Source organism: Chroicocephalus ridibundus, chromosome Z (genome assembly GCF_963924245.1).
Source record: "Chroicocephalus ridibundus chromosome Z, bChrRid1.1, whole genome shotgun sequence".
NCBI lineage: Eukaryota > Metazoa > Chordata > Aves > Charadriiformes > Laridae > Chroicocephalus > Chroicocephalus ridibundus.
This window is the reverse complement of record NC_086316.1, coordinates 32,844,215-33,132,572: the sequence shown is the minus strand read 5'-3', so window position 1 is coordinate 33,132,572 and position 288,358 is coordinate 32,844,215. Positions and strand designations below refer to the sequence as shown.

General features: G+C 42.0%; 8 protein-coding genes and 1 long non-coding RNA gene across 24 annotated transcripts in view; 4 read left to right on the top strand and 5 right to left on the bottom strand.

The window, feature by feature from the left end:
• CHRNB3 (cholinergic receptor nicotinic beta 3 subunit) overlaps positions 1-69 on the bottom strand; it is an 11,953-nt gene extending 11,884 nt beyond the window's left edge. The window contains exon 1 of the mRNA XM_063320006.1: positions 27-69. Within this exon, the coding sequence (XP_063176076.1) occupies positions 27-69 (43 nt within the window). The remainder of the gene's footprint in view (positions 1-26) is intronic.
• A 16,533-nt stretch (positions 70-16,602) lies between these two features.
• Positions 16,603-23,104, bottom strand: THAP1 (THAP domain containing 1). The gene is made up of 3 exons (XM_063321056.1): positions 22,882-23,104; positions 22,159-22,354; positions 16,603-18,827 (listed from the first exon to the last, which is right to left on the bottom strand). The coding sequence occupies exons 1-3, from the start codon at positions 22,950-22,952 to the stop codon at positions 18,363-18,365; spliced, it is 732 nt and encodes a 243-aa protein (XP_063177126.1). The 5' UTR covers positions 22,953-23,104; the 3' UTR covers positions 16,603-18,362.
• A 3,086-nt stretch (positions 23,105-26,190) lies between these two features.
• On the top strand, positions 26,191-39,070 carry LOC134508692 (transcription factor JunD-like). Its single transcript, XM_063320613.1, has 2 exons — positions 26,191-26,443; positions 26,525-39,070. The coding sequence occupies exons 1-2, from the start codon at positions 26,191-26,193 to the stop codon at positions 27,499-27,501; spliced, it is 1,230 nt and encodes a 409-aa protein (XP_063176683.1). The 3' UTR covers positions 27,502-39,070.
• A 22,556-nt stretch (positions 39,071-61,626) lies between these two features.
• RNF170 (ring finger protein 170) lies at positions 61,627-86,548 on the bottom strand. Of its 8 annotated transcripts, none has more exons than XM_063320675.1 (8): positions 86,446-86,548; positions 84,241-84,300; positions 72,757-72,900; positions 67,901-67,976; positions 66,396-66,507; positions 65,247-65,320; positions 63,179-63,283; positions 61,627-62,140 (listed from the first exon to the last, which is right to left on the bottom strand). In XM_063320675.1, the coding sequence occupies exons 3-8, from the start codon at positions 72,891-72,893 to the stop codon at positions 61,871-61,873; spliced, it is 774 nt and encodes a 257-aa protein (XP_063176745.1). In that variant the 5' UTR covers positions 72,894-72,900; positions 84,241-84,300; positions 86,446-86,548; the 3' UTR covers positions 61,627-61,870. The 8 variants fall into 8 exon arrangements, with proteins under 8 accessions (XP_063176745.1, XP_063176747.1, XP_063176746.1 ...); XM_063320677.1 differs by having other exon boundaries at positions 66,396-66,504; XM_063320676.1 differs by lacking the exon at positions 86,446-86,548 and adding an exon at positions 85,920-86,353.
• A 41-nt stretch (positions 86,549-86,589) lies between these two features.
• HOOK3 (hook microtubule tethering protein 3) lies at positions 86,590-183,778 on the top strand. Of its 3 annotated transcripts, XM_063320325.1 has the most exons (24): positions 86,590-86,813; positions 106,184-106,269; positions 113,452-113,524; positions 122,039-122,089; positions 125,545-125,677; positions 127,797-127,864; positions 135,447-135,509; positions 136,958-137,041; positions 138,250-138,413; positions 140,622-140,762; positions 144,369-144,570; positions 147,945-148,055; positions 150,986-151,073; positions 151,663-151,732; positions 158,708-158,848; positions 160,995-161,082; positions 165,794-165,871; positions 166,603-166,637; positions 167,416-167,498; positions 169,478-169,578; positions 170,687-170,791; positions 170,910-170,981; positions 172,486-172,622; positions 182,120-183,778. In XM_063320325.1, the coding sequence occupies exons 1-24, from the start codon at positions 86,757-86,759 to the stop codon at positions 182,133-182,135; spliced, it is 2,247 nt and encodes a 748-aa protein (XP_063176395.1). In that variant the 5' UTR covers positions 86,590-86,756; the 3' UTR covers positions 182,136-183,778. The 3 variants fall into 3 exon arrangements, with proteins under 3 accessions (XP_063176395.1, XP_063176396.1, XP_063176397.1); XM_063320326.1 differs by lacking the exon at positions 165,794-165,871; XM_063320327.1 differs by lacking the exons at positions 165,794-165,871; positions 182,120-183,778 and having other exon boundaries at positions 172,486-172,626.
• Positions 183,779-189,570: 5,792 nt separating this feature from the next.
• KCMF1 (potassium channel modulatory factor 1) lies at positions 189,571-243,536 on the bottom strand. Of its 4 annotated transcripts, XM_063320330.1 has the most exons (8): positions 243,222-243,534; positions 234,652-234,753; positions 214,082-214,249; positions 203,441-203,580; positions 196,929-197,030; positions 194,105-194,279; positions 191,908-192,190; positions 189,571-190,209 (listed from the first exon to the last, which is right to left on the bottom strand). In XM_063320330.1, the coding sequence occupies exons 3-8, from the start codon at positions 214,110-214,112 to the stop codon at positions 189,948-189,950; spliced, it is 993 nt and encodes a 330-aa protein (XP_063176400.1). In that variant the 5' UTR covers positions 214,113-214,249; positions 234,652-234,753; positions 243,222-243,534; the 3' UTR covers positions 189,571-189,947. The 4 variants fall into 4 exon arrangements, with proteins under 4 accessions (XP_063176400.1, XP_063176398.1, XP_063176399.1 ...); XM_063320328.1 differs by lacking the exon at positions 234,652-234,753 and having other exon boundaries at positions 243,222-243,536; XM_063320329.1 differs by lacking the exons at positions 234,652-234,753; positions 243,222-243,534 and adding an exon at positions 243,017-243,205.
• A 46-nt stretch (positions 243,537-243,582) lies between these two features.
• LOC134508542 (uncharacterized) lies at positions 243,583-244,246 on the top strand. Its single transcript, XR_010069082.1, has 2 exons — positions 243,583-243,709; positions 243,968-244,246. It is a non-coding gene; the product is annotated as an uncharacterized LOC134508542 (long non-coding RNA).
• A 10,125-nt stretch (positions 244,247-254,371) lies between these two features.
• On the bottom strand, positions 254,372-268,682 carry FNTA (farnesyltransferase, CAAX box, alpha). Its single transcript, XM_063319957.1, has 9 exons — positions 268,512-268,682; positions 267,936-268,021; positions 267,230-267,344; positions 266,286-266,390; positions 265,435-265,561; positions 264,867-265,015; positions 259,644-259,706; positions 258,405-258,576; positions 254,372-256,868 (listed from the first exon to the last, which is right to left on the bottom strand). The coding sequence occupies exons 1-9, from the start codon at positions 268,640-268,642 to the stop codon at positions 256,740-256,742; spliced, it is 1,077 nt and encodes a 358-aa protein (XP_063176027.1). The 5' UTR covers positions 268,643-268,682; the 3' UTR covers positions 254,372-256,739.
• Positions 268,683-270,380: 1,698 nt separating this feature from the next.
• FUT10 (fucosyltransferase 10) lies at positions 270,381-282,639 on the top strand. Of its 4 annotated transcripts, none has more exons than XM_063320901.1 (5): positions 270,381-270,514; positions 272,558-272,761; positions 275,347-275,632; positions 279,793-280,628; positions 282,381-282,639. In XM_063320901.1, exons 2-5 carry the CDS (start codon positions 272,681-272,683, stop codon positions 282,603-282,605), a joined length of 1,428 nt encoding a protein of 475 aa, XP_063176971.1. In that variant the 5' UTR covers positions 270,381-270,514; positions 272,558-272,680; the 3' UTR covers positions 282,606-282,639. The 4 variants fall into 4 exon arrangements, with proteins under 4 accessions (XP_063176971.1, XP_063176970.1, XP_063176973.1 ...); XM_063320900.1 differs by having other exon boundaries at positions 270,405-270,514; positions 272,555-272,761; XM_063320903.1 differs by lacking the exon at positions 270,381-270,514 and adding an exon at positions 270,661-270,742 and having other exon boundaries at positions 272,555-272,761.
• The last annotated feature ends 5,719 nt before the right edge of the window (positions 282,640-288,358 follow it).

The following is a 288,358-nucleotide window of genomic DNA, read 5'->3' as shown; positions in this document are numbered from 1 at the left end:
TTGGAAGAAGAAGAAATTGCACTTACCTGAGCGGCTCAGACACAGTGCAAAGAGCACCAGGCAAAGCATCGGCACCACCATGGCTTTTCCTTTAAATCTGGTCTTTGGTTTTCATAAGCAAATTGGTCTCATCCTAGTAGGAGACTAATACAATCTAGTTAAAAATCAAGGCAGACAATTGAGTCTGCAGGGCAAGGCAGCACCTTTTGAGCCTTGTCTTGCCTCATTATGACGCTCTGTAAATCACACTTCATTGATTTTCAGTCAGCTGTCACATCCCGTAAGCCTAAAACAGGGCTCTGGGTCCTAAACTCTGACTGATTTGTTTGTGGCTGTATTTGGGTGGCTATAGCTGCTGCGGTCTAGGAGTAGAAGTGAGGCAAGGTTTTTAAGGAGGAGAAATGTCTTTTATTATGCTGCCAGTTACGGATGAGGAAAAAAACAGGCTGCAGATCAGACCCAAAGACAGATCACATGCCTGAAAGATTGCCTGTTTGCTCCAGCTGTATTGGTTAGTCTAATAGAAGAGGCAGCCTCCCTACACACCTAACTTAGCTTATTCATTTTTCATACTTCTCTCGCTGGTTTACAGCTATAAAATGGATTTGGGGAGGAAAAAAACATTAAATTACAGGTGGGAAAACAGGGCTGTTTTCTAAATTTATGTCTCATCATCATACACAAAACATCACAGACAACAGCACAGAAATGCTTGCACAGTACTATCTACTGGCACAGCTTAACAGAGAATGTTGCTCCGGAGCCTTGTGTTTAGCAATGAGAGTGACAGGGCCCTTGGTTATTCAGCCAGTCTCTCTGTAGGTGTCACTCCTCCCCAGCAACACCTTGAACAGGGCTCCTTTCAGAAGCCGCCAGAAATTGCTGGTATCAAAAGGGACGCAGGTTCCTCTTTTCCACTCCTCTGCCAAGGGATGTCAGGATCTTCTCAGTTTTCATCCCAAATGAAAGTCACTTTGCCTTTGCTCTCCAAAGAGGAGCTTTTTGCCTGAGCTTTTCAAGTTCAAGAAAGAGTGGTGCAAAATTATTTTAGTTTGCACCCAGACCTGAAACTCTTCCTGCTTTGATTTATTCTTTGTGGCTATTCTTTCTGTCTCTGTGCTGGCAGAGTAACCCCACACATTTGATGCAAACAAAACCATTCATGGCTATTTGCGTATCCTCAGAGTTTGTCTTCATCCACTGATACACATTCGTAACCTAGAGGAATTTAATTGCTTGCTGACTTTTATATGGGGAGCCTGTTTTTTTCAGCAACAGCTCAGCATATTTCTTGCAGTGGCCCAGTTTTGGTACAGTCATAAGACTAAGATTTATCTTATCTAACGTCCTCACAGAGGATTGATAACTGGCATCTGTAAACTTATCAGATTATTCAGCTTCCTGTAATGAAAAATACGTCATTTCAGTGTGGTTCAAAGTCTACCTTGTCTACCTTGACCTTAGCAAGGCTTTTGACGCTGTCTCCCATAACATCCTCATTAGGAAGCTGAGGAAGTATGGGCTAGACGAGGTGACAGTGAGGTGGATCGAGAGCTGGCTGAGTGACAGAACTCAGAGGGTTGTGATCAGCGGCACAGAGTCCAGTTGGAGGCCTGTAACGAGTGGTGTCCCTCAGGGGTCAATACTTGGACCAATTTTGTTCAATATATTCATTAATGACCTAGATGAGGGGACAGAGTGTACCCTCAGCAAGTTTGCTGATGATACCAAGCTGGGAGGGGTGGCCGACACTCCAGAGGGCTGTGCTGCCATCCAGCGTGACCTGGACAGGCTGGAGAGCTGGGCAGAGAAGAACCTAATGAGGTTCAACAAAAGCAAGTGTAGGGTCCTGCACCTGGGAAGGAAGAATGCCAAACACCAGTATATGTTAGGGGCGGACATGCTGGGAAACAGCTCTGAGGAGAAGGACCTGGGGGTCCTAGTAGACAGCAAATTATCCATGAGCCAGCAGTGTGCCCTTGTCGCCAAGAAGGCCAATGGCATCCTGGGCTGCATAGGGAAGACTGTGGCCAGTAGGTCGAGGGAGGTCATTCTCCCCCTTTACTCTGCACTGGTGAGGCCACAACTGGAGTACTGTGTCCAGTTTTGGGCTCCCCAGTTCAAGAGGGACAGGGAACTACTGGAGCGAGTCCAGCGTAGGGCAACCAAGATGATTATGGGACTGGAGCATCTCCCTTATGAGGAAAGGCTGAGAGAGCTGGGACTCTTTAGCCTGGAGAAGAGAAGGTTGAGGGGGGACCTGATTAATGTTTACAAGTATCTAAAGGGTGGGTTTAAGGAGGACGGAGCCAGGCTCTTTTCAATGGTTCCCAGCGACAGGACAAGGGGCAATGGGCACAAGTTAGAACATAGGAAGTTCCATTCAAATACAGGGAAAAACTTCTTTACAGTGAGGGTGACAGAGCACTGGAACAGGCTGCCCAGGGAGGTTGTGGAGTCCCCTTCTCTGGAGATTTTCAAGACCCGCCTGGATGCAGCCCTGAGGGATGTGCTTTAGGCAATCCTGCTCTAGCAGGGGAGTTGGACTAGATGATCTCTAGAGGTCCCTTCCAACTCTGAAGATTCCGTGATTCCGTGAAAGTCACGTTGCAGCTACGAGTGACCTCCTTGTAGTGTCCTACCCCCTTATCCATGCTGCTGTGGACTTACAGCCTGCCTCGTCCATAGCTCTCGGGCAGGCCACCAGCAGCAGCTCTCTGGGTTTGCCTTTTCCACTACTGGGAACGGGAAATCTGCAAGGGCCCCCTTTGGCTCCTGGGCTCTTCCAGCATTCATCTGGCAAGGCTGGAGGAGCAGCTGGTTTCCTCTGCACTTTTCCTCATCCCAGCTGCAGAAAGGAACTCAAAACCAACAGTGCTACCAAGAGACTGTCTTGAATGAACTGTCTTGTTATCACCACCTGCTGTCACTACCAGACTGCTCAGTTTACCCACTAGATCCAGACCTGAGCACAGACCTGAGCACACAACTCATCGAAGTGCACTGTAAGGGTCCTTTTTTTATGCTGACATCAAAAGAACAGCGGACATTTGGCTGGAGTGGTGTGGACAGACAGCACCACAACTTGCCATAAAGTAGAGCATGGATTAAACACGATTATCCTGCAATTTGTTGCAAATTTTTCTGCAACAAAGCTACCCTTTAAAAATGTTTTGTGCAGACTACCCCATGCTTTCCGGCATGTTTCTGGTCCTGTACAGGGCTCAGCACCCTCAGGCATCATCCATCATCTTTGTGGAACCACAGCTTCATGACTGCAGGCCCCAGCCTTTGCCTGTTGACTCCTCTGATCCTAATTACTGCCTGAGATCACATCCAGGCACTGCTCTGTTAGACAATGCTGTGTCACAGACTGGAGACAAATCTGTTATTATAAGGCTTTAGCCTGCTGCCTTGAGGTTATGAAGTTAATCTGTTAGCTGGCTATAGGGGTAGGATTTCTGCTGCTACGTGACAGTTGCTTGGAGGGAAATATGTTTGCTTGCTTTACCATCACACACCCACTGCCGAGATCATGACAAGAGGTGTGAACCTAGCTTGCCTGGTCTTTGGCTTCCAGAGTTATCTGGCAACCAGAGGAGGGTATTGGAGAAATAATTCTGTTTACTTGTTGATGATGCTTTCTGTTTACAGTCTTTATTCAGCCATGCTCTCCAACATTTTGGGAAAGCAGTACGCATGAATACTCCATTTGACCAGATGGGCCATGAGGCATGACGGGCATCCACCCTGAGATAGCAAATGGATTCCTGGGTAAAACTTGAATCTCCTCTGTTAAGAACATGCCTTTGCTTTTCCACAGGTTTCATGGGATTTGTAACTGACATGGGACTGCAATTCCAGGCTACAAAGAGCAAGAGCTGCCTGAGCACAATGAATGCTGGAACTGGGCCTCACTCTCTGGGCAGCTCAAACTGCTGGGAGAAATAAAGCAAAAAAAAAGAGAAATCCACCTAGAGACACAAATCCACCAGTTTGAGCCCACATGGTTAATATTAGGAGCAAGTGAAAACTTGAGATTATGATGGAGAGTGCCAAGCCATGTTACCTGAAGGTGTCATGCAGCTGAGTGTGGAAAATGTATTCTCTAGGGAGAGACAGCAGTGCTGGCTGAAGACCAGAGGGTGGGGAACCTGGACTGGGGGGATAAGGACAGCAGGGAGAAAGGACATGGATGGGAGATGCTGTGAACCAGAACCAAGAGGCACCAAGAGTCTGAGAGGGATTTGCAGCGATACAGTTGCTGGTGATACAGTAGCCTTGAACAGCACAAAATCCTGGGGTGGAAGGCTCTTCAGGCCTTACTGATACTGAGTTAAAAAGAACATATATTTCCCTCCTTACTGGAATAATGTAGCTAAGTTTGAAATGCTTTGTAAGCAGATGGGTTAAACATCTGCTAGGTTTAGTTGGATAAAAGGAAGCCTTGAGACATTGTATCCTTGAGTAGAATAGATAGGGAGAGATGCTAGAATAAGCCAGTTTTGTGAAAACAAGAGTTGCAAACTAAGCCAAAAGATGAACTGACTACACACAAAGACCGAGTTCAATCAGTGAACACAGTGAGGAAGACTATCAACGACCACCAGAGGACCCTGGAAGACCACCAATGGACGAGGATGCGCATGCGTCAAGGACATTTACATATATTAATGAGTTCTAGGTGACGATATGAATATGTTAATCATTTCTGGGAAATGTAATGGATATGTATATTCTGATTGCTCATAACCTTCGTAGTTGAGCAACTCGGCACGCACACTAGGCGGAGTGATCCCCTGTGCGCCCAGTACTGCAATAAAGAACGCCTGCTTTCTAACACTCCAAAATTGAGTCTTAGAGAGTCCTTAATTGCTGGCTTACGGTATCAGGAGGATCTTTGTGCCATCTGACGCCACACAGGGAGCCAGCAGGCAAACATTAGCCCCAAAGGGCTGAAGGGCTGTTTCTGGAGCAAAAGCGGGGAGGGATAGGGCAGCACATCTGGGGCCTCATCTTTGCCCCGGCACTTCCCCTCCAGTTCTCTTTGCTCTCGGTCCTCACCGTCAGCAGACACCCCATCAGCACTTTCCTAAAACATGCATCTTCTATGGGCAAGGGAAGTTTTTAGCCCAGTTTGCCAGCAGCTTTTGAAGCACCAGGCACTTCCATGTGCCAGAGGGCACAGTCTGCAGCCAGTCAGCCACCTGCCCGTACACCCTGAAGCCTCTCCGCTCTCCTCCAGCTCCCTGTCTGCCCCAGGAACCTTCCTGCTGTCACTTTTCTTGGCTTGCTAACAGGCCCCACCAAGCACAAACCCTTTCAGTGTCTCCCTCCCTGCTGTTTGCCCTCCATCCCTTCCTCATCCTCCTCCTCTTTTCCCACGGGGAGCTGCACCGCATCCCACCACCACCGTCCTTATCTCTCGCGCGGTGCCCCAGCCACTTTCCTCCTCCTCCATTTTTTCCTTCTCTCACGCCGAGAGAAGGTCCACTTGCCTTCGCCTTGCCTTTTTCTTACTCTCAGCTGTGGACGTTTCCCTCCCTCCTCTACCGCGCTGTTCCGGCTCCTCTCCCTGGCAGGAGCCGGGCAGTGCAGGCAGCTCCGCCTTGCGGGGCCGGTAGCGCTTTCCCCGTGCTAAATAGAGGTCTGCGGACATAATTAGTTCATCGGACTTCTTCGGGCTACAGTACAGGTACATGCTGTGGGAGCGCAGTGTAACACGTGCAGTTTTGAAAACTCGTGCTTTGAGTGATGCTGGAATTCTGCACAGCGTTAGTTGGAGCTAGATAACGAGCTCTAAAAATATGTAAGAATTTTGCGCTTTGTGCACAGACCTGTTCACAGCAGCAATTACATCTTGCCTGAAAGAGATTTAACCTCTTTCACACAGTGGGCAAGGGAAAGAAGTCTTTGTGTCAGCTAAGGAACAAGCAGCCACCTAGCATGGCACGCTGAGAAGGACTGACGGAAACCCTTGATGGACGCTGACAGAACTGAATGCACTTTCAAGCAGCGCTCAGACAGGTGTTTTTTTTCAGCAATGACCAAACTCTGGAAGTACAGGGACAAGATTTTGCGGAACAAGAGCCATTCCAGTCCTGGATTTCCTTGGTGCCTTCCTACTGTGATGAACCCCTGCCTGCCTGCCTTCCAATTTCCACCACTTTTATGTGAATGCAGGCTTGAGACAGCTTTGAGGCCTTCTGACAGTGTACAGTCCGTGCAAAGCGCCTGCTGCCCATTTCCCTGTAAGAGCTTTCCACTGCTCTGTTGGGACTGGAGACACATCAGCAGATGGACCTTTTGGAGTTGCACAAGCTCTTCACCGCTGTGTACACTTCAATATTTCTAGTAAATAGTACATTGCCCTATGCATTAGGCTCTGTTTTCCCTTTACAAAGTTCTAGCTTTACACTGAGCCTCGTTCAGGATGTGGCACCGTGTGTTGGGACTTTGTGGTCAATTCTTGCATTTTGGTGACACTAACTAGCTCTGAAATGTGATAATTTTCATAACTGTTTAGTCTGAGCTGATAACCATAAACGAAGAACTGGCTGGGCTCTGCTGTTTTCTCTGCTCGTCTTTCAATCTTATCAAGCTCATCTCTGCTCTGGTAAAGGCTCCTCACCGCCCAGATTTTATCTGCAGCATCATGGACTTGCTGTTCAGATGTCAAGGCTTGGACGACTTCAGGGATAGGCAAACTATTAGCAAGTGCCAAGACTTTGCAGGGTGTGAGAGAAAACTCTGTTTTGAAGACAACTGCTCCAGGAATGACAGAAGCACCTAGTTCATGTCTATCTCTGCATCCACCTCTCAGCCTCTCATTGCCAATGCTAAAACCTGGTGCCTGGAAGCCTTTATCCCAACACACGCAAGTGCTCCATGACAAGAGGGAGCACCATTGTCCTCTTTTCTGCTTTCTCTTCCCAATTTAATACAGGCTTTTTATCCCCAAGGCAATCATAAAACCCAAAAGGCAATTCCTGTCGCATCCTATTGCCTCAATAAGCTGCCTGAATCCTGGTGGCAGCTTTGTTGACTTCATCACTTCTTTTTGGATGCAATAGCCCCACCGCACAGCCTGAATGATGGTAGCTGACAGGCTTTCTGTATCTGCTGTGGGAGGGTGGGGGACTGCCTTGGACATACCATAGCAAAATCAAAGGCTTTGTCAGAAATTGGATGAGGTCTACAAGCTCTGCTGCTGCCTGTGTTTGAGGGCATTTGCTGTTTATAATTTTTTCCTGAGTTAGCAGAGGTGGCTGTTTTGTGGGCCCACATTGTCCACACATGATTCACAAGGTGGTTTCCTTCTAGCTTTATAAATGTACCTTGACGCAGATGATAATTCTCTGTTGTCCAAAGGATTAAAACTTAACAAATTTGCTAGGAATGCTTGGAGGCCCATATTCTTTTGTCTCTTTCTTCACTACGTTACTGGAGGTTGTTCCAGTGCTTGTGGCTTTTTCCTGATGTTTCAATAAAAAGAAATGCAATTGCTGTTGAGCATTTTCCTCTGCTGCTCTATGCCTTTTGCTACCTGCTGGGATTACAGAAAGACAGTTCTCCACCACATGCATTTTCAGCGTGTGTTTTGAGGATTGCATTTCTGTGGAAAAATTACATACTCAAACCTGCAAGTGCAAAATAGCTTTATCAGATTGTGCTTCATAAACACAACCCTATACTTGAATTTTTGTACATCATGAGTTATTCTATTATTTTTTTTAAAAAAGCTACTACTTTTAAAGAAAATGCAGCAGCAGCACCAATTGTTTTGGCCACATTTGGCCTCACAAAACTCAGGGGCTGAGAAACATAGTTTCTCAACATGGGCTGCTGAGCTACAAGACAGATGCGACTTCATCTTTAGTTTTCAGAAATAAACTGGAAGAGGACAGGAGGAAAAAAATAAAAGCTAAACAAACAAACAAACAAACCCCCACAAGTGTTAAATCCTTGCTTGGCTGCCAAGGCGGCCACTCTCTGGTTGATTCAGACTTGTTCTGACCGATTTCCTTCACCTTGAGGGCTCTTCAGAAACTTTCCCCTGCCAACTGTTCATCAGCAGCATGCCTCATTAGCCCTTACTGCCCTCCCTCTCAAAACCAGAGCCAAAAATACTAAAAGGCTCCCTGTTTTGCTGACAGACGATGTGAGTGCAGTATGGCTGAACATGAGCCAGCAGTGTGCCCAACTGGCCAAGAGGGCCAACAGCATCCTGGCCTGTATTAGAAATAGTGTGACCAGCAGAAACAGGGAGGTGATTGTCCCCCTGTACTCAGCACTGGTGAGGCCACCCCTTGAGTATTGTGTCCAGTTCTGGGCACCTCAATACAGGAGAGATATCAAGGTGCTGGAGCGAGCGCAGAGGAGGGCAACGAAGCTGGTGAAGGGCCTGCAGAATAAATATCTTATGAAGAGCGATTGAAGGAGCTGGGACTGTTTAGTTTGACTAAGAGGAGGCTGCGGGGAGACCTCATCACACTCTATACTACTTGAAAGGACACTGTAGAGAGGTTGGTGCTGGTCTCTTCTCACAGGTAATTAGCGACAGAACAAGAGGGAATGGGTTCAAGCTGCAACAGGGTAGGTTTAGGCTGGACACTAGGAAAAAATTCTTCACAGAAAGAGTGGTCAGACACTGGAATAGGCTGCAACAGAATTATCTACAACAGAACAGTTCTGAGTACTACCAAATAACCTGGGGCTATTGAAATATTTCATGTTAAACATGAGGTAAAAAAAGCACAGAATATCAGATGCCTTCACAGTTTCTGAGTGAAGTAAAATATGGTTTTTATGTAATCTGCAAAAATTAACTTTTAGACAATCATAGCAGAAGGGATGCGAAGGTAATGTTAGCTAGTAGAATGTCCTGTAATTATTTGGTGATGTACGTAACCAATGGACATATCTTAAAACTTTGTAAATTCATTGAATAGTTTAAAGTTTTTAAAAAGAAAACTGAGAGGATCTGAGACCCATAAAGCTGTCTCTACTGGATGACATCTTTGACATCTGTCATTTATCTTGCTTCTGATAAGCCAGAGAAGCAGAATACAAAACTCAAATGTTTACAGCTTCACCTCACTGGAAAGTGTAATTGGTGTTACTTATGAAAAATCTAAAAACTAGACTTGCCTTTCCTACCACACCAGAATATCCTATTTCCTATAACTGATTTAATGGCCTGTCTGTGCCTAGTCAGAAGAATTAACCTAATTAAAGGTATTTAGGTAACTTCATCTAATAGCAAACAAAGTATGGGTTGGAATAACTCCTCCCCAACTGTGAGGAAAAGTCCAACAGTTTGTATCAGGAGGAGAAGGCATGTATGTGACCACAGACAAAATGCTCTGCAGACTATTCCTGTGGTGCAGGGGCACTGGGATGAGGTCCAGCCCTCCACAGGAAGGCTGATAAGCACAAGGCCAGGTGGACGGATGACAGGGAAGAGTGCCAGGAGACCAGGAGACAATTTGCCATGGCTCTTGTAGAGCTTGCAGAACAAATGCCACCCCCACTAAACTTCACAAAGGCCCCAAAAGGCCTTTTAACTGCCTTAGGACCTAGCAAAACAAACTGGGCTGCTCTCACCCTTCTCCACATTGTCATCCTTCTCCACATTATCATCCTTATTTGTCCTCACTGGGGCAACTCCTCACATTCACTTGCATTGCATGTACCTGCCTTCAACGATGTTTCAGTCAGCCAACAGACTGGTTTCATAAGGTCTGCAATGTTTTGAGGCTCTCAGCAAGCCCAGAGAGCATGATGCATTAACTCCAGATGCATCAGATATAACCAGCAAAATTGAAAGGAGGGGGGAAAAAAAGACTGCAGGAATGCTTCAGAGTTTAATTCCTCCATGGGTAATGGGGATGACCGTTTGGCTAGGAATGCTATCAGACACCTTCTTCATTCAGGTAAATAACCATTTATCGTTGCAGCTGGATTTTACCTTACCGTGATCCCACTGCAGCACACCAGAGTGTCACATTGCTCTGGAGCCCATCTCCCATGGTCATATCATGAGCAAGAACCATCTGGAGATGGTTTCATGACTTTGTTGCCAAAGAATGGTGCTGCTTAGTCTTGTCTGAGACAGTGACGCTGCCCTGGTGCCCCCTCCTCTGCACAAGGCTGATGATAGAAAAATTCACGGTGGACTTTCCAACGATACAACAATACCATTTTCAGCAATACAAAGAAGAAATCCCAGCCCCATGGGACTCAGCAAGTCTTTCCCCAGAATGTTCAGCGTTAAGTTTTCAGCACTTCAGCACAGGCAGGACTTTCACTGTTGATTTCTGTGGGAGGGAAGTTACGCCAGTGGTGAAGACATTGCTCAGAAAGCTCTCGGCTCCCCTGAAAATCGCCAAGCTCACTTTTGTACCTCTGGTACATATTGTCTTATATACAGGAATCAAGAGACAAGTAGAATAAAAGTAAAAACTCAGCTTAAAAGCACAGAGAGTAAAACCCATTGAAATAATAAGCAAGCCTCCGTTTTCCTTAGGCCAAACTCATCCATTAACCTGAAGCACTCTTCAGCTCAGACATGCTTTTCATGCTAATGCTGTTTCCAACAGTGTTTTGCATTTTCATCTCTGTGGCACATTTTATAGTATGAAATAATAAAAAGTTACCAGTCCATAACAAAAGGTTACTGTCCCCACATTCCAAATATGCCAAGGCTCAATTGCTGACAACCGTGGTAACTGAGCACGTCAGTGCCTCATTACCATCTGTAAAAGATCAGAAAAGGCAAATGTGGTAAGATAAACAAACTTTTAAACTCTGAAAGCATTAATAGAAAAGATCAAATGAATCTTTGGTAAGAGAGAGGAGTGATGCTGTAGAGGAGCAAAGCAAGGCACATAAGAGAAAATGAGATAACATTCAAGATTAGAAAAGATTTCTAGTGGGGAGAAAAATCTTACTTCTACAGTTATATCTCACCACAGAGATGGTGGGTTCAGTAGACAGCATGCTCACAAGACTTTATGGTGATTGTACTGTGGAAAGCAAGCAAGGCCAATGTCATCTGCTGCATGTGTAAGCTTATGATTTCTTCTGTGACTGAAGGAGTAAAAGGTGTTGAAGGAGGCTGATTTTTTTGATTTGGTATAGGAATCTAGACTGTCAGGCAGCATTGGGAACACAAGAAAGCATAATTTGCAAATATTAGTTTCACTTAATTACGTCTTATCACTGAAGTTACGTACATGTCAATCACCTGACAGCTATTAAGCTGGTATTTCACGAAGCAAAAAATTAAGTCATAACAACTTTACTAGACAAGCCAAGAGATAAATTTCAATATTGATGGCAGAATGGCTATCAACAGTGATATTGTTAGACTAATTATAATGTCATCATAAGCTTGCTTGAACATTGGAGAGTAAAAGATATTACATACACACACACACACACACACATATATATGTTTTTAGTTATATGAAAAGTTACCACCAGAAAATCTGATTTTGTCAGCTGATGGCAGTATCAAAGAAAGATAACTTAACTGTGGTTTGTGTGTGTGCATATTTTACACAGGTTACTTCCAAATAACTAGAGTTCCTCAACTTGAAATAGCCACATGCACACTCACGTGGGAGGATAGATATGTTTCCTATTATCCATGACCAGGAGATTTCAATGCTGTAGCACCTGTAGTGCAGAACCTGCCCAGTTCCTCACCATGCTGGACACATAAATAAAGTATGAGCAATTTTTGTCTGTTGTTAGTCAAAAAAACCCCAAAAATTAATAAAAAGATCTTCCTGTCTGTCACAAAGAGAGAAATGAAGATAAGAACTGAATGTACACACAGGGTACAGAATTTGAAGTTATTGATAAATAAATTCTTTTTCAGTTCTTGGACATAACACCACAAATATTCATTTATCTGGCAGTGACTCCTGAAGTCCCTCAGATAAACTGCTACCACAAAATCACTCGATGAAACACCATATCAGCTCAGGACACCTATAAGACAAGCCTGCAAGTGTAGATGAAGCTTAAAACACTAGAAATGTAAACAGTAATCAGTAAGGCCAGCCCCTGTGGCCTGAGCTCACATGGCATGTGCTGTAGTGAGAGCAGAAGAGTCCATTTTGGTGTCTCACAGCCAGCTTGGGAACAACTCTCTCTCTGTTTCGATTTTTTTGGCATGCAGGTTCCATTCCTCTGGACCTGACAGCATCAACATCACTGAATTGATGAATGAAGAGTCTGATCCTATCAGTACAAGAAGAAGAAAAGGAAAAAAAAAAAAAAACAACAACAACAGAAACCCAAACAACACAACCAACCAAACAAAAACAAAAAAGAGCAAGAACTCTGGACTGAGCTGTGAAAGTGGATATTCTGAAGCTTCCTTCTCTGCAGACTCAGCTGCTATGGTTGTTATCCTAAACCTGAAAGTGCAGGTGGAAATCTTGGGATTTCTTAAGCCCAGAATAAGATCCTTTCCTCTTAACATTAAAAAGTACCACCCCTGAAAATTAGTTCCTTTCTGAGCCATGAGTTCAGACTGTAAAGCACCTGAAGCCAAAAAAGTTCACTTCTTCCTACAAAAGACAGGTGTGAGGACACTCCTGAGAAGAGATGGTGTGGCTGACCCCTGCAGTGGAAGAAAACCGGGAGGGGATGGGCAAGAATGATGAGCTCAGGGAAGAATGGAAGGAACAACATCAAATTGTCATAAAGAAAGCTGAAATTATCTCAACACAAGGGAGACTGGATGGTGACCTTTGTTTTAGGTATACAGCTGTATCACTCATCCATCAGATTGCATAAACAGCCTTCCCTGAAATAATTAGTCAAAAGTAATGTTTTCCTGAGCCAGCCAGACCAGCATGGGAGGGGAGTCTGTATGCAACTCAGGCCAATAGAAAGTATAAAAACTGAATCACCTCAGAAGAAACTGGCTTGAGCTGCGTTTAACCCACATATTCCTTCCCAGCAACTGGGAACACATGGTGTCATGACAGTGAGCATTTAGACACCAGTAATGGGAATTTGTACATTATGTTTGTGTTGTGTATCCACTATATATTGCAATTGCTACACTGAGCTTGTGCTGCGATTTCAGTATATTGTTGTATCACTCTGCTACATCAGCTCTGGGTACACCTATGAGAACCTGGTTAGAGCGTCGTGGACTCTGCCTGCGGGCTGGTAAATAAGCCCAAGGCGAAAGAATAAACCACTACTGAAGGCAAGACCTCCTCTTTTCTGATGGGTTACCTGTCCCAGGTCACCAAATTGAACATCTCACAGTAGGAAATCACTTGTCTTTCACAGACTCACATACTGAGGGGTTGGTTCACCTATAGGTGACGAGTATAGCCACAGACCCTGAAGTTTAAATCATCACATTCAGTGAAACCTGACAGGAAATAAGAAGCCTGCCTAAATTACTCAAGCCCTCCCTGAGTTTAAAAAAAAAATAAAGAAAGAAACAATAAACCCAAACGACTAGCGTCATGGTATTCTCCATGCTCCTACCTAACTAAAAGACCTTTAAAGAGACCACTAGAACAAATTAAGATGCAGAGGACAATCAGTTTTCCAGAGGTTCCAGGACTGTGTGAGCCCAGGCCTTACAGTCTATTTGCCCTGTACGAAGGGAGGACGCAGCTACAGGCGGATCACTAGATCATTTGGCACAACAGGCAATAAAAGGCTTGGTACTCAATGCTAAATGAACTAATAGTGACAGGACTGGGGACAGATTTAATTATTGCAATAATTTAATTATGACAATGTAATGTGTCTATTCTCAAGAGAGGTTCTTGAAAATTTCCTCCTGCATAACTGACCTAACTGCTTTTTTTGACTTAAGAATATTTAAGATGACTGTCCTTTGGGAGATGTTTCAAGTTATTCATAGTGGATTAAACAACAACTTTGCAACAGATTTTTTCTGCACACTTTTAAACTCCTTCAGTCTGTACAACACTGTAAGGCCTTCTGCCCAATTTGCACAATAAAATGCTGCAGTTCCATCCCAAGATCTCTGTAAAAAGATAAAATTTCCGTTGAAAGCATTGAACAGGCACAGGGAGAAATCTGTAATAGCAATTACTGTCGTCACCATATTTTTGAATCATGTATCCTGTTTTGGTCTTTCATTTATTAATAAATCATGATCATGGCTAAAGTGCGGCAAATAACCTGCCGTGCTCAAAACAGCAGGAGTTACAGACCTGCACTTGCAGCCATGACAGACTGTAAGCATCAAAGTGCTTCGGCAGATTGTGTTTCGGTTGTTAAAATTAGACAATAGGTCAGAACACCCCCTTCCACCCTGCCAAAGCCACCTGACGAAGGTGTAAGCTGACAGGAAACAGATAAGCCTACAGAATAAAACCTAAAACAGATCTCGAAAGAAACAAAGCAAAAGGGCAACTAGGAATAACTGCCTGGTTCCTCAGAAGCACTGCACTTTCTTCAGCTGCAAGAGGACTCCTTCAAAACTCACACAGGGCACCTGTACCCTAAATCCTGTGTAGATCTGAAAGGAAATTAAGTCTGAGCACAACAGAAGATTTCTTGGAAATCTCCGTTTAAGACTGTGCTAGTAACAGCATGGAGAAGATGGCAACTGGAAACGGGGAAAAAAGGCAGTGATGGACTCCCTCAGTGTGACAAGCAGCAATCCTAGTATTTAGCTAACTTTTTTTCCCCATAAAACACATCTCTGGGTTCGAACTGTCCTAGTTAGACAGGGACATCTAATACTTTGCAGAGCTTTAAGGAGAAAAAAAAGTAAACACTACACACAGGTGAAACCAGCAAAAGGGAATGTAGGGCAACAGGGGGAAGTAAGCCAACAATTCTCTTTTTAGAAGTGGCTTCAATTTCTGCCTGTTGAAGCACCAGTTCATTTCAAAACAAATGTTCCTGTCCAGATTTTAAGGATGGAGCATTTTTGCCAATTTTGCTACTTTCTAACTTCCTTGAATTGTTTGCTTGATAAAATAGGCTTCAGTGAAGTGTGTGTATTTAAACAAATGTCAACTACTTCACGCGCAATTGGGCAACCACATGCCATTCTACATTCCCACCTCTGCTTTTTAACTCCCAGTCACGTTTTTTCAGAGATGTTTACCAATTCGTTGCTATGTGCAGGTGCCGGTTGTGCCCAATACAACAGTAAGTGATGCAGCCCTTTTTTTACAGCCAATTGTGTGAACGTAACAGATCACACTTAAAAAAAAAAAAAAAGTGGAAATTTTAGTAAATAAATGCTTGGTTGAATAAACTGTGGTTATTAATTTTACATTAAAAGCTAGTATTCCTTTCCTAGCCTGGCCAGTAGCAGATAGCCTTTATCTTAAGATCTTGAATACCTTATAACGGCCTTCCAGTACCTGAAGGGGGTCTCATTGATTGAAGAGATTCCACACCTAGCCCCAGCATCACTGCATCAGGAGTTAGCGAGGGGTTTTTTTTAAAGGAAAAAAAAAAAAAAAAGAAAGGGTTGCTGCAGGAGAAATTCAAGTCCATTGTCCGAATTGACTGCATCTCTTCTTGGAAAAAACCTTTGATAATAGGAGAGGAAGTGTCAGTAATTGGGCAGCAGTTGCCTCTTCAACCTGATACTACTGAAACCCTCAAGACAAGGAATAATCACCCCTCTCTATAGAAGGAACATTTACTTGGTCCAGCCATTAAACCAACATCCCAATATGAGTAGCTTGAACACACAAGAACTCTACCCACCAGCCATCTATCAGCGTGTCTTAAATTTACCTTGCGACTTACTTTTGTTAGGCTGCTTTTCTGAAGGGTTATGAAGCTAAAATACCTGAAGGAAGGGTCCAACAAGCACAGAAAACAGAACGTACGGTGCGGGGAAGACAGGCATCTTTGGCCAGGGTGGAAGGAAACAGTGCTGAATGTTAAAAGAGCATGAACTTACCATTATATTTTCAGAAGCAGCTGACATAATGCAACAGCTCATTGCGGCTGGAGCAGGGGACTTATTTCTCCATTTCTATATTGCCCACCCCTGGGAGTGTTCAAGGCCGGGCTGGATGGGGCTTTGAGCAGCCTGGTCTAGTGGGAGGTGTCCCTGCCCACGGCAGGGGGGTTGGAACTAGATGATCTTTAAGGTCCCTTCCAACCCAAACCATTCTGTGATTCTGTGGTTCTCCCCATCCCCAGCTCCTGGCCCTGCCTTTTCTCCTATCAGATCTCATAGTGTTGGTCTTCCTCTGCCTCTCCACTACAACCCAAAACTGCTGCTTTAGTGACCTGAACTGGCCCACAGAAGGACTTGACCAGCAGCAGAACTGCTGCCAGCGAGAAGGGCAGTAATGGGAGTACACTGCCAAATGGCAGAGGGAGGAGGGGGATGGCAGGAGCACCCCAACCACAGCCATATGGGACTGCAGCAACCCACCGTGCCTCAGGAATTCACACTTCAAATTCCCAAAGAGTAAGAAGAGACAGTATTTTGCAGAGAAAACAGAAACAATCTGCTATCTGGCCACACATGCCAACAGTTTTTTAAGTGTCTCTTCCTTGCTACTTTTTGAATTTGAGCATTTTCAAGTTTATTTTAAGTATAAAGCGTAACAGCAACAAGATGGGAACATTGTGAGAAAAAACCAGCATCTAAACGACAGAACTACTTTAGAAAAAAGATACAGAATATCAAGTTGGTTCTGGCAAAGTCCTGGGAAAATAGGAGAGAGAGCAGTTAAAAATCTAACACACCATTTGCTTTTTATTTTTAATCAGGTATAATAAATGTACACAAAAGGATGCATCAGCATTTTTGTTCATCTTATGTATATGAATTGGTAGGGGAAGTAGATACATGGCATGAGTGAGGTCAAAAGTATCGAGACTGGTTCAAAACATTTCAAAATGTCATGCTAACAGGATATTAAGGAAAGCTTTTAAAGCCATCGTTAGCAGGGCTTGATTAATTTCAGAGCTAGAATCCACACAACATACAAGTTTGACATCGACTGAGAGAAATAATTTTACTCATGTCTAATATATCCAGGAATTTCAGCTCTGAAGACTACAACAGGGTTAGCATGATGCCATCTTCTCTGATTTTGGATGACTTTATTGACTAAACAAATTATTAGAGAGTAAGTGCAAACTGCTGCACTACTTTGTCATGCTAAGTTCATTTTTAGAAAGAGTCTTAGTAAGGCCGAAGGAGAGGCAGCAGCATTTGAAATATTAAAAACCAGTCTAGCACCAAGCAACTCCCAAAGTATAATTCTGTAACTGTCCTTTGGTGGATGCCTTCTGGGGAACAGGGGGGAAAAAAAAAAAAAAAAGAAAGAAGGAAAGAAAAATCACAGTATACTGAAATGAAAGTCACAAATGCCTGACACCCTGGATAAATAAAAAAACTTCATTTCTTGAAGCTACACACAGTTGAGGTGTGAGTTAAGACCAACAATTTCAAAGAAGAGAAGAACATTCTACCCGTTAACAGTGTTTATGGGAACGCCACACTCCAACATATTGGGGATTGTATATCATCAAGGTGAAAAGCAGTCACCCTAAACAGTATGCTGTCTTCTTGATCCTGACAACAGTCCAATAACATATATGTTCAGTGCAGCACTGCACTTCAGGAGTATTTTTAAGTGCCCTCAAAACAAAAGCTCTTGTCAGCTATGCTAATGAATTTTCCTCATCTCCCTCATAAGACACACGTGGTGAAAGGTTACTCCAAAAGAAGAGGTTCATTTACATACCTCACCAAAGGGATCCAGGAATTAGACTTTTTGCAATGCTTTGAAGGCATAGCAACTGAGGTTGGAAGTTTTCCCAGGCTGAAATGTGTATCTTATCTTTCTCTATCTTTCTGCAGCACTTGCAGGTGTTCTTAGCTGGCCTAATTGTGCTCCTTCTGAAATCAGTGAAAACTGCTTCCTGAAGATCACCAGACCCAACATTAAATGCCTTGACAAAGCTTTGCACAAAGTGTACAACGACCTCAACTTCAGTCTCAGCCAGATTCAGTTCCCCATCCCCTGTAAGCATAAGACAGTCATTGTAAAGAAAATTAAAAAAAAAAACCCCAGAACAGATTTTAAATGCATTCAGCCTTGCATCACTTCCTTCTGTAAAGCAATTCCGATTTTGTAAACTAAATGCATATTCTAATTCTGAGATGCTTGCATTTTCAATATATTAAAAGTGTATCAAACTGACAGGATAATGAAGAAAAAATGTGATCTCATTTGTATGACTGCTTATTTATTGTTTTAGGATTCAGGAGAGTCTTACACACAGAATTAGAGAGCATTTAGTTTTTAAACTAAATTTCCTGGCCTAGCAAAGTGAAAACTGATGTTCATTGACTTCTAGGCAGGTACTTCTACAACTTCAAAATAGTCATTGGGCAGAATCACATAGCCTTTTCCTGCCAATATGTCTTTTTCTTTCTGAAACTGAACAATCTCTCTGAGTTTTTCAATTTGTCTTTCCTGACGCCGGCATCGCTGTTGTGCTGTCTTGAGCTTCTTCCGCAGTTTTTCAACTTGTTCTTCCAGCTGCTGAATTCTTTTTCGCTGATGAACTGTATCCTCTACGGTATAGTTATGATCACAAAAAACAGCAAGATTACTAGGGGTCTGGAGAGGAGGCATCAATAATCCAATACTTGGATCTACAAATCTGGCATCTATTTGAGACAAATGAAAAGAAGGAGTTGATGGAGACGGTGGTAGTACTGGTGCTGGTGCTGGTGGTGGTGGTGGTGGCGGTGGCGGCGGTGGTGGTGGAGGCGGCGGTGGTGGGTCTTCTGGCTGCTCTGCAAATTCTTCAGGCTAGAAACAACAAGAAAAAAAAAGTGCATTTTCATGCTGAACATTGTTTACAACACAACTCCCTTACTACAGCCCCAGAATAACATAAACAACCAGGATTTAAATTAATAAAATAAATTTCAAAGCCTACATTTTCAAAATTGACAAACAATTATGGACCTGTTTTGTCTGGCTTCTCAACTGGAGATATTTTTAAGCAGCTTGATTTTCAGGGTTCTTTGAAACTCAGGTCCTTGATGTCTCAAATAAATCAAAAACTGAAGAATGTAGCAATTACTCTCACTTGAAGACTTATGTCAAATACATATCCTCTATCAGCTAAGAGCAAGAACGCAGGCTGTAGTTCCATAAAACAAAGTTCAGCTGACCTAATAACTCATCATTGCCATCCCATTGCCCTTTGTCCCTCCTTCTTTCTGGTGCATCTTACCATTATATACTTTGAACTTATCAGCTAACTTAATCAAAACCACAACAGTCTGCTCAGGAAGAATAAGGCTCACCTACTGAGGGGGTTGATAAGCTAGCAGAGCAGAGAGGTAGACACAGTAAAGGCCTGCTACTCAACAACTGGAAGGGACTGTGTCACTGGTTTCAGGCTGCAGCATAAGGGTTTGGTTTCAAGAGACATGATGAGCCAAAATAAATAGCTCTTCAACCACAAAGCAGCCCTCCCAGCCCTGGTATTTATTCTTTGCTCAAACATAGTAAGTTGCTAAGATGACAAAAAGCTATTCGGTCTCCCACCATCACTGCTTTATTAAAAGTCAAAGCAATGCAACACGACGCATGACCTACACCTGTGCTGGCGTGTGGCAGGAGTGAGAAACAGGACTTCATGGCTGGCAGATGGGATGGAGAAGGAAGAAGCATGATTCTCACTTTTGGCAGTGAGAATATTGATTGGCTCAACTCCACATGAAACTGCAGTCTTTATCATACTGCTCTCGACAGGTTCACTTGTACGGTTCAGGACAAAATGGATCCCTCACCGCTTGAGGATAGGCCAGAGCAGAGAATCAGATTCTTTCTGCCCCAGAGGAAAGCAGTATAAATCAGAAATGCTTTTGTGTACATGATGATAAAAAAAAGGCACTGTTTAAACAAAAGGGCTTGCATATTACCTGTCAGAAAGAAAGCCTGAGACATTCTCAGTGAAAGAGGCACTGAACCAACTTTCTAACTACCTACCTGTTGCCAATATTATTACTACACATAAAAGCATAAGGGACAACGTTGACTATAAGAGCAGCGGACAAGCCTCTTCATCTAAGTATCAAGTTCATCAGATCTGAAGCTAATACCTGATACTGGGGGGTCAAGATACCCCTCTTGTACAAACCGCAGTACTTGGCAGACAGTAACTGAGAAGGCAGTTTTGTGACTGGTGATCCTGACAGAGCTGCTCACTTTAAAGTACAAAACCAGCCAATGACCATTCTTATATCTCAACTATGAGAAATCACCGCTAACAGTGTGCCTATCTAATTCACACATTAATATATTAAAGAGTTTGACCCTATCACTATCACTTCCAAACTTTTCTACTAAAAAACAAGGCAAAGACGTAACTGGCAAAGAAGTTCACCCTTGTTGGAAGCACAAGCAAAAATCAGGTCATTGCTGGACAGCTGAATTCACATAGAGACTTCTATTTGCAGCTTATACTACCTCTATAAATACATTACTATTGTCACAACGTATCACAGAGAACAGGTCGTTGGTACCACTGACACATAAGTGAATTCTAATTAGTTCTTACAGCCAGTGAATGGTTCTCACAAGACATAAGTAAAGGAAAAAAAAGTATTTCAAATTACATAATGCAAAAGATGAAAAGCTGTATTGCAAAATCAGCGTGGATTCCACTCCAAAACAATCACTACTATTCTCTGCTACTATGTTATTTCTTGAAGATCTGTGGCAGTTCATTTAAAAATGCCATCAGACAAATAGGAATAGCACTAAATCCTTCTCCATAATTAAAAGGCACTCTTTTGTGTTTTTGTAGATCCAGGCATGATAATGAAATGGGGAACATGGCCCACAACTAATCCTGCTGCAGCAATTGCACTTTTGCAGATTATCCCCTACAACCATTCAGCTTTCAGACTGTAAAAAAATATGCAAATATTTTACACATAACAAAGAAAATGTGCGTCATACAGACAGCAGGGAAGCATAATCAAACAAAAAAAGCTTAAACCAGCCATATTTACCTGGAAATTGTCTGTCTTTCCTTATATACCTTCTGCTTATATCCTCTTCTCTGTTATTAGCCACTTTTCATTTTTGAGATACATTCCCTTTTTACTTCTGCATCAAATCCAATATTGTATATAAAGTGAAAAATCAAACAAGCAAAAGTCCTGGTTTTCCTCTGTGCACTCCAACCCACTACAGTCTTTCACCTCCTAGACCTATAATATCCACTCTCTTGTTTGCCACTTCCGCTACAGCAGAGTGGCAAGAGATGTAATGTTTTCTCCTTTACAGCAATTTAGAATCAATCTTTTACATTCTTGTCTTGCAGGTATTACATCAAGAAGGAAGAACACAAAACTGACTTGCACCTCACAGTAAGTTGCTTTAGCAGCAAAGCAAAGGGAACAATGCATCTCACAGGAGACTATCATCAGAAATTCAGAGACAGAAGTTAGGGACCAGTCTGGCTTATGAATAAGGTAACTGTTAGGGCAAGACAGAGGTGGTTTCAAGCACAGACAGATAGCGGGTGCAGCTACTGTTCTGCCCCTCTCTTCGCATCTCACTTTAACTCTGTAAAACCAGAGGACAGAGCCCTTTAAAGAGGACAGTTAAGTTTCAGAACTAAGGTCCGTCACCTCTTACAACAGTAGCCACCAGTCAGTGTGGGAGAGTACAGTGCAATCTGCAAGTATTATTAAAGGCTCTCTAAAACTTCCAGTATGCCACAAGTAACAGTTGAACAACTTAAGTACGGGGCAACACCTTCTTACTTTGCTGCCATTCCATTTAATTCAGCACAAGGTTTTAACCGAAGTTACTCTGCTTAGGCTTCTGCGTACGCACCCAAGAGCAGGGCAGAGCTACCACACGCATGTACAATGCTCCACATGCTCCAGAGCCTTGGGCAGCCTACACCTCTGCTCTTGCCAAAGCACATGAGAACAGCTGTTGGACGTGTTTCAGCCACCACAGTCCTCCACGTGCCTCCAGGTGCCCATGCTCTGCCGGTATCCTTCTCCGTCTGCATCTTCTCCCCGCTGCTCTGCTACATCAAGCCCTGGCTAGGCTAACACCAGCAACACACACATTCCAGTATCTTAAACTACGAGTGCTTTGCGTTTACCTTTTCACTGGGTTCAGTATAACAAAATATTGTGGGCACAGCATTTTCTTTCAGAAGCTTGTTGTTGCATTCCCTTTTAAAGCAATCGGGAGTAAAGTGTTCTGAGCAAATGCTGCTATACTTGGTTGGCTTGAAGTTTTTCCTTTTAACAGCGGCTTCCCATTTCTTGCACAGATCAGGTCTCGTAAGGGGAAACCTGTAAATAAGAAGCACTTTCATCTTGTCTGGAAAGCTTTTTAACGCGGGGTCGGGTTACGGCTGAGCACTGCTGCGACTAACTGCGCGATCGCTTGTTTTTTCCTCTGACGGGCCCATCTTCGGGGCCAACCCCCACCCCCCCACCCCCGACAACCCAGACCTCGCACACGGACCGGGATGGGGCTCTCAGCCCTCTGAAAACACAGGGCGGGGGGGCGGTGTGGTGTGGAGGTGGGGGGCCCTCTCCCTGAAAACGGCGGCAAAGCCGTACCGCTCCCCGTCTTTCCTCAGCGAGGCCCCGGGAAGGGGGAGGCGCAACGCCGGGATCCCGGCGGGTCCGTTCCCCTCCTCCCCGCCCTCAGCGGCCGCAGGCCCCGCCGCGCCCCGCCCCTCACTGACGCGCCGCGCGCGCCCGGCCTCCCCCCGCCCCCCCTTCCCCACAGACCCCGCCAGCGCCGCGGCCCCGCGCCCGGCCCCGGCCCCGCCCCCGCCGCGGCCCAGCCCCGCCCCGCCGCCCGCGCTCACTTGTGGAAGGAGATGGGCTTCTCTTTGTCGTATCGGTTCCGGCAGCGGTAGGCGGAACAGGACTGCACCATCCCGCCCTACGTCCCCGCGCCCGCCGCGGCCCGGCGTCAGGGAGACGAGCTCGCGGGCGCCGTTAATTCACCGTCGGGCGCCCATCCTCCCCCCCCCCCGCCCGTGACCCGCCGAGAGGGACAGGAACGGGACGCGGCCTCTCCCAACTCCAAGATGGCGGCGCCAGCTTCAGCGCAACTCTCGCGGTACTGGCGCTCGCCGCCCTCGCCCATTGGTGGGGTTGCGCGCCGGGGCGGGGCCTCCCCAACGCACCCTCCAATGGGGCCGCCGCCTGCCAGGGCCAAGCGAGGTGTGTGTTCCCCGCCCCACCCACGCTCCGCCCCCTTCCCGCGGCCGCTGGCCCGCCCCCTCTCCTCCTCGCCGCACATCTGGGCAGCGGCGGCCGCGGCGCCCCGACACCGACACCGCCCTCCCGGCCCCGCCTACGCGCCGCAGGGCGGGGGCCGGGGCCCACCCGGGCCAAGGGCTGCTGAGGCCGGCGGGGGCCCTGCCCGTGGGGAGGGTGACCCCCTCCGCCGGCTCGTCCGCCCCCCGCCGTGCGGGGGGCCCTGGCCGGGGATGCTCGGCCTGGCCCCGGGCAGGGTTACGGGCGGCGGCCGGGCAGCAGGCGGCTGTCACAGGCGCCGAGAGCCCCGCGGGGTTCCCTGGTTCTCTTCAGCGAAAAAAAATGGCAGTGGGGGGGGAAAGAAAACAAACCCACCCACCCCCATTGCCATAACACACAGTTGCGCTAAGGATGTGGAAAAGAACTTTGTTTCGCTCACCGAGACTTGGCTTGCAGGTATATCAGCAAATACCAGATAGCAACATAAATAAATTGATCTGTCGTTACGAATGTTTATTTCGAGCAGCTTCTGCATTTTTCCATTCTGTAGGCTCGCCTTCCAACTCAGGGAGTAAAACCACCCTATACAACTGACCAACAGGTCTTGTCAGAGGACTGACAAAAGGACCTACCTTTAGTGTCATCTCTGCCCTGTATTGCATTGTATCTAGAATTTCTCTGACAATGTCCCCAGAACCAACTGAAACACCCCAGTTTCTTCTCTGTCCCCACTCAGGACCTCATTTTCTCCTCAGTCCACTTTCCCTCTCTGCACTTGCTGCGTAAGGGAAAGAAGAGAAGCTGCACTGACTTCAGCTTGGAGACTGTGGCTTCTTGGCCCAGACAGCCCTCTTTGCCTAGCTGCAGAGCAGGTACCAGTCACTGCCATTCGTCGCACGGGAATATGACAGGAAAAGCCCACATGGCAGGCAGTCACAGCAATACTTCCACAAAGCCGCTAGCCACTCTTGTTAGCTGTTTTCAGTACTCGGTGTTGGCTGAGCACTTCTAGCTCTGCCCCTCTGCTGTTAGGTCAGCCAAGAGACAAGGAAATAAAAATAAGCTCTTTCTAGCACCACCTTCCTCACCAAGAAAGATATGCTTACTCCTCCCCTATCCACGCAAATGCCTCTGTTTGTGTCTTTTGCCTGATGGCTTTCTTCTGGACGGTTTTCTTCTGGACAGTTTTCCAGGCAGCGATTCTGCCACAGCCTCAGGGAGTGGCAGAGCAGGGCTGCCCCACAGGAAGATGAGCTGGAGTGTCTGGAGCCAAGGCGGTGGCCTTCACCAGCCTGGACAGAGTCCTGCAGTGCCTGAGCAGGGCGGGCAGAGCAGGCACTAGTGGTTGGACCCACTGACACACCCAGAGGAGGAGAGGTGATGAACCAGGTTATGAGGTCCACCCAGGGAGTCCGGGCAGGAGCAGCAAGACATGGTGTCGGGAACAGAACTGGAAACACAGGTCCAAAGGTTCACCCAGGAGATGGGGCTGGAGAGAGGAACACCTACGACGTAGCAGGGCAGGGACTGAAGGCCTTGAGCTGAGTTGAAATGGAGCTCCTGCCCCATGGGAAGGGTGAGTAGTTGGGGGCCCCAAGGTAGGCGAGCCAAGGTCATCAAGGCATTAGTGCACTTAGACTCTGGTCCTCCTATGGATCTGAAGTGGCATGTGTGGGGCAAAGTCCTTCCTGACTTGACAGTGGTGTCTCTGCCTCCTCCCCCACTCCCAGTTTTGAAGCTATCCTGGGCACAGTCGAGGCACAGTGTGCCCATGCAGAGGGTGAGGCTACAGCACAGCTCAGCAGCATTGCTAGACTCCAGGAGAAGACGCGCTTGGTCTTGATGTGCAGGGAGGAAATATCCGCGGAGAAAGCATGAGTAGATTGCCAAAGGCTGATACTTCACTGAGGGGATGCTGTTGGATCCCACCATGGATGGGGAGAACTGATGAATGTGTAGATGAGCGGCTGAGGCCCTCAGCCAGCAAGCTGACTTAAAAGAGAGTTTTCAGCAGCTCTGTCAGGATCACAACCGTATCCTGAGCAGAAGAGATTTTTAAAATACTGGGCGTAAAGCAATTTCCTCATCCTGTAAGAATTTTGGAGAGTTGGAGAGGGGCAGGGGGAATTGTCTCAAGGGAAGATAACAAATAAATACCACCCCCAAACTGAAAAATGGTACTTTCGCATTTCAATAACATTGAAAACACGTCTAAGCTGTTTCACACCCTTTCTCTAAACTTTTTTTTTTTTTTTTTTGAGAAGAAAAGCTGCGTCGGGTCCATCTCCTTCTTGCGAATGGCTTTTGCTCTGACAGCTCGACATGTTTCCCGACGGCCAAGCGTTTCTCCGGCATACTTCCCAGCCGGCGTTGTCGGGGAGCATTAACCCTTGATACCTGCACTGCCCTGTGCCCGTCCGTCACAGACCCAACGCACGAATACCCGCACAGAGCAGCCGCCACGCGTGGGCTTCGCTCGCTTTGCCCGTGCTGGACGTGTGCCGTGGCTGGAGCATCCCCGGCTGATGCGCAGGGGAAACCCCTCGTCCCAGGCGAAGCCCCCGGCGGCGCCTCCTCTTCCGCACCGCAGCCGCGGGGCGAGTTGTCGGGGGGAAGCAGCGCGGGTTCCCCACGGACGCCCCACCGGGGCAACACCGGGGCTGCGGCGGGAAGCCCTTTCGCGCAAGCCCGGCGGGCGGGGAAAAGAGCGGGGGGACCGGCGCGGGCGGCTGCGGGGCGGGCAGTCGGCAGGCCCGGGGCGTGGCGTGGGGCCGGCGGCGCCGGGAGGCGTCTCAGTCCCCGCTGCCAGCCGAGGGCGGCCGGCCCCGCGGAGCAGGCGCCCAGCCCGGCCCGCTCCGCGCCGCGCCGCACCGGAGCCGCCGCCGCTGCCGCCGGCCGGCGAGGGCGGCAGCATGAGCGGCGGGCGTAGCGGGCGATCCGCCGTGAAGATGGAGGCGCCGTTCTACCCCGAGGAAGGACTGGAGCTGTTACCCGACTTCGTGCCGCTGCCGGGTTTCGGTACCGCCGGCGGACCCGCAGCCGATGCGGCGGCGGCGGCGGGGCAGAAGCTGCTGCTGGGCGCCGGGAAGAAGCGGGACCTGGCGGCCGCCGCCCCCGCGCCGCTGCCGGGGCCCTTCGCCCTTCGCCCGCCCGCCAGCGCCCGCGGCAGCGCGGCGGCTCTGCGCTTGCTACCGCCGCCGCCGGCCGCCGCCGCCGCCCCGCCGCCGCCCGCCGGCTCCGCGGAGCCGGCGGGCGGCGGCGGGGCGACGGCGGCGGCCCGTGGCGGCCCGGAGGCCGCGCTGGGCTCGGCCGCGGAGCTGCCGCTGCTGAAACTACCGCCGGCCGCCGACCTGGAGCAGCTGCTGATCCAGGGGGGCGCGGGGCTGGCGTCCGGTAGCCCGGGGCCGGCGGCGCCCGGGGCGGGGAGCGGCGGGGCAGCGGCGGCGGGGCCGTTTCTGTACAGGCAGCCGGTGACGCAGGAGCAGGAGGGTTTCGCCGACGGTTTCGTTAAGGCCCTGGCCGACCTGCACAAGCAAAACCAGCTCCTGGCGGCGCCGCCGCTCTCCACGCCGGGACCCTGCTGCACCGCCCGCCCGGGGCCGCCGGGAGCCCCCGCCGCCGCCGACCCGCCGGCCGTCTACACCAACTTGAGCGGCTTTAACCCCGCGGGGCCGCTGAGCCCCTCGGGCAGCGCCTACCCCTCCGCCTCCGCCCCGCCGCCGCCGCCGCCGCCGCCGCCGGGCCTGGCCTTCGGGGCGGCGGGTCTGGGGAGCGGTCGGCTGCCGCCGTCGCGGTCCCTGGAGGAGCCGCAAACGGTGCCCGAGGTGCCGCCGTCGGCGGGCGGGGAAGGCGGCAGCAGCGCGCCGACGCCGCCGTCGCTGTCGCCGCTGGACGCGGAGAGCCAGGAGCGGCTGAAGGCGGAGCGCAAGCGGCTGCGGAACCGCATCGCCGCCTCCAAGTGCCGCCGGCGGAAGCTGGAGCGCATCGCCCGGCTGGAGGAGAAGGTGAAGGCGCTCAAGGGGCAGAACGCCGAGCTGGCCGCCACCGCCAACCTCCTCCGCGCCCAGGTCACCCAGCTGCAGGGCCGCGTCCGCAGCCACCTCTCCTCCGGCTGCCACATCAACGCCGCCGGGCATCCTCCGCCCCCCGCCGCCGCCGCCGCCGCCCAGCCCCGGGAGGCTCCCGCCGAGGCGGCCGCCGCACCGGAGACCAGCGCCTGCTGAGGGGACACCCCCCGCCGGCCCCGGCCCCGAGGCACCGCGGGGCCGAGGTGCTCGCCCGCCGCCGCTCTTCTGTTGTTATTATTATTATTATTATTAATTATTATTATTTATTTGCGCCCGAAGAAGGCGGTTGCAGGAGCCGGGTGTTGCTAAGCGTTTCCCGAGGTCTGTCGATGTTGCACTTAAGCAGCGAGGGTCTCCGTGGGTGGTTTTGGGGCAGGTGGTTGGTGGTGGGTTTTTTTTTTTCCAGTGAAGTACTTGAGGTCTGTAGAGATTTCGGAAAATAAGGAAATTCCTGTTTACAGAAAGATTCAACTTTATTTTCATGGGGGATATTAAAAAGTGTGTTTCCTAATACACCTTACTGAACTGTATAGCAATGGATAAGCTTTTCAAACTTAAAAAGAAAAAAAAAAAGCCAGAATCATACCCTTTTGAAAAGATGTGCGTGTATATATATATATTTAAAACATAATATGGCTATGTATATTTTCTTGGTATTGATAAAGAACTTTTTTTAAAATACTGTCTTTCTCTAGAGCTTTAATTTGCCATTGAGAGTTAAGACAACTACGTGGGTGCTCTTGCACTTAATACGGCTTCGGTTTGAAAATCGAACCCTGGAGGGAAATGATTTTTGTTGTAAATCTTAAGCAGGATGAAATGCATTGCTGACTCAGTCATATGAAAATACTTTTCTAAACTGTATGCTCCATATTTCTTGTGCCAGTGCAAAACTGGGGCATTGATAGTTATTTATTGAAACTTGAACACTTTTGGACGTTGCCTAGACCTTATTTTTCTAGATAACACGTTAGTAGTGGAAATGGTTACTCTGGCAAGAAGAGCTTTACTTTTTTGTCCTTCACTGTGTACATTCCAGTAGTGTTTGCTCTTTGCTTAGTATAGTAACAATTCAGTGCTATACGGAAAAGGGCTCAGATTTGGGGTGGGTTAGCTATAAAGGTGGTAATTCCATTGTACTCTGTTTGAATAAATTGCAGAAATATTGTGGAGAAGTAGATTTATTTTTCAGTAGAAATCTGTATCTTGCTTCTTGGTCTACTTTGTTCTAAAGAAACTTTCTGCAATACTCTAGAGACAGAAAGAGTCAGCGCTAGAATGCGAAACATTTTTCTGGTTGGGAAGAATTGGTGTGATTTATTTCTTTGTCAAGATTTTACTAGTAGAAGAGAATCGCGAAGGGACTATTTCCTCTGATTAGACATAATCCTCAATAAGTTTTTGGAAGCTTTAGATCCCTTGCTTGGCACTACTGCCTACCTTTGCTTCTGCTGCACCCGTGTGTTTTGAGCATAGCCGCTAACGCAGCGCTGTCGAGCCCTGTGGCATGGTGCAGTGGGAAGGGTCTGTCGGAGTGTGACAGTCACCCCACCAGAAGCCCCTCAGTGCAGGGGCTGCGGGCTGGGCCTGCGGCTGGGGGAGGACAGGGCTTCTCCTGAGCAGATCCAGCTGCAGAGTGGGGCCCGCTCCCCTCTTTGAAACTGTGCTAAAAACTCAGAGGCAAATCTTACATGGGGATACGTGTCTGTGCCAGCTGGTGAAAATGGGGGATTGTATGAGGAGCCGAGGGGGCATAGACATCTTTATGTGTACAAGCCATTGCTCAGATCTGTTAAACCCACTCAGGAGCTGTTAAACATCTCTTACTTCTTCTGAAGGCCACACTTGATGCTTTGAAATTCAAGAAGAATGGGATAGACTCACAGTTTTTCTTGCTTTTATTGGGGATACGTGAGTGCTATCTGTTCAGAAAGTTGAGCTGTGGCAGTCAAGTGTGTTGAGGTTTTTCTTTTAGTGCATAGTCATTCCTGGCACACGTGTGAAATGACATGACAATGCATAGTAATTGTGTTATTGTAGCTGAGATGCTCTGAGGATATTTCTTTTCTTAATGCATATGCAAATTAGGTAGAAGCCATATTAATCATTGTATAACTGTTTAATCATGTCACCAGAGCCTTTTTCGGTGGTTGAAATGATTGCCTGTAACAGTACCTTCTGCTGTTAGAAATATTAATGAACAGGTGAAAAACCATTTGGATCTTAAGACAGGTTTAAGGACTTCAGAAAGGCGTTCTGAACCGTACAGCATGCAATCTGTAGCGCTGCCTGTTATATAACAACTGGGTGAAAAAGAAATGTTTTTTACTATGTGGCAGGCATCACCTACCTGCAAGGATGCTGCAAGACTGGAGCAACTGATAAAGACTTCCCCCCACCCCCCGAATTAACACGTTTTCCCTAGTGAGAGAGGTAGCGCTGCCTGGTAAATGCATTGATGTGAGACACTTGGCTTTACTGCATGCGTGGTGAGATGGGGTTTTTTGAAGAAATCCTGGAAAAAATCATAAAAATTACATGGGTTGACACAACTGTTTCAGTTCTTGTATTTGCAAATGAGTGTAGGGCTAGGTAAAGATCTTGCAGTAGGACACAGGACAGTGATAAATGCAGCTGCGCAGTACTTGGTCGTTACTTATTTTACCATTTCGGGTCATAATAAATTAACAATGTAGAAGGAGAAGTGGGTGATCCATAAAACACAGGAAACTCCTGCAATTTCCCTTCCCAGCCAAAGGCAGGGCTATCATGGGCTATAACCTGGCAGGGTTATAATGAGGTCACCCTTTTCAGCATGGTGGTGTTAAAGCTGGAAACCACCACACGTTACCTGTCTCCCATTTGAACTTTCTGCAAGAGCAGTCCTGCGTCCAGCCTCTCAAAGATCTTGTGTGGTAACTTCTTTGGTAGCCTGCTTTATGTTCTAGCTGACATCTGTTAGGTGGTAGAGGTGCTGACAGGCCAGCTCTGTTACCCTGATGACTGATGAGACACTACTAGAGAGGCTGGTGGCTCCAGCTCTCTGCCAGAGGCTACTATTCTGGTAGCAGAGTTGTCAGAAAGAAACCTGTTTTCTGTAGAGTGGCAGGTTACCTTCATGAATACCTTCTTTTGTCTGGTATTTAGGCTAAGACATGGGATGTAACACTGGCATGAGCAAAACCTGAGAATAGTGTGGGTTGGTTGTGTTTTTTTCCCTGTTGGTTCTGCTATAGGTTGCTGCTTCTATAGCAGAGATGTGAGTGGATAGCCCAGCAGTTTAAACCAATATAAAGAGACTCAGCAGTACTTGCCTGCTGCAGCTGTCAGGGTTGGTTGGTACTGTCTTCTGAAGCACATCAGTACTCTGACTTTTACCCCCACAGTGTTCCTAAATCTTTAAATATGGCTTCTTTATCTTGTTCTGCCTCTTCTATTCAGTTTGTTGCAGCATTTTTCATGTCTGTTTCTTTCAGGTTTTGATTTTCTGCCTGAAACTTTGGTCACTGTGAGATCCTAAAAGATAGATACTGGGTAAAAATTTTCCAGACTGTTTATATGTTTTGCATCAATGTAGCTCCTTCTCAGTAACTTCATGCAAGTTGTCTGTATAAGAGTCACTGTAAAAAACAAAATAACAAAAAAAAACAAAAACCAAAACAAAAACAAAAAAACAACCCAAAAAAATCAGTTTATCTTCAGTGGAACCTCAGTGGTTTTTAGTATTTTTCTTCATCCTTCAGAACTGTACCGTGTTTTTTTATACTTCTGCACACTTTTTGCTAGTCCTTACAAAGATTCTGACTGCGTGACTTGATTTGCAGGCTACCCTCATGCCCTTCTGATCTGGTTTTGCATTCCAGGTGCAAACCCATGACAAATAAGCATCCCTCTTTGTTTCTTTGCCCTACGTGTAATGTCTACACTGGAGTTTATGCAGTCCCTTCCTTTGTCTGTTTTGGTTGGTGGATTTGCTCCTGTGCAAATCTTGATTGCTGCTCATCAGCCGATTTAGAATGCACTTGAACCGAGGTCTTGATCTAGATGTAAAGTGCCTTCCTATTTAGGTGCTACAGCACAATAGTTTGATTCGTAAGTGACTTTCATTTCTTTGAATTGTTATCAGATCTTTTCTGTCTTGGGGAGTAGGAGGAGGAGCGTTTGTGGTGAGGGAAGTCTTGTTCACCCCTTCCTTGGGCAGAGGGAGGAGCTCCCGTCAGATCTGCCCCTGCTTGCTGTGAGTGCAGGGGAAGTACTCTGCTACGACTGGGTCAAATGATGCCACTGCTAGAAAAGTTGATTGGTTTACTCCCCGGCATAGAATGGGTAGTGAAATCTGTCACTATCACAAGGTGTCCAGACGGGTCGGGTGGTTGGTGAGTGGTTCTTACTACTTTCACTGTGACTCTGCGTCGAGCCCATTTGTCAGTCTTAGAGAGCAGTTCCCAAAACACAAGTACTTTGCATACTTTGAGAAGTGTAGGTGTTTGGAGGTGATAAGTCCTGAGAGGGGTGATTCTGGTGGTGACATTTTTGTCATGAGTCTTTGATGGAATTGCAAGAAGTAAATACCTCAAAGGATTTGGACACTTCACTGCAGCTCATAAATTACTATTGACTATCATGCACTGTTCAAGATCAAAGGGTGGCCCTACTACAATTCTCTGTTATCTTGGTTCGTGCTTATGTCATTACTGAAGGAAGAGTCATCCTTTTTTGTTCATTTAAATATCTGATCAACCACGTCTCTCTCACCTTTGACAAAGGGATATCTCTTAAATTTAAGCCTTGAGGTATTCTGCAGTTTGCAGCTGTTAAAGTGGAAGTTCTATTTGGTAACTAATTTCTAATCAGTTACATAGCTTGATAATACTTTCCAAATTATTGTATAGTGTTCGGGGGTGTCTAAAGTACAGATGCATGCTATGTCTGAATTACTAGTTATGCTGAAAATAGTGACTTGGCTTCCATAACCTGAGTCTTGGCTGTTTGAATCCAGTACCTTTTGAGAGAAAATTTCTCTATATCTGAAATTAATATGCAAGAACATCCCCCTCCCCAGTCTACTGGTAACATAAGTAATTCTTCAATCCATTTTATGTGTCCTTCTTCTTCTGCAGTGTAAGTTAAAAAAGAAAAAGAGACGAGTTACATTTTTGTTTATTCTTATGTGCAGCTGTAATTGCTGCTGGATAATTTTGCTCTTTCCTTACTTGATTCTCTTAGTTTCTATGTTTAGCAAGTAGACAAATTGGAGTATGGCATATCTGTGTACATACTTGATTTGTACAAAACCACTTCCATTTTCCAAGTATTTTGTTTGCAGTTTTACTGTAACCAAGAATGAGTGTTCAAGAGTTCCTAGGCTGTTTTGACACCCTTCGATTGCTTCACTGTTGTGTGCAGTGAGTGTGCATCTTACAGCAGAGATGGACAGTAAAATTTGTCAGGGATTCACCGTTTTTAACGTTTGGCAAGACCTGTATCAGCAGAAAAAGCCTTGAACAGAAAGCTTTCACAATGCACAATAATGCTGCAAATGTTGACTGATCTTTCTGATGCCACAGACACTTGCTGTGGAGCTGCATCAGGGTTTACTGTACCCTGTGCAGTATGATGAAATGTTCCTGTGTCAAACTGCAGAATCTAAAGTTTCTTATAACGCTGCTAATCTTACTGTGCATGGTGAAACTTTACTGTGAAGGCGTTCATGAATTAAATCTGAATTTATGGAGACTTAGGCCATCACAGTACGTTATTGAAGACAAGAGGTCTTATTAATTCCCAGTTGCTTCTGTCCTGTGTTTCAAATATCTCTCCCTTTTCATCCTGCCTATGAAGTGGCTTGCAGCTGTTTGTGCTGTGAAACCTCTCCCCTAGTGGGTGGTCGTAACTCAGAGGCGGGACAGAAGCAACTTGTGCATGAAGTGGTCGTGTGTGACAAAATAAATGTAGGTTTCTGAAAAACACTGCAACAGTGAGTGCACATGGGGAACCTGCTGTGTCTGTGTGTTGCTAAGAGAGTCTAGAAATGTATACACCTAATTCATAACAAGGGTGGCTTTCTGAGACACCATCTTGTTGACTTGCCACAGGCATTGATCCTTCCCACTTGCTTTAGTCTGGAAGCACTTTTCCTAAGCTATTGCCTACTAGATGGATTACTTCCTGCATCAACACAGTCACAAACCGGATCTCTGCTTGGATGTTGCAACAGTCCACTGCACGTAGGTCAGTCAGGATGCCATGCTCTAGCTGCCTTCACAGGGTCCTGCTGAGGAAACAGTGGTGGGGAGAGGAAGGAAACCAGTCTAGGATGTGTATCTTCACCCCAATGCTGTGTTTTGAAATGCAACTTTCTGTTGAGTAGTCTTGATAAAAGTGTGTCGCTGATGTAAAAGCACTCAGTCGGGGGAGTTGGACTAGATGATCTCCAGAGGTCCCTTCCATCCCCTGTCATTCTGGGATTCTGTAATCTTGGTCGTGTGCCCGCTGGGGACATGAGTTCTTGTGCTGGAGTTCTGGTTTGGGTGGTATCCTCTCCACTCAGTGCCAGCCACTGATATGGGAAAAGCCAGCAAATCTGAACTTTATGAACAAATTCTTCTGAAGCAGACAGATACCCACAAACGCATTTCAAGGTGTTGTGCACGGACACTAGCATGCATAGAGAAGGGCATGGTCAAATGGAGGAACTGTGATTTTCTTAGCTGCAGCAGTACGATGGGTCATCTTCATATCCTTTGGCATGGTCGAGTTCTCCCGGAAGAAAACTAAGCTGTAATTCTGTGGGTGATAGCAAGGTGATTTTTCAGACTTCCAGTCAAATTGGAGGACTGTCAAATCCTGCAATACTAAATTAATATGAAAAGATCATTTATTTTAAAGTCACATTTAGCCTTAACGTAATCTGAAGTGCTGTAGTTCATATGTAGTTATTTGCTGCAAAGTGAAGGGAAGGTTATTATAAATAATGTTTGCAAGGGAGTCACCCTAAATAATTACTTACCTGCTGTTTGCGTTTTTGTCTGTTACCTAAAAAGTCTGTATCCATAGTGTGGCTAGCTGTAAATTGAGCTTTGCTCTGAATTTCTAGTACTAGTAATTAACATGGTCTGCAATAGTTTAAGGAGTATGTGTGCTGGCTAAATGGCTTTTCGGGAGGAATTATGATTTCTGTAGGAATGCTTTGGAGTGATGGTTGACTATGAAGCCTTGCTAACACACGGAGATAATAGATATGACCAGTTCACTGTGCACTAATACACTGCTAGGTTGTGATATTTAGCACACTGCTGATAAGATTTACTTCTACTCTTACTTATTGGTTAAGAACTAGTTCAGGGTGGAATTGTAAGCCACCTAAATAAGGTCCACACAGTCTGGAGAGCTGTGTCACTGGAGATCAATAACAGACCCTCCATCCAGTCCCAGAAAAAAATATTTTTGGTTGCAGTCTTTCTTTGTTTTCATTTTGGTTTTGCAAGTTTGGTTACTTTTCTATATTAAGTCCTGTTTCACTCTTCCCTTGAAATTTGTTTAAATAAATTTGAAAACCTTTCTGCTGAGTACCTTGAAGCATCTCTTGCAACTGTTCAGTTACAATCAGCGAGATTGTGGTATTACTTCTGTCATAGACGGAGAAAGCTGAAGCTGTTAAAAGTCAGGGTTCTCGCTGCAACCCTGTTCTCAGACCATGGACTGAACATTTGAAAAATCATAACCAGCAGCTTGAACTCTGCAGAACTGTTTGATACCATTTTCTTGTCCTTTGCAGAAAGCTTCCCACCGCCCTGAGGGATGTGTGGCCCTCCTGCACGACGTGGAAAATTGACCTTTAAGAACGAACAGCCTTTAAAAAAAAGGCTCATAAAGATAGTCTTGTGGTTCACACTGAGTCTTTTGAAGGATAACATGTTGAGCTTGAGAACTTTTCCCACACCTCTGTTTTTATAAATCTCCAGATTTTCATGTAATGTAGGACACGAGCAATGTGGTGGCATAGAATAAAAGTAATGGACTGTTCCAGAGAGCATAGTTAGGATACCCTTCTTCCTTTTCCCGAGTAATTGCTAGGGAAAGATACTGTTATAAAACTCAGCCTTCTTAATGAATAGAGCTAGAGGTTGAACTCTTGTTTTTTCCAGCTTTTACCATTCTGTCTTTTAATATTCATGGAATGGTGACAGAAATAGTGGGAATGCACCGACTACTGGGGAGTTAAATAATCTTGATATATATAATATGTCACATAAACTACAGCCATAAGTAGCTAGGACACCTATTCTGTTTACAGTCGGCAAGATGACACCTTCAGAACAGAGATTCCTAAAATGGTGGCTAAGCTTCATTACCAGTCCAAAGTATTTTGTGCCAGTTACTCAAATGTTAGTGTAAATCCTTCGAATGTTTGAAAGTCTTTCTGGGCACACTGTAACTGAAATCACAGCACAAGCTGGTATGTCTGTGGTATCTTTGTGGTATGTTACCACTTTCCCAGCAGGCTAAAAGTGTCTAATAAAAGTATACTTTTTTATTCCTTTCTCTATGCTGATAGTTAGAGATGATAGTTGGAGGAAGCAGCAACAGTAAGAAAAAAAAAATCCAACAAAGAAATAAAATTTCTCTCCAATACAGTATTTAATGGTAATATTTGTTGTATGTTTAAGTGGCAGAGAATTAAGACTGATCTTCAGAATGCTTTTTAGCTTATTTTTTTTTGTTATGACTGCTTTAGTATCTTCTAAACTTCTCTTCTTTGGAAACTGTGCCCCTCCCTATTTGGCCTGATGACTGGTAATTTCACACTTATTTATTTAAAGCCATGGCAACCACCATACTGAAATGTCATCAAATAAAGTCCAGGTCTGAATGCTGACTGATGATGCAAAGGTCTGCTCTCTAATAAAATGTGGCCCGTGAAGGACGAGCTCCAAAAGACAGCTACGCCCTGTCTTCCAGCATTTGCTCTAATTTCAAGGCTTTCCCATGTGGTGTTGCTCAACATGTAGCAAAACAAGTTCTTGCGAGCCCCTTGAGCATTCCTCCGCATGTAACAGATTAGATATTCAGGCATCGTTAATATTTTCCTTCTCCCCCCTCCCCCCCCAAAACAAAACAAAACAAAACAAAAAACAAAACAAACAAAAAAAAACCAAACAAAAAAACAACCAACCCAAACCTGGAACAAAAGATGCAACACAAGCAAATCTCGGAGAATTGTTTCACTTTGTTGCAAAGCACTATTTGTTAATTACAGAGACACTTAGCGCAGTTCTGACATGCGAGCCATCAGCGTAAACACTTCCTTGCACCAGTGATTTTGCTTGGGTTGCGCGTAGCTACTTTGTAGGGGACAAAGGGGAGGGAATAAGTGTTGCAATATAGTATTGTGCAATTCCTGGCTTTCAAACTGAAAATGATGAGCAAGTCTGCATAGGCCTCTCACCCACGAAAATTTGGCCACTGATTCTTGCCACTCCCCCTCTTCTTAATTAGGAATGGGTCTACTGCGTTCTTAAGGTCAGAAGGAGAGAAGGGTAGAGATCTTCAGAGCAGGCAGTGTCACGGCTGTTGTGCTGTGAAAGGCCCCGAGGCTCCTAGTCCTTAAAACTCATGTTAATCTCCTAGATTACCTCTGGTCTGTGATCTTTGAAGGTAATCCTTAGGCTCCGTATGCAGGGTTTTACCAGGAAAGGCGGCTGGGTCTGTATTGCTGAATAAGTCTCACTGGCTTCATCTTTCCAAGTTTTTCAGTCTGTGGAGTTGTAGGATGTTGTTCCAGGGCAGTTTCTCTTTCCTGGAGTGGCTCATCTAAGGCTGGCTTGTTCTTCCCGCAGTTTCTGCCTAGACTGAAAATCCTTCTGAGGTTTAGGAGACCATACGTGTGCCTTCGCTGTGTGGTGTTCACGATGGCTAATATGGTATCACTCAGACCCTCTGAGAAAGGAGCAGCTCTGGGTAGGTGCAGACTGGGAAAGATGAAATCCATCATTCTTTGAGCCATGTGTCTTTGCATCTGTTGAGCAGAGCAACTAACTCCCACCAGCTAGAAAGGAGAGAGCTCTTGGGCAATAGGACCCAGTTTTGAAAGCGTACAGTGCTTTTTGGTGCCTGGTTCTTGCTGAACTTCAGCAATGCAGAAAATGCCTCATGCCCTGCAGAATCGTGAGCCTTGCAATATTGTGGGCTGGGGCTGCTGCTAGGATCACGCAAGTCCAGTGGTCCTCATTGGGATTACAGTTGTGCCACATGCTGATCAACGGACCAAAGGGACCTCCTGAAAAGGAGAAGCAGCCCCAGCCACGAGCATCCCCAAGCTCTCTTTTTGTCCAAAAGGAGAAGTGTGAGCAAACTGCCACTTCCTACAGCTCTGAAATCCAAACTGGTCCTTCCCAGGGCTTCAGGCATGGCGCTGAAACTTTCTTGTTCAGGAAAGCTGTTCAAAACGAAAGGTGGAGACAGAGCAGTTCAGATTTGGCTTTACTCTTCCAGCAGCTTACGTGCAACTAGTCGGTGGGTGGTTGTCTGCCTACATCCTTTCCTGGGTTCTTGTAAGTTGGGTTTACGTGTACCTTCTTATTCTGCCTTATTAAATTAGCTGGCACAGAGGAAGCCTCTGAGAAACCCTTTCAAAATCTCTGCTTTAGGAAGAATTTAAAGAAATTACAGTATTTGAATAGATTAAAAAAAACCCAATACAAACAAAACAAAAAACCAAACAGCAAAACAAATGACTTTGTATGGAGACAGAAATACTTCCCCTTTTTTTTGAACCTGATTATTTTTAGGAACTCTTCAAACAGGTGTGCTGGCAAGGATGTTGCACACAGGCGGAGGTAATAATAATGAAACAAAATTCAGTAGCTACTCATTTGCTGGATTTGGTCAGGAGAGGTTTATCAAGGACACTTCTGACAGCTTTTTTTCTGATGCGGTGATATTTTTTTTATGCAAACAGAAGCTACAGGGCTTAATAATATACAACTGAGGATTATGTCCATTGTAATTTTTTTATTTACTTTTACAAACTATGTAGTATTATATCTAAAATACTTATTTCTGAGACAAAGTGGACATTAGTTGGCATCTTGCACTTGATTAAATGTAAAACATTTTCTTAATTTAGTGATGTGTTTAGAAGAATACTGTAACTTACTAAATATACAACGGTGATAACTGTGTTTACAATAATTTTCCAGTTCCTACTGTTCAGTGGTAGCCAACTTGTTTAAGAATTAAAAGTAAGGCATACTGCGATTGGCAATCTTGGAAAAATTAACACAATGCTGCTACCACTAAATACTGTGGGATGGCTACCATGGGTTTAAATGGTAGCAGAATTGTATTTCAAGCCTCTGTCTTAAGTACTTACGACTAAAAGGCGACTTGCCTTGTGCTCATTTATGTATCCTTTTGTGTAGTACATCGGTTAGAAACCTGTTAATGATTGATTTGTAACACTAGGACCTTTATGGAGATCACAGTGGAATTTTTGTTTGTTTTTTGTTTGTTTCTGAACAGACACTTAGACATTTTGGAATGTATAACATTGATCCTTGTGCTGGAATTGTTTACATGCAAAAAGGTATTTATGATTTTTTGCAAACTGCAATGTGCAATTTTGTACATGTGTTTTAAACTAAAGAGTTTATAAGGAAGATATTGTATGTACAGTACTTGGACATGAGTATTTCTTTGATATAAATATCTAGAGGAAAATTAAAACTGCTTTATATTCATATTTTTGGCTGTGTTTTCATTATTTCAGCAAGAAATTTAAAAGTCAGCTTAAGGTATTGTTGTCGTTTGGTTGGAAAATCCAAGAAGAATTTGTTGATCTGGGCTTTTTTAAAAATATTTTTACTCATGCTTAATGTGCTGCTGCTTTCGATTGTATCAACGTTTTGAAGTGCAAGGAAGGAAGAATTTCTTCTTGTAAAAAAGCTGTTCTTCAGGATAACTTCCCTATATGCTAGAGCAGATGCAACTCAAAAAAGTAAACTTTTGAAAAGGGCAAAAGAGAAGAGGAAGTCCAGCTCTGGTGACATCAGATTTCAGGCCATTACTAAGGAAAAACTGACTGGAGTCATCAGCACTGTGGGATGGGACTCCAGTTGCCCATGTCGGGACTTTTCTGTTTCAGCAGAATGAGCGATGGCAAAAACTTTTTGCCATTTATACTGGTCTGAAGCCACATCTGGAGCTAATCTGTTGAATAAGGCAACTCTTTTTCTTCCCCGTGATCATTCTTATGCCCGTTGCGACATCTTGACATACTCCCAAAGGAGAGCTACTCAGTAAACATTGCCACGTGCTAAAAACACTTCTGAAGTCCCACTTGAAAGCTCCCCTGCTCTGGGAAGGCAGCCCTGCCTTCCGGATACGTCCTTCCAAACTGAGAGGCAAGGGGAAGGACTGAGTGCCAAGCGCCACCAAGAATGCTCCGAGGATGCCAAGTTTCAAGTGAAGAGCCGAGAAGCGGGGCAGCACTGGTGGCGTTGGTTACACCGGCTCAGACCCCAGCGCACGGCTGGACCCCTGGCTTGCTCCCTAGAGGTGCGTGGGTTCTAGATCTGACACTGAATCCATGGTAGAGGGACGGGGTTCTTCTGGTGTGAGGTATGAAAGCTAAGATTTCAGAAGCATGCAGAAGTTGGGGGGTGGTGGTGAAAAGGAAGCTGTGAGCACACTGTCGTTCAAGCTGTTGTACGTTGGCACTTACAGTGCATGACCGCATAATCAGTTTGGGGTGGGACTACTGTGACTTATAAATGTGAGCCATGCCTCCTTCAGTGCTCTGGGAGTTACTTAATGCTTTTTAATCTCCACATCGTGCATGACTGCGGGCTGTGTTTCACACATGCGAGGCAGACCACTCCTTTGCAGATTTCCACTCCACTCTAATACAGATTTCTTCCTGGGAGAGTCTGCAGCTCTCTTGCAATAATCTTGATGCTTTCCAAATTAAATACAGAGGGAAGGCAGAACAACAGGATGGTGAGAGCCTTTAACGCTTTGATAGATGCTTGAGGGTATTGTTGCTAATTTTGGATGTCAATTTGAGCTTCAGAGCCTAGTTCCATAGAAAAGTGTTTTGACTATGTGGTACAGGAACTGGTCTACTTGTTCTCTTTAAGCTGTCAGTTCTTCTGGCCTTGAGTGTCTCAGGGCCATGCCTTCAAAAGTCCTCAGGGAGGAGGTAGTTCAGGCTGATTGTGCTATATTATCCACAGGGTGTGGAGGAAAAGCTGGGTGCTTTGCACTGGTTGAACAACTTGTGTAATTGTGTTCATTTTTTTGCTTCTGAGATGGTCCCTTCCTCCTCCCGCTCTGTCTCTGGGGTCCTTCAGGAGTGGAACAGACACGGCCCTTGTATGGCTTCCAAGAACAGTGCCCTAAGGTAGTAATTCAACAAGTCATCACTTATTCCTGGGCATTGCCCCTCTTCTAGACTAAGTGAGGCAAAGGCTCGATGGTTCTTTTGCAGCCTACTCTTTCTCCAGCATGGGTGACTCAGGTTCTGGCATATGCCCCTCAGGCAATTGCATTAGTTGCCAGAAGTCAAATAGCAGATGACACAAAAAAGCTGTGAACCTCTTTCACTTGTCCTGATGTTGGCTGGTTACTTTCTGTTTCACCTGCAGCTGGCCGCATTAAAGTAATTTTTTGAAGTTTTCCCTTTCTCTGGTGTGACATAGCAATGTGCAAGATATGACACACAAGTTGCCTTGGGTTTCCCCCCACCAACTGTAAATGAGGTCAGGAAGTGTAAATGACAAGATTTCAGCACATTTGGGCAGATGTCTCATCACCTGAGCCATCCTGCCGAATCCGAAATTTGTGCCTTTGTCATTTTTGCTGCAGTTCTCAAATGTCAGTCCCAGAAAGACCCCGCTGCAGGGGTGGTGGGGAGCCGACGACTGTAACCGAAGGGTGCATCAGTTCAGAGAGGTGGTTGGGTGGATGGAGGCGGTTCCCTACTGTCAGCCTGTGGTCTGCATGTTCGGCAGGGCTCAGAATCTCCTGACTCCTGAGAGTCCAAGTTGCAAAAGCCAGTCACAGCTCCCTGGATACATGTCACGTCCCATGATTTGACTGCTATGGGTAATGCATCCTAATGATTGAGTTTTGGAGGGTATCTCAAAGCTCATTCTCCAGGAATTAAGTAACCTGGACCAGGAGGCACAGGAGGAGACAAATAGCGCAGCCAGGTCACATTATTTCTGACCATCTCCTTGCAGCTTTTACTCCTTTGTGGACACACTTGGAGACAGTTGCTCTCCAAGCCATAGTGTTGTGTTAAATAGACTCCTGCTCTGCTCAGATCTGGCAGCTCCTGTCCACTTGTTGCCACAGAGTCACGTAACCTGCAACACAGCAGCCCTGAACACCACACTACCTAACCTAAATAAGCCTGGGATTAAATGCCCATCCTTTGCTCAGCTTGTTGTGGGGTTTTGGTTGCCTTTTTTTTTTTTTCTTTAATCAAGAAAGTTTTTTCCTTTCGACCTGGTAGAGCAGTCTCTGCAGTTTCCATAGGGAGCTTGCTGCTCCTGGTGACTGGCAGGCAGGACAGCAAACAACTCAGTTGTCCATGGCCCTGAGCTGTGAGCCAACTGAAAGGAGCATGAAATGGGTTATTAGCTGCAACCATTGCATCTGCTTAGCAGCCTCCTTGAGGTGCCTGAAGCAAATCTTACCCCTGAAGAAGGTTTCCCATAGCCTGTGCCCGTAGTGGAATAGCTGTGCCCCTGCATTACCCTATTCCTCAGCAAACAGCTGGACCTGCTGGTGCTCTGCAAGTCCTGATGCTTATACAAGAGTTGCAATGAGGAACTCTTTGCCTTCCTCTCCACCCTGTTCCCATCCTTTCTCTATGCCTGAGCTCTCCTTCAGTGCCTCCCACTCACTGCTTTTCTCTAACCCTAACGCTGCGTCTCCATCTGCTCCCTGTGGCTGCAGCTGGCAGCCTCCCCAGCTCCCTGCATCCCCTCCCTCTCCCCTTGCCTTCCTCGCCCAGGTGTGTGGGGGTACTTCTCTGCTCGGCAGCCCGCGGAATACACCCTCCTGAAGAGAGAAGGACAGGGAGACCACATACCGGCAGGAGTGTTCCCCTCCTTTCATCTCTCAATGTACAAAAGAGGAAAATCTCAGTTCAAAGAACTAGTAAACTGAACAACAACCGCAGGTGTAGAGGAGAGAGACTGCCTGACAAGTGAGTGCCGCCAGCATGCAAGGTCAGCACGGCCTTGCTGTCCTGTGTTGGTCAGGACCGGAGTAAAGCCACAGTGAGAAAGTAGCCCTAAAAACGGGATGGGCTTTGTAGTCTTGCCCCTTGGCTCCAAGGAGCTCTTGGATCTCATTTCTCTTTGGGGTTCCTGTTTAGCATGCTCAAATGGGGGAGAAAATGAAGGAAAATCCCAGAGAGAAAATTACAGAAAATTGAGACCAATGTAAATACTTTGGGGTAAAATGCCAGCATGGGGAGACTTGAAAATATTCCCCAAAACATGCTTTAGAAAATCGGCAACTTGAATGTAATTAAGAAAGCACCACAGAGGTGCCAGGTTACCACTGCTGTTTTGCCACAGGGCAAGGCTCTCCAGAGCTCGCACTTGGATATTAAGTAAGAGTTACCTGGGCTGGGGGGGGTGGGGGGTGGAATGTATTCCAGCCTTTTTCTCTCCTCTCTGTAGTCTTTTGAGGAGAGTTGAAGATTTAACTTCAGGTGCTGGCCAGCTGTGTTGATCTCAGGAGATTAGCAACTCCCCCTCCTCACCCATAATTTCTCTCTTTCACAGTGCATCCGTTTTTAGTGGGTGGTGGAAAAAATGCTTTCCTACTGACTATTCTGAAGTCTGTTTCCACACCGCCTGAGAGCATGCACTCTGGATAAGACAGACCTGAGCCAAACCCCAGCTGTGCAAATACCTGTCCCTCTCATTCAATCATTGAGCATCTTCAACCCTCAATATCCCCCTTGGATCACCCCGAGCCTTTCTGAAGCTGCTGGGGTCCCACTGATCACCAATTCTGGAGATTTTGAGGGACAATCTCGCTCATGGGCTGCTGCTCGGGAACACCCCCGTGGGCTTTCCAGTGCCTGCGTAGCTATGGCTCCGGCAGCCTTTCCCAATGCCTGAGCAGTTAATACTTTCAGTTTCTTTAAATGAGACACAGGGCAAATGTGACTCATTGTCATTTTCGGGAAATGACAGATGCGCAGAGCGTGGCCCAGGGGAGTGCCCGCCTTGTGCCGCGCAGCTGGGCAGCCGCCTCCTGCCCTCGGTCTTGTTCCCTTGGCTTTCACAATTAGCATCGGTACTTTCCTTTCGACAGCCTGCACCAGGAGAGACTTTCTACTGTACTGCATTGCCTTTATGTGAAGTGAGTGTGCCGGGCTGGAAAGAGAAATTGCTTGCAGGGAAGAACTCGCTACGTGTCAGACTGCGCGCTGGCGTTCCTTTATTAAAACCGCACGCACTGATACCTCACTACGCACACCAGCGTTGCAAGAAGCTGCAGGAAGGTGAGTCCCTCCTTCTTGGACGGATCTGTGGCTGTTACTGCTGGGCACCGTGGTGGTGGCGGCAGGAATGGAGCATCATATTTAACCCTTCGTACTGCTTCGTGCCACTGCAGCAGCCACAGAGCGGGCACCCTGCAGCAGCGTGTGTCTGGCTGGCCAGGAGCTGCTACAACGGCTGGACCCAGACCTTTCGGTGTGCCGTTCTTCCACAGTGCCGGCCAAATTAAAATCATGGGGGGCCACTGGTGATAGTCCTGTCCAAACTGCCCTGGGTCCATCAGGGCCATCTTTGCTATCAGGGCACACAGGGAGCACTTCAGGCATCTTTGCCCCACCCTTGTGTAAGAGGAAGGATCTGGCTGCACTTCTGAGCTTTTGAGGCTGTGAGCTCAGGAGAGAGGAAAAGAAAAAAAAGAAGGTGGTGTGGTTTTGGCCAAATTGGGCAATGACTGGTAACAGATGCTCTCTCCCCACCTCTCACACACAGAGGGGAGGAAGACAGACAAAGAGATTTATGAATTTAGAAGGAACTGAACTACTTTCATGAAATATTAATAATAAAATAAAAAGGAAAATAATGAAATAGATATAGTATATACAAAACTGTATCAAGCTCCCAGGATGATGTCACCAGTAGACACTGAGGAAGTGCCACCCAGCGATGGGTGGCAACTAGATTCCACAGCTGGAGTCAGGAACTCACGGATCGGGATCAAAGGCAGATGAACAGACAGGGTCCTCCTTGTACGTCAGCCATTGAAGAAAGAGGGCTGACCCATCGATCCCTCAGCTTTTATACCGAGCACGGGGCAGAGGGGATGGAATACCCCTGTTGGTCAATTTTTGGTCACCTGTCCTGTCTGCTCCTCCCTGCAGGTGGGACCCCTCTATGCTTTTCCAATTCCAACCCTCCAATGGGACAAATAATGAAATTAGCTGCCCTTGGTTGTTATAGCAATAAGAATAAGCAAGAGCCTCTCTACATACCATTCCTTGTCACTAATTGTAAACATTGCTCTTATCACTCTGAAAACAAACTGTTTTCGGCACAGCATGCTGTTAATTTCAGAGAGTTAGAAGAAGTCTAGCTAAGAAGTATAACTACTGAACAGAAAGCTGGTTCTGTTTTACCTCAAATCAGGACAGAAGGAAAAGAGCACAAGGATCTTCATTTTTCTCTTGCTCCTTGAGCACTACACCAGGGCTCTTCTGAGGGGAGTAAGAGGTACCCAGCCAAACTGAGCATCCCACTGAGAGACTCCCAGGAAGGATGGACTTGCAACAGCCTTAACTGGACAATTTTTCTGAGAGAGGAGACCCAGGTGGCCTTCCGGGCTCTTTCAGGCACAGCACTCCTCGCAGTCCACAGCAAACCGCTTTATCTAGCATGCATCTCTCCACAGGAGCACAGCCCAGTGGAATAAAACTACACATATAATTAAATGCAGCCATCCCCAGAGAAAGCTCTGCACACAAGGCACCTGCAGGCGAGTGGAAAAGCTGCAGCCCCAAGCCTCCACTCGTCTGGGCTTGCAGTGGACCAGAGCCCCAGCAAACTGAGGCACGGGGGCTTAGCATTTAAGCAAAGGTCCACGGAAAGCAGCCCCAGTGTCTGCCCCTTCTCTTCGCCTCCTGGTGCTTACTGCTGCGCTGGGCATGGCTGGCGCGCTCCACAGCAAGGACAACGCTTGTTGCAAAGTCTCCAGGTGGGTTTGACAGCCTGCACATCTCCTTGCCTGTGTTGCCTCTTCCTCCCCGATGCTTTCCAGCGCCAGGGCAGGAGAGCAGCTCGCACAAAGCCCGAGCCCTTGTGAGTCGGTATCTATTTGAGCACCCCAGGGTGTGGGCGGAGCGAGCACAATGTTCAAGGCACTGAAGTGAGAACCTGGGCAAACAGGAGTGAGGTAGCGTCTGAGGCCACAGAGCAAATATTTGCCTGTAACGCACTTTGGCAGATAACTGAAAGGCAGCCAGCAAAGGGTGGAGAAGTCCAGTGGAGACAAGGCACTGCTTGTTTTCTCAGCCACGCAGAGGACATAAATGCAAAGCCAAGGCCATTGAGGCCTCCCAAGCAGCCATAAAAGGTGAAAAACAGGAGTGGGCCAGTCACAGCTGGCCTACACTAAATGCTTAAATGCCCTCCAAGCACAAGTATGAGCATAATCTCAGAGGTGGCTCACCTGCCTCTGATCTGCTGGCTTGTTCCTCTGAGAAGCAGCTTTCCAGGCAGGAAGAGGGAGGGAAAAGACCTTCCCATGCCATCTTTCTTCCTCCATGTCTGCAGCAGGAGCTGCCCATTACTGAGTTCCGACTGGGAAGGTTGGGGCGGAGAAGAACATGGCTGGCTCCAGCTCCTGACAACATCTTGAGACTCCAAACCTACTGTTTGCTTACTGCATGGTCAAACAAACTGCATTTGCCTCCTGCTGGGTCTGTGGCATTGGGTGTTTCATGATCCACCCAGCTGGGAACCTTTCTGCTGCCTGGTAAGGTGCAAGGGCAGATCATTCATCACTACCCTGCTTGCCCCCCTCCTCCCCCCAAAAAAAGCACTGGGCTACGCAGAATTACATCCCCCTTATGTTCAAGGGATCAGATTAAAAAAGCCAGAAATTGGTATTTTGTGGTGCCTTTTTCTGAGCAATAGCAAAACTTGGTCTCTGTCCGGATCAGTAATGTTCCAGGTGCAGTGAGAGGGTGATGTTCTTCTTTTTTTATACCTGGTTTTGCTGTTCGCAAAACCTGCGTGTATCCTACTTCCTCAGACAGATTTGGTAGCACAAGGGAGGCTTCATCCTTGTGGTAACAGTTGTCTTGGCCCCAGAAGTCGGTGTCATGATGTGACTGTGTCCACGTGCCCCCCAACACCGGGAACCACTGGAGCAAGGAGCCCTGGGTCTAGGCTGTCACGCCCCACTCTCAGTAAAGAGGGGGGTAAGTGACTTCAGACTCGGAAATTCCCAACGGCACAGACTAAGGTGAGATAAATCTCAAGGTCCATATAGAAACATTTATTAGCTTCCCAAAATGGTTGGTGTAGGTCTTAACAAGGCCACAGTAATTGGTTAGGTATATACCAAATGATGGCAAATGGTGAGGTATGCATTGTGTTACTTAACAGCAGGTATAGGACAACTTATGGCAAGCGGTACTTAAGGTCGTACTTAAAGTCGTTACTCAAGGTCGTGACTTAACTCTAACCATTACTTAACAACTCTAAGAGAAAAGAGAAACTGAGGGATAGAGAAAGGAAAAGATAGAGAAAAAGACAGAGATAAAGAGATCACGGGTCCTGGTTCCAGCGTCTTTTTCCGGGAATCTTCCCAGGCATAATCTTCTTCTTTCTCGGAAAAATCTTCCCAGGTACGGTCTTCTTTCTTGGGAAGAATCTTCCCAGGCACAATCTTCTTCTTTTGTTTCTTCTTTGTTCCCCTCCTTAGGGGCACTTATTTTCCCCTTTTATGTTTGCTGAATTAGCATGGTCCACCCCCCTTGCCGAGGACAGTCTTGTCTCAGGTTTCTTCCTTCTCCCTGGTGACGTGTAGCATGATTTGTGTGGAGAGACAACTTCCATAGTCATAAATGTTTAGCATGATCTCTATAATCTTTATTAGCACATGCAGGGTTTGCACTTTCATATGCATTTCATGGATACTGAAGCAGAGGTCACTCATCAGACACAACGGCCCCAAGAACTGAGAACTAGGAAGCTCACCACATAAGTGGCAGAACTATCTTGTCTTCACAAGACAGTTCTCCCACACTTTCGGGCACCAGAAGTGTTAGCCTTATCGGTTCCTTGGAAGTCCAGTCACCATGACCTGCCCCACTCTCTGTGCTATTGCCTTCCTCCCCACCTCTGAGCTGCAGGAAGGCCACGGCAGAAGGGGCTCTGCCCCCAGGGGAAAGGCCTGGCCTCACAGGCATCCACCCCACACCCCAGAGAGCAGCTGTGGGAGGAAGGGCTGTTGGTACCTGGGGAAGGAGACCATTTTCTCAGCCAAGCAGTGCTTCCTGCAGGGCCATGCAAAGGGTTTTTATCTGTGTTGCTTTTCACTCCCTTGTTGTCCCAAAGCTGTTGCAAACTGAAAACGTGCTAACGGATTTTGGGAAACTGCTGGTCCAAAGTTGGTGAGGCCTTGGGGCCATTTGACACAAGCTCCCTGGCTGACAGCGGCTGGCACTTCAGAAAAGAGTAAGGCAGGATAAAAGATCTTCCTCCATCTTCTGCTGAAGAGCATTTAGGAACTTTTGGAAGGAAGTGTTGCTCTAGGGCCTCCATATTTAATAGTTCTCATGGAACTTGTGCCACAGATTTGTTTAGAAGCTTTTGAAAACTGCACAAACTCCTAATGTCACCAGCTTTGGCAGCAGAAGTTAACTCTGCATCTTGTGAAGCAGCTCATCCTTTTTCTGAGCTTAGGACCTATTCTCTGCTAATTCCATGGGGTGTCACCAGACCTGGTGGCATAAGAAGCCATGAATAGAGGTTTCCCTGTTCACATTCCAGCAGCACACAGTAGGTATGGTAAAAAAACAACAACAAATGCTAGTAGTGTGTGACTTCCTATTAAAGGGCACTGAGGCGCCCATCTGCGTCCTGACAGGGAGTCACATGAGGTACACTGCCTCCTGGGAGCTAAGGTTAGAGGTGTTGCCCAGAGGGTGTCACACCTTCTCAAGAACACAGACTACTACCTTTGTTACCCTTTCACATGGGTACACTGCAAGCCGGAACCTGGGCAGAATTAAGAAAGACTATAAAGCCCTGGGGGTGCAAGTGAAAAAAATTGGTGCCCAAGTTCTCTTTTCCTGCATTTTACCAGTTAGAGGAAAGGAAGCACCCAGAAACGGACAGATAATGCATGTCAGCTCCTGGCTACATGGCTGGTGCCATCATGAGGGTTTTGGCTTTTTTGACAGGCACTTTTTTGACAATGGGACATTCTTTGATGAACACAGCCTGTCAGAGAGGGATGGGATCAACCTGTCTAGAAGGGGCAAGGGAATCTTTGGCAGCAGGCTGGCCAACTTGGTGAAGCAGGCTTCAAACTGGAGGACTTGGGGGGTGGGGTGCAGGGTGGCAATGCTCACGTCAACTTAGCCAACTGGGGAATAAGCCAGGCCAACCAGAGCAGTGACAGATGTTTCTTAGCTGACTCCCAAGATGACATCCAGAAGGCCAACCAGAGCAGTGACAAATGTTTCTTAGCTGACTCCCAAGATGACATCCAGAAGGCCAACCAGAGCAGTGACAAATGTTTCTTAGCTGACTCCCAAGATGACATCCAGAAGGCCAACCACCTCAAGGGTGTGAATGGCTCCTGTGGATCTTCTTGCTCCCCTCCAGGGAAATCTGTGTGTTCAACTACCTCTCTGAAATGCCTGTACACCAACGCACACACCAAGGGGAATAAACAGGAAGAACGAGAGATCTGTGTGCAGTCGCAGGGCCATGATCTCATTGCAGTTACAGAGACATGGTGGGATAGTTCACATGACTGGAATGCTGTCATGGATGGCTATATGCTTTTTAGGAAAGACAAGCCAGCGAGGCGAGGCGGTGGAGTTGCTCTCTATGTGAGAGAGCAAAAAAAAACCTTTCCCCCTACCAAGGGAAACCTTGGTAGCCTTCTGTGATGGAATGACTGGCTGGGTGGATGAGGGGAGAGCAGTGGACATTGTCTACCTTGACTTCAGCAAGGCTTTTGACACAGTCTCCCGTAACATCCTCATAGGGAAGCTTAGGAAGGGTGAGTTAGATGAGTGGAGAGTGAGGTGTATTGCGAACTGGCTGAATGGCAGAGCTCAGAGCATTGTGATCAGCGGCACAGAGTCCAGTTGTAGGAATGTAACTAGCAGTGGTACCCAGCAGTCAGTACTGGGCCCAGTCTTGTTCACTACATTCATCAACGACCCAGTAGCGGGGAGAGAGTGTAACCTCACCAAGTTTGCTGATGATACAAAACTGGGAGGAATGGCTGACACACCAGATGGCTGTGCCACCATACAGAGAGACCTGGACAGGCTGGAGAGTTGGGCGGAGAGGAACGTTATGAAATTCAACAAGGGCAAGTGTAGGGTGCTGCACTTAAGGAGGAACAACCCCATACATCAGTACAGTTTAGGGGTTGGCCTGCTGGAGAGCAGCTCTGCAGAGGGTGTCCTGGGAGTCCTGGTGGACAACAGGATGACCATGAGGCAGCAATGTGCCCTTGTGGCCAAGGAGGCCAATGGCATCCTGGGTGCATCAAGAAGAGTGTGGCCAGCAGGTTGAGGGAGGTCATCCTCCCCCTCTATTCTGCCCTTGTCAGGCCACATCTGGAGTACTGTGTCCAGTTCTGGGCTCCCCAGTTCAAGAAGGACAGGGAGCTACTGGAGAGAGTGCAGTGAAGGGCTACAAAAATGATCAAGGGAATGGACCATCTCTAAGGAAAGGCTGAAACACCTGTTTAAAATGGAGAAGAGAAGACTGAGAGGGGATCTCATCAATGCCTATAAATATCTAAAGGGTGGGTGTCAAGAGGATGGGCTAGACTCTTTTCAGTGCTGCCCAACGACAGGACAAGGGGCAATGGGCACAAACTGGAACACAGAAAGTTCCATCTGAACATGAGGAAAAACTTCGTTACTTTGAGGGTGGCAGAGTACTGGAACAGGCTGCCCAGAGAGGTGGTGGAGTCGTCTTCTCTGGAGATACTCAAAACCCACCTGGATGCATTCTTCTCCAGCCTGCTCTGGGTGAACCTGCTTTGGCAGGGGGGTTGGACTAGATGATCTCCGAAGGTCCTTTCCAACCCCTACCATTCTGTGATTCTGTGATTTCCCATTTGAGTCCTGTTTTTTTAGACTGCTACTGTACATTCTCTGTTTGCAGGTTAAAAGTCCTAGTACATTTGCCATGTCCTGGAGCAGAGCTATTCCATACTTGCAGCTTCTTGGAACATGTCCTGTCCCCACCTTAATACGGGGAGACCAAAACTAGTGGAGGCCTCATGATGCAGATACACCAGAGAATGAATTAATTACTTTTTTTCCCTTCCTTGTAATTCTCAACCTTTTGTTTCCTTTTCTGACCACTATTGGCATACCAAACCATTCACAGAATGTCCCAGGTCCCTTACTGAGTGGCAACGGTTGACGTGGAGTCCATCAGTCTGTCGCCATGGCAAGGGTTGCTGTTGCCCCGGGCATGCTACTTCATGTTCATCAAAGCTGGGTTTCATCTGCCAAATTTCATCTGCCCAATTATTTTGACATTGTGCGAGCCTTCTGCTGTCATTAAGTAAAGAGATACAGCTTGCTAGTTTCCTGGCTGACAGGTAAACCTTATAAAAATAAGTAAGGGAGCAGGAACCCTGAGTTTGCAAAGAGTCTGAAACAAGAGTATGAAGGTATAACATACCCTGTCCCCAAGGCAGCCACAATTGCTACTTGGCAGAAACACAGGGAGGAAGGTTTGATATGCAGAGATCTACACCCTCTGCTCTTGTTTGAGTTGCTTTCGCTTCAGGGCAGTCTTTGGAGCTGGTTATGCTTTTGTAAAGCCTAAAGCTGCTCCAAACCCTGGATTGCACTTCAGCACCCAGTGTTGTTGCTGGGGAATGGTGACTTTCCCCACAGCAGATGGAGCACTCATGTGACACTCCGTACACTATGTATCATCTATTTACATCTTTTTTTACATTAGCAACAGATGGCTTGGCATAATTATTTTTTTTTAAATTAGGGGGAAAATGTATCTAAAACTTTACAAATTTTCTGGAGGCTATGTTTTTTACTTTTACAGCACCAATGCTGAGGTCTTTAGTGAAAGGACCTCCCTCACCCTTCCATTGCCTTCTGTGAAGAGTGCAGGTAGAGAGGTGCAGGTAGAGAGGATCGCAGTAAGCAAGCATTAACTCTTCCAATCATGCAAGGGGGAGAGGAAAAGGCAGCTCTGAAGCAAGAAAGACAAAAGGGAGAAGAAATATACTTATGTGCAGTAGTAGGAGCGGGAGGGCAAAAAGAGAAGCATTAGTGCTGACAAACCCTACCTTCAAAAGCTGATCAGACTCAAGTCCTACAAAAGCATTAGCATTCTTCAGAAATATACAAGTTAGCAAAACCTGAGTTCAACATTCAGTTTCTTCCTGTTCCTCTTTTGGTGAATAAGGCTGTAGGCACTGGGTCCCTGCTATCGATTTTTTCTCAGGAAATATGAGGCTTGCTGGGGAGGAGGGTTAAAGTAAACCAGGACTTTCCCATACTCATGTGACTCCAAAAGCTGGGGCTGTAAGAAGCTGCCAGCTTCGTTTGACTTAGCAGTGCTGATGCTGTCAGAAGAAAAGAAGAGGCGCTTATTAAGGCCATGGGAAGAGATACAGGATAGACCAAGAGCAGCCAAGGTACTGAAATCTCTTTATCAGACTACATTTGCCTGGAAAACAAAAGGTCTTTGGATCACCAGGGATGAAAAACATCCCCAAAATTGCCATATGCAAGCATCACCTTTGTGCACAGTGTCAAGCCTTGTATACCAGCAATGTGCAAGGCTGCTGCCATCTGTTGGGAGGTGGCTAGGGCTTGGTGTGAGAGAGCTGTCAGAGGAGCACATGAGAAGGCTGTTGGGACACAGAGGATTTAACCTGTATCCTCAATGCCAAGGGCCGTATCAGAGGGAAAGGAGCCTTCCATGGGGCAGTGCATCTGTCCACAACCTCATCAATGCTATAGTACTGTCTGCGGGCAAGTATCTGAACTGCCTTGTGCCAACAGGAAGGAGTAGAGTATAGCTTTGGGTGGAAAATATTTTTCATTACAACAGTCCCTGAGAAACATCTCTTGGAGAAGGAGTACACAGGCAATACCAACATCTGCGGACAAAGCTCTGGGCAAAGGCTGCAGGACCTGTCAGTAGCCAATGGACCAGTGGGTGCTACATTTGTAAACAGGTCTTTCCCAGCTCAGGCATGTACATCTGCTTTCTGAGGTGTCATTCTTTTGACAGCTTATTTTGACCCGTGGACCTTTGCTGCAGTAAATCAAATGATGTGCCTATGGGTTCTTGCTTGGTGTTTCTTAGCAAGCAAACATGGTATGGTGGGTGGATGCAAAGCTAGTTTACATTTTTACGCTAGTTTTACTCCTCTGTAAATCCTACTCAGTAATGACTAATCCCCAAGTTGATTCCCCTTTCCCATTCGGATTATTTTATTTTCACTAGATTTTGGTACTTTATAAAATTTAACCATTTAGGGTCTACCTGTTGTGATTTTTCACATGCTACAAGGACAAGTGGCTCGCTCTATGGCAGTACCCCATAGCTTATATGTAGCAGCAAATTTCAAGTTTATGGTAAAAGCAACGGCAATGGAGATTGTAAGACACAGCCCTTCCAAGAAAGCATAAATACTTAAAGAAAAAGCACAGAAAGAGCAGATTGCAAAAGAAACTATGGAAAATGCCTACAAGGAGTCAGGCAAGACACCAAGGCTAGGTCCACTGCCCTGAGGAGCCCACCCATCCTGGATCTATTTGTGAAGCTTCCCATAATGGCAGGGACAGGTTGGGCCATGCAGCCTCTTCTTACCTGCCATCATCTTTACCAGAAGCAACACTACCCAGGGGTCATCCCCTGGCCAAAGCAAGGCGGACGCAAGCAAGCTGACGCTATGATCCTTTATGAAGAGTTGTGCAATGAATTCATTCCTGCTGGGCTCAGGTCAATCTGGCTGCAGCAGCTCAAAGAAAGGCAGCGACAGATGCCCTGAGAAGCTAGGTCACATCAAGGAGCACAGCGTGAGAAGACCCACCCTCCTAACAACCCCACTGGCTCGCAGGGGTGCTGGGCCAGCTCAGCACTGGCCCCAGGGACTGGCTTTCCTCTCTGGCACGCAATGACGCTGCTGTGCCCCACTGAGGATGCAGTAGAGCAGGTATTGGCTTGCTATGGTTCCCCTCCATCAGCTCACTGATGCTGGGACCCATTCCCATGCTGCAGCTGCACCCTGGCCTTGCTTTTTTGGCTGTCGCATACTCCTCATGGGATCAACATGGGCCCCTGTTAGAATCTGATCTCATCACCCTTTGCAGGTGAGCATTCCTTAATGAGGGCTGTTCTTTGAGGCATTTCCTGGCAGGCAGGTGGTCCCCGGGCTCACTCTATCCCTCTCTCTCCTCGAAAGGGTAAAGGTCTGCCGCCTTCTTTCTCCCATTCCTGGCAATGAAACACCAGCGATCTCCTGGCTTATGAGGAGATGTTTCAGCTATTCCCCATGTCTCTTTGCCCCAGATCTACCATGATGTCTGCAGTGCCTGCGCGAGTCAGTGAGGCACTCAGCGTGGGCAGCAGCCCACTGCCGGAGCAGGAGGTAGGACAGGAAAAGGCCTGCTGGGGCTGGGCTAGCATGGCTACTTCTGCTGCTGGTCTAAAATTACTGCTATCAATTGCCCATTTCTTCTGAGCAAGGTGAAATGAATCAACAACAAAGACCTGAATCCAGGAAAGGGTTTGCTTAGCAGCCCAGAACAGGAAGTTCAGGGGATTTGCAGAGAAGCAGCTTTTCCGACACCATGTTGCCAGTCCTTGTGGTTTTACCCCTGAGGCTTTTTTTTCTTAGGGCTCTTGCAGTTGCAAATTGATTACCAAGTTCTCTCTTTTTGTTTTCATATTGAGACACTCTTTGCTTGTGGGAGCTCTGAATAAAACCATGAGAAGAAGAACCCCAGGGGCTCAAAATACCTGTATATAAACACAGGGTAACTCCACGGAGATTATTTTCAAAGCAATGCCTTGTTTTTCATCAAGAAAAGACTTGCACCCAACAACAGAGAAAACCAGTCTCTCCAGACGTGACTGAAACTATATGCAATACCTCTTCTCCCACCTTCCAGGCACAAATACGGCCCTGCCTAACTAGAGGTCTGCTTTGATGCTGTACTGCTTCTGGTCTTCATTCCCCGCTTGCAGTTACCAAACCAGGAGGCGTTGCTGAGGGAAGTTATAAGCCAAAAGTTTCCCGGACTTCAGGTCCTTCATCCTTCTTGGGGAAAGGCAGCAGACCCAGGGTGCTCAGCTCCTTGCACGGGGAGGAGGCAGAACCATGGCGCCGTACCAGACTGCCTTCTTCAGGTTGCTACATGAGGAATTTAACCATTTAACCAGATACCTTTCTACCTTCCTTCCTGATGCATGGCCTATGAGATGCAAGAGAGTTAAGGGTTGGCTGGAAGGAGTATTTAGGGGTTAGGTGTGAACTGATGTGGTATATGAGCAAGTGATTCATCAAAATTTCCTTTGTGATCTTTACTGTGGTCCTTACACACCACAATAAGAAAGTGGGAGGGGAATGAACAAAACTACATAAACCTGCCAGGAAAAGAGAAATGAGACTAGAGCAGCTTCAGGTTGGTTGGCTGCATGCTGCAGACTGTAGATGGGATGAAAACATAAAACATAAACAGTGATAAACCAGCTCAATGAGGAGGCATATCAGAATAGTTATTTTGAGTCAACATGCATTAAATTGCATACCGTGACCTCCTTAGAGCCCAGGCTCACAGGCAACAGCATCAGGCAACACCAACCCCTGGCACCCAGGTGGTGAAGAAGGCAAGAAATTCAAGAGTGACCTCCGCTTTGGAGAGTAAGGACATGTCCCATGGGATGATGGAAGATCTCTCCCTGAAAAAGTTGATTTACTCAGGAATGCTTGCACTGCCCTTCATAAAGTGTGGCAGGGGTTATTTTCAGGTTTTGCTGCCTCCCCTTCTTGGTAAAAAAAGAAGTAAGTTTCCAGAATGAAGGCAGAAAGGGGGAGGGGGGAGAAAATGATTCTCGACTGTGAAGCACAACATATGCTAGTGTGAAGCTGAACAGCTTTCCATGCAACATATTCTAGCCAAGCTATTAGTAACACCTGATACACCCATGGTTCCCCATCAGTTACCTGCCAGTAATGAGCAATTGACTCAATATTATTAATTATGTTCCTTTCTCCTCTTCTTCCCTCCCACCAATTAAGCATCTGTTAATCATGAGAAATAATCCTCTTCTTGGAAAATATGGGACAAACAATGAGTTTTTGTAATAAAATGGAATATTATTGTAAATAATCATTAAGGTGTCCTGAAATAAGGTGGAGCCATATCGTTACCCCAGGGATTTCAAGCACTGCTATGTAGCAAAACTCCTGGGGAAAGGTAAGCTGGTCAGATCTGCCAGCTGATGCACACAGGTAGCAAGTGTCAGAAACACCAGCAGCAAGACAGATTTGGTCAGACCAGGACTTCTCTGGTCCCATGTCTATTAAGGTCCACGCCAGCTGCCTTGAAAGCAGCCACCTTTTCATTCATCTTCCCCTTCCCCAGGCAGGACTAGCTGTGCAGGAACCAGTTCTCACAGGTGCCTGCCTGTCTTCAGAAGCCTCCCAGCAGAGGTTCCACCAATGCCTCAGACAGTATCCTGTCCTGATTCACTTTAGCAAGTTTCTTCTAATCTAAGTCTGATTTGCCGCAATTCAAGCTCGCTGCTGCTTCCTCCAGTCATACCCTATGTGGGCAATACCATCCCCTTTTAACATATTTAAAGACTCACATCCTCCTCAGTCTACCCCATAGACAAAATACCAATCTTTCCTCATGGATTGTCTAGAATTTTCATCATCCTTGTGCCTTTTATCTAGTATTAGCATAAACAAGGAGAGACAAGATATTTAGATGTCCTCATACAGGGCCATACAGTGCCAATAAGAGTAGATCACAAAATTATGAATTTTTTTAGGAGGACCCTTTTTGTTTCCCCCCGCTCCGCCATACCCTTTGTTTTAATCCACTGAACAGAGAGACCTAACATTTGCCATGAAAGTTGCAACAGAAGTACCCATGGCAAGATCTGGGATTACCTAGGCACAAACGAAATGCATGTGATGATAGACTTTGATGTGGACGCTGAAGTGGCAAACATCTTATAAAAGGCAATGTGATATAGAGCAGGGGCATACAAAGAGACTGAATCCAAGTCATAGTACAGGAAACTCAACTCTAACCTCCTGCTTGCCTCATTTTGCAGTATTAATTATAAATTTTATTACTTGGATGGAATTCTCACTTCCTGAATGAACAAAATCCCTGGTTTACAGAAAGCACCTCTACTTACCACAGCGCCTAATGATGTGCTGTCCACATGGGAACAGCACCTGCAGCCCTATCTCTGCCCTAAACATCCTCAGGTCCCTGAGCTCAGGGAATTAGGTGTAATGAAATTTAGCAGCTTCTTCCCCAGGTCAAAATCCCAGTGCCCACAACAGGGAAGAAGGCAACCCATTAGGACACCAATCTCAAAGAAACAGGGATAATGAGACTTACTGCCCTGTCTCCTTGGAACAAATCATAGAACGTGTTGGGTTGGAAGGGACCTTTAAAGGTCATCTAGTCCAACCCCCCTGCAGTAAGCAGGGACATCTTTAACTAGATCAGGCTGCTCAGAGCCTCAATGTCTCGAATGAGCCTTGAATGTCTCCAGGAATGGGGCCTCCACCCCCTCTCTGGGCAACCTGTTCCAGTGCCTCACCACCCTCATTGTAAAGAACTTCTTCCTAATGTCTAATCTAAACCTACCCTGCTCTAGTTTAAAACCATTGCCCCTCCTCCTATCGCTACATGCCCTTGCAAACAGCCCCTCTCCAGCTTTCCTGCAGGCCCCCTTCAGGCCTGTGTGGCTTCTAGTGTTGGTGACTAAAAGGCAGTTTCCTCTTTGGTTGGCACTTGGAAGCAGAAAACGTACCTACAACTGCAACTGTACAACAGACCTTCTAAAATAGCCATCTACTCTGGCAGCCTTGTCTGAGGAACTCTTGAGTGTTTAGCTGAGCTTTCCACAGAAAGCACAGAGGCATCAGATGGAAGGACAAGTGTGTACGCATCAAACTTTCAACCTGATTTAATAGCACCTTACCAAATACGTAATTACATGTTTTGCCATAAACATTGGAACTGTGTACCAAAGCAGGCTAAAAAGTTCACCTACAAGTCCAGAAGACTTGGCCTAACTTGGTCCTGGACTTCCCAGCTAAGACTTGTTGGACATTTCTTCGTAGAATGGATCATGTCTTCCTGATGCCCAAGGGCCTTTCATAGCATGAATCGGTAAAAGCACACGATTGCAGCACAGGCCAGTCACATCCAGCTCTTCCCTGCCCCACCACAACCTTCATCCTTTCTGTAAACCTACACAGACTTTATGCTGTTTCCTTCAACTTACTTCACTAACTGGATTCTCATCCACCTGCTTTATGCTTTTGTTGGCTTGTAGGATTGATATGTGAAGGTACTAATTAATCATCTGTACTGGTTTATCATCCTGAAAGCTTAGTGCCCATGAATCTGGAGGTACCAATCAGACTGCTCAGGGAAAAGATATCTAATGTACAATATACTTTTGGGACTAAGATTTTGTAATCCTTGTAATGGCAATAATGAAGATGAAAATCACTGAGTTATCTCTGAAATTCCTGTCCAGGGACACCAAGATAAGAATTGATCAAGACTGCAGAAGAGCTACCACCAAGTCTATCCCAGGGAAGGGCGGAAAAGGGAGAATAAAACAGTTTCCCACACAGAAAGTCAATAAAATAAACCAACAGAATCTCTTACTTTAATAGCAATTTATTATCATTAAAAGTAACAACAAGTAGGTTTAAATCCTTTTGTCTTAAAAATCTAGTGTAATACACAGGTCACTGCTACAGTTCTATGAAACCTATGGCAAAACTGTATCCCCAAATCACACCGTGCTGCCTCATCCTTATAGACATCAATGGTGTGGGACACAAACAACACAGAAACAGATTGCTCTATGCAGCACTTGTCATAAGGATGGTCATTAGGCAGCAAGATGCTACAAGTTATTGTGTAAGAGCTATTAAGTATAACTTTAGTTTTCCCCTTTGTTAATATTGCTGGAACAATCAAATATTTCACAGTTTTTGGTGAAGCTGCAAGAATCTTTTAAGAACTGTACTTTTCCCCTGTATCTCTTCTTTGCTGCTGAAGTTCTACTTTTTTTCTTTTCCCCTATTAGTGACACGGCTGCCCCATTTCAGGAGACAAAACCGCAGTGATGTTTGCAGTCAGTCTCCACACAGCATCACATTATTTCCTCCACATTCTGAAGCCAGTGCTCAGCTTTAGTAATTACCTTTAACACTGCTGCCAGAACAACTTGGCAGTGCACAGTTCAGGAATACTACATGCTCAGGTATAGATTTCCAGCTTCGTGGGAGCTCTAGAGCTTAAGTTAAGCTCAAGCTAAGTACCCAAGGTAGCTAACTTACAGCTAGTTCAGATCTGTGTAAAGGAGCAGCAGCCAGACGCTGCAGGACAGATACATCTTTGCATTACAGCTGTTCACAAAAAGGCCTGAGCAAGTCATAATGCTGTTCATCAGTGGCTTGTAGGAGAAAAAAAAAGTCTCCACAAGCAAGCACACATATTGGTGAAAAGGAAGGATGGTCCTAATTCTTTCAAGCATTTAATGTGTTGATTTTAAGCTTACAGTGTTACTGAATATTCAAAAGTAATCAGAAGCCTCTGAGGGAAACCCTTTTGGCTAGCAGAAATTTAGTGAAGGAAGAAACAGAACACAGGTAAACTTTATATAGCTACTCAGATGTGGCTTGTACGTGACTTTGGGAGCAGACCCCTTAGATGGGTATTTCTGCATGAACTTCACAGTACCATGTGGAATTGGGGAGCTCAATGAAAACAAATCGGTAAGCAGCTTCACGTACATCTATATTCACTCTGGATTTAGAGAGTCAAGGCAAAAAGTATAAACACAATCACAGGATAAACACATGGAGGAGGCACTAGATCAACAAATTCTATGAACAGACTCCAGTTGTTCTACAACAGCAGTTCACGCTCTTCTCTAAGCAGACACACAAGTTAAACTCCAGGAAAAAAGGGTGTCTTAAATTTAATCAATTAAAAGTACTTATTTGAAGTTTGCTCTCAGCTGTATCTCTTGGGAGAAAAAAAAAGAAAAAAAAAACAAACCAAAACAACCCTTACAGCAAAACTGCAAAATCCTGTTTTACCTCACATCCTAAACTACTGTCTTGCTCTGTAAATGTACCTAACAGTTTATGAATATCCTATGCTTACTCAATAACACCTTAATGACTTTTAACTGAGGTAGCCACTAACCATCACCATACATTAGCAATGCTAACAGAAAGGGAAAAGCTGAACTAAGACGCTCCAGAACAGTTAGTTTCCCAAAACCAATCGCGTTTACTTCCAAAAAAGGTCATTTTCTGTCTTGCTCTCCTCCTCCTCCCACCATTGTTTCACTTCCTGTTTCTCCTCTTGCCCATCTCTAACAGCAACAAGGAAAAATTTAGCTTTCCAGTTAATTTGAAATATGTCTTTGGATTTCCGAAAGCAAATTTTCAAATGACAAAACAGTGAATTTACTTTTAAATGTCATTGAAAATACTGACACTGAAGGACAATCTCCAGCCCCAATGACTGACACGTCAGGTGCCAGCTTTATCATCTTCCTGTGCATGCCTAGGTGCTAGAAGCTGTGGAAAGATGCCTGCATGGGCGAAACACAGAAGCTGTGAAAAGGTCCCTTTCACTGTAAGTCTCATTCCATATATGTAAACACACAAAGAATCACCTCTCTCATCACTGTCTTTCAAGTACTCAGGAAGTTAAAATAAAATGGCAATTATCACTCCTCTAGCTAAAAAGAACTTAGATCTATCGTATCCTTGACCCTTCCAGTGGCATTCATTTCTTAAAATGAAAATATTTTCACAAATTACTTCTGCAGCTATGATAGCCTATATTGAAATTTAACATGAAAAAAAACCCAAACAAATCAACTTTAAGGATAATTATTACCCTGGTACTTCCAGGATTTTTTTGTGGTCCCTTATCACAAATCTTTTTGAAGGTAATTCATAACCCCCTCTAGCCACATCCAAATCAACCAACCAACCAACCAAAAATGAAAACTCCAGCTGAAAATCAAATGTCCTAGCATCTAAGCTGTTTAATAGCTGTATTGCAGAACGTTCTGCAGTGTAAACATCCAGTTTTGATTTCTTTTCTTCAACCACTATCTAAAACTTCAGGGTTCTCTCCATTGGCTAAATGCTTTAATGCAACTAAAGGAATGCAAACTCTCCCTTCAGATACGTTGCATTGACCCAAAGCAGCATAAAACCCCCACTTCCAAGATGCATACCTACCAAATAAGTAAGCTTGAAGAGGAAAAACATGCTCCTGTTTAAAAATAGAGCACTAACCAGTCTGGTGTGCATAATAACAGTTTCTCTATCTAGATCAGATACTGTGTGTATATTCCCAAATATAAAAATAAAATCGTACGAATTTCATGCGACTGTACATAGCGCAGTTCAAGCAATATTCAGGTGTTCTCCTTGTTTTTGTGAAGTACATGGACAACAGCAAACTGCAGGGTGATAACTGTAATGCGGTCCTTGGGTTTCTTCTTCCACAGAGGCATACAAAGCTACTTTTATTTTAAAAAACTCTAGCCCACAACAGGGACACATAAACAATTTAGTTGTGATATCTGTAATGGGAAGAATTTCTGAATTTCCTTATACATGTCTAGATTACCCAAATGTTTTTTTTATTAGAAGTCCTTTATTAGAACTTGTTTTTCACAAACCACACACCAAAAAAGGTGTTTTCTGCTTTGATTACATACAGTTGTTCATCAGGTGGAAGTCGATGAAGGTAGTTTATTATATTATAAAACTACCCTCATCATTATGAAGCGTATGTAATACACAAATTAAAGATTCCAGTTAAAATCACCACATACTAACCTTTCATATTTGTGTAAGATGACCAGCTATGAAATTGTAACTACTGAAACTGTACACAGGCGCCTTCCTACCTCATACTTATGTTATAGTTCTCTTTTTAAAACATTCCACAACCACCTCTGCATTTGGGTCATTTTTGTCCACTTCATCTATTCAGCCGCTGTGTTACCACTTCTCGGTACATGATAGAGATATATATCAGCAAAAGGAAAATGACAAAGAAATCATCCAAGAACCCCAGAATTCCAAAGAGGGCTTCAGGAAGAAAATCCAGAGGTGAAGCCAGGTAGAGCAAGGCTCCAAGCAAGCAGAGGAATATTCTGATACGAAACATCCAGAAGAGGCCCCCAACGGAAAACATCTCCCTGAAAGCATGCCGCAATAAAGTGGGCAGATCCATAATTCTTTCCATAATCTATGGAGAAAGAAACCAGAAGTTAATATTTTGCTTTAGCAACAAGCCCATGCTAAATGGGTCTTTTTTTAGTCCGAAGTTTCTACTAGTACATTACAACTTAGTTTCTAAGAATTAAAGCAAAAAACAGTAAGACAAGAATTCCTGGATCAAAGACAATTTATCTAGTCTGATTAGGGCTTTAATGCAGACTTCTGGCAAGACCTCAGACAGGTTACTGGGGACTAGACACAGAGCCCACAGAGAAAGGTAGTTTCAATCTGTTTTGGACCTAAAGTGTAACTGTTTCACAGTTTAGAACATGAAAAAAAATAATGCTAGCTCACACCTCTTTTGTCTCATTGGACTGTACATTTTTCTTGCTAATGTTTTGTTACTATATCCAAATCCAATGAACAGAAGAAGACAAGTAGGGAAGTTGCTAGTATGCATTTCGCATTTCACCTTGCGAATCAGAACATGCACATAGAAGACAGGCTCACAGGGCTGAATTTTTGAAGTTCATAGAACCTCAACCATCTCTCTTAGCTATTTATCAAAAAATCCTGTTTTCTTCACTCAGAGAGCAGAATAAAGACTGTAACATAATCTTGGGGGAAAATAATCTTCTAATCAATGTAAAGAGATCAATCAAGTGAATATTCTTTTTTGTAGGTCATGTATTTTGTTAAGTATTTCTACTGACTAATTATTAATCCTTTCAAATTAACAAGTCAAAATTAAAAAACAGCTTTACATATGAATAGGGAACTCAAGACTTATTAGCAGTTCTCACAACAAAAATGTAAGTTTCCATACATTTCCACAAATCACAAATAAACATTTTCAAGGTCGTGGGCCTACCCTAACTGTGTGAATTTCCTAAGGAAATAAACATGAATTTCCTAAGAAAAACATGCCCAGTCCTTAAGCATCATGAATAGAAAATTCATATCCCAGAAAAAAAAAAAAAAAAAAGAAGGAAAGAAAAATATCACAAAAATGCTGTTAATCTCCCCTAAAATCACTGTTTCCCACCCAAATTTACACAAAACTTACAGATCTGGGCTGTCCTGAGAATCTCCGATTGTAATCATTAACATCTTGAAATACTTGGGTTGCATCCTGCTGATCTTCACCAAAGAGTGGTAAAAACAATGTTACCTGGGCACAGCAGGGAGATTTTGTTACATGTGCAACTGTCTTTTAAATGCAGGCATTGTGAAGTATAAATGAAAACAGTAATCTTCAGTTAACTACATAGAACAATCTTTGTTTTAGTTGAATATTCAGTAGCAAAATAAAATGAAAACTATGGATACTGCTGCTAAGTTTTAACAAATTCATTGCTTACAAATCTTTACAGAATATTAATTTTTTAAAAGATTGTTAAAAACAAGCATAAGAACCCTCCTTCTAAGAGAGGCTGACAGTAAATTTTCTAAACACCTAAGTGATTTATGTTTCAGAAGGGTGACATGACTTGGAGAATAAAGTTAATTTACCAATTTAATATAGTTTTGTTTCTTAAACTGAAAATCAAATAAAGCAACCGATGAGGCCACCTTTCTTACATCTTTAGAACGGCCTTGCATTTCAGCAAACAAGAAGCAAAACTCGTACTTTTCAACATGGACATTCATATCAAGACCAAGGATAACAATACAGAATAAGTTAACAGAAAAAGTATATTAACCTTCAGGTCTTTTGTAAGCACAGAGAATTCTGCTATGTTCTGCATTAACTTTCATGCAAACACAGAAAAATATGTAAGGTCATATTCACATATATCTTATGCTATCGTTCTGTATAGGAGTTTCTGAGAACTTGAGACTTGCATTTGGAAGCAATGGTCAGGTATAAAATGCAGATTATCACAGGAAACAGCAAATGCACAGCACTTTAAATTATTATAGTCCTCAACAGCTGCCTCTGTACCTGGCCACAAAATATATATCTTTTATCTGTGCAGCAGTCACATTTAGCAAATGATAGCATTAGCAGATCTCAATTAAAGTCCTAGCCCTGCCACAAACCTTCTGTAAGATTCATGTTGTTCGTGGGTACATACTGCCATCCCCCATTTATAAATCAGACCTTACTGTTCCTACTTTACAGGGTGAGAAGGAATGCATAATCATGCAACCAGTATCGCCCAATTTACCTCAGAGGAAGGTATAAGAATATCTATGTAAGAAGAGACACTAAAAAAAAAAATCACTTATTTTCCGCTTCTCCATGTTTTTCACCTTTATTTTTTGTGTCTCTCTCCTCACTGGCTACACTCTAAATATACTCATTCTTTCTCTAGTTGTACCTATTTTTCTTTCCTTCCTCTGTGTTCTTACAGTCATTTGTCCTGCTGATACACATAATCAAAGCAGGATATAATGTATGGGCAAGGGCGTGAAACATGTTATATAATACATCAGAAGTTACTAGCTCTGTAGGTTGTGCACTGTTAAAATAAAGATGTACTTTTGTTAAAACATATGCTATAAGACTCAGAGATTCCTAAGTGTTAACAACTTGCAGGGACATATTTCAAACTGACAATGCAAGTAAGTTGCGTAGGAAGTAAGTTAATGCTTGCTCTACAAAGCTCAAATTAATAATACATACAAACTAAAAATAGGGACAAAATAAGAAATTGACATGGGTAGGTTTTTTTGGCAGGGAGACAAGGAAAGGAGGGGGTACTTCTCAGAAACCAGTAGTATCCTGCCTACTGGCAGTCTTTCACAACAGCCAGGTCTTTCAGATGCAAGTGCTGGTAAAGAAGTTGTATCACATCCCAAACAGAAAGCATGGAAGAATCATAGTTTAGGTCTTAGAATTTTCTGTTTTCATATACTCCTTTACAGAAAAAAATGGCTGTTATCAGTGCTGTTCACTAAAATTTGAGTAGCAGGAACAATCTGTATTTTTGGAGCCATTTGGCAAAGCAAAAAGTTCAAAAAGCCTTAATGTCCACCATCTACATCTTGCATGTCCATATTCTTTCAGCTTCTCAGACTTCTTTTTCTGTCAGTCTCACTATTGCAATTCAAATATAAATGCAATTCAATATAAGTTTGGCTATACTAGATAGCCAAACTACTAGGTCTGTGATTACTTAAAATATTACCGTTTGTCTGCAGATTGGACAACGGATGGCACCAAGCCATGAGCCATACCTCCAGTAGGCAATAATGCAGGAACCTGATGAAGGTAATTTACAGACATTTAAACTTCTGAATTGAAACATCTGTTGCATGAAATAATACATTACACACCAAGGAAAACAACAGAAGTGTACAAGCAGTTAGGTTAAATCTACCTTTTGTGGTGTAATTTTGTATACAGCATTCACTGAAGACAACAAGAACCTATGTGTTTGAAATCAATGCTACTAATGAGAAAAATCCTGAATAGGGTTCAGCTGCATAATTAATTTTAAGGTATTATTTCCTGAAAAGATATCAAACTTCTTAACCATTAACTGAAGAAGCAAATAATTAAAAAATTTACCAGTTTAAAATTCAGAAGTGACAAAAATGTCAAGAGATGTTAAATTTATCCTAAAACCCTGGCTTTACTACTAGACTTTCAACAGATGAAGGAATACACAAAAATCTGAATGCTTCAGCTCTTTTCCAAACTTGTAAATTTCTGCGTTTAAATGACTAGGCATGGTATGCACTATATACTCCATAAAACTAGATGAATGCAGTGAAAAATCCTGCTGGGAACCTGAAGAAGAGGAAGCAAAATGCAACATAGGGTGTTTATATATAAATTTGAATAGCTGGGTTTCAAAAAAAAAAAAAGGCAAACACTTTAAGCATTGTGAACTTAATTCTTCATGACTTTCAAGAAAAAAACCCAAAACACTCTGAGATAAAGATAACACCAAGCTGAATTTTTAACTCTTTCTAAACCAGGTTTTTTAAATGGCATACTTCCGGGTGTTTTTCAGCGTATTCCGTTTTTTATTAACAGGAAATGAATTATACTCTCTGTCCTTGACGCTTTTAAATTAACAGCGGTTTCAATCCTGATAGCATAGAAAAAAATGCCGCACACTCACAATAACTGTTTATTCACAAATGTATTTTCTCAACATTTTGTATAAAAATTATTTCTAATGCAGACTAGAAGATAAGCAGTTAAAATCAAACAAAGCTTTGCATTAGGGTGGCTGTACTAGTGCCAAAAGTTTGTGTCTCTGTTCTGATTTTATCTTTGTATTTCTGTTCTGGTTTTATCTTTGCAGCTTGGGGCCTTTCCTGCTTACCACAGAAGAGATGTCCACAGTTTGTTTCTATAGGAAATGTAGCCTGCTGCAAACACACTGGACAGGACATATCTGTGTAGAAGCGATGTCTATCACCAGCAGAAGCATCCTGCTAGAACAGAAGAGTGATGCAAAGTGTTAGACATACTATTTTTATATAAGTCTATTGAGTTTAAAAAAATAGCAATAAATCCAGTGTTCATTTACTAGAAGTACAACAGTCAAATGCAAAAATTATGTGAAATGAAAGAGAAATATATTTAAATCCAAAAATCAAACACACTGAAATGAAAAAACTCATTCACCAAGCCAGTTCTTCTTGGGACAAGGCCATTATTTTCCTTTCATCTGTTATGTAAGCGTGTGCTTCAATCCAGTTAAAGACCACAAAGAAAGAACCTCCTTGGTCCTTCACATTAAGTTAGGTTAGACATGCTGAAGCATGAATAACAACTCAGATCTAGACTGTTCCTTCATTATCCTAAGTAGTTCTGTCCAGAGCCAGGTAACTAAATTGCTTACCAGTTGCAGTATTTACTGTTCCCAAGCCCAGGCATAGACATCAGCTTGTGTATGTCACTGCCATGAAATGGTTTTACTCTCCATTTTGCCAAATTTGTCTTACACATAAATATGCACTGCAGTTAAGAATCTGTTATTATTTCAAGAAGTACTGTGATGAAACACTGTCCTCAATACTCTCCAAAAGTATGGCTTTTCATTCTAGGGCTGGGACTCAGCAATTTCCACTAATCTGGCCTAGATTCTTCCACCCTTTCCCTTACGTGTTGGAACTGGATGCAATCACAGAACCATATAATGTTTTGGGTTGGAAGGAGCTTTAAAGATCATATAGTCAAACTCCCCTGCCACAGGCAGGGACATCTGTCACTACGTCAGGTTGTTTAAAGCCCTGCCCATGAACACTTCCAGGGATGGGGCATACACAACTTCCCTGGGCAACCTGGCGCAGCGTCTCATCACCCTCATTGTAAAAAAATTCTTCCTTATGTCCCATCTAAACCTAATCTCTTCCAGTTTAAAACCACTGCCCCTTGCCCTGTCACTAGAGGCTTTGATAAAAAGTTTCTCTCTGTCAATCCTTGTTGCCTGGCTCTTGCTGTGCTGTTGTTCTGCTACACACAGACTATCAGTCTAAACATCTAACCCCTGTCCTGTGGCAGCAAGCTGTACTCCAGATTTCCTTTCCTTTACCACTAAATTCCCAGGAACATTGCAGGAAGCACACAACATAATCTAAGATACTCCACCTTGTGGCAAAAAATTGTTTAAAAAAAGAACCAGCCAAGTATTTAATTTTAATTACTTAATTTATCCATAAAAAAAAAAGCCTACTTTATCCCGTTACTTGATAAATTTCAAGGATGCCTCTGTATAGTAAGTAAGCTTCTATAACTTTCAAGACCAGCTTCTTCCAGAACCTCAGAGAAGTCAATGCTACCCCAAACCAGATAGTTGAATGATGCAAACACGTAGCACAGCACCTGCTCAGTTTGAAGCTGCTGACGAAGAGCTCGCACTAGCTCTTGATTTTCTGGGTGTATGTTCTGATGTTCATTTCTGTAAAAGGTAATATAAGCAATAAGAAAAACTGAACACCGTGACCCAACACTGAAAAATAACGGATTGAAAAAAAAGAAACTTGGACAAAGGGCAAAAAATAATTCTTTCCCGCTATAAAGGATTTTAAAGGAAGTACACAAATAATTAAGGAAACAGGACATTTATTCTAGATCCTAAAGTTAGTCTGGACACTTAAAGTTTTACAGCAGCAGGAAGACTTTTCAGAGAGACTCCATAATCAATCATTAAATCATGTTAAAACTATATTTTCATCTGTAACAAAGTTAAGCCATTAATGTGCAAAAAATCAACTTGCTTGAAAGCTTTTATATTACTCATAAAGAAATATTTTTAATTTTTGACTCCCCTGCTAGTTTTTATATTGTTGGTCTACTCACAAATTTCTTATTTTTTTCACTCACTGCCTAAGTTATAGAGTTGAAAAATCCAATTATTTCAATTTTATCTGTTACATGAAAGATTAAGACATAACATTTACATAAGAAGGGGTAGGCAAACTCTTACATTTAGAACGTTGAATTTATGTAACTATCAGCAGACTGGATATAAAAAGAAATCATTCTTTTTAAATCCCTCTTTAAAAAGAAAGACTCTACAGGCAAGAAAACTACAGGTTACAGATGCCAAGGGGAATCATAGGGAAGGGACTCACTGAAGAAAGAAGGCTGGATATATCAGAAGTTTGAAATTCAAAAGCACAATAGGAACAAAATTAGAATTAAAAATGATGCTGACATTAAGAGGTGCTGAGTTAAAATAAATACAAGTCAACGGCATCATATTCAAAACTCAGAAATTTTATGCTTTATTTATTCATATGGATTTCAGCCAACATTAACTCAACATGTGTGCAACTTTCTGCTCAGCACTGTTGAAGGTCTCAGCTGGATTCTGCTTCCGTTTTGGGCTAAATGCGTAACAACACATAGAGAAGTTGAAGGAAGTTCAGAAGAGAATGAAAACTACTGGCCGTGATTTTTAAACACTACAGAAAGAGCAAAGAAATGTCAGTTCATATAGAAGACCTCTCATGGAGGGAAAAGGGGACAGGATAAGGCTCTCATTCTATAAATATGAGCAATTATTTCCCACAGTCATCTAAGGTTGGTGGAAAAACATTTCTCAACACTAAGTGTACAAAATCAGAAAAGGTTACCTTAGGGTATTGTGATCTATCTTTGACTAAAAGTTAAATCAAATAACAGGTTGCCCTGCTTCCAGGGATGATCTAGGCAAAGTGATCCTCTGTCAGAGCTGAGAGCTGGACTGGATGAATTCTTAGGAAATTTTCTGGTTGCAGTTCTATCTACATAATTTCCTCAATGGCTCTAGGAGCTTCTGCAATATTTTCCTTCATTTGATGTGGGCAATCATAATAATGCATTACTGACACCTTTAACATTTTGTCTCCTTCATTCTTTCTTCAAAAAGGAACAGACAATTTTTTCTGTTTCATACCATATTTTTCATACTAATTTCATATTAATTATTTTTCATACTAATAACTACATGGTTATCTGTAAAAAGTAAATTTATTTAATGCTAATGTGGGTGTCATATATATGAAAGTTATATGATGGGAAGCTTACATTAAAACCCTTCTTGCCCACCCTGGGTCTCCATGAGTCAGATTTTCTGCATGTTGTTTGTCATACATGTTATGTGTATAAAAGTATTTTCCTGTTTAAACGCATTTTGCACCTTCAGTTTGCCAGAACTTTGATATATATTGAAATTCAATTCAAATCACACACAAGTGGAAGGTGTGAATTACAAGCCAGTTTATTCTGATTCTTTCAGAAACAACTAATTGCAAATTAGCTGCTGAAGCATTGATTTATATGACTTTACTCTGGTATCATATATCATGTTTAATACATGAGAGTATTTGTAGATCTATAGAGGTACAGTATGTACAACATGAGTCATTTATGCATAAAATGCTGAGGCAGCAGAACACTGCACAATTGCCAGGAGGGGACAGGCAGAGCTGAAGACATATCCAATTCATAACTTCTCTCATGCAATCAGTGTGAGAAAATAAATGAAAAAAACCTGAAAAATTGTACGGTGCTATGCAATTAAAGGCATTATCAATCACAAGCCAGAAACAAACAGATGCAGAGTCTTTTAATTTCCCCACTTCTGAGTGTGAGCACTCTGTAACTTTAGCAAAAAAGTCCCATGACGTGGAAAGATTGTGCTGCATATCACAAAGGGTCCCACCAAGTGATCATTACCAGGAGGAGGAAGGCTGCCTACCCATTCAGTGTGCAGTCTCACACAGGGAAAGTGAGGGACAGTACCTATATAGACTGGTGTATCCCTGTGCAATGATGGCGATTGTTAATTTCCAAGGATTAAGATCTCACTTCTGCTGAAAATACTGACTTGATCATATAAGCAAACCATATGATGAGATAGAAAAATACAGAAAAAGATCTAAACCTGCAGATTCATAAACATGGGTTAGGTAAGTCATCTGAGACAAGTAGGGAATCTCTGATACAAAACACTGGTGAGTCAGGCTGCCTTTAATTTGTTGGATAAACTAAATTTTTGCAGTCTCATTTGTAACGTGACAACCTACTCACAAGTTTAAAAGATGATGTAAAAAATCTGGCTGTATTTTACCAAAATTTATACCTTGAAGACATACAGGCTTTGCAAAAGTATCTTATAGTGACTAAACTAAACATCTGCAACTTGGTATATATGTTAATTACCACTAATAAGTTTCTCCACCAAAAGCACAGAGATCTTCAGCTCATGCCCTGATGTGATGCTTCATTGAATTCTCTCTGCTGGAAACAAGCACAACAACCTTATCCCTTAAGAGTTCTTTCCATATTCCACTTCCGCCCCCTTAAATCTACTGCAACATACACTCTTTGCTGCCTACTCTCCCTTTTTATTCAGTTCCTGCAATCTTATTCACTACCTTAAGCTTTCTTTCATGTATTCATACCCAGGACCTGTTCCTACCCAACCTAAGTATTTCAGACATTGCATACAGAAGTATGGGTGGCAAAGAGGCTGGGGTAGTGGACACGGTATAAGGAACACACAGACCACTGTATTACCTAAGACAACTAGAGAAGAAAAAGAAAATCCTCCTTTTCTCCTCCACTTCACCCTTCAGTGCTAAATAAATAAAAATTACTATACTTTTTGTACTGTAGAGATTTTCCACTGTACTCTGCAGATTTTCATGGAGACTATACAAAGGAGGTAGAGGAAAAATGCTGCTGAACAGATAATTTCAGAAGGTAACAGAAGGCATAGTGGAGAGCTAAGACAATGCTGATGGGACTTTCAGTAGTTAGTCACACAATGCAGAAGTAAACAAGCTTCCAGACTTCCAAAGTATGGAACCTTCAAGTCTGAGTTTGTTTGGCCCTCCATAAAATAAACCATCAAGGGCATGTAACAGGATCCAGAGAAAAACCTTTTATTTAGCTCATTACACTGCAGAGGTAGTTAGTAACTAGCCCTTTTCCCTCTCCCCAAGTAACACTTCATCATCAAGGTATCATCTCCCTGAACTCCAACCCTGATTGAACTCCTACTACTCCTGCCCACTGCTGACCTTTGTTCCACTCACTTTTTTTTCATGTTTCTAACTTACTTTCCTTTAAAAAGCTTAAAAATGTTTACTTTTAAACTAAAACATTTAAAAATTCAAGCCACAAATGCTAAAAATGTCAATATAAGGAGCAGAGAAAGCGCAAGAGAGCAGAGGGAAAAGAGGCACTCTTGGAGACCTCTGAATAACTGAAACAGCCTTGGAAAGAAAAGCAAGGTGAAGTGCACACTTCTTAGATTCCTTTGCTATCTCCTGGTTCTGAACACCAGCAGTACACGTGCAGTACAATCAAGCTTTCCCAGTTCTGGTTTCTTTTGTAGCTTGCTCTGAAATACCTCCTATCCTGCTAATACTTCTCATATGGACAGATCCTCCTCACTAAATTCCATAATGTCAATGCATCACTAAAATTGAGTTTTCTTAGATGTTCTCTTCCCTTTAGTTGTCAAAACTCTTCTGTGTTCAGAAGTCTACAGACATCCATTTAAAAAAAAAAAAAAGGAGCGAATCTGAATCTCAGACTTATTTTCCCAAAGGATATAGGCTAAGATATTTGTTAGGTTGCAAGGAAAAACTCTGAAATGAAAAATAAGCTTTGATTACTTGACCATTGAAGTTATTGAATTCTGACCTTAACATTGTGCTTTATGGAAAGTGTATTAAAGTCCATTGTTTTCCAGCATCCTCATTTATAAACAAATCAGTCAATTTATTCAGGTTTGGGTTTTTTTGGGGGGTTCTTTTTTTTTTTTTTTTTTTTTGGAAGGAGACTGCAACTAGAACATACATTAGAGGATTATATCCAATCTTAATTGTGGAGTCATTATTGACAAATCTGTACTTTGTAACCAAATATGACACACCAGCCATATATACTGTGAATTCAGCCATCTTCAGCCCTAAGGAATGATGAACATTATTCAGTTTGATCATCTGAAGACAAAGAAGAGTTAAACTTCACATTTGAGAAATGCATCACTTCATGTTAACTGTGAATTAAATTATGAAACTCTGCTAGGCTATTAGTTAAACAGCGTAAGTGATCAAACAATCATTTTCTTAATGTCACAAAATCACAGTTGTTTTACATACCAATGCTAAAATTTGTTGAGAAAGTTAGAATTTTACAAATGCAGTTATGTTGATTAATTCCTGTCGACATATTCTCACCTTAAAAGTGTATATACCAGAGCAGCAATGAAAGTGAAACTGAGCACAACTGCCACCAGTACCTGGTCACTTATTCCTTCTATAACTGAATCATTATCTAGCTTCAAACTCTGAACTTCTGCTTGGTGACTGGCCATCACAGCTCTAAAATATAAAAAGAAATATATACATATACATACATACATACATATATATACATATAAAATGTACACACATACATTTTAAACATAGTTATAAAATAATAGGTATACACATCTATCCATAAGCACAATAAATTCCTGAAGCAACAGATTAGTCTTTGCTGGGGGAAAAAATGGTAAAAGAAGAGGGAACAGATGCATTTTTACCAGACACTGAGCTTGCTGCAGAGAACTGCAAAACATTTGTCTTGCGCAGTGGCAAGCGGCTTATACGACTGCATTGTGATCTAAAGATATTTTTTTTTTAAACATCAGTCATATACTTTACCTGGGAATCCTTACCAGATAACTGGCCTATGAATAGGTCATTGCTGAATTAGACATATTCTAAGGACAGTTAATTTAAAAAAAGTATAATGACTCTGCATTTTCAAGAATTTTAGCTTAATTTAGCTTCACTCACAACACATCATTGCTGCGAGGCTGAGACAATGTAATTTTTAGAAACCTAATTTTCACCACTTATGCAAAGAAAGAAACAAGGACATTTGGAGTTTAGCTGTTTTTAGGGTGTTAAATGCCCTTTTGGATACAAAGGAATCACCTGATACACTTTATATTTTATTTATCTTTTCTGTGCATTACCATCCTTCAGTTGGAAACTTGAAAGAAAAAGAGTATTATCAGGCTTCCCTCATTAGCCTAATTTGTTTTACATTAATTTCACACATGCAACAATCAGAATGACTTGCCAACACTAACATTTCTTAACCTACAGCATTAACCTACAGCTGGAGACAAGCAAAATAAAACAGTATCCAACACACTGCTAAATCACTCCTGTTGCAATTAAGAAGTGAAATGAACTACAGCTGTGAATATTATGAAAGCAGGAGTGAAGCTAACTCTGGTACATGACCAAAAAAGTCATGTTGAAGCTGTGTCCATACACAATTAAAGTATTTTTCATATAGAGCTGACATAAAATCTCAGCATCAGTTTATAAGGTCAGGTAAGACTGGTATCATTTACTTTACTTACTAGTCCAGTGTATGTGCCTTAAACTTGCAAGTTTTCAACAGTATCTCTCCCTATTTCACAGCTCGTGTGTAATTTTTTAATTTGAACCTTGCTGTCTAGCTAATATCACCAGATGCTGCCTGGCCCTGAATTAATTGCAAAATTGAAATGGAATACAAGTCATTGGGATTTTAGTGGATACCTGTAGTGACTACTCTGGCAAGATTTCAACACCCCAGTCTACTGCTAATATAAAAGTGTTATCTTTTCCATAAGACAGCTACTCTCACCCTCCAGATCTTCTCATGGACATGTTATGGAGCTTTTTCCAAGCCTCCTTACGTTTGTGGGAGCTGCCCTCAGTAGCAGTAATGCAAGAGAAGCTGGTATATTCTAATGTTATTGTAAAAAAGGGTAAGTGGTATAATAAGTACCGTAAGAGCAGAGAAAATTCATGGAGAACAAAGGGTAGATTCCTTCAATTGTGCTCGTATTTTTGGGCTTCCACTGTGAAAAACATGAAATAATGAAGCATATATGAAATGAAAGAATAAATGAAGTTATCCTCAGTGTTCCAATCTGAACTGTGACTACTATTTCTCTAACTATAGTTGTAATTTTTGCTAATTACAGCTCTACACAAGCAACTGTGTCATAGTCTAACTACTGAAATGTCGATTAATATTTGTAAAGCGTAACTTTTCCCAAAGGTGGAACACCGGTGACTCATCAAGAGCCATGTTTAAAGTAGGTTGACACAGGTTTCATATATACTAATGAATAAAAGACCAAATCTTTGTGAAAAGGTCTTATGTAGGTACAAGAGCCTACACAAGGAAGTATAGCATTTCTCTCTGTAACTCGTTAGACAATTATACTGCTATAGTTAAAGCCATGGGGCTAAACTTCCATGAGTGGAAGTTCTCTGAGCAGCAGTTCCTTGGTGCTGAGGATCTGGACTGGTAGGTGTGCTGTGATGCCTCCTCAGCTCAACATTCCCGACCTATATACTTTATTTCTTTGCATATCCAGTCCTCAAGAAGCTTCTCTCTTACAATACATCATTCTGGGACACTCATTTTCCACAACTGTGTCTCAGGCAGTGTGCTGGTACCTTCAAATCCTATGTTTTCTCTCCTTAAGTACCATAATCTGTCCACTGGGATTTACTGTGTTCCACTGTCATTTTCTGGGTTGACCACTCAGTACAAAACCAGAAGTAAATGGCAAGGAACTGGTATGTGATGATTCCTCCACTGTCCTGCATCAGTCCTGTTAGAATAGACCAACATGCTAATAACAACTCATCCCATTAAGTATTACACCCTTTTTTCCCCCGAAATACACACTGTGGCAGAGATATATAGATGATTTAACTGCACCTTTGGAAGGCAAATGTTTCTCACACTGACATCTGAAAGTCTTCCTGTGTCACTGCTTGCTTGGTGCACTCTGAAACCAACACATACATTGCCAATATCACACAAAGTTAACTCAGTTTCCCTGAACAGCGTTCAAGACGTCCACCATAGAGCTCTGTCTCCCTCTCTGCGTGTTCCTTGCAACAACATTCTTAAACCTTATTGACCTACTATTAATAACATTCACTATATCTGCTTGCCTTCATTTCTGCTCATGCACTCTTCTTGAAATACCAGACTATGGTGATAAGGTTAGTAGCAGAATATGAATAAGAAATACAAAGATCCTCATCTTCTTTTCCTTCCCAAAAGTAATGCCAGTTACTTGTATTTGCTTCAAAACTCCGCTTACCACACATGACTTTCCCAATAACCATTTTCACAGAAACTTAAGTGTCCAAAAGAAATTCCTGTACAGTCTTTCTGGCTACATAAAATGCCACTCTCTCAAACACTTTGTCTTCACTAATGTACCAATACTGCCAAGATGTATACTGGGGGGAGTGGAATCCCTGCCTCAGTCTCTCTCCCAGCTGCTTCTCTTACTGAATTCTAGAGAAGACGGGCTACTGATGCTTAAGACTCATGTTGTTCATGTTTTAACTTACTTGCTGCTTCTGGAGAGCCAACAAGTGCTGAGCATATTCCCCTCATTACCTCTAGCACTTTTTCTGAATCAGACCATTGCACAGGAGAGCTGACACGAATTGCATAGACTAGGAACTACAAACAGAAGTGTTTCACTTCAAAAGATAAATACATACTTTCTCAGAATAGTCACTCAAGCCTTAGTAGAGACAGTAACAATCTCCTCCTACTCTTACCTCTAGGTTAGCATGTAAAAAAAGCAACGGTTACAAGGATAACACTGCTAAAATACACTATTTGAAAATTGTCTGACTGCAGGAGGAAGGAATTTTCTGATCTCAAGTCTGTTTTGAACATTTTCAAACACAAAAACCTAGAACTGCAAGCTTGCAGTTCATGTTTCTTCAGGTGCAACCACAACAACCAATGAACACATTTCCAGTGGTCTGAATGCATGACAGAGTAACTAACAGTCCTAAAACAGCTGCTAAAGAATCTTGCCTCCCAGCACATGTGTTTAGCAGTGGTGCTCTTTCAGTTGGTACAATTAATAAGCAGGCTATAGAAGACTTAATTCTTAACTGATGTAATGAAGAGTCTTCAGAGACAATCATCACTGACAAGGACTATGTGTATGTCAGAGAAGACTTCTAGAACAGACTTCCTCACAGATAAAGTGTAAGTGGTAATAATTTGATGTCATTTAATAGCAACTTGATGTGGTCTGTATTAAATTCAACCTTTTCATGTTGATCCATTACATTTGTCTGGTTATGCAAAAATAACAGTATTTCATATACCTTTTCATCATATAATCCTTTTTGGACCAGCATTCTACACCACAGGCTTCTCAGACATTAAATAATTTTTCTTCTCTCTAGAATTATGCTACATTTGTTTCTTTTAATAATTACAAAGAAGATTTGAACTTTTTAATGCTGTGCCTCTATTCTTCTATACAAGAAATTAATTCCTGTCTATACTATCTCTCTGAGAAAAGTACCAAGTTAATAGAACGACTTCTGGGGGGGGGGGGAGCAGTAATTGAAAATAGATTAAATTTTGAGAACTGATTTTTGGTTATACTTGGGATTTTTCCTCTTTTTAGCCATGTAACAGGGATAGGTTTCTTAAATGAAAGGATAACCCCACCCTGTGTTCCAATTAAGGGATAAAAAACAAACCACATCTAACAACACTCACATCAAAATTGTCATTTATACAATCAACTTCAGAATGTTAAAAGTATCAGTTGCAAAGTTTAGAAATCTGACAAAAATGTCAGGCCTTTTTCCTAGGTTAAAAGCAACAACTAAAGAGCCCAAAATTTAATTTCCAGTTTCATTTCATGTTCAAATTCTGGCATCTACACGAAATAAAAGAATGACTGCCCAGTGAGGGGGAAAAAAAGACAAGGAGTTACTCCTCCGTTCCACTCAGGCTAAGTTACAGCTGGACTTTACAGGACAGTATTTAGACAGGAATCAGGTTTATCTGCATTAGGAGTCTTGACAGCTAGAGAATGTAAACAACCTTAGACTGAATTGACCACAAAATGCCTGGAAATTCAAAGGAATCGAATTTATTGTTTCTAAAAACCATCACAGACTAACTATCTGAACACAAAATCACCTTGTTTATCATCAGTTTTTCTGAGAGCGATCACTGACAGGAAGCAACACTAATTTACTTACATTTCAAATAAGAATCTGCAGGCCTGAAAAGTTACATTTGTCCTCTATGGTTAAGTGTGAACAATTCATGCAGGCTTATGCAGAAAAAGGAGAATCACACCGAGCAACACTGCAACTACAGTGTCTTTTATTCTTGGAAACTCATACAAATCACATTGAAATGTGAGTGCATGCGGACGTATAGCAGTGTGGATGCATTATTTCTTCATTTTTCAGATTTGAAAAGTATTATGAAGACTTTCAGTGTTCAACATACAGCACAGTTAGAACAACACCCCATGCCAAGATTCATAATCCAGCATTTGCAATCATAGAATCATAGAAACATAGAACTGCCTAGGTTGGAAGGGACCTCTCAGATCATCTAGTCCAACCACCAATTTAACTGACAAAACCCATCACTAAACCATACCTTTAAGCACTATGTGTACCCATCTTTTAAATACCTCTAGGGATGGTGCCTCAACCACTTCCCTGGGCAGCCTGTTTAAAATGCTTAATAACCCTTTCAGTGTAAAACTTTTTCCTAACATCCAGCCTAAACCTCCCCTGGCACAACCTGAGGCCATTTCCTCTTGTCCTATCGCCTGTTACCTGGGAGAAGGGACTGACCCCCACCTGGCTACAACCTCCTTTCAGGTAGTTGTACAGAGCAATAAGGTCTCCCCTCAGCCTCCTTTTCTCCAGGCTAAACCATCCAGGATCCCTCAGCCGCTCCTCATAAGACTTATTCTCCAGACCCCTCACCAGCTTTGTTGCCCTTCCCTGGACCCGCTCCAGCACCTCAATGTCTTTTTTGTGGTGAGGGGCCCAAAACTGGACACAGTACTCAAGGTGGGGCCTCACCAGTGTTGAGAACAGGTGGATGATCACTTCCCTAGTCCTACTCACCACACTGTTCCTGATACACTTGCTGCCAACTATCCAAAGTCAGAATATCCCTGTAGCTTTCAGAAGTATTTGAACTTTTCCAATTTTATCAGGGAAGTACTATATTATAATACACTCTCAAAACCACAGAGATTTTAGGACCTACTACCAAAGGAATATGCAAGCATAGTGAAAAAGAAGAAAGAGGCTCTTTTCACATCTGAGAAGTAAACAATGAGATAACACACAAGCAATACTGATGTGAGATACAAATTGGTAACCAAGAGCAACATTTTATTGCCTTTGAGAGCACAGTCGAATTTACTGAACATATGAAAAGGTACACTGGATAACAATGTGTCCTTTCAGGGATGGGCTGTGAGTAAAGTGGATGAGAACAGCAGTTCAGCTTTTGTGGTGGTTTTTTTATTTTCTTCTTTTTTTCTTTTTTTTTTTTACTTAATTTTGAGTATTTTCTTCTTGCTGCAGTACTGACAACCACCCTCAGTGCTTGAAAAAATTATAAAATTAAGACAGTGGTGGTGGGCCAGGGTGTAACTCAGAACCTGTAATACCTTTTGCCTGCAGAAGCCTTACTCCCCCTTAAAAATGCTGCTTAATTTGTAGAGATTGTATGTTTTCCAGGATAAACAAACTCCTCTCCAACTAGTAAAATACTTTTTAATTATTTTATTATTAAGTATCACATTTTTTTAAGATCATAAAGGCTTTAAGTCCTCGAAATTTTCTTCCATGGTAAAAGGAACGGAAAAAAAAGTTTCATTTGTATCAATTCATTTGTTTCTAATAAGATTGACCCATTTTACATAATAGAAATCAACTCTTAAGAACTTAAGCATACTAAAAAAGCATACACCATCCCCCACAGCATTCTCCTGCAGATGCTGGTGAACCATGGCATAGACAAGTGTACTCTTCGCTGGGTTAAAAACTGGCTGGATGCCTGTGCCCAGAGAGTTGTGATTAATGGGGTGAAATCCTCTTGGCGGCCAGTCACCAGTGGTGTTCCTCAGGGCTGTTTTGGGGCCAGTTTTGTTTAATATCTTTATCAATGATCTGGATGAGGGGATTGACCGCACCCTCAGTAAATTTGCAGATGACACTAAACTAGGTGGGAGTGTTGATCTGCTTGAGGGTAGGAAGGCTCTACAGAGGGACCTGGACAGGCTGGATCGATGGGCCAAGGCCAACTGCATGATGTTTAATAAGGCCAAGTGCTGGATCCTGCATTTCGGTCACAACAATCCCAAGCAACGCTTCAGGCTTGGGGAAGAGTGACTGGAAAGCTGCCCGGCAGAAAAGGACCTGGGGGTGCTGGTGGATGGCCAGCTTAACATGAGCCAGCAGTGTGCCCAGGTGGCGAAAAAGGCCAACAGCATTCTGGCTTGTATCAGGAACAGCGTGGCCAGCAGGAGTAGGGAAGTGGAATTTGGTGGAATTGCACTCTATGTGAGAGACCATTTGGAATGCATAGAGCGCTCACTAGGGGTGGATGACAAGAGGGTTGAGAGCTTATGGGTAAGGATTAAGGGGCAGGCAAATATGAGGGACACTGTTGTGGGTGTTTATTACAGGCCACCTGATCAGGATGGGGAAGCTGATGAGGCTTTCTACAGACAGATGAAGGTAGCCTCGCAATCGCAGGCCTTGGTTCTAATGGGGGACTTCAATCACCCCGATATCTGCTGGGAAGACCACACAGCCAGGTATGCACAGTCCAGGAGGCTCCTCCAGTGCATTGATGATAACTTCTTGACACAGGTGGTGCAGGAGCCAACAAGGCGAGGAGTACTTCTGGACCTGGTACTGACAAACACAGAGGTGCTGGTGGAGGACATTAAGGTTGGGGGCACCCTAGGTTGTAGTGATCATGAAATGATAGAGTTCAGGACCATGGGTACCATGCACAAAATATCAAGAAGTAAAATTACAACCTTGGATTTCAGGAGGGCTAACTTTGACCTCTTCAAGAAACTGCTTGGAGAGATCCCGTGGGCTCAAGAAAGCTGGCTGATATTCAAAGACCACTTCCTCCAAGCTCAGGATCGGTGCATCCCTAAGAGAAAGAAATCGGCCAAGGGACACAGGAGACCTGCATGGTTGAGCGAGGAACTTCTGAAAAAGCTCAAGTAGAAGAAGGAAGTCTACAATAAATGGAAGAAGGGACTGACCCCTTGGGAGGATTACAAGAATGCTGCCAGAGCGTGCAGGGATGAAACAAGGAAAGCCAAGGCCGCCTTGGAATTAAACGTGGCCAGAGATGTTAAGCTCAACAGGAAGGGCTTCTACAAGTATATTGGAACCAAAAGGAAGACCAGAGAAGTTGTGGGCCCACTGTTGAATGAAACAGGAGCCATGGTGATGGAGGATGCAGAGAAGGCGGAGTTACTGAATGTCTTCTTTGCTTCGGTCTTTACTGCTCAGCCCAGCCCTCAGGAGTCCCAGGCATTGGGGGAAGTAACAGGGAAAGAAAAAGACTTCCCTTGGGTTGAGGAGGATCGAATGAGGGATCAATTAGATCAATTAGATATTCACAAGTCCATGGGCCCCGATGGGATGCACCCGAGAGTGCTAAGGAAGCTGGCGGAAGTCATTGCTGGGCCGCTCTCCATCATCTTTGAAAGGTCCTGGAGAACAGGCGAGGTGCCTGAGGACTGGAGGAAAGCCAGTGTCACTCCAGTCTGTAAAAAGGGCAAGAAGGAGGAGCCGGGGAACTACAGGCTGGTCAGCCTCACCTCCATCCCTGAGAAGATGATGGAATAGCTCGTTCTGGGTGTCATCTCAAGGCATGTGGAGGAAAAGAAAGCTATCAGAAGTACTCAACATGGATTCAACAAGGGGAAATCTTGTCTGACTAGTCTGATAGCCTTCTATGATGACATGACTGGATGGATAGATGAAGGGAGGGCAGTAGATGTGGTCTATGTTGACTTGAGCAAGGCGTTCGACATGGTCTCCCACAGCATCCTCACTGGGAAGCTTAGGAAGAGTGGGCTTGATGAATGGACAGTAAGGTGGATTGAAAACTGGCCGAAAGACAGAGCTCAGAGGGTACTGATTAGGGGCACAGAGTCTAGTTGGAGGTCAGTGACGACTGGTGCTCCCCAGGGGGCAGTACTGGGTCCAGTCCTCTTCAATGTATTCATCAATGACCTGGATGAGGGGATAGAGTGCACCCTCAGCAAGTTCGCTGATGACACAAAGCTGGGGGGGGTGGCTGACACAGCAGAATGCTGTGCCGCCATACAGAGAGACCTGGACAGGCTGGAGAGTTGGGCAGAGAGGAACCTTATGAAATTCAACAAGGGCAAGTGTAGGGTGCTGCACCTGGGGAGGAATAACCCCATGCACCAGTACAGGTTAGGGGCTGACCTGCTGGAGAGCAGCTCTGTGGAAAGAGATCAGGGAGTCCTGGTGGACAACAGGATGACCATGAGCCAGCAATGTGCCCTCGTGGACAAGAAGGCCAATGGCATTCTGGGGTGCATCAAGAAGAGTGTGGCCAGGAGGTTGAGGGAGGTCATCCTCCCCCTCTACTCTGCCCTGGTGAGGCCGCACCTGGAGTACTGTGTCCAGTTCTGGGCTCCCCGGTTCAAGAAGGACAGGGAACTGCTGGAGAGGGTACAGCAGAGAGCTACCAAGATGATTAGGGGACTGGAACACCTCTCTTATGAAGAAAGGCTGAGGGATTTGGGTCTCTTCAGTCTGGAAAAAAGACGACTGAGGGGGGGTCTTATCAACACTTACAAATACTTAAAGGGTGGGTGTCAGGAGGATGGGGCCAGGCTCTTTTCAGTGGTGCCCAGTGACAGGACAAGAGGTAATGGGCACAAACTTGAGCATAGGAAGTTCCACCTAAACGTGAGGAGGAACTTCTTTACTTTGAGGGTGGCAGAGCACTGGAACAGGCTGCCCAGAGAGGTGGTGGACTCTCCAACTCCGGAGACATTCAAAACCCACCTGGACGCGTTCTTGTGCAACCTGCTCTAGGTGACCCTGCTCTGGCAGGGGGGTTGGACTAGATGATCTCCAGAGGTCCCTTCCAACCCTATGATTCTATGAAGTGATTGTGCCTCTGTACTCAGCACTGGTGAGGCCTCACCTCGAGTACTGTGTTCAGTTCTGGGCCCCTTTGTACAAGAGGGACATTGAAGCACTGGAGCGTGTCCAGAGGAGAGCTACCAGGCTGGTGAGGGGTCTGGAGACCAAGTCATACAAGGAGACGCTGAGGGAGCTGGGCATGTTTAGTTTGGAGAAGAGGAGGCTGAGGGGAGACCTCATTGACCTCTACAACTACCTGAAAGGAGGTTGTAGAGAGGTGGGTGTTGGCCTCTTCTCCCAAGTGAATAATGAAAGGACCAGAGGAAACAGTCTGAAGTTGCGGCAGGGGAGGTTTAGATTAGATATTAGGAAGAATTTACTGAAAGAGTGGTCAGGCACTGGAACAGCCTGCCCAGGGAGGTGGTTGAGTCACCATCCCTAGAGGTATTTAAGAAACATGTAGATTTGGCACTTCAGGGCATGCTCTAGTGACAGAGATTGTAGGGTTTTTTTGTTCGGTTGGTTTTTTTGGTGTGTATGGTTGGACTCGATGATCTCAAAGGTCCTTTCCAACCATGAAGATTCTATGATTTGATAAAATAGAGTGCATTTATTCTGTAACCCACCCCCTGCATGCATATTAACTTATATTGAAATATCTAAGGCATAAATTCAGTGTTTAATTTAAGAGAAAACCAGACATAAATACCCAAAATACAGATAAATTCTTAAATGTCGGGCAATAATTGAGACTTCTCTCATCAGAATTTGGACAACTACTTCCTACTTCAAGGTAGCAGCAGGTCATGGCCACTCTCTGTGGTTGAGAATTGGACTTTGTGAATGGATTTGAACCAGCAAACTGTGAGCTCTGCTTCACAAAGAGCTCAAAGGTACACCTAGACTGCATTCAGAAAGCATTAACAACAGCAAGCATTAAGCATGCATGATGAACAGTAAATGTATTAACAGCATTGAGGACTCTAGCATGCATTTACTAGCCTACATCCTAAATCAGCTAAATCCTGAACTGATACATTTTATCCAGGTACTTCAGTGCACTTAAGTTGGAGTTTGAAATAGCGGTGTAGACATATATAACATTACAAAACAGAAATAATGAAAATTACTGATGTTGTACTCAGAAAAAGTGGTTTTCAGGAGTCAGGATTTATTACTTTTCCATTTTTGTGAGCATTGCCTTATTTGAATAAAGCACATCTCTAGTATTAAGTATCTCCATACATTTTAAAAACCAGGAGATCACCTAAAGAGCACATTTACTACAGGAAATTTAAAAAAAATCCCAAATATAGCAACACACAAATTAACAAGACATATTCTGTGAGAAGGTTGTTAAAACTGACATGGGAATATGTTACTAGGCTTTCATGCAGTCTGTAAATACAGCATTATTATTAGTTAGCAGCAACTTTGGAGTCACAAATCAGCTCAGCTGGTACAGCAAAATTGTAGCCAAACTCATCCATATCATATTCAGTTATACCTTCATAAACCACTTCTGCTTTCAGGACTACGCTGACTACATTTATGTGCACACATGTTCTTTGCAAAAGAGAAAGGAAAAAGCCTAAGGAGTCTTGCCAAAATAGGGGGGAGGGCAATTTCAGTGGGTAACTAATAATTTTGTTCAATATGCCTTAAGAAATGACCAACTAAGGCACTTACCTGGTAAAGCAGGTCTCTGCAAGGTCTGAGGTCAGCAGTCTCTGAGGCACATTTTTTTCCCTGAAGAGTTAAAAAAGGAAAAAGGAAAAAAGATAGTTTGCTTTTGCTGGTGGAATCATGCTTTGAAAGTTAAAAATACTGCAGATGCAAACTCCAGATGCAATTCTGTACGGGAAAATAATCCCAAATTAATACACCATCCTACCGGGAAAACAAAAAGCCTCCAATATTTTTTCTCATGAGCCTGAAACTATGTTGATGCCTTGAAGCAAAAAAGACAAATTCAATGGTCTGTACAGCCTTACTATTTGGAATATTTGTCTGGGTGATGCGATGACCTGTGTAAAACAATCCCCGACAAGGTCATCCACTGCTTTAAAAGGCTAAAGCATACCGAAAGGTATAGAGTTCTAACAAAAAACAGAGGATAGAACTGCATTTATATGCAGATAGGAACATGAGAAAGAGCCTGCCAATGCCTTCAGTTTGGATATCTGACTTTTCTGATCAGACAAGAAGGGAAAGGAAATTATGCCTTTTTTACCGAAATATGTTACTGAAGTATTTGTTTACTGAACGTTTACTGAAATATGGTAATACTTCAGCTATGAACGAAAAGGCTTTAAATCTCTTCTAAGAAAAGTACCGAAGAATTCTTTATTGTAGAAAGCAATGCTTCCACATACAGCCTCACATCTAAAATAGACAGCAACACAAAAAGCATTACTGTATTTATTCGCCTCCATGAAATAGACATCACCACAACAGGCAAAGCAGAGTGGGAAATGGGTACATCAAGGAAGATGTGCTAGAAAAACCGTAAACACTGAAATATACCTGTGAAAACATTGTCAAAAGTACCAAGCATATAGCTTAAAGTTCACATTAAAACCTGGAACTGAAAGTTATAGCTGCGCAGCTTACATAGCTTTCTAAGACTTTTTAACTCATTCCCAAATGTGAAAGCTACCTTTAAATGAAGAGAGATCAAAGTCATAACTTAAAAATGAAAACAGCAGGTTGTACAATGAGATCAGTGAGAAGGTGCTTCACTGGGAAAACTTGAGAATTTTCATAGCTTTTACAATACACTTTAATTCAAAACAGGCTGACATAAAGAAAGACTCCATGGGTTAGTAGGATGTGCATGCTAGTAACTTATTTAACGAAAGAACTGTGACAAAATAGGAACAAAGTGACAGATCTGCAACCCTGCCTTTCTCAGTTGTTTATCCGACTGAACTGTTATCAGCACGCTGTGCTTGCTACTGCATGTTGTCGCAAGTCAGGCCAGTTGCTAATTGACGGGAACTGTACAGCTTATTCTAACACCCGATATTCTCATTGCAAACTTTGGATGGGCCAAAATTCAACTGACTACTGAGGAGTTTCTTGAACTCTTCGGGCAACCCCTTTGCAGCATGATGGAGAGCTACTCTGGCTGGGGCAGTAAGGATGCAAAACCACTCTATCCATGCATGAAACACACACCTTGTCTTTGATAGTAAAAATTAATTGAATTGCCTGCAGCTAATGCTAAGTAAGTAACTTTTATTTTATGTTAATTTTTACTACAGCAGAGTTTTGCTGAGACAAAGTTAATGTCATTTTCTACTCCCAAAAGGAGAGGAAAACCTCGTAGAGGCGGCTCGTTCCATAAGCCAAGCCGTATTACTTACTAGCAAGAGAATGTCTGTGGGTGCAGCTTCCTCACAAGCCCACGCCACCGAAGCCAGGGACAGCCGGGGCTCGGGGTGCTGCTGCAGATCCCCCGCGGCCCTGCCAGAGACCCTCCCACCCCGCTCCCACCGGCCACCGGCGACAGCCGAAGGCACACACGGCTGGGGGAAGGCGTCAAACCCCGTGGAGGGCTTCGCCGCCCCCGGCACACCTCAGGGGCCCAGCAGCGTACAAGGGCCTCCGCGGCCCGCAGCGGCCCGCGCCTCGCCTCACTGCAGCGCCAGCCACCGCTCGCGGCCACCGGCAGCGTCAGGCACCACCAGGCCGGACCGGAAGAGACGCGAGTGACGCTGCGGACGCCCACGGCGCCGATCACGCCCCCCACCCCCCCCCAACCCCTGTCCCTCCGCCGGCTGTGGCGGGGCGGGGAGAGGACAGTCCCCTCCGGGCTGGGCCGGACGGAGCCCCCGCACCCGCCCCTTCCCTTCAGCGGCGCGGGAGGGCCGCGGCCCCGCGCGGCGGTACCTCAGCTCCCGGCGCGCGCGACCCTCGCCACCGGCCACGGCCCCGGCCACGGCCCCGGCCCCGCCCCCCGCCGGCGTCGCGTGGCGCCGCGTCGCGTCGCGTCTCCTCCGCCCCCGCGCGGCGGCCGCACGGCGCAGGCGCGCTCAGGCCGTTCCTGTCAGGGCGCTGTGACGTGTCGACGCCGCGGCCCTGCCCGGGACAGGACGGGACGGGACGGGACGGGACGGGACGGGGCGGGCGCCGGCGGTACTAACCCAACCCGACCCGACCCGACCCGACCCAGCCGTTAGCCCCTTCGGCCGCGCCCCACCATGTTCAACGTGGAGAGCCTGGAGCGGGCCGAGCTCGGCGAGAGCCTCCTCACCTGGGTGAGTGCTGCGGCCGCCAGGCCCCCGCCCGCAGCTGGGCCACCTGGCAGGGACGCGGCGCCGTACGCGTCCCCCACTGCCGCGGCCCTGCTCCGGTGGGAGAGGGGGGCCTCGCCCTGCCTCCCCAGCCCCCACCCGAGCCGCGCCTTGGCCTTCGGGCCGGCTCCAGCCCGGCCGGGGTCGGCGGAGCCCTGGCCGACCTGCCCCGCCTTGTCTAGCCGCGGCGGGGCAGGCGGTCAGGGGACTGATCGGGGAGAGCCCTCCGCCGCCTTAGCTCTACCCCCACGGCTAGGGAACAAAGGAACCGGCGCCCCGCCGCGCCGCGACCGGCAGGGCGGGGAGGCCGGGGCCTGCGCCGGCGCTGCCAGAGGAAGCGCGCCCAGCTGCGCCCCCCACCCCGCGTCGTGCGCCCGGGCACAGCGGGCGAGGTGTTGCCCGTAGCTGTGATCCTTCCCCCGCGCCCTTCCTGGCGTGGCTCCGGTGTGTCAGGCTGCGCTCGTCGGGTGTTCTGACCAGAAACTTTCTTTTCGTCTGTTTCTTTATGTCTATTTTTAAGTGGTGCTTGAGCCTCGAGAGACAAAATTCACCTGTGATGTCGAGGATAATACAGTACCTAAGAACTACCTTTTCCTGTTTTAGTGTTCGGAGGTTGATCTGTAAACATCTTCAGGTTGTGCAGTCATTCACAGAACAGCCAGAATGTACTGGACATTGAACCTGGATTTGCAGCTACTCCGTAATTTGAGTGGTGACTGTAACATAGCTGTGAAATTTGTATTTTTTTAGCAGCTGATTTCTTCACAGCTGCTGTTAGGTGTTCGGAATCACTAGATTTTATGTTTGGGCCTCGATTTTTTTTTTTTCTCCCCCCTCCATTAGCAAAATTGCCAAGGAAATACCCACTATATGAAACTCGGGAACACAACTGATTGCTGAACGGAAACAGAGATTTTCTCTTTTAGATGTTTAATCTGTGCAAGGCTAGAGCTGGCTAAAGCCCTGGTGGTGATGAGTAAGTTTCTGGGGAATGACAGGTTAGGTTTCTCTGTGAAAGTCAAAGGGGATTAGGAAGGGAAATTCAGTGATTGTTAGAGGTGACCAGGAAAGTACAGAAGGCGGATATTTTGGGGAATAGTGTCCCCCAGTGCTTCATACAGGTCTGGAATATGCAACCTAGTTTCTCTTTACATCACATTCCTGACAATCTTTGCATCTTTGTTGTGGTTGGCCACTTGTCCTTCTTTTGGCTTCCTATTTTCAGGTGGTGGGAGTGAATGTCCTCGTACTGATAAAATTCATGGGGGAGTCAATGTGTATGAATCCTGGCAAAGAAAGGCTGAATGAGAGGCTCAGTCCTAGGAGAAGGAGGAGGGTTTACTGGGGGGGTGATGGAGGAAGATCTGTTGCTATATGCTGCTAGTTTCCATGTGTTTTAATTTTAGCTGTTCTAGATAGGCTGTTCTTGTGCTCCGTGGCAGTAAAGCAGTTGTGCCAATGAGAGAAGCATAAGCTTGAAAGGCTACCTAGCAAGCGGTCGCAGTCCCAATGTGTTCCTAACTCCCCAGATTTCCACATAACCAACAGACTAGCTCTTTCCTTTGCAGATGAGACTACTGTACTCGAAACTTGTAAGCTGCTGCAGAATGGAAGAGAATTTTCTCTTGTTTGGTATTAGTATGTTAGGAGTGATTTGAACTGTTGATCCTGCCCATTATCTAATTGCAGGTTGGACAAAATCATTAATGACTTGACAATATTTTGTTGAAGTACAGCATGTGTGCAGAAGTTTGCGTCAAGTCTGAGAAGACTTCAAAACTAAAAGTATTCCAGCATTCTGTTACTTAAATATTCTGTTCAGACTTGACTTTGAGGTGTTAAAATTTCCATAAAGTTGCTTTTAAAACTTCATAAGGTTAAGGTTTTGCTAGCTAGCAAGGGAAATCAAAAAATGCAGAGTCAGAAGGCAGTGGCTACTTCCCTGTTCCCCAAAAGAATGCTTTATACAGCCAAATAGAGTACAAACCAGTGGTTTGTATGTATTTGAAAGGATTGTTTTATCAACTTCCGCACATGTTCACATATGGTGGAAGTTCGAGTAGTCTTGATAGAAAAATAAAAGAAGAGTCACCGGTTCTTGTTTGTGGAGATGAAGAGGACAAGTGTATCTATATGAAGACTGTTCAGTGTTAGTGAAAATCTCCACTGATTTTCTCACATTAAACCAAAAAAAATTGGAAAGAATTAGTGATTCGTTTGTTTGTTTTTCCTTACTATGTTTGAGGTTGGTAGTTGAGATAATTGATTTGTTGAATGGCAGTCATTATTGTTACCCTTGAAAATGATCTGCGCTTTCCTAGAAGAGCTAAACCATTGGAAAAAAAATTACCTTGGCACAAAAAGCTGTCCTGGAAAAGTGGACATAAAAATGGAAAATTTAGAGAGAGAAAACACAGCAACAGGAAAAGTCTTGTGGCGTCAACCATTTGTAGGAATTATTACTCAGTCATATGATCATGTTTGAGCAGTAGTTAGTATTTATAATCTTCAGTCCTGAAACTGTACCTATCCAATGGAGTCTTGTCCTGTCTGTAGTAATGGTCCATGCAGATCCCTTTACATTTCTAACTTTTACACGCCCTCAGATATAGAGCTAATAAAGAAAACTAGCTGCATCTTTTTTAGTTAACAGAAATATTTGTAAGTCCTTCTTAAACAGCATTAGAATTAGTCAACACGTTTCGTAGATGACTATGTGAAGTTATGGGTTATTTTTACAATTTCAGTATTTTTGTGTGAATGTGGCTTTGAAGCAGACTCAGTAAAAAAAAAAAAATGAAGAAAGGTGTCTTCAGTTTATTCCAGAATACATGAAACTTGCAAAAGAGGCAATGAAGTTTTTTAGTCATGAGTGAAACTGGCTGTATAAACAAGATGCTTTTTTTGCCTGGCTTTCCCTCAAGTCCCATAATGATGTCTGCGAAACCGTTCATTTAGATGGGCGAATAGAGCTCTCTTAATTGCAGTTTATGCATACCTGGGATGGCCAGTCTTTTCCATTACGCCAGAGATGCTGCCGGTTCTTAAGAACTGGTTTAACCTCCCAGATTGCTTGCTTCACATTCATACAGAAGTACTTGAACTGGTTTGTCTGTGTTTTAAGTAGAATAGATAAGGCTTTGCACAAGTATGAGAACCTGTTCAACCTAAACCGAATGTTTGCTCGAATGGATGTAGGGTGAAATGAAACTGCTCCTCCCTCTGCCAACTCATGATTATAATGAATGAGAATATCCCTCAAGCCTTTTACTTTGCATGCCTGTGATTCCTATTCTGGTATCTTGAAGCTGGAACAAACTGCTTACCTGTGAATATGTTTTGTTTTATTCTTTAATATTTCACCAACACCCCCATTTTTGGTGTTATGCTTTAGCTTGGGGTGTAATTTTCAGGTTTTTTACCTCTTCGTCAGCATTGTCAAATGGGTTCCTGAACACTTTTTTTTCAGGATGTTAACAGGTGGGAGAGCTTTTGCTTCCTGTGATTTTAGCAAGCGACCATGATGTTATTTTGAGGCAGCCAAGGTAGCAGCAACTCAAGTGAAACTGAGAGGACTGGAGCCCAACTACTGATATCTCAAAGTTAATATTTATATGTTACCAGTGTTTGCAGCCTAATGTAATTGCAGGATTATTACTCTACCAAAAATCTCCCAGAAGCCTCTTCTGAGACTATTCTGGGCATTGTGGTATAGTTATCCAAGCTGCATTGCAGCCAACCAAAGCAGTTTAGAAAAATATGGCTATGAGGTAAACCTGCAATGATTCTAAAATTGTTTCAGCATATCTAAACCTGCAATAATACTAAAATTGTTTCAGCATATCTGATACAGATTCACGCCATCTTTTTTGTTTAAAACTTATGCCTCGTCCACATATGAGCACACAGATTTTTAATTTTTTTTTTTCACTTTGTGTGTGCTGTCAGGAGTGCTTTTAACTCAGATACATCACTGAGTCATTTCTTAAAACATGGAGAGCTGTCAAACGTGCATGTGGCAGTTACACTTTAATATGTCTGTATCTAAAATCAGTGTGGTATCTACAGGCTTTTGCTATGTAATCTGAGAAATTTTCTTTTTAACATAGAACTAAGATGTAATACTGAAAAGATTGCTTAGACATTGGCATGTAAACAGCAGCATTCCTCAAAGAGGTCACTGCTCTCTGTTTATAAGTAGCAGATTGCTGTGGAGATGTCATGAACTTTCTTTCCTTCATTATGATAAATATCTCTTATTTTGCAGTGTGCTGTCTCCACCAAGCTGCATCTTGCCTGCTTGCTTTATCTTCCAACCCTCAAGGCCAAATATAGTTTCTCTGAAAGGCATGTTATAACTTTTATGATAAGCGGGGATTTTGTAAACACTGTACAAGGCCCCAGTTTTGGCACCCTCCACTTCAAAAACAGTCTGACCGTTTATGTGGTATCAGTCCTTTGACCTTTCTCCTTTCTGGCTGAAAAATGTTCTCGGTACAGTCTATCTCCATCTTCTGTATGGTGGTTTGTCCGCGACTGGAAGGGTTTGCCTGTGTTAGTTTGAAACATAGAGATCACGTGAGCAAGAGCTGAAGCAAATTTTGATTCCTCAAGAGGGCTGCTTGTAAACACTTTGTAGGCACCCCTTTCAGAGAGGATAAAATCTGCTAGAATTTGCTAGGAAAGCTGTGTTTTTTCCTACTTCCTCTTCAGACTCTGCGGTTCTTGATCCTTGTGTATCTATAATTTTAAGCACTCTTTTGGTTTCTTGTTAGAGGCAGAGATTGTAGGAAACTTGCTAAGCCTGTTCAAACTCTTTCTTATTTCAATCCTTGATCGTTGACCACAAAGTTGGAGGGTTTCATTTTCTTCTGAAGATATCATCGCATCAGCATCTCTTACCTCTTGAAGAAGACATCAGATTTCAGAAGTGGTTGACTGCTGGTGATGACAGCAGGTCAAGAAGATAGTTTTGTTTGAATATGTTGCTGTGCAGACAGAGTGGGGGGGGGAAAAACACTAAGCTTGCCTGCAGTCGTGGAGCATGGGTTGAGGTATCTAGCAGATCACAGCCCCTGTATCTGCTGTCACAGGCTAGTAGGTTGAGCAACCTGTTTTATTTTTGATGACTTCTCACTAAGATGGTAAAAACTTGTTGCTCCACCCTTTTTAGGGGTAGTTGTCTAAGACAGTGATATTCTGATCATTTACCAAATTCTGCCTTTTTTCAATTTACTCCTTTCTGAAGAGCTGCTCTATAGCAGTGGTACATTTATAACAATCACTAGTTCTCTGAAGAAAAAACATTTAGATGTGATTGAGTGTGTGCTCAATTTTGGCTCCCAGTTCGGCCCCCTCATTTTTTGAGGGGGATTGTGAGATGGTGCTTCGAGAAGAGACAGATCTTACTGCTGAGAACTGTGAACCTTAAACAGTATAAGTGAAACAACTTTTCTGTTAGCTTGTTAATTTCAAGGTGGGAGGTGAGGAGAGAAACCTGTTTCTATCTTCTTTTTTAAGTACTTGAACAGTTATGTCAAAGAGATGAAGTCAGTTCAAAATTCACGATTTATCTTTGTCTTTCTTATTATGAGACCATTTTGAGCCTCTTGAACTGGAAGATGATATTCTGACATTCTATTCTTCCTGGACCATCAAGTGTCTTTGCTGCATTGTGTTTGACTTCTGTAGAGCAATTGCAGACTTTCAAGTTGTGGAGCCAGTGAAGGAGAAGAAGAGGGGCCCAAGACTTAATTGCACTTGCTGCTGTCTGCTTTCTTGGCTGAGCTGAGGGCTCTTGAGTACTGTGGTAGTTTAGAAAGACTTAACTAACTACAGTTTGCCTCCAGAGCCTAAGTCCAGGGTTGCTTAATCAATTTAATTTGCAAGTCCTTGTCATTAATTTAAAACAAAAAACAACAAGGTTATTGGCCACACACCAACTAACACTAGGACAAGGTTAAGGCAGGAATGCGTGGATGGAAGTGAGGGGAAGAAGGTAGTAGTGTCCTTCTTGTGGCTTTTGTTGCCAACAGCCTGACCGGTCCTGCCACATAGGAAAGGGATTAACTCCCTCTCCAACGTACTGGTAGTGGTTTCCTGCCCTGCAGAGTATGCATGTGCTGTTTTCCTGGCTGCCTTACTTTGCCATACGTGACTTAGTCATTCCTGTGAGTTACTTAGTACTTCTCATTTGGGACAATGGACGAGAGACAGCATGGAAACGAGGAGGAAGGTTTTGGTGGAGGGAAAAGCTGGCTAAGGTTAAAGGCAGGGGGAGTCCAGCCAGCACTCCACTCCTGCATGGGGCAGGCAAAAGCTTCTGAATGGGTACAAAGCTGGAGTTGTGTTTCAGTGGACTAGCTGAGGCCAAAAAGGGATGGCAGCTTTTCAAAGGGGGCACACAGGAAATGTTTTTGGAGTGGTGCATGTAGTGGAGCAAGTATTGCACAAAAAGATGCATTGTAAATGTGATGATAATGTGCTTTAGCCCTAGAATTCATAGGGCTCGTTCATGCCATTTAGCTGCCGTCTTCTTTGCAAGTGTACACTGCACTGGAAGTGTTGCTTTGTGTCCTCTGTGGAAGTCCTGTTCACTGTTTGCAGCTAAATCTCTCAGGGTAGCTAAGTTTAGGTACTTAAAGTAAACAAGTGGGTATTTACACTCCACGTGATGTATGTTTTGGGGGCATTAGATCTGGGAAATGACCATCCGTGCTTTGTTCGTTGCAGAGTTTCAGAGTATTAAATAGTTTATAGCCTTTCCTGCACTGCTGGATTACATAAGATAAACCTTTGAGTGAACTTGTTTGCTATGGCAGCAGGGTATCCTTAGTTTTACCTCAGGATTGGAATAAGTAGAAATAAGTTTGTGTTTAACTGCAACAGAGATGATGGTTGTTTTATCAATTCTACTGCCCCTTTGGTGGTTAGAAACAAAACCAAAACCAAACAGCAGGACTTGATCACTCTGACATGGTTTACCTGATTTTATTTTATGGACAGTGCCAAAAGATGTCAGCCTATTCCATGATGGCTCCTGCCTTTCTTAAGGAATCATGGAATTTGGTCAGCCTCTGAAAAATCTTGTTCTGCATACCTGCAGAGTCTCCACAAAGTTCAAGAAAACGTTTGCTGAAATCCTGGAAATGGAGAAGACTTGAACTGCAAGATGCGCTAAATTTAGTGGTGTGCTATATGTCTGTGTTACCAGTTCTGGAGTCTGCTAAGTCTGAAATTTCTTAGGCTGATGAAAACTTACTGCCAGCTCTCTCTGAATCCTATCCTTTAGCTGCCAAGTCTTTCATACTCTTGTGATCCTGTGAAAGACTGTGTTTCCACACTGGTGAGAAAGTTTGTGTAGATATTTCAGTAGAACTTAGTGCTTTTGGATTCATCTTCTGTGCCTTTGGGGGAGAGTTCTTTATTCTACCTGTCAATAGAGACAGTACTTTTCATCTAAATTATAGCTGCAAGAGGGTGGAGTTGTGGGCTTTAAATAGTTATTCTTCTTTTTCTGTATTTTGCAAGGGGAAGGCTGTCATCTATGTTCACCTTTTTTTTTGTTTCAGTAATATTAGAAATATATATAAATTTGGACTACTAATATGCAGAGTTCTTCTGGCTAACCACTAGCCAATAAGTTAATGGACTTTGTTTTGCCTTATGCTATCAAACAGAAGCTATGCCTTGCTGCCTGTCCTTTATCTTAGTATGGATCAATTTGGGCCCAGGTTTCTAGTAGCCTAGCAATCTTCATTCAGGAAAAAATGAACGCCCCCGTAGCTGGGGGGTCAGAACTAAATGATCTTTAATGTCCCTTCTAACTCTAACCATTCTATGATTCTATGGTTTATATGAAAATGTGTGGATTATACCATAAAAATATGTAATATCCAAATTTCTGGACTTAGTTTCACCTGTTGTTTGGACAACTATTTAACTTCTATTTCTTTTGAGAATATTGAAAGTATCACATTAAGTGTCTAATAAGCAATACTTTTTATGCAGTGCTGAAGGGCTGGGACAAAATATTTAAAGGCTTTGGGACAAAAAGTATGTGTTATATACCTGAATGAATTTGAATTTCTGTAGGTAAAAGAAATGTTACAGAAAAATTTTGTTACTCCTTTCAGTTTGATAGATATTCTCTACTAGATTTTTCTAATTTGCAGTTGAAAGTCAATTTCAAAGATTAAAGCGGCATACTACATAATCCAAAATGCAACATGGGAAGCTGGAAAGTTTCAAATACTTCCAAAAACCATCAGTAGTGGAATTGCAAGATTTAGCAGACATTTCAGGGATGTGCAAGCCAACATATATTAACCAACCTGAAAGATATAAATCACAAATCATATCACAGAATAAAGGTTCCCTCTTATTTTACCTGAAGTAGAACTTACTAACAGCTACCTGTGATAGGGAACAGACTGGCTTACACCTCATTGCTAGTCTTTCCCTTTAGGATCAACTGACTCAAAGACTCAACAATTTTACAATAGAAAACTAAAAGACAATTGAAAGAGCCACCTCAAAGTCAAAGAATAAAGTAGAGCTCATCCGGGCATATTATTAGAGTTAGCTTCTTTTTTTCTGCAGCTAGAAATGAGCTTGTTCTCTACAGAAATTTCCTAAAATAGCAGCAATTTATATTGCATACATATCCTATATGTATGATCCATATATGCTGTGCATGTATCTATATCTTTGTATACAAATGCATAAAAATTTTTATGTATATATACACAAACAAATGTGTGTAGGTTTGTATATAATACTTACACATACATACACATATAAACCAATACTTTACCCATTAGTAGTTATCCTAGATCATATGGGTATATATGTGTATATACGCATAAATATATATATGTGTACACACAGACATACATATAAAACCTGTACATCCTGTATGTTATAGAATATTACTGATAGAAGTAGGTAGGATTAGTAGGCTAAGATCTGAACATAAATTTGACTTGTTAATTGATGCTGATATAGGTAGATACTGTATTCTATAAGAATGTTAGTTGCTTAAATACTTATCAGAAAGAATAGCTGGTCTTGTAGCTTAATTTCTAGCAGATGTCAGTGAGCAGGGCAGTTTCAATTAAATTTTTCACATTTTGATGAGATAACCAGGTTTAAGAAATCGGGAAAGGAGGGCAAGAGATTGATATGGCTGAGTCAAGACCTGCTAGTCAGGGCAAGGAAGAGATGCACAGATAGTGGAAGCAAGGACAGGTAAGAGTATAGGGATGCTGCCCAGTTGCGTGGCGATGTGGACAGGAACACCAAGGCACAGCTGGAGCTGAAATTGGCAAGGGACGCAAAGAACAATAATAAGGGCTTCTACAGGTATGTCAGCCAGAAAAGAAGGTCAAAGAAAATGTACACGCACACACTCCGCCCTCCCCTCATAAGCTGATAACAACAGACAAGGAGAAAGCTGAGGTATTCAACAACTTTTTTGCCTCAGTCTTCACTGGCAGCCTCTCTCCCCGCACCTCTCGAGTGGATGGACTGCAAGGCAGGGACTGGTGTAGAAAAGTCCCTCCCACTGTAAGAGAAGATCAAGGTTCGTGACCATCTGAGGAATCTGAACATGCAGAAATATATGAGACCTGATGAGATGCATCCCAGAGTCCTGAGGGAATTGGCTGATGTAGTTGCCAAGCCACTCGCCATGATATTTGAAAAGTCATGGCAGTCAGGTGAGGGCTCTGGTGAGGGGAAAAAGGGAAACGTTGCAGCCGTTTTTAAAAAGGGTAGAAAGGAGGACCCTGTGAACTACCAACCTGTCAGCCTCACCTCTGTGCCTGCAAAGATCATGGAACAGAGCCTCCTAGAAGCAATGCAAAGGCACATGGAGGACAAGGAGGTGATTCAAAACAGCCCACATGGCTTCACCAGGGGCAAGTCCTGCCTGACCTACTAAGTGGCCTTCTGTGATGGAGTGACTACATCAGTGGGCAAGGGAAGAGCTTGCTATCTATCTGGACTTCTGTAGGGCCTTTGACACAGTCTCTGCCAACATCCTTCTCTGTAAACTGGAGAGGTATGGACTTGATGGGTGGACTGTTTGGTGGAGGAGGAAGTGGTTGGGTGGTCACATCTAGAGGGTAGTGGTCAACAGCTCAATGTCCAGATGGAGATCGGTGACAAGTGGTGTCCCTCAGGGTTCTGTACTGGGAACAGTACTGTTCAATAGCTTCATCAATGACATAGACAGTGGGATCGAGTGCATCCTCAACAACTTTGCAGACAACATCAAGCTGAGTGTTGCAGTTGACATGCCTGAGGGAGGGTATGCCATCCAGTGGGAACTGGACAGGCTCAAGAAGTGGGCCCATGTGAACTTCCATGAGGTTCAACAAGGCCAAGTGCAAGGTCTTGCACCTGGATCAAAGCAACCCTCGGTATCAATACAGCCTGGGGAATGAAGGGATTGAGAGCTGCCCTGCAGAAAGGACTGGTGGATGAACACCTGGACATGAGCTGACAGTGTGCGCTTGCAGCCCAGAAGGCCAACCATATCCTGGGCTGCATCAAAAGAAGTGTGGCCGGCAGGTTGAGGGAGGCGATTCTGTCCCTCTACTCTGCTCTGGTGAGACCCCACCTGGAGTACTGCATCCAGTTCTGGAGTCCTCAGTACAGCAAAGACATGGACCTGTTTGAGCGTGTCCAGAGGGGGCCACAGAGATGATCAGAGGGCTGGCGTACCTCTCCTATCAGGACAGCCAGAGAGAGTTGGGGTTATTCAGCCTGGAGAAGAGAAAGCTCCAGGGAGACCTTCTGTGGCCTTTCAATACCTGAAAGATGGGGACAGACTTTTTAGCAGGGCCTGTAGCAATAGGACAAGGGGAGGGGTGATGGTTTTAAACTAGAAGAGGGAAGATTCAGACTAGATAAAAGGAAGAAACTTTTTACACTGAGGCTGGTGAAACACTGGAACAGGTTGCCCAGAGAGGTGGTAGGTGTCCGATCACTGGAAACAACCAAGTTCAAGTTGGACGGGGCTCTGAGCAATCTGATCTAGTTGAAGATATCCCTGCTCATTGTAGGAGGCTTGGACTAGATGACCTTTGAAGGTCCTTTACAACCCAAGCTATTCTATGATTCCAAAAAGAATTTCACTCTCTTGTTCATTGAGCACTGTTCTGTGATTTCTGTTTAACACCTACTTTTAGAGAACAGTTCTGTTATCCTCCTTTGGTGAAAGCTCATGCATCCATTTCTATGGGTTGCATTATCACTTAGGCTTCTGTGTGTCGAAGAGTGCTGAAGACAGAAGATGCCCTACACTTCCTGTGTTTAATGTGACATCATTTTCATTATGTTGTCAGCTCTGGGTAGTAGAGGTGGAAATTTTTGCACTCTAATCAGCAGAGTTCGCCTCCTGTAAACTCTGCCATTTGCATTTTTTTCCACAAGAAGATGTTTCTAGTCTTAAAAGGCGCTTTTTTGGGTTTCTGAAGTTCACTGGTGCTTGGAGTGTGAATGTATGTATCCTATAAATGTGGGTGTATTGAGGTAATGTTTGGCAGTTTTGCACTTATTAATAGCTTGTATTTTGAGAAAAGAAGAGACAGCATCAATGGTAAATAGTACTTTTAAATAAAACATGATTAAGTAGATGAAAGCTTGGAAAGAACTGTTGATTTATGGTGGTGTGTTAGATTACATATCATATTTTAATTTTATCTTCATCACAAATGGTGTGTAGTATTCTTTTTCATCAACTGGCTCATCTGGCTTTCAACTCAAAACAGGAATACATTAATTTTCTCCCCAGGAGTTGGTAGATTGGCTTGTCTTCTCATGAATGTTTCTGAAATGGTTAAATGGAACACCATTCAGACTTGAGACTCTTGTTCATTGTATCTTAATAATGTGTCATACTTGAACAATTCAGTTAGCAGCAATTTACTGGCAATGCCAAGATAGTGCAGTAATAACTGCTTTATGCTGTCATGGCTCTCTCATCGCACAGTCCTTTAGTTAGTAAGCTTTAGTCACGGTAGCTCTTCTACTTTCTGCAATGTGAAATATTTAATCTTTGGAAAACTTAAATTTTGATTGAGATCTGTTATGGCTTTGACCTGTGCAGGTATTTGGTGTTGAACACAGTATATATAAAAGGAGAAGCAAATGAAAAAAATAACATTAAACTCCTTCTCCTTGAAAGAATTTCCACACTGGCCAGTAATGTTCACTGTTTGGCTAATTGAGTGCCTAACACTGTGACTGGATTGCAAAGTAACTCTAGAGATTTTAATAAGGAAAGTCTGACAACCTAAAAATCAGTGAAAATAACCAGAAATGCAAATCCTGGAATAAAACTGTTGCTTGTTGGAGAACCTGGATCTCGTTTGTTTCATACAGTCTGCTGCTGTCTTGGAAAGCATGAAAAAATAGCTTATCACATGACTATCCAACCAGAAAATTGCAGTCCTACAAAGGGGAGGAGAAAAATGGGTCAAGAAACCTTAAAGTTGTCCAGAAGCACAGGATCTGGTTATAGGATAGGAATCCAATTCTCATTTTGACAGGTCTGGCTCAATACAAGAATTTGGCATCTGAGGAAGAACACCTTTCTGTATCTCATAATTAGCTTACAGTCCTGAAGAAAGTTAATGGTCTGGTTTCCTCCAGGCATTGAAGCCAAGTGAAATTTGTTTTAGTGGGATTCTTGCAGATCTTGTAGGTAATATTGGTTGGATGCATGGAGACAAAAGTATCCATTCCTCCTTAATCTTCTCTGCCAGTTTGCTCTCTCGAGTGTTCTTGCTAATGTCTTGAGTAATGATTTGCATCCAGTCCAGTGAGGCTGGTTCCTTTCTTGTTCTTACTCCTAGCCACTTCTCCCTGTCTTAGCTGTGTGATCTCTTTCTTCTGTGACAATACAGTATTATTGTAGGCTCAACATGGCAGTTGTAAGCTTGCACAGTCAGTTCCAAAAATGTAGGGAAATAATGGGTAAATAATTCTAAAGGATCATTTATAGGTTGGGGAATATTTTGCTCTGATAAATAACTAATTGCAACTGGGTTTTACCTTTTGTTGTGTTGGCATATAAGGTAACCAGTCACACAGTATTTTGCGTGCTGAGAACCTCTAATAAAGATTTCAGGTATTATTACAAAAGAATACATAAAAGGTCTGTTCTGCAACTGCACCAGCATTAAAAGTCAAACTATATGTATAATCACTGTGCAAAGATCAGGTCTTTCGTTAATTCTTAGTGTTTAGAAGGAAAAGGTCCTGGAGGGCTTCTTTGTCTTTGGGGGTGAAAGAGATTGGTGGAATTTTTTCGTGTGTGGTTTTTTTTTTGTTTTGGTTGTGGTTTTCTCTTAATTTTTTTTTTCCTCCAGCTTCATTGCGTGCTAGATTCCTGCTCACAACTTTTGTCCTTGTCTTCAACTACTGTCTTTTGAGAACTGAGTGTTTGTCCAGTTCTCTGACTTTCATATTGAGTATTTTTCATGAAATACATTTCTGCCTCCTATGCCTAGTAGCTAACAAATCATTGCTAGTCATATATGTAATCTGAAACTGTAATTTGGATTTTCTAAGGTTCTGACTTCCTGCAGGAATTATTTAGTCCCCAGTGGTAAGCCTCCTTCGCATTGAAACAGTCACCTGCTACTCCTTATTTCAAGTTTGTGTAAAAATTGACAGCTTGTGTTCATGGACATACGAATCAGACATCTGGATTAATATTTAATAAAATGACATAAAAGAACCCATTTCTCTTGTTACATGAAAGGTGATGGAAGGTCTTAAAGTCTACTAGGGCTAGTGATTGAGCCAAGTGGTTGGTGTGTTTTTTCCTTTTTTTTTTCTCCAGACTTTTGCCTGGTAGAATCATAGAATAGTTTGGGTTGGAAGGGACCTTTAAGTGTCATCTAGTCCAAGCCCCTACAATGAGCAGGGATATCTTCAACTAGATCAGGTTGCTCAGAGCTCTGTCCATCCTGACCTTGGATGTTTCCTGACCACTGGATCTTGTCCAGTTCCCTTTGCATAGCATCCTGTCCCTCAGTCAGGATTTGAAGGCTCCTTACAGTGGTACAAGGAGTAGAAAAATAGAATCGTAATAGGGAACGGGATTTAATTTACAATGTTGGGGAACAAACACTCAAGATGTGGGAGCAGTTCCAGCAGGAAGAGAGAGAAGTCTTCCAGGAGGAAACACATCATAGTGCTCAGGAACGGCAGTATTTTAACAGCTGTTAATGAATAGCTGTTTATAGGCACACACACACACACACAAATATTTGCTTCTTTGTCTCCACAGCTGGACTGCTTCTGCATTGCAACATTCTTATCATTCTTCTCCCTTCTGGAAAATGAACTCTACTGTTTCTTGGAGTGGTTTAGCATTTTGTAGAACTATCTGAGAATGATACAATGGTTTAACTTTGACATAAATTTGTAAAACTGTTTTATGTAAGTTTTTTTGTAAGAAAATTTGTTACTTTTATATCTCTGAAGGATATGAAAAGGATATAGTTCCTTTGTTTTAAGAGCTGAATAAACGTTTTGTAGCATAAGTTCGACACCTTAACTGAAATATCTTTTCAGTTATCATCACAGGTTCCTTTTCCTGTGCAAGGACGCTTTTTACAAAATTTAAATGTATGTGAAGAAACAAGTCATGTAATTAGTTTAAGTATTTCTTTCTGTTATTTGTCATCTAACTAGATGGGATTGGACTAGGTGACCTTTAAAGGTAACTTCCAACCCAACACATTCTATGATTCTATAACCATGAAAAGCACTATTGTCCTCAATGGTAATCTTGCATGCGTGACTGTGGGGGGGGAAAAAAGAGTTCAAACTAGTTACCTGAGCCTTAATGACAGTTTTGACCTCTTCTTATGTAAAGAAAGTGTTGGGGAAGTATGATGACAAAACAGCAGAGAGTATGCATCTTGTTTGTCTGTGTCGTGGAAATAGTAACCTTTCTTCTTCTATCAATATAGTGATACCTCCTACATGTGCTTTTATTTAGTCAAGGAGATGTTTCATATATGAAGATACAGAATAAATTTTAAAAATTCTGATTAGTTTGCAGTCTGTTTGAGGACCTCCTTAATGTTGGTATTGCTTAATTGAGCATTTAACTTTGTTTTTGCAAATCATAATGGTAGTAGCTCTTCAGTGATTTTTTGATTTGGCTATTGTGCAGCAAAGTGACTTAAATTTTCATTATTTAGAGTATAATATGCAAAATCAGAAAGAAATTTTCATTGTCTATGCTTGAGAATTTTTTCCATATAGCATCTTGAACTTCTTCAAGCATAAGCATCCATGGTATCATGGCAGCTTTTTCTGCTAGCAAGTATTATTTCCTGTTTAATGTGTTGCTGAGTTTGTAGATTCAGGCTCAGAATTGTCTCTGTATTCCTTCAACAATATTGCTGCAATTCAGAGAGTGTAGGTTAAATTCACTTTTCTGGCGAAATAGCGATTTGATGTTATCCTGTTATGTGGTATTTTTTCATGTGTGGAGTTTTTTTCCCGCCCAGCCACTGGTTTTTACCTACTGTCTCAGCAATCTATGATGGCTTCTTTAATTCTCCAGAGAAGAAGTGAGGAGCTGTGTTTTCTGGGTTACTCAGTCCAAGCTATGGGAAAATCTACTGAGTCTGAAGCGTAGAAGTCACTTCTGTCTGTTTCATATGCTACACAGTAATTTGTTCTTGTACTCTTGGAAAGCGGACATCATTCATGACTCTTCGTTGGTCACTATTGAACATACTTAGCAAACATGCTCTGAGAGCTCATTTTTTTGGCTCTTCACGGACACCATTGCCGTTTTCTTTCCTAATGGAGTGCCAGTTGGTTTTTTTTCCAGAGTAAAAGAAAGGAACATTCATCTAGGTCCTTGTTCTCCAAATTAATGTTAAATCCTGTTGCTAGAGTGCTTACATGACATTCTAAAGGTAATATGACAATCTGGATATTGTGCTCTTGATTTTTTTGAGAGCCTTCTCCTCAAAAAAGGACCTGCAAAATTTCCTATTGTGACATGAATTGTCTTTTGTTGTAAGATACATATCTAAAGGGCATTTATTGGGAAATGGCTTGGACCAGCATTAGTGTTTCAAATGCCACTAAAGCATGAATGGTTGTACATTACGTTCAGAAAAAAGTGGTTGATATATCTAATATTTATGTAGCCTGAAGCTGCAAGCTGTCTTGAAAGCTTTTTTTTATTGCTGGTGCATGAGATTAGTGCTTCCTACAAATAAGCACAGGCTTCGCTTTAAGAGGAGGATAATAGCAAGGAGCATGAGGCTTCAAATGATATATCGTCGAAAGTATTTTCACAAAACTCATCCGCATCCTTTAAAAATAATGTTCATTTAAAGTAAATGATCAAATAACTTAGACCAGTTGAAAAGACTGTGCTCAAACAGAAAGGCTCTTTTCCACACCAAGGGAGGGAGGCAGAAAAGGCTTTGCCTTGTGTGTTTGTACACGTGCTGGTATGGTAGGGGGAGGGTTTCAGATAGCCTGTATGCAATATGTGTGAAAATTGAGCTGATGAATAGAAGCCATATGGAAATTATGTGTATTGATGAGTGTTTTTTTGTTAAGAGATTATTCTTGCTCCTGCATAATCTAGAATATTATGTAGCATCCTCAGAAAATTAACTATAGGTTGGTCTCAGTAAGTGTGTTCAGTGTGCAGTCTCTGGAAGGGAATTTGTTGCAAACTAAATAATCTTTAGTCATAAGTAATTCGGTCATCAGACAGCTCAGTCCTATGGTAGTTGCCATTGCCCTTCAGAATAGCACCATTTTTGAATCTTAGCTTCCATCTGAAGACCAGAGTCTTGTCATTATATGGACCTCACTGCCTGTCACTGACTTAATAAGACACCCTGAAATAATTCAGAACACTAGTAGTGCATAGACTCTTCAGGGTTTAGCAGCATTGTGCTCTTCTCTTCCATCTGATAGTAGGGAAAAGTGAAGTTTGGAGTATGTATGTCCCTCTATGTCTAATCTGGATTGGGAAGCCCATGATAGTTTTGTGCGATTCTTCTAAACTTCTAAAAGCTGAGTTTCTTACGTGTGTTAATTGAGAGAGTGTATTTGAATATAGAATCATAGAATCACAGAATAGTTTTCGTTGGAGGCAACCTTTAAACATCATCTTGTCCAAGCCCCTACAATGAGCAGGGATATCTTCAACTAGATCAGATTGCTCAGAGCCCCGTCCAACTTGAACTTGGTTGTTTCCAGTGATCGGACACCTACCACCTCTCTGGGCAACCTGTTCCAGTGTTTCACCAGCCTCAGTGTAAAAATCTTCTTCCTTGTATCTAGCCTAAACCTTCCCTCTTTTAGTTTAAAATCATCACCCCTTGTCCTATTGCTACAGGCCCTGCTAAAAAGTCTGTCCCCATCTTTCAGGTACTGAAAGGCCACAACAAGGTCTTCATAGAATCATAGAATTGTTAGGGTTGGAAGGGACCTTAAAGATCATCTAGTTCCAACCCCCCTGCTGTGGGCAGGGAAATCTCCCACTAGATCAGGTTGCTCAGAGCCCCATCCAGCCCGGCCTTAAAAACTTCCAGGGATGGGGCTTCCACCACCTCTCTGGGCAACCTGTTCCAGTGTCTCACCACTGGTGAAGAACTTGTTTGTAACGTCCAATCTGAATCGTCCCATCTCTAGCTCTAATCCATTCCCTCTAGTCCTACCATTACCCGACATCCTAAAAAGTCCCTCACCAGCTTTCTTGTAGGCCCCCTTAAGAGACCACTATAAGGTCTCCTCAGGGCCTTCTTTTCTCCAGACAAAACAACCCCAACTCTCTCAGTCTGTCCTCACAGGAGAGGTGCTCCAGCCCTCTGATTATCCTCGTGGCCCTTCTCTGGACATCTTCCAGCCCGTCCATATCTCACTTGTAGTAGGGGCTCCAGAATTGGATGCAGTACTCCAGGTGGGGTCTCACGAGAGTGGAGTAGAGGGGGAGAATCACCTCCCTCGACCTGCTGGCCATGCTTCTTTTGATGCAGCCCAGGATACGATTGGCTTTCTGGGCTGCTAGTGCACACTGCTGGCTCATGTTGAGCCTCTTCTCTACCAGCACCCCCAAGTCCTTTTCTTCAGGGCTCCTCTCAAGCCAGTCACTGCCCAGCCTATATCGGTGCTTGGGATTGCCCTGACCCAGATGGAACCTTCCCAGAAACTTCTCTTCTCCAGCTGAACAACCCCAACTCTCTCTGGCTGTCCTGATAGGAGAGGTATGCCAGCCCTCTGATCATCTCTGTGGCCCCCTCTGGATGCGCTCAAACAGGTCCATGTCTTTGCTGTACTGAGGACTCCAGAACTGGATGCAGTACTCCAGGTGGGGTCTCACCAGAGCAGAGTAGAGGGACAGAATCGCCTCCCTCAACCTGCCGGCCATACTTCTTTTGATGCAGCCCAGGATATGGTTGGCCTTCTGGGCTGCAAGCGCACACTGTCAGCTCATGTCCAGGTGTTCATCCACCAGTACCCCCAAGTCCTTTTCTGCAGGGCAACCTTGATCTTCTCTTACAGTTGGAGGGCCCCCACTTCCTGCCTTGCGGTCCATCCACTTGAGCGGTGCGGGGAGAGAGGTTGCCAGTGAAGTCTGAGGCAAAAAAGTTGTTGAATACCTCAGCTTTCTCCTTGTCTGTTGTTACCAGCTTATGAGGGGAGGGCGGGGTGTGTGTGTGTACATTTTCTTTGACCTTCTTTTCTGGCTGACATACCTGTAGAAGCCCTTATTATTGTTCTTTGCGTCCCTTGCCAATTTCAGCTCCAGCTGTGCCTTGGTGTTCCTGTCCACATCGCCACGCAACTGGGCAGCATCCCTATACTCTTACCTGTCCTTGCTTCCACTGTCTGTGCATCTCTTCCTTGCCCTGACTAGCAGGTCTTGACTCAGCCATATCAATCTCTTGCCCTCCTTTCCCGATTTCTTAAACCTGGGGATAGAGAGCTCTTTATTCTAAGGAAGCACTCTAGAAGTATTTGAATGGGACAACAGAAGGCCCGGTCACTTTCCAAATTAGAAAATGCTGTGGAAAATTTACATTTTGGAGAATATACCAGTGTTTTTTGTAGCAAAGTTTACAAGTTTACAAAAACAAAGGTGGGGATCCTTGTCAGTAGTTTGTTTCCTTGGTTGCTCTTGAAACTAAAGCTTCTTAATTCCTACCATGTATTCTAAATGTGTAGGGTTTACTCTGTTCTATTTGTTATTTGGTAGTATTTCTTTTACTTCTGAACATCCCTTGACCTTGAAGTAAAATAATGTAACCTTTTCCTTTCTCCCACAGATCCAGACATTTGATGTTGAGGCACCATGCCAAACCGTGGAAGATTTAACAAGTGGGGTTGTCATGGCCCAGGTTCTTCAAAAAATGTAAGAATTTTTTTATCTAATGAATTAAATACACACGAATTTATTATCAATACATTTTTCTGTGTTCAAGCGTGTTTTGGTTCAAACTTGGCTGGTGTTCCGTAAGGATGTAGCTTTTCCTATGCTTAGACAGTACTTTAATCTGGAACATGAATAATACAGTTTTTTCTTTATAGTTTTCAGATAACTATCTTAAATGCAAAAAAAAACCCAACCCAAAAGTCCTGTTTTATGGAGGTATTTATTCAAATATGAGCTTACTGGATTGTAAATTGGATTAAACCTAAGCTTACAAAATGAAACTTTTTTAAAAAGTTGAACCAGTGCAAGGTAAGGTATTGGCCCTGACCCTTGTTTGAAACTACAGTCAGTATATCAATAATATTATATATACTGTCATTTCATGCATTAAAACTTCTGTGATAAATTGGAACTGTCACTTTAGTTGTTTGCAAAGTTACTATGTTCTTGAAAGTAAGTGAAGGAATAATAGCTGTTACATTAGATGTTTTTGTTATTTTGACCTTTAAGATTAAATAGCACAAAATGTGTTAGTTCACCATCTCAGTGTAATATAGTATGTTTCTGGGGACTACAGATACACATCTGAAATGTATCTATATGCAGAATTACCTGTTGTTACAGAAGGGCAAGGGCTTTTTTTGTACATTAGGAGCTTAAGCAGCATTTACCAAACTCAGAAGCCCTAATAGAGCATGCCAGTTCCTACAGACCTTTTTTAAAAAAAAAAGATTTGCTTTATTCCTTTTAACATGTTGAGTCTTGAGTGTAAGTGCAGAATAAAATGTTTTGTATGAAACTTGTTGAAAATGAAGACTGAGCTGGTACGGAATAGAAATGAACAGCTTTCTGTTAGAGTTATTCTGGTTTACATCAAAGAATTGTACAACAGTTGAGGTTGGAGGCACCTCTGGAATGTTTAATCTAACTCACCTGCTCAAAACAGAGTCTTCTAGAGCAAGTTGCCCCAGGATTGAGTCCCATCAGATTTTGAGTATATTCAATTGCTCTTGCAGTTTTAAAAAACAGAACAAACGAAAACCCAAAAAAAAAGCAGGGGGCATTTTTTTTCTCTGTCTTTAGATGTAATTACTTGTCTTTCAATTTGTGCCTACTGCCTCTTGTCTGTTCACTGGACATCACTGAGAAGATTATGTGTGGGTATAAAGAAGGAGCCATCAGGTATTTATACATAGGATTGATAAGATCCCACTGAGCCTTCTCTTATTGAGGTTAAACAGACACAGCTTGCTCAGTCTCACCTCATATGACAGATGCTCCAATCTCTTAATCATCTTAATTGCCCTTTGCTGAACTTCCTTGTATGTGCAGGTCTCTCATAGTGGGAAGCCTAGGACACAGCATTTCGGAGTGCTATCACCAGAGCTGAGTAGTACGTCCCTTTGCCTGTTGGCAGTGCTCTTCCCAGTGCAGCGCAGGATGTGTCTGGCCTTCTTTGCTGCAAGGACACATTGCTGGAATGTGTTCAGCTTGGTTTCTACCAAGCTTCTTCTCTGCAAAGCTGCTTTCCAGCCAGTTGGCCCCCAGAATATACTGGTGCATGTGGTTTGCACTTAATTTTGCTGAAACGCATAAGGTTCCTATCAACCCATTTCTCCAGCCTGTCAAGGTCCTTCCAAACGGCAACACTCCTTCCAGTTTTGTATTATCTGAAAAGTTGCACTCTGTTTCATTATCTAGGTCACTATCAAAGATATTTAATGGTGTTGACCCCTTGGGTATGCTGCTGGTGGACTGGCCTCCAGCTGGACTTTGTGCTGCTGCTCATAATCCTTTGAACCTCTTATTCCATTGAGAGGGGTAAACTACTATTTCTGTAATGCGTGTTCCTTGAAATTTGGGTGTCTTTCAGTATAGCTGCCTCTTGTTTAGGGTTCTTCATCAATGTGTGTTCGTTACTATGAATGAAGAAAATGCAGTCAGTGAAGAACTCAAATTAAGTGAGGTACAGCATTGATGAAAACTGAAAGATTTTGGGGTGATCCAGTGATCTGGATATATATTTATAGGAGAGTAAGGATACCATTGCTTCTTGAAAACTTAGAAGTTTAAAAGTCTGAAGTCTGTATTCTTTCTATTTTTTTTTAACCTCCACCTTCATAGGAAGAGTTCATTGGAGGAGGGGAGGAGATAGTGGGAACAAGAAGAAATTAAGACAGTAGTTTATGATGAGGAACAGTTTCAAAGAGATCCCTAGTTCAGGTAGTTAGTTGCTTTAGATATACAGAAAATTTGCACAACACAACTGTAGGATTTGTTGTCAGTAAAAAAAAAAAAAGGAAGAATATTCAGCAGCTGATTAAAAACCCGCTGTGCCTTGTGTCAAGTGTTCAAAAGGGGCTAGCAGCTCCTTCCGTTGCTCTCAATTTTTTGTGCATTATTCTTGATATTTTTTGCACTCAAGGTAGCAGCCCATTTGTAAGTAAGGGCTATTCATCAGGAGTAACAACTCATGTAGCAGAATTTTCTGTAATAAAGCTGATGGAAGAGGCTGTGAGAAGGAAAGAGTACAGAGAGAATTACTGACACCTTCAGAAGCTTTTCAGTGATGTAGTGTGCAGTATAAAACGGCAGAAATGTGTACTACGTAACCAAGCACGAACATTTTGCTTTATATTCAGTCATTAATAAACAGGTGCTGGTAAATCCCTCTCTTTCTTTTTATCATGAAACCTTTATCTTTGAATTTCAGATTAAAGTACCATTGAATGGAATTCTCTAATGCCAACTATATTATCTCAGGGGAAGAAATTCAGCCTGTGTTTTAGCTTATCTTTTTTTTGCTCATTTGTGTTCAGATGTAAATATTACTGGTCTCTCTGACTAGAATTGATATGAAATACAGTAAAATAAGATGCCTATACAAAATCAGTGTTGATTATTATTTTACAAATGCGGTACTCCAGGAGTAAAGATTGGAAGCAAAAGAAAACATTTGAACTATCTATGAGTAGGCTGTCTGCCTAAAATCACGTAGGTTATGCTGTTTAGAGCAGATAGGAGTGCCATAGCTTATTTTTGAATTGCATCCTCTTTTTCTTCATGTTTTTGTGTAGCCTTTGCTGGTGTTACTCATGGTTTCACTGTCCGTTCATATCCCTAGAACAGCATGATTCCCTGTTTTATACTACAGTTTTGAATTTTCCTTTCATCCCACTCTGGAGACTGTTTAGTACCAGGTGACCCTCTTGTTTTAATTCTTTCTTTGTCTGTCATACTGACCTTGGTAAATGTAAGAGATGGTATATATTTTAATTTGTCATCTGTGCATTGTGCCCTACTTAATGAATTATTCATTATACATTGCAGGATGCTGTGTATGTTTTGACACATGCAGAACACAAAAGCCATGCTTTTGTATGTCGCTGGGGGAGGGAAGTTTTTGTAAACAGACATTTCTTTATGCAGCTTACTGTACCACTGTTAAAATGAGTAATAGTCATGAGTTATACTACATGCTCTGTGGGCTGGTTTTCTTCAGAAGAATATTTCTGTCTCTTGGCATCTATGATGTGGAGAGATGATTGCTTAAATAAAGGAAAATTTGCATACAAAATAAGATGGAGATGGTATAAATGAGCACTCCTGAAAACAACATCACATGAAGTGATACAGCATTAACAACAGCATAAGTATCTTGTACCCTGAAGAACAGTCACAGTTATCTGCAGTAGTATTCAGATTCTAGGCAGCAATCAACTGATAAACAAATAACTTTATGAATCTGAAAGTTATCCACTGGAAGAGATTGTCCAAGTTTGGATCTAGGCTCAGGAATTTACTGAATTCAAAATGCCTGGTGCAAACAAATAATCTCATGGTAATGATGCTCTAAGCAGTTTTCTGCTGTCCTTGTTTAATGCAGTAACTCTTCAAAATGAGCTGGTAGGTTTTGTAATCACAGCCACTCAGTTCTCAACCACACATTTTCATATTTGCTTAGGTGATGCTTTTTCAAACACTGTAAGAAATTACAGCATCTTTCTTAATGACATGGACTAAGGGAGTTAAAGAACTATGAATATGATTGAATCATGATTTCTAAAGATTTGTGTCCTGGTTTGAGGACATCTGTCGTTCATCTCAGTGGCCAGTCTGGCCCAAACCATGGCAATTCAGCAGAGGGAGACTTTTTTGCAGCAAGGGCTGTGCATGACCTGATGTCTGGAAGCTCCTTTTAAAAAGTATTTGTAGAAATTCTGATGGAAATTTTTTTTATTTCAGATTTTATTTTCATTAGTTTCTCATATAGAGAAAGTATTGTTGTTGGTATTAATTCTGAACCTTAATCGTACTTTTGAGGACAGAAATAAAATTATAATGGCAAACTAGGAATGATTCTGAGGTGATTTATGGGTGAGGAAAGGATGATCACAGCTCATAGATTTGCTTGGTGTTGATACCCAGCCTATTGCTTTTCTGCTTGTTGCATTGCTGGCAAAGTGTTTTTGCAATATGCTGCTAATTATTGTGTAATCTGTGTGGAGGTGCTGTAAACAGAATTGTTGGTACTATTCTGAGCACTGGTACATGTGGATGATTTAGAGTGCATTCCTTATCAGCTGCTGGACCCTAGGATGCTTCCATGAATTTTGTATACTTCAAAAGAGAAAACAAATGGGATCCGTGGGAGAGGACTACCACACTGAGTTTAGATTTAATTTTCAGGGACCTTCCTTATATATGTCTGGTGACATATATATAAAGGTGTAGGTAGCCCAAGACTTCCATCAAGACAGTGAAGACCAGTTGCTGGTCCACACGTTACTTTTATTGCGGTAGTAGCTGCTTAGTTGCTGTAGAAGTACAGCTTCCAGAGTGGAATGAGTTGGAGCTGACCTTGGAATCTTATTACCCTTCCTCAGCAGATGTCCTTATTGTTGAAAATCAGTTATGCAATATTAGCCATCCAGTAAGTCCCAATATAAATCTGCTTGTGGGCCCTTGTTTATACTTACCCATGTTGCTTCTTGGAGTCATTATTTGCAATGAAGATGGTAAGTCAAGAATTTGTATATTCGTGGCATTGCAGCCTTGAAGCAGATGGAGATGTTAGTGAGCAAGTGCAATCCTCAAAATTATAAGATACAGTCCTTAAGAAAGTCCCGTTGGTCTTTTGTGCTGGTGAAGCACAGACCTGCTTTCTCACTCAGCTGCATAAACACTTTGTAGTTGTCTGTCTGTTGTAAGCAAGGCTCACTTGTCTGTTGGCAATTCCCAGAAGACCCATCTGAAAGGCACCAGGGTATTTTTTGGATGCCACACCTCGTTTGTTGTGATTAAGTGGAATTTAGGTGATTTAAAACTTTCTGCAAGGAGAGCCATTTGTAAAAGCTGAATGTGACCCTCCTTCATCTCTAGTAGATCCTGTATGTATTCAAATCAATTTCATTCTTAGGTTTACCTGTCTTCTGAGGGCAGAGAGGCCATTTGAAAGCTATTTGAAAACATCTATTTCAAACCCAGATGAAACTCTGGATAAGACATTGCTTTTTCTGTTTCACAATTTTAAGATTCTGTCATCTGTGCACTGTTATTGAATGGGAGTAATTTGGAGTCATCAACATAACTAGTAATTAAAGCTGTTCTTCCAGCTATATCTTTGCGGATGCCATGTCAGAGGAAGAGAAATATGTCGTAATCTTCACCAGAGTCTGTAACAGATTGTGTAAAAATAGCAATTGGAATGTGACAGTAGAGAAACACTGCAATTTGTGATCTCTCTCCCATTGCTGTGTATTGTATCACGGGTTGCTTGCAAATCTTGATGCATTGGGAAGAAGATATTATGGGGAAGATGGAGTACAGGAGATACTGTGCATCAGGTACAAAATGTGGCTGCAAAGTCTGTGCCCTTATATAAGTACTGAAGTAATTGCTGGTTTACAGCATATATGGTATAAATGTCATTTGGATCTCCAGATGCATTAGTAGTTTTCTTGAGCTTTTGCCAAAAGATCTCATGGCATCTTGGCCTTAAAAAAAAAAGCTCAGTTCAGAACCCTTCTATCCCTAGAGGATACAGCAGTAAATCTAATAGTACTCAGTGTTAAAAGTCCAGAAATTAGAACACTTCCTGTGAAACTCTAACCTGCCCAGCCACACTGACTCTTAAGAGCCTTATGCTTACAAAAAAAAAAAGGTCATCTTTTTCCCCACTGAGCATATTAACTTTATATGTTGGATGAAATATGAGCCTTTCCTTATATTATGTTGACCTACTCCTTTTAAACCAGTTATTTGTAGTACATTCGATCTCCTTAGTTCTGACCATAGCATTTTCAAAATTCTGTATGATATAAGGAAAATTTTACTTAAGTGAACAGTCAGAAATCTTAGCCTTTTAGATGATCTTGGAACTTGGGGGCAAGAGAGTCTTGGGAGTTGTCTTGAAGCAGCTTACAGAAGGTGCTTGTGAGAAAAAGGAAGAGAGGGAAGAAGTTTATAGAAATACGAATATACTCTACAAGCACTAAGCGTTCTTCTGTTCTTTATTTTGATTGCCTTTTCAAAAGTGCAGAAGGTAGAAAAACTTATAAGCAAAGATGTTCATAAAAAGATTTGCTTAGGGTTACCGTGAAAAGAGATTTGCAAAAACTGATAGTGTTTGGTAGATGGAATAATAGTAAAGTGTGTTCTCAGTAGTAAATACTTAACTTCAGTGATACTTTTTAACTTTTCTCACTGTGTAAAGACAACATAGGTATTGTCTAGTCTCGAGCTTCCTGTTTAGAAGATGAGTAGTTGTAAGCAGTATGTAGCAGTAGGGACATATAATACATGGAAAAGTAGTAATTTTTGTAACACTTTCAAGTAATGCAAGCAAATACCGTTCCAGCACCAGCTGATAAATTGGAAGAAGAACATACAGAGGGAAAAGCTGTCGAAATGCGTTCCAAGTACAGCAGCTTCCTCAAAAGTGTTAGTTACTCATGGCACACAAATGAAGCTGTGCTGTCAACAGAGTGCGAGACCTTAGAAAAGTGAGTAGTAACAGGATTCTGAACTACTATATGCAGACCATGTGTCAGATACAGAGGTAGTCATTTAAATAACCTCAGCCTGAGGTAGGGGCTTAATCACTAAGGCATCCTCACAGTTTCTGTAATGTGTTTTTAATGAGTACATTTTTTGTTTCAGAGATCCAGCTTACTTTGATGAAAATTGGCTGAACAGGATCAAAACAGAAGTTGGGGATAATTGGAGGCTAAAGGTATTTGACTTACTTCACTTGTATGTGAATCTGTATTTCAGATATTAATACAATATTGTATCTAAATATTAGCATACTTCTAGATTAAGGCCTTGCTTTATAGCACAGCATTTTGAATTTTAGACCATTTTAGTTATACTTACTTGTTTTTTCTGTTGTTATAGTCCTGCACTGTTTAGTGAAGAAAAGGCATTTTGAATTTGTAAATTATTTCAATAATTTAAAAAGAAAACATTAAAGTAAGTTTTATGCATCAATTATCTTTGGTTTTCAAATGTTGAATGAAAGATTTTTTTTAAATGCAAAGTGTGAAAGTAACATTAAAGAAAAGAGCTCTGAGAAGCAGCTGCATAAAAATGGCAGAATAACAAGCAGTTTATTTAAATAAAAATGACAAAGTGTTGTTTCCTTTTATTTTTATCAGCTCTGCACAACTGCTGAGCTTTAGGCAAGGAAGTTGTGTTTTTTGTGTTGTTTGTACTCAGCATGTTTTTTAACCACAGTCTAATTGCTGGGTCACTTGCATTACATGATATTCTAGTACTTTCTCTGAAAACCTTAAGGCAACAAAATTTACAGTGCTACGGCTGAGGATCCTTTTGGTTTATAAAACCTGAAGAACATAGTTTCACATACAGATGTTAGTGTAGTTTCTGACCAGTTTCTTTCAGAGAGTGATATATGTACCTAAATTGCCATTTCCTGCCTGACTACTTGGGGAAACAAAATAGTGATGGTTTGTCTGTTAGTTCGTGTTTCCAATAAAACCATTTTGTTCTGGCAACCAAAACCCTTCTGAGCAGCTGGGGACGAGCTACAGCTGTGAAATGCTCTAGTACTTACAGGCTTATCAATATCACTGGCTGAATAGAAGGGACATACAGATAAGTGCCGTCTGAGCCGAGCATGGGGTATACTGGTGCTGTTTATGTTTTGACTTGGACAGCAGACCTGCCAACATGGTCTCTGCTGCCTGGTCAGCCACATGCAAGTCTGATCTGCTTTTTGCTGGTCTGCCAGGGCTGCTAGAAAAAATGTGAGCAGATTGATGAGGATATATTAACAGGCTCGTGAATAAAATGCATGGTCCCTAAACAGGCTTTGTTAGCTCTGCTACTCGTAGAGCAGCTACTTTAAATTAACTTTTCAAAGAAGCATATGGAATTGCAACTGGACAGCTGGATACAAGGTTTTATTTTTCTCTAAAATATTTCTATGGTTTTTTTTTCTAAGGAATATTGAAGTCTTGCCTGGTAAATTTGCAGAACAAAAAATTGAGAAGTATTTGTTATAATAGCGTTTCAGCTGATTGAAAGCAGAGCAGCAGCTTCTGTAACTCTTATATGGAGCTTTAAGAATAATTTTTTTTTTTATGTCTGCCACAAATTTGGCAGATACTAAGGCTTAGCAGATGTGAATAAAAAAAAAAAAGCTGAGCAATCTAGTAACTTCCTTATGTGATTGAGGTTGGAAAAACATCAGGTCAGATTTCAGTTTCTTACTGGTGTCATTCCTTCTTGGTTTTCATATATCCATGTAAATAAGAACTAATGACTGATTCCATTTTTGTTTGAGAGACATGTACTCTAGCTTTTTGTATAAATTTTTTGTATACCGCTTCCCTTTTCATAAAGAATACTAAAAGGCACAAATGAATTATCTTAACTCTTACTTTGTAACCAGGAAAGCAATCCTATACTTTGCCAACAGTTCTTCTTTATATGTGAGTAAACACTATTAGTGATCTGGTTGTTCAAATGGCTATCAGTCCATCCATCATTTATAGTCTGGCTTGTAGAAACACTTTCAATCTGTGCACTTCTGTTTGTTTGTCGCTAGATTTTAAAATGTAGGCAACATGCTTCTGCATGACTCGATGATATAGATTTCCCTTCATATTTCAAAAAGCACCGTGAGAAATAATTGGGTTATCTCACTACCTCACAAGTCATGATAATGAGCTGAATTATATTCTTGTTGCTAAACATGGTTGCTCTTTGCCTCCAATATCATATGGTGTAGTAGCCACCACTTGTACAAGCTCTTGGTATTATGGACCACATAAAGGACCCAGTCTAATAGGGCAAATAAGTTTAAAAAACAAAAAAACAAAACAAACAAAAAAAACCAACAAAAAAATCAAACCAAAATATAATGTGCAGGTAGTTCAACCTTGTGGAACAGTGGTTAGGAGGGTGTGGTAGAGGTTAGCATAGGCTTGATACAGCCCTCCTAACTGCCGTTGAAAGAGATACTCAATCATGCAATTGCTAACTTTTAATTGGATGCTGTCCTGTCTGGGAAATAAGCAAGAATATGTGGCTCGTCTTTCATTATTTCTTTTGTTCAGCAATTCACTTTATGGTAACTGCAAGAATGCAGTCTTACTAAAAATATTTTCCTCTTGATGTACTGATTTAAAACAAATGTATAAATTCACAGGCATGTTGTTATATTCTTGGTTTTAGGGCAGGCTGTCTGACTTGAGAGACTGAACAATGCACAGGATAGAAAAAGGGAAATGTTAGAACTTAGGGGACTTGCAAAGTAGGAAGCATTCTCTGTGTTATAGCTGACATGATCTTCATCTGCTGTGTTTAGTAGAGAAACATGTTGTTATTTCTTTGGGGTTAAAACTTCTCGGGCATAGCATACATCAGTGTACATAGCAGTTTGCTTTCCCTAGGGCTACAAAAAACCCTTCTTCTTACTGCTGCCCTAACTGCAATTTTATGTTGTGGTTAAAAAAAATAAAAAGAAAAGCAAAGACGCATCTCTTTCCTGATGTACAACTGAACGCTTTAATATAGTCAAAGTTTAAACTGTGAACACACTAGTGAAGACAAAGGCATTTTGAAGATGAAATGGCCTTTATTGAAACTAGGAAACAGTATCGAAAAGAATTCTGTTGCCAAGATTTTGCAGGAATGAAATTCCCTAATCAAGAAAAAAGAATAGTTCAACGTCAAGTCATACAGGAATACCAGTAACAGAAAAGAAATTTAAACAGTTAAATATTTGATACGCGCATGTCAGTTTTGGCAATTACAGAATAAGTTGTTGACTGTTGATGGGATAAAACTGACACCTTTCCCACCCCCTCCCCCCTTCCCATATTCCATTCTGTTCCGTGTGGTTGTACCTAGCTTGGGAAAGGAAGGAAATACATTGTTCAGCTTGATTTCTGACTTTTTCTTCTGGACTTTTCACTTTGGCATTCAGACTACAGCATAAGTTTAAAGTACAATTTTATCAATGTTTATAGTAGCAAGCTCCGTTTCTTCCATTACTGAATAGTTCATTCAAACAATGGGAGCCACTAGACTTTCTGCAGCTAGTACAGTTTGAATGTCTTGAGTTTGATACAATATTGCAAAATGGAATAACCAATGCTGTAACCTGCTGTAATCTAAGTAAACAAACCTGATTTTTGAAAATTAATTTTGACTCCCTGCAGTAGTACAATTGGGTTTGCTCTGAATTCTTCTACAGTACAAGTTGGCTTGACTGGTGGAGTAATGGAAGCTAGTTTTCATTGTACAATACCATCTTTCTGCTACATTCTTCTTCCTTTGTAAGAGAAGGGATCACTTATTCATCAGCTGCCTTTTAGAGTTTTTTTTTTCTGATAAGAGTGGAAGCCTGTCATGTGAATGTTTTTCTGCAAGCAAGGAGCAGATTATAGGCGTATTGTAAGCCATCATTCATTTCTGTCAAAAAGATAATTAGCAACTGATATATTTAATTCTGTTTCGATATACCCTTAATTCCTAAGTCAACAATGTCTCCAAATATAAGTTTAATGTGGGAATGCCCTCTGTGTTCAGAGACACATTTTATTTTTTTTCCTTCTTATTTAACTCAAAGAAGTGTCTGTATCTGTTCTTTTTGGGATTTGTTTTTGCAGAAGACAGGTTGTAGGGGGATAAACCCCAAAGCTAGTGGTATCATCTCTCTCTCAGTTCCATTTACAAACAGTGAAGAGACAGGTTCCTGCAGAATGGAGTTTCGAGCAGAAACTTAATGTATGTGGTGGGAGCAATTCATGCACGCTCTCTCTCCCCTCCCCCGCTTTCCTTTTAAGTGCAGGAAGAATATGTACCTTAATGAATGTACCTTAATATCTGAAGTTGAGTGATTAAGAATTCTCTCACCAATTCCAAGTGTGCCCTAGCAACACTTACAGAAGTTATAAGGTTCTTAATTATAACCCGTGTGAAGGGAAACAGGTTACTGCATAGTTAACCAGGAAAGATACTGTTGAACAGCATTTCAGAACATTGGGGTTCCCATTCAGACACTTCAGGACCTGAAATGTACAAGGGTAAGTCAATTTACACAGAGTCTTCAGCACAAACAAGATTTCAGTCATACACATGATATAGGGATAAATGCAAAATTGGGGATTGGCTCTTTTTGTCAGCAATCACAAGCTTAAGGGCATTTCTACTGTCCACTTCATCAAGCTTTCTTTTTGTTGCTCAAGTATATTCATAAAGAGAGAAATCTACGTGGACTACCCTTACGGACCGTTGGTTTGTAACCAGTAAGTAAATTGTGATTAAATAAAAATAGAGATTTCATGTGACAGATGAGGAAAAAAAACTAGGAGAAAAACCCCACAAACTTGAAGTTGTACAGTGTTGCCAGATCATGTGTTGCCTTCAGTAACCCAGGACACATCATCTCTGCTTTCATTCCAGTCAGTTTGTCAGGTTAATGCTATTTAAAAAGGCTCAGTCTCATACTGAACAGTGTGTGCTAACTATGTTGTACTATACTACTGCCAAGGTGGCTGTAAACTTGAGAGAGTAAGGAACATCCACACATCTCTGCTGTGGATATTAGTGAAATTCAGGTGTTCAGAAAATGAATTAAAACATGCGGCTTGCCTTTGTGGATGCATTACTTCAAAGCGGATATCCTCTCCTTGGTAATAGGAGATTGGGGAAATAAAACAGGAAATGACAGATGGAAAAGAGATTGAAAATGAACGGAGATTTACCTAGAAATAATAATCCATCTATTGTGAGCTGCAACAACTTTTGAAGTGGAATAAAGCATAGTTGCCACTATGTATTTTTTTTTTTCTCAGTAAAAGATTATGAAGGTATTTTTCCGAGAGAGGTATGGGTGCAGGGAATAGATGTGAAAGGGATTGAGAGGGTAGCGTACATGCCTTGTATGGAAAAGGAGGAAGTCAGGTTGCTGATGCAAGCAAATAAGTGTGCCATGTGGTTGTGGCCTGATCTCCAAAGGATATTACAGTGCTTTGTAGTCATGATTGATATTGGAAATTCTATCTGTTGTGTTCTGTCATTGCAAGATTTAATGGTCTTTGTTAATAAGTTATAGTTAGGTTTTCCCCATGTGCTTAAGAAAAAGAGAAAAAAAAATTCTGAACAACCATCACCTGCTGTGATTTAGAATTCTGATGTAACTGGTTGTCTTTAACACTTTCTTGAGCTGTTGTTCATTTTCATTCATCTCTGTTTGAAGTCTTCCTTTTAAGAACTTATGCTATGACCTGACAAACGTTACTGGAGGTCCTGAGTTGAATCTCAAAATAGAAAACATTTGTGGTAGTTTCCCCATGATGATTCTTTGCCAGTGGCAGTAGAATCATCTAAGTGTATTCACTCCTGATAGGTTAAAAAAAAAACCAAACAAATCAAGAGCCCTCTGAGTAATACTGAAGATCATTGTTAAGTTTAAGCCAGTCTGTAAAGAAGCTGCTTTAGCCTTATAATGGCCTGGTTACGTGCCAGATACAAAGATGGTACAGTTAACTCTTGAAAGCAAGTTATCCTACTATTGCTGATTGACCATGGAATAAAATACGACTTCAAAGACAAGATTATTTTTTTTGTGTGTTTGTTTGATATTTTCTTTTTCTGAGGATGCTGCCCTGTATGTTAGTTTTGATGACAGATTTTGATCAATACTGATTTTGTCCCAGCATCTCAACTCTAAGCTCTATGAAAGTTATATGGAGGAAGGTGACTTTTTGTGTTTAAGGGACCTTAATTCAAACAACGCTTACAAGGAAAGGGGAAAATCAGTATTTTGTAGGTGGATACTTTCAATTTTGTTTCTCATTTTTTTGGGATTATGTTCAAGTTCAAGGTTCCTCACAATGTTTTCATCGTTAAACTGGACTTAAATTCTGCAACATGGCCTTTGCGTTTCTGTGGCACTTTCCGCATCAGACTCAGGTAAATTACAAACTGGAAGATTTTAATGAATCAAGTTTGAAAATTATATTCCAATCAATGCGGTACTTTTTGTGGTGATTTGACCTCAAATTATTTACATTTCTTTAAATTCTTAAATCTGTTGCAGGCTTTGGTTATGACTGTGCATAGCCTTTGAGAGGTGGTGGTGATTGCTTTTGGGCAGACAGCTAGAAGATAGTGGTATTTCTTACAGAAACATGATGTGTTATGTGTAATATTAAAGAAATAGTATGTGTTTGGCACTAGAAGGTGTAAACCTGAGAGTAAGCTAATTATTATGGTGTTACGAGAGGGAGAGTAGATGTTGTTATGTACCTGCTATCACGTAGCATCTCCAGTTCTCGTTCTAGGTTGTCAGACTATTCAATGTGTCACTTTTCAAGTCCAAGTGAATTTTTGTTTCTTATGTGACTTAAAGTTCAGTGATTATGAAGACAATCAGGATGTACTTATATATTAATAAGTGGTCAGCTTTTGCCACTTGTTTCCAAAAGGGAGTGGATTAATAGGAATAAGGTAATCAGACCATTATCCCTTTGGATTTTATGGCTAGATCTTTTAGTTTGTGTGTAGTCTGTTCCTTTCTTGAGTTTCTCTTAGAAAAGAGGCTGGGTTTGCTTTCATCACCTCATTTTGTCCATTGATTGTCGTGAAGTGTTAAGTTTGTCCCTGGATTTCAGGATCATGTTTCCTAACTGTTTCCTGTAGTGTTTCCTCAGATCTTTTGGAAGATAGATGACTTCTGTCAGTGGACAGAATCTCCTAGCTGGGTATTTTTGGAATGTAATCAAGAACGTAGAAGTTATTGTAGGCTTTAAAGACAGTTGGGATTTTATTGTTTTCACTCTCCCTTCATTATATGTCCACAGTTTGCTGCCTTGTCTACTGTTGTCGGCAACAGCCTTTTGTGAATCTTAGTTCAGTCCTGTTCAGTCTATGCAGAACCTGTTTAGAGACTCCATCAAACCATAGAATCATTTAGGTTGGAAAAGACCCTGAGATCATCGAGTCCTACTATAAACCTGAGACTGCCAAGTCCACCGCTAAACCATGTCCCTAAGCACCCCATCTACACGTCTTTTAAATATCTCCAGGGGCAGTGACTCCTCCACTTCCCTGGGCAGCCTCTTCCAGTGCTTGACAACCCTTTTGGGGAAGACATTTTTCCTAATATTCGATCTACACCTCCCCTGGTGCAACTTGAGGCCATTTTCCCTTGTTCTATCACTTGTTACTTGGGAAAAGAGACTGACCTCTCAGGTAATTGTAGAGAGTGATAAGGTCTCCCCTGAGCCTCATTTTCTCCATGCCGATCAACCCCAGTACCTTCAGCCACTCCTCTGTCACAGGAAATGGTGCACTGCTATTATTATCTGAATTCCTTGCTTAAATACTTGGACATTAATTGGTGATAATCTGTAGTAGTTACTCCCAACAAAGTTTGTTTTGGTTTTTTTTTCTAAATATCACCTATGAGATCTGTTGAGCATTTTTATAATTTTTAATTGCACTCTTTATCTCAGAGACTTGATGTAAGTGGATTTTGGATTTTTGCTGGAAAAGGAACAGTACTCTCACGAGTAGAGAAGTGTGGCATAGATTCTATACAGCAGGAGACACTTAACTAAGTCGTTGGTTACACAAGTGACCAGAAGCTATCTTAGTATGGCAGTGCAGACATCACTCAGAAACGTGAATTTTGCCTTGATACTATAGACAGACATTCAGGTGTAAAGAGCTGGGATGGGGGGGATAAACAAAAATTAGAGAACTAAGAGGAATAATTAATGAGAAAGTTAATAAGCTTACATAGGTTGGGAATAAAGGAGGATATTGAGCAGTACCTGGTTTTGGTTTGGAAGAACAGGTTTATCTCTGCAGAAAGTAGATCACTAGGATACTTTAAGAGAAGAAAGGAGGAAAAGAATATTTCAACTTGTGGGTACAAAAAATAATCCTAAAATCAACAAGTATTCCAAAAGCAACTCATGCTTTATACTTTGATCTAAAGCCTGTCTAAGACAATGTGATGTTTTTCATAAATTTAAATGGATTCTGTCAATTAATGGTTTGTGATCAGGTCTGGAAGTCTGACCATAAAGGACTATTGCATAACTTCCGTGATTCTAAATTTAACTGCTCAAACAGAAGGTCTCATTGTTCAAATAGATATAATTGTATGGTTCTTTCGAGTAATTCTTCTGTGATTGCCTACTTTTTAATAATTTCTCTAATTTATTCCCTGCATTTATTCTGTTTCCTTCTTCTTGTCAAATAGGTAAGCAACCTGAAGAAAATTTTAAAAGGAATATTGGATTACAACCATGAGGTAAGAACCATTTTAAGTAATCTATATCTATATTCCTTTTTTGCTAAATATGTTAGTTATCCTGTTTAAAGTAAATTATATTCTACTGATTAAGTTCTGAATTTTTATTGCAAAGTATTTGCTATATATCATGGTTTGAGCTGGGTTGGCCAATGACAAGATGACAGATGCTCTCCCCCACCTCTTGCTCCAAGGAGAGGAAGAAGAGAGATAAAGAGAGTTATGAATTTAAAAAAAACAAAACTAATGAAATAATAATAATAAAATAAAAAGGAAATAATGAAATAGATAAAACATAAATAAATATATACAAGACAGGATCAAGTTCCTAGGAAGATGTCACTGGCAGGCACTGGGGAAGTTCCAGGCTGGAGTCAGTGACAAATGGGAACTGGAAGACACTGATGAGGATCAAAGGTAGAAGAGCTAATGGGGTCCTCCTCAGATGTCAGTCATTGAAGAAAGAGGTCCATTGAAGAAGTAGTCGATTGAAGAAGAGCCCACTGGAGAGGAGTCAACCTGACCCCTTTGGTCCCTCAGCTTTTATACTGAGATGGCAGGTGGGATGGAACACCCGATTGGTCAGTTTGGGTCACCTGCCCTGTCCGCAGGTGTGACCCCTCCACAGGGTAGACGCCTGAGTCAGCTGACCCTGGTTGCTCACTGAACAGAAAGATGGCTCTGCTTCGCCCCAAACCAGGACAGTACACAGAGTGTTTCATGGCCTATTCTCAGCTGTTAGCCTTCTCTAAAACTTCTCACCTGCGTTATTGAATACGCAGAGCTTCCAGAGAAGTCTGATGTGCAAATTCTGTCATACAAATAGTATGTTGTTGCTGACTGTGCCCTTATGATGGACTTTAACAGTACCTGTGTTTGACTTTTTTTTAATTTGTTTTTTCTTCCTCTGCTCCAGCTGAAAGCTACCTCTTTCCTATTTTTTTCTCTTGAGGAGGGAGTATAAAGAACACTTTTAGCTCTTTGGAGCAGAAGATATATAAATACTTCAGAGAGGAAGATATTTGTTAATAAACTTAAGTCTTTGAAAATAAACAGATTTTCAGGAAGCAAAAGTTAGACTCATAAGCTCATATTCAGTAAATGGTCAGGTATCCATGTTGAAATAACTTTGAAAATTGATGGCTAAGCAAGCTGTCATAACTGACAATTCTAGAAAAAAAAACAAGGAAGTATTTTGTTATAGAAAATTAGTATCACTATGACAAAGTGATGCCAGCTTCTTTTCAGATAGTTGGTATGTATGATGATTATGTTTCTGGTATGAAAACTTTACTACTAAGCAAGTTTTGAGCTGTTTCAATGTGATTAAGTTCTGCAGAGGTAATGTACGCTTATAAATTTGGCTGTATTTTTGTTTGGTTTCTTTTTTTTTCTGCTGAGGCATTGCTTGTGGTGATAATGGAGATGATCTGAATTGAATCCTAGTTATGTTTTCCTCAGCCCAGTTCTCTCTTCTAGCAGTTACCTACAAAAACACAGATGTGAATGTATATGGATTTTGCCTGAAGTAGCTAAAAGCCTTTGACAAGCATATAAGCTAATTCTGTTCATCTTCAAAAATTAAAAAATTTGTATCACATTCAGGAGAACAATCTTTTAGTAGCTATCCTACATTGCTGTCTTTGATAGTTACGGTATGGAAGAACAAGAAGGCAAAGTTACCTGTTTATGGCTTGCATGCTTTGTTATGCCCAGTAATCTTGCTGCAGAACTCTGCTGCTCTGGAATTGAAACTTTCTTTTTTTTTTGTAAATGCTTTTTATATTTATCTTTTTAAAAAGGGGGAAAAATTTTTCTTCTCAAGCTATTTATTGTGGAGTGTGTCCTTCATTTTCATATTTCTTTCAGGTTTTTTGGTTGGTGGTGAATTAAAATCGTGTCTTGTGTATTTCAAAATCCTCTATTTACACCTTTTCATCCTTGGCTTCTTCATAGTGCCTGCTGATATGCCTCTTCCGCTTAGCTTTCCTCAACAGCAATAATATTATCAGTAACTATGAAGCCATTGTAGTATTATTAACCTAAAGCTGGCATTGCATTTGAAAGAAATTTGGGTACTAGGATCAATATGTAGACACATATGAGATTTGTATAATTCAAAGAATATTGTGTTTTACTGTATTATCGCAGTCTATATACAATGGCAGTATTTCCCATTACGCTTGATGCATTCACATCTTATTTTCTCAAATCTTATTTTCTCTCTAGAATGACCTAAAGGAAGTCTTTCCAACAGGAATGAATCTGGGTCCCTTAAAGTATAGAGATTTTTAGTAGTGTTGGTGCTAGTTCTTTGAGAAAGCTGTTTGAGAAAAGAATAATGCCACAATACAAAAACCACCATACAAAACAAGGACAAACTCAATGACAACAATTCCACAAAGCCCAACCTTGGAAAACTTTTGAATGGCTTGATTTCCACATATTCATCATACACATCAGTTAAATATTTTTTATAAATACCTTTACTGATTTTTCTGTTTTTTCTTGCGTATTAACACAAAAAAGAGCATCCAGCAAACAAATGACTGATTCTTTCCATAGTCATTGTTTCTTTATTGCACCCTGCTTAAGAACTGACAGTTTCTTTTTGTCTGCAATTAATGTGTCAGAGATCTGTTTAATTCCATATTTCATATTCGTATTTTCAGCCCCCTGAAAGCTCTTTATGAACAATTTAGCAGAATTGTTTAATTCCTTCTACTGACAATCATTAATGTAAATCTTCTTAATTATAAATCAGATTACATTAATTGTAAGTCACATGGGGTTTTGGGTTTGTGTTTTTTTTTTTTTTCTTTCTGCATGTGGGCTGTTTAATTATGTATTGTACTACTGCCTCAAATTCTCTTCCATGGAACTAGCTTTCTTAGCTCTGAGACTTGCTAAATATCCTTAAATTTTCTAGAAATGTGAGTTTGAGTGATGGAGTTTTTTTTACTGTTTTATATTTGTCATCCATCAGTGCTAGACACATGTATAAGTGAAATATTTCAATTTCTGGCTTTCTAGTGGTAAAAAACGTGAGATTTGTGTATAATATTTGATGCTACATAAGGTGTTTTTAGGTGTTAGGTTTTTTTAATGGAATGCTTTAGAAAAAATTTCATTATCAGTATATTTTTGATCACCATGGAAGCCTGACTTTGTTACCTTTCTTATCTGAAGAAGAAAATCTTGCTAAGTTTGAAACTAATAGTTGCCTGTTAGTTGAGATGGTCAGATTTGTCTTCTGCCAAATATTAGTTGTGCCAAGCATTGTGTTTTAATATTTGTGTGTTAGGCAGTTTGGTTTGTGTTAAAGGTGGATTGACAACTATGTTAAACTATGAGTGAATTGCTCTTGTTGATTCTGAATCATCTTTGTATTTTGAAATGTGTGTGTATGTATACGTGCAGTGACACAGATATGTATGTACTGGGTCTTTATGCAGATTCTGGGGCAACAAATTAATGACTTCACCCTTCCTGATGTTAACCTGATTGGAGAGCATGCTGATGCTGCGGAGCTCGGGAGAATGCTTCAGCTTATTTTGGGGTGCGCTGTGAATTGTGAACAGAAGCAAGGTATTAAATTTTGAAAACATGTTTTCTCCCAGGCAGTGAATGAAACCCTAGCTTGTTCCGTAACTACTTAGGCAAAAAATTGTATTTCTCTGTTGCTGTCAGAAATAAATGTATGGTTTTTTTTTTTTTCAATGATGACATTATTTTGTCATAATAACTATTGTTTTGTTATAAACTTCGCTAGTTTTGGAGCCTCAAACTGTGGAACTGGTTTTGCTTCCAACATACATATTTTCAGTTTTTGTTTGCTGAGCTGAAAAGGCACTCTAGAAAGAAAAATTCTTGGGCCTATCCTTTAACCATTTATGAGCTATATTGTGATAGTTAAGAATAAAAAAATATGATTGTTGCACTCTTCTTTGAGACTCGGTTTTAGGAATGCATTCCAGTCAGCATCTCCCTACATGGCCAAGAGCCATCAGTATGACCGGGGGTTGATCTGAAGATATGTTTGGTGTGATTTGGAACACTGCAGTTTCTGAGACTTTTGCATGGAGTTGGCAAACATGCCATTCTGGGCAGCAGCTGAAGACCAAGGGCATCCAAAACTTCACTTGAGGCATCTGTTAGGCAATTAAATCCCACTTTAGCAAGAGAATTCTGCCTCTCTTGAGTCGCATGGGACCAACTGTCTATCTGACCTGCACAGGTAGGATAGGGACCCATTCATTTTTCCTGCAGGTGCTGCAGAGGATGTGATGAGCAATGGAGACGCTTGTTGAGGTGTCCCAGATCTCATGCGCTAAACTTGGCTTGGGTGCACGGTGTCTTATTGTTACCCAATTACCTTAAATTACACTTATTTTAAGACAGGTTAAGGTAACAAAGCAACTACAAACATTTATTCTTAACACTTAAAACAGGAAGCATAGGAACATATTTATAAAATACACATGTGGGTAAATGAAACTGTTTACTGTATTTGTATTAAAATCGTGTGAAATATCTGTCTCTTCCTGATTTTGATTCTTTTTGGTTTCCTTTCTGACAAAATGGCAGCAGGGTTTCAGACGTTTTGTCTTCCTCTTGCATGGTGTGTCTTAGCTTTAAGAGCTAGTTTCCCCTTTCCAGTTTTCTCAGGTGCCTAAATCACTCTAATTTCTCCTTCTGAAACTACTTTTATTCTTCCCTTAACCAGGAGACAGTCTGGCTACTGTATTAATTAAAATAGAGGTAATTATCTCCCATGAGTACATAAATACCTGTTTTATTAGGCCTCCTGTCCCTTCTGTTTCATGTACAATTGTTTTCCTTCCTTTGGTGACTATTTGGCATCCTCAAGTGGGAATTGTATCTTATTCCTATGTTTCTCTTACTCTTTCAGTCTGGACATTAAAAATGTACATGTTTGAAATATTGGAACAGTCTAGTTTTATGTACTTTGTGTGATACTTAGGGTGACCTAATTAATCACTTTGAAGTGACTGATTCCCAGCATCTTCCTCTCGGGCAAATTGTTAGAAGAAAACAGGTCACATGTAAAGTAAAGGTGATCATATCTGACTGGAAAGCATATGATACTAGGCAAATCATAAACTTCTTGACTTGCTCTAAATACCAGAATTTGTCCTTCTAACCACTGTGTCATCTGACAAGTTATCTGTGTTGTAGCTCACATGTACACATAAGTGAGGAATGAAAAAGTGGAGGGGACTTACTTGTGATATAGCACAGAAATAAGAGCAGAAACTAAGAATAGATATGAAAATGCCTTGAAAGCAGCATGCTGTAGGAAGACAAGGCATTATTGTTAAGCTTATGGAAAAGGACAACCTATGCATGGATCATGTGTTTGTATAGCCTGAATAGTTAGGAAACAAGGTGAGAAAAGGAGTAGAAGCAGTTATTTCAAAAGTGTGAGATGCTGGAAGGAAAAAAAATGAATGACAGTCATGTACTTCTTTTCATTGTTGCAGAGTTCCAATGAGCTAGTATTTATGTCTGAACAGATTTCTGGTAAAGTCTTGTTGAGTTTGTTGGGGAGGACTTGACTCGTGGTTATGTATTTCAGTGTCATCTGTGGCACCTAGTCATTTTGTAGGAAGGATGCAGCTTCTGACCTCGTGTTCTGTGCGACTTTAGTTTCAACAGTAACATTGCAGAATGTTCTTATTTTCAGAGTACATCCAGACCATAATGATGATGGAAGAATCTGTTCAACATGTTGTCATGACAGCCATTCAGGAGGTATGCTGGGATGCTCACAGTGTGTAAAAGTTCAGCCTTCAGTATTTTACATAAGTATGCATTTTCCCACTTTGGAAAAAATTAGTTGGAAGTAAAGAAAATAAGGGGCATAGATTTTGCCATTTTACTTTGAAAAATATTTTATTTTTCCTTAGAAAAATGAATCAGTAAAGCTTGCTTTATGTCAAGGAACTCTGGTTGAATGTCCCACTTTTCTTTAAATCTAGAAGATTGAAACTTCTAGATATTTTTGATACTGGATTTCCTTTCCTCTACCTTTCCCACCCTGTAGCTCCTGAAGTGCACTAGACTGCTTTTATATGAACAACCAAATACAGTAGAATTTCTTCAAAATTTGTACTTTGAAATTGCAAAACTCCATGAACTGTTAATTTTCTTGATTTATTTTTTCTGGACAAAAGAAAAGAAAGAGAAATGGATAGCCGAGTATTCTTTTGTCAGCTGTAACGTTACGAATAGGCTAATGAAGATATTTGTGCTAACACGTTTTTACAAGTGAGTAAGTATACTGCAGTGTATTTTGTAAAAGTGCTGTTCAGTAGTAAATTAAAACCACAGTGAAAATTAAATCACAATTTTAGTGACCACTATAGCCATGAAGCCCTCCCGTAACTTCTTAGGAGCCCAAAGTGCCCATCAGTCTTTATAGATGGAGGTTTACTACAGGGCAGGCTGCTAAGGAGAGCAGGAAATTGCTGGTAATCTGTTTCTTCTGAACTGAACAAGAGAAACTAAATTCCACAGTGAGCTATAGAGCAATTACACTTTTCTATAGTGTCCGAATAAAGAGATGTCAGTGAGCCTACAAGGACCCCATCCGCAGTTGTCAGTTTGACCAATGCTGTATCCATGCTGTTGGACATACTGATGTCTGTATGTTGAATGCTATCTGTAACATTGCAGACAGGACTTTTGAAGTGAGCATTGAAAGAATCCTTATGCTAAATCACCTTCCAGTCAGTGCTGCCAAGCATCAGTTTGTCTGAGTTTTTTGCATTTTACTTTTTTACAAAAGTAAAAAATATTTTACTTTTGCATTCTTTTTATGCAGTAAAATGTTTTGGTGGATTTTTCTAATGTCCTCTTTTATTAAACACAACTTTCAGCATAACTTTATTCTGCACTGTCTTAAAATAGTAAACCTTCTCTTATCCTCCCTCCTTCTGTTGAAAATCTCCTGTGTGATTATTGCAAAAATCTCCTTCATTTCGTAAAATAGCCAGATCTGAAGCAGACCGCAATTTTGGGGATTTGATGAGCAGGCATTGAACTTTTTTAGTGTTTGTGCCTTTTCTTAGGGACGTGGAGCAAAAATGGGAACAAATCACAGGATAAGGGTCTGTTCTTCTGGAACAGATTTTTGAAACTCAGTGAATCAAAAAGCTTACTATTCAGGTACTGGTGCAGTTCTGAGTGGTTTTAATGCTGCCTTCCAAGTAGCTTAGAAATCCAAGGCATTGAGAACCACAAGAGGAGGATCTCAGGTGCTTAACAAAGAGGTCAGAAAGTGTCTCAAAGACTTTGAGACGCCTTGACAGCAGGACCTCTCTCCATTATTTTTCAATGGTCTTGGGAGCCTGGAGAATTCCCAGGCAACTGGAAGCTAGCAAAGGTTGTCCCGGTTTTCAAGAAGGGAAAGAAGGAAGGCCCTGGTAATTACAGTCCTGTCTCACTTTAGTGCCTGGCAAAATTATGAAGATTATTCTGGGAGCTACTGAAAAACACTTGAGAGATAGAGCAGTCATTGGTCATAGCCAGCACGGGTTCACAAGGGGAAAATCCTGCTTAACCAACTTAATTTCCTTTTATGACAAGGTCACCTATCTAGTTGAACAAGGGAAGTCAGATGATGTGGTTTTTTTTGATTTTTAACAAAGCTTTTGATACTGTCACTCACAGTATCCTTCTGGATAAAACGTCCACCCTACATATAGGTAAGTCCATAATACTCTGGGTGAGCAATTTACTGATGTGTCAGGCTCAAAGACTTATAGTAAATGGGGTTGCATCAGGTTGGCAGCCAGTCACCAGTGAGGCTCCCCAGTGGTCAATTTTAGGGCCAGTGCTCTTTAATGTTTTTATAAGTTATCTGGACACAGGAATCAAACGTACGTTAAGGAAGTTTGCCGATGATACTAAACTAGGAGAAGCTGCGGACTCCCTCAAGTGTAGAGTGGCCTTACAGGGAGATCTGGATAGACTAAAGACATGGGCAGTCACCAACCGTTTGAAACTTAAGAAGAGCAAGTGCTGGATTCTCCACCTGGAATGGGGTAATCCTGGTTATATGTACAAACTGGGGGACAAGAGGCTGGAGAGCAGCCTTGTGGTAAGACATCTGGTGTTTTGGATTGACAGTAAGTTGAATGTGAGTTGACAGTGTGCCCTGGCAGCCAGAAGGGCCAACCGTGTCCTGGGGTGCATCAAGCATAGCATAGCTAGCTCGTTGAGAGAGGTGATTGTCCCACTCTATACTGCACTGGTGCAGCCCTATCTCAAGTACTCTGCAGCTTTAGTCACCTCAGTTTAAGAACGACGCTAGACTATTAGAGTGTGTCTGGAGGAGAGCGACCGAGATAGTGAAATGTCTCAAGGGCAAGACTTAGGAGGAGTGGCTGAGGTCACTTGGTTTGTTCATCTTGGCAAAGAGAAGGCTGAGGGGTGTCCTCATGGCAGACTACAACTTCCTCAAGGTGGGCAGTGCAGGGGGAGGTGCTGATCTCTCTCTGGTGACCAGCAACAGGCTGCAAGGAAACAGTGTGAAGCTGTGTCAAGGGAAGTTCAGATTGGACATTAGTAAAAGGCTCTTCACTGAGAGGGTGGTCAGTCACTGGAAAAGGGAAGTGGTCACAGCAAAAAGCTTGTCAAGTTCAAGGAGCATGTGGACAGTGCTCTTAGTCATCTGGTTTAGTTTTAGGTACTCCTGTGAGGAGCAGCGAGTTGGACTCAATGATCGTTATAGGTCCTTTCCAACTTGATATATTCTGTGATTCTAAGAAGAGTTTAGATCCAGAGTGTCTCTTCAGAGATGCACCTGCAGTCTGTATCTGGTGAAACTTCACTGGATTTAAGGAGGTTTTTTGTGTTTCTTGAACTCAGAGTAGATCTCAGAATCCAAGTGACTTGGGCTAAGCAATGTGTAGGAGAGACCAAAATAAAGTGTCTAGGAAAATAGCTATATATGCATATTTGAAAAGTTGGTATGTCACCTAATCCAAGCATTTCAAAGCATTTGACATGCAGGTACTCTTTCTTCAAAATTAGGTATGTAAAAAGACCTCTCTAAGCTTTGCTGATGTATTATGTAATCCATTTTTCTGTTTCAGCAAAGCACATATACTTCTTTGGTTTTCATAAATCATCTTACTCATAAAATATTTCATGAGGCACAGTAGAAACAAGCCTCTGCCCTGTTTTCACTTTTTTGCGTGAAGAATCTGATTTTTAAGTGGAAGGAGCATTTTACTTTTTAAATTTTATTTTGTTGTTTAAGGTTTTTTAGTAACTTGTGACTCTTCAGCATTTCCTTTTTTCACTTCTTTCAATGTTTAAAATAAAATAAGCCTCTTGCTCCATAAAGGTTATATAAATAGAACAATGCTTTTCTGTTATTTTTTCAGTGCGGTCAAATTGATCCGGTGTGTTGCCACCACTTAGATTCTTAGATTCTAATGTGCATATGTGGATTTCTAAATGCAAGCTGTGCACAAGGTAGAGGAAGAGCAAGAATGATGTAACTATCAAAAAATTGTAAAAAATATTACATGTAATTATAAATTACATATTGTAGAGTTTGTAATATAAATTCCTATATTCTGTTTATATTATTATAATTTATTATTACTTGAAATTAATATATTACTATGTATAATTTTAATTTCATAATTTGCAGGGGGTTTTTTTTAAAGACCAAAAGTCTTTCCTTACAGAAATTGCTTTGACCATTATGTATTTCTCTTTCCTTTCCTTTCCTTTCCTTTCCTTTCCTTTCCTTTCCTTTCCTTTCCTTTCCTTTCCTTTCCTTGACATCCTTTGGAAATTGTGCTGTCATTTTCTAAGTCTTTTCTTTGAGCAGACAAGCTCGTTATTGATGAGTTGTGAGCTGAAGAAATTGTTTGCCTGTGCTGTTTAGAACGTCTCTAAACTTAATCACTTAGCAGGTATCAATGCAGGTCTTGCTGAGAGTCAGACTAGGCTCTTAACAGCAAAGTACTAGAGGTAACGTTAAAACTCGCCTGGGGTCCATAGCAAAAGGTACTTCCTGCCTGGATTAATACCAATTGTGTTACTTCCACAAAGTAGAAGTTGTTTGGTTTTGTGGTTTTTTTTTTTTCTCCCCCTTTATTTTGTCCTGAGTATTTAAAAGTTCATTTTGTCTGAAGTAAAAGTGGCTTTTGAATAGCTAGGAAATGACATAAAATTTTTTCTGTGGGTCTGGAGGAAGAAGAAAGTCCAGCTGCACTAAAGGACTGTGTAATACATAGCCTTGATTCTTAAAAAGCAAACAAACAAAAAGATGTTTAAAAAAAAAAAACAAACACAAACAAACCACAGCCTTTGGAGTACAGGAGCTGGATTTTGACATTGTTTCATGGGCACTTAAATGAGCTTGTTATTAGCAACTTTAGAGGACACACTTCAGATAAAGCAAATGTTTTGAGCTTTTAACATCATCAACTAAGTGGTGCAGCTGCGTTTGCAAAATCATGCAGATCATGTGTAGGGGGAAAAAAAGCACTCATAATTCAGGTTATTCATGCCTGCAGATTTTGTGACGGTTTTACCCCTTCCCTAATCTTTATGTATCCATGACAACACAACTTGTTCACGTTTCACAAGCAAAGCAGTTAAAATGTGAAGGTTTTAATAATATAAAATTAGCAGATCTACAAGTATTTTGTAAGACATCATACCAAAGCTATGAGCATGAAAATGTGTAGATGTAAAGGATTAACAGCGAATAACAACTACTTCTCATAAAACTAGACAAAGAATTATAAAAATTGTCTTGTTGTCCGGGTTATTGTACCATTTAAAATCCAGACTGACCTCTTCACCACAAAATAAGCTCTTTTGAATTTAAATGGTGTTTTGATTACTTGGACAAATGCTTATGCTACTTCAAGTCTTCATTCTAAATATGCAAAATATGTGAGTAATCTGGCAATCTTGTTCCTGTTCCTTTTCTGATTGTGCTGCTGCACTCAGCACAATCCCTTAGATTTCTACTTTAGCATCCCAACCATATCACAGGCTGTAAGACTACTGAAAAATGCTTTTTGTTGCATTGAGTCAGTCATCTGCACGTGTGTCTGTGGCTCTTGCCCTCAGTGCCTTATGCATACTTCCCATGACATTCCTGATGCACTCCGTGGAGTTAAATTCATAAATTCTGTGTAACATTGATGCTAAATCCACAGCATGTATCTCCACTGCCTAATCCTTTCCCAGCTAATGTCCTCTTTTTTGGACAGTTCTGCAAAGGGTTTTCAAGGATAGGAAGTTTTGGGAGAGATGGCAAAAGCTACTGAAGAATAAAGGGATTATATTATTGGCCTCGGCCTGACTCCTTTAAACTAATTCACAGAAAGCAGCAATACCACAGTGGCCTCTAGTGGGTTGTGCGGCCTCTTGTGTTCCTCCCACAGTAAAGTCTTGGGCAAGCCCATTAAACTGGGTTTCTGAGGAGGAAGTTGAGCTAGGAACAGAAAGGGGTGGTGGCTGTCAGGGACACATTGTTGTACACCCTTATAGGCTGCATGCAGTCTGGGACCTGCCCCTTGGAAAGTACTGGCTTAATGGGTGGAACTTACTTGAAGCATGTTTGTGAACAGTGTTGTGGGATATAGAATAGGGCAAAGAGTTCAGTATTTGGTTAGTATGGATATCCCTGTTAATCATCTGGAAAAGCATTTAAACATGAACTAGGGAAATGGAGTAATTGAAGTATGTATAAACATTACAGAGCAGAGAGGGATTGGAAATTCTTGTTTTGGATGGCAAAATGATAATCAATTTAGAAAACGTGGCCCTAAATTAAATATAAATTTGTGATGCCACTTCATTTTCCAGGGGACAGCTCAGAGGCTAGGGACTTTCTAATTACTGTTACAGAGAATCTGAGCTTCGTGGAATGCTTCATTTCAGAGTAGTTTGTCATTGTAAAACTGTAGACAAAATGGAAGGAATTCAGCAGTTAGCAACACACATCATCAAAGTCTGGGAGGACATATAGGTGAATTTAGGCATGGAGTATGTGGCTAAATCGCAGTTAAGGAGATGGGAAAGGGAGAGAAATGAAATGTATAAATATTTGAATGATGTAAATGTCAAACAGAGATTTTTCTCTTGTACACAGTGGTATAAACAGTAAGGATGTAGAAGAAATGAAAGCTCTGTGCTGTGTATCCAAGGAGCTTTGCCAATGAAAAGTAATGCAAAAGCGCTGATTTCTGAAAGGAATAAAGGAAGCCCTGTCTCTGGAGAGAGTAACCAGGCTGGACAGGAGGCCTTAGAAAAGAAATCTTGTCCTGATTTTGGTTAGGATTGAGCCTTTTTGATTGTAACTTCCATGAATCATGCCATTGGAAAATTCATAAAACATTTTGTATTTGGACAGGATAACAGAAACCATCAGTGTTGTTCTGTAAGGCTGCCTTTTGCGTTAGTTACAATATATTCTCATTTGGAAGGCTGCTCCTTTTTGTGCTTAAAACTTGCAATAATAACTTTACCTTAATATGTTTGCCGGAGGTGGGTGGAGGAGGTCTTTGGGCGGCAGCTTCTGTTACATTTGATTTAGCTTTTAACTAGCTGTGTTACTGAAAGAAAACTTACTTTCTTATCAGCTTTTTATCTTTCAGTAAGAACATCAGTCAATTTAGAGGGCTTGCTTGCTTTTTTTATTTAAAAAAAAAAAGTCATGGGTAAAAGTAATGTTTGCTAGACTAAAATTGTTACCAGCTTTTCCTGCAATAAAATAAGTTAGTATACAAGAAATTGTAATACTCATTTCAGGAGTAGTATCTATAGAATTTTTTTTTTAAATTTGGAAATTACAGACAACTCCAGAGCAGGAATTTTGATCATCTTTGTTTTTCGTATTTATCTGAGATAGATAGCTCTCCAACTTTAGTTAAATAAATAAATTGATGTGAACTTCCAGGTGATCAGAAAACAAAAAACACTGGCAGAGAACAATTAAAGGCAGGTGTTGCGTGGTGTGTTGATAGCTGCTATCATTCCAGTGCAACTTCAGCAAAATGCTTAGCAGAGTATACTGTAGGTTTCATTATAAATCCAGAATGTGCATTTTCAGAGAGAAAAAAAAAGAGATTATGTAAGATTTCTTTTATAGTGCTTTAAACATCATAAATTCTGAAGATTTCTTTCTGTACTTGTTTATGAATATGTCATATATAAAAATGAAGTTAAGAACTTCTGAATGAAGTTAGATTGAAGCTCCCAAAAATTTAAAATAAGCTTGGTATTTCATTGAAGCTTAGCTTTTAATATAAGAATAAATCCTTGCTTTTTCTAATCCAGTGTAATCTAATTGCAGTTGATGAGTAAAGAGTCTCCAGTCTCTGTTGGAAATGATGCTTACGTTGACCTTGATCGGCAGGTATCTAAGACTAGACATTTCTTTTCCTTCAATCATAGCACATCAGTGGCCAGTCATTTTGCTTTATTAAGAAATCTGTCATTTTTTTCTTTAATACTGAAAGGGTTTTGTGGGAAATTCAAATAAGGAGTGGAAAACCAAATTTCAGTATTTCAAGTCCTTTGCTTTACAAATTGAGTTTACCCATTTTGTGAATTTAATGAGAGAAAAACTCAATTTGGAAAACAAGTCTAGCTGTATGTATGCAAAACTGCAGACTGCTGCAAATCTTTGGGTATTGAGAAAGAGGGATGAAAAAATGTGTAATATTTAAATAAAACTTCTTTTGCCAGTTTCTACTTCCAAAATTGGTTTTAAAAAAAGCCCATACATGTGGCTCAAAATTCCTCAAAGCAGTCCTGGGAACTGTTACAATATGTAAGAGAAGTTTTCAAAAAGAATCATACATAAAGAATATGCAAAGGCAATTGGTTTTTTTACTAGCTTAACCTCATGCTAACACTGTCTTACTTCCTCAGTTTTTTTTTCTCATTGAGAAGAAGTATAGTACAGTGGTGTTCCCTGTGTTATGCCATCATGCCTTCTCTGCAGAAGTATGTAAATTCTGGCAGATGGAATTAAATTTTATATGTCTACAGGCCCTTGAGAAATGAACTTGAAAAAATTAGATACGATGATGCCCATCTTGTGAAAGCCCATTTAAAATTCATCGTATATAATAATACATATCTATATCTCTGTATACATAATATGCACGCACCTGTTTTATCAGGCTAATTTTCTTGTAGCTATGTTTTTTATGTTACCTTAACTGCATTTATATGCAAACTTGCAAGATAAGTGTCGTTGAATGTAGAGCCTTGGAAGGGAAATATCTGAGTATTTCTCACTGCTTACAAGATTCAGTGCCCTTTTTCATGCCATCACCATGTTAGTTGTATTCTTGTTATGCAATAAGAATAGCTTACAGTGACTAGAGAGATTTTATCCTAATTGTCTATTCCCTGTATTCCACCTTCCAGTCCTTTCTGTATTTGAACAGTAGATTGAAAAGTGAAATTATGCACTCTTTGCATCTGTAAAGAAAAGTGGCATTGACAGTTTTTTCGATGTACATAGTTGGTGAGTTCTTCAGACCCAAGTTCTTCAGGATTTTTTGACTCAATTCATTGAATAGATGGGATAATTCTGATGTATTTTTGTAAGACCAAATATTACTTTTAGGTTTATTTACTTTTTACTGTCACACAAACTGAACAGTAATCATATCTGCTTCATTGTTTCTTTATAAGAGCAGGATTGCCTCAGTTTTCCAAAAATTTAATGTATGACTATAACTTCTAATGTATGACTTAGAATGTAAAAATAATTTTACAGTCATGTAGTTCAGAATATTTTTAGATGCTTCACAGAGTGATGAAACTATAAATATTTGTTGTTTGTGGTAGCTGAAGAAAACTACGGAAGAATTAAATGAAGCACTAGCAACAAAAGAAGAAATTGCCCAGAGATGTCATGAGTTAGATATGCAGGTAGGTTTACTATATCGTGCATATTAATTTTGAAGTGGGAAAGAGATGTGTTAATTTTTAGGCAGCTGAAAACAATAAGAGTAGTGTGGAAACACAATTTTTAAAAGGGAGGTGAAAATTGCACAGTAATTCTTTTGCTTTACTTGTCCTAGCGGAGTGAATTTCATTGTTTTCTTACCTTGATGCAATGTTGCCAGTATTAAGATGATTCATAAGAAAACCGTATTTTCATTCAGGTAGAAAGGAGTTGAGCTGTGTGGTTCAACTCTTGCATTAGAGAACTAATAGAGGTTATGCTGCTGCAATAGTTTCAGTTAAGAGTTAAATCTCAATCAGAAGTTACTGTAGTCTGTCAGCTAAGCCTTACTGTTAACCATGCGTACTTTATCCAGAAGACATGAAGAGTGCTAAGTGGGAGCCCCAGAAGGCATTGCCTTTGCCACCCTACCTTGGAGTATAATTCAGGCTTTTGCCAAGCAGTTCTGTATCTGTTAGAATTAATGAAGATCATTTGTGTGTCATGGTTCATTTTGGTGTATTAGATTATTCAAACTCTTATTGAAGCATTTCCTTCTGTTGAGATGCTCACATTCCCTCTCTTCCCCTCCTCCTCCTGCATGTTAGTTCTCTTCTATTTAGTAATACATACATGAACCCATGCTTCAGCTGTAGTTTGAGTTGCAGCACTTTGGGTTCTTTGCATTATTGCCTGTTTTCACAACGTTGGCGGAAACTGAGTCATCTTTGGGTCTGTGTTCCTGTTTTAGGTCTACTTGCAATTGGCTGCTGAAGTAAAAAAAAAAAAAAGTTGGAAGGGCACAGCCATCCCTTGGGTATCCAGATTTGGATATTCTGTGTGACTGATAGGCATTGTTTCTTCTGGAAATCAGTTTGTTTTATTTGTTGTGAAAGTATGCAGACTTCATTATAATGAAGTTATCTTCGGTGATAACTAAGACTTTTTCTTTAGATGCTTGTGCCAGTTAAGAACAGTTACATTTTCTGTGTGGTAAATCTGCCCCTAATGTTGCACTATGTTGGTTACATCACATAGCAATGTTACAGTATATTCTTGTGAAATGTGATTATTGAAGCCCGTGTGTTTCCATTTGTGGGTTGTATTGATACTTTATTATGCACACGAAAATAAAATTGCTCTCTATAGCTGGGTAGCTCAATTATTCCAGTTTACGCTTTTATTACAACAGGTTGCAGCCCTCCAGGAGGAAAAGAGCAGCTTGCTTGCTGAGAACCAGATTTTGATGGAACGTTTAAATCAGTCTGATTCTATCGAAGATCCCAACAGCCCTGCAGGTCGTAGGCACTTGCAACTGCAGACACAACTAGAACAACTCCAAGAGGAAACATTCAGGTAGAAAACCTACACTTGGCTAGATTGTTTGTTTGTAGCTGTCAACATGACTTACATGCTTCTGGTCCTGCTGTCAATTATGAATTAGTATAATGGATGGTATAACCACATTAGTGAAGTTTTTACAGTAATGTACGTGTTAAGATCTACCTCTTTGCAAGCTCCGGCATAAAAAAAAATACATGATTTCTTAATGATGAAGTGCTGTATGCATGTCATTTTCTACTCTGTGAAGTTATTTTGAATTGTTTGTGTGCAATCATTTCACCCATGTTTTTCAAAATCAGAATGAAAAGTAGCATGTTTTCCTCCATGTAAATTAATCTGATTTGTACTTTTAAGGTGTAGGAATTCCTAGCTGAAAGTTTGCTATGGGCAGTAATACAGGTAGTGTTACTATACAGCAAAGGGTATCCTTCTCTGTGTTTGAAACCGAATTGTTTCGTATTTGAAACATGGAGATCATCCTTAAGTGAGCTCTGCTCTTCATTTGCATTTCCTCAACATGTGGAAATACATTTCCTCTTTAAATATCCTTTCTGGTCTTTTTGATTGTTGCTTTCAGGCTCTGTAAGCCTATTCTGCTGAAGAAAGCTGGTGCACTTCATATTTTCATTCTTCTTGTTGTACTTTTCCTATCCTTTATGAGTGAAACTATGGTATTTCTTTACATAAGCAGCTTTTCTGCTCTTTCTGTCCTTTTATGATTGTTCTTGCCTAATTGTTATGTCATCTGCCATGTAGCTTTGTTTTTTCACCTGTTTTGCCATTTTCCCCCTTCCTTTTTCTAAGCCTCTCTCCTGCGTGTTTGGACACACCCTCTCCCTTCAGTTTCTCGAAAAATGTTCAGTGTTTCACAGCAGCTAGTGCCGGGTTTTCTGTTTTCCATACATCGACCGTGTAAAGAAATAATGTAGTGATGTCTCTCTTCTATCCCCTTTTATCTCTCCTTATTCATCTCTGTGCTCTGGAATGGTTTCTACCTGAGCCTGTTACCAGTTGCTGTTTGAACAGTTTTTCTCCCCATATGCAAAATATCAGCACTGCCTATTGACTCTTGTTTCAGGTTCTGAAGGTCTTTCTAGTCCTTCTAAACCCTTTTCACATGTGAGACTCATCTCCTAACCTCCTTTACCTCCTTCCCCTGCCTTCATAGCATGTGGTTTCTAATGGAAATTTGTGTATGTTCCTTCTCCAGCTCTAACTGACCAAGCAGGACATACGTACAGCCTAACTGATGTCTGGTGTGGTACAACAGTTTTTCTCCTAGTCTTGCCTCTTTATGTCCGTTGACAATTCTGGTCTATCACAATCTAAATCTTTGTTGCGTATGGTTTAAATGGCCTACTTACTATCCCCATTCTTGTAGATACTTTTTGGACTCCTTGAAATAGTGGATAGAATACCTTTTTATTTTTTCTTTTCTGTTTGGTGTTGTGTGTTTTTTTTTTTTTTTTTTTTTCCCCAGGCCCATACCTCCTTTTCTGGATTGTTTTTATTTTAATTTCAGATCAAAAATGACGATAGGACTTTATGTTCCAGGTTGTATCCTCTTCCGTTCCTTCAAAATGCTTTGACAAAGTTTCTCTTAGTTACTCCCTTGCAGCTTTGCCTGTGTGTACTGTATGTAAGTAGTTCACTCCAGAAACTTTGGTCGTCTTGAGTTCTTTGCTTGCTAACTAGGTAACTAAATGTATGACTTGGTTTTTCAGAAGTACTGCATGGGCACAGGTTCTTTATAAGTAGATAAATAAATAAATAAAGCCACCTTGGTGAGAGCTCTACAGCGTTTAGAACATCTGACAATCAGGTCAATGTTACTGAAGGTGTATAGGAATTTAAACAGCTGAACAGTATCTTAGGATAAAAACATCATGCTCAAACTCAGTATCCCCCAACAAGAAAAAAGGTGGAAACTTCTGCTTGAATTTCCATTGTGAAAAATTACTATGATAGAAAAACCTCAGGATTTGTCTTCCTGAGAACATACGTTAACCTTGTTATCTTCCAAATAGAAGGACTCATACCAAATTGGGACCATCAAAAAAGTCAATCTGCTTCTATGTTTTGGAATAAGCATATTGGGCTGCTGTTCTCCTTCACAGAACCAGAAGGTTGTTTCATGTGTTTTTAGAGAGGATGATGAGGAGGAAAGGTAACTGTGGCTGAAGCTGAGAAATTATTTTCTGTTTGACTTCATTTCTACAGATTAGAAGCTGCCAAAGATGACTATCGAATACGCTGTGAAGAACTAGAAAAGGAAATTGCTGAATTGAGACAACAAACTGAAGAGCTTACTACCTTGGCAGAGGAGGCTCAGTCTTTGAAGGATGAGATAGATGTACTCAGGTAAACTCTGTTCTATTAGTCATTTTTTAACTATTAACTTTTAATCCATATAATTTGCGTACTTAGTCTTCATAAGCTTTTGTTTAAATAATTTTGATATTAAATATAAAAACTTCCTCGATGCTAAGGTTCTTTCAGATCCTCCAGTACTTAACTTTAACACAGACCACCACACAATTGTGCTTAAGTAAATTAGTTATTTATTACATACCTAATCAATAACTATTTGTAAACTTAGCAATCCTGCACCATTTTATAACAAGTCACTCACTGGACTCTTGAGTATTCTCTACTTACCTTCATCATGGCTTGGGCATCTGTTCTCATCAGGGAACTAGACCCTTTCCTGTCTTGGGTTTGCATTATTTGGACTTTGGGTGGTGCTTTGGTTCATCATAGAATGCTAATATGAACAACATCCATTACAGTTCTCTTTGCCACTGGATTTTAGTACCCAAATTTGTTGAGACTTGGTGATACTAGGGGTTTATAGGGTAAGGAAGCCCCTTTTACTATGGAATATAATCCCTCAGTACCGGCATCATGCTGCCATGGATTATTCAGAACAGCATACACTACTCACCTGTATCACTCCTCCTAGCAAGTCTAGCAAGGGTTATTTTCATGCTGCATTTTCTAATTCACCAGCAGCTTTCTACCAAGGCTATCTGTCTTTACTTTCTCTGTCATTAATATAAGGAATGAGCCCATCAGGCTGCACAATTCCATAAACTATCTATGTGGGCAGCATGGGTTCAAAGAGTAATTCCTTGCCCTATAGAGAAGCTCTGCACTTTATTCAGGATTAAGGAGATTTGGCTTGCCCCGTGTCCCATAAATTGACCATCAGTTCAATGGAGGATTCTGCAGATTTCATAGGAAATAGAGTCTGTAAATCAGTTAGTTCTAAAATGAAACTGGGGACAGTTATAGTAGTGGGGGTGTTGTTTATTGGGGGTGAAGGCTATTGCTGTCCTGACAGTAAACCCAGGTGGACTGAAAAAACTCTGAAATGTTTTGAACGGAGCTTTTCCGTTCTTTTTTTTTTCTTTTTTCCTTTTTTTTGAAGTGTCATCATTTAACCCCAGCCAGCAAGTAGGACCACTCAGGTGCTTGCTCATTCCCATGCCACTCACCACCCCACCCCCATGCTCCCATGCCAAGTAGAGTTGGGAGAAGAGGGAGAAAAGGAGGGGAAAAAAACTTGTGGGATGAGATAAAGACAGTTTAATAGAACAGTAACAGAAGAGGAAGATACTACTACGACTAATAATAATGGTAAAAGAATATACAAAATAAAGTGATACAGAATCACAGAATGGTAGGGATAGAAGGGACCTCTGGAGATCATCTAGTCCAACACCCCTGCCAGAGCAGGGTTACCTAGAGCAGGTTGCACAGGAATGCGTCCAGGTGCATTTTGAATGTCTCCAGAGATGGAGACTCCACCACCTCTCTGGGCAGCCTGTTCCAGTGCTCTGCCACCCTCAAAGTAAAGAAGTTCCTCCTCACGTTTAGGTAGAACTTCCTATGCTCAAGTTTGTGCCCATTACCTCTTGTCCTGTCACTGGGCACCACTGAAAAGAGCCTGGCCCCATCCTCCTGACACCCACCCTTTAAGTATTTGTAAGTGTTGATAAGATCCCCCCTCAGCCATCCCTTTTCCAGACTGAAGAGACCCAAGTCCTTCAGCCTTTCTTCATAAGAGAGGTGTTCCAGTCCCCTAATCATCTTGGTAGCCCTTTGCTGTACCCTCTCCAGCAGTTCCCTGTCCTTCTTGAACCAGGGAGCCCAGAACTGGACACAGTACTCCAGGTGCGGCCTCACCAGGGCAGAGTAGAGGGGGAGGATGACCTCCCTCGACCTGCTGGCCACACTCTTCTTGATGCACCCCAGAATGCCATTGGCCTTCTTGGCCATGAGGGCACATTGCTGACTCATGGTCATCCTGTTGTCCACCAGGACTCCCCGATCTCTTTCCACAGAGCTGCTCTCCAGCAGGTCAGCCCCCAACCTGTACTGGTGCATGGGGTTATTCCTCCCCAGGTGCAGCACCCTACGCTTGCCCTTGTTGAATTTCATAAGGTTCCTCTCTGCCCAACTCTCCAGCCTGTCCAGGTCTCTCTGTATGGCGGCACAGCCTTCTGCTGTGTCAGCCACCCCCCCCAGCTTTGTGTCATCAGCAAACTTGCTGAGGGTGCACTCTATCCCCTCATCCAGGTCATTGATGAATATATTGAAGAGGACTGGACCCAGTACTGACCACTGGGGAGCACCAGTCGTCACTGACCTCCAAGTAGGCTCTGTGCCCCTAATCACTACCCTCTGAGCTCTGTCTTTCAACCAGTTTTCAATCCACCTTACTGTCCATTCATCTAGTCCACATTTCCTGAGCTTCCCTATGAGGATGCTGTGGGGAGACTGTGTCAAAAGCCTTGCTGAAGTCAAGGTAGACAACATCCGCTGCCCTCCCTTCACCTATCCATCTAGTCATTCCATCATAGAAGGCTATCAGATTGGTCAAGGATGATTACCCCTTGGTGAATCCATGCTGACCACTCCCGATAACCTTCTTTTCCTCCACATGCCTTGAGATGATGCCCAGGACGAGCTGTTCTATCACCTTTCCAGGGATGGAGGTGAGGCTGACCAGCCTGTAGTTTCCCGGGTCCTCCTTCTTGCCCTTTTTACAGACTGGAGTGACGTTGGCTTTCCTCCAGTCCTCAGGCACCTCGCCTGTTCTCCAGGACCTTTCAAAGATGATGGAGAGCGGCCCAGCAATGACTTCTGCCAGCTCCCTCAGAGTCAACACAAGTCACTCTCACCACCTGATGATGGGTTGCCCAGCCCATCCTGAGCAGCAATCACACATTCCTGCCCCCTGACCAACCTCCATTTATATACAGACCGTGATGTCTATGGTATGGCATATTCCTTTGTCCAGCTTGTCCTGTATATGTTCCCTCTCAGCTTCTATGGAAGCTAAAAAAATCCTTGACTAATGTAAACATTACTTAGCAACAACTAACACAATATCTGTTATCAAGATTATTCTCATACTAAACCCAAAACACAGCAGCTACTAGGAAGAAAATGAATGCTATCCCCGCAGAAACCAAGACAAGAAGGAATCAGGTTCCAAAGTTGTTACAGTATTTCTGTGTCACCGAGTGTATGCTGCCCAGGAGATAGATCTCTATGACTTTATTCCTGGCTATCATTGGAAAAAATCGAAGGGCAGAAAATTTTATTCTTTACCCTTGTAAAATGCGGGACTGAGGATTGATTTAGAATTGAAAGGAAATGTGTGGGAGTGAAGGTACTTTAACTGTTAAGATTGGAAGCAGATAAGAAGGCTGTATTTGGGAGAGCGATTGTGACTAAAAGTACTTTCATCGGCAGCTGAGTTGACAAATAATTATGGGAGGGAAGAAGACAATTTAAAAGTGAAAACATTAGTAATAGGGGAGGATATGATTGCTTTCTTGGTCTCCCCATGATGTCTCAGAATGTTTTCCACATTAAGGCAAAATACTGAGAAAGCTTCAGGACATTTCATTTTGTTAGTTTTCAGAGTACAAATTTGGTATAAATCTGTCCCTCCAGGCATTCTTCTGATAAAGTAGCCAAGTTAGAAAGCCAGGTAGAGTCATACAAAAAGAAATTGGAAGACTTGGGTGATTTGCGACGGCAAGTGAAACTCTTAGAAGAGAAGAATACAATGTACATGCAGAATACCGTGAGCCTGGAAGAAGAGCTAAGGAAGGCCAACGCAGCACGCAGTCAACTGGAAACGTACAAGAGACAGGTGAGAACAGACGTCATCAATGCAACAGTTCTCTGTATTGTCGAACACTTTATCTTCGTAACATGGCTAATGCCTCAGTAAAAAAGAAATTATGAACAAACAGCTCCTTGCGTTTACAAGACTTCCATGTTTTGTAGGGACTACCTTTGTCCTTATTTCCTGCAATTCTTATCATTATTTCAAGTTTCTACTAGTTTGCCAATAAGCAGTATTTCTTACTTTTAAAAAATCAACAGATGTTAAGGGGTTTTTTTTCAAATTTTTCCTAATTTGTGTTCAGTAGTGGGGCTTGGATTAGAGCCTCTTCTTTCAGAAAAAGTATCCACTTTTCACTTAGAAATTTCCAGCAGTGGGGAATGCACCACAGCTGAGGTAAGTTATTCCTGTGGTTAAGTAACCTCTTTTTTTAAGGTTCTAATTTGTCCAGTTATGAAGAGAGAAGGTTACATGTCATCTTTGTGTATACGAACCGAGCAGAGTACAAAACGTGTGACCAGCACGCTCTCTGGAGTGAAAGGCTGCCTGCTTATCAGAGTGTCATGTGATTCTATTTCTGTAAAGGTGGAAGATGGGCTTAATCTTCTCTCTGCTTCTATGCTATATTGACGTGACATCATTCTGGGATTCTTGTTACAGGGCCAGGCAGAGCGTGGTTCGTTAAAGTAGTAGTGCCCGCTCTGTATTTCTGCCTTCTCATAATCTCGAATGGTCATGGCACAGAGGTCCATATATGTCAGTTTACAGCAGAATAAAAATAAATAAACAACCGCTAACAACTTTGCAAGCCCAGGAGCAATGTGTGTCCCTAAAACTTGATAGCTTTTTCCCTGCACCTGGCCATCTTAGTTATTAAAACAACTAGCTTCAGCCTCTATGGGCTGATTGTAAATAAAGTCCAAGTGATTCTATCAGAAAAAAAAGAACCTGGACAAGAAAAATGTTGAAATAACAGACAATCAAAGGGAAAAGTAAATGTAGAGAGCCATGGCCTTTCATACATGAGTAGTATCATGTTTACTGGCAACAAGTGTTTAGCTCCATTAAACAGCTGAGCATGTGATATAGTTGTGTAACCTTGACATCTGCATCTGATCAATCTTATTTCACCAACAATAAGAGTTTTGAAAAGGGCAGTCCCATCATTTGTGCTGCAAAAGGACTCCTTTTCTTCATCTTTCCCTGTGTTTTATGGGTGGAATTTCATGGCTGAGGAGCTGTTGACTTGTACAAAACTGTTTGTTGGCTGAGACTGGAATAAGCCTCTGTGACAGATGTGAGTTTTATTCACCTAAACGCAGTGCCTCTGAACACACAGTGTGTTTGCCTTCAGTGTCTGTAAGGCAGGGCTCCTCTCGAGACCTGCCTGCAAATCATGAGCTGTCACAAAATTAATTTCTGGGAATACTAAATTGTGCTGTAAGAATTAAGCCGGGTATAAGGATTCTGATGTTACATCACCGCTGAGCACTAGCATGTCCCTGTAGTGGAATGTGTCCTGTCTGGTGTGTGAAGGATCCAATCCTACTCATGATTACACCATCAGAGGAGTTATTTCTTTGGCTTAGAAGCCCTGTGCTCTGCAGATGAAAGTGCTTTGTTCAAATTCCTATAGTGATCTGCAAGGAAATTGCATTTTCACCCCACCCAGCAGTTTCTGTGAGATGAGGTTAGTGGTGGTGTATTGTGCTGGGAAATGTAGTAGCATTTATTTATTTAAGAGGTTTTGCTAACTTTTCTGAAAGCAAGCACAAGCATTTTCTAAGAAACTTTTTATTGTAGCATGAAGAATTGAAATGTGAAGATTCCAGGATTATTTTTTGTAACTTTAATTCAGCCCCTTTGTGCATGTGCATTCTGATATATTTTTAACAGTATGTCTTGCTTTTCTTTGCTGCGAGATTCCTGCTTTACTCATTCCACACGTCAGATAATGCTCGGTAAATGTGATGGCAATTCATTTTTTTTTTAATCTTCTGCATTACCATGTAACTGTATATCTTTCTATACACTCCCAAGTCCTGATTCAGGACAATTTGTATCCTGCTGTGTTTTTCTACATACCATTACCATAGCATGAGTGATTACAAACATTAATGCATTTGTTTCCATTTGAGGTGAAAATACACCTATTTTGCAAGTGGTGGCACAATCACAGTTGAAGGCCTGCATTTTTTTTTACCTGCACTTAGTCTGATAGCCCCAGTGATAAATGTCACACCTGAGAAATGAAATATTTTCATATCTCACATTTTGATATATTTTTTTAATCTGATAATCTCAGAAATGGCAGGCCTGTGCTTTTTTTTGCAGCATATAATTTAAGAACAGCAGCAGCAAAGTCCTTTTCTAAGACTTAAGACCATGCAGATTTTAGGTCTGGTAGTTATTTTCCTGTAGCTATATACATTGAAAATAAAAGGTAATTAGAACCATTAGGCAGTCTTAATGTAGGTATGGCTACTGCTTTGCTTCACAGTTTAATCACTTTCTCTGTAATCTAAAAGCCATGAAAAAGCCTTCTTATTAATTGCTTCTGAAGAAGCTGTATGTCTTTTAGCTGAGTCTTCATTCAGCTTTTGTGTTTGCAGGTCAGTCTTTATTCAGCTTACTTGCTTCCATGCTCTCTGCATTATAAGCTTTATTAATGTTCTGGGAATGAGCCTTTGCTAGTAAAGGCTGAGAGTTTTGAAAAGGCAAGACTTCACTGGTTTGCCTCCCGTTCACTGATCGTTTCCGCTCAGCTTTCAGATTTCTGCTCATTTAGTTTTAAAAGCTCTTTACTGATCTGTAGTGGAAAGTATACATGCAACTTTATTAGCAATGTTTGCTTCTGAAATACAGAAAACTGTTTATGAGCCTGTGGCTGAATCTTTATGTTAGTGTGTTAAAAACCATTAGGAAAATCCCAGGTTAAGAAATGTTACTTGACTGCATAAACTGGTGGTCAAATTCCAAGTGAGACTTGTGAAATGGAGTTAACAAAAGCATAGATAATTTGATTTCTTCAGAGTTTTTTTTCTTTTTCCTAGGCTTCTCAGAATGCAGGAGGTTTTTATACTTTTCCTAAGCTCTTTGATCCACAGAACTATATAGCTTTTTCCTGTAAACCATGCTTGGGCTTAAATTCGTGTTTTCAGGTGTACTGAAAATACTTCACGGTTTTTGCTTCTTTTGCTTGTGCTGAGATCTAATATTTGACTGCTGTTGGTTTTGCTAAAACACAGAACAACTGATGAAAGCCGTTTTTAGTATATCCTATAGGTAACTATTTCACTTGTTTACAACATGACTCATGGTGCATGGTAATTGGCTACTTTGTCTTGTGTATTTTGTTTTAATATTTGCAGACAAATTATTGGTTCTTGTTCTCACAGGCAGTTGAACTACAAAACAGGTTATCTGAAGAATCCAAGAAAGCTGATAAATTAGATTATGAATGCAAACGACTGAAAGAAAAAGTAGACAGCCTTCAAAAAGAAAAAGATGTAAGTGCCAAGGTGTTATTTTTTTGGTAGTAGCGATAGCAACTTTTTGTCCTTTACAACACAGAGATATGGTAATTATAGTTAGCTATTTACAGCAAACTTTAAATTAGGAAGTCTTTTTTCACTTAAAATTTTCTGACGTTTGTGTACAAGATCCTTTCTAAACCTAAGAACTGTACAGCATGGAATAAAGTGACTGTACAAAAACATATGCAATCTATTTTTAAGAGGAAGAGCCTTCATATTTGGGATCTGAAGTTGTTTCTTGACCACTTACCGTGAGAAGGTTAATAATCACCCAGGGTAATTGTAAAGTATTCTGAAAAACTATCTAAAGTAGGCGTTCTGCAGTATCATCCTAGAACTATATTCCTGTTGCATTTTTTCTAAAGTATTCTTTAAGGTACCATCAGCATGCTTCTCTTTCTGGAGTCATGACTACTGCAGCAAGAAGCTTAGCAGTTGTGTAGAGGGATGTGTCCTTTGTGGCGATCTTGCCTTTATGGCAGCTTCTTGTTTATCTATCTTGTACTGCCAACATGGAACACATAGGATGGATACTCTTCTGTTCCTTTCCTTGCTGTCATTTGCAGCTGATCTGCAATTCTGCAGTGATTCTGCGATTAATTGCTCTGTCCTCTCTTGCCAAGACTGATCCTTCAGACTTCTTTTGCTCACTGTTGTTTCTCACCAGATTATTTTGACTTGTTTCATAGGAATGTATATGTAGGTGCCTCAAACTATCACAAACCAAGGCCAGCACTTTAAGTTAGCAATTTCTTAGGCTTCTTTTAAGTATGAGTCCATCTAGCCATCCGTCAGAATCTCTATAGGCTTTTCCCTCAATAGTTATGTTTCCTTTCCAAAATTTCCAGCCCCTGCACTTGAATAGCATTTGAAATGAAAGTTTTCAGCTATTTTCTGTTCATAGGTCTTCAATTTCCATATCTTATTAAATTTTTAAACTATAGCGGACACTTATCCTTGATATCACTTCCATCTGCCCTTTGGTTCAGATTGTACTGTGCTCTGACTTTCTTTCTTGCTCTTTATTTAAAGTTTTTTTTTTCCAGTTTTGTTATGTTTGACCAATGGTAAGATTATGTCTGTGGCTTACCCATTGCTTGGTGGACCATTTCATCTTGCACAAAGGATCTGAATTGCAGGCCATTGTCATATAGTTTTCTGTTTTACTCACTGGCAAATAGCATTTTTGGGGGCACATGTTGTATTTCAATACATTCTTTTGAATGGATATGCACCTGTGAGAAGCAGATTACAGCTTGAGTCTCTCAACATTTGAATTCGTGATTCACTACCTTTGTTACCTACTCTTTCTGTTTCCCATTGTCACATATGTACCAGTAAGGTTGCCCACCACAGGTCACAAGCTACATAGTAGCATCTTGTCAGTTATATTTTGGAAACAGTTACTGAAATTGATTTTGTCCTTGTCTTTGTGTTCTGGCAAAGTGTGGTAGTGTGTTTGATACCTTCACCTACGTAGCTTGGAATTTTACTTCTGTGGTGTGTTTTATGGTAAGAGCTAAGGTAATGTGATGAGTTGGTTTTGTCTGCAGTGTACAACTGAAGCCCTAGAGCTTTTTCTATTCACTAAAATGTTCTGGCATTTGGTTAATCAACTTGGTGTTTTCTGACTGATGGTAGCAGACTGCAGAATCCTTGCTTTCAGCAGCTGAGTTTGAGTACTCCTCCGTGTGGCTGTTCTTCTGTAGTATTTGTGGTAAGCACAGTGTTTTCACCTGTAGGGTTTTTGAAACCACTTTCAGTGCTAACAGAATGTACGCTTTGTTCAGATTGTTCTGACGGTTGCACCAGAGTTCACCTTGCAGGATTCAGAAATACAGCAGAAGCCTCTGTCACACTTCACCAAAATGTTCTTTGCCAAAGTGGTTCCATGTCCTGGATCCATTTGGGCTGAAATCTAAAATATATCTGAATCAAACTGCTAATAGGATGAAATGCAAGGAGTTGTCAGCTAACATAATTCCATACCTACACAGAGCCAAGGTCTGTCCTGGATCTTTTAGTAATACTGGACATGTCTGATTTTGGAGCAAACAATAACTTGGATCTTTACATAGTTGCCATTTCCTCCTTTCGTTTTTGAATCTTGGCAACCTTCTGGACAAAAACTTGATGCTATCTGTAGGTTCTCATTTTTTGCCAAAAGGGGCTTGTACCAAATTGGGAGAGTATTTGCCTGATGCTACTGAAGAGCCCATAATCTAGATCCCAAGGTGGTCCAGTCCTCTTCTTCAGTTCTCTTTGGATTGAGCCTCAAGCAACTAGTTTTCTTCCGTAGCTAAGATGCTGGTGAATGGCAAGACCAGTTCACATACAGGAAGAAGGGAATATGGAAATGCTGCTCACACTTTCACTGTTGAAAGACAGTGAAAGTTAATTGAAGTTAATGCAGTTTGTTTGTTATGTTGGCTGTGCACTCATCTGCTTTTTATTTCACTCCTGGATCAACTGTGGTTTCTTGGTGAGGGAAAGGTCTACAGTCTCTTAATTCACTTCCCTTTCCCTTGGAAGCAGCCACAATGAGGGGGAAAAGGAGGATGGCTGAGAGGGTAGCCCCAGCGAATGCTGTTTACTACCTGGTACAAGAACTTTGTTTCATTGATATCTTAATTTTTGTAAGTTTATATCCTGATATTTTTACCCCCATAAGTGTAATGCAGAGCAGCAACTCTTCTCAAAAAACCCCACTGTTCATGTGGAATATGTAATATTTATTTTTATTCTGTTATGAAACAGTGAGATGCCTTAATTTTAAAATTAACTCTAGAGTTGCATTAAATTCCTTTTGAAGTGTTGGAGGATGTGTCTTTTATGACTTGTGTACTGCTAAAGATGGATTTGTAGTGCCAAGACTGATATGCATTCTCTTTCCAATTATTCAGAGATTAAGAACAGAAAGGGATTCTTTGAAAGAAACTATTGAAGAGCTCAGATGTGTACAAGCTCAGGAGGGTCAGCTCACCACAACAGGTAAAGTGCAGATAAGGAGATTAAATGTATCTTTTCTAAAGTTTACAGGACTTCTCTGGAGACTACTGAGTACGCTTTTATTTAGCACAGAAAAAATTTAAGTTCCTCTAAGATCAGCAGTGAAAAACTGCTTCAACTATTCATAACTTTGTAAGCATTTGAAAACTTCAAGTGTTATTTCACTCAATCAGAAATTTTAGTCTCCTGCCCAGAGTGATATTTTTAGAATGTATTTCAGATTTCTGTGTAGTTACATAATTTTATTTAGGGAAATACTAAGTTTTCTCATGTGCGTATGTTTTGTGTTTTGCAATTTATTTCTGTGTGTGATGTTGCACAGCTTTGTAGTGCTTAGATAAGCTAATGAGCAGAAAATACACCATAAAATTACTTGATCAGAATGGATAAAGACAGAAATAATGATTATTCTCCAAATGAAATCATGCTTTTCTGTCTTACTGTAGCCTGACTATGCTGACAGTTTTCTAGCATTACTCTAAAACTGTAAACTTCCAGAACAATGTTTACTTCTGGTGTTTTAAAGAAGTTACTGGTCTGCTTGCTAAATTTTTTGCTTTTCCTAACCCAGGACTGATGCCTCTGGGAAGACAAGAGCCTTCAGACAGTTTAGCAGCAGAAATTGTTACTCCTGAAATAAAGTAAGCTAAATGTGTGCTTGCTTTTACTAACCTTTACAATGTACCCATACATGATTAGTTAGTTTTCAGTGTAAAAAGTTTCTACAATTAACGTTTGGGTTTTTTTTCTCTTCTTTTGGTTTTCTGCACAGCAGGAGCTGTTATTGTTGGCGAAAGTCAGCTGACCTCTCTTGAGTTTGTATTGTGCTACACCAAAAAAAGGAAAACAAAAAAACCTTTATCTTCACATTGTGTCTCTTATTTTCCTGCAGAGAGTTCCTATAACTGCAGCTTATATATGATTAGGAGACAAAAATACTTGTTACAAGAATGTGATTTGTACAAGGAAGGAATGACTGAAGTGGTGAAAGGAAGAGTAATTACATTATAATATATCTATAAATATATAAATTCTTGTGTATATAATTGTAAAAAATTCCACCTTGTATCATGGCAGATCCTTACAGTCTATTAAAAGGAAGAACAGCAGTGGCAGAGTTGAAAATAATTGTATCTTTAAATGTTGCAGCCTGTCTTGGGCCTTGCCAGTATGTTAAAAGTTTTTAAGACAATCACATCTCAGAAAACTGTTAGCTGTTCGGGATATCTTTTTCTTTTATCTCTACAGTATTTTAACATTTGGAAAGCTCAATATGGGTCAAAACATACTGTTCAGTAGTAGAATAATATCTTTCTAGAAAGCTAATAATAGGAAAAATTTGGTTTCCTTCCAGCTGTGCTGCTGCACCTTACTACTAGAGCAATTCTTTTTCGTTCTGTTCAGAGACAAAAAAAAAAGAGAAGAAAAACATTTTGAGGCAGTGTTAGTGAAGTATGGAGTTACTGCATAATCCCTCCACGTGATTGTGTGAGAGAGGACAGGACCCTAAATGCTAGAAATATACAAGCATAGCCTATGGTTTCACTGATTCTTCATCTTTGGCTCATGAAGATGAATTCTGGATTTTATGCAAGTATACATCTGTGCAGACTGTAGCTGCTAAACTTGGCCTCCACACCTACCTGTTAGAGGTGAACAGTATCAGTAGGTGCTGTAGGACTGGAACTTCCTTATCTGGAGGTCTGGGCTGCTGCTTCTGCTTATGAAGGGGGAAGACTGCACAAGGCAGCCCACCCATAGGAGTAGCTACTGTTGCTCTCTCATTCCTTCTGTGGTTTCTGTGTTTCAAGCACCTTTCTCCATCTCCTAGAGAAGACCTGCAGACTAAATGGGAGAGTCTTGTGAGGCAGGTTGTCTGTGGCATGTAAATTGCACCTGAGGAAATCAACAAGTTGAGTGACATGAGGAGTTAGCAGGGCTTGTTGAAAGAGCTTTAAACTAGATTTGAAGGGGAAAGGGGATAAAACCAGGCTTACTAGAGATAAGCCTGGGAGTGGCACACTAATGTTTGAGGGATGGTGTGCTAGCAAAGTCCTTCAGCCTGTTCCACAATGAGCACATTTGAAATGTCCCTGTAGTAATGCATGCAGCACCTTTGCCATCTCAGTGGAGTGACAGGACGGAGATGCATGTGGCAGCAAAGACATAAAGGTTATTAATGCACTAGAAACCACAGAAACACCTGGGAACAGTCACATAGGGATTAGGGCTTCTCCCCCCAAAAAGGTGGCAGAATCTATAGCTCAACTGAAGTGCATCTACACCAATGCATGCAGCACGGGCAACAAACAGGAGGAGTTGGAAGCCATTGTGCAGGAAAACTATGATATAGTTGCAATCACAGAAACATGGCGGGATGGCTTACACAACTGGAGTGCTGCAATGGATGACTATAAACTCCCTAGGAGGTATAGGCAAGGAAGGAGGGGTGGTGGGATAGCCATGTATGTTAGGGAGTATTTTGACTGTCTAGAGCTTGACAGTAATGGTGAAAGGGTCGAGTGTTTATGGGTAAGAATCATGTGAAAGACCAACAAGGCAGTGTGGTGGGAGTCTGCTATAGACCACCCATCCAAGATGAAGAGGCAGATGGAATAGTCTATAAACAGTTGGGAGAAGTTTCATGATCACTAGCTTTTGTACTCATGAGGGACTCATGGGGAACTCAACTTACCAGATGTCTGCTGGAAATACAACTCTGACGCAGTTGGTGAGCGAACCAACTAGGAGGGTGACCTGCCGGACCTGTTGTTTGCAACAGAGAAGGAATGTTGGGTTATGTGATGGTTGGAGGCCACCTTGGGCACAGCTATCATAAAATGATAGAGTTTTCAATTCTCAGAGAAATAAGGAGGTGGGTTAGCGAAATTGCTACCTTGGACTTTCAGAGGGCAGACTTTGGCCTGTTTAGGGGCCTGTTTGATAGAGTCCCTTGGGAGGCAGTCCTAAAGGGCAAAGTAGTCCTCAAAGGCTGGACATTCTTCAAGAAGAAAATCTTAAAGGCTCAGGAGCAGGCTGTCTGTATGGGCGGAAAGATGAGCAGGCAGGGAAGAAGACTGGCTGGTTAAACGGAGAGCTTTGTCTGTAACTCAGGAAAAAAAAAAAGAGAGTTTATGACCTTTGGAAGAAGAGGCAGGCAACTCAGGAGGACTGTTAAGGATGTCGTGAGGTTATGCCGGGAGAAAATTAGAAGGGCCAAAGCCCAACTAGAACTTAATTTGGCTACTGCAGTAAAAGGCAATTAAAAATGTTCCTATAAATACACTTAAAAGGGGGGCTAAGGAGAGTCTCCATCCTTTATTGGATGCAGGGGGAAACATAATGACAAAGGATGCTGAAAAGGCTGAGGTACTTAATGCCTTCTTTGCCTCAGTCTTCAGTAGTAAGACCAATTGTTGTCAGGGTACCCAGCCCACTGAGCTCAAAGGCAGAGATGGGGAGCAGAATGAAGCCCCCAGAGTTCAAAGGGGGCTTGGACTTATATCAGGTTAGCAACCTGCTACACCACTTACACACAAGTCTATGGGGCAAGGTGACATCTACCCAAGGGTACTGAGGGAGCTGGTGGAAGTGCTCACCAAGCCCCTTTCCATCATTTATCATAGAGTCATAGAGTGGTTCAGATTGGAAGGAAGGTACCTTAAAGATCATCTTGTTGCAACTCCACTGACAGGAACACCTTCCACTAGACCAGGTTGCTCAAAGCCCCATCCAACTTGTCTTTGGACACTTCAGGGATGGGGCATCCATGGCTTATCTGGGCAACCTGTTCCAGTCCCGCACTACCCTCACAGTAAAGAATTTCTTCCTAATATCTAATCTAAATCTCCCCTCTTTCAGTTTAAAACTGTTACCGCTCATCCTATTGCTACAATCCCTCATAAAGAGTCACTGTGCATGTTGTTGACGAAGATGTTAAACAGCGCCTGTCCCAGTACCAACCCCTGTGGAATGCCACTTGTCACTAGTTTCCACTTGGACATCAAACCGTTGACCACAGCTCTTTGAGTGCAGCCATCCAGCCAATTCCTTATCCAGTCAGGATGGGTTTATGAAAAGCAAGTCCTGCTTGACTAACCTGATTTCCTTCTGTGAGAAGATGACCTGCTTAGTGAATTAGGGAAAGGCTGTGGATGTCATCTACCTGAATTTTAGTAAAGCCTTTGACACCGTTTCCAATAGCATTCTCCTGGAGAAACTGGCTGGTCAGAGCTTGGACAGGCATATTCTTCTCTGTGTAAAAAAAACTTGCCTGGATGGCTGGGCCCGGAGAAATGTGCTGAATGGAGTTAGATCCAGTTGGTGGCTGGTCACAAGTGGCGTTCCCCGGCACCAGTTCTGTTTAATATCTTTATCAATGATCTGGACAAGGGGATCGAGTGCACCCTCAGGAAGTTTGCAGATGACACCAAGTTGGGTGGCAGCGTTGATCTGCTTGAGGGTAGAAAGGATCTACAGAGAGATCTGGACAGGCTGGATCAATGGGCTGAGGCCAGTTGTATGAGGTACAACAAGGCCAAGTGCCGGATCCTGCACTTGGGTGCAGCACAACAACCTCGTGCCATGCTACAGGCTTTGGGAAGTGTGGCTGGTAAGCTGTCTGGTGGAAAAGGACTTGGCGTGTTTGTCAATAGCTGACTGAATATGAGGCACCAGTGTGCCCAGGTGGCCAAGAATCACGGAATGCTAGGGGTTGGAAGAGATCTTTGGAGATCATCTAGTCCAACCCCCTGCCAGAGCAGGGTTACCTAGAGCAGGTTGCACAGGAATGCGTCCAGGTGCATTCCAGTGCTCTGCCACCCTCAAAGTAAAGAAGTTCCTCCTCACGTTTAGGTGGAACTTCCTATGCTCAAGTTTGTGCCCATTACCTCTTGTCCTGTCACTGGGCACCACTGAAAAGAGCCTGGCCCCATCCTCCCAACACCCCCACTTTAAGTATTTATAAGTGTTGATAAGATCCCCCCTCAGTCGTCTTTTTTCCAGACTGAAGAGACCCAAGTCCTTCAGCCTTTCTTCATAAGAGAGGTGTTCCAGTCCCCTAATCATCTTGGTAGCCCTTTGCTGCCCCCTCTCCAGCAGTTCCCTGTCCTTCTTGAACCGGGGGGCCCAGAACTGGACACGGTACTCCGGATGTGGCCTCACCAGGGCAGAGTAGAGGGGGAGGATGACCTCCCTCGACCTGCTGGCCACATTCTTCTTGATGCACCACAGGATGCCATTGGCCTTCTTGGCCACAAGAAAGAGCGAGCCAGAGGCGCCTTGCCCCTTTGATCCTTCAGCTTTTATACTGAGTGTGATGCATATGGGATGGAATACCCTGTTGGTCAGCTTTGGGTCGCCTGTCCCATCTGCTCCTCCCTGCAAGTGGGACGTCTCTATGCTTCTCTGCTTCTGACCCTCTAATGGGGCAAGCAGCAAAGTTAGCTGACCTTGGTTGTTATAGCAATACGTCTAAGCAAGAGCCTCTGTGCATACCATTCCTTGGTATAATCAGGTCTTATCACTCTGAGAGGGAACAGTTTCTGAACAAGATGCTGTTAATTTCAGGCTTTAGTCAGTTAGAAGAGGCCCAGCTAAAAAGTAAAATTACAAATCAGAAAATTGGTTCTGTTTTACCTCAAACCAGGACAGGCACATTGCTGGCTCACGGTCATCCTGTTGTCCACCAGGACTCCCAGGTCTCTTTCCACAGAGCTGCTCTCCAGCAGGTCAGCCCCCAACCTGTACTGGTGCATGGGGTTATTCCTCCCCAGGTGCAGCACCCTACACTTGCCCTTGTTGAATTTCATAAGGTTCCTCTCTGCCCAACTCTGCAGTCTGTCCAGGTCTCTCTGTATGGCGGCACAGCCTTCTGCTGTGTCAGGCACCCCTCCCAGCTTTGTGTCATCAGCAAACTTGCTGAAGGTGCACTCTATCCCCTAGTCCAAGTCATTGATGAATATATTGAAGAGGACTGGACCCAGTACTGCCCCCTGGGGAGCACCAGTCGTCACTGACCTCCAACTAGACTCTGTGCCCCTAATCACTACCCCTCTGTGAAATCTTCGATTTTATACCCTCTGATACCCTTCTGAGCTCTGTCTTTCAACCAGTTTTCAATCCACTCTGTCCATTCATCTCATCCACACTTCCTGAGCTTCCTTATGAGGGTGCTGTGGGAGACAGTGTCAAAAGCCTTGCTGAAGTCAAGGTAGACAACATCCATAAGAAGGCCAATATTATCCTGGCTTGTGTGGCCAGCAGGACTAGGGAAGTGATCGGTCCCCTGTATTTGGCACTGGTAAGGCTGCAACTCAAATACTGTGTTCAGTTTTGGGTCCCTCACTACAAGAAAGACCTTGAGGAGCTGGAGCGTGTCTAAAGAACAGCAACAAAGCTGGTGAAGGGTCTAGAGCACAAGTCTTATGAGGAGCAGCTGAGGAAACTGGGGTTGTTTAGTCTGGAGAAAAGGAGGCTGAGGGGAAACCTTATTGCTCTCTACAACTACCTGAAAGGAGATTGTAGCAAGGTGGGTGTTGATCTTTTTTCCCAAGTAGCAAGTGATAGGATGAGAAGAAATGGCCTCAAGTTGCATCAGGGGAGGTTTAGATTGGATATCAAGAAAAATTTCTTCACCAAAATTGTTATCAAGCACTGGAGCAGGCTGCCCAGGGAAATGGTTGAGTTGTCATCTGTCACCATTTGTCACAAAATCAGATTTAGACAGGTGATAAACTCAAAGAAACTTTATTCTTACCAAAAATTGTTTAGCAGAGAATCAACTGGAAATCAGTTATTATCAAAATCATTTAGTGCTCCAGCAACCTTAGTAAAACAAAGATTCAGAATGTACGAGGACTTAATGCTCATGACCAACTCAAGAATTCTTAAGCTTTAGAAATGGTCATAGAATCATAGAATGTGTTGGGTTGGAAGTGACCTTTAAGGGTCATCTAGTCCAACCCTCATGCAGTCAGCAGGGACATCTTTAACTAGATCAGATTGCTCAGAGTGTTATCAAGCCTGGCCTTGAATGTCTCCAGGGATGGGGCCTCCACCACTTCTCTGGGCAACCTGTTCCAGTGTCTCACCACCCTCATTGTAAAGAACTTCTTAATGTCTAACCTAAACCCACCCTGCTCTAGTTTAAAACCATGATGATACAAAACTGTGCACAATCACTCACAACGACTCACACTCACAACGATCTTTCCCAACCTAAATGATCCTGCAGTTCTCTGAAAACAGACCAATAGGATAGAAGTGACTTGCCCACGTTCATGCAGTAGTTCTGTCACAGCTGAAAATACAAGCTCCCTTAAGACTTGTCACCAAGCTTTACGTTCTCCACATTCTACCTATAAATCTGTCCAGTTGTACTCTGAGATTTCATAGGGGAATTCAGGCAGCTTCCTTGTGTCGTGCTTTCTACAATTACAACTCCCTTAATCAGGTTTGTATGTGGGGGTTTGAGGGTATGATTGTTGTTTTAGCTGTCTCCCTTAAATAGGTGAAGATGATCTTTACATTATATTTACACCTCCTGTGGCAAACTCTTTTCTTTTTTATAGAGATTGGCATACTTTTTTCCACAAAATTATATTTTATGTTTTTAGGGAGAAACTCATTCGCCTTCAGCATGAGAACAAGATGTTAAAGTTGAACCAAGAAGGTTCTGACAATGAAAAGATTGCCTTGTTGCAGAGCCTTCTTGATGATGCAAACTTGCGGAAGAATGAATTGGAGACAGAAAACAGGTAAGAAGTTTTGTCCTCTGTTTCAATTGGCTTTTCTAACAATGCCGTATGCTTTTGATTGTACTGTGTTCAATACTGGCCTCCCCAGTACAAGAAAGACATGAACTTACTGGAGTCAGTCCAGTGAAATGCCACAAGGTTGTGATTACAGGACTGCAGCATCTTTCATATAAGGAGAATCTGAGGGATAGAGACTATGTAGCTTGGAAAAGAGAAGGCCTAGTGACACCCAGTAACAGGTCAAGAGGCAGTGGGCAGAAATTAAAACACATTAAATTCGTTAAATTTAATCTCAGTGTAAGAACATGCGTCTTTTTACTGTGAGCGTTGTTGAACACTGGGATAGGTTGCCCAGAGGGGTTGTCTCCATCCTTGAAGATATTTAAAACCCAACAGGACATGTTCCTGGGCAGTCTGCTCCAGCTGACCCTTCTAAATTAAGCCAATCAGCATACAGACGTCCATGGGACCATACAGTGTGCATCTGAGCATCCTAAGGCAGCTGGGTGATATTGTTGCGATGCTGCTCTCTGTCTAAGCTTTGAATCTGCTGTCTAGCTAGTCTTCCCCAGTCCATCCTTTGATTGGGGAAGGTTTCTGAAGCCTGGGAAAAGGTAAATACTGCACTCACCTTCAAGAAGGACAAGAAAGAGAGTCCAGAGAACTACAGAGGCTGGTTGGCCACAGCTCATTTTCTATGAATTTCAAAAATCAAGTCCATCTGGGATCTGTTTCCTGCCACATCAGGGACAAGAAAGTTATTGGGAAAGGCCAACGTGAATTTATTCAGGCCAACTCATACCTAACTAATCCAATTGTCTTGACAATTAGGTGACTACCTATGTGAAGAAGGGTGAAACAGTGGCTGGTACTTACCTTACCGTTAGGAGAGCCTTTGGCACAGTCTCCCATAGTAACCTTATGTTCAGAATTATTAGATATACACTGAGTAAGTAGACAGTAAAGTGAGTGGAAAATTGATTAGACAGCTGGGCATAAAGCGTTATCATCAGTGCTACAAAACCCAACTGGCAACAAGTTCCTCAGGCATCAATAGCAGGACTGATGCTGTTCATCACCTTTATTAACAACTTGACTGATGGGAGGGACTATATTCTCGGCAAGTTTGAGGGCGGTACCACATTGGGAGGAATGACTGATATGCTGAAATGGAGAGCTGTTTTTCAGAGGAGCTCAGCAGTCCAGAGAAATGAGCTGATGGGAGCCCTGTCCCTGGCTGAGAGGAACCTGGCAATGCTGTCTGGGAGCAGTGGGCTTGGGAGCAGCTCTGCTGCAAAAGTCCTGGGGTTCCAGTGGACAGCAAAGGAGGATATGTCAGCTGAGGACCTTGTGACCTGGGCTGTCCTCACCAGGGTGCAGGCAGTCAGTCTGGGGAAACCAGACAGACATGTATGTACAGGACTACAGCAGAATACTGCTAAGGTGAGGGATGTTAGAGCATGTGATATGTGGGATAAGACTGAGAACTGGGTTTGCTCAGGCCAAAGAAAAGGTGGCATAGAGGAGATAATACTGAGATCTACATCTACCTGATGGGAAGGTGTCAAGAAGACAGGACAGACTCTTCTCAGCAATTGACACTGGAAGGACAAGAGGCAATAGACAGAATATGGAGTATGGGTCTGAGTTCTAGAAGAGAGGCCCAAAGAGAATGTCAGACCTCCATCCTTAAAGGTGTCCAAAGCTGGACTGGATGTGGTTCCCAGCAATCTGCTCTAAGTGCACCTGCTTTAAGGATGAGGTTGGGTTTAGACAACCCTCTAGACATCCCTTCCAAGCTACAGGTTTATAGGAATCTGTGACTGCATAAAAGCGGTAAGCTAGCAGCTCTCACACAGTAAAACTGACTGTTAGAAACTCTAGTTTCATGTATATAGAAATGATTTCTTAATACACGTATTTATATTGTCTTGGAAGAGTATCAGAATGTTCTGGATGACTACAGACTATAATCTCTGGAACTGCTGTACGCTCTAGCTACTGTTGTAAATTTTCTGTGAATGAAATACAGTATTGCATCTCTTGTGTAGGTGACCTGAAAACACTGGACACTAAAAATCTCTAGCTGCTTCCTCTTGCAGTTTTTTGGGTTTTTCTGAAAAACAAATTACTGTCTCTTTCCTAGATTGGTAAATCAGAGACTTATAGAAGTGCAGTCCCAGGTTGAAGAACTACAAAAATCTTTGCAGGATCAAGGTTCAAAAGCTGAAGATGTAAGTAGAAATGTACATCAAACTTACATTCAAGTATTTACCATTTTTGAAACTTTTTCCTTTTTGTAAAAAAATATATATAAAAGAAATGTGCAAATCAAGATTTCTGATAGGTTTCCATATTTACCCCTATGGTCTTATCACTAAACTATACTTCTCTAAATAGCATGTAAGACATAGAAGATATTTGTCTGGAAAGGAAAACCATCTTAAGTAGAGAAGGTGTCAAAAGTGTTGTATTTGATTAATTGTGTCTCTTCTGATAGTAAACTTATTATTGAAATTATTTAATTAGAATAGAGAGTTTTGCAGGGAATTAAGGAAATGTTAATTCTCCATGTCTTAATAAATTTTCTGAAGTTATTTTTCGTTTAGTTTTCGTAATGAAAGTTAAGGCCTTTCCTGCCAGTGGAAGCTCTGTAATTGTTGTATCTCATAATGCAAGAAGCCAGGCAGCCAAAACTAAAAAAAAGTCAAATAGTTAGGCCCTCAACATAATTCAGTGTTTTCTCTTTCTGTATTTGGAGATAACTTTAATTTTCATGTAAGAATACAAATTGTGGCAGAGTTAGTGTGGAAAACAACTTTCAGTCTTCCACTCAAAAATTGTGTTTGCCATCTCCTGTATTTGAGAGAAGCTAAGCTCTAGAACTTTCTTGAAAGCAGTGATTTGCTGTACTGTACATGCAGTGTATGCTCACAATCTCAGTGTATTGTGTTGCTAATTGGCAAAAAGTTGTAATGTGTTGCTTTCTATATTTGTGGTGTTAACTAATTTATATAAAACAGTAAAAGTTTTTACAAGCTGCTTATTTTCATGTAAGAGTGTCTTTAATTTAGCTTATCCTGTTGATTTTCAGAATATGAAAGTAAAATACCTAGTCAAGTTCAAAAAATATTATTTTCCTAAGTAACTTAGAATGCACTTTAAAATAGGTCCATACTATTATGTGATTCTGAGATATTATTTGTTGTCTTTGTTATGGGCCAAAATCAGATTTTTCTGGGTGAACAAGAACATGAAAAACAAATATTCTCAGATACTGAGTATTGTAAATGATACCTGTTTAATTGAATTTAGCTTTATTTACCGCAACTTTAATTGTGTCCCTCTTTGAGGCTGTGGTTTGGACAGTAGTTTAGGACGTGTCTGCAGCTCACTTACAGGACTGGTTGCAGCCTACGTAGGCATCATCTGAGATGATTCTGTTAAACAGCAAAACACCACCATCACACCACCACAGTACAGCCCTTGTCAAATCAGAGCTGGCAAGTCCATGATGCAGTTGCTGCATTCCTGACTTCTCTGTAGGTCTGACTAATAGGCACTAATCCTGTGACCTGTTTTGCTGAGTTCAGTGTGTAGGACTTCATTTACTCTTAAAGAAGCAAAAGAGAGAGTAAAAAAAAAAAGAGAGAAGCAAAAGAAAAAAAACTGAGAGAAGTATGGAGGCTCCAAGAACTTCTGAAGATGAAGATCTCATCCAGTCTCCCACACAAAGCACAGCAAACCTCGAAGTTAAACCCAGCTGCCCAAGTAGATGGAAGTTGTGCTGGGGCCACCTGAGTTGCCCTTAAGATATCATTTCAAAAAGCATGAGAAAAAGGATAAGGAGAGACATGGCATACAGTTCACTGATGCATCATTTTCATCATGTTTCCTGTTTTTTCACTACTTTTCTGCAACAATGCGCTGAAATCCATGTTTTTATATACTGATACTGTTAATGTGCTCAACCCAGAAAACTGAAGATCCCATTTGGATTTAGTCCAGAAATGTACGATGAGAGCTTGGGGTGGTTTTTTTAGTTTTGTTTATTTTCAAAGTTGAAGTAATTTTAGCTTGCCCCAAAAGTAGTAAAAGCACTATCCTAAGCCAGGCAAGTATCATTGCAATAATACATGCTGCTTGATGAGGTCCACATGGGGAAGCAGCTTTGATTTTGTATTGAAGTGCAGTGGAAGGCAGATGTTAGGAAAATATCAGTGCCGTTAGGCCTGTAATGGGCACTGACACATCCTTTTGGGATGCATGATTAGTCCATCCTGGCTGCTGACTTGCTAGCCAAGGAAAGGCCTCCTTGCCCCAGTCTTGCAGACTACAGAATCAATTCAGACATGCCTGGTGTGGTCAGGCTAGCAGGTTTGATATATTGTCCTCAGAATGCAGTGGTCATGTGTAGAGCTGCTCAGCAGGTACCCTGCACAGCTTCAACTATGTCATTTGCATGCCTTATTATCACTGTCTTTTGTCATCCTTGTCCTCCTTTTCTCTGCCCTAATCCCTTCCTATACGAGCAACCTGCCTTTAGTTATTCCTATACCACTGGACCTAGCCTTGCTAAATCCATACCACATCTGGTGTTTCTCATATTGTCAAATATGCAGTCTTGGCCTTATATGCTGTTACTGATACCATTACTAAGTAATGCTGACTTGGAACCTCCCTAAAGGTCCCCAAAACTCTCTTACCTGTTCAGTTACCTGTGAAGTTAAGCCACTTTGCTCACTTTGTGAAAACACTGGAACAGGTTGCCCAGAAAGGTGGTAGGTGCGCCATCCCTGGAAACATCCAAGGTCAGGTTGGACAGGGCTCTGAGCAACCTGATCTAATTGAAGATGCTCTTGCTCATTGCAGGGGGCTTGGGCTAGGTGACCTTTAAAGCTCCCTTCCAACCCAAATTATTCTATGATAGCGTCTGTGAAATCTAACCATCCCTTATGGTGCTGTTTATAACTTTTGTCATCTTCTCACAGCGTTACTGGTCTCATCAAGCAGTTTTCTCAAGCCATGTGCCAGTTTCCCTCACCCTGCTAAGTTAGCTTAACCTCAAGCCAGAGCCTAGCCATCTGCCTATGGCCTTAATGTGCAGAACAAAACCAAACTTTGTCCTCAAAAAGGAGACAGACATGTTCCTTTGGCTTATTTAAGCATGAAAGAAATTTCCATCAAAAAGACTTTATTTCTGTAGGGTTTTTGATGTAAAGGAAAGATAGCACTTAAATACTGGGGAGGATTTTCTAAAACCACACCATAGTAAGTAATTTTTTCCGGTGTTTTTTAAGTAGAACTTGTTAGCGGTGGGAGGAAAAAGCAAAATGCGAGTGTGCATTTTCTGCTTTTTATAGTTTTGTTATAGCAATGTTTTTCTATAACGAACAGATAAAGCATTTGGATTAAGTTAAATGTAAAACTAGCTCAAAATTAGATAAAGCTTTTTTTTTGATTGGGATTTTTTTAAGAGACTGGCCTTCCTATGACAGAACAATTCTAGTAATTACTTATTAGGAGCAGAAGATTTGGATACATGGCTTTGAAGCTGACTGAGATTTCAAAAAAAAGTAATGTTTGCCCTTTTTAAGAGTAATTTATTTGAGTTTATCTGCCTTACTACAAGTATATACAGGATCTTTGGGTGGCTAAAATCACACATTTTACATTTTATTCTTTTTCCTAATCTGATGTTTTGGTTAAATTACTCTGGGTAAACTCAGTCATCCTGCTTCTTTTAATTGCGTGTCCTGTTTATTGTTGTTAGATTGTGCTTGTGAGAACATATGATCTGTCTAGATGGGAGAGGGTTTACTCCCACAACAATGCTGGTACTATGCAAATGATATGTAAGAAAATATACCAGTGGAATCAGTGTTGACAAGTAGTTGTGTCTGTTCCAAGCTAAACCCAAGTGCAATACAAGGATTGCAAAAGAAAAGATGAGTTCAATGTTTATTTTCTTACCTTGGGAAAATGGGGACTGTTGGCAACTTTTCTCTTTCTTGTCCAAACCAACAAACAGTCTCCTAAATGATCAGACGTAAGTGATGGTGCCAGTTCAGATGCTTTGTGCCCAACAAAGATGCATACAGACATTTATTATTACAGAAAAGATGGTGTTGCAGCAGTTGTTTGGAGCAGTGGAAAAGGAAAAAGCCAAATGGTCAAAACCTGTGGATCTGTAGCTACTACAAATTTCTGACTCTGAATTCAGTAGAGTCATGCTGGCTTGTTTTTACCTGTTCGTCCCCTTTCTTATAGTGTGATAAGGAAATCCAACTTTGAAATAATAAGGAAGCATGACCCAGTAAAGTGATCAAAGAAAATACTTTGAAGTACTTACACTGTAACAAAGCTAAAAGCTTTTTTGGGTGCACATGGCAATTGACTCTCTTGGCCAGGTGTCTAAACCTTTATTGAAATACCATTGGAGAAAAAGCAATGAAGTAATTTTGTTGATTATTTTATCTTATATTTTGATGGCGTTCTGGGCCATCAGTCATATGCGATACCTTCAATGTGATTGGTACTGGATAAATACAGACCAAAAAGGCAGTTTCTGATTTAAATATTCTACATTTGTCTTGTATTCAATCAGGGTGGCGATAACACCGTTCAGAATCACTCCACAAAAACACATGCATCTCTTAATCTTGTTTATAGCCCAATAGACTGCATATTTTCTCCTGTTTTGTTACTTGTGTGATTTTTGTTTTAAAATGACTTTGCAAAATAGCGGGTGCTCTCCTTTTAAATCTTGGTTTAAACACAATGATTTACAAATGTGCTTCTGTACTATTTTTATATTTTTGGTTTTAGTGGTACGTTTTAGAAAATGTTACAGGATGAAACTGCTGATGAGAACAAAGGACAAAAATGCACATACGTGAAAAAATGCATAGCTTTAACTTTTTCTGTTCATGACTTTCTAAATAGTTTCTTCTGTTGGCTGCTGTTTTGCTTTATACTAATGTCATCTCTGTTTCTTGGCATGGGCTTCTGCTCAAGGCTATTGTGAGTATGGCTTTCTATTTACTTAACACTACTTTCAGTTTGTAGACATTTATTGGGTTGGTTTTTTTTAAAGATACTCACGGTGTATGAAGTGAGTTTAAAATTAAAGTAAAATCTTCTTTGAAACTTTAATTCAAAGAGCTTATTTAAATGTGATTTAACCAGAAAGTGGAACACTGTAAGTTGTATGATAATTTTTATGTGTCTGTAATAAATACAGATGAGAAACAGAAAAAGGGTAAAATTTCTGCTATACCCCAGTCAGAAACACTATACTCCTTCTAGTTTCTATGGGGACAGGAACTTAGTTTGACTAATTTGCTACATGTCTTCATGCAAATTGCATTGCAATATTGGTAGGACAGCTCTTCTAAGAAATTTTGCTGCACTTTCCATTTCAGGTTAACTTATTAAGTCTAATTATAAAAGTACTGAAGAAATTAAAACAACTGCCATACAATTTTGTTGCTTATGGATCTTGCTTTTATTGATCTAGTTCCTGGGAAAATATTTTTAAAGTTATAAAGTGCTCTAATTTCAGGAAAGCCTCACAGCTGTGGAGAGAAGGGTTGCTACCACAGAGGATTGCTTTACAGTTGTGATCTAAAACTGAGTGAAGTAAAAAGTTGGATTTTGGTTAGAATGCCAAAATTATATGATTTTAAATAATTTTGAAATTATGTTAAAGCTCTGCAATATATTAAAATAAAACATTTAACTTTCTGTTTTAGTCAATTCTTCTGAAAAAGAAACTTGAAGAACATCTGTAAGTATTATTTTTTGCCTATTTTGTTTGCCATTTGAAATTATGTGTTTTCCCTATGGTAAGGAAGGCAGACAGTCATTAATCACGCATCTGGGAAATATACAACTAAGAGAAATTAGATAACCCAGGAATGTTTGGGAATATGCTGTCCAGATACTATTTTCATCTCATAGAAAACCTTTGTGAAAGCAATAAGAGTAATGAAGGAACCATCATTCTGTAGTGGTAGAAAACTTTCCTTAACATTGTGCAAATCTTTACTCAGGAAGAGTAATTAATTTTGGTCTGAGGAAAGCATGTTAATGTAAACAAAATTAATATGTTTACTTTTTAGTATACATTATGGTATAAAAGGTAACATTTTAGGACGTGTTACCATTTTGTTCTGCTATTTCTGCACCTCTTTTACTTCCCTAAAATGCAAAGAGCTGTTTTGCTTCTGTTGCCTTTGGGCTTAGCCATTCTGTCTCAATATAATCTCTACTTCAAGTATTCATTTTAGGCATGCATTGTACAATTAACTATAAGTTCTAAATTAAGTTTATAATTACTGAGAATGAAACTGTTTGTTGTTACAGTTGTCCATACACCGTAATGTTTTTCATCTTATTTAACAAATATTTCCACAGTGACATTGTTATTTATCCTCATGCCCCACAGCAAAAAACAATCATGCCCTCAGAAATATATCACTGTGAATGTTTTGTATCGCTTCATGTTCATTTAAGCACAGTAATAATCTTGGGAAAACAATATGTTCTTTTATGGTTTGTAACAGTGAGAAGCTCCATGAGGCTAACAATGAGCTACAGAAGAAACGAGCTATTATTGAGGATTTGGAACCAAGATGCAATAACAGTTGTGAGTTACCTTTGCAGTCCATTTCTTTTCTTTGTAAAGTATTTCACATGGAAGGTCTTAAATTATGATACCTATAGGCAGTGCAAGATAAAAAAAATGTACATTTTAATTGGCAGTGATAGGTATGTTAATTTCTCTGGAAGCTGTGGTGACCAAAAAGATGCTTCTAACACTTGAAATGCAGGGGATCACATTTTAGAGACCATGTAGTGAGAAATCAAGATGGCTGTAGAAATACCAAGTCACTGTCATACCTGTCGTTGAACCTCAGTTGTTCAGAACTGTCATGTCTCCTAAGACCCTAATTTAGGAGATCCTTGCTGCCATCACCAGGTTCTTTTTACTCCCAATATATATTCCTTTGGTGTGTTTCCAAAACTGTGTTGTAATTTGAGAAAATTTTCGGACACTTGTCGAAGAAAATGTAGGATGTGTGTCATATTGCTTAAATGGTATCGAGAACCCAGCATCATGTGGTTTATGGCATATCAATGCTACTTTTTCCTGAGAAGTATTGAAGAAGTAGATTGTTTTTTTCCAAACCTATGTATTATAGAACAAAGCAAAAGACTGCAACCAATGGCAGCTTTTCTGGTTTGTGCCGAAGCAATTTTATTCATAAAGAGATCGAGGAAGATAAAAATTTCAGTTCAGTATTTATTACATACATTATGTGTCCAAAAAGATTTTTCATTTGCGTTGAGCTAAACTGCAGAATATGTTATAAATTCCATGTCTTAGGAAATGTTAGAACACTTGGAAATGAGTTCCAGGAGCTTCATGAGTAGCTAATAAAAACATAACCCTGTCATACCTGACAAGCCCCAGTGTGAGTGTAATAGCAGTCTTCTGATTCGCTAGCTTTTAAACATTAGGACATATTGAGGCTTCTGTAGTTAGTTTACTGAAACTACAAGTTGCTTTTTAAAAACCTAGGTCTGAACTTTTGTCTCAGTAAAATAAAAATAGTTGTACCTTCTTCCTTTCTTTACATGCTCAGGAAATGTGTGTGAATTATTTTTTCAGATTCTTTTAACTATCCTGGGTATGGCCAAAATGCTTGGGCATTGTACGAGAATCATGGCACATTTTGAAAAATGGATTCTTGCAACCTTGGAGATGGTTGGTTATTGGTCCTCTTACTCATCAATGAAAATCTTACTTGGTCCTGTTTAACAGCTTAGTGTTTTCTGAGTGCTTAGAGAGAAAACTTTGGAAAAACATGAAAGAACATTTCAAAATAAGGCTGCAAAACAGATGGACTGAGGGTTGCCAATTATCTGACATCTGAGAACCAGATGTCAATAGTTTATACTATTTGTTCCAGGAAGATGCAATTGATTTTTTTTTTCCTGAGATCTGAGAAGATGTGTAGAAAATGTATAAGCAATAGCGTTTTGATATATTCCTATATCAACATAGGAAAAGGCTGTGCAATGAAATTGTCCGACTGGTCTGCCTTGCTGCTTAAGAAAATGCAAGGAAAAAATTAAATTGAGTATATTCATGTCACAAGTTCAAGAAATTGTGTCCAGTGTTACAGTTTAGGTGATTTAATCAAGAGTTGTGCCTATTAAGAATTATTCCTCTTACCTAAAATTGTAAAACTCATATTTATCTGAGTTACAATACCAAGATTATATGGAATCGGTAAGTCATTAGTAGACTCATTTTCTAAGTGTGTTCAGTAATGGTATTGATTTATGATTCCACTTCTCTTTATTTTTTTATAAGTTTTTAAAAAGCAAAGTTTGTGTACAAAACAGCCATCTTATGAGATTATATAGGAACACACATTTTTAGTGTGTTTCTGAGCTGTTCAGTAGTTAAAACTATGGTATCTGCTACCTCAGGTTCCTTATGTTAGCTTTTCTTAACTGAAATAAATTTAGGTGTGCCGTAAATGTCTGTTGAAAAACATGAAAATAAACATAATATAATTATGTTATTTTCCAATGCGTGCATCTCCTGACATGAAGCACTCAAAATTGAAGAATTACAAGAAGCTTTACGGAAAAAGGAGGAGGAAATGAAGCAAATGGAAGAGCGATATAAGAAGTATTTGGAAAAGGCTAAAAGTGTAAGTATATGTACTCCATATTAACGATCCCTCTCTGAGAGTGCACCACATGTCAAGTCTGCAGAAGGTACCTGTAGACAGACTAGCAAGTAAAATAGAAGGTAGACGCAGTGAGTTCTTTGTAGCATTAATTATTTAGTTAGGATAGCTTTCTGTGATCTTACCAACTTTCAGTTTTGGTTTTTGGTGTTGCAAAGACAAGTGCATTCATTATTGCCTTCCACTGTAGAAACTGTATCCAAGTCTAATGTGTATTTTATTAGAAATATAGTACACTTTTATGAATCTCCCTTCATGAGTACCATTCAGTAAAAATGACTTACTAAAATTTAAAGCATCTGTTTTATTTCAGCATCTGGACATGATTCTACCTATCTGGAAATGGGTAGAAAGACAAAAGGTGTGAAGTCTCTTTCTATGTGCCCAGAGATTGTTAAAAGTTTTAAGCTAATTTCTATTAAAGGCTTAGGGATCTAGATATTTTGCTGGATTTGTTCTTGGTTTAGCTCTGTGTTTGCTAGCACTCATGCTACCCATGGTGGATGCCACGTACAAACATAACCAGCTGTCCTGTCATCTTATTAGTAGCATAATGATCATGCATGTGCCACAGAATACTTCTTGGCTTAACAGAGCTATCTAGAAATTACAGCACCTGGTACCCCAGGCCAGTGAATCATGGCATCTTGCCATAAGGACCAAAGCGGTCCTTCCTCAAGGGACTCCCAGGGGAGTGTAGCTGGGGGTAGAACCACATATGTGAGTCTGGGATATGGAACCTCTTAGGTGTCGCTTTTTCCTATCAGTAGTTTTGTTTCAAAGTCGTGTAAAAGAGCCTGGTTCAGATGCTCTAACATATCATGACAGATGTTCAGAGGCAGAGCCTCTGTCATGCTGGCTGTCAAGATTATTTCACATGAGTCAGCCTCTTAAAACTTCACATACCTCTGTTTCACATTTCGGAGTGTCATTTCTTACCACTGACATGTTTTAAGTCACTTTTTATTTCTTAATCTGATTTAAAATGTTGTAATTCCTTCATGACTTTCCCTTCAATTAGATTGTGTCTTCAGGATTTAATTAAAAACCATCTGCTTTTCTCTTACAGGTCATCCGCACCTTAGATCCTAAGCAGAACCAGGGTGCAGCTCCTGAGATTCAGGCTCTGAAAAATCAGTTGCAGGAACGGGACAGAATGTTTCATTCACTGGAGGTAGTAATCCTCATGTTTCCTGGTAGATGCGTATTTCCTTATTGTTTTTTAGGTGTAGACTAATACTTTTATTATACTTTTGTTGTAAATGTATGCTTTTTTGATGTTTGTTTTGTAGAAAGAATATGAGAAAACAAAAAGTCAAAGAGAAATGGAGGAGAAATTTATTGTTAGTGCCTGGTACAATATGGTAAGAATCTACCAAACTTGTTATTAAAACAAAAAAAAAGGAAAGAAACTATTAATATTAGTTTTTTCTGGTTGTTTATATCAGTATTCATTAATTTACAGGAATTTTTTTTGTTTGAAAAGCATTTTCCAGCACACAGACGCAGAAGCAAATGCTTTTTAATAGTTTTAAGCTATCACTATATAAGAGTATGTTCCTATGACAACCTTTGGGTAAAGGAAAAAGAATGTGTTTGTTATTTTCGGGTTTTAAAACCAGAAATTACACTTTCTAGAGGGAACGATACTTCAGATTACTATTATGTAATTATAACCCTTCAGTTATACTGACTTACAGTGGTCAAGTTTACTTTCTTCTTTGATTCTCCACTCTCTAGTCTTCCAGTTGTTACTAATACAGGGGCACAAGAAAAGCAATACAGCTTACTTGCTGCAGTAAGTGCTCTGAGAAATAACCCCTTTAGCTTGGTTCAAGTTTAGCCCCATGCAAAGGATGAGCACAGGGGCAAGACCCTCACTTAAACCACTCAAACCGTAAGGAATTGATCGGTGCAGCCATACAGCTTTTGCTGGGCCCATATGCTGAGAGATTTTTCACCTTCGTCAAATGTGTTTAAGCCTTCTCTTTGGCAGAGTGTGGCTGAATTGAAACTGCTTTTCAGATAGAAGGAATCCCTGACATGTAACATTCATGTTTCATTCTGCTTTGTCATATAGTTCAAATTCCTTGAAAGAATTTCCTTCTTGCTGTTTTATGTTCTTGTTATGTCCATGAATAGAAGCCAAAAATGATACTTCAGCAGAGTGTTTGAATCCTTTAAATATTGAAGGCATTGTCAAGTGACTAGTGTCCTGACCAAGTTTATAGCATTAGTCCTACTGACAAGCATAAGACAAGCCTGAGCTAAGAGCTGTGGTTCAATAGCCTGTGATGAACACCAGGATGAGCATTAATAGCTTTGTCTTTTTCTCTCATGAGCCTCTGCTTTTATACACAACTACACAACCCATCACACCTTCCCTCATTCCCTTACATTTACTCCTGCTGAAAACATACTTTCTCTCAAGATATGCTCCTGCCGTATGAGGTGGTATTTTCAGAGATGACAGTACTTTAATTATTTTCAGAAGAAAAGAAGTCTTCTAGCTCAACATGCTGAAGGGGGCCAGGGCAGGGAAGCGGAGCACTTTTGAAAAGACTCATCCAGTTACCATGTGTTTATGTGGAGAAGCATATGTTCAGATCTGGGACACTGGGGGACCTGCTTCTTAACAGTTATTCCGAACCTGGACAATTACTGGGGGAGGGAAGAAAAAAAAAAGAACACACAAAGAATTAGGAAAATATCTTAGCTTTATCCTGGAAAATACGATGCTTCATGTCTGAAATTCAAAATAGCTTAGTCAATGTTGGTGAAGAAGGAGATAATAAACAGAACTTAAATAAGTAAAGCTGTTCATTGTTATGTGTTGGTATTTACTGAGAAGTTTCTCTTTGTCCATAGGGGATGACTCTGCATAAAAAAGCAGCAGAAGATAGACTGGCTAGTACAGGCTCAGGACAGTCCTTCCTGGCTAGACAAAGGCAAGCCACCAGCACAAGGAGATCTTACCCTGGTCATGTCCAGCCAGCAACAGCAAGGTAGAGATGCCTTGCCCTTAGAAAGAAAACTGCCCTGTGATCCAGGCCTGTTTCAAGTGACAACATTCAAGGAAAATCAACCAGCATCCTTTCTCTTTCTCCTGCTATTATTTTACAGTTCAGGAAAGGGTTTTATTATTGTTCTGTAATGCCCTTTGCTTATATTTTTTTGGAGTCCATCTCTCTCTCTCTCTGCATTTTTTTGAATGTGCCAAAGTTTTGAAAACATCTAGGGGAGTGCTGTATAATAACAGAGTCTTACTTGTTTGAAGCCTGGTCTCTTATGAAAAGCCTCATATGGGCTGTGTAACATGTAAATTTCCTGTCACAGTTGATACTTTGTGCCTATCAGGGTTGTTACTCTTTATAAGACTGTCTTTGTTCAAAGGGAATTAGGCTTTCTATTTCATCTGCTAACCTGTTGCTTTAAGAAAATGCTGAAAACTCATTACAGAAATGCAAAATTAGTATATAATATTCTTGTGAAATATATTTGCTACTAAAAAACTTACCAATGGCAAAAAGGATGTTTGGTTTTTTTAATGTCCTATATGCAAAGTTTGCTCTTATTCTTGGCATTTAATAAGGAAGCAGGATGCCTTTTTTCCCAGGTTTTTCTTTATTTACTGGTGTTACTCTTTTGCTTACAAAGCTGAATATTTTCAAATGGTTTTTTCCACTCTTCTTGGTCAAGTTATGCTTTATATGTATTATAAAAATACCGAGAAATACTTAGAATGCTCTAATATGCTGCTGTATCATCCATTTAAAAAGGACATTTGTTTTAAAATTTTATAATTATGGATGAACAGTACATAATGGATCAAGGCCCAGATTAATATTATTGATGTTAATGTATTCCAGTTGTCATCCCCTGCTAAAAGACTTGCTTTTAAGATATTGATTCAGGGTATAATTGTATCAGTTGCCTTACTAATGGTACCAGTGCCTTCAGGTGAGTTTGTTGCTGACTTTGTTGGAAACTGGCTGTGATTTGTTGTACTGCCTTTTTAGCATGTAGCTGGTTAATTGTACATCACTCATTGTAGCACCTTCATGCTGATCAGTGCGGGTGGATGATAGCCCCTGCTATTAATTCAGGTTCTGTTCCTACAAAGTTCTGCTTTTTCTCTGCCTAATTCTATGCTCTCCCTATCATTTTTGTCAAAGAATTGACAGCCAAAGAGGACCTGAGTATTGGTTGAAAGTTTCATATACATACATCTCGTGTTGTTTCAGTTTTAAACATTTTTCCTTTAGAGACTGTTTAGTCCCTAGTGCACATGCAGTCTGGTTTATAAATTTATTCTTTTACCTTATTTTAATGCCCTCCCAAGTGAAGACATTTTTTCATAAATCCCTCTAGAGAAAAGATGTACTAGCATTTATTAATCATCTGAAGGTCCATGTTAATTCACAATTTGGGTAGAATGAGCAAAAGATAATTAAAACTAGCACACCTAGATTAAAGGGTAAGGAACAGGTGAATGACTCTTGTAGGTACTGTTTTATCCTCAAGTACATCATCTCTTTTAATCTGGGCTAAGAAATGCATTCGGTATGTGTCTGAAAAAATTTATCAGTTCTGTTTCCCTTCCCTCCCCACCGCCAGTAATTTAAAAATAGATGCTGAAGTCTATTAACTGCATATAGGTTTGTCTTTTATTCCTCACATTTGGAAAAAACCTGATTTTTCTAAAAATTCTCTGTATGTATGACATATAATTCAACGTATGACATGCCTGGGCTGTGCTTGCCAAATTAGATAAGGCAGTGAAAATATCTTCTTGTGTGCAGAAAGGTAACAATGTAAAGGAAGTTTAGGACAATTTCTGTAGCTCAGTGAGGTGGTACTTGTTTTGCTGTCTCTTACTGAGATACGGAATACTAAAGAGACAAGAAGTCATTTGTGTTATCTAGCAAGATGACCACAGTTTGTGTGGTCATTTTACTGATTTTATTGTGCAATCGATTCTAGTCATCTGAAGAACTCTTTACTGCAGGCCATGTGTGAACAGAAGCAAGTAAGATCTCTTCTCTTAGGGAATTTGATGAGGTTTTTTTGTGATTACAGCATTTTATGTCAGCCGGAGAAAGAATCTAAAGCTCCATTTTTATTTCAATCTGGCTGGTTCTGCCTGTTACCAAACTGCCAGAGCCTATTTGTGAGAGCAAGGAATACCAGGACTTTAGTGGGAAGTTTATCTCTTAATTTTGTGTAATAATTTAATTTTCTGTTGCTCTTAATTATGTACAGGTCTAAAATATCTTGAACACAATCTGCACATTAGAATAAAACTACTTGCTTTTGTTATTTTAACATTTGTTTTACAATTTTGCCTCCAAAGTTTTGATGACAGGCAAATGCCCCTGGTGGTCAGGAGAACAACAAATGCTGATTAGAAGCTTCATTTTTAGCTTTTACTTTCCTATCTAGCTCTCGTGGCTTTTTTCACTCCTGGGTGGTTGTTTGCTTTTATGTTCTGCTTTGTGGTTCTGGTCAGTTTTCCATTTTCCCTTAAGACACTGAAGTGTTTTCTATAGCGCCCTTCAAGAATATATAGCATCATTATACAGCATCAAAGAGCAAAGCAAGACTAGTACTGAATCTGTCCTTTACTGTTGCTCATAGTAACTGTTAGGCAAGATTGAACAAGCATTTTGTCTTTTGAGAATTCTCAGACTTGGAGTAATTCTGGTATTTCCCAAAATTTGTGTTGAATATAAAAAACTAAAAATACACTGCAATCTTGCAGAAATATACTCTGTTGCTGTCCAGTTCCAGTAAGTCATTTGTTCTGTCTTCTAATGGTAATCATCAGGAATTTAATTCTTGTTCTTTTGCTTCTATTATTTGCTGCATACATCAATACTTAGGGTGTGGATGAATGCGGGTCATTAAACCTTCAGCCTTAGAAGAACAGCTTCCTTATTAAAAGGGTTCAGCTTCATTATTTTCCTTGCTTATTGTATAGCTTTGGAGGTAGTGTGATATTAAGAAAAAGAAGAGGCTCAGAGCGTAACTTCAGGGAATAAGCTCATGTATAGATGAGCTACCAATGAATGCTGCCTGTTTGTCACATCTTCAGCAATAAAAGAATATAAGCAAAAAACCCTGTAAAACAGAATTCTGTAAGTACCTTAGATACTTCTAAGAAGCTTTTAGAACACTTTTTCTGGAGCAACAAAAAATATTTATGTCAAAAATGTAGTGATAATTATTAAACTAATGCTATATCCTGTCCTTATACATTACAAAAAAGCCCCTACAGATTGAGGTTGAAGAGAAAAGGTTCTTCAGGGCAGTGATAAAACAGCTGAAGAGTTCATCAGAGCACATTCTTGAGCGCTGTGCCAAGGATCTGCCCAAAATAATCTTTCTGAGAGATTTTATTTAATGCCAATAAAAGATAACAGTTAAATGGATTAATATTTTCATTGTTCAGAGCTGAAGCTTAGTTTCTGCTTTTAAAGGATGTGTGTGCACTGCAGGTGGTATACTTGCATGGAGAGTTAAGTTGTTAGTGTATCTGATCAGACACTGCAGAAAAGTATGTTCAAGTTCCCCATTTTCTTGATAGCAATACATAACCACTTGGATCATAACATGTATTTTCCACATGCCGTGAAAGCTGACGTAATCTAATTTAAAAGGTTGTGTGCTCCACCCACAGTGCAAAGGAAAATAAATTACTAGACCATACAGCTTTATATATTGTAAATAGAAGTAAATATAGTGGCTACAAGATGCTTTTCATTATCTCTTTGGAAATAAGCAAATGGTAACCTTGTCCTGTTCTGATGTCACTTGAGATAGCAGTAACACTTCTGCAAGTTTTCTGTGGCTTTCTATTCATGTAAGGAGCACTGGCAATTTTATATTCATTGTGTGTGAAAGAATTATCAGTGAATATTTCTATCACTGCTTTATGCTGATCTTAAACAGTAAGTGGTATGTGCAAGCTGTCAAGAAAATTTAAGAAGTTTTGGCAATTTTACAGTTCTTGGTATTTGACATGTGCAAGTAGCTTTTGCTTTTCCTCAGTTCTGGAGTATATGAGACTATCCACTTAGGAGCTTCTTGGATGATTTTTAGTGGGTTTAATTGTCTTGACGCGTTGACATTTTCTGTAGATTTGTTAATTAGAAAATATTTTCATTTCACCACTTGATTTTCTTCTAGTTAGTTATCTGGAGGAAGATAGTCCTGAATGTGCCTGATTTTTCTTTTTCTTATGAAGCAAAACAGTCCCTGAATTTTACTTGTTTTACTTATTCTTGCCCAACATTTTGACTTTTTGCAAGGATTCATGAGGGAGGTGTTTTTGCACTCAAAGTCAGCTATGCAACACTGACTTCTATGGGTTTTTGCACATGTATTTTAGGTAGAATGTGGACTCTGTGTCTGGCAGTAATATTGTATTGATAAACCTTAGTATCTCCAAACAAAGTTTAGCAAATTTTGCAGGCATTTTCCTCACCAATATTGTGCAAATAAATAGCTAAAAGAGGTTACTCTGTCACGAAATACTTTCAAGTGGTGTTTTTTCCTCTAAGCCGAGTAGTCGTACTTCAGGGGTGTTGCCTACAGAGTAGTTCGATAGCTGGATTATGGCTGAAATGTGATCTCAGGAAATCAAGCACTTATAAAGAAACCTTTTCAGAAGCCCTTCCTTAGAACAACTGTATTAGCTGGCGCTGGCAGTATGATACATTTAGCATTCAGTTAAAAGGAAGAGGTGAATCATTGCAACTTTTTAAATTTAAAGATCGGCTAAGCCAGAAGTTCAGTGGATGAGGCTTTGGACCTTGCAGACTGCATACAGCCCAGACACGTGTCCCCTCCCAGATTTGCGCAGTCCAGCTCCCTTCTGTATTGGCAAGAGCACTGTGTTTCACCTGTGTGCCTTGCATCAGGAGAATGAAGTGAAGTCTTGCATTATCTCAGAGGTTGGTGTACAGGCAAGTAGTGAATCTCATATGGGCTCAGAACATCTCCACAAGCTAAATCGTATTATTGTTTTGCGGCAGATGTCAGATTCTATGTAGGATTCTCGCCGTATCTCCAGTTTGTCACTTTGAAGGAATTAAGAAAATGTCCTGGCATGACTGATTGTATTGCCTTGCTCCTGTGATCTTTCTTCCCTCTTGGAAGTCCAGAAAAGGAGCAGAAGCTTGTCAGTGACTCTGCCTGCTATAAGTAAAAATCAGGGGTGATTTCTTCAGTGCAAGCAACTGTTAAGTACAAAAACCTGCAGAGTAGTATATCTTTGACCATTATGGTTTCTGATGTTAATTTAAAAAAAATAATAAACAGAATGTGAGCTTTTGGAGCTGGGTTGTTGTGGGATTTTTTTGTTAATTAATTTTTAATTGCAGTTGATTAAGTATTAGAGGCTTTACCTATGTGAAGGCAGAAGCTGTCATTGTCAGCCACAGCAACCTCAGACTTCTTGCATCTGGTACAGTGAACCCCCAGAGATTTTGACTCTGGTGCCAGCTTCACTGCACCATTTGGAGATGTTGAGGATGTATCTAGGCTTGTCCACTGTTTTTTCTTTGACTTCACTTTTGTGGATTCATTGAAATAGTGGGACACAACGTTCATTTTTTAAATGTATCAGCTCATTGAATTAGGTAATGAATTAATGTTGATCAAGGAGCTCTAGAAAACTTGGCAAATCACCTTGAAGAAACACCTGCCAGTATAGCCAAGACAGCTTCCTAGACAAATTGTTCTGATGTCAAATTGTAGTCAGTGCATCAGTAGGAGCTCATGATAACTGCTGTAATTGAAGTCATCTATTAGTTGCTAGGGGATGGTTTTGCTGTTAACTTTACTATGGCCCAGATTCTAACCTTCCGTTCTAGGCCTTGCCAAGGTAATAAGGGACTCTCCTGAAGCAGATCTCTGCATTAGTTGTCCGTGGCGGCAAATTATGAATTTCCTCTGCTGCTGTGTGCTGTGTGTATAAAGGCATTTGGAAAACTGCATATCCTTCAGTCTCCGTTGCACTGTGTGTTGTTTCCAGACTGAAAGCAGGTTCCGTTTGTCACATAAAAATGTCTTGCTGCTGTCATGTTGCTTTGGATCTCAGAGATTGATCCGTACAGTATAAAAAGCAATGTTAGTGGAGGGAAAGTAGTTGGGAAGCCTTTCCTGTCTGCTGGTAATTTTATTCATTGCTTCACATTAGAGAGAACCTTTACTGTCAGATGAAGTTAGAATATCATATTTCAGAAAGAGCAACACGGTTATTTTAATCATTACAAAAGTGGCCATTTGTCAGCACTTTGAAGAGCTGTTAACTGCTGTAGCATGGCAAAAATCTTAAATACTGCAAAAGCAAGTATTTATGCAGGCATAGGATAGCTTCTTCTGCAAGTGGAACTTGAATCCCTAATGATTATCCCTAACTTTAAGAGAAGAGAAAATCAACATACAGGTCAGTTGTTACCTTGTTAGCATGCTCATGTTGTTAGCACGATCATGAAAATGAGCAGGATTTTAAGAGAAAATCCCAAATGGTGTAAATCTCATGGAGTTATAAAAGAATTGTACTGAGACCATCAGATTTTTGATTTGGATTTGAATATAACATTGTTTATGTAATTTAAAATTTTGTAAAGCAGATGTTATAGTTCTCAGTCACCAAAGATTAGTAAGCAGGAGAGTAAACCTATTTCCTGGAGGTTATCAGTGGTTTGGTTTCAAGAGAGGTTTTAAAGCTTTAATTAAGCAGTATCAGTAATATCGTAGAATAGTTATAAGCATGACATTGTAAGGCCACAATTCTTATAATTTATAGTCTGCTTTGTATTCTGGGATTGTAAATTATAAAAATGCAAAGTGGTGTTAATACAACTCTGGAATATGCTATGTTGAAAGGCTCCTTTAAAAAAATCTAAAGGAAATATTGTGGAGAAAGACATAGAAAGAATAGATGAAGAAAAACAAACTTTAGCAGTAGAAGCCAGCAAGTTATGAAGTTATGAAATCTGCAGGAAGAGAAATCTGGAGGCAGATACTTCAAAGCAGAAGCTTGCTTGGCAGAGATACTTGGGAAGAGAGTCTAGTGTTAGACATGAAAGTGAGTAGTCTGCATTGCTGTGATAGCTTTGGGGATTGCCTTAGAAAGTACTGCTTACCGGTGGTAGATCATTGGCTAGAGAAAGCATGGACCATCCTAGGACCAAGCATAGACTGAACAGGAAAAAGCAGTTGCTCAGAGGGGACATGTGGCTGGGTTTGTTGGGGTTTTTTAATCAGATTTGACGTGTGTGAGCAGTGCTCTGAATTAAAAGTTCTTGTCTTGGTGTTTACCTCCAGAGCTGTCTAGGTTAGTGAAAAAGGCTGCCATCCTTTCTGTGGCTTCAGTGTGCTGGAGTTGTCCCGGTGACATGTGTGTTGAAAAAACAGAAGAGGACAGCAAGAAGTTAAGGAAGATTTTAAGGGATGGATAAACCACTTGTAATGAAGTAGAGCTAATGAGACAAGGCAGTGAATGTTGAGGGGAAATGCCTCACTAAGAAATAATCCCCCAGGCTGGCAACAAACGTGTGCTTTACAGATGGAGTGTTTCGGACTGGCAAGGGAAGGAAGTAAGAGAAAGTTACTCCTCTATAGATGCATCATCTGTTATGTAAACTGTCTCTTCCTGGAGATGCTGCAGAAGCAATGTCAGGTGATGCTGAGTGAATTTGCTCTCACATTTCACATCTCTGTTGTCTTCTGAAGTGTTGCTGCCTCAACAGGTAGCTTTAAAATATATTGATTAATTTTGAGGAGTTCTCCAAGAGAAAGAAATTGACAGATTATTTTTTTTTAGAAGAAGATTAGAATTTCTAGACAGGAAAGAGCACTGTCAGATGAATTTGTTACATCCTTGAAAGAGAATATACTGTCCTGAGTTTACAAGACCTCTCAAAAGTACTGTTTACTCAAAGAGAAAACTACAATGTCATTTCTGTTTATGTGCAACAGGACACTTGAAGTGCCAATAAGTAAGTCCTCTGAACTAATAGGCAGGTAAGATTAAAGGAGTAGACTATATTCATTTATGCACAATAGAATAGGTACATGCTTATGTAGCTTGAGCTTTTAATTTTTTTATAGACTAACTACAGTAATCTTCGTATTATTAATCCTGAACTCTGTAACTTTATGCACCCAAGCAGTGCCAGGCAAGCTCAGTAGGCAGTGATTACTCAAACTACACTCTTGAAGTCAGCTTTGAATGTGTTGAATGTGTTAATTTTTTAAAATTTTTTATTCTGTTTGATTTATGTCTATATGTTTCTATTTGTTTTTCAACTATGGTTATTATTCTGGGTTGGTGAATGAGAAGGAAAAAGAGAGGGATATGCAAGCTGTAGGATTAATAGCAGAAAGACAGAATTTTGCATTAAGTCCATGAATTTAGCTATAAATATTCTTCCTTATCTGTTTGACCTGGATTTTCCTGTGACAGGAACTGTTCTTAGAATCATTTTTGACCAGTGCAATACCATGGAGAAGAAAATGGGGAGAGAAACTGTTTGCATGCTTTGATTTCAGTCTGGTGAAGCTATTTTTCCTCTCTGTAACATCACAGTGGGTGCAGTGCGAAAATGAGAACGAGCAGTTAGCGCTGTGCCATGCTGTGTGGGGATAGTTGTGTTACCTGGGGAAGATAAAAGCACCGTACCTGTGCTATTAGTAAAGCATTCCACCTCTCCGGTTACGGTGGCCAAGAGAGAGGGTGCATCAGCAAGGATGGAGAAACACGCCAACCTCTCCAATTCTCTGCCAAACTTAGATTCACTCCCGCAGCATTGTGATGTGCTCTTTCGGCTGCTCAGTGGCTCCTACTCAGCTTATTTTAACAAGAATACATATAATTTTTGTGTGATTCAAATCTGTATTTGCATGCAACGAGTAGAAATTGCCGGCGTAGTGTGGCGGTGATGCTGGTGCAGCCTCACACACAGGATGAGCTTTGATGAAACATAAACACTTAAAGTCTTCAGTGGTGCTCAGAGCTCAAAGGCTCGAACAGAGTCGTTGTGACCCGGATTGTCTTTTAGTATATAACCACACGCAGGACAGGCACCTTTCACTTTATATTGCTTTATTTTTTTTAACTGTTGTACTCACAGACAGCAGGAATGCCTGAGACTTTTTCATCACTGTGTAAACTTAGTTTCCATGGCTGTGTAAGTTGAGAATGGTGCCCTGAAGGACTTTACTCAGAAATGTTTAAATTTGTCTGAATTATGTTTAAATTTAGATATTGTTGAAGTCTGTTTTGTTGCTTTTTCTAATTACTGGTGTGTAACCTTCCTGTTAATTCGAAGAGTTGCTGTAGCAAAGATGTTTTCCCCATGAATTTGCACAACTCTGAAGTAGAGATGGCCTTACTAAACTGCTCTGAAAAATACCTGTGCTGTTCTCTGGGTTTTTTAACGGTAATATGTTACCTGCTTTTTAACTTTCTTTTTTATTCTTTTATTTGCAGTGATGTGGTTGCATGACCTGCAGCATTATTATAACAGGGACTGTTCAGTGCATGACTTGCTTTTCTGTCCAGACTGCATAACCAAAACTTAACCAGTTCTACACTTAAGACTCATGGCCATCTGATTTCAAAGGGACATCTACTTGCAGAGAAGCTTACCATCTTGGGGAGTGGCTTTCCCATTTCCCGCTTCCATTTACTCTTTCTCTTCACAAAAAGTCTCCTATGAGGCTAGAAGAGAGGAAATCCAGTATTCAGAACTCAACAGGAGGCGTTCTGCGAACTGACAGAGCACTGTCAGCTCTCCATTTTACTTCTGCCTGTCCACTTTATTTAATTCTGTTTAACAGTATTAACACACAGACTTCCTGCAACATTTTCATATACTGAACTATAAAAATCTAGTCTTAATGAGTTCCTAAAAACGCCTTTTGGTTACTGTTAAAATTTCAAAGCACCTGTACCCTTAAAGGATCCACTTTGAATCTTTAAATAATTAACATAAAGCGGAGGAGGTGTTTTACCGGGAGAAATGACTAACGAATTGCTGCTTGGCCATCCCATCTTCCTTAGAAAACCAGGCAAGGTTCATCTGATAATCTCCAAGCCAGGAAAACTACCGGGTGGTATTTTGTTCACAGACACTGCCTGCTTCCTTACTATGTATATACACAGTAGTTTGTGGCTGTTGTATTTTCTCTCTACATTTTAGCTGTGTTGTTGGTTTCTTTCAGAAACTTTTTTTTTCAATCTGTGTACAATTGTTAAAACAATCTGAGGAAAGAACGTGAATGGAGATAAGTATGAAAGCCGTCTACACTTTCAGTATTATGCAGCCTGTCCTTGCCAGTTTATAATTTGGGTCGTTTATCTTTCACCTGTATTATTTTTTTTTCTTTTTTTCTTCTTACCGCAGTCTTAGCTATTTAATTTCCAATTGCACTAGCTTGGCTGCTTCTTTGTATTATGAAGTTTAGCTATAAGATTTGCCATATGTAGACAGTGTAACTCAAGATGCTTTGTACTGCCTATATTAATTTAAAAAGCTGCTTATTTAATATTCTTAAATAATCTGCACATTTGTACTACTGTATCTTTGTTTTGTATTGGACATCCAGTACTGGCAAGATTCAGAAGACGAGGGAGTGCTGTAATGTTGTAAGTTAAGGGGTTTATTGTATAGGAGTTAGTGTGTAACAAACAGGGAAAGGGGCTTTTAAGCCATAGGACTTTCCAGAAAATCTGAAGCGAGCCTGAACAATGACTCCCGCAAGTGGTTTGGTTTGAGTCCAGTTCTAGAGAAATGCCGTTCTTGCTCACTAGGATCTTAAAAATATAAAGTAAATAATATAAAATGCAAAAATATAAACACATATGTACTCTGCTTGCTCCGAGAATGGTTTTGCTTGTTCGGGCACTGGCATAGCCACTGGCCCTGTTTCCCCTGTGAGCACCCCCATGCTGGAGAAATGTTGTGTCTGCTCATCTCTGCAGTCGCTTCTGGCTACCAAAGGCAGCGCGTGCCTTGTCCCTGGCCCATCGGGGGGGCTCTGGGCAGAGCTGCCCCTCGTGCGCTGGGACACCCACCTGTGTTCGGTCCAGGGCTCTCCATGCCCACTGTGTCAGTGGTGTTGTGCAGGATGACTTGGAGAAAAGAAAGATCGTGTCCTCACCTCTGTTTCGGGGGGTGGGGGTGGGTCTGTGCCAGCCGGGAAAGGGCAGGGCAGGTAGGAATGGGCTCCAAGCAGACCGTGCAGGAGAGGGGAGGATAAGCATTAAGATCCTGGTGAGAAGTGTGTGGCGTGTTCCTTTCTGGATACTGTACCAGACTGGGGAGCCTATGGCTGCCAGGTGCTCTGGCTGACAGCAGTCCGGGAGACTCCTGGAGGGGGATATGTCTTCCCTGGTCCATGAGGACCTGGGACAGGAAGTCTGACGCGACCTGCAGGCAGGACCTGGGCTTTGGTGGTGACAAGCCAGGCATTCCTGTGGCAGACGCAGCAGCACTTCCATCAGACTGAGTCCAGGAGAAATCTAAAGGATTTGTTGTCTTTCCAGGTTTTAGCCATTGATCCCTTGTTATGTGTCAGGGCAAGTGTTATTAGAAAAACTTCTTTTTGTTGGGTCTTAAAGGCATGGGTTGTTTCTCGTTTGCAAGTGCTGCTCTGGCTGGGACCCACACGCTGCCCCAGGCCAGGCTGGGTGCAGGATCCCCGGAAGGGGGGCTCTGTGGGGCAGGAGGGGATGGCTGCCTTGTCATGCACCTGCCTGCGCCGGCGTCCTGGGGTGAAGCCGAGCAGCACCTCATTTCTCCGAGTGGTCTGTACAAATTAGAGACTGTGTCTGTTTGTTAGACAAGTGTCTGTTGTTCTTGAGCCTGAAGACATTTGTATGTAAGTGTGTTTAGCTTGACAAAAAATGCTTGAGTTCACTAGTGCAACAGAGAGATGTCAGGTGGAGCCAGTAACTTTCAGCAAGTGAGCTGGCTACTTTAATTAGCCTAGCATCTCTGTCATGAAGTGATTGCGAGCTCACAACTCAGAGGGGATCTCCAGCATGTCTCTGATATACTAACTTCATTTGTGCTGCATAGAATACTCTTTTACTTTCTTAATAGCAGCTTGTTTGACAGTCCTGAATTGTTGACCAATTATCAAAGTAACTGTTTGTGAAGTTGCCAGTGATATATTTTCTGTAAAAGAATGGATTCCTAGAGTGTCAAAACATTGATTTCCCATTTCAGTTCATCTACAAATTGTGTAACTACCAGATTGTCATGGTAGCAGTATTAATATACATATCTGTATATAGACAAAAAAATACTCATTAATGATCATTGGAATCAAAAGGTTTAATATTTTTTCCCAGTCAAATACACTAACGCTTCCGAGATGACAGAGTGTACAGTTGTTAAACAAGTTGTAAATAAACGCTTATATAAAATGTAAATGCTTGTTTTTCCTTTACTTGGTTATAAACTGAGGCCAATGCACAGTTCATGTTAAAGTCACTCTTTTTGAGCCTGAAATGCTGTTCTGCTGTATGAAATGATGGGAGCTGGTGGGGCCTTTTGCAGCCAGTCAGTGATTAACAGGGACTTCAGTGGAGTGGGAATAACATGGATAATACAAACCTTGCCTTTAAATGCACTTAGAATCAGTCACCACAGAACAGCTGGGAAAAAAAATGGGCCTTTTCGCAAAGCAAACCTACATCTGTTCTGTCTGATTCTTAGATACACAAATGGCGTCTTAGAAACCCATTTCCTGGGGCTGTGCAAAGGGGTGTGAATGGCAGGTGGGCAGCAGCAGGGGTGCACAGAAATCACAAAACTCCTGACTTTTTCTGGAAATCTCATCTGGCTGCCCCATCACAGCAAGGATTGCCTGGCATGGTTCGCCTCTCAAAGGGCCACGGCTGAAGTAATACAGTTGTTCTCTTGCTGATGGAAATTTAACTATGGGGGGGGACACTGTGGTTCTGATAGATGGACAGAAACTATCATCCTTCCATTCTGCGCTGATAAGCAGCTTTGCCACCTGGGGTGGGACGAGGCGGCAGTGTCAGGCACGGGTGAAGGTTGTTACTTGTGATGGAGAAGGCAACTGCCAGTGAGAGATGCTGCGCCCAGGAGTGTCGTGCTGGCTGGTGGGGGCTGAGCAGGATGTGTGGAGACCCTGCTGCAGCCCCTGTAAGGAGAGCAAAATCGGGAGATCCCCTGCACTGGCGTCGCTGCGGCAGTAATGAGCCCCCAGGGGGCTGGGGGGGTTTTGCTGTCTGGGGAGGGCAGGAGAGCCCCAGAAGCGGTGCCCAGCTCTCTCCGGGGCCACAGGCAGTACAAGGTGGAGCCAAGGGTCTGCCAGCGCCTCACCTCCAGCTGACAGCGAGTCACTCTCGCCTCCTGCCCGCCCCCCCCAGCCACGCCTCTTCACCTCGGTCATTGCTTCAGCATCTCGTACCTCTGACCCTCAGCCCTTCTGCTGTCCTGTCGGTCCTGCGCTGTCCCGGTCTGTCCTTTTGCTATATTTTTTTCCCCTTCCCAGCCCCCCCCAACCCCGCAGTGCCCTGGGACTCACATCAGCATCCCTTCTTCCTGCCTCCCCCGTCCTTTCACTGTCCCTCCGACTCCACATCAATTCCCTCATGGCCACAGTCACCTCCCGACACCATTTACCCCCTTCCTGATGCCCCAAACCGCCCCTCACCCTGCCCCTCCACAGCTGGTGGCCCAAGAGGGCGGATGGAGCATTGCAGGTTCTCTCCCACTGGTACCTCTCTGACACCTCCAGAGCTTCAGGGACTCTGCTTTTACCAATGCGTCCCAAGTGTGTTCGTTGTCCTGTTGTGTTTGATGGTCTTTGCAGGAGGCAGCAGCCACCACTGTGTTAAAATGACACACAGATGCTCCACACCTCCCCTTTACAGTTCCTCTTTTCCCTTTCTTTTTGCCCACAAGTAACTTGGAATATCACATGCACATCAACTTCTGCAAATAAATGTTTGTGCACGTAGGCCCACCTTGAGATCCTTTGTGCAACAGAGCAGAGCACAGCGCCTGTGTATCCACTTGCACTCTGCAGGGAGGCGGCAGCAGCACGGCTGCAGGGCCCCTGGCTGCAGGGACCACAGGACCAAGGAAGGCGATGGCACTCACCCATTAGCACAGGACACCAGAGGGGAGCGAGGGTCAGTTATGGCAGGGAAGAGGAATGGAAGATTAAGTGATGTAACTGGGAAAGGCTTCACGTACTAAATGCACCCAACCACGTCCCTGTTCCAGGTTGTCCAAGAGCCCCAGGAGGCAGCAGAGCAACTCTGGCTGGTAACAGAATTGTCTTTTTCCCAACAGACAAGTGTCTCAATACTGCAGAATAGGTGCGCAGCTGGATGTTTGGTTCCTGTGGTACAGTGCCCACAAGCTACCTGGGAACATGACTCCATGGGGAGAAGGTCTTATAAACCCTTCCAGAAATAAGGACAGAAGAAGGGAAAGAACCACAACACAAAAACAAACCCCAAAACACAATCAACCCCCACCCCCCTAAACATTCCAGGGAATGGAGGAAGGCACTCAAAACAACTGAAACCTGAGGTAGGTGCATTTTCATTGATTTCATTGATTTTTCGCACCACTTTCCATGGTTTATTACACCACGGAAAGTAAGTACCTTTCTTCAAGATTGAGCCAAACAGAAAAAAAAGAAACAAAACAAAACAGCAAACAGGAAAAAAAAAAAAAAAACACACCACCAAACAGCTCAGAGGCAGCACCTGGGCCCACTGCCTGCACCTTGCGGGCAGCCCAGGGCCTTCCCCAGCCCAGCCATCAACCCCCACATCAAGGGAGTGTATTTTTGGCATCAAAACTCCCGTGAGGGTTCTTGCCAGCTGCACCAAGAGTTTACAGACCAACAATGGTATGTGACACAGGTTTCACTACATTTCAAGAATTTTGCAATAAACATCTTCTTATTAGTCATTTAGTATATTTTCTAAACCTAAAAAAACCCCAAACAACTGAAGATTTGTAAGAGTTAACATGATGCCCAAGAATAGCTTTAAATCCCAGTCAGTATATATTCAGCCTCTAAATAAACACACATAATTCTGGTTTGCATCCTCTTCAAAGCAGGTGGAGTGCAGTTTGGAAGTCAGGCAACACACACATCCTCCGGAGACCAGCCATGCACCGATCTGAAATACCACCACACTGAGAAAAGCCTATTTTAAATGCACCTTGAATTGACCTACCTGTGAGGAGTCGAGGATTACAAACTTCAGCACCTGCCAGAGCATGTGGTTTTAAAACATGATTATGTAAATCACCTGGGATTTCTACATGAACTGTTTTTGTGTACAGTTGGAATTAAAGATAGATGCAGAAATTTCTGGAACAAAGCTGTCTGGGTAATACACCAAAACCAAAGAAAATCAACTAAACAACAGTCTTGAAAATGCTTTATTGAACCGTGTGTCTTATTGTAATGTGCAGAAGATGTGTTTGAAAAGACTACAGCTTGAAAAACTTCTGAAAATCCTCAACAAACAATAAAAAAAAAAAATCGTCCCTACTGGGTCTAACTCTCAGGATAACCAGAGGCCTCATGGAAAGTTTCCCTTGAAACATTTTCTGTTGCAGAGACTGAAATAAAACAAAACTGGTACTACCCTATGTGGAAACAATCAGGATTTGAGGATTTTAAAAAAAAAAAAAAAAAAAAAAGAAAAAGGAATGGAACTTAAACTTCAGTCTATGGGGTTGCTTCTTTTGCTGCTGTTATTTTGGATTAGCGTACACGTCACAGTTCTGCTGAGAACACCATCTGGTGTTCAAGTCTGTAAATTTACTCTAAAATACTAGCAATGCTGCAGAGATGGAAGGATACAGAGAAAGAGAGAAGGGGTGAGGTGAGAAATACCTGGAAAGACACCATTATCATATAAGCCTAGTTTAAATTTTCATCAGAAGCTGTGTGCACTTTTGTTTTTATAATCTAACTTTACATTCAAAAAACCCACAAAAAAAAGAGAAAAAGGGGGAAAGAAAATCAAAATCAAGCATACCCCTTCTGTTCTTGTCTTGAGACTATTATAAATTTCTATGCACAAGAACACCATACTCTTCTTCCCCAAACCAGGAGGGTTAACAGTATAGACATGTAGGTGGCACGATTCAACTAAAAGGCTTTTTCAACTTTTCTTACACCAGCAAAAATAACCAAAAGAAACAATAAATAGAAGGTGCTAAAGTTAGCATTAAGAATTCAATTGTAATATACTGACATTCTGCGAATCCAAATCCTCAAGCTCTCCTGATACTGACAGGTCTCTGCAAACTATGAAGCAAACACATAAATAACTCAAAATATGACTGAGACTGTGAAAGGCTTTTTAAACTAGAACAACATGATCCAGGTTAACCTTTTTTTTTTTTTTAAACACAGTGAATATATGAATTGTCTACACCTGACTAAAACATATTTAACAATTAAAAAATTTTAACAACCACAAAAAGGAAAAGCTTTAAACAAAAGTGAACATCATTTGATTTCAGGGCACACAAAAGCCCCTCGCGGTGGCTTCCAGCAGTGGCCTTACTGTTGTGTCTCCTACAGATGCATAAAACGAAGTTCAACTCCACACTGAGGTGATGGCTAACAGCGCGACATAATGGTCACATACAGCAAAATGCCACACCCTGGTCTCGACAATATATCCCACTGCAGAGTTTCCACCTTGTGCAGGAACAGCATGTAAAGATGTCATTCTGTCACATATTATTCAAAAGCTACTTTGTGGCCACAAATCGCTGGTCTGCACTAACCTTTTTGTCATGTAACCTTTGAATAATGGGAAAGCTTTGGGATTTATAGTTTTACTCCTTGTATTTAAATTTTTAAATGACAAGGTCACTAAAACTCATGCACGCTGCAAAAAACGTCATGCAGTAGTTAAGGTAAACCATCCAAGCATTTTTTATTCATTAATATTCATAAATACACACAGCAGCTTCATTAGAGATTTTTTCATTTTTTTTTTTCGTCTTCAGTTTGAATGTGGAGTATTAGGAGAGCCTTTTGCATGTCAAGGTACAGGACACAGAGCTTTTTGCTCTGCACTGCAACCTACATTTACCTGCTAGAAGTAAAAATTAGTTAAGTGGAAATGATTATCATATATATCTTTTCTCTCTTTCTTTTGAATGTACACAATGTAACAAGAGTGACAGACCTGAAATTACAATCACCAAAACAAACCCAAGATAGTTGTTGTCCACTTTCATTGGCAAATACAGCACAGAGGACATTGTCTGCAAAGTGGGATGTCATCAAAGAGGAGGTGGAGGAGGCTCGTTTCCTTTATTACTCTCTTTTAAATTTAGGTTTTCTAAAGCAACATCTAGAGGCATAATATCTACACAGCCCATAGCACCAAAATCTGCAATCTCCCCCCGCTCATCCTCATCTGAGGAGGAACTTTCTTCCCGCATCAAAGTGGACAGTAGAAGCTCCTGAACAAACAGGCTGCAGTCTGCCCGCTCGCTCTCCATTGACTCAAGGTCTGCTTCTGACATCTTCGGATCATTCAACCTGCACAGCAGCAAGGAAAGAGAAGACAGGCAGTTGGTGAAAGCCCCTTCCGCTGATGACTGGCAGGCCCCAAAAGGCACTCAAAACCCACTCCTTCAGGGCAGTGCTGCTTGCCCTTCGGCATGGACAGCTCTGGCAACCTCTGACACCTCAGTACAAGAGCCATTCATTTAACAAACACCCTTTCCCTGCTGCTACAACAGCGTTCAAATTGGAGCCTAAAGCTCAACGAAAATAAAAAAAATATTTGTGAGGTTTCCTGCTATTCAGGAGCCTTTCAGGGAGAGCTGTTGTGATTTCCTAGATACTCACTGTGCGCCTGTTTTGTTTCTAGGTCAACTTCTAGGTTCACATATGCCACAAAATACACTACTGCACATGTAAAGCCCAGGGATTCCCGAAGAACGATACAACACTCATTCCACCACTTCTCCTAGGTTATAGTGCAGGCCCTGGTAGGCAAGGAAATCGCTCCATCCAACTATGAAAGTCACCATCTGTGACACTTGCAGGTACTTTGATTAAGTTTCTCCAAAAATAATGAGTTTCTGATTGAAAGATGTCACATGGCATTATTTTGCACTTAGATAAATATCAGATTGACTCAAATCCGGGTTTCTTGGTGCAGGAGCTGTTAAAATACCCACACAATACCAAACAGACAAACAAGAGTATGCATGGAGCGGTGTGCCAGGGGAGATGTGGAAAACATTTGTTTCAGGTCAATAGCCAACCTTCTAAAAGGAAGTGAATGACATAGGGGGCGAGACAAGTCTTTAAAATAAGCCTGGAATCTGAGTATAATTTCTAGACCAGATAAGTATTATGTTAGTTAATGGCATCCTTTATTTGCTTTGTAATCCAGTCTCTAAAACAATTGATATATAAACCCCTATTCAACCTTCAGCTTTTACTAAAGATTAATCTCCTATAAAACAATACTATCTTCTGATTCTCCCCCTCTCTGTTATGGCTCAAGTCTATATGCTTGTATCACTGGAAATGCACTTTTTTTCTTGGAAGTGGCAGGGGAAACAAGCACAACTTACTTAAGAAATATTCCTTTTGTTCCTCTTGAAGTTGAGATGCAGCAACTAATGTTTACCCATTGCTTAGGAGCAGACAGACCACAGGTTTGAAAAGATGTTAATAAATACAAACAAAAGCACAGTATGTTGGCTACAGACTTGATGAGGGATCTGGCAGAAGTCCCCTGCCTGGTGTCATAAGTAACTTACAGCCAAAACTCAAAATCAGCCTCCTTTTCAAGGTTTGCAGAAACTCATACTCGAGTCTAATCCTCTAAACATGTTCCTAGGTGCATCAAAAGAAGTACAGCACACTCGTGACATTACCTCTCCTTTATTGGAAACACTAGACCTCTACAGCGTATTTCTGCAGCCAGCTCCTGGAGCTGGTATTCCAAAAGCAGAATAATTCCCTTTGGGCCAGCTATAAACTGCTACTTTTGGATATTTAATAATACATTCTGTGACCACCGTTGACGTCTGCTATGAATGTATTCTGTATGATTAATTGGTCTGTTAACTCTGTGATGTATTTGATCACACACTGCTTTACTAGGGCATGTGCCTAACTCCAAACACATAAATTTCATTGAACTCTACATCTCTGTCAGGACTAAGGTGAACAGGAAGGGTAAAAGGTAAATACAAGCAAATACACAGAACAAGTTACCTTGCAAGAAGAAACTGGGAATTCTGGATAGTCTGCTGACTGTTTTCTGTGTTAGATGTGTTGACTGTTGTTGTAGATTGTGACATAGTGGTGTTGACATTGATCGTGTTGGTGCGCCTAGTTGCATTGCGTGCAGTCTCCAGTTGTTGTCTTGCTGCCTGTGCATGTTGTCGTTCCAACTGCAGTTGCATCTGCAGCTGCTGTAACTGAGAAGCAGAAGGGCCAGGGGAGCTGAGCTGTCCTCCTGCAGAACGCCTCACGCCTGACAGTTGAGATAAAAGCTCTGCCAGAGAAGAGAAAGTTTCTAAGATGAAAGATCTTAAGCGATCATTACACAATAGAATGAACACACACCCCCTGCATTCCAGTGCCTCAATTCCTTTTTTCAATCAATAAAGAACAAACAATGCTAAAGAGCCCATAAAGCTCTCGAAAAAAGTCCTAGCATTCGCTGTCTCACAGGGTAAGGAAGATTAAAACTCATTTATGCAGATTTATTCCAAATAAGTAGTCAAAGTTTAATGCCTTCAAAGTAACAGGAGAGCCAACCTACGGAGAATGCCTGGCAAATTACATCTTCCCCAGCAATTCTCTGAAACTTCAAGTCAAAATAGCAACTGACTAGGACAATATTTCATTTTCGCTTTGCTTGGTGATTTTATATTCCTCTCAACAAATGTTCCCCCAAAACACAGGCTTCCCCTTCCCAATATCCCAGAGGGAAGCTGTGCTGCAGCAAAGAGAGAAATATCATACTGTTACTTCAAACATTTAATAAAAAATACTTAGTTAAGAAAACATTAAAGTATTGCCTGACATCATAACTGAAGTGGTCAAGCATTTTTGCTGTTTAAATTTTTATTTCTGCCAGAAGTACACAAAAAGATTCAAAAGAATGACGTTTTATCCCACATTTAATGCTGTGAAGTGGGAATGCTGTGTAAGGCTGAAAACAAAACTCAGCAGCCACTCCACATTTAACAGAGCTGAACTAGCTGCCCTTGTAAGAGAAAGACAAGGTCTTGCACTGGAGGCTTCACTAACATCCTCTGTGCTTGAACAAACCAGTCCTTTTCAGACCCTCCTGTGACCTCACTTGACTTACTTTCTTCTCTTGATGGGATACTTCTTCCCAGCTAATTTGATGAGTTCAATCAGGTCACAGCGGTCCAGCAGAGCACCAGAGCCATCAGAAGGCAGGCAAGGGGCCCATGATTCAGGAAGGCAGTGGAAACACAGCTCCCCTTTCAGGGGCAATGGCTCATTAAGCTGGCTGGCTGGCTACCTCCCTCTCAAGAAGTCACAACATGGCAGGTAGGAAGCTCCAGTTTAAGCATTAGGCCTTCTTGGCATCTGAAGCAAAGGTAGATTATGGCAGAAGTCCTGAGGTTTCCCTGACATTTATGCTGGCATGGTCCAAGCCCGCCACATAAAAATGTTTAGATTTCCCCTTTGGGAAAGTTACATTTGTTTTCAGAATTGTCTTAATTCTCTACTCTTTATTTCCTCTAAAAAAAAAAGTTATTTTCACAAAGCTAAACATACACCAAAAAAGTTACTCCTAGGAATCCTGAAGACACATCTTTGTTGTTTTCTGGTCCCTTCCCCACCCCCCCAGTTTTTCTAAACTTGACCAAAATGGACTGCAAATACTTGCAACAGTACACCTATATAAGAATTTACAAGTACACCTAAAAAAAAATAATCTGTGATACCAGCAAGTCTGTCATTCAAACAGCAGCCTGAATACAAACTGAACATACTTTAAATGTGCATTAATACTCGAATTCAGCTAATTTCATCCTCACTGAGACAGATACTCTACTCCATAAACACCTTTATGCATATGGCAAATTAAAACGAGATGTACTAAAGTATGTGATGAAGTTGGACACAATCACTTGTAAAAATGCACAACACCTGTGCATAGATTGGGTTTGGATATAAGCCTTACACTGTCTGGAATTAAAAGCAAAAGCTACAGGTAGCAGTTTCAGCTTCTCCGTGCGCAGGCCCTGTGACAACCCAGCCAAGCACCATGCTCACCCGCAAGCAGCCATCAATCACACTTGCACTGTGGAGCACATCTATACAAGCAGCTCCATAACAACAGAAGGCACGGCAACTATTATCTTCTTGAATTTTACGTCAAGTGGAAGAAGGACACTGGGGTGAAATTCACAGTTACAGCTCTTACCAGCTATGGGATCCATGGCTTCTCTATTGCTTGGAGAATATGAACTCTGAGAAGATGAAAGCCCAGCAGGGGAACTGGTAGTAAAGTGCATGTTTGATCTACGTGCACGGGGGCCTCCCAAACCCCGGCCTGGGTGGAACATCCTACGTACGTGCCGAACACCACTGGATTCATCGTAACCAAGAAGTTAAGAAAACAGAACTGTTTGGCATTGAGTATTAAATGACAAGGACTTCTGATGGGTGAAATACTCAGGCACATACCGTTCTTCATTCATAAAATAATGATTCAACTTCTGAAGCAAAGCTGAAGTACACTGTAGCTATGGTTCCAGTCAGACTTACTGATCTGAACTCAAGATACTCAAACTTTTGCTATGTACACCAAACTCCTTGTATTTCTCCAGCTTTTTATGACGTCTAAGAAACATCAGGATTAATTTCTTAGCTTTTTTTTAAATCAAAGTTTTCTATTCAGTAACCTGAAAACTCCGACAAATGCATGTTCGGCAAAGCTTATTACAGAGACATATTTTATTCTCCAATTCTTTTGTTAATTATTGAAAATAATAAAAAAGTTAATTGCCATTCCTATCAAAAGTACATAATAATTATTGTATTCCTTTTGACTTTTGTACTTCATGCTTTTATCCAAGAAATCTCATCATTTCAGTCCTTAAGAAATTTCAGCTTCCTGGAGTATTCAGCACTTCCATCACACCCCTTTGCTTCCTCTTTTAGCCGAAGAAATACCAGTAATTGTGGTTATGACAATGATGCCTTTCATTTTCCCATTATCCCCTACCTCTCCATATCAGGCGCTTATATTTCAGGTGGTAACTTTTATATGTTTTCTCATATAAATTAAGATACAAACAAAAAATTATGTGAAGATTATTTTTGTCAGAAAGTAGTTAACATTTATTCCTCCAAGACAGTCCACATAAGACTTTCTTCTATTTTAAAAATCGCTAGTATAATTTACTAGTGCAAAATGAAATAGCATAGGCTTGACTATTTTATTTCACTGTTACTACACTTTTAGCTTAGATCCTCTTGTCTCCCACACTCTTTTTTTATAATAGTGTGCTTACCAGTCATATGGTATCCATTACTGTACAAAAGTAGTGTCCAATGTACTTTTGATAAGACACAGTTACAGTGCAGAACCTCAGATGTCATGGAGATCAAGAACTAGAGACTGAAAGAAATTACTAGACTTCTCACAGCAAGAAAGAACTTCTGGCTATTACAAAAAGATTTTACAGAATGTTTAAACTAAATAGCCATGCTATTAGGGATGTAAGTTTTGTTAGAAAAAGTATATTAGGCAGGTGCTATGAAAAACTCACAATTGGTAGAAAGAGCAGAACTAAACTGACACAAGAAAAATTGCTCAGTGAGTCACTACACCACTCACCAAGCAACATCTCAGAGCACCTCATACAATGGTCTGGAAGATGCTCTCATCAACCTCATCCCACCTCCACCTGAAAAGGAGGATGGCACGAGTCTGCCTTGTGAGACACCTGACTGCGGAGGACCTACAGGGATGCCTGGGACCAAGCTCTCATGGCCCGAGCAGGTGCATTCAGCACCTGGCACCTCCCAACTGCTGAGAGCCCCGATCCTGTCCGCAGGGAAAGGCGAAGTAGAGATAACTGCTTTTATTTAACTTCCTACTGTTCACTGGATTATTAGTTACTCCTTCACAGAGCAAATAAACACCCAAGTTCCTTTACACCGATCCAATTACTGTGTAGTAATGAACTTGTGCATTTAGTCTGTCCTGGCCCTTAACATAAATGCAATCAAACACAATCACAACTGAAACAGAGCCATCTCCATAAATGCTGTCTTCCCTTCTGTTAGCATAACAAACTCCAGTTGCTAGGGCTTGGGGGTTTTGTTGGTTTTTTTCTACTCTAGTTGCTAGTGTTCAGAATATATTTTTTTTCCTTTTTAAAAATGTTTAAACAAAATAGCCACTACGTAAGTAATACCGCAGTCTTTTTGTCAGTTTGTTTAAATGAGACACAAAGGAATACTTCAGAGAGATTACTTACTGCAGGTAGGCTACACAGTCTGCATGCCATTAAGTAAAAAGCCCAAAGCAAAATATATTTCATCGGTTAAACCTGGGGGGTGGGGTGGGGGGGAGCAGGGGGGAATTAAAAAAAAAAAAAAGAAAAATATTCCTAGAATAAGGATTAAAAAAAAAAAACAATAGTTGCACCTCTTCAGCCAGCAAGTATAGGTCAATCTGCATGACCTGCTGCTAAGGTAACTGAAAGACAACATCTTATTTCCCAGGAAATGTTAAAGTTTTTCAAGTTGGGTTATAAAATGTCAGTAATGCTGTGCAATTATGTAATTAAAACATGGTATTAAAAGCAGTTAGGCAAGTTTAAAATCAGTTGCAAAACCAAGTTAAACTCAAATCAATCTCAAATCATCATCTTTGTGTCATAAATAATCACAGAACACCAATGAATCTGGATACAAAAAGCAGCATCAAGACTGATGATCAGGTACAATACATCACACTGCAAGCAGAAAAACCTCTCGGTGTCAAAGTTCTTTAAATGTTTTTCTGTTAGAGCAAAAAGAACTCTGTCAAATGTAGCTATAGTCTGTTCACAATGTGGTATTTACACTTTTTTAAACTAGCAAATGAACCTTTTTATTTTTGACACACAGATTTTTAGCAACTGAAATTCCAGGAAAACCAGGGGTATGACCCTTCCACCATAAAAATCAAAACGAGTCACCATGGCTACTAGATGAAACAGTCTAGCCTCTTTGTCTCAACTAGGAAAGGATATTAAATCTCTAGGAGCTCTGTGTTCCAGTGTAAGATGAGCTGCAAAGTCATCCGTGACATGATTTGGATCCCCTCCAGGTAATGCTGCACATATTGGACAAATCTGAAATGACAAAGCATAAAAACCCCCAACTTCATGAATTTTACACAAAATAGAACACGTATCATTGAGTCAATCATTAGACATTGATTCCTATGGTTTAAAATCACATGCTAGGTATTCACAAACACCTGGATAGCAACATATTAAAAAACCCGAAGTTTTTTGTATTCAAGTGCAGACATAAATTTAGACATCTTTTACTTTATGAGTTTCAGAATGCTGTGAAAATCAGAGCTAGAGTTTTCAGATTCGATTTGCAATGTCTTGAAAATTCGTCTTTGTATGCAATTCTGCCACAGACAGTAGAGTCTGAATACACAGGATTACTATTTGCCTGCTTGATACTCATCCCAGCAGAGGAATCAGAATGAAACCACACCTAAGTATCTACTGAAGTATCAAACTGAGACCACCCATCCATGCGGTGCATCAGTTCAAGTTTGGCAGAGAAGGGCTGGTCTCCTTATCCCTACACAAGGGTATTTTGCTAGAATCATAGAGTGGTTTGCGTTGGAAGGGACCTTAAAGGTCATCTAGTTCCAACACCCCGCCATGGGCAGGGACACTGACACCTCCCAGAGGACCAGGCTCCTCAAAGCCTCATCCAACCTGGCCTTGAACACTTCCAGGGATGGTGCATTGACAACCTCCCTGGGCAACCTGTTCCAGTGCCTCACAACCTCACAGTAAAGAATTTCTTCCTAACATCCAATCTAAATCTACTCTCTTTCAGTTTGAAACCGTTACCCCCTCATCCTATCACTACACTCACTCATAAAGAGTCCCTCTCCATCTCTCCTGTAGGCCCCCTTTTAGGTACTGGAAGGCCACTAAAAGGTCTCCCTGGAGCCTTCTCTTCTCCAGGCTGAACAACATCAACTCTCTCAGCCGGTCCTCTTAGCAGAGGCGCTCCCAGCCCTCTGAGCATCTTCATGGTCCTCTGCTGCACTCCCTCCAACAGGTCCATGTCCTTCTTGTGCTGAGGACTCCAGAGCTGGATGCAGTACTCCAGGTGGGGTCTCACCAGAGCAGAGTAGAGGGGCAGAATCACCTCCCTCAACCTGCTGGCCATACTTTTGATGCAGCCCAGGATGCTGTTGGCTTTCTGGGCTGCAAACGCACATTGTCGGCTCATGTTGAGCTTCTCATCCACCAGCACCCCCAAGTCCGTCTCCTCAGGGCTGCTCTCAAGCCATTCTCTGCCCAGCCTTTATTTGTGCCTGGGACTGCCATGACCCAGATGCAGGACCTTGCACTTGGCCTGGCTGAACTTCATGAGGTTTCCATGGACCCACCTCTCAAGCCTGTCCAGGTCCCTCTGGATGGCATCCCTTCCCTCCAGCATGTCAACTGTCACACACAGCTTGGTGTCGTCAGCAAACTTGCGGAGGGTGCACTCAATCCCACTGTCCACATTGCCAACAAATTTGTTAAACAGCACTGATTCCAGTACCAACCCCTGAGGAACATCACTCATCACTGGTTTCCACTTGGACATCGAGCCATTGACTACAACCCTTTAAGTGCAGCCATCTAGCCAGTTCCTTACCCACCAAGTGGTCCATCCACCAAACCCATGCCTTTCCAATTTAGAGACAAGGATGTCACGCAGGACAGTGTCAAATGCTTTGCATAAGTCCACGTAGATGATGTTGGTTGCTCTCCCCTTATCTACCAATGAGAAGGCACTGACATCTGTCTTCGTTTTGTTATTTTTTTAAACCAAAACAACATTAATTAAGTAGACAAACAGTGCCATTACAATTGCCATAATTATGACTTGTTTTCTGAATGACTCCAAAACCAGCTTGACTCCAAAAACATCTTCCATTTTTCTTCACAGTAGTTTTGCAGACTGATTTTAAAGTTTTACAGATGGCAGACAAAAAAAAAAAAAAAAAAGAACCCATCCCACAAAATTCTTCCCACAAATGTTAAGTGCTCAAAGTGCTCAAATTGACAGCACTTTGACAGTTAAATGCAACTACTGTCTATGAATTTATCTCTGTCTCTCACAAACAGTCTTGTCTTTACGGAGCAACTCTGGCTGCAACATAAAGCCTAGGTTCCCAGTACTCTTCAAGCATATACTGAAGTTGTTGACAGTAGATCTCAAAAGACTGTGGGCATTAAGAACACCTGTATAATAGCGCACACATCTATCTTACACTTATGGAGATAAGGACAAGGTCTCAAAATAAGTTTACTGTAAAATTTCATCTGCTTTTGACAGCAGCTACTACATCTTTAATGACACTTTAATTCTAGTAGTCAGCTCTGAACAGAAACCCAGGTATTTTTAAAGCATTTTGCAACAACTCCTTCCCCTTTATTTTCAACATTCAGCATTTCTCTTCACAGAGCACCTCTTACCAGAGGAGAGAAGTCACTACAGAAGCCATACAAACAGACACACTACAGAGGAAAAACATCTTATTACAACTTAATAGAATAAATACCTGGCTATGCCAACATATCATACACCTACCCTGTAGGGACACAGGAATGGATGTCTATTGGACAGATAGTTCTAAAGTCCATAAATTTATTTATAAGTTGCTTATCTTAAATAATGTGTTTCATATCAACAGGAGACAGTACCTTGAAAACAACCTCTTTTCATTTAAGCTACCCTGAGGAAACAGAACCCCAACATGAGGACACACTTCTGAAAGCAGCAAAGCAGAAGAAAGTTATTTTGGTAACAGGACAAAAGCCACTATGAACTGCACTTACTTGCCTGAACAGACACAGTCCTCAGAAAAACATCAGCTAGATGAAAATTACAAGGAACAATGAGAAGGAAGGAATCTAAGTATCCTAACCCTAATTCTAAACATGAACTAAACTTCAAAAAAGTTTGACTGATTTAATTGAGCATAAACTCTGGCAAAATCGTATCAAAGACTGCAGCATCACTGATGAAGCATGACACAGCTAAAAATCATTGTTAATAGAACATGCATGAATAAATGGTACAGATGCAAGGAAAACATTGTCAGAAGTTTCTCCTGAAGTTATGATCATTTGTATTAAAAAATCATCATGGTACTCTGAATGATGTCTGAAAGATGACTGCAAAGTCCTGTATCAATCATGCTCATAGAATACCTGCCAGTTTCCCAAAGCCTGCTTATATTACCACTACCTCCCTATTTACATATAAGGTAACCACTTTAAGTGACAGTATTTCTATAACCTCAGCAAGAGACACTGTAATCTTTGAGAATGAAACAGGAACCATTCAGACTGTTTCAGAATGTCTATTTCATTTCTGCAAGAAAAGCTCACCTCAATTTTATCAGCAATTTAGTCCTTACAGTTCATGTACAAGGGGCCTAGCTACTGCCTTGCTAAATGTGAGAAAGTTGTTGTAGTGCAATGTAATAGTAGAAAATTTATGTCTCTGTTCTGAAATGAGATTCAAAAATGACATTTGATGAAGTTTCCCAAAATCTTTGTATTGATGATGCTAGCAGGCTTCTAGTTAAATGCTGTGTTTTATGTGGAACAGTCAACTGACCTGAAACTCAACACCAACAATAACAGTCGTTATACTGACAGTCAGATTCTTCTGCACTTGTTCTGTAACACCATTACCCTTGGACATTTGCTGGTGAAGCAATACTGATAGTTACTGATGTTTTAGTAATCACCAAAATCATATGATTTATGATTTATTCTTTTTAGTGTGTAACCTTACAGACTTAATCACAAAACTTATGACTACTCCTATAGATACTAATATAATTTTCAATTACAGTAACCAGAATTAAAACAATTACCTTCAAGGTATTATCAACAAACTCTCCTCCTGGAGTTTCTCTCCAAGACCTCAACATGCTGGGGTGCCTCTCCAGAGTGCCTGTATACTAACGCACACAGCATGGGGAATGACCATGGTGAGTTAGAGACCTGAATGCAGTTGCAGGGCTGCAGTCTTTCTGGGATCATGGAGACATGGTGGCATGGCTCCCATGACTGCAGTGTTGCAATGGTGGGATACGTGCTCTTTAGAAAGGAGAGGAAGGGGGCGCTTTAGAAGATGAACAGGAGCTTGACCTTTATGTGAGAGAGCAGCTGGAGTGCATGAAGCTCTGCTGGGGATGGAAGAGGAGCCAACGGAGACCTTACGTGTTGGGATTAGAAATTGGGATTAGGCAAAGGTGACATTATAGTGGGTGTCTATTACAGGCCACCTGACCAGGAAGAACAAATGGATCAGGCCCTCTACAGACATATAGGAGATGGCCCACATTTGCAGGCCCTTGAAGTACCCTCATAGCGTACTTCAACACCCCATTATCTCCTGGAGGGACAACACAGCATGACAGTAATCTTATCTTTTGGATTCCAAGAATCCAAAAGCTGCCTGGACATGGTCCTGGACAACCAGGTGTTGGTTATCCTGCTTGAACAGGGGGTTGGACAAGATGACTTCCACAGGTCCATTCCAACCTCAGCCAGTCTGCCATTACTGCCTACAAGTACCTAACATTGCTGTACATATCAATGCCAAATACCTAAGAAAAATCAGCAGAAAGTAAGCTTCTTATTTGCACCACTTTGAACACAAAAATGGCGAACTTTAATGGACCAAAGGTTCTTTGACTTATTCTTTGAAAAATGGGGGTGGAGAGGGAGAGGGCTGTAAAATACAAGGAATTCTAACCTGTAAAGTTCCCTTAAAGTTCTATAATTAAGGATCTAAAATAGCACACATCTTTGGATAGACAGATGCTACAAGCTCAGTATCTAAACAGAAATAATTGCTCGAAACTGTAAGACCACAAGCATTTAGAATCCATATTTTCCTCTTTATTAATGTTGTAACCTTTCACTATTTACAGTAAGAGTACAGTACCCACGTAGTTTTATGTGCATGCACACTAAATATTTATCAAAAAAGCTAGATACAAACATTAGCACAAACATATGCAATCATAATTTGTCCCTGCTTACTGCAGGGGGGTTGGACTAGATGACCTTTAAAGGTCCCTTCCAACCCAACACATTCTATGATTCTATAATCAAGGATTAAAATATTGTCCTTTACTGTTGTTTGGAACAAAGATATAACAAAGTTGCAGACTGACTCACAGAAAGGAGTACACATACAAATCTTTCAGTAATCAGTACAGTTGCAAGTGTCTAGAATCACAAACTTATGCTTTATGTATCAGTTCTAGGAGTCACAGCTGCAAACAAGGATGTATGAAATTTTGAAAAGTTAAAATCTTAGCATTCTGTGTCAGGAACGTATCACTGACATCAAGTGGTGCAAATAAGAATTGCAATACTAAGCCACCAAAGAAAGTCATCCAAACATGGATTTTACAATGGTTGATGCTATGTCTGAAAGTTGCAAAGTTTAAGAAAAACTCGAGGAGATGATAAAAATTGCAGTGTGTCACTAAGCTAAACTATGATCCTTCAGTGCAACTGATTGTGAAGTAAACTGCTTTGCTTCATATATTTTTAAGAAATATCAGAACACCTTCGAATCTCAAAAAGGTGGACAAACCACCTCCCCTATCACTCCTTCACACAAGGTCCTCAATAGGCTTGGAAAAGAAAGGTTCATTTTCTTCCACAGAATTCCTTGGTAGTTAAGAAAACTAGATGATTAGAATAGAGAACCTATTTTTAAGTAATTTCTTCACAAGGTGTTAGTGATGAGTAATCCACTTCAACCATTCACATTTTTCTAGGAATCTATGATACAGCATTAACCAGACAAGCGCACCCTGGATGTCATTCTGCTAATCTAGGTCTCTCCTACTCCCAAAGACAACCAGGATAGCAGGAGCTAACACCTCAGACTAAAGTACTTCTGTTGACACTTGTTTAAGTGGTGTATTTTTAACCATGTCAAGTGTCCTAATGGTTAGGGACAGGGGAAAACACCCCTGTTTTAACAGCGGTATTTTCAAAAGAATGACAACTTCCACTGCACAAATATATCAGGTTGATTACAAAAGCTATTTGAAAAATACACCAAACTGCATGTCTTCCTCTCTGTTACGGTTACGAAAGACTGGCACAGCTACAACTTTCCAGGACAATTACATACTGGCTGTAAAAAGGGAGACATGGCTACACAGAATAACCATGAGATGATTCTAAATTTTGTCTTATAGGATAATGAACTCCTAGACATGTCAGCCTTTACATCAGAAAAAACAAACAGCAACCATAAAAGAAAAAGCAAGCTCATTATATTATGATACCCATGAAACATAGAATTTTTGATATCATGATCAAATGTGGGTATGTCTTCTTACAACGCATTCAAATGAACTCATGCTTCAAGGAAAAAAAAAAGAGAACAGGAGGATACCAATTTTCTGGAAGAGAGACTTTTTAACTTATTTCCACCATAACTGAAAGCCAATTCTGAAGCTTCTTACCACTTCTGTTGATGCTTCTGCATGCTCAGAAGTAACATGCTCTTGAAGAGATGTTTCCGTATAACCCATTTTCCCACAATATGGACAAGTAAAAGACTGTGGCTGGTCTACAGAGAAAGCTTCTCCACCATAGTACAAATCTGGAACAGAAAGTGTTTAAAGAGGTTACTTCAAAGCAGTAGTATTATTTTTGTTCATATAAACCTCTGTTTCCAAGTGTACTTCAATGTAATCACTACAAAATTCATCTGGTATTAAATTGAAATGGCTATTTTAATGCTCTATAAAGGCCATAGTCTGATATTCAAAAAGTGTTTGATCGCTGATTATGAAAACCAGACAGACTACATTTCATTTTCATTAGCAAACATAATATAATTTTCTAATATTCAGTAGGAGCAAAGAATCCTATGATGCTGCTGCTATTGCCAAACCTTCACTCTACCACTACCCTTCTTACCCTTGTAGCAGGTCACGTACGGTATTTTCAATCATATGATGATTTTTCAAAAGCTGAACTCTCAACAGTACCTCAAAAATTTAAGTTAAAATTTAGAAGACCTCTGTGATACCATATGTCAATATTTATGCCATAGCTGAACCATAGTTTTAGAAATACCTCAAACATATAACGTAAAAGATTGATCGTGAAAAAGGAATCTGGTTATTTGTTACACACTGGTTGCAACTTTTAGGTATGTTGAATTTAAGCACTTTTGCGTTACTGATGAAAAGCAGGCACTGAAGTTACTAATGTAGAGGCTTCCCCAAACTTCATATGAAAGTTTATCAAACCATGCAAGAAAAGAATGCTAGTTTCTCTCATCCTCTGCAGGTATTATGTATTCTACAGGAAACAAGAATAAACTTTACATTCACATCAAGATAAAAAGTGTGATTTTTCTCTAGCAAGTAATTTAAAATCTTTTCACTGATATTTTTTCTAGGACTCATCGATAAGTAACTGAAAAATATTTTCACAGAATTACGAATATTCTGTTATAAATGAAAAATCGGACAAGTCTGAACATATACTAGAACTCATGTTCTGCACCACAAGGCAGTACCTATCTAATGCATTAGGAATATGTCCTGATGGCTTAAGTCGCAGCTTCATAAGGTTTATGACAACTCTACTACTGACCTCTCTTTAGGACATGAACAGAAAGAACAGAACAACATCTTTGTTTCTGCAGCCTTACAAAAGATGATGCTTATGCTAAAAAAGGTACATATCTATAATCCACTATATTAACAGGTAGTATTTTACATATAACTAGGTTTTGAGGGCTAACTCTTGAAGACCAATACAGGAAATGAACTTCTTAGCAACATGCTAATATGCAGAGTTAAACATACAGAATCAGACTGAATACACTGCAGAATAAAATTTTTTTTCAGTAAGACACTGTTCCCTTTATTTGGAAACTGCTTCCAGAGAATTTAAATGCTGGAAGATGAGAGCAAGTTACCCTTTAAACAGGCATGATAAGAAACACCCAAGGAGACAGAGAGCCTTGCCAAAGAAGAAACACTACCTGATACCCTAAGCATTTTTAACTGGTTCTTCAAATTAACTATCACACTAAGCTTGAGTACCATCCTGAATCCAGGTTCATTTATTCACATATACATGAGGAAAACGTGTCCAACTATCCAAACCATAAAGCTCCCAGACAATTAAGTCTTAGTTCTCCAAAGAAGCATTTGAGGTTCCATCGAATGTTTTATACAATAAGGCACAGAAGTAACTTTTCATTAGAGAATGGAATTGCATACCAGATACGACTGAAACAGAGAACCATACAGACTGGAAGTCAGCATGAATCTAAGTTGGAAGACATGCCCAAAAGATTAGCACCCCTACCCCCCAACCTGAAAGTCGTTTATATAGTACTGACACAGATGCCTGGAATCATTATTAGAAGGAAATCCCAAAGGCCCTTGCACAACATGTATCAGGAGTCAGTTCTGAATGCATCTGGGTCACTCAACACACAGAAGATGGGCATTTCCTTGACAGGTTGTCAGGCATTCAGCTGGCATCACAGAATCATAAAATGGTTTGGGTTGGAAAGCACCTGAAAGATCATCTAGTTCCAATCCCCCTGCCCTGAGTAGGGCACTTCCCACTAGACCAGGCTGCTTAAAGCCCCATCCAGCCTGGCCTTGAACACTTCCAGGGATGAGGCATCCACAACGTCTCTGGGCAACCTGTTCCAGTGTCTCACCACCCTCATGGTGAAAAATTTCTTCCTGATATCTAATCTAAAACTACACTATTCCAGTTTCAAGCTGGAATCATCCTACCACTGTATGACCTTGAAAAACATTCCTCTCCAGCTTTCCTAACAAGGCATGTGGTATGTCTTAATTCAAAACATCTGTGCTTACTTGATGCCCACTTGATCCATAGGAAGAATCAGTGAAACTAATAAGAGAAAGGTCTACCATCCTGCATTTGTGGGAGAGGTCGCTGGCCAATGCCTAAATATACTATATCCAACTAAACACGACAATCCCACCAGATTGGAAAAAAGCTTCTTAGAAACTCTTAAATCTGCTTGTTTGGTTCGTAAGTATCCGTCAGCTTTAGAGTGTGTTCTGAACACTCAAAAACAGGAACAGCAGCAAATTCCCCCATGTCAAAGCTTTTAAAACTGTCTTTAGTTCTTATCCGTCACTCACAGTAAGCTTGTGTTTATTCTATATGAGCAAACTGGTACTACAATTACCCTGGCACGTGACCAGAAAAACTGGGTCTGAGACAGGATAACACCATTAGCATTCAGAACTCTGACATTCCCTATGTACAGGTGTTATGCAAAGTCATCCTACAGGACAAACCAATTACATATACTTGCACGCACAAGTATCTTTGGACTTGAATATTGTCATGGTTTGAGATGGGATGGAGGTAACTTTCTTGCTAACAGTTAGTGTAGTGCTATGGTTTGGATTTCAGATGAGAAATAGTGTTGATAGCACACTGGTGGTTTTAGTTGTTGTTAGGTAGCAGAGGCCTTTTCTGTTCCTCATACCACCCCACCATCAAGCAGTTTGATGAGTACTGTCAAATCCAGTGTTTCTAGTCCTTGCTTTTAGAGAGTATGAAGCAAGCCATTTATTAGTAAAAAAACCCAAATCTGAGTTCTTTCCAGCCTCCTGATTGTATGTATTCCTGCATGTTCTCCCACTCATACCTCCTTACCCATTTTTCTCCTAATACACACCAAGCATATATGCACATGCCAAATAAATATGCCTTCATCCATAAAAAAAAATATTAATACATGCACCTGTCAGACATGACATCAGTCACTGGCAAATCCAAATATTTTTCCTTTGGAAGTTTATACCTTCTTTTTTCCTCCTCAAATTTAGTCTGTCTCCATACCTTACAATCAAAATCTGTTCCTTTTCTAATCTGAAATACATGTGCCCAGTTAAGTCTGTTTTTTTAATTTATGTTATGGTTTAAAAGAAAAGAGGTTGGTAAAAAAGTGGTATCATGAATCTGTGTGTCTAATTTTGATGTTGAAGCTGCTGACTGGATATTTTTCCACCTGTTTTGTTTTATAAGTACATCAAAAAATCCTAACAATTATAAACACGGCCATGTTATTGACTATCAAAAGCTCATTTGCTAAGGAAGACCCTAACAATTAAAGGAAGTACACGAAAAAATGAAAACGCCATGCCGCCACGGCTGCAGAAGTGGGGCAACCTACAATTGTATTACTGGTTTCTCTTACAGTTGTACAATTGTTACAATGCAACTGGCCCATGACCAAAGAATTATCCCTTCTGGCCAAAAAGAAACCTTTCATGTAATGTATTTTGGTTCCTTCCAAACACCTTCCTACACAAAAGCATAAGTCCATAGGTCTTCAAACTCCTCTGGACCTCTAAAGCAGCGCTCTTTTCAAAGTCTCTAGGAAGACAAGGTTGCTTAGTAAAAAAGAACACCGGACTAAATCACATCCCCCTAGGAGAGGATTCATTACCTACACTGCTTATCAATTAGAGGAAGAATATAAGGGAGTAAAAGGATCAGAATGCTGTCTGAGGAGGACTCAATAGTTTACAAAGTTAGATTTCAACCTCAACAGTTTAGACATTATAGCTTTTCTTGAATGGGAAAAAAAAAATCAAACTGGATTTAATGTGAAAACTCAACCAAAAATATAAGCATTTTTGCTTTATTATCCATCTATAGCTACAGACTGCTGGCACTTAACAGTTAACTAACACATTCTTAAACTTGGCAAGAGGTTAGTAATGAGCCAGAAGTATAGTAGGATTCCTTAGATAAAAATCAATCTTTCAAAGATGATTCAGAACTACATTTTGTAACAGCTAGTCCTTGCTTTCTGTTAAGACATATTTCTTTACAAAGGGCACACAGCAGCCAAGAATTTTAGTTTCACTTTTCTTCACAAGTAATATAATTTTAATTTGATATATACTTATACATAAAAACGTTGGTATTATACAAGTTGTAGTGTATTTGTTTGAACTTTTTTTCCATGTTTGAAGAAACTAAATGGTGGCAACGCACCACATTTTACAAAGCATATATATATATTCCTGTATCACTGATCAAGCAGCCATACTATTCAAAAGAGTATTACCCCTAAAACCACTGTTCTGTTTTGCTGCAGATTTTCTGAACAGAAGACATTCTAAAACCTGCTAGATACTCTGCTATGAACTTAAAATAATGCTTACCTACCCTCTATTTATAAACATTTGCATAAGGGAGTGGGCTAACAGGAATCTTATGAAATTCAGCCCAGCCCTACCTGAAGCAGGCAGAGCTGGGGCGCGACGCCACCAGAGCCATAGAGAGCTCTGAGGAGATGGTACTGGGTGCAGGGGAGGGGGGGGCAGCAAGCAGAGCAGGGGCCAGCCATGTGGCTAGAGCAGTATGAGTAGGGGCGATCCCCTCAGCTCAGCACCCATAGGCCTCATCCAGGCGCTGCATCTTGTTTGGGGCCCCCTAGTACAGGAGAGACATCAAATTCAAGTCGAGTTCAGCAGAAGGCCATTAAGGTGGCAGGGCTGGAGCACTCACACTGCAGAGGCTACAGGGCCAGCATTGGTTCAGCCTGGAGGAGACAGCTTTGGGTCACCTAACAGATGCTCCTATACAAACAGAGGGCAAAAGCAAGGACATGTAGCCAGGTTTTTCACAGTGCTACAGTAATGGAGGACAAAAGGATATAAGGAAAAGTGTTTTGCCCCATGCAGACAGGCTGTGGAACAGGATACCCAAACAGCCCCTGTGCCATCTCCATTCCTGGAGGTTTTCAAGAACTAAGTGGGCAAAGACCTTGCTAACCTGGTCTGACCTCACAACTTGGAGCAGAAGGTTGGACTAGAGACCTCCAGAGTTACATTCCAACCAGAAGTATCTTATGACTGATCCTATGAAACAAAGATACACGACAATATAGCTGAAATACTCATCTAGACTCTAATACTCTGACAATCACCAATGTTGTCCTGCTTTACAAACTGGAGGGACCTACACTCGACGGGTGGGATCTCTACTCACCTTACCTGGAACTCTTTCCTTTCACTACAAAGGCAGTGCAAGAGCCACATTTGCTAGAGTAAAATGCCAGCCTGGTTGAATCTGGCACCAGCTGCTCATTCCTTCCAGACAGAGCATCACTATTTCAATCCTTCAGCAAGTTTCCAGAACAGTTATGTCTAGCAAGAAGAAACAGTACATCCTCCATTTTTCTTCATGCAGTTTCATCAGCTGCCAATCTCAGTATTCAACCTCATAGCCAGATAGCACTGGGGCAACTGCTTCTGTGCAAGAGACACTTCTGGGGCTGACAATGATTACTTGGCAGGTATTCAGTTATTCATCCATCAGCAGCTGCATGTTTTGTTTCCTTAGCAGGTGTCAAGGGCCCTGAGCTGACCAAGAGGCCTTAGCTGCCTTGACCAGCCTCAAAGCAGGCCTCCACAACACACCCTCTGCCCATGGGCTACATCTAAGGTCTGACCATCTAGCCACAAACTATGCTGCAGCTGCACCCAGCCATCCTCCAACCTTAGATGCACTTCCTGCATGGACCTCTGAGCTGACTTGTTATACTTGCTTTGTCTGGGACTCTCAACAGGACCTGCTCCTGTTACCAACCCTGCCCCAGCCACCCTGTCAGCGAGGACACTGCTCCTGCCCATGCTATGGTCACCCTCAGCTCCTGGTTTGTTATTCCTTGTGGAGCAGCCCTGGTCTTGCCACTCCCCAACAATAGGAAGCACATGCTGAAGCCAAGAATGAGCACAGATGCTACAGAAGCTGAGAGAGGATTTGCAGCCCGTCTGCCAATACTGAGCAGTGCCAAGACAGCAGCTCTGCTGAAAAGGACCAGGGGATCCCAGCGGACAGCAAGCCAAACATGAGCCAGTAGTGTGCCCCGGCACTGAAGGCAAATGAACACCTGGGCTAAATCAGTAAGAGAATAGCCATCAAATCAAAGGATGTGACTATCCCAGGTTACTGGGCACTTGTTAGGCAACACCAGCAACACAGGGTCCAGTTTTGGTTTCTCCAATTCAAGGCATATATTGAAATAAAATAGAAAGGACCTGGGTGGGTGTGTTGTGCGGACACACACATTTGTGTCCACCAAGACAGTTAGAGGGTCTCATCTACCTTTGATCCCCATCAGTGTGTTCCAGTTCCCATTTGTCACTGACTCCAGTCTGGAGCTTCCCCAGTGCCTGCCAGTGACATCTTCTCCTAGGAACTTAATCTGGTCTTATATATATTTATTTATATTGTATCTATTTAATTATTTCCTTTTTATTTTATTATTAATATATCATTAGAGTAGTTTAGGTTTTTTTCTAAACTGGTAACTCTCTTTATCTCTCTTCTTCCTCTCCTTGGAGTGAGAGGTGAGGGAGAGCATCTGTCATCTTGTCATTGGCAAATCCAGCCCAAACCACAACACATCCTAACAGCTTAGGATTCTTTTTCAGGATAAAGAAAACTGAGAAATTTGCTTTGAACTTCTCCACTGTCCTGACAAATTGTCCCACAAAAAGCACAAGAGTACAATGACTGCCTGGTAAGCACACTCCTGTTCTTTACATAGACCTATTGCAATTCTAGCTAATTGGATTTGTGCTTTAAAGGCTTCTTGTCATCACATGAGACTTCATATTTTATTTTAAGCTCTGTCCCTGTTATAGCACTATATCACTCTTGGTGTGTATGTTAAAGCATTTTTTCCAGTGTCTCATGGAGACTGAATAACAATAGCACTGCCATTGTTCTGGATCCCACCTTGCTTCAAAATTAATACTAGGTCATACACTGACCCCTGAAAGATGAACATGCTAACCAGCAAATACATGTGTAGCCAAAAATCACCAGGGATTTTTATTTGTTTTCAGTGTTCTCATATGGGCTCCTATACTACTCTGAGTCTCAAGGGGGGAAGAGGGAGGAAGCGAAGAATAAATCAAAAAGTATCAAGATGACAACAAAAGCTCCTTCAGAGCACCTGAAGAAGTCCATCTTCTTGCAATATACTCTGCAACATTACTACAGTACCTAGGAACCCTAAAGACTGATCAGAATTTTCATGGAGGTAAACAGTATGTTAACCTTTTCTATGCTGAAACGATCACAACCACATAGGATCACCCATGCGATTAGCTGTCACCACAAACCTGAACTTGGTCACAGCTTTCAGCACAGAGTACTTAAGTGAGCTCCGCTGTTATCTGCATATAGATATGGCCAGAATGGTGACGGCAACTACAGGTACAGGTCCTTTTCATCAGCTGCAGAGGGACCTTGCGCAAATGACTCACTGATCCACACACACACACTTTTAAAATCAGAAAAATGACACTGCCTGCCTCTGAAGTGCTTATATCAGTTTGGCAATGGAAGGATCCCCCACTGTACTTCCTTCTTGGTAAAACACTCCTATTTTACCAGCTGTCCAATTCCATCCCCACCATCAGCAAAAATTGTTTACTCCTATTACAAACAGTTTCCATACCTTTGCATCAAACCTGATTACAGTCAACAGTACTGAAGTTTGTCAATGTCCACTTAAACAACAATTCACACATCCACCTATAAGAGCAGCCTTCCACTCTGTGTTTCTACTGAAGTTTCCCTTAGGAAAACTCCCTACTCATACTGTCACACATTAGAAAACATTCTCCTTTCATTTGGCTTCTAATGTCACTAGGAAGTGACTGAAGTCTTCATTACTTTTATGTCATTTAGTTTTACATTGCCAATCTGCCCCTAGAGATTATTTTCCTTTAACCCATTAATATCTGCTTCCTTGGTTATTTTTAATATTGATTAGTAGAGCTATCCTGACAACTCTGAAACAGGTCATTCTAGACTAGTCCAATAATTCATTATTGATTTTCTAATTGAAAATACCTTAGCTCCTAATTTTTTGGATGTTCCTCAAAGTCACATGATTTCCTTGGCTACACAAAGCCCTTTGAAAAGTTAACTTTGGTTTCTCTAAGCATCTGTACAATACTGTAAAGGCACACTCCTTTATGTTTTATATTCTACAGGGAACTATAAAAAAAAATTTTAAAAATCATGCCACAGACCTTGCTGAGCCCTAAGGAATATGTTTATTTATAAATAATCCCTAATCCATTCTCCAGTGTATAAACTTGCAAGGTCAGGATTACTTGGGAGCCATCAATCTTTGCTGTGGTTCACAATCTGGTGGTGATGTATTCTTTCCCTGTTCTTGTTCTACAGTGTTAATTAAACGAGAAACCTTGCTGCAGAGCTGAGCTGCAGCATTATTTACTTTTTTTTTAACCAACAGTGGTTCTGTGGGAGCAATGCTCAGATATCAAGACATATGAAATTCCTACAGCTTGTTTTCTTATTCTTCTTATTTAAAAAAGCCACAATAGCGTAAACACCAAGCAAAGATGAAGTAGCCCTTGGAATCCTATTACCCATCTCAATACCTCACTATGAACTTTCTTTCCCCTCATCACCTGTATTCTTCATGCAGACTTAAAAAGTAAAAAATAACCCCTCTCCACCCCCACAACATACACAAATAAAATGTATTAAACCAAAAGATACATATATCAAAGACTTCCAAAAGAGAAACAGCCAAGTTGCAAGAAATAAAATATATTTCCTAGATATTCTTAGGTACTGATGGTAGATTATTTTTTTTTTTTTTTTTAAAGTGAGTAGTGTTTAGAACAAGTTTCCTCAGTGCAGTCACTGAATGCTTTGACATCTACTGTTAGCTTAAGGCTTCAGAGCAAGCACGTTTCAGTTCTCTGACCACTATGATGAGCTTTTAGTGTTCACAGCAATGCTGTCCTGTTAGCCCATGTGTTAACAACCCAAGATAACTGTTGCTAAAGGGCTTAGAAGTTTGAACTGCGCCTCTCAAACAGTGACCAGAATTCTGAATTAATATACCGTACACAGAGAATTTTACCTCATTAGTGAGACCAAAAAAAAAAAGAAGTCCAAGAAGAAATATATGCAAGCTGGAATGGTAGTGCGTTATCAAAAATGCACACCAAGTTATTTCCTTCCAAACCCTGGAATCCCAGGGCCTGGATTTTTTAAGTCATGACCAGGCAGTCTTAAGGCAAGCAGAGGCCTGAGAATTAGAAGAAAGTGAAGGACATCTTCATTCAAAGGCCATTTTGAGAAACCAACTGCATGTCCCTATATATAGCTACTTTCTAATCTTTAATGCATTAAAGAAGTAGATTTTACTTCTGTTTTAATCAAAAAGGTAAAGAAGCAATTTAAAATTCATAAGACTTCAGCTTTTAAGAAATCATAATGATTTCTTAAAAGCATTCAAAACATAAAGAACAATACAGCTGGAATCGCTAAAAAAAAATTTGTATTAAAATGCTAGCCCTGTGGGCTGAACATAAAAATGAAATACATGTCCAGCATCAGCTGGATTTTAGACCAGTGATTTGTCACAGAAGTATCTCGTGAGTTACAACCTGTTACAAATAAGATACAGTAGAAACAACAGCAGGATAGGAGACAAGAACAATTATTTTTTTATTTTAAATATTGACATGGCCTTACAGTCAGAAATAATTCTTAAATTAGTAGATCTTCAAAGGAGTTCTAAGAACACTATATGCTAGTCCTTGCCACTAGTCTTTTATACTGTGCACAGTCCAACACTATCCCTGCTGTACCTAGAGTTCCACATAAGCCACCAGTGAGTAACATTCCTGCAAAATCTCCCAGGACTTTTCTGCTTGTACACTGTAGCACTTAAAGCATACTGGGGGGAGAATGCTTTACTTAAGTGCTACAGTGCATATCTTCTGAATTCGAAGTTAATTAGGAGTAGTCATTGTTATTAAGTATATTTATTACCTGCTTTATCAGACCAAAATAAAAGATTAATATATACACACCAATTAAAAGAACTAAATAAATCAGTTGTTGTATGCTAAAAATCAAACAAAAAAAGCCTGGTTTTAGAAGATGAGAACTTGCTTTTATTTTCGGTGTGCTAACATGGGAAGTGAATAAGTAAAAACACGAAAATCCATTCGTGTTTGTAGAAACAACATAGTAGCAAAGTACTAGAGTTTGAAGTTATCACTTACCAAAATCTACTCTTGTTAATATGCACTGCATCGGGTGGTCAGTTGTATGCCTTGTCGTTGTTGCACCACTTTCATAACAAGTTGCACACAGATCGTAATCGTAGCAAATTAAACACTTGTATCGGCGACCTCGAAAATTTCCTTTTAAACATGCATCACAGCTGACACCTGTAAACAAACAAAATTGCTTTAAAACAGCAATAAATGCACTTTTTTTTAATAAGAGGCAAATTTGTTATTGCCTTTGAACAATTAAAAGGAGCCAGTCATCTCTGACATGTGCAGCTGACTATTTTTAAACGTATTTATGTCTTTAAAAGATGCTGCTGTCCCAAAATTAGAATCTTGAATTCTTGAAGTAAAATAAGGCCAGACTCAAGCACCTGAAATAGTATTAGGTTAAGTTATAAAATCTCTTCAGTTGCATCTTCCTACAGGCACCTTTACCTAGTAGCAATGACTGGTATTTTGACTGTTCAGTTAGGAATCTTGGGCCAAACACTCGTAAAAGCCGAACGGTATACAGTGGCTGATCAAGAGGAAAAAACAACAATAAGCAAACCAACCACTGACAAAACTCCACTAGCTTTTCAGCCTTTTCTCTCACACTTACTAACACTTTAATTCTGAAAAACTTCATAACCATCCCTGACATTATACGTGGGGTAGAAATTAGGACCTTTTTCCATTTTGAAAAGCAGAAAAAAAGTTAAGCTGTGTTTTGGAGTCAGGCTGCACCAGTTCTCTCCATCCTATTTCCTTCTCAAGCTAAATCTCTGCACTGAAAGGTAGTCACACTGCATGTATCAGAAAAAGGTTTTATAGCTTCCAAAGGTTGTAATTTCTCTCTGTGTTGTTTCGATTCTCTCTTGGTTACTTAACTAAGTATAAGTGTCATCATCCTGTAATACGTCAAGTCTAACATAAACTTCCTTCAATTGCAGTAGCAACTTCAGGGCCTCCATGAAGGAAGCTGGTGTATATAATTAAGGCAGGATTTTGACCAACATCCTCTTTCAGCACCAGCCAAGATGTATTCTTCATAGCTTGGTAAAAGCACAGACAACTTGAGAGAATTAAAACTGTCAGACCAAAATGGTCACATTAGCCACCTCCTTATTTTTTTTGAAGCCTAACTGACAGAGGACTGGTGGTTTTTTTGCATTTTTTTGTTGCGCTACTCTACTCTGTAGAATCTGAACAGAAGCTTTCCCACATGTAATACAGGAATGCAACAGTAAGTAATTTCTTTTAAATCCCTGCTACCTGTCCAAACAATTGCATCATCACATTTAGATGAACAGTGGACAAAGTTTTACCATTTTTTCCTTTAGTCACTTTACCTACAGGGATAGCTTAAGGCATTATCTAATCATTTCTAATGTCTAAGCACCATGCTTATAGGAATACTGAACCTATTTCTTCAGTTGCCTCACTCAGTATCTACTTTGAAAGCATCAATCTACATGGAGCAGTGTATTAGAAGAAAGTATTTCAAGAATCTTTGTTAATAGCTTCGAAGAGCTACATTTTGAGGATGGCTGTGTTACCATCTTCAAAGTTTGCTTTTCTTAAAAAAAGAATCTTTCTCACTTGACACACTTTTCTCCTGAAATTTCATCCATAAACTCTGAAGGATCTGTCCAAATCAAAGATTGTTACACTGAGAGCAACCTAACTTCTGAGAACACCTGCTTGTTAACTCTGTAGAATGAATTTCATTGCTTCAATTGGGTTGTTTGCTTTATTCCCACGCAATTTTTCCATAAAATTTTACCTATGCAGTATCCATATCTCTCCAACAATGCATGCTATACACAAGACACTTATTGGCAGCACTGAAAGTCTTTTTGTTGCCTACTAAACTTTCTAGAAAACAGCTGATCAGCAAGTTAGATATCACACTGAAATAAGACTCCAGGTTAAACTAAGTCTGCCATGTCAGACACTAACTGCTTTTCAGATGAAGTATTAAGCCATGGTTCTCCAGTAAGTCGTATTTTCCCCACTTTTTTCCTTTAAGCTCAGAACAGTTGATTTAATGCAGATGTAAGCCTCTTTGCAATAAACTCCTCCTGTCACATGTTCTCTCTAGCATCTAGATTGTTCCTACTCAGAGACAGACATGTTTTTAAGGAGTTTTCATTTACACATTTTTCTTCATGGCAATACTTCCCCATGTCATTCCAAACTGCAACCCCCACAAACTTTGTGATATAAACTTTCGAGAAATTCATTCATAAACATAAATCACAGCATAATGTTTGTAAGTAAAACTTAAGAACATTTCCAGTGGAAATGTACAACAAGGTCTTCAAACAGATGAATTTTTCTTCTCATGATCAATTATCAGGAAGTCTACTGAACAGAAAAACTAACATTAGCATAACGCATTGCTATAGCTGCTGAAGTCAGACCAAGAGGATAACAAAGTTATAGAGACAGCATGCTTCCTAAATCTTTCAAGGTTAATATTTTGCCACACTTATGCTCCATTTTGAGAAACAGGCTGACAGCAGGGGATGTACTTTTATATCCTTTTGTGTAGCAGAGAATAAAAACCACAAAAGTGATAATTAAATTAAAAGCCTCAGTTTGGGAGCTAAACCCATGCTTAAATCCCCAGACCATGTCTTGAATCCAGTAGGGTCTCTTTTCCAGAGGTTACATCCTTTATTCTTCCATGTTTACAACAGTCTCACCGAAGTCAAGTCCGTTACAGCTTTTCCCATTCCACTTCTAGCCTGTTACTTGGCTGCCAAAACCTCACCCATCTATCCAACCTGGGATCTGGAAACTGAAATACCCAGGCAAATAATCTCCTTACACCCTATTTTTTCTATTACAATGAACACTTATTTTCTTATCAAAGCTTTGATTTTGTTTTTTATTTTTCTCCACTTTCCTCTTTACATCAACTGGAATTCCAAGAGTTCATTTCTTTTCCCTACACAAACCCCGAACGCTCAAAGGTAACACATTCCAGTCAGCACAGCATGTCTTTCACTAGATGCCTATCCAGCACTTCCCAGCATCTACCTTACATTTGCAAATACAGTAGGTAAGTTGCAGATTCAGGAATGTTTGAATAAACTGGATGCATCCATATTAATCACAGGTTTTGATAAGAAAACATGGTCTGGAGGGGTTCACTTTGAAACAGGGAACAAAAGCAAACAACCAAAAGAAGAGCCTGAGCAATGCATGACAAGGATTTAGATAGCGTACATTTCTGACTTGCACAAAATGCTACTGACTTTTGAAAGAATCCTTGAATGAAATCTTATTAACAGTGAATGTAACTGCTATTCAATGAAAACTTCTGATTCACTCTTTGCAAAGAAGTTATCAGAGTCAGAAATATCCATTCCAGTTCCAGATTACATTTTCATTATCATAGATGATAAAGGTGGCTTCCTCAAATTTTCTTCTACTTTGTTACTGCTATACAAGTACACGCACATACTGCACAACATATATCATGTCTAATCAAGACATTGCTGCTCACCGACAAATGGTTTTTTTAATGCAACACTGTTCCACTAGAGGGTAGCATTGTGCTAAAAGCCTAATGAGTTTTGGTTCACTTTACCTTCAATTATCAAACTTCCAAGTTCTGAAAGTTTCTTCAGCAGTATTCCCTCGCAATATTAACAGCCTCAGTCCCTCCAGCTCCACATTTTGAGTGAAATGAATCATGAGACACCTAGCAGTCCCATTAATAAAACATGTTTTACCCCTTCAATACAAAATTCTTACTACTTTTATCCCAAGGCATCCCACATCTTCACCTAATCCAAGCCAATGACCTCAGGGAAGATACTATCATGCAGGCATTTTGTATGTAGCATGATGAATAGTGATGTCATTAAAAAAACCACAAAGCCAGAACAACTCCTCTCCCCAACACATTTCATACTTTGATACCAATAGCCAAATATAATTTGTTCTTATGACATAGAATTGGGTTTGCTCAGAATTAACTACAATGAAAGCAACTTTGCCTGGGTTTAACAGGCACACCAGAGAGTGCACATAATCTGATTCACAATGGAGAGAATAATGCTGGGCAGATATGTGGTTCAAGTATTACATATACCAGGATTAATTTGTTTTTACAAATTACAAGCAAAGCTACAGTACAACATCAATTAAAGTGTCCTGAATGTCCCAAGCCATTACCTCCTTGGACAGACACCCATTTGTAACAGACCAAAAGGTTCTTCCACACTTGGCCTCTTCAGATACTACAGACAATCAGAACAATAACATTAAGAGCCCAGCAACCTGGCCCAGATAAAAGTGACTTGAGAAGCTCTGGAGAATCCAGCAGCTGGTTTTTTTTCGTATGAAGAACATATGAAAGATAAGCTATATAGAGACACTGGAATATGTTCCTGCCACAAACAACGTGAGCTGCTAAACTTTATCAATACTTTGGATATAGCATTTAATTTTTAGAGATTTCAGAGAAGTGACATCACTAACCACTAGAGAACATTTAAAACACATATGAAGCCTGCATCTCAAGTATTCAGCCAGTGAAGACAGCAATATTTAGCTCCTGAAAACAGTATTTAATCCTTGTGCTACCCCTGAGAATTAAACTTCTTTGTTTTAGCAACACATTAGATTCATAGAAGACATTAGATTAATAAGTAGTAGTTTCACCATTTAACATTCCCGTCAGCAGCAAAATGTCCTCCAAAACCCAACCTTCTGGCCTGTAATTCAGGTACTATTTTTAATTCATCAGTGGTCAGAGCAAGGATCACTGAATTTCTTTAACATCCAACATAAACACAAAATTAGACTGTCATTGATTTCTTCTTCAGAAAGAAAATGCCACTTAAGCATTTCTTCCTACCTTACCTAACGTACTAAACGAGTTCACCCTTCTCAAAGGCTGACAGAATTACATGTAAAAGTACCACTGAATTTCGAGGGGACAGAACAAACTTTAACATTTCTACCTTTCAAAATTCCCTTTCAGAAATGCCAACGTAAGCATGCAAGTGAAAATTAAGAAGTTGTGCTGCCTTTTTCATGGTACAAGAACTTGCAACCTGTGCACTGCATTTTATTTTTGAATTCAGAAGATCACAAGTAACAGTACTTTTAATATGCATCTCACACATTTCAGTGTAAGATGTGCTTTCACTGAGTTGGTCTGGGTTTTGTGGTGGGGTTTTTTGTTGTTTTGTTTTTAAGATAAATTTTCTTGACATCAACTACCTCATCTGTAGTCTTCATGCCACATGGCAACCCAAGGCCTTACAACAAGACATTCTATTTAACTGGTTCGGCTGTTTCTAACCAAAGAATCATAGAATGGTTTGGGTTGGAAGGGTTCTGAAAGATCATGTAGTTCCAACCCCCTCCCTGCCACAGGCAGGAACACCTCCCACTAGACCAGGTTGCTCAAAGCCCCATCCAGCCCGGCCTTGAACACTCCCAGGGATGGGGCATCCACAACTTCCCTGTGCAACCTGTTCCAGTGCATCACCACCCCCATAGGTAAAGAATTTCTTCCTAGTATCTAATCTAAATGTACCCTCTTTCAGGTTAAAACCATTACCCCTTGTCCTATCACTACACTCACTCATAAAGAGCCCCTTCTCATCCCTCCTGTAGGCCCCCTTTAGGTACTGGAAGGCTGCTATAAGGTCTCCCCTTCTCTTCTCCAGGCTGAACAACCCCAACTCTCTCAGCCTCTCTTCATAGAAGAGGTGCTCCAGCCCTCTCAGCATCTTCATGGCTCTCCTGTGGACTACACAACAGGTCCATCTCCTTCTTATGCTGGGGGCTTCAAAGCTGTAGTATCCTGGGCTGCATTAAAGGAAGTGTGGCCAGCAGGTCGAAGGAGGTGATTCTGTCTAATAATAACAACAACAATAGGTGTGCTCCCTCTAACCTGTGCTGGTAAGGTCTCACCAGCTTTTGCATAGAGACATTTAGGTTCAGCCCCCAGTAAAGCTGACTTACTGTCTACAATTGCATTGTCATGATAGTAGTAGGAGTGGGATGCATTGAGGTTCCTCTGCCAGCACCATTAGTTTAAAGCCCTCTTCACAAGCTTGGCAAGCCTATGACCAAAGATGCTCTTCCTCTTCTCTGACAAGTGGACCACAAGCCCCAGCAGACCTTGTTTCTCAAAGCGAGTCCCATGGTCTAAGATGCCAAACCCCTGGCTGCGGCACCAGTCCTGTAGCCGTTTGTAGATTTGTCAAATTCAATTGGGTCTATCAACCCCCTTCCCTTTGACCAGGAGGACTGATGAAAATACCTGCGCTCCAGATTCCTTTGCCACTTCTCCTAGGGCTCAGTAGTCCTTCTTGATACTCCTCAGATTGGTCCTGGCAGTATCACTGAAGCCCACATGAAACAGCAGCAGCAGATAATAGTCAGAGGACCGTACAAGGCTTGGTAGTCTCTTAGTGACATCCCTGATACAAGCCCCCAGTAAGCAGCACTTCTCCCTAGAGGGTGTGTCAGGCTGGCAAATGTGTGCCTATGTATCTTTCAGAAGAGAGTCGCTTACTATTATCACCCATTGCTTTTTCTTGGGCTGCCTTACTCAGCTCCAGTGTCTCTCCTGGTGTGACTAGTCTTTCCTCTTCTATCTGCAGAGCAGTGAAGCAGTTCTGCAAGGGCACCTCAGGTTTCAGGGGAAGTCTCTTTTCTCCTGACGGTCCTTGCTTTTCAAGCTTTCATTCTTTTGCATTATTGGCCCCCCTCACTTCTATGTGTGCCGGGGCGGGGGGGGAGGTTTTGGTTATTTGGCTGTGGGTCCACTGCGGACTGGGCTTGGAACCAGATATCTAACTCCTTCTCAGCCTCCCTGATGTTACGCAGCCTTCTCACCACCTCCTGCGGCAGGAGTTCCTTCACCTGGGCACACCTTTCGCATGCATGTCTGCTGCCTGTCCCTGCCCAGGGAGAAAGGTCAAGGCACCTCCTGCAGAGTCCGCACTGCAGCCTCTGCCTTCAGCAGCTCTGTCTGGGTGGAGCTGGGGTAGATGGTGCAGATCCCCAAGGCAGACCTGCAGTTTTCGCTCTCAGACAAGTGCTCACCATTTTGCTTTGAGGGTCAGGTAGGATGAGTGCCCTTGACCTGTGCAGATGGTCACAGAATACTGCCTGGTTGCTGAGTTACATGTACTTCAAGTCGCCCACTCAGATAGTAGAATGTCCCTTCTTTGAAGAGGTGCCCTCCCTGAGTAGCCTCCCACACAAACTACCACGCCACCCCATGCTGTTTGCCTGCTCTGTTGGCCAAGCTCCCGGTGGCTCACACTCCCCAGGCTGCTTTGTATAGGGAGAGTGACCACAATTGCTCTGGCAATACCCAGGCCTTGTCAGCATCTCCCACACGAGCTGCCAGGTCTTGCCAGGTCTCTCTGCTGTCCTGACGTTTCCCTACCTCAGGAAAATCCCTGTGTGCCGAGATCTGCCAGTGTGCTGCGCATCAGGCCAGCTCCGGGGCAGCTGCCCTCAGCAACTAACAGTTTCCATTACCCTGTGTTACCCCTAAGACTAAAGATAAGAATATATACCATTTGATAACCTTAAAAAAAAAAAAAGAAATGTCAAGGGTTTCTTACTTTAATAGCCTCATCTCTTAATGCAGAAAACTGCCTAATTTGAGAGGTTATTTTCTAGAAACAGAAACTTCTGTTGTTTCACCAGAAACTTCTGAAAGTTTCACCAGAAATTCAGCCAAACCATAGAACTCTGACTTTTGTTTATTTTTTCTTATATGTTTACTAAAGCAGATTGTGAAAACAAACATCAAGGAGACCTACAACACAGAGCATGCTCCATCAGCCTTGTACCTCCAAGTGCTGAACAGAAAATTCACACACCATACCCTTGAAATAACTAAAAATGCTCCATCCCCTCACACATCCTGTGTGCAACAGGTCTGAACATGCAATACCTTCCTATAGCAGGCTGGAAGACAAAGCAACCAGACTAGCATGTCTGCAAAAAGAAGCTGCAGGCAGAGATAACATTGGCTTGGAACTGGAAAGAAAGCAGGGAGGGTATCAGACCTACATTAGACCAGAAAGGCAAGAAGACTTTTATTTTCTGAACAGCACTCCTCCTTCCTCTTCAGAGGCCAGAGTAGAAACAGATCTCTGCAACCTCCCTGTCATCAACAAGTTTCATGAAGCCCACTTGCACAGTGTCTGGTACTTGTCTAGAGCTGGTCTTAAGGAATCAGGCAGTCCGACTGGCCCAGCAAGTTCCATCCTTGGTCCTAACACATGAGCATCAGTCTGCTTGCTACCAAAAGGAGTTCTTCCATTTTTGCTTCCGCATCTCAAGTTGTAGAAGTTATACACAGAATGGTTTCAGTCACCTAAGTTATTGGGAACAAGTGATTAGTAAGCACTGCAAAACACACCCAACACTATGCAGGAATCACACAGAGTAGAGAGAAAGATGGTTCCCCACAGCAACAGTCACCTGCCTTTCCCATGAAACTATCCTTTTCTCTCTGAAGTTCCTCAATTCACTGATTCACCATGCCTTCTAATTCTGACACCACAACAAGAACCTCACACAGCTGACTGCTTCATATCTCTGTTTCAGATGTGCAATAGAATACCTGTCTCATCCTCAGAGCAGTCCATCCTGTGCACCGAGGCAATCAGGGAGGAGTGTCTCAGACACAAACTAGTATCTGTCCAGGTAATTAAACTTATTATCTTAAGGCCTATGTGTAAGAGATGAAGTAAAGTTGTGTTAGTTAGCTTCATTTCACTGCTTCCTAACTTGAATTTGTAACCTATGTTAGTCAGTCCATCAATTTCTATTTGATTACACAAATTAGTTTAATAATGTAGTACTAAAATCAGCCAAAGAACAAAACGACCATTACAACCACTTATATTTCCCCAAAACACCAACAAAAATTCACTGAATACTGAAAAAGTCACCCAACATCTCTTCTAAAGGTCCAACTTTGAGAGGAAGGCCATAACATCTAAATGTAACAGGTAGGGCTGTTTTTACTCCTTCAAGAAACATACTGAAATGTTAACAAAGTATTTGTAGTTCTTCAACATCTTAATGAAAAAATTCCTAAGTAGTCTTACTTTAGGCTTTACGACTCTCACAGGCAGGTTCTACATATCTCATTTGGACCAATCATACTGCCCAGCAGATGGCATCCCATGACACCAATGACATTTATACAGTAAGTCCAAGAGCAACTTCGCCACCATCAATGCAAATAAAAACACTGAGTGAACATTTTAATTTTTTAAAATGGATCCCAGAAACACTGGTGGTTTTACTATCACCTTAGCCAAAACTGGATGAAGGAGGGAAGTTGTTTTCTTAGAACTTCAGATGGATCATGTAACAGCCAACTAGTAAACCCTGTGCATGCAACTTTTAAATATTGCCTTTTTCAAAAAAAATTCCAACCAAACAAAAAACATCAATATAAACTTCTTGATCATTGTCCAAAAAAACATTGTAAAGTTCATTTGCCGAAGTACCAAATCACTGAAAAAGGAGATACTATACAAATACTTCTGTAAGAGGAGGCTTAAACATTGCTCATTTATTCTGATCTGAAATAAGCCAAGATACCTGTACATAACCTCAATCAGTTCTTGTCAATACTAAACATATATTCTCTCTACACAATAAAAATAGCAATCACTTTCTTTGTAAACATTTTACATACAAATCTGCAGATTCTTTCATCTCTGTAATATACTGCTGGGACACCACATACATACACCAGAAACTGCTCTAGAGGCTACTGAAAACGCTGAACTTACTATCTAGACATCATTTTATCAAGAATCCTTACACAGCCTACAATGCAAAAAAATCCTACTTTCCACAGTAGGGAACAAACTTGTCTACATGGAAGACAAAAAATAATGCACATCCCTGTGCCAAAACACAGCAAGCAAGCATGAATTAAAAGAGGATTTTGGACAAGCTTATAGGAATCCTGGGAAACTCCTTCAGATAAAGTGAGAAAGCAGCTGCAGGAGACTAACTCTAAAACACATTTTAACTAACTTACCCCGTTTTTATTTAATGAATTTTGTTCAGAAAAATATTAATGTGGAATACACCTTTATGTAGGAGAGCTATTATGTTTAAAACCTCCTAGAATAATATCTCCTATGCCTTCTATTTTCTGTTTTATTACTTTTGCAAGTTACTGCAAACACCTAAAACCAGAAACAGACCACCTTCTTCAGATCTATTAGCCAAAAAAAAAGTGTATTAAATAGTTACTGACAATCTAAGCAGTGTTTGCTAGGCTTCATATGCTGATCAGTCTTCACTAATTGTTCCTTAAATTCAGACAGAGAAAATTAGGCTACAGCTTTAAGTCCTGGCCTCCTACAGCACGAAGATGTTTTCACTCAGAGTACCAGACTTTTATATTTTCAACAAAAAAATGTCAAGTATCTTCTCTGAATAGACTATTACATTTAATATATCTAAACATTTAGAAACCAGCAGAGTTCACCAGTCATGAAAACTGATTCACAGTGAAAGGTTTTGCCAGATATATTTGTCCTGGTTTGAGGTAAAACAGAACCAATTTTCTGATTTGTAATTTTACTTTTTAGCTGGGCCTCTTCTAACTGACTGAAGTCTGAAAGTAACAGCATCTTGTTCAGAAACTGTTCCCTCTCAGAGTGGTAAGACCTGATTATACCAAGGAACGGTATGCACAGAGGCTCTTCCTTAGACTTATTGCTATAACAACCAAGGTCAGCTAACTTCGCTGCTTGCCCCGTTAGAGGGTCAGAAGCAGAGAAGCGTAGAGGGGTCCCACCTGCAGGAAGGAGCAGACGGGACAGATGACCCAAAACTGACCAACAGGGTATTCCATCCCATATGCATCACACTCAGTATAAAAGCTGAGGGATCAATGGGGCAAGGCAGCTCTGCCTCATCTTTTTCTTCCATGGCCAACGTCTGAGGAGGACCCTGTCTGTTCATCTGCCTTTGATACCAACCTGAGCATTCCTGACTTTAGTTCCGGAATTCAGCTCCTGTCCACCGCTCACTCCAGTCTGGGACTTTCCCTGTGTCTGCTGGTGACGCGATCGTCATCCTGGGAGCTGGATACAGTTTTGTATATATTGTATACTTTTTTCCTTTAATTTTTATTATTCTATTATTATTTACTATTTTCTTATTTATTATTATTTTCACTAAAGTAGTTTAGTCCTTTTTTTAAACTCCTAAATCTCCTTAACTCTTCCTCTCCTCTCTGAGGAGAGAGGGCCATCTGTCATTCTGATTGGCCGATCCAGCCAAAACCACGACAATATTTAAGACTTTTAAGCTAGAACTAGAAATAGTGTACATTACAAGGATTTTTGATCAAGTATATTTGGATTTCTGATCTAATACTTGATACTCTGTCTCACATGTCTCTTATTAATATAATTTGATTTGACCATCAAAACCATCACAACATGAAAGCCTGCTAAAGTACTATAAACACATTAAAATTAAACAAATTGCAACACATTTATCAGAGTGCAGAAAGTTTGTAAAGTGGCTGCAAAGGGAACTGGCACCAGACGTGATCTTATTTAACAACTCTGTTAATCTGGAAAACGGCAAACAGCATGTGAATTCTATTAACAGAAAACTACTTAAACTGAGGAAGCTGTAAACAGTGCCAGGGCAAGAAAGTAACAGCATTGGGCTAAATCCTGTATCTATTAAAGTCACTAGCAAAGTTTCTCATTTAATAGTCCTGAAATAAACTCAGAAACCTGGTCCTGTCTAAAGAGACAACAGAAGTATGCAGCTCAGGCAAACCTCAAGTGAAAGATAATTAGGCCGGGGGAAAAAACATAACACACCTATAAAACTCATTTGTGTAAGAAACATGAAGAAACACTGAGAAAATCTTAAACTAAACAGAAGAACTGGTACTTCTCTGTTGAGCCCTAAAAGAATTAAGGGGTGGTCTTCTCAGAAAATAAACCTTTGAGTTATTTAAGAAAAGCAACCAAAAAAAGGGAAAACAAACAAGGAGAACGAGACAAATGTCCCATCAGGCATGGGAGAGAACTGAATAATACGGCTCAATTAAGCAGAGAAGTTAAAGTGCTTGAAGACTCAATAGTCTTGAGTCCTGTTTTCCATGAACCACTGTTTCAGGCAGGTAAGAGAAAAACATCAATATTCAACCCAGCTGGCAGAGGCAAAATTCACCAGTTTTCCTTATAAATTCTTACCTTTGCAAAAAGCTTAGCAGAAATTAAATACTCTATTTAGGTACACGCTATGCATAACTCTCGTGTCTGGAATACACTCAGCTTTACTTCCTTTTGCACTATCATACTCACTCCTGACCCTTTTATACTTAAACCTTCCCCAAATAGGTGAACATTTGTGAACAGTGCTCCCCTGCAGCACATAGAAGAGGTAAGATTTAGCACAGGCAGCAATGCAGGAAGCAGGAAGCACTGGCAGAGCAACGACAGAGCTAGAAATGAAAGACAATGGTTTTCATGCAGCAAGCATTCCAGCTCTCGTGGTAATGCCTTGTGATTACAGCATGTCTCAGGATAGCTGAGACTCAAAGTAAAAACTTGCACAAGGTGGGCTGGAAACACACAGACTTTTCATGTCAGGAAAATACATCTAGAAAGCATCTGGGAGAGGGAGGGAAAGAAGAAGTTCTCCTCTTTATTAAAGAGAGCAGCAATGTTTGATACACAGGCAAGCAGCCATACCTAGGTTCCTCACTATCACCCAATTAAGTTTACAGAGAGGAGGCACAACACTACTTTCAAATTTAGAGCATATCTTCAAAATCACCATTTTGAAGGCACCACAATGTCATAAATGGAACTCATCTTTCATTAACGCCACAAGAGGTCTAGGAATTTATCTGAATACAAGACAGAATGATAATGTAAATTTATTTTTAAAATGGTAACAGAAGGTTAAAAAACTACAGTATATTCCTTTAAGTAGTAGTAATGTTCTACCCTAGGCTTTCTCAGGCATTTTTCTTACTCTGAACATAAACAGACTGCCTTGGCAACCACTTTTACTCCCACTCTTTGCTACAGAGAACAGCTTCCCAGGCCAGTAACATGCCAGCAAACTACAATTGCTTATGATGTGAAAGCCATACCAGAAAAGTACTGTGGGAAATACAGTAACCTAAAGCAAAGAAGGTTTCATGCCTACTTCGGTCAGGCTTTGAGTTTGTTCCATTCCTCTCTCCTCTTCTTTCTGATTCTCCATGGCACATACTTCTTCAGTAATTGCTCAGATGCTCCCTGGACTGGCAACCCAGCCACTTGCCATTCATATCAAATGCCTACCTTTATCTTTGTTTCTCTCGTTAGCAAGGGTTTCATTTAGCTTTACTTGTAGTTTCTTTTTTCTTCTACTCTCACACCACATATGCATAAAGAACGAAAAGTTTACCAGAATATTGCCTTCTGAACACTTCCCTGACAGTCCTATCCATCTTTTACACATACATTCAACTTACTTTTCAGAATAATTTACTAACTACCCTAATTATTTGAAAATAATGAGCCAGATCATTTTCATAAATAGTTTTCAATCACTAAACACTAAAAGCCATCACAGATTTACACAACACAGTTCATGAATCTTCAGTACTTAAGTCTTTTATCATAATTAGCTCACTCTCTTCACCAAAACTTTTTTTAATTTAAGAAAAAACGCCTTAAAAAAGAATTCCTGTTCAAACCTGTCCTCAAAGTAAACCTAATTCTCAGGAAAAACACTACACACTTGGATTTTTAAGGAAAGCATCACTTGGGATAAGTATGAAAAAAAAAAATGGTTAAGTCTGTCAAACCAGACAGCAAGGCATCAATTTGCTGTAGAAAACATGAAATTTAAGTTCATCAGCTTCACTATTATTTTGCCATAAAATCCCAATCATATTAAGAAATTTAAGGACAGGAAGGGAGAGTTCATTTTATTCCTAAAACTGAAAGCAGACACCTACAATTTCAAAGAGAAAGAGCAATCCCTATTTTTATCTGTATAGAAACTGAAAGATATAGCAATGTCAGTATTTAGACCACCTGCTTTCAATTGGAGGGGGAAAAAATAACTCTGAACAACAACAACAAAAATCGCTGTGGTTTCAATGTAACTGTTTTGTTGCAGGTGGAAACATTAAAGGCAGAATAAAGGCAAAAAAGTAGATTTTTGTTCTATCCTGCCAAAACTTGGCTCTCTCAAATCCACCTGTTAAATTTTAGTGAAGCAAATCGCGAAGCAATCTGACTTATACCACAAGAATCAGACAGGTACCACAACTGCCATCACCTTGCTTCAGACAGAATCCTTCTACAGCCCCTCATCCTTCTCCGAATAGGAGACAGTCATTCAGCCTTACTCTAGAACAAGACATTCAGAAATAAATAACATCAAAAATATTTGGAAAACTGCATTTGCACAAAGGATCAACAGCCAGATGAAAACAGTCTGAAACTTGCAGTTGCAGAGGAATACTGAGTACAGGAACCAAATGTAACATCTGAATGACAGCTAAAAAAAAATAATCTTATTTCACAGAATTCCAAAAATTTGGAAGCTGAACTTCAACAGAAGACTTTTTCCAAATGAAAATAACAGCAGTTTATAGGATGTTTTTATTTGCTGAACTACAAGAATAAAGTAGGTGCCTAGTAGTACAGCATTTTATCAAAACAGATAAAACATATCTCACTTCATAATTTAAGAAACAAGGAGAGGGAATATTAAAACCCATTAGGTCTCACTACTCCTTACTGTAGGCTCAGATCCCATGCTGCAGTTACAAAAGGCATGAAACAGTATTTCAAGGATAAGGGGGAAAAATCAACTGTAAGAACAAATCTCACAGATCTTCATTGAAATAAGTTCTTAAATGATCTGCCTATTAGAAAAAAGAAGTGCTATAATATAACCTAGATAATGAAGCTGGAAACTCCAGAGATATTTTCACTGTTTTACCTAAATTTCTGCATCTTGGAAGCATAGACCTAGTGCGTTCGTAACACTGAAAACCACAAGGTTTTTCTTTGCATTTTCAGACTAACTTACAAGCTCTGTTCTTGGTTTCCCACTGGACTCCACTTGAATTCTACACAGAAAGTTAGTTTTCGCCCACTAAACTGCTGAGCTATTTCAAGTTCTCAGATGCTTAGCAAAAACACTCACCCTCATATTTGCATATTCTAGTCAGTATCTTCTTTAAACACAAATATTTTTTAAGACAGCCTCACTGCACACTGTGTTGGATTCTCAAGTTTGATTTGGGAATGTATGTCAAACATGCAACCAGTTTTACCATGAAAACAGCACAGCCTTCTAGTCTACAGATACCTGTAACTGAGGTTGGATATGAGCATGAAACTCTACCCATTTACCTTGGTAGTCTCCAAGGTGGTGTCACTGGGGAACAGGGATGAAGAGAAACCTTCAGCCCATTGAACAGAACATGATATCCACATTCATGGTACAACTTTAAGCCAACTGTAACAGGTTTTCTGAGCACTCTATCAACTGTCACAACACACCAGCTCCTACAGGAAGCAGTATGGGTTAACTACTTCACTTCCAGACTCTTACGCTTGTGCTAGACCTGGCAGCTACTTTACGTCACTGATACACCTCTCAGCAAAGCAATGAAACTCTGAAGCAATCCAGCACCTCTTACCTTCCCAAAGTTTATAAGTCTACATTAATTTTTCAGGAAGAATGAGGTATGACACTGCACTTGAAATACTGTCCACATAAAATATATTTTACAGGTAGAGTTTTGAAGCTTTTTTCACATTTGTAGACATCTTTCACTACAGATAAAAGATCCACATACAGCAACTTAGAACCTATGGTACAGCCAATTTTCTTCTGTACAATTAGAAGATGCCTTACAATTTTTGCAGGAAGAAAACAAAAGGCTTCACAACCCTATTACTTACACACAACTTCTTTAGTCTTCTTTACCCCTATGGTCTGTATGGATCTTCACAATTGCTATACACTGCCAAGATCTCCAAATGCTTAGCACTATGAAATAGCATGCAGGCAGCATCACCTTACAGATTACGGATGCTTAACACAATGTCATGTCACACAAGCTAAGAAAGCATCTTCATTCTTCAAAAGCATTAATTTGGGAATAAAGACATCAGACGAAAGGAAAAATAGGTTTGGAAGAAGCTCAACACAAAAAGTTTAATGCAAGCACTACAAACAGTATTCATCAGCTCCTGACGTGAAATATTTGCTCTGAAAAAATACATCATGGTATTCCTCAAAGCTAAAGTCTGGAGTCCTGCACCTGAATCAGTTATCACCCCTAAGTACTTTATTCTTGGCTAGATAACTGTATTCTGGCATGTAATTCTCAACAATCCACTCCTTCAGCTTTCGGTCACTTTCCTTCACTTCTTAATGCTTCCAGGAACAAAACTATTAACTAAGCTTTGAGGTACAATGAAAATGACACCTCCCAGCAACCAGTTCTAATACTTAAGAGCTGGATAATATCATAACAGACTACAGAACAACCCCAAAACCTATTAAAGTCCTCCACTTATATTATTTTTTTTTAATGTGACATCATCAGTTAAACTTGAGAATTTGCATCCTGCAGATCTTCTGCTTCTAAATAAACTTCAGACAGCAGTTTGAAATAACGTGAGAAGTGTTACCTATAGCCAATTCTACCACTAGAAATTTGACTAGTAACAGTCAATTATCTAAGGAACCTCAGCTTATAAAGTGCGGGTTATATTCTGAGAAATCTTCACTTAAAAATCTTGGCTTATAAAGCCACTCTTCTACAGCAAAATTTAAAGCTGTCTTCTCAGCTCCTGACAAAAGTCTTCCAGAGTAAGGAACGTTTGGTGTGCTGTCAGATCCTGTCTGGCAATCCACCAGTCTTACACCAAAACAACCTGGGAGAAGATACTTGCAGATCACAGCATCCATTCCTTCTGCGTTCAGGAGGGCAGATAGGTTTATTCAGCTTTGCAGTTGTCCAAAATTGAAGATAACCGAGGGAGAAGAGTGCTGGGAAAAATATCCGACCTCCTCCCAAGCCGAGACACTCTGCACGGCTTCTACTCTGTCTTCTTAGATCTGTAAGGTATCTAATTAATATAAGTAACAAATACAGTCTAAATAATAAAAAAAAATTGGTCATAGTTTACAGCAGAAGTAACCAACTTTCATCTATAGTCAGAGATCAAACTACACTACACAAACTCCAGGCTAGTCAGCCTCACCTCCATCCCTGGAAAGGTGATAGAACAGCTCGTCCTGGGCATCATCTCAAGGCATGTGGAGGAAAAGAAGGTTATCGGGAGCGGTCAGCATGGATTCACCAAGGGGTAATCATGCTCGACCAATCTGATAGCCTTCTATGATGGAATGACTAGATGGATAGATGAGGGGAGGGCAGTGGACGTGGTCTACCTTGACTTCAGCAAGGCTTTTGACACAGTCTCCCCACAGCATCCTGATAAGGAAGCTCAGGAAATGTGGGTTAGATGAATGGACAGTAAGGTGGATTGAAAACTGGTTGAAAGACAGAGTTCAGAGGGTAGTGATTAGGGGCACAGAGCCTACTTGGAGGTCAGTGACGACTGGTGCTCCCCAGGGGGCAGTACTGGGTCCAGTCCTCTTCAATACATTCATCAATGACCTGGATGAGGGGATAGAGTGCACCTTCAGCAAGTTTGCTGATGACACAAAGCTGGGGGGGGTGGCTGACACAGCAGAAGGCTGTGCCACCATACAGAGAGACCTGGACAGGCTGGAGATTTGGGCAGAGAGGAACCTTATGAAATTCAACAAGGGCAAGTGTAGGGTGCTGCACCTGGGGAGGAATAACCCCATGCACCAGTACAGGTTGGGGGCTGACCTGCTGGAGAGCAGCTCTGTGGAAAGAGACCTGGGAGTCCTGGTGGACAACAGGATGACCATGAGTCAGCAATGTGCCCTTGTGGCCAAGAAGGCCAATGGCTCTTTTCAGTGGTGCCCAGGGACAGGACAAGAGGTAATGGGCACAAACATGAGCATAGGAATTTCCACCTAAATATGAGAAGGAACATGAGAGGAGGCTGAGGGGAGACCTCATTGCCCTCTACAACTACCTGAAAGGAGGTTGTAGAGAGGTGGGTGTTGGCCTCTTCTCCCAAGTGAATAATGAAAGGACCAGAGGAAACAGTCTGAAGTTGCATCAGGGGAGGTTTAGATTAGATATTAGGAAGAACTACTTTACTGAAAGAGTGGTCAGGCACTGGAACAGCCTGCCAAGGGAGGTGGTTGAGTCACCATCCCTAGAGGTATTTAAGAAACGTGTAGATTTGGCACTTCAGGGCATGCTCTAGTGGCAGAGATTGTAGGTTGTTTGGTTGGACTCGATCTCAAAGGTCCTTTCCAACCATGAAGATTCTATGATTCTTTACCTTGAGGGTGGCAGAGCACTGGAACAGGCTTCCCAGAGAGACGGTGCAGTCTCCATCTCTGGAGACATTCAAAACCCGCCTGGATGTGTTCCTGTGCAACCTGCTCTGGGTGACCCTGCTCTGGCAGGGGGGTTGGACTAGATCTCCAGAGGTCCCTTCCAACCCTGTGATTCTATGATACACTTATCAACATTTTCACCTTAACACAATAATACAAACTATAGCAGGGATTATGAAATTAAGATCATCTGAGCTATCTTATGCATATCTATATTGAGAAAATCTTAGTCAGGAAACTCTGCATTCTCCACAGCTTGCTTTCGCAAAGCCTGGGTGTCCTTCTTCAGGGGCATCCTGAATTCTCTCTCCCAATCTTATGTCATTTTCCACAGCTAGGTTTAAGGAGAGAGTCTACTCTGGACATGTCAAAAATGATATTAACAATAATTCAGGTACCAAAGTTAGTGGCCTTATTTACTTTCAGAAAATAAAGGGAAAGTCTGAAGAAACTTTGGAAACTGCAGTGGCAGAACTATGTCTGTCCAGTTGTGACCTACGTTCCGCCACTATTATCACTGGTGAAGCTGCTCTCACAGACCTCATTTCACCAGTGAATTACAAGGTACTTCTCACTTGTGAGATTGTCTCTGCAATTTTCCACTTGCAAAAACAATCCACACCTCATCCTGCATACTGACATACACAAAGTACCATTTGTGCTAGGCGCATCTCACCGCTAGTGCCTATATTAAGAGCATATGGAAATATTTGCAATAATTCAAACATTTGCTTTGTTGAAGTGAAAGTGAGGTGATGGTATCCTGAGCACAGATAAGCCTTTGTGCCCAAACCACAGATTTCTGATGAAGGTTTACATTCAGACTCTCCACATTTTCAAATTCATTCCAGGTGAACACCTAATTCTAAGCATGTAGAGTTAATACATATACAAACTGGTAAGTTATGCAAAAAAATATATTACCAGTGAAGCTCAATATTCTTTCTTACCAGATTTATGTATTTGAAAGTAAAGACAGAAGTTACTGACAATCACACAAGAAGTCCTTACATGACTATATCCTAGCACATTCCCGACCTTGAAAATCTTGTATTACCTATTGCTGCTGGAGCTGGGATACTTGAGATAGGTATCCAGAGAATATCACCTGTTCAACAGCTCACAGCACTGCTCTCCAACCAGGCACCTCCAGGATGCCTCCATTCAGCCTCCAATTCTAATGTTGTTCTAGGCACATGCCCAGCTGTTTACTTCCAGAAGCTTCCATGAAGTTCCCGCCATACTAGCAAGCAAATGGAAAGCAACTCTGTTGGTCTGTACAGGTGCAGTTTGTTTAGAAATTAGTTCAAAATTACGATCCCAATATGAATATTGATTTTTCTCAAACCGCTTTATCCCATCTGTCACAATAATTTACGCTAATTTCTACACTAACTGTTTACACAGAAAGCCTCCACCTCATTCTTTCAATTTTTTTAGGGTAAATACAGTCTAAGAGAGCTGGCCAATAGTAATCGCTGTCAGCCAAGAATACTGGCTGCTTTAGTATCAATAAGCTAACACAAGTCAGGCCTTAAATACTGGTATTTACTGTTACTTAAGAGTTTTGTAAACAGTAACTCCCCTCAACAAATAATTAGAAAATTCATCAGTCATATCCTACACTAGTAAGCAACACTTTCACTACTAAAACCATCTTGTCTCATCTAACAAACAAAACCAAAACACAAATCCATTTCTGTAACAGGTCAGAGAAACTACTGCTGAAGAATATTTCCAGCAATAGCTATTTTCTGAAATAAGCGAGGGCTAGTTGTGCTACCAAGAAACACTAGAGCTTTGCTTTTTAAAGAGGCTTACAGAAGAAGGCATTAAACTTCTACTGCACTTGAATCCAACATGGGTCTACAGCTTCACCAGGTGTTTTTGAAAAAAAATCGCACCCTAGAGCACTCTAAAGAGGAAAGCAGGAGAGGGAGTGCACAGCAAAGGGAAGGAAGAGCAACGACAAGGAAATAAAAGGGTAAAGATAAGATATCAACGACAAAAAGAAGGAAAGCAAAGAAGATAATTTATCCTACCAGAGACAGCACCTCTTGTCAGTCAAGACAAGAAACATTGCCTCCCAAAAAGAATCTGGCCCCAGGAAGTGGCAGAAGTGATGGGGGAAGACCAAATCTGACCTGAGGTAAGAAAAAAAAAAAGTAGTTATGATTTTTTTTTAAACTTTGGCTGTTGCTTCATCTTACTTTTGCAATATTTTTTTAACTGTGGTGTTTGTTTCTTTTTAATTAATGTTTTTCTTCAGCTGTATTTTGTCAGTGATGACGGTGGGATGATCCAAATCAAATGTGGAACAGGATCAATAGTATTTTGATAAAAATGTGAAATTCTATGTGAATACTGAAGTTAAAAAATATTTTAAATACTATAGGGAAGTTATATAAAGTGATAGCTACACATAGTATACACCACTGAAATGTCCCACTGAGTAAAAAATTTAGAAGAATGGACTCACTGCAATGAAGCATAAGACCACTAATTCCTATTTACAGGAGACTTTCCTGACTGCCTTCTGTCCAGACATAAAATCTCCACCTGATAACCCACATGCAAATGGGAGAAACATCATGGTCTCCTGTACCCAGGTTCCCTGATTAATTGTGATTAAAAAAATTTTACCCTGGTCTCCAACTGAAAATGGGGTGACTTTTAGAGAAAGTCTCCTAGACGCTCCAAATAAAGCAATCACAATAGAAAAACATACACACAGAATTCACTGCAGGGTGACAAATGGGCAATAAAAAGAAGACTTCTCGTACAAAGGTAAATCATAGACTAAGCCTAAAAAAATCATTTAAGTATTTTAACATTAAAAAAAGATAAAAATTACGTCTAAAAAATTCATCCTCCCCCCAACACTCATTCAAATTACATTCTCAGAGTAAACCTAGGGTGAAAAAGACTAAGTTTTTCCAAATACGTCAGAGGCTCCAGTGATTTCTATCTACACTTAAAAATTAATTCCTAGCTAGAACCAATTACTTCAGTGTCAGAAATCAAACTATCACCTGCACACACCTTTGAGATACAATTCTGAGACCTATGGACAAAGAGTAGTTATGTGAGTGATAAAAATCATATTAAAGCTGAAGACACTTCTATGATGATGTCCCACCATGTTCACTTGGTACAGACCTCGCATATTAACTTAGTAAACATCAATAAGCCAAACAGAACTTTTAAAAACAGCTTTAAACCGAAAACTTGGGCTTAGACATATATTCTAAAACTATTAGAACATAAACTAAAACTAAAATTAAACTAATTAACTTGTCTCTGGGGTCCACACTGAATTCAAAGTGGTCTTACTTCATTGTGTCAAAATTAATCGTAATAGTGCTATGCCGAGATAGAAATGTGGATAACCATAAGGCCATATGTGCAAAAAAAGAATAGGAGTAAGTTCAAACCAGATATTCAGATGATGCTACAGGGAAAAGTGCAGGAACTAAATGGGACAAAAGATTTTAGACACTCAACAGACACAATCAAGTCTGAAATAGTTAAGAGACCAGGAGTATAAAGTTTAAGACAAAACCCAAAACTTTGTTTAATCTGGATACTAGGGAGCCTCAAGAACCTTCAGTGAAAGATTTCTCCACAATCTCATTACATATTGTATGAAAAAGCACTTCAGTTTTAATCACCCTCTTGAACTCATGATATATCTTCTTGTATTTGGAAAGGGAGATTTCAGACTCTTACACAGATGATGCCTTTCTTTCAGACTCCCTTTCTGTGCCAGCCTTTCTGAGGTAAATACCATTCCATTTTCCATCCATGCAGCAACTCCCCCTCACATATGTCCCGAGTCACTAGCAGCGCACTTTTTGAGTTTTCTGAACTCAACATGCCCAAGCTGCTCACAGTGCCTTATAATACTGTTTTTTGTACAGATGAATAACATTGCTGCCCATACTTAAGCTTGTATACCTCTTCTCCATTATGACTCCATTTTCAGAACATACAGCTACCAAATCCACTCATATCTATTTCAAATCCTGAAGAGGGAACCACGTATCATGTGTGGAAGACAGCCCAAGTGATTCCAAGAACAAAAGCCATGAAAACTCACAGCCTCGCTCATAACTAATATATGCATCCTGGTATCAGCCCATGATCAGAATCTAAAGGAAATGCAATCTAACATAATTATATTCCTTTCTAGAAAAACACCACCTCACTAAGTGCACCAGTGCATATGGCATTCAGTAAACAAACAGAAAAGTCTCAATTTTTTTTTATCATCACTGGTCAGTCTGTGCCTTTATTTATCACATGCTTTGAAAAATTTGCATTAACTATGGATTTTCTCATTGCCTTTTCCCTTTTAAGCATTTCTCTACTGCATTTCAGTGCAGCACAAATATCAATGAATTACGTTTAACACCATTTCTAAGCAGTATTTTCCTTCTCTTAAAATAGAGCAAAACCAAGACATGTAAACATTAAAACTGCAAGTCCACTGAATCCAGTTGCCCGATCTGAAATGCCAAAGGATGGATTCTTCCGAATCTTTGATTTTTCTAGAGTTAGGTGTTTTTTCAAAGCTTATCACTCAGTTACTACTGTTGCAGTCATGAATGCTCGGATCCCAAAATCCTCAATCAGGCCTTGATAACGTAAAGAACAAACAGCTAACAGCCATCTGTGAATTCTTGACAAAGTGATTTGCCTAGCAGTTCACACAAACTCTGCAGCAGAGGACAGGAGGGCTGATCCAGCTTTCCACAACAAAACGCCACTGACAACACCTCAAGCATCCTTTCTTCCTGTAATGCCTCTACCTGTTCATTTGCTGTACACTCCCAAACACAGAGCAGTGGTCTAACATGCAAAACTCTCCTGTGGACCCTAAAGGAGGTGGGGGTGGTATGGAGTAGACAATATGCAACTGTGTAATTAGGCAATGCAGATACTTTGCAAATTGTGCAAAGCAATTCTGGCACATCCCAACTCCTGAGTACTGTTCTCCAAATCTGCTGCTGTGTCCATCATCTTCTTGAATGTACTAACACTTTTTGTGTTTCTTAACAGAAACTGAAGTAACAAAGACACAACTATGAACAGTGACACCTACAACTCTTCCTCAAATGTTATCAGTAGTGTAAACACACAGAGGTATTTTAAAAGCTCCCTTCTTTTTATTTAACATGTACAAGTTTTATTTGTCCAGTACAGCTCAGGCAACTTGCATGGCTCTCTATAAACTTCCCCTGAATCCCTTCTAGTCACCACTAGTTCAAACAAACATTCGGAAGTAAAAGTTATTTCACCATTGTCTTCTCTCTTCATGCCCACACAGTACTGTTACAAGTATCTGTTCCATTTTTTCTGCTTAAGATAGTGGCTATCAACCTTTCAACATTGGTCATTTCAATTTAATCTTTTTATCCTGTTTTCCATAGAACATTTGATCTATGGCATTACTTCTTATCACAAACCTAAGAGAAAAAATAGTCTCTCTTTACACATATTTTTGGAGGACGTTGTTCACAGACTCTGCAGGGAGAGCAGCATATTGGTTCAGACAATATGCCTCCTAAACCATCAGAGCCAGAAACCTTTTGTAAAACAAAAACCTAGCTTCTGCAAAACCAGTATCTCACCAGTTAAAACATCTCCGATATGTCCATCTCTTTTTATTATTAAATGATGATACCATTTCTCACTGAAAACAAACAACAGTTTAATAATAGATCAAATTACTGCATTCCAATATTTCTAATCACATTTGCAGCTGTTTACATTTAACATCTTTTGTGTCCTAAATATAGCTCTTGCTAGTTAAGTTATCACACTAACTTGTTTTCAGATACTGCACTACACCTGTAACTATATGCATCAATATGTTACCATAAAGTAAGACTAACAGCAGTATGAAATACTTTGAGGTATACAGTTAGAAAATGCTTTGTCAGAGCCAAATATTAGTGCAAATTCAAAAACCCTCACTGTTTTATGTTACATGTACAACTTAATCTGGATTTATTTGCCAAAAAACAGATCGAAGTAGCAACAAATTAGGAAAGAATGTGTGATTATTCTGTACCGTGGAATAGCAAAATTCTGTGTTTGGAAAAGAGGTAAGCAAAGTATCCAAATGCATGAGAAGGTAACAAGTTATAGCTGGTCTCACAGATGTATGTTTCATTATCAAATGCAATACTTCACCACAATACTTTGAGTACTTAGTATGAAAAATTATGAAGTCTTGCTGCCTGAATTAAGAGCTTTACATGCAAAAATAGATTAGTTCTGCATTTAATGGCAATTCTATAACTGACACTACATGAAATAGTAGAAGTTACACATCAACTGCTGAGTGTTACTTATCTTGACAGAAGTTTGTAGTACCCTTCTGCAGCTAAAGTATGACACAGCTATTGCATAATTACAAGGGGCAGAAATTGCTCTTCCTTTTAATGTTTTCAAAAAGTTTGTTATGGATAAAGTTTTATTTATGTTTTGTATCACAATCATACAGAAAGTGTCATCAGCCCAGACTCCTAATCTGTTCACTATACAGCTAGAAGACTGGAGCTAACATTACCTTTACGTTAGCTGTTTTCAAATGGCTGGTATGTATTCAAGTGCAAGTCTAAGATTTCTAGAATTTCAAACACCAAGTTCTGAGTATTTCACTTGATTTAAAGACATCTATGCAAGACATTTATATATACACACACCAAAAAAAAAAAAAAAAAAGAGGAGCCCTTGAATATAAGGAGCTTGAAACCAGCAGAGAACATCTGGAAACTCCACATGGTCCTGACAGTCAGTGCCCTCCCCTCCTAGCTTTGTTACCACCATCCATTCACAACTTTACTTCACGTGGGACTAGGATTAACTGCATCGCTTTGCCAATTCACGTGAAATGCTCACAAATGAGCACTGTCAAAAACAACCACCACTTGCATTGCTGCTAGCTCTTTGAAGCTTAAAGAGTACATCCTTTAGTGAAAATACGAAGCAAAGTACGGAACTGGGGATGGGAGTGCGATGCACAGTGTGTGAGACCGAGAATTGAGTTGTACAGGCAGTGTCGCGCTGGGAGCCTTCTGCAGCTGCAGGATGTAGGGAACCCGAAGCCATGCCTTTGTATGACTGGTAATGCTGCAGCAACCTAGTTTCACAAAAGAAGTTGCAAAAAGTGATCTTCTAATGATATTCCCAGAAGTTGCAATTCTCTATTTTTCTGCTGTCCTGCGTGGTGTCTACTGCTATACAAGAGAATCACTACCAGATGCACATCCACAGAAAGAAAATCTGTATTATGAAAAATACCTTCTGTTATACTTTCTAGAGTTTTAAAAAAAATTACCTACCTGCTCCTTACAGGCTGCCAAATATTACATCACCACATATTCCTCAAGAGAGGGGCTAACCCAGAGAAACACAGCATGTCCCTCCTATAAAGGGAACAACACGAAATCCACGACCAGGGGATGACCTCATGTTGCATTCTAGAAAACCAAAGGCAGAGAACAGCTAGTCTCTTAACATCAAATCAGAGAACAAAAATGGTTTTGAAAAATCAGAAGTGACTAGCAAGAGGTGGATAAACACTAACAGCTACTTGTAGTAGTATTACCAACAAAGTCTCTTAAGCACTGAATGAACATCTCAAGACAGAGCAACAATAATTCAAGTTCTAGTTGTGCCCATTTTCCTGAATTCAGAAGAAACGTGAGCCCAGACTCCTGTGTGAAATGAGAGTACAATGAAAAGGCAGGCTGTGGTCAGACATTTTCTGAAGGATAACAAAATCTCTCTCATTTCTTTTTAAACAAGAGAGATATTTTATGGATTATTTCAATGTATATTATGGATTATTATTATTACCAATGAAAACAGTCGAGAAACCCCGATGGAAGGTAAGCTTAAACCTCCATCAGATGCTTCACAGCCTATTTAAAGTCCCAAGACTTCAGAATTCCACTTCTCCAGCATTTACCCTTTCAGGGGCATCCTTTCCCATCATAAAACTGGTACAGCATCCAGATTCTGTCAGGAGCAATCAATAAATCTTGTAACTTTGAGGACGGACCATTACAGAAAACATGCAGAAAAGATATCACTTATTAAACATGATTAAAACTGTTTTTTCCCTATACTATATTATTCCAAGACAGCCCTTCCCAAACCAGCATCAAAAACTATCAGCTGAGAATGACACCACGCAGATCTGAAAGAAGAATTACTTTTTTTTTTTTTTGACTATTTCATTTCTGAGGATTTCCGGATTTCTAACAAAATTAAGTCTCCAAACCTCTTTTCCATGAAGTTAGAAACGCACACCTCCCATATTAATGAGTGGTTTTAACCCTATAACTAAAGTTGACTAAACAAAAACATCTGAATTGTTAAGTTAGAGCAGAATCACTGAGAAATTAAGTCAGACTAGATTTTTAATAAAAATATATCACAAGGATACAACGTACAATGACAGATACCATTTTTAACCTCACAGTGTTCTCATGATTTCTCTCAAGCATGTGTGTGCAGACACAAACCTGAGGAGTCTACATCTGCACTACAAAATTACTGAACCTCACACTCACTTATCTGGAAAGAGACAGTTATTTAACTTTTTTTTTTTTTTTTAACAGGGCACATCTAGAAAGACCGAACACTGATAAATCTGCTTCACAAAGACAATACTAGGCCTGGTTTTGTCAACAGTCACTCCTTCTAAAAATATCAACAAATACCCAAGCAAGGGAACATAACATTCCCTACTACAAACAGAACCTAACACACAACTAGAAAAGATTATGATAAAATCTCCATCACAAACATACTTACAAGAACACCTACTTTCAAGTTTCCTCTGTCTTAACAAAAAGGCAGCTCCAGGACTGAAATGCCTTTTTAGCAAACATCACCACCTTTTGTAACAGTCCATGAACTTACCACTGAAAAACACCAAAGAAGAACACCACAATATATCACTTCTTTAATTTTAACCTCTTCAAGCTAGAAAAGCTTGTATTCTAGTACTGTACTTCAAAAAGAATATCATGGATACATGCATCGCAGCAGAGACTACAGAGAGCATATCCCACAACATCACTAACAAGAATTTTGTGATCAATGCTCATTCCATTCACTATTGTTAGAAACTGCATCTTTAATCATAAACGAATCCAGCATCTTCACCCTTTGGGAAAATATATATTTTAAAAGTGGGTGGATGGAGAGAAAAAGAGACAGAATTTGGTACCCTTACCAAATTTTAACAAAGAGCTAGTGGATTCAGGGAAGACAGTTCTTTGATACAGAAGCACACATACTTGCGTAAACACGAAGTCTGCAAAATATTGTGACAGCAGATCAAAAATCCACCATACATACCATTGTCCAGCATCAAGCTACCAATCAGAAGCCAGCACTATTAGCCACAAATACTGAATTTGAATTCTCCTGTAACATTTCTGCCAAAACATTTTAACATTAGTTAAAACAGAGATAGAGAAAATGGAGACAGGTGCTGAATTAAGTTCCTAACATGGCAGAAAGTTAGCCTTTCAGGTGACAAACTGCGGCTTTACAGAGTATTTTAATACTAGTCCAAGCATGTTACCCACTGGTAAGAAAGGCCAGAAAAATCAAGCGACTTTCCTCTCCCATTTTCACACTCCCATCTCCCTCCTGTAGAAATTCCATTCTTAGCGCCCAGCTCTCTCTCCATCCTGCTCCTTTTGACTCGTTCTGAACTATCCACTCAACTCACCCCCAGCGGCAAACACAGCGTGACCAGGGCGCACACACACACACACAAAACACGTTTTCTCTGATGGCTTCTCCTAACGCCTCAAAACACGCCACTACATCAGCACTAGTTCCCACTGCCACAGGACAAAACAGAGAGGAACCCAGGGCTACCAGCACACGAGCCACCCGCCAGCAGGGCCGCGCAGGCTGTCCGCACACCTCTTCCCCCAGGCCCCGCGCCGGGGCCCAGCTCCTTTCCCCGCCCGCCGGCCGCGACCCCCGGCACGGCGCGGGGCCCCGCTCCCAGCCCACTCCCCTGGGGCACCAGGCCGCCCTCCCGGAGCGGTCCCCTGCCCCACCACCCCCCTGCTCGGGGCGCCGTGCCCGGCCTGACCCGCCGCCGCGGCCGACACGTCGGCAGGCCGCCCCGCGCCGCCGCCCACCCCGGCCGGGCCCGCCGGGATGGGCCGCCCCGCACGCCCGCCCGGCCCGACCCTACCTCCCTCCGCCCGTCCTTCAGGCGGAGGAGCGAGGCGGAACGGCCCCCCGCCGCCTCCCTACCCGCGCCCGGCCTCGGCTCCGCGCCCGGAGGGGCGGCGGGGTAGGCCACCGGGGCCGCCGCAGGCCGCGCGGGGAGACGGGCCGTAACAGCCGCGGCCGCCTCACCTCCCATGACACTGCAGAGCGGGGCCCGGCCGCCGCCCTCCGCCTCCCAGGCCTCCTTCCGCCGCCGGCTCCGCGGGTCCCCCTCCCGCCGGCGGCGGCGCCGCCATGATGATCCGCCCGAGAGGGCGCCGCGCCAGGCCCCAACGCCGGGCCGGACCCTGGGACGCACCCCCGCCGCCGCGGCCTGGCGCCCCGCGCCGCTCACCTTCATGTCGGGACATCCTAGTCCAGAGGCGGCGGCCCAGGCCCGTCTCGGGGCTCCCGCGGGCTGCTCAGGCGCCGCTGCGGCCTGGCCCCCCGCCGCCGCCGCACGCACGGAGCCCCGGTTGGAGGAGAGGGGCCGAGGGCAGGGCGGGGAAGGGGGCAAAAATACAAGAGGCGGCGAGGAGCCGGTCTCCCTCCTCCTCCTCCCTCGCTCGCCCTGCGGGGGGCGGATCCGGCGGCAGCGGCTTCCTCGGCGCCGTGACACGGTGACTCTGGGCCCCGCCGGCTGCTGGCGCCGCCTCCCGCTCCGCCCGCTGCCGCAGCGACGGCGGCGGCGCGGCTGACCGCCGCTCTGGAGCGCTCCCGGCCCCTTCCTCCTGCTCCTCCCGCCCCAGCCGCGCTTCGGGAGGAAGAGGAAACACCCTGCCGGGGCGGCGGCCCTCCCGCGCGGGCTGCCGGGCCGAGCTCCGGGGGAGGAGGCGGGCCAAGGTAACGGGACCTGATGGTGGGGCAGTCACCAGAACCGGTCTGAGGGACACGCGTTAATCAGCTTTTTATGTAAAAAGAGGGGGTGAGGTGGTGGTGGGCTGGAAAAGTGGCAGAGATCAGTGCGCATGCCCCGAGCCGATTTTTCAATCGCCGATGGCGTTACTCGTTTTGCCCGCTCTGGGGAAGGGCTCGCTGCGGGCTCCAGGGCAGGCACGGGGTTGATTTCCTTCTTATTTTTTCCCCTTCCCCCTTTGTCAGGCCTGCGGAGTACTCCTTCCAGAAGTGTCCTCCGGTCAGGCTCGAGCTCAGTGAGGAGGAGAAGGAAGAGGAGGAGGCCCCACGTGCCGTGTGTCATCGCGCTCCAGACAAGTGTCTCGTTCTCTACTTGCCATGAGAACTTTTTGTCCCATCATGGATTGCTTCCTTCCCTGTCATGAAAGCTGGCTAGTCTTGAGATGAGTGAAAAACCTGCAGTGTGGCTGTATACCTTCCCTGGTACAGATGTACAGGGTACATAAATCAAGCGTCTTGATTCTGTACTGCCTTTCTTCCTATGACTTCCTGGCCTTTCCCCAGATTTCATCCTGAATAGCACCATCTCTCTCACTTCATCTGTCCGTGCTGCTCCCACCTGCCTTCATTTTCCTCTAAGTTTTCATCTCCTACCCTGCTCGTAGCAGTCCTCCACCTTTTATCTCTGCCAGTCCAACGCCTCCATCTTCTCCACAGCCCCCATATGTCTGCCGCAGCCCTGCAATTCTTGTACGTTCCAAGTTGAAGTACCTTCTCAGTAGTCTTTTGAAGGCCCCGAGGGCCCATGCCAGAGCAGCCGAAGCACCAAGCTGCAGTGAAAGGCAGGAGTGAACAGTAAGTGTTTAATAGGAGGAAGTGCCAACCTCATTCCTTGCACCACCTCCCTCCCGTGCCAATCATATATAGCCTCTGCTTCTCTTCCTTACATGCATGTGCACACTTTTCTCCCCTGTATTCTGGCCACCTGCTTCACTTTCATCTTTCCCTTTGCCAATTTCATACAGTGCCTACTGAGAGGGTAACCTGGATCCAGTCTGTCTAAAAGTCCAGTGGGTTGTGGGCATTTCCACTGGAAGCAAGTAATGTGTGTTGGGGAAGTTGTAGGAGAAACTGAGGGTCATTTTGACTGATGGGAGCCAATGGCTTCACTGCTTCTGAAAGCAAGGGAGGAGCCAGTGACCATGCAAGGAGTTTGCAAGAAGCACACCACAGATGACAAGAGACTGAAGAGAAATCTGCAACGATTGTAAAACTCACTACCAAGCTATGAAAGTGGTATCTCCAAGACAGTTCTGGAGGCAAAGCTGTGCCTAGTTTGCCAGCATTTCACCGCAACCGTGCGTAGAGTGGGGTAGTGGGTCATGTGTCTTACTAAACACCAGCATTTTTAAAAGCAAATGGCAACTGTTTCACCCAGATGCAAAATACAAACTATCAGGTGTTCTTGGCTGATGCTACCTTTCAGTCCCTAGAAGAGCAAGGTGGCTTGCAAGCTGCTAAGTCAGCTGGCTAGCCATATCTTGTCTCTGTGCGAGGCTGTGGTTCCCTGTGTACGTAACTCTGTGTCTGAGCACTACGGTGCTGTCTTGGCCTGTGCTCACTTTTATCCTCTTTCTGGCAGAGTGTCCTCTCACAGGAGCTTCTCCCCATGCATCTGGTAAATACAGACTGCAACCCAGGCATTTCACTGGGACCTGGAAGATTCAGTCTTTGGTCCTGGAAGACCTTGAGCTAATTGTCTCATCTCTCAATGCTTCAGTTGCAAAATGGTTTAATAACCTTTCCTGCTGTTATTAAGTGCTGCTGTCATGGATATCCCTTGAGTGCACATCGTCCAGCACATGCTGGTGAGCCCCTCAGAACACAGCTTTTCTGAAACACCCCTGATGCCTGAGGCAGCCAAGCAGAATTCTGCAGCCTATTCTCCATATCTGTAGACTCAAGTCCAAAATTTTGCTGATTATCTCCTCTGCAAATATAGCACACAGAAGACAACCAGGCTCCCAGAGGTGAGCTTGTGGCAACTCCATCTGAGTGCAGAAAGAGGTGCATAACAGAATTTGAAGGTCCTTTACAAGGTCAGGGCCACCACTAGGAAATATTCTTATGTTCTTAGCATGAACTTGATAATTCATAACATGTACTGTCCTTGTTTTGAACAATATTGTTTCTCAAACCCACATGCTGTTATTCCACAGGTAGAATGAGAAAGAAGGTTTTAGTGAGGCTTAATTCTGGTTGTCAAGGTTTAGTCTAGGTTGGGCACTAAATGAATGACAGATGTTCTCTACTAGCCCCTCTTTCTTCCCAGAAGGGAAGGAAGAGAGAATAAGGGAGAGAGACTTACGGGTTGGAAAAAAACCTAAAACCGCTTTAATGAAATATTAACAATAAAAAGAAAAAATATTAATAAGAAAATAATGAAATATATACAATATATACAGTATCAAGCTCCCAGGATGATGATCATGTCACCAGCAGGCACTGGGAAAGTCACAGACTGGTCTAGGTGATGAACAGCAACTGGATTCAGGACCACACGCATTGGGATTAAAGGCAGATGAACAGACAGTCTTCCTCGGATGCCGGCCATTGATGAAAGAGCCTGACCCCTTTGATCCCTCAGCTTTTATACTGAGCAAGGGGCAGATGGGATAGAATACCCTGTTGGTCAGTTTTGGGTCACCTGTCCTGTCTTCTCCTCCCCACAGGTGCGACCACTCTATGCTTTTCCACCTCTGACCCTCCTACATGGTACACAACAAAGTCAGCTGAGCTAGGGTTTTATAGAAATAAGCATAAGGAAGAGCCTCTCTGCATACCATTTTGTGGTATTAACTGTAAACATCAGGCCTTATCACTCTGGAAGCAAGCACTGTCTGAAAAACATACTGTTAATTTCAGAGAGACTTAATCTGAAAAGTAAAATTATTGAAAAGATTGGTTTTGTTATGTCTCAAACCAGGACACTAGTGTGAATGGATCCTTCTGCCCCTAAGGGAAGAGGCTGCCATAATTGGGTTTCTTATCCTTTCCCTCCTGTGCATCAGAATAATCCATAGGTGAGACTTCCTATAGTGCTGCGAGGAAAAAAAATTTCAACGTTAGTATTTTCCTGATTGGTAAACACAAGCTGAGAAATGAAATTTTACTTACCCAAGGTCATTCAAGGTCAGAGCCAGGCAAGAGATTAGAGACCCAGATCTCATAGCTAATTAGGCCATTGCATAAACCACAGCAAGAAACAAAAAAAATCATGAATTTTTGCAACATGAAATCATAATACGATAAAATTTGTGCCTGGAAGTAATAAAATCCTCTGAAATAGGGAAGAGATGCTAGTGTGGCCTCCTGTGGTTCCTCTCCCTGCCTCTGTAAAAGGGTTCAGTGTCTGGAGCAGAGCAGGCTAAGTTTGGATATTAGACTGAATAGTGACATCCTAGAGCAGAGCTCCTGAGCGGTAAAACTATTAAGTTAGGTGCCACTTAGTCCATTACTCTTCTTGAAATCTTTCACCCCTTTGTGGGCTACTGAAAGCCCACTAAAACAGTGGTTTTACTTGTTTCAGTGCTGTCCCTACCAGGCTTCATCTGTTTGAGGAAGTGATTGCTGCTTCACTTTGCTTGGACTTGTAATTACCAAGGCTGGGGACCCAACTACACACGCTAGCTCCTTGTCGGTTAGGTGATTCAGCTTCACACTTGGAGGCAAGATATGCTGTCACTACAGTGGTATAAGACTTAGATAAGTCAGTTGCTTGGATCATTCCGGTCATCATAAGATAAATATGGAACTGTGATTGCATACGTGCTCAAACGTTACATTTGCACACTGGTACACGTCAGGGCCTCCCACTACGCTTTCTTTTCTCACTGCTGCTTTTCTGCCTCCTCTTGCCCGGTAGTCATTCAACGGGATATATAGCTGCTTACTGGCTGTTTTCAGCATGATCTGTAAAGAAAGCTTTTAAAATCAAACTGAGAAAGACATTCTTGCTGCTTTCTAATTTAGAAGCAAAGACCTAAAAGAACTTTGTGTACTTACCTTCTTCTGTTTTGTTTTGGTGTCTGCATTAAGGACATGTGTTCTGCCATGATAATGGACCAGAAAACACAAAGAGTCTGAGACTCCTGTGGCTGGATGCTAGATAGGAAATGGTATTTCTACATAAATACTTCCTGGGAACTGAATCTTTCTATGTTCCCAGGCCTATTGTGTATCGCAATCCAGCTTGAAGTGTCCAAAGCACTGAGGAACAGCACAAGTGAACTTGGAGTCATCAGGAACATCATATGGCTTTGCTCACTGGGTCTTATTTAGTGCATTTGCAATGGCGTACAAACATCCCACTGGAAGAGAGTGGGGCTTGAATTTTTAGCAGAGACATCCCTCCTGTGGGAACAGCATTTGGCCTTGGAGCTAAACTGGGGTAAGCACAACTAAATATGCTAAAAAATGGTCATCATCAGTTTAAACTTTTATCAGAACTCCTCCTTTTGAATGCTGGACGCTGCTAGGATGTGTAATGCAAATGCTACGCTGCTATGCCTGTACCGTACTGGCTACCAGCAGTTGCAGGAGCTGTTCCATTTTTGAGATGTGCAGTTGAGGTGTAGATGTCCCGTTTGCCATCTTTCCTGAGCAGTGGCATCCCCACATTCAGCTGCACAAACCCTGAAACTTCCGCCTTCAGCACAGGCCATCTGTAGCAGACTTTGCATGTTCCCAAAATCTTTTTGGAAAACAGATAGGCACTGTGAAGAGGTTAAGTTGATCGGTACTTGTACACAGTCAGACAGATGCATGCAGGCACTACACAGAATTCTAATATATTGCTAGTCTTTTCCTTCTATCAGCAAATATATCTGGATTTGGCAAAACCATGAACTGTCTTGTTAATCTCCTCACCTTTCCAGACCTCTCCATTTTGGAGTCAGCGTTCAGAGGTTCTATCCTTCACTACTGAGAGCTTTCATCCTTTTCAGCAGTCTGTACCGATGTTGGTTAAGACACCAGATGTTGATATAAAGCCAAAAGTGCCCCAGCTACCTCTTTCTCTCCTACTTTTCTGGCCAAACCTTTATGAAGAATTTGAGCCAAAATAAACACTGAAAATTCATTAAATCATTCTGTCCTCTTACAAAAATATTCCAAACTGACTACATACCCTCGAAACGGCATGGTTCCAGTAGGCACACTGTTCTTACAGTATCTAAAGTCACAGTGTACTAGGAAATAGAAACAGCTTTTAAAATTCTTCAAATTCCAGCTCTGCTCTCTGTCAGAAGAGGACAAAGAAAAAAGAATTTATTCTTTCTTGACATCATTATTACTGTTACTTTGGAGGTTAAATATTCTTCTACTTGATAATCCCAAATGTTGCTGGTTTTACTCCATTCCACGTGAATGAATGAGAAACAGAGTGTCTCAAGCACTGTTCCAGCAAGCATGAGGTATTGGGGATGTATGCTGTTTACTTACAAAGCCCTGTTTCTGTGAGCAGGGGGAAGCAAGTAAAACAGTATCTTCTCATCACCGTAAACACCCTTTCCTCTGCTGCTAAGATGTATTTTATGCACATGACTCTCAGGGCCATGCCGTAATACCAGTTCAGGCTATGAGCTAGGTTTTTATTACCTTCTTGTGTTTTTTCTGCGCTTTTCTTCTCTGCTATCCCCACCCTCTTTCAAAACAATAACTGTACTTAGGCAGGTTCCTTATGAATTCAAATCACTGAGTGAGCATATTTGAACTTTTTGAGTGCTGCTCTGTGCATGTTCTTACAGTGGATGCTGCCATCTGATACAGGAGACAAGCTGCTCCTTGCAAATCATAGTGGTTAATCTTTGGGTCTATACATCTCTATTTCAGTAAAATTTAAAGCAGGTGCTACCTTATGCCTAGAGCTCTAAACTCACCTGCTGGGATCATGTGATGGGTGGGATGCTATGATGAGGTGGTACAATGGAGTCACATACTCTAGTCTCCACAACTGTCCCAGGACTTGGGGAGGTCACAGTGGGCCTTCATGGCTCGGTACTTTTCCATGAGCAGCCTTGTGAGCAAAGGGGTCCTGTAGAAGTCACTGCAAAATCTCAACGACTCCAGCACTACCCAGGCTAAGTTCAGCATGGCAAAGCATGGGAAAGCATTGCTCTGCACTGCTTGTGTCTGCTATGCAGGCATGGAGCTGTGGAACAGAAAGCCTGTGAAACTCCAACAGTGACAAAGACACTGCTGGCATTTGTTGGGGGGTGGGGAGTGCACCTCTGTGTACAGTCATTTTTGAACATGTGAGGACATGTGGTTTCTGCTGTAAAAAACCTGTGCTATAAAGTGACAGCTGAAAGCTGGCAGCATGGGATATAAAGTCCAGGGGATGAGGGTCACGTCCTGGCCATGGCTGCTGAGTAGCAATCCTGTAGCAAAAAGGGTTATATCTCATCTTTCCCTTCCTCTACTCTCTTAACTTTTAGCCTGCATAGCTCAGAGAAGCACAGAGCCACCAATGTATTAGCAATTAAAAAAAGAAATGAGAAAGTCAATACAGACTAAGCTGGAGGGAAGCATTGCTCTTACTGCAAATGCACAGAACTGCTGGGTGTGCTAGGTGGCTCTGTCTGGTTCAGCAGCAGGCGCCTCTCCTGAAATGATTTGCTGCAATATTTTTAGCTGTTGTTAGCGATGCATGAGTAGTGATTTTGGATTGCCCCAGACCCAGTCATCCCTCATCTTCCCCTTCCTTCCGCAATGACACAAAATAAAATTTCACTTCCGAGAAGGACCTAGCTATGCCTGGGACACTGCTAATGACAAGAAGAAGTCATCCAGCTTTTGGTATTTTGCCCAGAAATCTCCTTCTAACAAAAAACTAGATCTCACCTAAGACAAAGCTTTCTCATGCATTTTCCCTCTGAATGGCAGAAGCCAAGCAGTTTTCTAGTACACAAGTTTTTAATTTTTCAGTTAAAGAATTATCAACATTGACATTTGAAAGTGTGTTTTAAAAAACAGGTGTTTCTGGTTTTCATTTGCCAATTTAAAACACTGAACTGTCTCTCCTTTTATTCTAGCCTTCAGCTGAGCTCAGGGTCTTTGCAGGCTAGACCTCTAAAACAACTTGGTGAAATGATTTGCACTACCACTCAACTGGTAGCAGAGTGCTGGCACAGTGCTGCAAAGAGTTATATGCTTGGGAGCCCTCCACCTGGGCTGTGGGTACCTGCAAATGGTCATTTTGGCTCATTTTGCAGCAGGGAAACTATGGTGAGCACCATACGCTATGAGGTACAGGGAGAGTGTGTTCTCACTGTCTGCTAGTAAAACCAGAAATAAAACTCACATTCATGGTGTGGCTGGAAGCTACAGCAAGGACGTATGTGTGTAAGCACCTTCGGTCTGGAAAGGGAAGAAGGTTATCTGTATGTCTTCTTGTCCTGATGACAGGCTTTGGCAGAAGGGGAAGGACAGGTGATGTACATCAACAATACAAGTGTAGCTCGCTTTTCCTTTTTTTTTCCCCCTCCTTCCAAAGCTTCTTGGTAGCAGCACAAGCATTTATTCAGGTGTTCTTTGGTCTCTTGGAGAGGTGACTTGGAGAATAGACAATCAGGGAACCACTGAAGTAATTAACTGAATACATCTCTACAAAGCAACCCAAACCCAGAAGAATGAGAAGCGCAAGCACAGCAATAACTCTTCTGCAGTGGCAAGACCACTCCTCACGAGCAGTACTGATACGGCAGCATTACACTGACCACTTCAGATAAGGGCAGAGGTACCAGAGTTAGCATTATACCCCCAGGAGAGGGTAATGGTAGCATGTCCTTGCAGCTCAATGCATACACATATAGGAATCATCTGCACCCGAGTAGCCCTGGGTGCTCAAGCTGACTTGTCTGAGGTCACACGTAGCACCTCTTCATTCACTTAAAATCCATTCCTTGTGGTGACAACCCACAAAACTGAGTTTTGACAAACCAGTACCTGTGGAAGCGGGGTCTGTCTTTGCCCTTCTTCGCCAAAGTCCTTGGTCCTGCTTCCCAATGAGTGATGCAACCACTTTGGACCTGCGACAGCATGCTTGACTTCCTCGACTAGGCCCAAGTCCTCCCCTGACCTCCAAGAAGCAGCAGCAGGTCCTGTTGTCCTTCAGCCCATATTCACAGAAACAGACAGCAATGGCCAGCATTTCATTACAGAGGGACTGTAAAAAGTTACCATAACAAAGCTGGCTTTAGTGGAGCAAAACTTCCCAGTTTGTGAAGGTGCATGCATGTAGTGCTCTAACTGGAGACACATCTCCAAAAGGTGTGAACTGGCCACAAAACCCACACTCTGAGCAGAGGGGTTTAGTCACGCGGTTATTTTAGAACACCAGGACTCTAACAGACTCCGGATCTGGTACAAGGTGTGCAGTGTCAGAGGAGGCATCATTTCAGTTAATGAAAAATTGCTCTCCAATTAACACCAACAATTTTTAGTGAAGATGACCATTTAGCCCCTCCCGAGATACTCATGCTTGAGTCCTCTGTGATGCTATGTATTGACTAGCAGTTGCTCTTCCGTGTTGAATTAGCAGGTGTGAAATCAGTGGTGCTGCATGGAGAAAGAGTTGTCCCAGTTACACCGCTGCTTGCCTGCACGTAGCCGGCCTCAGTGAACTCGGGGTGAATTTCACACTGCCATCTAGCGATTAATGTCCACTCTCCCTGCTGCACAACTGCAGAAAAACGATAAAGCAGATTTTAATTCCCTGAGGCTGAAATCTTATGTAGGCTTATATCCCATGGCTTCTTGAGGTACAGTGATGGGTGACACACGTAATGGAGAACAGAGACCCAGGGAGCTTACACAGGATAGCTGATGTAGACATCTAGACATCCTGAGGTGGGATTCACAGCTAAATTTGCTGAAGCTGCTATTAGCTCTTCTTGACAAGTATTTATAGAAAACTAAGTAAGTGCATGCGCCCTCGATTTTGTCAGTCTTGTCCTCGATGTTCATAGGCAGGCACCTGTATGCCTCTTTACGTACTACAATGCTTTTTTTTTCTTCTTTTTTTTTTTTTTTTTTTTTTTCTTTTCGTCAAATTCAGGGCAGAAGGTAAGGTATTCTTTTCAGAGCAGGCACAGGGAGGCGCTGTTCCTCCATCAACAGTGTCAACAGTACCGCTTCCAGTCCAGGAATAGGCTCCTAATTTTCAAAAAGTCTTGTGTCAAGGGGTGTATGTTCTTAAGCTAAGTGATGCATTAAGATAAAACGACGCTAAGAGCAGAGAAGGGATGAATAGAGAAAATGACCGTGTCACTTCTACACTGTGACTTCTGCTAGGTACAGATCATCCCTATTTGAACACTTAGGCATGAGATAACATATTGTGGAGGAAAACAAATGATTGTCTACTTTAGAGATTTCTATTCTCTGCTTCAGATTTCATCCATTTCATCCATAGAGTGTAATCATGTAAATGTACACAGAGTACTTTAAAATGGCAATGTTATTCATGACCAGAATTACACAGACCAGTCCAGACTGCCAGGGATTCTGGAAAGGACCTGTTATAGGACAAAAATAATATATTTTTTACATTCAAATGCAATTTTTTTACCCTTTGCTGTTAGAATATATTGTATCAAAAGCTTGACAGTACAGCCTTAAAAGAAGAGTAAATGTTTTCAGCTTGGAATATTTCATAGAGATGGTTATTTACAAGAAAAATTAAATACTGAAGGATATTTTACACCTGGGGAGAAGTAAATTGCCATACTGACACATTAACAGGTTTGCCAAAACTCAGTCAAACATCGTCTTACCAAAATTTTCCAAAACAATCTGTCTTAAGCAGAAGATACACTAGGGAAACCTGCTGCCAACCCAAAAGTCACAGGGGTAATCACCAACTAAAACCAGACTCGGAATAGAAAGTGCAAGGCATACACCTTATCCCACAATATCAGTAAGGTGGCAGAAGGCACTGATGTTCAAAAAAGGGCACAAGCGAGGCTGAAGAGCATTCTTCATATTATTGTATTCACCACGCCATATCTGGGACAACATCTGAGACACATGTCTCCAGCTGTCAATATTCTCTTTCCATTTGTGTGTACAAGAAAACCAGACCTGCACTGTCTCCCCTGCCAATTTTGAACTTGCACATAGGCATTTGCAAAGCCTTCATGTGAGCCCACAAGGGATGACTCTGCACCATCACTTAATATTGTTCCCTTACCCCTTTGTTCTAAAAGCCAGAGGAGCTTCAAGGCTTTTTGTGCTCTTGTAGGGGCCCAGGTCTCCATATGCCCCTTGTCACCACGCACTGCATGAATTACCTCCTGGACAGAAGCGTTTCACATGTCAGGAGCAATTAGAAACCTCACTGCTTCCCTGCTGCAGGATACTGCTCCCACATGAGGTCCAGCTGAGCAGCACGCTCCTAATCTGTCTCAGCACAGCCAGACAGCAACCGATAGAGCATTATGTGCTAGCTGAGGTCGTTTTGTACTGAATAGATTAGGAAGGACTTGGGGGCTGTTTTGTCAGCCAAGTTGCAGAGACAATAAGGTGGAAGTCAGTAACAGCTTAGACAGACAGACACAGCTAGACCAAGGCAAGAACATCAGCCTCTGATGAAAGCAGGCATAGGAAATTATTTCACATGCTTTAATAATTCTCCATACTCCACTGAATATTCCAATTACATTGATTTACAAGGGACATTTGTACCGATACAGTTTTCCATTTAGGCACAGCTCTTCAGCAATAAAATTGTACACAGGAGTCCCATCAATACACACAATCAGTAACAACAGGAAGTTTTCTTGTACAGATGAACCCTTAGAACAAATCAACTTGGTGCTTCCCCTGAACTTTGGTAGTCAGTACCAATTCCTATACATCGTTTAACACTTCCTATTGTAAGGCCCTTTTCTCTATGACGCATACACTTCATCAAGCTCCCACTTCTGCAAGAAAGATTCTGTCTCAGGCATATTTTTAAAATTAAAGGGTTGGTAGCTGCAGTTGCAACCTGGCTGGGCAGCCTGTCATTTTCCCAGCTCTCACAGCTCGGTATTTCTGAGTATGGCTCACTACCACAGAACTGAGATGCCTTTTGAAGAGGACTTTAGAGCTTCCTTGCAACCCAAATAATAGTAAACATAAGCATTTGAAAGAAGAAAATGAACATTTCTGCTAAAACATAATAGTAAAATAAACATTTAAAAAAACCCAAAACATTTCTGTTAAAACATAACGACTTTTTTTTTAAATGGACTCTAGTCTCCAGAATGGTTTTTTCTTAGGATTTGCATGATTTGTTTGGTCACACATTTGTTTTACATGAGATGAGATATTTCCTGTTATAGTACATATCTGGTTATTCCTTCGTTAGTAAACTTAGCTCAGGAGTGGCATTATCTTTGGAGTATCACTATGCTTGTGTAAAGTAAAAAGAAAAAAGCAGGTAAAAAAAAAAATCTCCAAAAGTTTGAAGTTCTTGTCCATTTTAAATGTTTGTGTGTCACTATAAAAATGTTTTCTCTACCGCGGAGAAAACAGTAAAAATATTAAAACGAATTACATAGCTTTCACATAGTGATTGCACCCCCCATGAGTTGTTTTAAATTTAAAGAACACATTGAATTAACATATTTCAAGCATTTAAAATAATCTCCACTATCGTTTAATTACAGCAGCAGCTCTTAATGTTTAGTGTCTGAAAGACTTCCTATTATGAATACTAGTATTTATTTGTTCCCATTATGATCTTCTCAAAAAAAATATTTCAGATCAGCCAAGCAGTCTATGTGAAGAACACAGTTTACAACGGTCATTTACCGAAAACAGAGCAGATGCAGCAGTTTTCTTGTGCAGGTATACACATCCTTTGCAGTTCTGCACTGCAGATACTCTCTATCTTTCACAAAGGGGAGGAAAATACTTCTTGGCTGAATATATGCATGGAAAAGGTATGAAAAGCCTGTAGGAGCAACAAGGTTAAGACATTTAATGGGAATAGGTCCCCAATAAAACCACTCCTTTCCTTCCAGTTCAGTGAAGGTCTATAACATAACTAGTTTGTTATAATCTCTTCTGACCTATGACTTCAGTTTGGTCTGGTTACAAGGGGTGAAGAAAAAACCAATAATTCAGATTTTCAGTCATGTGAACAGAACTCCAAGAAAAAACTAAGAAGATCATCTAGGGTCCTCAAAGCATTTTTTCTGACTGTGCAGGTAAGAATTCAAGGCTCCAATGAATACATCAAGCGTATGGAAAGTTTCTGGGATGAGAATACACCAGCGCAAAAGACACCTCAACACAATAGAATCTAATATCCCTAAAAGGGGGATGTTATTTTTATCTCTATTAGCATTTGAGAAGAGTAGACTATGTGCATCTGAAGACTAGAAGAAACTAAAATATTTCATAAAAATGCTTTAAAATGACACTTGGTGTTAGCTGCATAGCTTGTGCTGTCAGTGTTGCATAGCTGCTCCCACTAAGGCAACAACTGCAGCTCCTGCTTGCGCTAACCACAAGTAGGTTATTTCATATCCACTAGCCTAAGTTACCTGCAGTCATTACTGCATCTGATGTGACTGTGTTAGGAACCATGAATGGATAAGCCAGGGCATCAGAAATTGGTTTAGTACTTTATAAATAGTAGGTACAGTTTACCTACATACCTATGTAGGTATATATATGTATCTATGTGGCTATGTAGCTAAAGAGTAGATATAGCTATACCTATGTACCTATACATAGGTATATGTATTCATTATTAGGAAATTAAGCCTTAATTTATTTTTTGACTGCTCCTACAGCTATTGTCAGCAGCACAACCTGAGACTATACAGCACTGCACTCTTCTTTCATTGCAATACCTCTTTGCCAGCTGAATACTACACTGGATTTTAAACTAGTTGATGACCCTACTTAGTACTGCTTTAGAATAGCATGAGAGGTTAACGCTGTTTTCTTCCTATGCGTTCAGCTACTGCTGCTTGTCAGTCAGCGTGGTGTGTTCAGTGCCTGAGCTGTGCTTGTTCTTAAGATACCTTCCAATGTATCTCCAGTATTCCTTTCGGATGGTGTCTTTTTCTTTAGCCAGAATTTCACAAAGCTATGAAAGAAAATTGAGAGATTGTAGTGTTATAATCAAAAGCTTACGGAAACCTTATTATCTTTATAAAATGCATACAAGATGTGGTTCAGCCAGTATTAGAAACACCTTCCTCAGCAACAACATTTGTTTTATTCACCAGATTTGCAACTGTCCAATGACCTCAAAGCGATCTCTGCTCCAACCAGTAGTCAACCAATGTGACACCGCACAGAAATCTCTTCAGTCCTATTTCAGTTGCAACGGCTTCCCTGTGACTCCTTTCCGTGCCTACCACTCATCATCTACCCCAGCCTATGCAGCCTGCAGTATACTGCAGGACACTGGTGACTTCCTGAAAAGCCTGACTGTCTTTTAGTGATCCAGTAGGCTGTACGTGACTTCATTCAAAACAGTGGGGCAACATCCTGCTCTTGAATCTTCAGTAGTCCTGACAGACTGACAGGAGATATTTTTTTAATGGTTTTTCTCTTAGCAGACTGTCCCAAAAGGATTCTCCATGCAAGTCAGTAACCTTCTCTCACAATGTGTTAGAGCTGGTGCTATACACGTACTTCTACATCTTCTGATTTTTGTTTTATTTTGATCTGTGTGAGCACTGAGGCACAGCAGAAGTCAACCCGACTCACAGGACACGCTATGTAAGCTTATATGGTATGAACACTGTCTACAAAGGTTCTAGTCAATTCCCTTTTATTATGCAGATGATGTTGCCTTACTTAGTGAACCAGAGTTCAGGAATAGGAGTTTCAATGCCTAAACAGATGAAGTCAAACTCAATGAAATAGTCTAAAGGGACATGAATCTGTGAGGTAAAACTGCACTTATTTACACTCTGGTCCTCGAACACAAAGGAAAAATATTGAGGAAGAACGTTGTTGGAACACCGAGACTCCAGGGAAGAACTGCAGCTCTAATTACACTGAGTTCCAGTCTGTCCCACAGTGAGTGAAAAGTGTTCTTGTCAAAACTACACTGCAAACCACAGCAAGGAGTTCCCTGAATATGAAGTACAGGGAGATACACAACATTACTAGAAGTCATTTATTCTCTGTAGGAAACGATGCCTGACATTTCTTACTAATGCTCCCAGTGCCTGCTGGCCTTTAAGCTAATTCTGTAGCTTTCTTAGAAAGAACTAAGACATGCAAAGGGAGCTTGAGATTCTATTTAGATACAGATACTCTGAAAACAAGATCCACCAACCCTCAGAGAAGAAAGTGAGTTCAGGCTACAAAGTTAGCATTGGAAACCTTGATTGCACAAGCATCTCCTTTCTTTTGCAGGCAATATTAGAAACCTTCCTTTTTTACCAGGTGAAGAAAACTTACAGCAATTTTCTAACTGGCAAGTTATTATTTATAGATAAATTCTCAAGACCCTTGTTATTATCTGGCTTTCAAGTCTTTATAGAGCTCCTGTGATTAACAAGTAACCTGTTCTATTTATGAAAATCAATCCCATTTTGTCAGGATATAAAACAAGAGAGCAATAGATGGCATCCCTAAGAAACAAAGCCAAGCTCTCAAAACCTACCTCCAATGTCTTGTTTAGTGTTTCCTCCTTGTTATCACACTGGTTTTCAAGCATATCTTCATATAAGTCCACAAGAAAGGCAAGCAGATAGGGTGAACTGTGGCTAGGCTGTAAATTCAACAGTTGCTCTAACAGATTTGGATACTTAGAAAGACCACGATCCTGTAGAATCCTAGAACAGAGGTTAATAGGCTTGAAATATAACGCTGGGAAATATGGCATGAAGAATTACATTTTTGTTATGACTCCTTTATTTGGAGATGTTGTGGTTTCAGTTGAGGTATAGTTAATTTTTTTACAGCAGCTGGTATTGTGCTATATTTTGGATGTGGGATGAGAAATACCTTTGATAGTGCACTGGTGATTTTAGTTGTTGATAAGGACTCAAGGCTTTTTCTGCTCCTTATACTGCCCTGCCAGCAATCAGGCTGAGTGGGGGGCACAAGAAGTTGGGAGGAGACACAGCCAGGACAGCTGACCCCAACTGACCAAAGGAATATTCCACACCATATGACATCATGCTTAGTATATAAAGCTAGGGGAAGAAGCAGCAAGGGGGAAACATTTGAAGTTACAGCATTTATTTTCCTAAGTAACTACGCATGATGGAGTGCTGCTTTCCTGGAGATGGCTGAGCACGTGCCTACCAACGGAAGTACTGAATGAATTCCTTGTTTTGCATTGCTTGTGCACGCAGCTTTTGCTTTACTTAACCTGTCTGTATCTCAACCCACAAGTTTCCTCACTTTTACTTCTCTGATTCCCTCCCCAATCCCAACCAGGTGCATTAAGTGAGCAGCTGCATGATCCTATCTGCTGACTGGGGTTAAACCATGACAGGAGATCAGTTTTGAAATAGTAAGGCAGAAAGTGAGAAGCATCCAGCAATAATACAGCTTAATGTTGTAGTCAGCTAGTATAGTTATGCTCAACTGAACAGAAATTAGACTGAAAGCATGCTCATTACTTTCTAATCTATGCTTTTGAACCAGTAACATTATGGCTCAGTTTTTTAAAAGCATTAGAAGTACTTGCAATCCTCCCACAAGAACAGGGCCAGAAACTTAATGGAAAGTTATAGAGAAATTAGGTTAATATATTGACCCCTTGCAAAGGTTTTTGCCTGCCTGCTTAAGCACACAACACTAGGATGAACAGCAACAAGCTCTTTTCAGTTAAGGGTTAGGCTTAAGACACCTTCTACAGATATTCTTTGCCCCACGGAGAAGGATGCCTCACCCTTTTAAGTAGTTCCAAGCGCTCTCATTATGTGGCACTGCTATGATCGTCTCAAGAGTGTATCTGTGAGAAAAAGATAACAGGTCATGAATGCAACCACTAACAATGCAGTTAGAAATTACCTAACTGTGCTCAGACACTCCCAAATACATCCCTCTAGTCTATATTTCAGAGCCTTTTTGAAGATCATCTCAATTGGGTCATAGATCAAAAACACCTCATAATATAATCACTGCAAGTCTCAGAAAGGCAAACACTCTGAGAACAGTTTGAAATTCTGAAGTGTTCCATTTGCTGCATTTTATACAATAATTAAACAGTTCTCAAAATTATGAGCAATAACCATAGAATGGTTAGAGTTGGAAATGACCTTAAAGATCATTTAGTTCCAACCCCCCTGCCATGGGCAGGGACACCTCCCACTAGACCAGGCTGCTCAAAGCCTCATCCAACCTGGCCTTGAACACTTCCAGGGATGGGGCACCCACAACTTCCCTGGGCAACACGTTACAGTGTCTTGCCACCCTCACAGTAAAGAATTTCTTCCTAACACCCAATCTAAACCTACTCTCTTTCAGTTTAAAGCCATTACCCCTCATCCTATCACTACACTCATTCATAAAGAGTCCCTTCCCATCACTCTGTAGGCCCCTTTAGGTACTGAAAGGCCACTATAAGGTCTCCCTGGAGCCTTCTCTTCTCCAGGCTGAACAAGATCAACTCTCTCAGCCTCTCTTCACAGGAGAGGTTCCCAGCCCTCGGAGCATCTTCACGGCCTTCCTCTGGACTCCAACAGATCCATCTCTTTCTTATGTTGGGGGCTCCAAAGCTGGATGCAGTACTCCAGGTGGGATCTCACCAGGGCAGAGTAGAGGGGCAGAATCATATCCCTTGTCCTGCTGGCCGTACTTCTTTTGATGCAGCCCAGGATGCTGTTGGCTTTCTGGGCTGCAAACGCACATTGTCGGCTCATGTTGAGCTTCTCATCAACCAACACCCTCAAGTCCTTCTCCTCAGAGCTGCTCTCAAGCCATTCTTCACCCAACACTGCGTTTGTGCTTGGGATTGCCATGACTCAGGTGCAGGACCTTGCACTTGGCCTGGCTGAACTTCATGAGGTTTCCATGGACCCACCTCAAGCCTGTCCAGGTCCCTCTGGATGGCATCCCTTCCCTCCAGCATGTCAACCACATCACACAACTTGGTGTCGTCAGCAAACTTGCGGAGGGTGCACTCAATTCCACTGTCCACATTGCCTACAGATTTGTTAAGCAGCACTGATCCCAGTACTAACCCCTGAGGAACACCACTCATCACTGCTCACCACTTGGACACAGAGCCATTCATTGCAACTCTTTAAGTGCTGCCATCCAGCCAAGTCCTTATCATCTGAGTGGTCCATCTGTCAAATCCACATCACTCCAATTTAGAGACAAGTATGTTGTGCAGGACAGTGTCAAGCACTTTGCACAAGTCCAGGGAGATGACATCAGTTGCTCTTCCCTTATTCACCAATACTATAATGCCATCATAAAAGCCACCAAATTTATCTGGCACCATTTGCCCCTAGTGAAGCCATGCTGACTGTCATCACAGCCAACTAAGAAACAACATACTCTCCCAGTATGCTAAAGGAATAACTTGTGTCTTAACACTTAGAAATGGCAAGGGACCGAAAAGGCTAGAGTAATCGAAGCCCAGGGTGAGCTATGTTACTATGACTGCGTATGGTATGTTCTGTACCTATTTGCACAACTTTTTTCATGAGGCTGCACTTGAGCAAACCCACAGAAAGGCAGAGGTTGACCTTTCAGCTCACACAGCCTTCTGCAGCAATTCTTTTAAAGCAGTAGTTAGGCAACTCCTCTAAAAGCAAAGCAATAAGAGGCACCTGCCATACAGTCACAAAGCCACATTTCATGTTCACAAAACAAGCTTTACCTTCTGCCCTTCCCCAGTATAACTAGGCATTCGGCTTATTTTCAGAGACAGCGGACACTGATTAAAAAGTTCTATACTGAAAAAATACCTCAAACCAACCCTAAACGTTTTTTAACCTTCTGCAGTCACTATGACAAAGACCAAGTTTATCAAGCAACAAGCAGCCCAACTACAGTTCTACAACAACACCTGGGAAGTGTTAACCTTGGACAGTCTGATTCTTAAGATGGTATACAATTATGCTGAACATAGCAGCACGTATAAACAGATCACGGGAGGATGTCAGATCTAACCTCTGGAGACAGAAAGCTGCAAATATCCAAGCCTAAGTCGTGGAAATGGTGCAGATTTATTAATCTGCAAGAAAGTTATAAACTGAAAGAAAAGTACGAGTTACTGCAGTTTGCAAAGACGATTGCAAGGGCAATGAAAGGTGGTGGGGGCTGGGATCCTCTATGAACAATGTACCAATGGACCTATTCAGAGACTCAGCCTTTCTTCTAAAGAATAACTCAGAAAAATTGCAGTACGTTCTTTTTATTGCTTCTTCACTTTAGACAAACGTCTTCTCATAATCATCAACCCTGATCAGCAGTCTGAGAGTTGAAAACCATAGAAGGAGGCTTCCCTTACCACAATCCGTAGTGAAATAAATGGCTATAAACCCAGTTTGTCTTCAGTTACAAACACATCACTCTGAAACAGCTTTCAAAGATCACTTTCCTCAAAACTCACTCAGTTAGTTGCTTTTGTGCTGACCACATACCCCTGAAAGCTCCTTTCTTTTTCCAGCTGCATCAAATTCCTCACAAAAGGCAATTCCTCTTCCTACAATCCATGTCCATGTTATTTTTAAATCATTGTCGCTACTGTACTACTAAAATAGCAGTTTAGTGCAACACTGAGAGTGCCTCTCCTTCCAAGCTCTAGGGGTAGGATGCAAGATACTAATGAACAGCACAACTTATGTGCTTCCAGTGTCACAGACTTTTTGCAGGTTATTCCGCTATAGCTAGTTGACTATAAAAAAAAACAAAAGTTTTGAATAAACAGCAGGGTAGGAAGACAGGTTCAAGAGAACAGCTTGGCCAGGGTGAGCATAGCTTGCTTCAGTACTACTCAACAAGTCAGTGGTACTGAACACATCTATACGTAAACACAACCCTGCATGGTTGAGCAAGGAGCTTCTGAAAAAGCTCAAGTGGAAGAAGGAAGTCTACAATAAGTGGAAGAAGGGACTGACCCCTTGGGAGGATTACAAGAATGCCACCAGAGCATGCAGGGATGAAACAAGGAAAGCCAAGGCTGCACTGGAATTACACCTGGCCAGGGATGTCATGCTCAATAGGAAGGGTTTCTACAAGTATATTGGAACCTAAAGGAAGACCACAGAAGTTGCGGGCACTGATAGCAATGAGACAGGAGCCATGGTGACTGAGGATGCGGAGAAGGTGGAGTTACTGAATGCCTTCTTTGCTTCGGTCTTTACTGCTCAGCCCAGCCCTCAGGAGTCCCAGATTTTGGAGAAAGTAACGGGGAAAGAGGAAGACTTCCCTTGGGTTGAGGAGGATCAAGTGAGGAAACAATTAGGTCAATTAGATATTTGCAAGTCCATGGGCCCCGATGGGATGCACCCGAGAGCGCTGAGGGAGCTGGTGGAAGTCATTGCTGGGCCGCTCTCCATCATCTTTGAAAGATCTTGGAGAACAGGCAAGGTGCCTGAGGACTGGAGGAAAGCCAACGTCACTCCAGTTTTCAAAAAAGGCAAGAAGGAGGAGCTGGGGAACTACAGGCCGGTCAGCCTCATCTCCATCCCTGGAAAGATGATGGAATAGCTCGTTCTGGGAGTCATCTCAAGGCATGTGGAGGAAAAGGAAGCTATCAGAAGTACTCAACATGGATTCACCAAGGGGAAATGATGTCTGACTAACCTGATAGCCTTCTATGATGGAATGACTAGATGGATAGATGAGGGGAGGGTGGCAGATGTTGTCTACCTTGACTTCAGCAAGGCATTTGACACAGTCTCCCCACAGCATCCTCATAGGAACGCTTAGGAAGTGTGGATTAGATGAATGGACAGTAAGGTGGATAGATAACTGGTTGAAAGACAGAGCTCAGAGGGTTGTGATTAGGGGCACAGAGTCTACTTGGAGGTCAGTGACGACTGGTGCTCCCCAGGGGTCAGTACGGGGTCCAGTCCTCTTCAATACATTCATCAATGACCTGGATGAGGGGATAGAGTGCACCCTCAGCAAGTTCGCTGATGACACAAAGCTGGGAAGGGTGCCTGACACAGCAGAAGGCTGTGCCACCATACGGAGAGACCTGGACAGGCTGGAGAGTTGGGCAGAGAGGAACCTTATGAAATTGAACAAGGGCAAGTGTAGGGTGCTGCACCTGGGGAGGAATAACCCCATGCACCAGTACAGGTTGGGGGCTGACCTGCTGGAGAGCAGCTCTGTGGAAAGAGACCTGGGAGTCCTGGTGGACAACAGGATGACCATGAGCCAGCAATGTGCCTTCGTGGCCAAGAGGCCAATGGCATCCTGGGGTGCATCAAGAAGAGCGTGGCCAGCAGGTCAAGGGAGGTCATCCTCCCCCTCTACTCTGCCCTGGTGAGGCCGCACCTGGAGTACTGTGTCCAGTTCTGGGCTCCCTGGTTCAAGAAGGACAGGGAACTGCTGGAGAGGGTGCAGCAAAGGGCTACCAAGATGATTAGGGGACTGGAACACCTCTCTTATGAAGAAAGGCTGAAGGACTTGGGTCTCTTCAGTCTGGAAAAAAGACGACTGAGGGGGGATCTTATCAACACTTATAAATACTTAAAGTGGGGGTGTTGGGAGGATGGGGCCAGGCTCTTTTCAGTGGTGCCCAGTGACAGGACAAGAGGTAATGGGCACAAACTGGAGCATAGAAGTTCCACCTAAACATGAGGAGGAACGTCCTTACTTTGAGGGTGGCAGAACACTGGAACAGGCTGCCCAGAGAGGTGGTGGAGTCTCCGTCTCTGGAGACATTCAAAACCTGCCTGGATGCATTCCTGTGCAACCTGCTCTAGGTGAACTTGCTCTGGCAGGGGGGTTGGACTAGATGATCTCCAGAGGTCCCTTCCAGCCCTATGATTCTATATGCACTAAGACTTGATCTGCTCTCCCTGAGAGCGAGTCCAAAAACTGCATTATAATAGGAAAGACAAGCCCACATGGACCTTCTTCAAACTATTCCTTTGCTCTCACATAATGAAGAGTGCTTCATGTTAGCATGAACAACATTACTAACTGGACTTCTCTGTCTAGGACTGCTGGATCATCGTAGCCGGTGGTGTTGAAAATTACGAAGTATCGTTGGTTCCAAACAGAGTTGTTTCTCACATCTTCCCTCAAAAGCTGGTCTACATATTCCAGTTCATTGTCCCATAATTTGAACTCCTATGGAAACGGAAGGAAGAGAGAATATCACAATCAAAAGTTTGTATTTTTTAAGACATATTTTCCTTGCTCCTAAGTTCTCTGAACATTAGGTACTGATACTTTTTTAAAGATATCAACACAATGTTCAAAGAAAAATAAGGAAGTACACTATGAACATGCTACAGTATTCAGTTGCCCGCAATGGTATTAGCTCATCATTAAATTCACACACATAACAGTATGCAGTCAAAACCAGACCTTTTTGAACTCAATTCCTAAAAGGCAAGTCTATAGCTAACCTCTACTACACATTAAAATGCAATTGTTTTCCACCCTTCAGCCTTAAGTGCCAAATGCAATTCAGATTGCATTTAAGAAGCAAAACTCTACATCCTGAGCAGGTTATTTTGTGACTTTGTGTTCTGTGGATACAATACCTGAATAACCCATTGTCTGTGTTGCCATGCATGGTAATTTTTGGCATCTTGATTAAGAATGTCAGCTACAAAGTCAAGCTCTTGGGATGGATCCTGCAGCCACTCCACCAACAACCGTCTGTGATGCCTGATGATAGGTAGAGGAAACTATTTTTAGAATAGCCTAAAAATTTTTTTGTGAACACGTGTTCTGTAGCGAAACAGCATACAGCAACTACTTAGAAAAAAACCCAGTAGTTAAATACTGCAAATTACTGGCTCTGAGAAATATATGATGCAAACTTATAACAAATTCTAACTGCACATACACATTGGCCAATCACCTCCTTTTAGGCAAGTTATGTTTACTTGAAGTAACATGTTTTAACCTCATGGCCAGAGTCTTCAGCAGAATAAAATTTTCTAGTACTACATAATTTCTCTACAAAAACCGGCATTGCTGTTTCACCTATTCCCATTCACATATTGTTGCAAAGAACCCAACAACAGGTAAGCAAACTCCCAAGGCCAATGAAAGAAAACCCACTCATTTCTATTTGTTTTTTTGTTTGTCTTTTCATAAATCATTTTTTTTTATGTCAAAATTCTGACAGTTTGAAAATTGAAATTAAAAGAAAACAAGACCTTTTAAGCATGTCATAATCACATGTTTAGAACAAACTGCTAAAGAGGACTTTGGCAGTGATACTGATGCGACTCCATTTAACTCCTCCACTACTGCCAATGCAGTAGACACAGGAAGCAACTCTTAACAACCTTGTGGATCAGTGATCACAACTTATTCTAGACAATGTACAAAACAAAAATCATACGCAAAAAATTTAAGAACTGAAAAGAAAACATGATTTTACCAGACTTGGTAGTTCTTTGGCTGATCTTCAATGATAGTTGTAATATACTGAAGTTCCTCATAGAGATCCTTTCCCAAAGACTGCAGGAGGACTCTCCTGAAATACCTGTATAAAAGTCAAGCATTCGAACACTGCAACAGGACTTTCCTAAAATTCACAGAGGAGAACATAGAACTTTTGTTCACAGTTCTTCTAGTAGATATTGAGTTAAAAAAGTGCAAAAAACTAAACCAGTATCCAGTTCTGGTAAAGGCCATTCAGTTATTGAAGAGTGGAGAACTGGAATACAACTGTTTACAACAGCATGTTATCAAAGATCACAGCAATCTTGCTTCAAATTGACCTCTGTCTACCCGCACTGATCTTATCGCAGAAACTATGACTTATGTGCTTAAAACAATATAAACTTTCTGATTTTATGCATGTAGGGGAATAGACGTACAAGAGGTACCTGTTAGCATTCATGAGTTAAATGGCCCTACTCCAAATATCAAAACCTCACTGTTTATTCATTACCTAACTGCACATTAACCTGACAGATATTCTAAAATGCACTATTTAGTAAGTATATAACTATTTAGCAGGACATAGCAGCTATCATACTTTTATGTCTCTTCTTGAAGTCAAGTGAGGGCATCTTTAGCATTTTGCCACAGCCACGTTATCAGGCAAGTGATCTAATTTTAAACGGCAAAGTTCTTTCTGTGGCTAATCCTGACCTTGATTGATAATATTCTCAAAGCCAAACGAATGAAAACCACTGAATCAAAATGAGAAACGGAAAATACTGAACAAAGGCTTTCTTCATAAGCTCACTGTAAGTCTACACTACTCCTCTGTGTAAACTCAGCTAGTCATGCCCTCATTAGACTAACAAATTTATTAAAGACATAAGAAGTCGGCAATCAAGCGATGCTAGAAATAATCACAAATTTATAACTTACCATACTGTGTAGTTTGCAGCATTTAACTCAATGGCATCTGCTGTCAGCTTGAAAGCTCTTTCGCTTCTTTCATCCTGCTGCACAACAGCCCGGAAGTAGTCATAGACATCTTCAACTAAATAGATAACAGCATCTTATCCAAGGCTATGAGACAATCGCCTGATTAGGGGGTAATCAAGTTACTTCCTATTTTGTGTACTTTGAATACACGTATTTAAGATGATAGCTACGTATTGCTCTGACAGCATTGCTAATTGAATCTTCTAAATTATATTAGTATACCAAAAAGCTGCAAAAATATCTTAAAAATACACCACCCAAGTAACACATGAAACAATCAGAAAAATTTCTTGCTGCTTACCCACAATTTCCCCAGATGCAGTAGCTTTATACACTCTCTTCCACTTGTGGGCTAGAAATGCCATACTGTGTGAACCGGACTGTCTGTTGTATTACCTCTTAAGCCGTATGATTTTAAAATAAAGCTTTGGCTATTAATATCTCAGGTGAAGATTCAACCTCAGTGGTGTTTGGTGAAAACATCACACACAGCCACAATAACACAATAAACATTAAACTAATTTCTTCCCAGTGCTGCTCTGGAAAATACATTACCCAAAACGTGAGGTCTTGCTTTAACAATGCCGGGGACAGATACAAACTCAACCACCTTAAGTTTTCAGCACACGACGTATTTAAAACTTACATTTTTCACTGTAGATGATCTGGACGACAGGGGTCGGTCCATCGCTTTGGATAATGGGTTTAATATCTGCCCACTTCTTCCTGTCCCTGCAAATACGTGGGTTTGTCTTTTTTTTTTTTTTTTTTATTTTTAAACGTTTCTAAAAAGCACGAGACGCCACTCAAAGCGCTGCACGAGCGAATCGACGCCCAGCAACACGCCCTTGTTCCCAGCGGGCGCTACTGTCACGGCGCCACTGCCCCGCGCGCCCACCGGCGCGCGAACGCCGCAGGGAGACCCTGACGCACGCAACCGCTCCAAAACCCAGCGGTGATGCAATCCGGGAGAGGAAAGCCATCATCGCGCCACCCCACCCGCGGCGACTTCCGCCACACCACCAAGCGCCCCCGCCCCGGCCGCGACCGCCGACCCCCGGCCGCGGAACACGTCAACAACTCAATGCCTCCGCGCCCCGACCCCGCGCCCCCCACGAACGATGTGACGAGACGTGACACGACGCGACACACCGCCACCGCGCCGGCGGCGCGGGGAGCCCCGCTCCCGGCCGGTCGGTGTCGGCGCCGCCGCGGCCGTTACCTGTAGAGCACGTAGCTGGGGTCCTTCCCCACCTCATCCTCTTTCAGCAGCTCCCCGAAACCGCTGTCCAGCTCGCTGCATCCTTCCTTCGCTGGCTCCAGCTCCACCGCCCCCCTGCCCTTCTCTGCCATCGCCCCACAGCTGCTTCCGGGACCCGGCGGAAGCACAGAGGCCGGTGCGGTGGGGGGGCGGAGCCGATGCGTGGCTCGGCATTGCCGACGTCTGGCGCGGAGAGGCGGGGTCGTGAGGCAGGTGGGGACTGCCCGCCGGCCGGGCAGTGGGACTGTCCCCCACCCCCGGTAGCGTCCAGGGGCCACCCGCCGCCCTCAGAAGCTTTTATCCACGGGTCTGCTAATTAACCCTCACACACGTGCGTGGGGAGGGAAGCGGGGCCCGGGCGCTGCACCATTTCGCTTCTCCCCTTCCACCGTGCCCTGAGGAAAAGCCACGGTGCCAGCAGGGATTGTCGGCCTGTCGGCCGGTGGTCACGGCTCTGCCCGGGCGTTACGGCAGCAGCGCTTATGGGTTAACTGGTGCGGCAGCTGTCTGCTCGGCTGTGCGCTGTGCCTGGTTTTCACTGCTATAAACCAAGACCTGAGAGGCAAAACCAGAAGGGAGGCATGGTGCATGCCAGCAGTAGCATATTTACCACCGGAAGCCAGCCTGACACCAGTACTGGGGCGTGCAGGTGCAAGGCCACCAGAACAACAGCAGCGGGTTGACGCCGTGAGGCCACACGGGGAAACAGAGACGGTGGGAAATGCTGCGGTGGCAGCGGAGGTGGAATGCTACAGAGCTGCAAATAGGAGGTCCCCTGGCACTAGTTGATGCTCAGCTGCTACGGGGCTGATGCAAGGTGACCTGTGTTTCCTCCCCTGTGGAAACTCACAAAATGGCACCATTCAAGAGTTGTGCTTTCTGACAGGGCAAGGCTGAGGAATCTGGTCTCTGTCAAAGGTGGAGCCTCACAGTATCTTCAATACCAAACATCTTACCCTGTGCATGGCAAAAAGTAAGACTGATGACCCACGGAATGCTCCCCTACCCCCTGCCCAGGTAGAAGACTAGTAATCATCCCATTTTCAGCCATTCTAGAGGGGGATCTGCCCACACCATGGGCGTGCTGTACCAGTTGCCGCTGGGTACTGTAGTGGGTCGTGGCTTCACTCCTGCATTTGCAGCGCCCAGCCCGCAGTACTTTTACCCACTTGGAGCAGGACACACCAGGCTCCGTCCTGCCCCAGCTCCCCCGCTAAAGGAGACCTTGCAGCTCTCTCCCAGCCCGGTGACGCCGAGCGGCGGCCCTGAGGACTTGAGGGAAGAGAGGTAAATCACCACCCGAGTGAAGAGGTGGCCAGCCGCTGGAAACACAGAGCCGTCAGACAGCACGGCCTCCTCACGGCTATGCCCGCGCCCGCGGGGAGGCGGGCAGCGTGTGGGGCGAAATGCGGCTCCGTGTCCCCGTCGCCTCCCCCGCCTCCGTGACGCGCTTCTGTTTCCGGCATCCCTCTGGCGTGAGGGAGGACGGCTAAGTCCTCGCCAGGGTAGCACCGGCTGAGATAACGGCACTGTTGCCAAAACATAAAACCGCAAAACCCACAACTATGCTAACAGCTGTAGATATCAGGGACAGGGACGGATTTTTTTTTTTTTGGGGGGGAGGGAGAGGGTGAAGGTCTTGAAGTGCGGGACCTGCAGGAAGAGGGGGCAGGCGGGGTGGGAACGAAGGCCGATTAGCCCTCTGCGTTTCCTCCTCAGGGCCTTTGGGACCCCAAAAAGAGGCCCCCGGCCCACCCGCTGGCCTGGCAGGACGGTGGGCGGAGGGAAGGAGCGCGGCTCCGCTCCGCCCCCACCTCCCCCCTCCCTCCGCCCCCGCCTCCCTCCGCGCACTCGGGAAGTGCACAAACTGAAAGTAAAAAACAGAAAACCCGCCCCAAACCCCTTCGCACACCGCCGGAGGGGGACGGTGGGCGGTGAGGCGAAGCGGGAGCGACTTTCTCGGGGTGAGTACAGCGGCGGGCGCCCGGCCGGAGGATGCCCGAGCCGCGGGCGGGGAGGAGGGCCCGGAGCTGCAGCCCCCACGGGGGCTGCGGGACCGGCTGAGCCTCGGGACGGGGGCGGGGTGAGGGAAGGAGCGGCGCTGGGGGGGGCAGGCACAACCCCGGATGGGATGCTGAGCCCGGAGAAATGCAGCGAAGCAGGGCTGGAAGCAGAGCGGGCAGGGAGAGCTGGTAGGAAGTTTGGAAAGATTTGCAGGGAAGTGTTGCAAATCTCGGGCGGTGATTTATCTCTCTTCCCTCAAGTCCTCAGGGCCGCCGCTCGGCGTCACCGGGCTGGGAGAGAGCTGCAAGGTCTCCTTTAGCGGGGGAGCTGGGGCAGGACGGAGCCTGGTGTGTCCTGCTCCAAGTGGGTAAAAGTACTGCGGGCTGGGCGCTGCAAATGCAGGAGTGAAGCCACGACCCACTGCAGTACCCAGCGGCAACTGGTACAGCACGCCCATGGTGTGGGCAGATCCCCCTCTAGAATGGCTGAAAATGGGATGATTACTAGTCTTCTACCTGGGCAGGGGGTAGGGGAGCATTCCGTGGGTCATCAGTCTTACTTTTTGCCATGCACAGGGTAAGATGTTTGGTATTGAAGATACTGTGAGGCTCCAGGGTGTGCCTTGAGTAGATTTTCACCAACACAGTTGTGGGCAGAATTCAGCCCCTTCCCCTCCTGGTGCCCCATTTTGGCTCTAATGCAGGAGGCAGAGGCTTTATAAAAGATCCAACCTGATTTGAGAAGTGCTCAACTGGCAGCCTGTGTCCACACAAAACCTTCAAAAGCAGCTGTCCTGTGCAGAGCGGAACTCACACAGCATGGTTTGGTGTGAAGTTTTACTAAAGAGGCTTTTCTGATGGTCGATGGGAAGGGATGAACTCATGTTGCAGTGAAGGCAGAAACAGGATCATTGTTTTGTCTCTAGCTGCCATTGCTACAGAGGTACTACTATGGCAGGCAGTAGGTTTGGAACCCATCCCTCTTTGTCAGTTTTTTTTGAACTTTGACAGTGGGATTAGGATGGGGGGAAAGCTGGCAGGTGTATGCCTATGGAGGCAATGCAATCACATACACCTTCTTTTCATAGAAAACCAGCCTAAATTACAGAAAGCACCTCTCTGAAAGAGATGAGTTTTAAAATAGCAATTTATTAAACATTTTTGATTGTGTGTTTCTGCCTTCTGAGTTTTCAGAATACCCACTTTTTCAAACTCCTGTGTTGAGAGATAAAATCTTATCTTTCTCCCATCCTCTTTTTTTTTTTTAAGACAAAGCTGGAATTTGCACCTATTCGTGTTGTCAGGAGTTGGGATTTTCACACAGTAACAGCCAGCATGCAGCAAAACAGTAGGGTACTGTGGAAGCTAAAAAATGGGGGCAAGGGGAGAGTTGTTTGAGGAGAGCCAGACTAGCACAAATGTAGATTACAGGGTAAGAGGAATTTATTAAATTTAAATGTTTTTAGGTGTGGAAAGAGTTTGTGTGCTGTATGGTTACTTTCTCTATGCATTGAGCTAGATATGCTGGTGAACAGAATTCCCAGAAGTCTGCAGTGTGGAAAGTCCCAAGGCCAGAAAGTTTTGTGTGTCCTCCAGGAGCATTTTCAGGGCTTGCCCAGTGGGGGAAGGTCTTTCATTTCACTCATCTCTTTGTGAGTCTGTTGAAAAGCAGCACAGTTTGCCATCTGAAACTCAGGAAGTTTCAGATGTATGGGACTTCCCGTCCCATACAGGATTGACCCAGGCCCATCAGCATCTCTCTCCACTGACTGCAAGGATAAGGGGATGTGTGACCCTATTTAGAGTGGATGCCCAGATCCAGGATGGCCAGAGGGAGAGTAGATGCCTGGGGCTGTGTATGAGAGTGCTGTTTTGTGCAGGCTGCTTTCTAGATACCTGGCTCAAAATGTGGCTCCAGCACCTACAGAAAGCTGTGGGTAGACATCAAGCTAGCCACTGAGCTTCAGGAGTGGTCTTTATTGATGCTGTACCCTTTTTCAGCAGCAGTCACCATGAAGAGGAGTAAGGATGGAGTGGGAAAACTCTGCAGCAAAGGCTGAAGACTTTAGACAAGCTGGCTTTCCTGATGTCTAGCTCTAACTGCTCTGGCAGTCCTGGCAGTGCAGCATGATTAGGATGAGGAGGAAGAAACTGTGGGCATCTTGCTTCTGCTTTGCAGCTGCCTTTTTCCTTGTGATGACACTCCAGGTACAGGGGCAAGGGGAGGGGTATGCATGAGATTGCTCTCAAAGTATGACACAATTCTGACAGATGAGAGAGAGCATTGGAGGTGACAGACGTTTTCTGTACAAGTCTGTGCTTTAAGAGGAGTGTTTAAAGAAACTCTGTCAGCAGCATTGGCCTGTTGGTAATAGCTCACTCCAGAAATGACATTACACAGAGAACACCTTTCTTGCATAGCACCTCAGCTCCTGGAGGATTTTCTCAGGAGTGGTGTACCATACCATGCCGTGTTGCGTTGCCTCCAAGCAGCATTGCCTTCCCTGTTCATGCGTTTGAACTCATTAGGCAGGGCGGCAAGGCTGGACCCATTTCATACTAATGTGGAAGAAAAACTGGGAAATCTGAGCACATCAGTAAGTGGCGATGGAGATTAGTTCCTCAGTCCTTGAGTCAAAGGCTGTTCTTGGCGTTGGGAAGTCCAGTAGCCGGTCAGTAAAAAAACGCATGAGAGAAAAATCAATGTGGAAGCATATTAATTAGTGACTGGTGCAGGTTAGCCTAGATTTCCGTTAAAAGAGAACAACTTTTACACAGGTGGAATCAGCCTTGGCTGGCAGTTATGGGACTGTAGGAGACTTCAGTTACGAGAGAGCCAGGATCACAGAATCACAGAATGGTAGGGGTTGGAAGGGACCTCTGGAGATGATCTAGTCCAACCCCCCTGCCAGAGCAAGATCACCTAGAGCAGGTTGCACAGGAACGTGTCCAGGTGTTCCATCTGCCCCAGAGATGCCTTTCCACTTGGTCTGTGCTCAATACTGAGGCTCTGGATCAGACCAGTACCTCAGGTAACTTCCAGTGGAGATAGCAGCAGGACCTCTGAAGCGCTCCCAGGCCAGCTGCTTACTCCAGCTATTTCCTGGGGGCAGTTACTGATACTCAATGATCACTTTCAGTTCTGTTCCCCTGAACAAGGCATCCAAAGGTGATAACGGCAGCCCTAGCATAGGAGCAAGGCTAGCAAGTCTTTCGGACCTTTAACCTTTATTGGGAGCGTTTGTGACTCTGCTGCACCTCCACAGGTAAGCAGGTTTGGAGCTGGTCAGACCTTCCCCATGCCTGGTTGGGATTTTTATCTGGGAATGTTCACTGGACGGTGACACTTGGTGCTCTGGTGCTGGAACTGCTATAGCAGAAGAGCTGTCAGTATAGTTGGGGTGTATCAGCCCCCAGCAGTTCAGAGAGAGCTACTAGAAATTCTGTGCAAATACAAAGACTCCTTAAATTCTGCCAGGGCATGAGAAACCTGGACATGAGATAGTTATAGACTTAGTTTAGTTATATTGCTGCAGTTATATCTTGTCAAACTATTAGACGTATGAATCTTTTCCCCAGTTGTCCACTCGCCAATGCAGGAATGTTTTCTGTATTTCTGTGTACAGCTGCACTTTGCACAGCCTCCTGTGTGTGCTGTCCCAGTATCCTGTATTCCACAGAGTCACGCAGAGCTACAATCAGTATGTTTTGCTAAACAATGAGAGCGAATGATAGGGCAAACAGCAAAATGAATGCGTGGGGTGAAGCGATCAGTGAGGATAAATGTTTCCAAACAACCCTGCCCTGCTTTCGAGTATTGTCCTTCAGAGATGGCTGACAAGTGAAGGTGCTGTGGCCAAAGCTGTCTGGTGGATTTGAGTTACCCCATCGTTCTTGCAGCTTTTTTCTGGGGTGACATTACGCACTGCCTGTGAAGGTGCACACACAAAGAGCTGTTTGCATGGTAGCAGAAAGGTCTTTGCCCCACTAAAGCTAAGAGCAGGAGCTATGTATTCTGTGGCAATTCCTGCAGGCACTATTTCTGTCACTTTGCTCAACAGATTGCTCTGCCTCAGGACACTTTTATAGCAGGTACTACCTTGTAGAAAAGAGTGGTGGCTTCATGGTCACCAGAAATCCCACAGATTTTGTAGGGGCTTCTGTCTCGTGGCTGATGGTGAGCAGTGTTAGAGTCTTCTCCTGCAGGTGGAGAGTTTTTAAGGTTCCTCATAGGGTTTCAGATCAGTAAATGCTGGTTCATAATGGGAGGTTTTTTACTTCTTTGCATACAGATGAGATTTTTCTCCACTAACTAGCCACGAGGTAGTAGTTGCATTGTCTTTAAGGCCTGTCTGCACCTAGTCTATTCAGTCAGTGGTTTAAAAATTAATAGGGGTGAGTACAGATGGCCACACAGAGACAAGACAGCTTCATGGATTTTTTTTTTTACAGCTAATTTCCAGACGAAACCTGGCTACAGAAGGGCTGTTCTCTGTTTTGTGCTTTTTCCAGGGAGAAAGCAGAAGTTGCGTTGTTAAATCATATGTGATGTGGCCATATCTTAGTACAGAAATGTATTTCCTTGCTTCCTCCTTACAAATTCAAATTAAAGCTTTTGTTGTTCTGACATAAGATCCCCTGGACAGCGGCTGCAGTCAGTGGCATGTATCTGCTTTGATTGACAGAAACTTCACATGCAGACTTGGTTTGTGCTTGATGCTAAAACTCTGATTTGTCAATGTCCTGGCTAATGACAGTGGTGCACTGTGATATGTATGTTTATTTCTCTGAAGGTTATCACTGAACTGGGCAGTTCAGAGAATAAGGCGTCAGTAATCTCCAGTTTACGCAGTGGTCCATTAAAGCCTGTGGAGAGACACGCTTTTCAGTTTAAGAAGCAGGAGCTTCACAGCAGCTTCAAGACAGATTCTGATGTAAATCACTATCCGGTTGTGCTCTGGTGGTCTCCCCTGACTGGAGAGACAGGGAGATTGGGTCAGTGTGGAGAGGATGTTTGCTTCTTTACCATCAACAAGACCTACCAGCACAATCAGATGACGAGAGCGTTTCTGTTCTATGGTAAGGATCTATTTCCTTTTTAAAGGAGTAACTTTACCCCCTGCCCAGCTCTTTTCCTTTGCAGATTAATTATTCTAGGAGGCAATCACTGAGAGCGGGAAACTTAGGCAGGTCATTGTGCTAAACTTTTCTGTTGCTGAATGCCATCAGTAGAGATACAGAGATGCATGTTCTCTGAAAATGTGCTCTGAAAAGTGACTGTGCACATCTGTGGGATGACTGTTGCCTTCTCTCATGCTGCTTTCCAATCACATGTGCTCCCTGTTTATGGGAGAAAAGATAATTTCCTGTGGTTGCCAAGTCATGAAAAGACAGTCTGAGATCAAGCCAGCTCTTTCCAGTCTTCTGGCTTGTCACCCCTAGCAGAGGTTCTGCAAGGCCTTTGTTGCACTTGTGCAAGTCTTTTGTCTTAAAATAATGCCCTCGCTGGTAACTGTGCAACTCCCCTGCCTCATGTGCCGAGAGCAGACTGTAAATGGAAAGTAGAGAAAGAGACCTATTGATTCTGCACAGGGATCAGCAGCGAGTGCAACCTTCTGAGCTGCTCTGGCTCTGCCACCTCAGAAACTTCCCATTACATATACTGTAAAGTGAGTCTACAAAACGCAAAAGGTGCATCTTTTAAAACCAGGCATTTTTTTCATTTTGTCCTTTCCCCCCCACAGTTGCTTTTCAGAGAAAAAGTGAATTTTAGGTGGAAAAATGAAGCCAAATGCTTTTCTGTGACTGCTAGGTTCAGCTCCTTTGTCTGGAAACAAACCAAAATAAAACAGAGTCCTGAATCTCATTCACTCAGTCAGGATACAGGTGAACTCAAAATATAAGAAAGAAGGGCCTTTAGCTTGGTGAACAGTGAACTAAAAACTTCTCATCACTAATCTTTTCAGAGCTCCAAGTAGGTCAGCTTTTTCAGTTGATAATATAGTGGTCAAGCATGAAAGCAAAGGAATGAGAAGCTGACCCAATTAAAGACAAGGAAATCTGGGTTTGCATCACACGAAGGCTGTAAACTCTGGTGGTTTTGGTCTCTGGAAGCAATTCTGTTTGTTTGTTTCAGCATTAGAAGGACTATTACTGTTCATTTTTAGCAGGCTTGTGAACATGGTTTGCTTACTTATTTTTAAAGGACTATTTATGCTAGGCAAAAGACTCTCCCTGTAGTTTTTTTTCTTTTTCTAGTGATGTTGGCTATGAACTGTGTAAGGACAAATGTCAAAACATGCAAAATATTACCTATTTTTAAACCACAATAAATGATACCACAGTGCTAAAACCAGCAGAGAAAAAGGTCATAGATTGGTATTGAAGGTGAAAAAAAATGCTACGTAACAAAGAAAAGCTTCACACACTGACCTTGATGCACTGAGCTGTGGGCCTGCAAAAAAGACAGGTTTTGGTGTTCCAGAATTTCCCTCTAAACAGCCTGCTGAGTGAAAACTCAGAACATCTGCATTTCCATGCTAGGGTTGGATCAGGGCACAGTTTCACCTTCCAAAGAAACTGCATTAATTTTCCCCTAATATTTGGTCAGTGAGCTATTCAAGGGAAGAATGATCCAAAGCTTAGGAAAAATATTATGCAAAAATATGGGGTACAGATGTTTTCCAGCAGAACTGCCTTGGTAGGACCACCTTCTTTTCTGCAGCTTGTTCTGACTTACTGTCCTGGCCTGGGAAGCCTCTAGGTGTAGGTGATGACTTTGTCAAGGGCCATCATCTCCTGTTTGGAAGTGAGATGTGGCACCCACTTGCTGGATTTTGTCTCAGCTTTTGGGAGGGATTTCCAACTCCACCTTTTCAGTGTTGCACGCTTCACAGAGTCTTGGCGGGTAGCGTGAGCTACCAGTGCAACTGAGTCAGTATGAGCTTGATCTGGTGCCATGCTGTCAGAACCTCAGGCGTGTTGTTCCCAAGGGAGGAGGATGTCCAGCTTTTCTGCGCTGGAGCGTTGAGTCCTTGGAGTATGAAACCTGAACAAAAGATGTCTCCTAAGGTGCATAACTTCTTCTGACAGCATCTGTCTTTCTCTTCTGCATTTTGCCACATATCTAAGATTTTCTAATTAATAGTTTGGATGTTGAAATTGCTCCTAATTGTGGTGGTGTGCTCTCTTTATCCCTTCATAAGCTCCTTTATTTCCTTCATCTCATGGGGTATGGAACACTGATATGGAACACTGATATTATCTTCCCTTTAGTCCTTAAAATCATGGTGTCTTCACGCTGGATTGAGATTGGTTAAGTGTTCTATTAGAATCAGTCATTCTGATGTGCTCTGATCTACAGTGCATTTTTCTTTAAGTTTTTCTTTGCTTAATTCTCTCCTTGTTTATTAAGTTTTTCATGCTGCATTTTCGTCTCTCTCTGATCCTTTTCCTTGTCTTTTTCTTTCCTGCATTTTCCTTCCCTCTTCCCTGAAATACTACCTTAAAGAGGGAGCACCCTTCTGAGAGAGAGAGCTGAAGTGCTGTGGTTTCAGTCCACAGCATTTCATTATTGTCTGTATGCAGTGCTGCTTGTCTTCTGGGCATCACTTAGAACGAAGTGTTTTCAGAACTAGATAGGCCTTATTAGCTTCCCTGTGAGAATATGATTCACTTTCAATTTTGCTTACCTTCTTCTATCACTATAACACATCAAAACCAGAGGCAGCAAAGAGCATTTTTCAGTGGTACAGCCCTTCATCCTTTTAGTGTTGATGACTTGAGAACACCCTTCAGTAGAGAAAAGAAGGTAAAATACTTACTGGCCTTAAAAAAACCCACCTGATGCTCTTGAAAGATCTTGCTCTATAGGAGGTTTTTATGTTACTGGCAGATAACATCTGTCTTCACTGCAGTACTGAAGTCTTATGTTGGTTTTACAAGGTCATCCTTGGAGTCATCTTGGCAGGCTTGTGCAGCCACAAAGACCACTGGGCATTTCTTTTCCTTCTTTATATATTAGGTTCTAGATCAAAATTCTGTGTTAGACTTTTGCTAGCTTTCGCTTTTTTCCCATCAGTGGTTTGAGGTCAAGGGTACATCAGAGAGTGAAAAGTTACGAGTGTGACTGGGATGGTAGAATGGCTTGTTCAAAGAGAAAGGATTTGTGGTGTTTTCTAAACCAGCTGTTCAATGTTTGCTTCAGTTAGGAACTTCCCTTTCCTGACAAGACCAGTTAAAAGTTTTGTATATTCAGTGTAAGTAAAAAACAGATACAGTTATAAAACAGTGAGGAGGTATCTTAACAGAGAGTCGACCAGCTTTGCATTTCATCTGCAATAAGGCTAGTTGTATTAGTGTGGTACAGCGGTACTGAAGGGAGACCAAGGGTCATATTCACAAGCCGGTATTTTGAATTCAGTTTTGCACAGATCAGCCTTTGGAAAAAGGCTTCTAGGTTTGTCCTAAAGCTTCCACCACAGCTTTTCTAAGTTGTTCTGGAGGCTCCCTGTCCTCACAGGGTGGCGCAAGCAGCTGCAGTGGTCTGTTTTTAGAGTTTAGATATGGTTCTTCTACTATTGGCATTAGTTTGAGAAGCTATCTTCTGCCAGAAGCTACTTCTTTATGCATCTGGTGTGTATCTGGCAGCTGTGATACATCACCTCTTAATTATCTCTTTGATAAACTACATAGATGAGCTTCCAAACTCGCTATAGTACAATGTCTTTCCAAGACTTGAAGTCATTCTTGTAATTTTTCTCTTTAACCCTGTCCAATATTCTAGCATCCTTTTTGTTGTTTTGCTACTAGGACCAAATTGAGCCCTGCAGTAACCATTTCCCTCATGTCATAGATAGAAGCAACACCATCTGTTCCCCTATTTACGAAACCAAGGAATTATTAAGCATCTTATTAGTCTCATTTCAGTGCATTAAAATGGAGAATTTCTAGTGAGCCTTTGAAATGAGAGGCCTTTAAACTAATACGACCTGAAAGGAAACCGTTTGTAATATTAAGTACTGATCCCCATTCTCTAGATTCTGCTGCCAAATTCAGTTTTATCTGTCATAACAGTCCTCTATCTTTGCATTAATTCCGCTCTTTGCAATACTGCCTTATAATGTCATAAATGCAATGGTTGTGGAGCTGATATTAAATTAAAACTAGACTTCTGTGTCATTGTAGTTAGTGTTGCATCATTGCTAGGGGCAGGCTAAACACTGTTTGCTTTTGTCTAGGTACTGACTTCAGTATAGACAGCCTACCCCTCCCTCGTAAAGACTACCATGATTGGGCCCTTTTCCATGAAGAGTCGCCAAAAAACAACTACAAACTCTTCCATGAACCAGCCATCACCTTATTCAACCACACTGCAACCTTTAGCCGCCATTCTCACCTACCGCTGACCACTCAGTACCTTGAGGGCATAGAGGTCCTGAAGTCATTGAGGTACATGATCCCACTGCAGATGAAGAACAGCCTGAGGAAGAGGCTTGCGCCACTTGTATATGTGCAGTCTGACTGCAACCCTCCTTCTGACCGGGACAGGTATGTGCGTGAGCTGATGTGCCACATTGAAGTAGACTCTTACGGGGAATGTCTGCATAACAGAGACCTTCCTCAGCATCTCAGAAATCCAGCTGCCATGGATGATGGGAACTTCTATAAAATACTGGCACAGTACAAGTTCATTCTTGCTTTTGAAAATGCTATCTGTGAAGATTACATCACTGAAAAACTCTGGAGGCCACTGAAGTTGGGAGTGGTACCAGTGTACTTTGGGTCTCCCAGCGTTGTAGACTGGCTTCCTAGTAACAAGAGTGCAATCCTGGTGTCCAGTTTTTCACACCCTCGGGAGCTGGCCCACTATATCAAAACACTAGATACAAATGATCAAGAATATGAGTCCTACCTACAATGGAAACTGAAAGGGGACATTTCCAACCCAAGGTTGCTTACAGTGATGAAGGAACGTAAGTGGGGAGTGCAAGATATCACCCAGGACAATTACATTGACACCTTTGAGTGCATGGTGTGTAACAGAGTGTGGGAAAACATCAGAAGGACAGAAAAGGTACGTGTGACTTTGTCCTTGTGTCTCAGAGAGGCTTTAAAATGACACTAGTCTCAGATTTGTCCCAGGAAGTTTGGTTACCAGATTTCTGGCCAGCCTACAGCCACTTGTATTGCAATGTCATTGGGTTGTACATCCTCATGTCAAAAGATGTTGGCAGAATTTGTGGGTGCACAGCCAGAGCATGTGTTCCTCATACTGCTGCAGAGCTTGAGCTCATACACATTGGCCGTTGAGCTGATAGTCATTTCAGCAGAGGGCTTGAATTGTTTTTATCAGGCTACAGGAAGTAGCCTAACTTGCTGGCTTGCTTTAGATGACCTGGAACACTTGGAAACAGGTTGCCCACAGAGGTTGTAGGGTCTCTGTCCTTGGAGGTGTTTTAAGACTCAGCTCACTGCTTCCCTAGGCAATTAGATATGATTAGACCTGTTTGGAATAGGCAACTGGACTAGATGATCAGTGGAGGATCATGAAGTAAGGATCACCCTCCTGAATTAAATACTCTATGACTGTCTGGATCTGTGTGTCTATGGGTATATTCAAACCTGTAGTGGCAAATGTGTCTGCGGCCACGTTTGATGACTAAACATTGAAACATTGATGTTTAAGCCAGGTTGTGTATTTGTGAGAGGAATTGGACCTGTTCCTCCCCATCTGATCCTCTTGAAATTATGCTGATAGAGACCATCTAGAAATGGCTGTCTTATCAGGAAGCCCAGCACTGAGGGCCCAGCAGTCTTGCAACAGTGCCAGGTATAAGACCAGAAGGCCACTTCAAAGGCTCCATGAGCTGTCAGTCTCCTGAGGCTACTAATTGTTGTGGATTTGTCTGATATAAACAGGGCATTACTTGGAATTAGACTGAAGCTAAAAACTCTCACCACGTATATTTCTGAGTTGGTGGATACTCATTTTAGTTGCTACATTCCCTTATGGTTTCCAGGTCTATGTACCTAGAGTCAGTAGCCTTTTTTACACTCTCCACGAGCTCAGTTATCAGCATGAATAAAAAAAACACATCTTTTTCTGTCCAGTAATGGAACTGATCAATGGCTCTAGTATCCTATGGCTCTAGTATCCTACAGCTGTCTTATATCCGTTAGGCCATATTTTAGCTGGTCACAGTCTGATCAGTACACTCTGTGGTCAGCCAGTAGAAGAGAGATGAAGAAAGCTTTTGAAGTTACTAAGGTGAGCTGTAGTGATGGGGAATGCAAACTGATAAGCATTACATTTAACCAGGATTTCCTGTTTGAATCTGGTGCAAATCTGGACGGATGTCTTCTCTTTGAGTTAGGAATACAACCATGGAAAGGTATAGAATAGGTTAGATACAGGTATTCCTTCCCCATGCTTTTGTCGCTCTCAAGTCAAGAAGATTATGAAGACCGGTTTGCTCTCCTGGTCAGATTCATGGCTTGTTTTTTCTTCTTAAAAAAATCTCAGTAAATACGTGTGTGTGTATGTAAGATGAAAACAGAACTCCTTGCCTTAGAATTCATTTTGGGTGGACTGATGCTGCTCATTTGCAACCAGACCGGATCTGAGACTCAGACTCTTGCCAGCATGACTGACCTTGTCCCAGACACTGTGGGGAGAGCTTCCCCTCTGACATCCACGGGGACATGGCTAGAGCCTGTAGTGGAAATGTCACTGACTTGCTTTCATAGTTTACTAATGGCATAGCACTTTTCTTCTCTGTCTGCCAGGGTCCCTGAAATAACCCCTTTTATTTCTCTCCATTGCCAGGGACGGCTGCCCCTGAGGTGGCAGGCTCAGGTTAACCATCTGAGCTGCCCCAAACCAGAAGCGTTCTGGTTCTCATCTTCAAACCCTGGCTGGACTTCACTCCAAGAGATGTGGATAGCAAGCTTTGAGCAATCCAAGAAAGAAGCCTGGGCGCTGAGGCACCTGGTGGAAAGAAACAGGAATTTTACAGCTCAAGAATTTTGGATGCTTGTATTCAAAGAATAAACACAATGACCTGTAAAACAAAGCGAGCTCCTCAGAGTGGTCTGTGGAATTTTCTTTTGTAGGTGATCTTATCATACATAGGATTGGTAGCTGTAGGAAGTAGACCTGTAAGACTGAATTTAGTATGTTCAGTGCTCAATGAGTAATAAGGAGTGCTAAACAATAGAATCACCCTGTCAGGTGGTATAGATCCGTGTGTGTGTGTGTATTTATTTATATTTATATTTTAGAATTATTTATATTAATTGTTAGTAGTTCAGATGTTTGAGCATTAAGGCACAAGTTGTCAAGGTTCTCAAAGCCCAGTCTTAAGCACACAGCTAATTCCCATGAAGCAGATGGATCTCACTCCATCTTCAGATACATATCCATGTTCGTGGCCTCAGGACACCCTTTTCCCCAGTCCAGAACCCTCCTTTGCTGCCTTGATAGCCGTGACCTGGAGAGCAGCTGACACTATTGCACTGGTACAGCTTCTGTGCTGCTTTGGAGGTGGAGGAAAAACCTGGGACTGTGTCCCTGGCTAGTGTTTATTACCAATTTTCCTGGCATCAGCAGATTTAGCAGGGACTTGGCGGGCTTTGTGTCCTGACACTGAATGCCAATGTAAAGTGCATTAGTGCTTGGCACAAAGAAGCACCATCTGTTAGTGTCCAGGGACAGATTGAATGAAAAATGTGCTGGCTCAGATTTACCCACCATCTTCTGCTAAAAATAAGCAGAGCACGTGAATTATCTCCGTTCCCCAGAAACAGGGCTGGCCTCAATCTGACTTACCTTTTTGCCTTTCTGATGATGGAGTAGTATTTGTATCACATATAAACATGGAATTATGTGCTTGAAAGGAGAGGGATAAAACTATCCATTGGTGCTGAAAAGTCTTCAGTAGGCACAAGGAGAGGTAGGCAAGCAGCCTCCCCGTTATAACACAGAAAACCCCAAGTTACTTTATCTGATAAAGAAAAAGCGTGGTGATCTAGGTCATCACTTGCCAAAGGACACACCTTTGCCTGGCATGCAGACTGTTGCAGTTTTCATCCCAAGTTCTTCCAGCCTCATTCTGTGGAGGAGTCAACTTCCACAGGATCTGCAAAATGGCATTGTCTGGGTGGAGTCATTGAGATGAGGGACAGTAATTCGTACCCCTGCCCAGGTATGGTGACACAGCCAAATGTAACTACTAATATGGAGTTCTTCACATAGCTGGAAAGGCAGGTTTTCACCTTTCTGATAATTCCCATGCAGTTGTTCCTTGTAGCAGGCTATTTAAAGATTGCTGCCAGGCATCTAGCTGTTTTGTGAATGGGTAGCAATGTGGAAGGACGTGAGTAGCATTTACACCAGGAAATTCAGCTGCAAAATTTACTTACCTTGGAAAAGTTTCCTCACCAGAAATTTCCTCACCAAATGGCTGGTGAATTTTTTATTTATTTTAAATATAACAAGAGAAAGAGCAGTTTTGTGGCCACAAACCATGTAGTATTATTGGTCATTGTTTCTATGAGCACGTACTTAGTTTTGATTAAGAAAAACAGTCCTGCTGAAATTTCTCACCACTAGTGATTTGCCAGTATGGCACACAGCATCTCTTGGACATGTCTTAAACTCTTTCCCCAGTGGTCTACAGTGCAAATAATAACAAAGCTTCACAAATGAAGCCCTTCAGAAGAGCGGCATTAACACCAGACTTAGAGGCTTTCCTAAACCAGGACCAAGAGCTGGACATAAACCCCACAACATTCACAAAGAGAACTGCTGAATCCCAGCCCCTTGCCATGAATCTCTCTTTCTCCTCCCAGGATGGCACAGAATATCTGCAACATGAAGGAGTCTTTTATTTTTATTTTTTTTTTTTTTTGGTGATGTACTGCTGTCTCTTTTGCCAAAAATCTCAAGCCATGTTGTTTAAAGACCTCAGGAGCTGCACAACTGAAGATATTTTTTCCTTTGTTTCCATTGTGGAATCTGTCAGCTCCTGAGCTTCCTGGGCAATCTGGTAGATAGATATTATCCAAAGATATGCGGCGTATTTAATTTATGGTGCATTATTATCCTTCATTTTATTTTGGTGGAATGAGAGGGAAAGGAAGACAGAAGTAACTGGTTTACAATCCACATTCTGAAATTTCAAGTGGTCAGCAGAAGGTGTTTCGGAAGACATCTCCATCCACTGTAGATTTACACAGTAGAAAGGTGAAGTTGTCTGAAGGTGTGCTGTGGTATGATTGTCAGCATCAAAAGATCCTCTCACAATGCGTCCTTCCTAGAGGATAAGCATTAAGCTCTTGGCTCCCACAGGCTAGTTCAGAGCAACCTATATTTGGCCTTTTGGTCTTTAATCACCCTCTGGAGCCTTTTTCCGGTGCTGGGTGTAGGGAGGTCTTAGTGAACATTGCCCTGGGAGACTTATGGCAAGAACTTGCGCAGGCTAATCAAGTGCAAGAAGGACTGACCATTGTGAATTTTAAGTTGATCTCTTTTCTCCCCCTACTGCTCTGAGACTGAATAAGCAGAAGCAGCTGACCAGTCTATTTTTTTTTTCAGATGATTTGCTATCCTTCCTGCCATGTAGAGGTTTGTAATTCTAGCCAGCAGAGGAATCCAGTTTGTTTGGCAGGCTTATGTATATCCTGGGTGGCACAGGTCGTTCTTTTTCGGTTTCTTTTAGCCTTAAAAGGCAACAGCAAAACAGTTGAGAAAAACTCTGTATTTCAAACAAGAAGAGCTGATTCTGGATGAATGAGTGGCTGCCTCCCAACCTCTTGCATACTGGTAACAAGCTGTCCTGATTTCCCCTGTTGCGGGATGTAAGACACAAAGGCAGTTCCTACTGGGCTTGCATTTATTCCCCTGAACGCGTATCCGTCAGCTCCCCCGGGAGTCATACATATTAGTGGCCTCTAAGCTCACAGCAGCTTTTGCATCAGAAATACGAAACCTGGAGGCCAGACTGCCCCTTCAGGTGATGCCTACATTCAGCTTGGGGGTGTCTGCCTTGGATGTTGTCTGCCTTGACTTCAGCAAGGTGTTTGACGCGGTCTCCCACAGCATCCTCATAGGGAAGCTCAGGAAGTGTGGGTTAGATGAATGGACAGTGGAGTGGATTGAAAACTGGTTGAAAGACAGAGCTCAGAGGGTGATTAGGGGCACAGAGTCTACTTGGAGGTCAGTGATGAGTGGTGTTCCCCAGGGGTCAGTACTGGGTCCAGTCCTCTTCAATGTATTCATCAATGACCTGGATGAGGGGACAGAGTGCACCCTCAGCAAGTTTGCTGATGACGCAAAGCTGGGAGGGGTGGCTGACAGAGCAGAAGGCTGTGCCGCCATACAGAGAGACCTGGACAGGCTGGAGAGTTGGGCAGAGAGGAACCTTATGAAATTCAACAGGGCAAGTGTAGGGTGCTGCACCTGGGGAGGAATAACCCCATGCACCAGTACAGGTTGGGGGCTGACCTGCTGGAGAGCAGCTCTGTGGAAAGAGACCTGGGAGTCCTGGTGGACAACAGGATGACCATGAGGCAGCAATGTGCCCTTGTGGCCAAGAGGCCAATGGCATCCTGGGGTGCATCAAGAAGAGTGTGGCCAGCAGGTCGAGGGAGGTCATCCTCCCCCTCTACTCTGCCCTGGTGAGGCCGCACCTGGAGTACTGTGTCCAGCTCTGGGCTCCCCAGTTCAAGAAGGACAGGGAACTGCTGGAGAGGGTACAGCAGTTCTTCTTATGAAGAAAGGCTGAAGGACTTGGGTCTCTTCAGTCTGGAAAAAAGACCACTGAGGGGGGATCTTATCAACACTTATAAATACTTAAAGTGGGGGTGTCGGGAGGATGGGGCCAGGCTCTTTTCAGTGGTGCCCAGAGACAGGACAAGAGATAATGGGCACAAACTTGAGCATAGGAAGTTCCACCTAAACATGAGGAGGAATGTCCTCTCTTTGAGGGTGGCAGAACACTGGAACAGGCTGCCCAGAGAGGCGGTGGAGTCTCTGTCTCTGGAGACATTCAAAACCTGCCTGGATGCCTTCCTGTGCAACCTGCTCTAGGTGATCTTGCTCTGGCAGGGGGTTGGACTAGATGATCTCCAGAGGTCCCTTCCAACCCCTACCATTCTGTGATTCTGTGATTCTGTCTCTGGGAATCTTCAGCAGTCGCAGTGGGTCTGGGAGAGCCTGGGGAAAGAGGTGACCCTGGAAGTCAGCCTTGGACATGGTCTTCCTCTTCCCTCTCCCCGAGGAAAATCAGGACTGAAGCACAGACAAATGGGAGCAGGGATTGCTTTTACCCTTGCTACTGCATTCCCCTGGCCTCTCTACTCCCAGCCGCCTCCTTCCACTAGCTCTCTCTGATGTACCTGTGCCCTTGTGCCTCTCCTCCTCTGCAGCATCTGGTTATGTAGGAAAACAAAACATGAGGTGGATGTTTTTTCACTGCAAACATTTGCTCACATTTTTCCACTTCACGTTTGCTGTGTCAGAGGCCTGAGCCTCCTCTCTGTCATCCCTAGGATCTGGATGCCTGTGCTCGACCCTGACTGTGCTTCTGTCTGTTCCAGAAGCTATTGCTGGTGGGAAAACTCCCCTGGGAATGTCTGGTTCTGCCTTCATGAGGCTTCCTACAACTGTCTAGGAGTTGCTTCACCTCTTTGTGAGCTGGTCCACAGGAGATGCCCCCACATCACCCCTGGTGTTAGTTTATCCCCTGACCGTTCCCCACAAGCCCTCGACAGCTGCATCCCCCGTGCCATGGCAGAGTGCTGCGCAGTTGGGCCCATCCTTCGCCTACCATGTTCTGCCTCTTCCGTACCTTCCCGCAGCATTCCAGTGATGGGGGCTCTCCTGACACATCGCTTTGATCCCAGTGCACACTGACTTCAGGTTCAAAATTTCTTTCCTTCTCTGGACTCTGACCACTCAACCTGTTTTTCCCCAAATTGGTTCATTTTTGCATATTTGTTTACTCTTCAAAAATCTCCTTAGCATTGACAGTAGCCAACACACTTCCCTTGTTTCATGTCCTTTAGGAGGGCTTGATGGGGTGGGGGTGTTAACACAGGTGGGAGCAGATCATATGAGACTGCTGTGCTAGGCATACATTAGAGGAACAATGGAGAATTTACCCCAGAAAATGAACAGCAAGCCAATGACTGGGGAAGTGATTAGAGAAAAGAAATATAAGGAGGACTTTGATTGTGTTCATTTCAATGCAAGACAAGCCTCGATCCTATGCTGTGGGTGCACAACTGTGCATTGCGGGCTTCAGAGGTCAAATCCCAACTTTCCTCCCTCATTCAGCATTTTACAGAGAAACAAAACGAAACGCTTCCTTGTGGCAGGCATTAAAGAAAGCCAAAGATCTTGATGCTGGTAATGCACACTTGCAAAGCACGCGATGCTCAGTTTTGTCAGCAGTGCGGCGTTAGCCTAATATGAAATACAATGAGGGGGCCTGTGTGCTTCTGTAGGAAAGTGTGTCACTACTGCGTATGCATGAGGCGAATGGTGGGGAGGTTTCATGTAGCCGACATACGGCACAGATCTGTGGAGACTGTTCAAAAAACAGGCTCTACTTTAACTACAGCCAGGCTCCCTCTGTGTAATTAATGGAAAGAGAGAGCTCATCTGTATTACCCTTCACAGGAGCACTTTCTTCAGCAGCAGGAAGGATGGAAGGGTGGGTAGCATGGGGTGGTGTGGACATATGCTGCTATGTCCTGCTGGCTGACATTCCCCCCTAAATGTTTTTAAACCATTGTTATTGA

What these genes read in the sequence shown, in the direction of transcription:
- HOOK3 (XM_063320325.1), top strand. Translation starts at nt 86,757, where the DNA reads ATGTTCAACGTGGAGAGCCTGGAGCGGGCCGAGCTCGGCGAGAGCCTC. An exon ending in TGGAAACGTACAAGAGACAG is followed by an intron (nt 144,571 to 147,944) that starts GTGAGAACAGAC and finishes TTGTTCTCACAG; the next exon opens with GCAGTTGAACTACAAAACAG. An exon ending in GGGTCAGCTCACCACAACAG is followed by an intron (nt 151,074 to 151,662) that starts GTAAAGTGCAGA and finishes TTCCTAACCCAG; the next exon opens with GACTGATGCCTCTGGGAAGA.
- FUT10 (XM_063320901.1), top strand. Translation starts at nt 272,681, where the DNA reads ATGATTAGGATGAGGAGGAAGAAACTGTGGGCATCTTGCTTCTGCTTT. An exon ending in TCCTTGTGATGACACTCCAG is followed by an intron (nt 272,762 to 275,346) that starts GTACAGGGGCAA and finishes ATTTCTCTGAAG; the next exon opens with GTTATCACTGAACTGGGCAG. An exon ending in GAGAGCGTTTCTGTTCTATG is followed by an intron (nt 275,633 to 279,792) that starts GTAAGGATCTAT and finishes GCTTTTGTCTAG; the next exon opens with GTACTGACTTCAGTATAGAC.
- RNF170 (XM_063320675.1), bottom strand. Translation starts at nt 72,893, where the DNA reads ATGGCCAGTCACCAAGCAGAAGTTCAGAGTTTGAAGCTAGATAATGAT. An exon ending in GTCCAATCTGCAGACAAACG is followed by an intron (nt 63,284 to 65,246) that starts GTAATATTTTAA and finishes TGCTGTGCCCAG; the next exon opens with GTAACATTGTTTTTACCACT. An exon ending in TCTCAGGACAGCCCAGATCT is followed by an intron (nt 62,141 to 63,178) that starts GTAAGTTTTGTG and finishes CTTTCTCCATAG; the next exon opens with ATTATGGAAAGAATTATGGA.
- FNTA (XM_063319957.1), bottom strand. Translation starts at nt 268,642, where the DNA reads ATGGCAGAGAAGGGCAGGGGGGCGGTGGAGCTGGAGCCAGCGAAGGAA. An exon ending in CCAAAGAACTACCAAGTCTG is followed by an intron (nt 265,562 to 266,285) that starts GTAAAATCATGT and finishes ACCTATCATCAG; the next exon opens with GCATCACAGACGGTTGTTGG. An exon ending in CACTAAACAAGACATTGGAG is followed by an intron (nt 256,869 to 258,404) that starts GTAGGTTTTGAG and finishes TTTCTTTCATAG; the next exon opens with CTTTGTGAAATTCTGGCTAA.
- THAP1 (XM_063321056.1), bottom strand. Translation starts at nt 22,952, where the DNA reads ATGGTGCAGTCCTGTTCCGCCTACCGCTGCCGGAACCGATACGACAAA. An exon ending in AAGCCCATCTCCTTCCACAA is followed by an intron (nt 22,355 to 22,881) that starts GTGAGCGCGGGC and finishes TCTTATTTACAG; the next exon opens with GTTTCCCCTTACGAGACCTG. An exon ending in ATACTGAACCCAGTGAAAAG is followed by an intron (nt 18,828 to 22,158) that starts GTAAACGCAAAG and finishes TGTTGTTTCTAG; the next exon opens with CCTGAAGAATTTGCAGAGCA.
- KCMF1 (XM_063320328.1), bottom strand. An exon ending in AGCCATGGATCCCATAGCTG is followed by an intron (nt 192,191 to 194,104) that starts GTAAGAGCTGTA and finishes CTTCTCTGGCAG; the next exon opens with AGCTTTTATCTCAACTGTCA. An exon ending in TCCCAGTTTCTTCTTGCAAG is followed by an intron (nt 190,210 to 191,907) that starts GTAACTTGTTCT and finishes GCTGCTGTGCAG; the next exon opens with GTTGAATGATCCGAAGATGT.
- LOC134508692 (XM_063320613.1), top strand. Translation starts at nt 26,191, where the DNA reads ATGAGCGGCGGGCGTAGCGGGCGATCCGCCGTGAAGATGGAGGCGCCG. An exon ending in CCCGCCCGCCAGCGCCCGCG is followed by an intron (nt 26,444 to 26,524) that starts GCAGCGCGGCGG and finishes GCTCCGCGGAGC; the next exon opens with CGGCGGGCGGCGGCGGGGCG.